The sequence below is a fragment of the Carcharodon carcharias genome, chromosome 26 (genome assembly GCF_017639515.1).
Source record: "Carcharodon carcharias isolate sCarCar2 chromosome 26, sCarCar2.pri, whole genome shotgun sequence".
Taxonomy (NCBI): domain Eukaryota; kingdom Metazoa; phylum Chordata; class Chondrichthyes; order Lamniformes; family Lamnidae; genus Carcharodon; species Carcharodon carcharias.
In genome coordinates this window covers 31,579,842-31,823,634 of record NC_054492.1, presented here as the reverse complement: position 1 = coordinate 31,823,634, position 243,793 = coordinate 31,579,842, and the positions used below count along the sequence as shown (strand labels likewise).

General features: G+C 45.2%; 1 protein-coding gene across 1 annotated transcript; it reads right to left on the bottom strand.

Annotated features, from left to right (window-relative positions):
- Positions 1-5,728: 5,728 nt before the first annotated feature.
- slco3a1 (solute carrier organic anion transporter family, member 3A1) lies at positions 5,729-203,665 on the bottom strand. The gene is made up of 10 exons (XM_041175166.1): positions 203,525-203,665; positions 176,841-177,306; positions 45,197-45,295; positions 43,682-43,951; positions 41,488-41,652; positions 37,831-38,029; positions 35,724-35,862; positions 18,684-18,859; positions 12,133-12,197; positions 5,729-6,124 (listed from the first exon to the last, which is right to left on the bottom strand). Exons 1-10 carry the CDS (start codon positions 203,663-203,665, stop codon positions 5,739-5,741), a joined length of 2,106 nt encoding a protein of 701 aa, XP_041031100.1. The 3' UTR covers positions 5,729-5,738.
- Between the last annotated feature and the right edge of the window lie 40,128 nt (positions 203,666-243,793).

Here is a 243,793-nt window from a genome sequence, read left to right as displayed (position 1 = left end):
TAGAATTGGAAGTGGCAAAGTAGTGTTAATTTGGCATAGAGTCTTGGAGTACTGTGTACAGTACTGCTCTCCATTTTACAAAAAGGATCTAGTGGTACTGGAGAAGGTGCAAAGAAGATTTGTAAGGATGAAACCAGAACTGAGAAGTTATACCTTGTTGTGAAAGATTGAATAGGCTGGGTTCATTTCTCTAAAAAAGAGATGGCTAAGGGATGACCCAGATTCTTAAGGTTATGAAAGGGTTTCAAAGGGTTGATGTAGAAAAAATGTTTCCTCCTGAGTGTCTAAAACAAGGAATCATAAATATAAAATAGTCACTAAAAAAAGTGAAGCGAGAATTCAGAAGAAATGTCTATATCCAGAGAATAGCGGTTTGAATGTAGAGTTTGCTACCATGTAGTGCAGTTGAGAGGAATAGCATAGATGCAGTTAAGGGGAAACAAGTAATTATTTGAGGGAAAAATGAATGGAATGATACATCGATAAGATTAGATGATGTAAGGTGAAGAGAAACTTGTGTGGAGCATAAACACTGGCATTAACAAATTGAGCCAGATGGCCCAGTTCTGTGAAATTTGATATATTCTACAAACATGTGTAATACCCAAACAATGGGGATTTTGATGAAGTAACCAGAACTAGCTACTGATCAAAGTAAATGGATGTCAAATTTAATCCTAAAGCTGTTCAATTGAATAATCTTTCAAGAGGTTAATTAATAGCAGGAAATGATTACTAGGATATAATTTAATCTTTGGGTACAGTTGACATTGAAAATGAAAGCATGAACCTGAGTCAAGAAACATAACCTGGATCCCAGTATATATTCAATATTTTATAACTTTTAGTCTTTGTTCAACATTCCTAGTGCGGGCTGGACATTGTACCAAAATCAAAAGTAAAGCAAAATTTTATTTATTTTTTAAATGACTCCTTTAAAAATTCTCCTCAGAAATAGCTTAAGGTTTAAAAATATCTTTTGCCTTTGCACTTAGTTTTAAACTGAGGCTAAATTATTGGGATGCAATTCCCTCCATTGGGTCCTCTTCCCTTTAAAGAAGTCAACACAGCTCCCAGTTAGATTCAGAACACTCAGTAATACGTCACATAGGATGGATAGGGGAGTGTGGAAGAGTTGAGAGAAATGAACAGAAGGTGACAACCTTTTGAGCAGCAAGTGATTAAGGTTCATGTGATCCAGTATTATGGGAATTTAAAAGGTTGGATGAAGTAGTGGTTCTGCTCAACAGGAATAGAAAATAAATAATGGATACAATTGTAAATTATAGAAGCCATGAGCTAAACATAACTTAAAAGGGCTTCATAAGAAATGCAACTAATCATTTATGCTAGTTCCCATGTTTGGTTCAAATCATTGAACTCTCACCTTACAAGCATATTTTGTATCCCAGCCTCACATTAGAACCTCATCATTTAAGGTAACACTCCAGTGCAGCACTAGGGGAGTAACACTTTCTGGATGGTGCTGCCTTTTGGATGCAATATTTAACTGATATGTCTCTCTGCCTGGACGGATGAATGTTCCATTGGCACTATTTGAAGAGTAGAGATGGCGTGTGTGTGTCCTGACCAACACATACCACCAAAAAAATCTAGATTTATTGATTGTTTATCTCGTTGCTGTTTGGCGCTTCTGCTAGCTGAGATTGTTGCTATTAGGCAAACACTGCAGCCAGTTTCAGAAAAGTAATTCATTACGTATCCTTTGAGATGTTTCACTGACTTAGAGAGTTGATACTCAATGCAAGTGTTTCTCGGGTGGCCATGAAGATGGTTAGAATTTAAAAGCTCTGATGGGGATCACGGAGACATTTTCTGTTGTCACTACTGAATGATACATTTCTGTATGAGATTGTCAGTTAATGGTGAGGACAGTGACTCACTAGGGATTTGGCTGAGAGTGTCTAAACTCCTTTTAGATTGGGTCCTTGCAGATGTTACAAAGAGAGGATGCTCCTTCCACCAGTCTGATCCAATTTCAACTTGGGTCTTATGGAAAGTGCAGGGAGGTGACACTGTGCTAGTCCCGATGGGAATTGCACACAAATATTTTGGGTGGAGACTAGAATCAGGTTGCAGTGGCGGAAGGGTCAATAACAAGAGGACAAAGAAGGAGAAAAAATTGCAGGGAATTGCAAGGATATTGGGAAGGAGGCAGGGGAGTAGGACTAACTGGATTGCTCTTCAAAAGATCTGGTGCACTTGATGGCTAAATGGCCTTTTGCAGTGCTTAATTCTCCAACACTATCTATGATTCTGAGTGATGGTTCCCTGCCCTTGACATTTCTTGCCTGCAAGCAGAATATGGGCCTTTAAGAAAGTTGGTGCTTGGAGATAGTACAACATAAAAAGAGGTTTGAGGTGAGAGTTGAATCAATTGGCATCGCCATCTTGTTCACAATTCAAGGACACCATTCTAGAAGCAGAGTTCTCCAGATCCCTGAGGTAATCAATTACAATAGATCTGTTTTGACACTTAAATTAGTATCTGCTACAGAGAGGGCAGATGCAAAAATGGAATTGGCAAACTGTAGGGGTTAGAGGACAAGGACAGATCTGTCTCCATTCTTTGGGAGACAGCCAAAGCTTACCCAAGAGTATATTATCGCATATGCCTCATGATGGAAAAAAAAACATGATAGATTACATCTGGAGATTGAGACTGAAATAGGTGAGCATAGACACAGTGCAAATCCTGGGCTGTTTATAACAATACCTCAGCAGTGTGATGGGGAAGCAACCAGAGAGGGTGAATACAGTGAAGGAGAGGAAATTGAATGGAAAGCCTTGGCTGCCGACCCAACCCGCTTCCTAGTGAATGGGCAAAGATTGCCAGCATGCCAGCATTTAATAGAAAACAAAGAAATAGAAATAAATCATATGACAGGGCCTTAGTTTAATGTATTGTCTGAAACATGGCACTTCCGATTGTGCAGCACTCTCTAATGACTGCACTGAGGCATCAGCCTAGGTTTTGTGGAGCGGGACTTGAAACAGCAAACATTTGACTCTGAGACGAGAGTGCTCCCCAACTGAGTCACAGCCAACCACGAACAAGCACATAATGGGTGATTTTGAAATCCTGCGCTCTCAACAGGTAGCATGGCCCGATGCTAATTCTTCAATCTATATTCCTGGCAGAGCCAGGAATCATGTCTATATGTAACTTATTTTAAGAGAATGAAGGTTTTTGTGGCAATTCAGAAGAATATCTTTCCCTAGATCAATTTACATTAGTGTCTATGCTCATTTGTCACTTTTCAATTGTGAGGCAGTAATTATGGAAGGGGTTAACTCGCTGACAGTGACGGAAAAAAGTCTAAAAATGATACAAGATTGCTTCTCTTATCATGCAGTGCTATGTACACATGCCTACATTTTATGAAGGATGTCATATTCATGGTCACAAATTAAATATTGAATGTGTCTGTTTCAAAAAGAATCCGAATTGTCCCTCACTGGTCTTGCTGGTTTCTGGTAGGCTTCCCTGATGACTCCACTATGGAATGCTCTGCCTAGTCTGCAACTGAGCCTCGGGAACAAGGCTTGATCTGTGCTGAGCTGGTTCATCTCAACTAGGGAAGCAGTTAAGGAGCCTCAGTGTATCTGAACAATCTGAGATAGTCTCCCTCCACATCACGCACCATTCTGACTTGGGACTCTATCATCATTGCTTCATTGTTGCTGGGTCAAAATCCTGGAAATCCCTTCCTAATAACACTTGTGGGTGTACCTAGACCATATAGGCTGCAGCAGGCTCACCAATAATGTCTCAAAAATAATTAGGGATGGGCAACGAATGCTGGCCTTGCCAGTGGCACCCACATTCCAGGAATGAATAAAAAAGTACACATCTGGACTGAGGAGAAGGAATAAATTTAGCCAGGCTTGTTGAAGATATATGTGGACGAGTTGTGAGATTATAGTGGACTTGGGCTCAGTTATAATATCCTGCGGTTGAATAGAACTGCAAGCCAATGCTTAATGGGCATTGTGATCCAGGTTGAATAATGGGACACTGACCAGTGCTCCTCGTTTCAAGGCTGCATAATTTTTTGCTCTGAGTGCACTTGGGATGTTCCCAAGGTCTCGGTTCTTGCCAAATTGCACCGCTCCCCGGACTGGCAGGGAAAATAGGCTGCAACTCCCACAAGGCAAAAGTGCACCACGTGCAGTCCATATTGAACAAACCAAATCTCTACCTGCGTGGATTTCTCAGTAAACTGGTCATTGATTCTTTATGACCAGCCAGCAGTCAGGCAGAGATTTAAAAGAGGAGTTCAAAATTGTAAGGGGTTTTGATAGAGTAGGTGGGGAGAAACTATTTCCATTGGCAGGAGGGTTGATAATCAAAGGACACAGATTTAAGGTAACTAGCAAAAAAATCCAGGGAGGAAATGAGGAGATCTATTTATGCAGTGAGTTGTCATGATGTGGAACGTACTGCTTGAAAGGGTGGTGGAAGCAGTTTCAACAGTAACTTTCAAAAAGGAATTGGATAAGTACTTGAAAAGAGGAAACCTGCAGGGGATGGGACAAGAGCAGAGGAATGGGAATAATTGGATAACTCTTTCAAAAAGCCAGCGCACACACACGATTCTATGATTTGTCTGTATGTCAGAGTTTGGTGACCCAAAATAAAGCTTGAATATATTGGTGAGTTTCACTGAGCCATTAGGGAGCTTTGCTATTTAAAACTCAGATATAAATGCTCAGGCAACACACAGCTTGTGAAGCATTCATTTTTTGGGAGCTGTCAGCATGAGAAATGGCAATTCCTTCAGAGAAAAACCTTAATGTCAAGGTGGACTTCTTTTGTATCCGAGGACAGGAGTAAAACATTTTTGACCGACACCAGAGAGGCAAATTATTTCTTCTGTCTACCACTAAGTGTCGGGAAGTTCACAAATTTATTTACAAGAGAACAAAATGTTCAGAGACTTTGTTAGAATCTCATTTCTCAGAGGTCCTTTGTTCTTTATTTTGGTCAAAGTCTTTTCATCGAACACTGTGGTGCACATCATCCACCTCGAGCTCACGTGTGGCCTGGTTCTCTCCTTTAGCGTGAGTCTCTGTTGATCTGATGTTCACTGTGCCTTCTAAAGGGCTTCCATTTCAGCTTTTGGATGTTGGATGAGTTGGAAGAGTTCTTCCCACTTCTTTTCCTGTTCTCCAGGTAAAGAAGGCAAGGGAAAGCTTTTGGGAAGCGGGGTTATCCCAGTTTCCATACCCCAAGTAAAAGGGGAGGGGGCAGGGGGGGCCCTCTTAAGGTAGAACTGTTGGTCCTATAGATTACTGTAGGGGGAGTGCCTGGCCTCCACTCGGCAACTGCCCACAGCACCACAATGGAAATCAGGAGGTCACTGTGTAGGGTATTGGCAGGATCAGACCCGTGCCTCCTCACCCTGTGATGTAGCATACCTCAGCATTCCAAAACAGTGACCCTTGAGCAAGATGCCAGTTGTGATTATGGCCCTCAACAATGCATTAGTGGGTGACACTGATTAACCCCTTTTCACCACCCACAAACGTTATCAAGTTTTCAATGGTCATTCTGCGGTCATTTTGCAGTCATTATGAGGTCCTGCCCTTGGCCTGGGACCAAAAGCTCTGAAGAAAATTTTGAAAAGTTTAAGAATGCACCATCTTGGCATTGTTACACTGTTTTTTTTTCTCCATTCCAAAAAAATGTACAAAATAAATTTTAGCAGTTTTTTTTATAGGACAGATTCCATATTTTCACACCATTCATGGTCCTCAAGATTGTAGATAAATTTGGTCTTTTGTGAGTGGGGTTGGCTAGCGTCCCTTCCTACAGTGTCCAACGTTAAGGTTGATGCAAAAAGGTCACTGGCGGTCAGTGGCTGGAGATTTCGTTCATCGTCCCTAATGTACTTGCCGGCGTTCCTCCTCAAACAGTGCCAGGTTGTCGTGTACAGGATGAAGGCAAATGTCTTCAGTGTGATGGCGATGCTGATGTAGAGGTACCGGTAAACCACATTATCGTATAACATACACGCTCCCAGCTCCCCACAGATGGTGGTCCAGAACAGGCAAGTTGAATCGATCCCGGCACCGAAGATGAGAGGAGGAGGAATGAAACCTGTCAGAGGGAAGGTAGGTAGGAAGAAAATTGCAAAGTGTTACGCACAAAAAAAAGAATAAAATTTGCCAGTAGGTAAAGGTTATCTAATCAAAGGGTTGACATTTTAGGAATAATTTCTTTTTCCCTACCCCACTGAAGCTGCTGACATAGGCTGTATTGGTGCCAAATTGTTAGTGCATTTCTGAGTGACATCTTGCTCAGTTGCCAAGGGACAGTCAGGTGACTTGTAGTGACTCTCCTACCTTGAGATGGGCATGTCGTGTATCAAACTGGGTATCCTTCTCATCTGCTTCCCAGATCCACCTATTGTCCATCTGACCCATGCATGCAACTGGTGAAGGAATTAACTGAAACTGGGAGGTCACTTTGTGGGATAGGTATAGACTCAGAACTGCACCCCCATCACAGGTGCAGCATACTGCCTTATTCCAAAGTGTGGCACTTGAGCAAGACATTGGGCCCTGAGAAATTTGACCAAAAATATTTAAGGAATTGGCTGCGGAGAAATGGGTTAACTGGACAACATCCTTTGCAGCTCCTTGGATGCAGAAAGGTGGCACAATGATAAACGTGATCCCAATCTTCAATGAAATAGACGTGTCAGCCTGGGAGTTAATGACCAGCTTGCTCAATGTTGATAAGGGGGAAGGTACCTGAATCATTACAAATGAAGAAATTGAGGATCAAGGGTCTAAAATAAATGAGAACTAGCTTGAGAAGGATGATGTGCTTAGAAATCTGATGACATTTGTTTGAGAATGTGATCACATTGCGGATGCGAGTATGATTAATGCATCGTATATTTTGACTTTCAGAAGCATTTGGCAAGGTGCTCCACAAAATATGTAACAAAGGTGAGGTGCATGGAATTAAGCTGCAAATTGGAAAGAAAACTATCTTTGCATGAAGAAGCATTGTCGTCATAAATAAGAATTGTTGAAGCTACAACCAGTGATTAATGGAAGCTCACGTAGTTCAATTCTGAAACTTCTGTTCCTGATTTTTGCTAATGACCTTCACAAATGTATTACAATCAGAACTATAGAGGAAAGTAAGATGTATTGAGGAGAGAAAGCTATCACTCACAAAAGAATCAAATCTCGACGGATGAGTGGCACATGATATTCATGTAAATGTACAACAATTCAGTAAGCTGCTAAGCACAGTGAATCTAAACACTTAATCAAAGCGACAATCATGCAGATGAGATAGGAGGAAAACTGGGTGTGATAGCAGAGATTATTGATTCTGGCAGCAGTTATTAGCATGTATTTTATATACAGTTGGACTCAAAGTTCCAACTAACTAATATGAGAACTTTATAGATAACTCTTGGAATTTTGACAAGGAACAGAAAGGGGGTGGCTAGAAACATTCCCAGGCTTAGATCATTGAATTAAATATTCAGCAAAGCAGTCCACATAAACAGTGTGCCTGCCATGATGCTCCATATCCAACCCCTCCCAGCCAGTGGTGCACTGTGGCTGCTGTAGGTACTATCCACAAAATGTACTACAGCAACTCTGCAGGGTGAGCCTGTCATCAGTTTCTCACCCTGTCACATCTATGATCAAAAATGGGCAATGACAGCAAAATAAGGGAAGATCAGCACCTTCGAGGCAAATACCATCCAGCGCACATTTTATCGTTACTGGAACAAAATCCTGGAATTCCCTACACCACTGTGGTAACATCATTGTATAATCCAGGGCCAAATAATGACACCTGCTGGAGTGGCAATTTGTACATCCTTTCATTGGCACCTAGTGAATTTGTTACCAATTGAATCTTCTGCCATTGCAATTCAGCAGCAGTCTGGCATAAAGGGAGTGAGGCAATTAGGTGAGTAAACTATATGACGTTATTACTGACATTCCACATCAAATCTTAAATCCTGATTAGAATGGGTGCAGAAGAGATTTATCAGAGGGTTACGGGGATGAGGGACTTCAGTTACAAAGTGAGTTTGGAAAAGTTGGGACTGTTCTCCCTTGAGCAAAGAAGGTTAGGAGGTGACCTAATAGAGATTTTCAGGACGATGAGAGGCTTCAATAAGAGTAGATGGAGAAACAATTATTCCCTCTGGCAAATGGGTCAATAGCCACAGATCACAGATTGAAAATCATTGCCAAAAGATCTCAACGAGCGATGAAGAGAAATGTTTTCCACTCGGAGATTTTGGGGCTTGGAATGTTCTACTCTAAAAGGTGGGGGAAGCTGATTCCACAAGTTATTTTAAAAGGTAATTAGGCAGGTAGTTGACTGTGAGGAATTTACAGGGTTACAGATAAAAAGTGGAGGCGTGGGACCAGACTCTACTCCTGTTTCAATGGCCTACTGCTATGCTGTAGGTTTCTATGATTCTTCGACGTCTCTCACCAATTGTCTCAGTAGTGAACATTCCTTCAGATCTTCCCGGATATTAAATTAACCTTTCCAGCAATGGAAGGTGTGCAGCATTGAGCCATGCTCCATTCAGTTGAATTAATTGAGATTTTTAAGAGTCCTGGATAACCCTCTTCTCATGGTTTGTTTTTACTGGACCAATGGTCCAAAGTTGCTTTTATGAACAAATCTGATCAGATGCAGCAGGCTTCCAATAAGGGTCAATGTCATTTAAAATGAACACCTTGTGTTATATGTAATACAAACAACTGATTTGATGCTGCAGTCTTGTCTTGTCAGTTCAAAGTCATCTTTTGAATTGTGCAGTGGTTTGAATTAAGCAATTTTAATGAAACGCGCAGTTGATTTTTTCTACACAACTTAGATTTGAATGAACAGATAATTCAAATCAAGCAAGCAATATAGACATTAGCTGAATTTCAAAATCCTTTCAGTTGATTTCAGCAGAATTTAACTTGGATTGAGGAATTTAGTAATGTTTTCATTTTTATATGGCCAAATTCTTGACCATTAATTACCCTCCATTTTAGTTAACCTGGCAACCTCACATCAACATGAACCAGTGTCAGCTGCATATTATGCAATGGCAGCATTTGCAGTCAGGTCCCAATCTGATTGCAAAACTAAATCCCCTCGGTGAGACAGCCTCAAAACTCAGGACTGGCACTGCATGGAGTATAACTCCAGTCTGATGCAAAGTTGAATATTAAAAATAATTGTGGGGAGTGGAGGGGTGTGGAACAATGGGTGGAAGTGGTTTGTTGGACCTCAACAGGCACTTCAATAACCATTATTTTGAGAAAATGGACTTTTGGATCACACTCTTTAGGTATGAAAGATTTAATTTTGATGGAGCAGAATTCAGCATTATATGTCTCGGGCACAGGTCCATTGCTTGTTTAATGATGGGAAGAGTGAGCTTTAGAGTCTGTAATAATACCTACGGCTCCAATTCAGTTGACCTCAGCATCTCTGCATTATGCAAGAAGTCCCATTCACCCAACACCTCTGTGTCCAGTGACCCACACTGGCCCAGGTTGAAAAAGGGCTTGATTTTAGAATTCTCATCCTTATTTTCAAATCCCTCCATAATCCAACATTCTATATCTCGAACCTCCTCCAGCCCTAAAGAATCCGCGGATATTGGCATTCCTTCAATTCTGGTCTCTTGCACATTCTCGATTTTACTTGCTGTAGAATTGGTAGCCATGCCTTCAGCTGTCTAAGCCTTAAAGTTCAGATCCAACACCTCTTTGTCCTTTTGTCTATGACATCTTTTGGTTATCTCCACCTATCACTGGCCCTCTATCCAGCTCTACCTGTCCCACCCCCCCTTAAACCAGCTTATGTTTCACCTCTTTTTTATTTTTCCTTAGCTCTGTGGAAGAGTCATATGGACTCGAAATGTTAACTGTGTTCCTCTCCGCAGATGCTGTCAGACCTGCTGAGTTTTTCCAGGTATTTTTGTTTTTGTTTTAGAATTCCCTTCCTGAATATCTCCATCTCTCTATCTCTCTCTCCAGCTTTGAGGCACTCCTTCAAACCTCAAAACTCAGGACTTGACAAAACTCTGACCTAATGTGTCTTTAAGTGGCTTGGTGGTGTTATATTCTGTTTGATAACACACCTGTGAGGCACCTTGAAGGTTTTACTACATTACAGGCACGATTGAAATACAAGTTATTGTGATTGTGGTATTGGAGGAAATCAGTTTGGGCTCCCACTTCTGAACAATGCCACCTGCTAGGGTGCTTGTGTGTGGGTGTCAGGAAAGAACAGGACATTGCTCAGGGGTGATGCCAACCTCCCTCAATTGAATCATCCAACATCACTCTGAGGGTAATGTCCGACACATGCTGTGTTGAGCGTGATTCTCTGCCACTAGCATATACTCAAAAAAGTCCTCCTTCCCCCTACCTTTGCCTTGGCAGACAAACAATAAATGGTTACTTGGATGAGGTACCAGAGGACAACATTTAAGGATTAATGCCACTGGATTATCTTGAACAGACAAGTCAGCCCAGAAGCCAAACAAATATAACACAGTCAGAGCTTTGCACTGAACTTTGTGCATGAATTATTCACATGGTACTTAGGCAAGTGGAAGTCAGAAGTAAAATAGAAGAGGTGACAGATTAATTCAGGATTAAATTTGATCATTAAAATAAAAAACACTGGCCCTTCTGCAGATGACATGCAGTTAGTGTTTCCGCTAAAACTTTGCAACTTCCTCTAGCAATGCAACATTCTAAGTGCCATGTAGTTTGGTTTTTAATGATTTATACAAATTGCTGACAAAGCAAACAATTTAGAATCGATCAACAAATACTGAAGCAGCTGGGGCATAATGCAACTTTTGAATTCCTTAAGAGAATCAGGCTTCAACAGTTTTAACTAAGTATTTGATTTCAGTCAGCTTTCTGACCTTATAGCGCAGCACAGTCACTGTAATGAGAAGGCGGACTGACAATAGTAATTACGACAGATTTAAAATTCACAACTGAGCAATATGCGGGTGGGTTCAGCGGTCCAAAAAGGTGACTCATTCAAAGGGAACTTGGGTTGGAAATAGAGATAAAACACAACATTGTAAAACCCTCTGAGCGAGGCTTCACACTGGCAGTACAGGATTGCTGAATGAAATCTTGTATACCTAAAATCCCCTCCTCCTCTTTTAAATAGTGCCATGGGTTCTAATTTACATCCAACTGAGAAGGCTGGCAGAGTGTCGGTTTAATGTCAAGAAAGCTAAAAGACAGCATCTGGGTTAGTGCCCTGGTTCCTCAGTACTGCAGAGAAGCATCAGCCTGGATTATATGCTCAAGGTTTTGTGGGGCTCAAACCCACAATCTTCCAGTTTAAAGGCAAGAGTGCTACCACTTGGGCCAGTTTGACACATTTCTCAGGGCCACTTTGAAACAGTATTTGATATTCCATGGTGATTTTACCTGTGACTGATTGAAACTTACAGAATACTGAAAGGCCTGGATAGAGTGGACATGGGGGAGATGTTTCCATTAGTAGGAGAGACTAGGACCCAAGGGCACAGCCTCAGAGTAAAGGGGAGACCTTTTAGAACAGAGATGAGGAGAAACTTCTTTAGCCAGAGAGTGGTGAATCTATGGAATTCATTGTCACAGAAGGCTGTGGAGGCCAGGTCATTGAGTGTATTTAAGACTGAGATAGATAGGTTCTTGACTGGTAACGGGATCAAAGGTTACGGGGAGAAGGTGGGAGAATGGGGTTGAGAAACTTATAAGCCATAATTGAATGGCGGAGCAGACTCGATGGGCCGAATGGCCGAATTTCTGCTCCTATGTCTTATGGTCTTATGTGACAGAATGCTTCACTCATATACTTCATTTCTGACAAAAATCTTAATTTATTCTTTAAAATGACAAAACTTCTTTCCACTGTGTATTTCATTACCCCAGCTATATTTTAATATCCAAACTTGGTGTCACCCAACCAGTAATTCTTGCTTCATCGCATCTTCTTACCCACTCTTTACAATTTTCGTCTTCCATGATGGCCCTTCACCACGAGGCTTTCTCAATTTCATATATAAAATTTAAAGAAAGGAACATGCAGAAACTCACCGAGCAATCGCAAAAGCAGGAACAGAACTCCCAGCGCATATGACTTGAGCTCAGGATTAACAGCCCTGAAGGAAAACAGGAAAAAACACGAACGGACTGAATGGGAGTTAATTAGCGTGCTCACAATCAATTTGTCGTGCAACTGCACTGCGACTGCTTACATCCATTGCAATTATTTCTTTCACTAATTACAAACCATTTCAAATAGACGACCTTAGGCCAGAGTGAATCAAAAATGAAAGCAGAGTTTCCGGATGGATGTTTGTTATTTTCTGAATCATTAACTTCCAGCCCATGACATCTCTGATCATTTGACATCTTCTGAGACTGGGATTCGTTACAAAGTGAAAGAGTTAAGGATGCACAGTGCAATTTGCTTATTTTCTAAGGAGCTTGTTTCGTAACGCGAACAAGCAAATTAAATTAAAAACCAAGGAAGCTGAACGGCAGGGCCTGGATTTTCGCAATGATGGAGAGCTTCACCGTCATTGCAAAAATGATGGAGGACGGTGAAATCCAGAAGTCCAGTTCCACGAACACAGCACCTGCCGTTTTCACGGGGGCAGAATGGGGGAGGGTCCTGTTTCGTGCATGTCCGTTTTGTGGAGGCAGCTGCCCACATATATCAGCAGCTGCCTCCATTCAGATCTGATTTTACTGACTTAACTGTGTGAAACACAGCGTGTTACAGATTAAACTTGGTAGAAGCAGGTCTGAACCTTGTGGATTTGTTGGAGAGCTAGGATACCCTTTTGGAGGGGTGCAGGGACCCCTTTGTAATTTGCTGTAAAGTTGTATTAATTGCCCCAAAAGTGGCAAATGTCCGATAGCTTTAGCCCAAGCGAATAGGAGGGTGTGGCTGCTGCACTTGGCAGGGCAAGTCTTTTTTTGCTCTTACTAACTCATTCCGGAAGAACCTTGTGCTTGAGGAGGGTGCATTGAGCTTTGTGCCAAGGAAGATACAAAATGGGCTTGGCACCCTCACACATAGGCACCACAGAAGCAAGTCAATGTGAGCAGGCGGAGGCCAGAGGAAGGGCACAAGGTCAGGAGGAAGAGGCAGTGTCATGCACACCATTGAGGAGGAGGACAGGGAGGATAACCAGGTATTACCCTGTGGGAAGGGTGTACAAACCTCGGACGTCATACCTCAATATGATGGAACCAGTGCCATAGGTGACTGAGGTTAAGTCGTGAAATGGTCACCGATATATGTCACGTGGTCCAACAACAACTCAAACCACGCTCTATACTCTGCCACTGGCTGTAAAAGTAACTGTGGCTCTCAATTTTTATGCTTCAGGCTCTTTCCAGGTGACCTGGTATATCCCAGTCAGCAGCACACAGCTGATGCCCTGTTTGATCGTGTGGTTGATGACATTAATTTCCCTGTTGATCTGGCTTCACAGATGCACAGAGCCATGGCCTTGCCCGATTAGCAGGCATCCCTCCGGTGCAGTTTGTTATTGATTGCACTCATGTCGCCATAAAGGCCCCAACTCACCATCAAGACACCTTTGTCAATCAGAAGTCCTTCCACCCAGTCAACGTCCAGGTGGTTTGTGACACAACAAGGTTTTCCCTCAAATCTGCACAAGGTTCCCTGGCAGCTGTCATGACTCCTTCATACTAAGGGGTTCCCAACTCTCTCACCTATTTCAGCCACTAACACAGATCATGGTTGGCTTCTGGGGGACAAGAACTTGGCTAATGACCTCCTTAGGGAGCCCTCAAACTGAGGCAGAGCACAACTACAACAGCAGCCATGTCGTCACAAGGAGTTCCAATAGGCCTGCCATTGGCATCTTGAAAAATGTGCTTCAGGTGCCTTGATCGCCCAAGTGGAGCTCGGCAGTGATGCCCCAGGTGGAGCTGGGCAGTGATGCCCCAGGAGGAGCTGGGCAGTGATGCCCCAGGTGGAGATCGGCAGTGATGCCCCAGGTGGAGCTGGGCAGTGATGCCCCAGGTGGAGATCGGCAGTGATGCCCCAGGTGGAGCTGGGCAGTGATGCCCCAGGTGGAGATCGGCAGTGATGCCTCAGGTGGAGCTGGGCAGTGATGCCCCAGGTGGAGATCGGCAGTGATGCCTCAGGTGGAGCTGGGCAGTGATGCCCCAGGTGGAGATCGGCAGTGATGCCCCAGGTGGAGATCGGCAGTGATGCCCCAGGTGGAGATCGGCAGTGATGCCCCAGGTGGAGCTGGGCAGTGATGCCCCAGGTGGAGATCGGCAGTGATGCCCCAGGTGGAGCTGGGCAGTGATGCCCCAGGAGGAGATCGGCAGTGATGCCCCAGGTGGAGATCGGCAGTGATGCCCCAGGTGGAGATCGGCAGTGATGCCCCAGGTGGAGATCGGCAGTGATGCCCCAGGTGGAGATCGGCAGTGATGCCCCAGGTGGAGCTGGGCAGTGATGCCCCAGGTGGAGATCGGCAGTGATGCCCCAGGTGGAGCTGGGCAGTGATGCCCCAGGAGGAGCTGGGCAGTGATGCCCCAGGTGGAGATCGGCAGTGATGCCCCAGGTGGAGCTGGGCAGTGATGCCCCAGGTGGAGATCGGCAGTGATGCCCCAGGTGGAGCTGGGCAGTGATGCCTCAGGTGGAGCTGGGCAGTGATGCCCCAGGTGGAGATCGGCAGTGATGCCTCAGGTGGAGCTGGGCAGTGATGCCCCAGGTGGAGATCGGCAGTGATGCCCCAGGTGGAGATCGGCAGTGATGCCCCAGGTGGAGATCGGCAGTGATGCCCCAGGTGGAGATCGGCAGTGATGCCCCAGGTGGAGCTGGGCAGTGATGCCCCAGGTGGAGATCGGCAGTGATGCCCCAGGTGGAGATCGGCAGTGATGCCCCAGGAGGAGATCGGCAGTGATGCCCCAGGAGGAGCTGGGCAGTGATGCCCCAGGTGGAGATCGGCAGTGATGCCCCAGGTGGAGCTGGGCAGTGATGCCCCAGGTGGAGATCGGCAGTGATGCCCCAGGTGGAGATCGGCAGTGATGCCCCAGGTGGAGATCGGCAGTGATGCCCCAGGTGGAGATCGGCAGTGATGCCCCAGGTGGAGCTGGGCAGTGATGCCCCAGGAGGAGATCGGCAGTGATGCCCCAGGAGGAGATCGGCAGTGATGCCCCAGGTGGAGCGGGGCAGTGATGCCCCAGGTGGAGATCGGCAGTGATGCCCCAGGAGGAGCTCGGCAGTGATGCCCCAGGAGGAGCTCGGCAGTGATGCCCCAGGAGGAGCTGGGCAGTGATGCCCCAGGTGGAGATCGGCAGTGATGCCCCAGGTGGAGATCGGCAGTGATGCCCCAGGAGGAGCTCGGCAGTGATGCCCCAGGAGGAGCTCGGCAGTGATGCCCCAGGAGGAGCTGGGCAGTGATGCCCCAGGTGGAGATCGGCAGTGATGCCCCAGGTGGAGATCGGCAGTGATGCCCCAGGAGGAGCTGGGCAGTGATGCCCCAGGTGGAGCTCAGCAGTGATGCCCCAGGTGGAGCTGGGCAGTGATGCCCCAGGTGGAGCTCAGCAGTGATGCCCCAGGAGGAGCTCGGCAGTGATGCCCCAGGAGGAGCTCGGCAGTGATGCCCCAGGAGGAGCTGGGCAGTGATGCCCCAGGTGGAGCTGGGCAGTGATGCCCCAGGTGGAGCTCAGCAGTGATGCCCCAGGAGGAGCTGGGCAGTGATGCCCCAGGAGGAGCTGGGCAGTGATGCCCCAGGTGGAGATCGGCAGTGATGCCCCAGGAGGAGCTCGGCAGTGATGCCCCAGGTGGAGCTGGGCAGTGATGCCCCAGGAGGAGCTGGGCAGTGATGCCCCAGGTGGAGCTGGGCAGTGATGCCCCAGGAGGAGCTCGGCAGTGATGCCCCAGGAGGAGCTGGGCAGTGATGCCCCAGGAGGAGCTGGGCAGTGATGCCCCAGGTGGAGCTCAGCAGTGATGCCCCAGGAGGAGCTGGGCAGTGATGCCCCAGGAGGACCTCGGCAGTGATGCCCCAGGTGGAGATCGGCAGTGATGCCCCAGGTGGAGCTGGGCAGTGATGCCCCAGGTGGAGCTGGGCAGTGATGCCCCAGGTGGAGCTGGGCAGTGATGCCCCAGGTGGAGCTGGGCAGTGATGCCCCAGCAAGGGTGCTCAGGGTGTGTTGCATGCTGCATAATATTTTGCATTGGAGGGGCCTACAACTCAGAGAGAAAGATGCCATGGCCAGAGCTGCAACTTCTGAAGAGGAGGATGATGAGGAAGATGTGTTTGGGTGGGGGGGGGGGTGCGGAAAGAGAAGGAGGAAGTCCCTGTCCATTTTGACGATTCTGAAATGGAGGAGGATGAGGAGGATGATGGAGGAGGATGAGGAGGAGGATGATGGAGGATGATGGAGGAGGATGAGGAAGAGGATGAGGATGATGATGGAGGAGGATGAGGAGGAGGATGAGGATGATGATGGAGGAGGATGAGGAGGAGGATGAGGAGGAGGATGAGGAGGAGGATGAGGAGGATGATGGAGGAGGATGAGGAGGATGATGGAGGAGGAGGATGAGGAGGATGAGGAGGATGATGGAGGAGGATGAGGAGGATGAGGAGGATGATGGAGGAGGATGATGGAGGAGGATGAGGAGGATGATGGAGGAGGATGAGGAGGATGATGGAGAAGGATGGAGGATGATGGAGGAGGAGGGAGGAGGATGATGGAGGAGGATGAGGACGATGATGGAGGAGGATGAGGAGGATGAGGAGGATGATGGAGGAGAAGGAGGAGGATGATGGAGAAGGATGGAGGATGATGGAGGAGGATGAGGAGGATGAGGAGGATGAGGAGGAGGATGAGGAGGATGATGAGGATGATGGAGGAGGAGGAGGAGGATGATGGAGAAGGATGGAGGATGATGGAGGAGCATGAGGAGGATGAGGAAGATGAGGAGGCTGCCAATGGCAGAGCAGTTGGGAGGCATAGCCAGTTGGTCAACATTTAGTCTTTCCACTTACGTGACAATTTAGTGATGTCTCTTCTGATGCTCTGACACCTCATCACGAACTTCCTACCTCACAAAGAGGCCTTTCTGAAGGCCTAATATATCTGCCCAAGATGCCCAACTCCTGTCAGTCCCGCCCCTCGCCCCCCCCCCCCACCCCCTCCGACCCCACACTACCTCCGGTGTCGCCTGCTTCGACTCCTGCCCATCCCCCCAGACTTAAAATCTGACGATCGTGGGCACGTTAATGGATGTCATGTTCGTGTTGCCAGGCATTGTCCTGTCTCTGCACACTACCCGACGTGAGAATAAAAACTCAGGCCAAGGTCCAGTACCTCTGTGCTGTCACTCATCAGCTTTCAAAATCATAATGAGACTTTTTCCTTTATTAAACATCTTCATTTTCAAACTTTAGTGTTAAAAAATGCTTTGTGGATCCTAAGAAATGCAAATTCAAAGGAATTGTATACTTTTCAGTTTCAGGCACAAAAAAAAAATCAGCCTTAAGCACTTGCAAGTCAGACGCAGCATGGAGCAGACACAGAATAATGTTCCCTTTACACTATAGCATCAAGCACTCCCAAAATATGGCACAGTATGTCTGTGACGCTAATTGAAGTCCCATCAAGTTAGGTACAGCACAGGTGAGATGCAGTTTTGAGCATCAACAATGTCCCTCAGCCCTAACCTCTGCTCTGTATCACTGTTTCCTACACCAGTCACTATGTGGCTGCTCTGAGTGAGAAATACATTCTTAATGTCCAATTGTGGCAATTTTGTGTTTTTTTTTATTACTTATTCTTTCATGGGATTTGAGAGGTGCTGGCTGGTTGTGTTGTGGTGTGTGCCCCACACCAATGCTTTATGTTCTGAGACTGGCTAAACTCATTTCATACAGAACCTTCTAAAGTTAATTGGATGACTCTTCGCTTCCCATCTGTCTAGATGAGATTTGAACCCAAGTAAGTTGGTGTCTAACCTAAACCCCATTCAATCAGAAGTCTGCAGGTTTTCCTTTCCATTATTATATTCATGATTTTCCTCTAATCTTACAGAGAAGTACGGGGATGATATACATGTTGAAGGTACACTCGTGTTCCACCTGGTTGGGTAAATGTGTCTGTTCTACAATGGGCCCCATACTGCTGGTCTGGCAATAGCTGTAAGGGAATCAGTATGTGAGATCCATTGTAGAAGTGGGGACACACATACCCTGGCTGGTTGCTTTGTGGTCAATTGTTAAGTCTGAACCACTTAGCTGAAATCACCTAATTGAGCACAGACCAGTATCTGAACCAGGTTCCTTCTGGTCTATATGGTTTTAGTATTGTACTACACCAAGCAATGGTATTTATCCCACTAGTCCATCAGGCAACTAGAACTAAATATAATTATTCACATCAAGGTAGAACCACGGCAACATGGTTGACTCTGGAATGGCAGGCCACTCAGTTCAAGGGCAGTTGGGGATGAGCAAATGCTGGTGATGAATTTTTAGTGTTTCTCATGTGTCGGTGCAGACTTGATGGGCCGAAGGGCCTCTTCTGCACTGTGTGATTCTGTGATCAATCCGGTGACTGTTAAAGTTTGCATGAGATGGCATTGGGTGGCCTACCTGATGAGTATAATGATGGCTGGTGTCTGGGCCATGGCTCCAATGAGACTGCACACGCACATCACGCACATGAAGGTCAGGAAGGCCTCCTGACAGCCTGGGCTCGGACACTTGCCGGGGATTACAGTGGCATTCTTGATGGGACCGATGTTCAGACAAGCACAGGCGGTGAGATTCTGTAAAGATATAATCACAACGGGTAACAGAAGAAGCTTGAAATTGTACCGAGCTTTTGAAAAAAAGTCTTTCTGTCACTAAGAGACCTGTTACAGAGTGCACCAATTTCTTTAGATATGATCTTCTTGATAGGAATACCATTCCAAATGCGTCCAGATTAACTGCTGCATGAGAAGCACCCAGGCTGTTTACCAAATGAATAGGATTTAAGAGTGTAAGGATGTTTGGGAAGAGGAAAAGACCAGCCTACTCAACAAGCCTGCCCCCTTTCAATAGTTCAACTATCTTACTGAATGTCAATGCGTCCCAGAAACATGAGTGATTTAATTCTTCAGCCCATTTATATTGTCTGCTTCAAGATTTGTCCCACGTAACTAAAGAGTAAAGGGCTAACTGTAATAATATCTAGTGCACATGTGCATAAGGAGCCATGTCACAGTGATGTCACTCACCGAGGGAAGATGACCGAGAAGCATCTGAGAGAGTAGCTCCAGCTAGGTCTTGGTCTTACTTAACCTTTGTAAATAGTTAGGATATAAATAAAAGTGTTTTCAACAAAAGAGCATTGCCTCCAGCAAGGTCTCTTCCAGAGTAAGAAGCTAACGAGTCCCGAGATTTAAACCACAATAACAGATTAAGTTGCACCACACCTCTACAATCTTTTGGGTCAAAATATTCCCTGACTTCCTTTCTCATTCATGACCCCCCTCATTTATATTTTGTGCTCCTTGATATTTGAAACACCCACTTCAGGTATTTTGTCATATTGTTACTTCAGCTAGACCACCTTAAAATATCCTCTTTTTCCAAATAAAAAGGCAACTCTCTCATTCTTTCCTCCTATCTTAATTCTCCACATATGGAACCAGCTTTGTACCTGTCACATTTCTAACTTATTTCAGTCCTGATGATAGGTCATCAAAGCTGAAATGTTAAACTCTGTTTGTCTCTCCGCAGATGCTGCCTGGTCTGCTGAGTAGTTCCAGTTTTTATTTCAGATTTCCAGTACCTGCGGTTTTCTGCTTTTTCTAAAAGTCTGTTCATGAGATGTGGGCATCATTGGCTCGGCCAACATTTATTGCCTAGTCTAACTGCCATTCAGAAGGTGGTAGTCAGCCGCTTTCTTGAACCACTGCATTCCATGTGGTGTAGGTGCACCCACAGTACTGTTAGGAAGCGTATTCCAGGATTCTGATTCAGTGACAGTGATATAGCTCTAAATCAGGATAGTGTATCTTTGCATCTTTGTATCTTGTCTCTATCTCCTGAGGAATCCTACAGATAGGTATATTCCAATGTTCATCAAAAATATTTCTTCATGATAAACCTGTGTCTTCCACATGCGTTCAATCTGCCACCCACATTAGTTCATCAATTTGTCACTTTTTTTCTTCCTAATTATTTAATTTTTGACAGTTCCTTTGCAAACTTTGACAGTTCCCCTTTTGTTAATTCACTAATCATGTTGCATAAAACCTCTCTGTTCATCACCAACATGACCTGAAATGAAACCTGCCTTGAGCAATGCATCCATCAAATAAAATGGCCCCAATTCTTCTGCAGAATACTCCCTCACTTTCCACCCAAGGTTTCTTGCATAGTAAAAGTGGGAATATGAACTAAATGGCTGGGTCAGAGAAAGAGATTGAATGGGTTGGGAGGGTGGGATTGGAGAGGTTGTTCAGGGCGTGAGTTCATGGTTAAATCAATATTGACCAGAAGCTGAATTAGACCAGCCATATAAATACTGTGGCTCCAAGAGGAGGTCAGAGGCTGAGAATTCTGTGGAGAGTAACTCACCTCCTGACTCCTCAAAGCCTGTCCGTTATCTACAAGACACAAGCCAGGAGTGTGATGGAATGTTCTCCATTTGCCTGGATGAGTGCAGGTCCAATAACACTCAAGAAGCTTGATACCATTAGGGACAAAGCAGCCCGCTTGACAGGCACCACATTCATCACCTTAAACATTCACTCCTTCCACCACCGGTGCACAGTGACAACAGTATGTACCACCTACAAGATGCACTGCAGCAACTCACCAAGCCTCCTTCTAAAGCACCTTCCAAACATATGACTTCTACTACCTCGAAAGACAAGGGCAGCAGATGCATGGGAACCCATCACTCACCATCACTTGGAAATATATCACCGTTCCTTCACTGTCAGTGGGTGAAGATCCTGGAACTCCCTCCCTAACAGCACTGTGGGTGTACCTTCACCACAGGGACTCAGTGGTTTAAGAAGGCAGCTCCCATCACCTTCGCAAGGGCAATTAGGGATGGGCAATAAATACAGGTCTAGCCAGCGACACCCACATCCCATTAAAGAATATAACAAAAAAGAAAGACCTAGAGTAAGAGGGAATATGTTGCATTAGGATAAGGACTCCTCTTCCAAAGCAAGAGCTGAACACCTAACAATGGCAATGAGGGGAAATCTGAACTCAATCTGTGTAAAACAATGAGCACATGGGATCAACTTTAAAATATTTTAAAAATCTGTTAGTTGTTTTGGGAACGAAGGGCCCATTCCCATAGCCTATGCTACTGGGCAGAAACCAACAGATAACAGTATAGTATACAAATAGAGGCTCAAAGTTCTGACAGGATATAGAAATACCCAATCAGAGGGAAAGATGCTACCCGATGACAGACCTCCTCATAACAGCTATGGCATAGCAAGAGAAAATTCAAAAGTAAACGACAGAAAGAGAACAAAAGTGATTCATGACTACTCAACAACAACTTGCATTTATATGCCATGTCATAAGGTAGCAAAATAACTCAAGGTGCTTCACAAGAGTGTCACCTAACAAAATTTGACACCGGACCATGTAAGAAAATATTTGAATAGGTGACTCAAATCTTGGTCAAAAGAGGTGAGTTTTTAAGGAGCATCTTAAAGGAGGAGTAGGGGGCAGACAGCAGAGAGATTTAGGGAAGGAATTCCTGAGTTTAGGGACTCGGCAGCTGAAGACATGGTCACCAATGGTGAGGGGATGAAAATCGGGGATGTGTGAGAGGCCAGAATTGGAGGGCCGAATAGATCTTGGAGGGTTGTAGGGATGGGCAACATTGCTTAGGTTTTACGAGATAAAGTATGAGCAATAAGTGTGGGAAACCATTGCTAAGGCAGGCTTATGGCTGTGTGGGAGGATTCACTCAGAATCATGCTATTTCAGCACAAACCCTATCATTATTTTCTTACAGATTTCCTGAAGGATCGAAGTAAAGACACAAGCAAAAGTAGAGCAGGTTAATGAATTCTGAAGTGACGCAGCCTTGTCTTCCAGCTTTTTCTCCCCTCTCCTCCCTATTGCGCTGGCTCTACTGGGATTCAGACAGCTGTAACTCTCTACTTCCTCAGCCAAGTGAGTGTTCTACTGCTGTGCCTGGTTGCGATGGGAGTAACTCAGCACAGACCATGCTTTATTTAGAGGGACATCGCAGGGAATGGCAGACTCTGTGGGTGTAATCATTAGTCACGGCCTGTTTTCTGGAAGATAAGTAAAGTGTGCCCGCCTGAGGCTGGTCAAAATTGGGACTTGGGCCTCATTTTAATAATTGCGGCTACAGCTGACACCAGTTGCATTTTAAGAGACAGGTTGTCACTCTTCCCAGGACTAATTTGGTCCACTTGCCTCGCTGGCTGTCTGCTAAGAGGTGGGAGTTGGGGGGTGGGAGGGGGGGTGGTTTGCGTGGGGGCTTAGAGAACAGGATAGAGGGACAATCATTGTCTTTGGGAGCCCTAAGGGGTGCTGTGGACCTTGAAAGAACCCTCCCCTTCTTCTGATTCCACATGGAAGTGTTCTAAAAAATATATATAATTGGTGTATTTTTGCTATGCTCAGTTAGACCCATTTCAGCAAGGGGAGCTAAAACATACTGTAATTATGCAAGGGGCCTAATACTTGTTTTAGGCAGTCATTCTCAGGAGTGCTGCAAGGATTGTGCTGGGTCCACAACTGTTCACAATCTATATAAATGATTTGAATATGGTGTCCAAATGTAACTTTTCCAAATTTGCTGAAGACACAAAACTATGTGAGAATATGAGTTGAGAGGCTTAGAGTGGACTTGGACAAGCTAAGTGAATGGGCAAGAACATGGCAGATAGAATATAATGCTAATAAGTGTGAAGTTATCCACTTTGGTAGAAAAAAACAGAAAGGCAGAGTCTTTCTTAAATGGTGAGAGGCTGGGAAGTGTTGATGCCCAAAGGGACCTGGGCGTCCTTGTACATGAGTCACTAAAAGACAGCATGCAGGTGCAGCAAGCAATTGGGAAGGAAATTGGTATGTTAACCTTCATCACAGGGGGATTTGAGTACAGGAGTAAAGATCTCTTGCTGCAATTGTATAGATCCTCGGTGAGACCGCACCTGGAGTATTATGTACAGTTTTGGTCTCTTAACTAAAGAAGGATACACTTGCCATAGAAGGGATTGCAATGAAGGTTCACCTGGCTAGTCCCTGGGATGGCGGGATTCTCTTCAGAGGAGAGTTTGAGGAAACTGGGCCTGTATTCTCCAGAGCTTTGAAGAATGAGAGGCGATCTCATTGAAAGTTTGAAAATGCTTACAGGGTGTGACAATGTAGATGTAGATAGGATGTTTCTGCTGGCTGATGGGTCTAGAAGCAGGGGGCACAGTTTCAGAATAAGGGACAGGTTATTTTACAGAGGAGGAATTTCTTCACTCAGAGGGTGGTGAATCTAAGAATTCTCTATCCCAGAGCACTGTGGAAGCTCAATCATTGAGCATTTTTCAGACAGAAATCGATAGTGGGTCGAATGGCCCACTCCAGCTGCTATGTTCCTAACAGGGAAGTTTGAAAAACTGCTTGACCTATTGTGGGGCCAGGTCTATTTCAGGTTTGCTGGAATGCCCTACCTAAACCTTTGAGCCTCTCTACCTCTTCTCCTTGAAGACACTCCTTAAAGCCTTTGACAAATCTTTTGGTTATTGGTCCTAACACCTCCTTGTTTGGCTCACTGTCAAACTCTGCTTGATTACCCCCCCTGTGAAGTGCAGTGGGACATTTCATTAAAGGCTCTTTGTAAATGTTGTTGTTGTTGTATCTTCGGGACAGAGGGCTGAATCCTCTGGTCTTAGAGGATTCTCTGTCGTTGAGACAATTTACAGGTCCCGGCCCAGATGGCATTTTTGTTCCGTCCACCTGTCTTCCTGGAGGTGACCAACCCGGATGTTCGGTGTCTGTTTAAGGATAGTGGGCAGGTTCCTGAGGCAGGAGGGCCCGATGAGAGGGCCCAAAGCTGTGGCTAGCCATCAGCCCCACCAGGAGAGCTGGGTGCTGCTGAAGCACGTTGAGAAGCACGAGGGTGCCTCGGAACGGAGGTGTTCTCTTAAACCTTATGGAAATATTAAAATGAAGAGCTGCCACAGTGTCAGGCCATCAATGTAGAGAGGGAGGGAGACCCTCCACAGGATTGCTAGGGGTGGCAGCTGTGGCCCTCTGATCCCCACGGCTTGGGGATAGAGAGATTTAGAGGAGGCACCACCCTGGAGACAATGGCACCACCCTGCTCTGCTACCTCCCCACCCCAACCCGTGACAGGGAGCTTGCCTCCAGACACCCACTGGACTTTGGTCTCAGTGAGGGACCATCTGACACTGGGAAGATCCCAGTGGCGGTGACAACTTGCTCCAATCAGTCCCTCAAGCAGTCGTGATTGGCTACCCGTCAATGCTGCTGTGCACCTTCTTCCAGCAGGGTTGCTCAGACAGGAAGTGATTGGACAGCCGAGACAGCACACGTTATCTTTAAATTTTACTCCTGGTCCCACCTCCAACCTTATGTCTAGCAAGATTCCGCCCAGTGCCTTGCAAAATGGTTACTAAAATAAAAGCAAAATACTGTAGATGCTGGAAACCTGTTAACATTTCAGAGCTCTGAAGAAGAGTCATACAGACTCGAAACGTTAACTCTGTTTGTCCCTCCACAGGTGCTGCCAGACCTACTGAGTTTTTCCAGTGTTTTCTGCTTTCATTTTATTCTTGCAAAATTTTCCCATTTCTTTCCTCTGCATTCCACTGGGAAAGCAGATGCAACAGGATCCAATTCCTACCTCCATGTGGCCCCATGTGCCTTTTAGGAGACCACGGACCATGTGTATATGATACACTTGACTCTCTGGACGTTATCATCTTCCGCTGTTGATCATTTTATCAGTAAAAGATTATGAAAATTGTGAAGAGGAATGCATTATGTTAGAGCGTTGCCGACCTTTTACAAAGGGCAGGGGTAGAAGTCACAGTCGCAGGCTGGCAGTGATTCTCTGCATATCATGGCACCCTCCCATAGGTTTACCCAACAAAAGACACACAGTAAGATCAACTCAACAAAGGAGAACCATTCAGCTGAACTTATTACATGCTCTCCTTTACAAGTAACCCATTATGAAGCTGTCACTGGCTGAGACATGGAAATAATAGCCTTCTGGAGTGAATAGTCATTAATTATGTAAGCTAGCATCACTCTTCAAGATACCTCGCTACCCCAAATAATTATAGAGTAGAACTTCAATTAAATATCTAAAACAAAATCTGAGCAAAATCATTGCCAACTGAACAGGTCAAAGGACCGTTTTCTTGGCAAGTTAGAACCTGCCCTTTTACCTCAAGGATCTGAGAGCAAATCTAAACTCTTTCGCGGTAAAGTTGTACATGAAGTGTGCTGGTTTCACTCTGCTTCTTGGTCTCAATCTGGTTCCTGGGCCAGGATCTTTCGGATGGCGGAGTTTCCCTTCCTCCCGGGGGGTTGGGGGGGGTGGTGGTGGGGTGCTTGGGGAATGGGGTGGGGTGGGGCTTGGAGAAGGGGGTGGGGATGGGGTTGGGGGGGTAGGAAGGGTGGGGTTGGGGGGGGGTGGAGGTGGGGGTGGGATGGGTGGGGAGGGGGAGAGTTTGGTTGGGGTATTTGTGGAGAGGATGTTGGGGGGGAAGGAAGCACCAGCTGCAGCGTTTTGGGATGGTGGCGTGCCTGATGTTAAAAGGAGGTCTTTGATGGAAGTGCTCACCTCCTCCACCTCGCTTCCCCTCTGAGGCGTGAGCAGGATCATCTTTCAGACTTCTCTCCTGCCAGCCTGAAAATTGAGGCTGAGCGGGAAATGCCGCCTAAGTGGTCATTTATTGGCCACTTAAGGGCCTCAACTGGGGCGAGGATTTGGGGGGTGGGGGGGGGGGGGTGCAGGGTGGGGACCAGCTTAGGCCTCATCTGTCCCACCCTAAAATTGCAAGAGGTCGGAGCAGCCAAGAGCCCAGTGGAAAGGCCGAAGAATTTTATGGCCAACTCTCCCTACAAACCCGCCGGTGGGGAACACAAAATTCTGCCCCCTGTCTCAATCTGGTTCCTGGAGCTGGATTTTATGGGAAGCCATTTTCCCCGCTACTCACACCTCCCCCACCAACCCCCTGAAAATAAAATGTTGGTTGGAAGCCTGCTAGTCAAAAAGCCGGCCGCCCTGCAGTCATTTTGTACTGGTATCAGCATCAATTGCTGAAGGTCGAAATGTCTGCCCCCATCTGAGGAGCAAGTCCTTTCTTGGAGAGCTGCACTCCATCTGATTGGCTGGCAGCTCTGTAGTCCTAGCAGCACTAGGTTCGAGCGTTGGTCAATACTGGGACCACAGGCAGTCCCTGAACAAGAGGAGGTATGGAGCCAGACTTCAAGGTATGTCCAGGGTATCGACAAGGCCTAGATGGCAGGCCCCAATGAGGTGGGTGAGGGTCCGGGTTTTAGAGGCCAGGCAAAGAGCTAAAGGAGGGCCATGACCTTTGCAGGGGGTGCCTCCAATGGGCACAGCAGACCCCCAAAGGAGGATCCTCCCCACCTCCATCCTTGTTGGACACCAGCCTGCACAATAAAAGCTGCTGGGCTACCCACCTGGCGTGGCCTTCCCCCTGCTATGGGCAAAATCGCTGCAGAGGTGGAATGAGGCACTTAAGTGACCATTAATTGCCACTTAAGGGTTTTAATAAGCTGAAGGGTGGGTGGGCTGCCTGCGCCTGCCCCCAAACACCCGTCGGGAAGGTCATGCACCGCATTTTACGAGACCCCCCCCACCTATCTTCAGTGGAGGGCTGTAAAATCCAGGCCCTGGTCTCAGTCTGGTTCTTGGTGGATTGAATAGAGAAGACCAAGTGGTGGTCTAATTGAAGTGTTTAAGATGATTAAGAGATTTAATTGGGAAGATAGAAACTATTTCTTCTGGTAGGAGGGACAAGAACCAGGGGCCGTACTTTAACATTAGAGCTGGATCATTTCGGGGTGATGTCAGGAAGCATTCCTTCACACAACAGACACTGGAAATCTGGAACTCTCTCCTCCAAAAAGATGTTCAGGCTGGGGTGTCAAATGAAAATTTCAAAACCGTGATCGATGTTGGTTAAGTGCATTAAGGGTTGTGGAACCAAGGCAAGTAGATGGAGTTAAGGCACAGATTAGCCATGACCTAAATGAATGCCAGAAGAGGCTCAAGGGGCTGAATGGCCTCCTCTTGTTCCTATGTTGCTAATTTGGCATTAGATTCGGCACAATGTAATCAAGTGATATTCATGGTAGGCAACATGGTGAGATGCCTTGCCACAATAAGGTACCAGAACTATGCAAATATTATTATAAACATTGTACTATTTCAGTTAGGCTATTGTGGTAAATGGAAAACTTCTGCAACAGGATGGGCCCTTCTGAAACAAAAACAGAAATACCTGGAAAAACTCAGCAGATCTGGCAGCATCGGCGGAGAAGAAAAGAGTTGACGTTTCAAGTCCTCATTGGTCATGAGGACTGGAAACGTCAACTTTGTTCTTCTCCGCCGATGCTGCCAGACCTGCTGAGTTTTTCCAAGTATTTCTGTTTTTGTTTTGGATTTCCAGCATTCGCAGTTTTTTGTTTTTATTTTTGGGCCCTTCTGAAGTTGAGGCAATAGAAGGAACTTTGATGTTGGAGCGATGCAATCTGCTTTCACCATATGGTGCCTAGCCCGGCCATGACACTGGCACAAAGTGCCTGAAAAGGGAGTGTCTTGTTCCTCAAATAGATATCACAGAATCACAGAGTACAGAAGAGGCCCTTCGGCCCATCGAGTCTGCACCAATACTGAGAAACACCTGAGCTACCTACCTAATCCCATTTACCAGCACTTGGCCCATAGTCTTGAATGTTTTGATGTGCCAAGTGCTCATCCAGGTACTTTTTAAAGGATGTGAGGAACCCACCTCCACCACCCTCCCAGGCAGTGTATTCCAGACTGTCACCACCCTCTGGGTAAAAAAGTTTTTCCTCACATCCCCTCTAAACCTCCTGCCCCTCATCTTGAACTTATGTCCCCTCGTGACTGACCCTTCAACTAAGGGGAACAGCTGCTTCCACCCAGCCTGTCCATGCCCCTCATAATCTTGTACACCTCGATCAGGTCGCCCCTCAGTCTTCTCTGCTCCAACGAAAACAACCTAAGTCTATCCAACCTCGCTTCATAACTTAAAAGTTTCATCCTGGTGAATCTCCTCTGCACCCCCTTCAGTGCAATCACATCCGTCCTATAATGTGGGGACCAGAACCCCACAAAATCCTCCATCTGTGGCCTCACCAAGGTTCTATACAACTCCAACATGACCTCCCTACTTTTGTAATCTATGCCTCGATTGATAAATGCAAGTGTCCCATATGCCTTTTTCACCACGCCACTAACATACCCCTCCACCTTCAGAGATCTATGGACACACACGCCAAGGTCCCTTTGTTCCTCAGAATTTCCTAGTCTCATGCCATTCATTGATATCCTTAACCTTGATAAACACAGAACTATCACAAAAAAACTTCAACTGTGTTCATCCAATATTGATCCCTTGATCAGCATTACTTGTTGTGTTTTTATAATGATATAAAAGCTCATTTCACTCATAAGGGATTGTGTAAACATGTTGTGGATTCATTCATTTAAACTAGGCAGATGAGAACCAATATACTTGGGTATAAAGCTTGAAGGCATCAGCAGCAGAGCTGTGTGCCATGTGCTCTGCTTACAGGCCAAAGTGAAACTGAGACTGGATCACATGACCCATTTCCCCTCGAGTGATGGCGTGCTGCTATCCCTTAAAGGTATATTACAACATCTCCCTTTCTTTTAAAAGAAACTTTCCCCCCTTCCAAAGAAGTTATAACTATTTACAATACATGTTCATGTTTAGTTACCATTACATAGGTGTATAGAACTGATGAATCTATGAGTCTCTAAAGTGTGGATGTAATCTGCTGGTATCTTGTAAAGGTAACATTGTCTGGAGATTTCTTTAATTGCTCACAGTAATTTGTGGGATTGTCATTCTGATCTGTTGCTCCTGATTGCATTTTGGATCTTGTCCTCAATACAATAGGGCTGCATGGTGGTTAAGGAGCTGGAATGTATCTGATTTGTCCTCGGTTGCACCTCACCATTGCACCTTTATGTGTCTGACTTAAAGGACCTCAGTTCTGGACAAATCCTCGTCACCTCAGCTGGCTGCCATGTAGCTTCTGTGGGATTCTCGGTGTGACCTTGTTGTCCCAACTGTAAACTTGGCAGTTCTGTACCTGCATTTTTATTGTGCACATTGGTTCTCTTGCAGTTTTAGAAGTTGCTTTCTAGTTTCTAAAAGAGTACAATGGGTAAGAGTAGGTAAATTGGTACGCAGTGGTCTGCTGGTGATGGAATAATTGCACTTAGAGGTGTCACGCTCAGATGTGACATTGCAATGTGTAGATCTTGCTTGGTCTGTCTATATTTCAGAATTAGGGATTTCACTGTGCGAATCATTCAATCAGCCAGGCCGTTAGATCTAGAGTAATGAGGAAAAGAAGTAATGTGATTGATATTCCACTTCTCACACATATCCTGAAATGGCTTACAAATAAATTGCGGACTGATATCCGTAATGATCTCTCTGGGAACACCAAATTAACTGAAAATAGCACTTAGAGTGTGCAATACAGTTGTTCTTGGTGTATTGTGCAATTGTCGAATAATGGGGTACTTGGTAAGCTAGTCCAAGATGACGATGAAGTTAGTGCCATGGACATGAAAGACGTTGGATGTGATTTTGGACCAAAGGTGGGTAGGAACTTCATGTGGAATCAGTGGTTCTTTGTGCTGACTTGGCGCAAGCTTCGGACATGCCAAGCATTTCTTGATGACTTCAATGTCATTGTTCATACCTGGCCAATAGACTGTCTCTGTTGCAAGTCCTCTTGTCCAATCTATGCCCATGTGTGAGTGATGAAGTTTTTGAAGAATATCAAGTCACAAAGATTCTGGTATGGATGACCCGCCTGCCTTTAAAAATGACTCTCCAGGAGATGCCTAGCTCATCCCAGTAAAGCCATAATGTTCTTGTGTATTCATTGTCACGCTGAAATGAATCAGGTCATCCTTCCAGGATGGTTTCTCACAGTTCCTATAGTGTGGAATCTTTCACCATTTCTCCATACAGCTGCCAGCCTTTGCGTTGCGCAAAGTGTACCAGGTCAGTCGAGGGACTTGCATTCTCCTGCAAGTGTAACATTGCAGCTCGCTTAAATCTGCCAATTTTGTCGAAACATTCTGATACTTCAAATCTTAGGTCGTGAACTGAGGTGACAGGAATAGTTTCTGAGGTTGATCTGCCTTGTGAGGTCTGACTGATTCCAAGGATTGTGATTGGTAAGAGGTCATGGCATGCCGGCTGAGCCTTTAGTCTCCGCATTGTAGAACATCTGAGAGACCCAGGAGGATTGATTGTACTTGGAATTAATGAACTATTGTATGCCGAAAGTTGTACAGTAATAGATTTCAACATGGCCCTCCATGTCTGTGGATATATATCTTTTAGAATCCACAGAAGTAGGTTGTTTGCACTTGCCCCCTGTCAACCTTGGCCAATAATGAATAATTGCCAACTTTCTTAGGGCAGATAATTTGAATTTTGGCAAACATCTCGGATGGTGACGATTTTATGCTTTACGAGATTGACGGTGTGAAACCTGTGTTCACCACTCTTCGTCTCATTGTGCACATCATTGTCATTTTCTGACTCATCAATCACCTCATGCATGTGTTTTTTACAGGATACCGGATGGTCATTTTTGTTGCTTGAAGGTACCCGTTATGTAGGGTCTGTTTCGATCAGTGCACAGCTCATTGTAGCTGCATCAGCCTTTGCTCTAATGCACAGCCTCTGCCAATGGTACTTTCTGCCACATGCTTTGCAGAATTGGTGGAAAGCTGGACATTTACTTGGTGCATGTGGAAGGCCACACCTTGACGGTCACATAAGGCCACACCTTCCACATGTCTTGCTAGGTTTGGTTGTTCTAGTGAGTGCGTCAACAACAGGGCTTGTACTTATGACCTGTAAGCTTCAACGACCTGCGAGGATCACTTCATACTGACGTCCATCCTTGAGTAGCTCTTTGATGCTTTATGTTTTTGGCTTGTCTAGCAGATCTTTCCAGAATGCTTCCATGGGGGTGAAGGTGATCACCAACTCAATTCTGTCTGCTAGCTCTGCATTTGAAAAATCACAATACGTACCCTTTCTTTGCATCTGTTGACGAAGTGGTCTATAGATTCTGCAAGCTGTTATCAAAATAACATGAACTCTAGTTGATGAATATGGAAGTTTAACCTGATTCTGAACCGGTCTTCAATACAGTCCAAATCTTTTGGGGATCCTTTACCTCTTCTGCTGATGTGTTCACCCTGTGTAGACCTTTGTTCCTAATTGCTAGGCGAATTTTTATGGCTTGCTTGTCTGGTTCAGACACACCTGAATTGAGAAAACATAGCTCTGCACACTGTTTAAACATAATGAATTCGGATAGTCAGTCAGCAACATCCCAATTCAAACTGTGGAATTTTGTGGACATTTTGACAATATCCCTTTGACCTTCCTCCTTGTTTTATTCAATTATTTTTCAACAATTCCCAAAGCCATCTGATATAATTGTGACCTTCTCTGGCCCAATTTTTATGACAGTTTAGTCGTTTTTATTTCTGTTTGACTGTTCCTTGCTCATCATTGATCCAGCCAATCAATCCCTTTCCCAACTGAGCTAACCTGGTGATGGTTCTCTCTACACCCTGTCCCACTCACTGAGCTCTCAGGCTATGCGTTGCAATCTCAAAACAAGGGAGCCGTCTGCTTACCAGCTCTTTTTTTGAGCATTATACCTATGCCGTGTCTTCAAAACCTTTCTACGCAGTCAGCACACTGCAGTTTCAACACTCTCCGACACTGTGGTCTGACCAAAATGCCGAGGGTCATCTTATGCCATGTAGCACAATCTAAGGCTGTTCACCATGTCGTACCTGAATTTAATTTTGCTGCCACGCTGTTGACCACCACTGTGCACCATGTTGTTTTTTTATAATGATATAAAGTCACCAATTACTCATAAAGGGTTGTGTAAACACATTGTGGGTTCATTCATTTAAACTAAGTGCAATGAACTGATATACTTGGGTGCAAAGCTTGAAGACATCAGCAGCAGAGCTGTGTGCTTTGTGCCCTGCTCACAGGCCAAAGTGAAATTGAGACTAGATCACATGACACATTTCCCCATTAGTGATAGCCTGTTGCTATCGCTTAAAGGCATATTACAACATTGTTAAGCCAGATTATCTGGTCATTATCCCATTTTTTGTGGAATCTTGCTGAGTGCAGATTGGTTGGCACATTTCCTATATTATAACAGTGACTACTCTTCCAAAATACTTCAGTGACTGTGAAGTGCTTTGACATGTCCAGTGCTTGTGAAAGATGCTGTAGGTCTCCTTATATATTTTTTAGACTGCCCAATCAATTTTTGTCTGATTACACTCCTGTGAAGTGGTTTGGGATGTTTTATGTTTTTTATGTTCAAGGCACTATATAAATGCAACATTGTTGTTATTGTTACTGCAAAACTTCCAGGAATGAAAGGGTTCCCATTTGGTAACAGCTGGCACACAACAGGCAGACTGATGGTTAGTAACCTCTCTTTTTAATTTTGAGATGATCATTCAGTTTGCAGACCAGGAGCTAACATTATCCTTTAACAATTCATTGACCTTGGCTAATCAGTAAGCCTGCATGGTACAGAATACTAATACATTGTATTATCAACAATGCATGTCTACTGTCTGAAGAAAGCAGCGTGAAAAGAAAATGAAGTATTTCAGTTAATGATAGAGACAAAGAGAATAATTTCTTCATGCTAAGGTTTCATACAGCTGCAATTTAATATAAAATGGCTCATTAATTTCCTGATTATGTGTGAATATAATCTTATAATCATGAATGAATATTGGCCTAGTGAGGCCAAGTGACAGCCAGGAGAGCCTCAGATGCCCAAGTGTTATGATTAAAATCTCATCTGTGCATAAAAATAGACAAATGTGTGATTTTGTTTTCTAAGCTTCCACTTGTAAGCTGATCCATTCAGGCAGCAAAACCAGTCCCACTATCTGATGTTATTCAATGTCTCTTTTGTTTTCTAGCTAAGCTGGGAGACCTCAGTTTAGATATTAATGTGTCAGATATTAACACATTTATGGTTATTGCAATCATATCAGTTTATTCATTGTTTTAAAGTGGGCAATAACAGATTGTTTTGAACAGATTATCATCTCTTTTACATAGAATGGCATGGAATTTACAGCACAGGAACAGGCCCTTAAACCAGTGTTTATGCTCTCCACCAGCCTTGTTGCCCCCTGTTTCGTATAACCCTATCAACAGAACTTTCTATTCCTTTTCCCTTCACGTACTTAGCTAGCTTCCCATTAAAGGGGACAAAATAGCAAAGTAAAAGAAAATAAAGACTTGAATTTATATTGCTCCTTTCATGACCTCGGGACATCCCAATGGGCTTCACAGTCAATGAATTACTTGTGAAATGTAGTCACTGATGTACTGTTGGAAAAGAGGCAGCATGTTGCACACAGAGAACACCCACAAACAGCAATATGATAACGACCAGTTCATTTGGTTTGTTTCTTAGTGGTGTTGGTTTAGGGGTAAATACTGCCCATGACCTATCGGGGAAAGCAGCCCCACATTGGGGAGAACTCCCTTGCTCTTCTTTGAATGGTAGCATGACATCTCTTACATCCATCTGAGAGAAAAGATGGGCTTTGGATTAAAATCTCATCCAAAACTCAATTTACCAAATAACATCTTGTATGTGTTGCATCCAGCACAGGTCTGTTACAATAGGCATGCTACACACTATCTTGAAAAGAATCTGGTTCTTCTGCCTGGAGCTGGAAATATACAGGTAGTTATGATTGGTCTCTAATTTGGCCTCTGGAGTTTTACTTATCAGGACTCCCAGGAAAATACTTGAGATGTAATCTTAAAAGGTTAGGCCAGATTAAGCAAAGCTCAATGTTAGCACTGAAACACTGCAGCTGCAGTCCTAGTGCATTGACCATTCATTAGCAACAGCATGGGAAACATGTAGCATGGATAGAAGATTGGCTGCCTGGCATGAGGCAGAGAGTGGGGATAAGGGGGTCCTTCTCAGGATGGCAGCTGGTGACTAGTGGAGTTCCGCAGGGGTCAGTGTTGGGACCACAACTTTTCACTTTATCCATTAATGATCTAGATGAAGGAACTGAGGGCATCCTGGCTAAGTTTGCAGATGATACTAAGATAGGTACAGAGACAGGTAGTATTGAGGAGGCAGGGAGGCTGCAGAAGGATTTGGACAGGTTAGGAGAATGGGCAAAGAAGTGGCAGATGGAATACAACGTGGGGAAGTGTGAGGTCAGGCATTTTGGTAGGAAGAATAGCGGCATAGACTATTTTCTAAATGGGGAGAGAATTCAGAAATCTGGAGTGCAAAGGGACTTGGGAGTACTAGTCCAGGATTCTCTTAAGGTTAACTTGCAGGTTGAGTCGGTAGTTAGGAAGGCAAATGCAATGTTGGCATTTATTTCGACAGGACTAGAATATAAAAGCAGGGATGTGCTGCTGAGGCTTTATAAGGCTCTGGTCAGACCACATTTAGAATATTGTGAGCAATTTTGGGCCCTGTATCTCAGGAAGGATGTTCTGGCTCTGGAGAGGGTCCAGAGGAGGTTCACGAGAATGATCCCAGGAATGAAAGGCTTAACATATGAGGAACGTTTGAGGACTCTGGGTCTATACTCAATGGAGTTTAGAAGGATGAGGGGGGATCTGATTGAAATTTACAGAAAGGCCTGGATAGAGTGGACATGGGGAAGATGTTTCCATTAGTAGGAGAAACTATGACCGAAGGGCACAGCCTCAGAGTAAAGGGAAGACCTTTTAGAACAGAGATGAGGAGAAACTTCTTTAGCCAGAGAGTGGTGAATCTATGGAATTATTGCCACAGAAGGCTGTGGAGGCCAGGTCATTGAGTGTATTTAAAACTGAGATAGATAGGATCTTGATTGGTAAGAGGATTAAAGGTTACGGGGAGAAGGCGGGAGAATGGGGTTGAGAAACTTATCAGCAATGATTGAATGGCGGAGCAGACATGATGAGCCGAATGGTCTAATTTCTGCTCCTATGTCTTATGGTCTTATGGAAACTACCAAACCCATTGCTGACAATAGCCTTCCAGGGTTTTAAGGGGAACCTGAACAGCCCCATAGTTTTACAAGTTACCATCTAAACTGGTGCCTCTCCATTTTCCCTTAATCTGTTAGTTTTCGATTTGGCTTAATTCTATTTACTCCTTACATTGCCAGTGTAAAGGGTATTAGAAGTGGCTGTCCGATCTTGTGGACTACTAACTTTCAATTTCCACTGTCGCCAAAACCTGCTATTTAGAGACTTGTTCCACTTTCCGTGCTGTATACTAATACATACTAAATCTCACCACATTGGAGCAGCCAGCAAAACATGAAGACAAGTAGGTAACTCCATCAGATCCACAGACAGGACTATAAGCTGCTGTCTTGCAGTCGCAATCGCTATTGCAGGGAGCATAAGGATCCAAATCTGTATCCGAAACAGATCTGCAATATAAAGAAGAAAGAATCAACATCTTTGCAGTAACTAGATTTGATATTCTTCTGGTTTTAGCAGTACAGCCTCCAACATGAGCTAAGAAGAGAGATGCCTTTGTTGGCTACATTGGTTCCCTGTTTCCCCAACACCTCCAATTTAAAATTGCCATCCTTATGTTTAAATCCCTTCAAGGCTTCACACGTCTCTACCTCTGTAATCTCCTCTACCCAACAACTCACCACCTCCCACCCCACCAGCGTTCTTCATTCCTCCTGGTCTCTTCTGCACCCCTCCCTGTATTTGCCCCACCATTGGTGGTGTCATAAAACTAACATTTTTTTCATCATATTTTTCTGGTTTATTGTGAAGTAGGTTTAGGGGGTAAGTATAGTTTGGTCTATGTGTGATTTGATTATATTTTGTAGTCAAGTAGACGGCAAGCTTTAAATCATCAAAAGAAGCTAGGTGTTTGACATGCTAACGAGTAAACATGGGTGCTGGCTTAGCACGTAAGGTGTGAAGCGAATTTGCATTTTTAGGTAAATGAAAGGATATTTGGATTTCAAAGGGATCTTAGTCCATTTATAATTAGCCAGATAAGCAAGGCTAAGAAATGTGTTTATTTTTCCCAAAGGTTACTGGCAATATTGGCACCATGCAAGTTTTTGTTATGAAGAAGATATAGTTTCAAAGACATATGGATCAATAGAACTTACATGTTAAAAAAAAAACATATATAAAGAAGAATGAAAGGTTATGTGTCAGGAGGCCATGTAAGATATAACAGGAGTGTGTGAAATAGCCTTAATGAAACCTTCAGCATTTGTGCATGAGTCTGCTGTGCTACAGAACTGAAGTTGGGGAAAAGCCATTTGGAATTCCACAGTCCAGGATATTTGTTAACTTGCTGAGTTTGTTTTAAATCTAATATCTATTTTTGGTCCATTGCTTTAAAGGGAGTGTAACTGGGGCCTGGTGGGTCGGGGGTGGGGGGGGGGGCGCTGCGGTCAGGTTAATTAGGAATTTGAGGAGTTATTATAGTATTACAGTAGTAATTGTAGTCTTGTGTATGTGCTTGAAATCTTTTATATTGTTAATAAATATTTTAATTTTTAAAATCTCTATAGGTCTTGGTGGACTTATTACTTCTAAATTCAGTGCACATATCTCATAACAAATACAAATTGCAAAACTGTTGTGATAGCGCGACCAAGTTTCCCTTGTGGATTTTGTCCACCTGGCACACATCATCTGCCACGCCACAACAGTGGCCAAGTCTTCAGCTGTCAAGGCCCCACATTCTGGATTTCCTTCACAAAACTCCTCTACGTAAAATTGGGGTACTAATGAGCCCAATTTCTCAGCTTGCTTATTTAATTCAATATATCATCTTTCTTCTTCTGGACCCAGAGAGAACAAAATTTAAGTTTATTTTGAGTAGATTAATTGCAATGATTAATTTTTTAAAATATTTTTCAATATAGGACCAATAGAATATCCAGATGATTCCTCCTTGTGTTTAATACCAAATCATTTAGAAATTAATGAATCTCCACTGCTGTTCCACAGTACAGCGAATATGGCCCCACTCATATAAATTGGTTGTGCTCACTATGACGATGCTGTTGCTACCTGTCTTTGCTCTTCTGCTCTGTCTCTTGTCTTTTTGCTTCTCCGTCCTCTTCTGCTTCCCTCTTCGTTCCATGGAAAGTGATTAATTCGTACCCTGTTCTTGCAAGTCACAATCTATACTTTAACCTGGGGCTCTCCCTATTTAATTTTAGGCCTTCAAACGGTGAAGGACATTGATAGGCAAACACAGAATTTCCTCACAGGACAATCTTGCATACTTTTTTTGACCCAAATCTAGGGACAAGAAAGAAAACTACAGCCCAACCCCCCTCTAAATCATTAGCCCGAACAATGGGCCAAGGCCCATCACAATGGCTTTCAAGATTTAAAAATATTGTACTCACGAGTTTCCATAAGGGACAGTGACCCCGGCTATGGGTCCTGTGTCACATCCCAGGAAGAGAAAGGAAATGTAGCATGCAGTGGACACGAGGTTAACTAACATGGCCATTCTAATGGCACCCAGAGGCGTCAAGCTGAGTTTTTTCACTAGAAGTCCTCCGAGGAAGATGCCCAGACATGCGCAGGGAATGGCTGTCATTCCTGTGGAACAGGAAGAAGAAGGCAGCGTAAAATTAAACAGCTGGTGGACAGACATGGCTGCCACTACATGTGCCAACAACAAGTTGCAAATACACAGCACCTTTAACCTAGAAAATTTCCCCTTGGTGCTTCACAGAGGTGTAATCAAAATAAAACAAAATTAAAAATAAAACAATATTGCATTAAAACAACTTTAAGAACTTTTAAAAATGAGTTGGTTTTGAAGTGGTAGTTTTGTCTAAGCAAATGCTGGAGTTATTCTGTACCAGCACCATCACATAAACAGCCGGCAGGTTAATTAACTTTTTAATCGTACAGGTTAAGAGAGAAATATTGACTAGAACACCAGGAGAACTTCAAATACTATCTTGGGATTCTTAACATTCACCTAACAAGCTAGGTGGTTCCATTGATTAATGTCTCATCAAATGAAAGCATCTCTGGCAATGCAGCTTTCAGTCCTGCGATAGTGTCAATCTAGACTATTTGCTTTAAATCTTGGAGTGGTGCGTATAACCACAACGTTCTGACTTGAGGGTGAAAGTCCAACCAGCGAAACCACATTACAAACAGACTGCAATAAATCACCAAAATAAACCCTGAAAACAATGACCATCGATTGAAATTGGAAATACTGAACCAGCATTGGGTTGAATATCAGTTTCTCAAAAGAGGTTTCTCTTCCTGTCAACATCAATGCTTCCAATGTAGATTAGTTGTAAGAGGAGGGCTCCCAATCCTGAGACTGGGGGTGGGATAGGTCTACGGTGCCTGTGTGGCTGTACCATGATGGACTGAGTGGTCCTGTCCTGTCTTTCTTTGCGTATGTTTGTACTATGAGCATTCACATACTTTGGCTGTCCTCTGACATGTCATGTACACAGCTATTTTCATGTCACGAGCACGGATAACCAATTGACGGGAGGGGGATGCTGGGTGGGGGGATGTAAAGGGACATGTGTCAAACCCAGCATTAATCCTGTCCTCACTGTCATACTGATTTAACACATCCTCCAGGTCTCTGCTGAGTTAACTCATATCAGCCCGGTATCTTTATATTCACCATTAGCACTTATCTCAGCTAACCGTCAACACCTCTTTGTCCTTTTGTCTATGACATCTTTTGGTTATCTCCACCTATCACTGGCCCTCTATCCAGCTCTACTTGTCCCACCCCCTCCCCCTAAACCAGTTTATATTTCACCCCTTTTCTATTTTTCCTTAGTTCTGTTGAAGAGTCATTCGGACTCGAAATGATAACTGTGTTCCTCTCCGCAGATGCTGTCAGACCTGCTGAGTTTTTCCAGGTATTTGTGTTGTTGTTTTGGATTTCCAGCACCCACAGTTTTTTGTTTTTACTAACCTGGTATCTTATTGGCTTTGTGGCAATGTACTAATAGACTAGTAAACCAGAGACCAAGGTTAATGCTCTAGGGCCACGGGTTCAAATCCTACCACGGCAGCTGGTGGACTTTAAATTCAATAAAAATCTGGAATTGACAGTCTCAGCAACAGTGACCATAAAACTATCATCAATTGTTGTGAACCCATCTAGTTCATTATTGCCCTTTAGGGAAGGAAATCTGCATGACTCAAACCAACAACCAGAATCTCCAATTCCCATCTTTCATTAAGATATGTGTGTTTTGCTTTGAACACAAAAAATATTAAATTAGGAAGTTCATTGCTAACAACACTGTCTGTTCACCCCTGGGACTTGCTGTGTCTGATGGGCTGATCAATCTTCACTAATTATCTGTTCAGAACACACCCTTGTTTTCTCAAACTCCAGGGCCAGGATTTTATGACCCTGCCTTGGCGTCTATCCCCCGGTAGATGCGGAGAGCTATTTAAATCTCCATTCAGTTTGGTGAGACCATAATATCCTGCCGGGCAGGAGGGGCCATAAAATCCTGACCCAGGTTACTCCTTGGCTCCTGATTCACTATCGTCTGAATTCCCCCACCTTTCCCCCTCCCCCCTGTGCTCAAAACTGTCCTTTGGACTTGAAGAGAGAGAAGATGGAGGTCATAGCTAAGGGAGTGGCCAGGATAGTTAACTGTGCTGATATCACAAAGCCATGTCCAGCTTCCATGCATATCACACTTTTGGAAGGAGTCACAGTGGTCGTGACAAGGGACAGGATTGGCTGAGTGTCCATCTCCTTACTGAGCCATGGAGGCCAACTAGTGCCCCAGCTCGGTGTCTCTTTGCAGCTTTTAATTAAACAAAAGGCAGTGCATTTACTAGCTAAACCATTGTGAAGCTGAAGGAATATTAATGACAGCGTATACATATTAAAGACACACAAACCTATCTACTCAATGATATTCATAATTAATACACACGAGACACTCACTTCATCCTAACTTTAAACTATCCAGCTGCTATGCTCCATTAAATCCCATCGTCTACGACAGTTATAAGCACCTCTTCTCTATCCTAGAAATCCAAATGTTACTTGAGCTACTCAGCCTTTGTACTGTGCGACCTGCTCTTTCTCCCATGAGAGAAGCATTGCTCAAGTCAGGCACTGGAGTGAATTGCATGGATTAAGTAGGCTTTTGCAGCGCAGAAATATTCAGACCAACTGGGCTACGCTGGTATTTATGCTCCACGTGGCATTGCGATGGCCAAATTGTGCCCAGACCTGTGCTGGGTGGCTGCAAGGGCCCAAACACCCAGGAGTGGGCACAATTGTTCACATCTGCTTCACTTGCTCGTAACGCTAGAATGGACACAAGTGATGGCATTTCAAGGGTGTTGTAAGTCACTGTTGTCGATCTTCACGCTTGTAAACCGTCAGCAGTGCAATCACAAAGACATGAGGCTAGAAATGAGCCTTGCCAATATCTAGTGAACAGATTTGCAGCATACATGATACACTCAGCCTCTTTTTTTAACAGTGTTAACCCCTTATAGCAGAGGAAGGTCAGGGAACTGAGCAAATGCTGCTCCGTAATATCAGCAGAACACAAGGATTGGGAGCAGGAGTAGGCCATTCAGCCCCTCGAGCCTGCTCCACCACTCAGTAAGACTGTGGCTGATCTGACTGTGGTCACAACTCCACCTTCCTGTGTGCACCCCCATAACCTTTGACTCAAATATCTGTCTAACTCAGCCTTCAATATATTCAACGTCCCTGCTTTCTGAGGAAGAGAATTCCACAGACTAATGACCCTCTGAGAGAAAAAATTCTCTTCGGCTCAGTATTAAATGGGAAAGGCCTAATTTTTAAACTGTGCCCCCTGGTTCTAGACTCCCCCACAAGGGGAAATATCCCCTCAGCAATAATCCTGTCAGGTGCCCTAAGGATCTTATAGGTTTCAAAAAGATCACCTTACATTCTTCTAAACTCTAATGGGTATAAGCCCAACCCTTTTGTGGCACCATCTCCATCGGTAAAAATCCCTGGTAAGACAGCCCGGCACAATGGGGATCCTCATGGTCTCACTTACCCAGAAGCTGATTGGCCGAGGAGGCGGAGAGGTTGAACTGCTGCTCGAGGTACTTGCCAAGGAAGGCAGCGAATCCAGCGACCACAGCGATCTCCATGCAGGCAGCAAGGACGATGCACGTAAACACCGGGTTCGACAGCAAGTGCTTGGTGACCTTCGGAATCACTGTGACAGGAAAAACAAACCCTCACAGTGAGACACCTTCACCCCAGAAACAGAATCAATCAGCAGCAAGCAGCCAGACCGCTGTCAGCTTCGAACCTTCTGTATTTCCGATATCCTGGGGGATTACTTTTCCACTGAATGGGACATGGCTCATGCACAGGGATAAATATTACCCTTTCACCAGAAGGATCGGAGTTCAGAATGTTAAACCGAGGCTCCCTCTGCCCTCTCAGGTGGATGTAGAAGATTTTAAAAAACTAATTCATGGGATGTGGGTGTTTCTGGCCAGGTCAGCATTTATTGCCCACCCCTAATTGCCCTTGAGAAGGTGGTGGTGAGCTGCCTTCTTGAACCGCTGCAGTCCATGTGGTGTAGGTACACCCACAGTGCTGTTAGGGAGGGAGTTCCAGGATGTTGACCCAGTGACAGTGAAGGAACGGTGATATATTTCCAAGTCAGGAAGAGAGGGTGGCACTGTTACAAAGAAAAGCTGGTGAGTTCTCCAAGTATTTTGGTCAATATTTATCCCACAATCGACATCACTAAAAACAGGTTAATATAAAAGCAAAATACTGCAGATGCTGGAGACCTGAAATAAAAACTCGAAACTGGCTCTGAATCTGGACTCGAAATGTTAACTCTATTTCTCTCTGCACAGATGCTGCCGGACCTGCTGAGGTTATCTAGCATTTTCTGTTTTTATTATACTAAAAACATATTATCTGGTTAATATCAGATTTGAAAGAAAGACAGACTTGGATTTATATAGTGCCTTTCATGACCTCCAAAGTGCATAAAAGCAAAGTGCATTCACTGTCGGAAAGCCATGAAATAAATAAATAAATATCCTTTGCTTGAGGGATAAACACTGACGAGGACACTGGGAGAATTCCCCTTTCTTCTTCAAAGCAGATCCATGGGATCATTTGTGTGCACCTGAAAGGGCAGACATGACTTTGCTTTGACATCTTGTTTGAAAGGCAGCATCTCCAACAATGCAGCACTGCCTCAGCACCAGCCTAAATTTTACACATAAGTCTCTGGGCTGTTACTGAGTGCGCTACCCACTGAGCCACAGAGGACAAACCTATTGGGTAAGAAAAGTTCCTGGCACACTGTGAAGGAAACCCAAGGCCTCTCCTGTGGTTATGAGACTTTTGTAGGATTTAATTGAATTGAAATAATTAAGGGTCAAATTAAAAGCAAAATTAAATGCAAGGTTTGAGGCTGGTGTTAAGCTGTGAGTTCCCTCTATCGCCCATTCCGTTGTGAGGAGACACTGAGTCCCACAGCAGGGTGGAGTCCACAGTTCAAAGAGGGGAGGGAATAGTCCAGAAAGAATCAATCATAACAGCTTTGAATGGATCCCATGCTGTTGCTAACAGAGTGATGTTCACATAGCCTGAGAGGAGTTCAGAGCTGAGCAGGTGGCAACGACAACACACAAGCTCCTGTTTAAATTTTGCAGCCACCGCAGGCAGTCTCTGGCCGGGGTATGTTTCTGTGGGAATCCACAAATCCTGCTATGGTGCCCAAGCCATTGTGAACCGACAGTGAGTTTTGTGGGGGTATTTGACTGCACCGTAGAAAAGTCACAGGGCAAAAAGATGCCATTCAGCCCACCATGTCTGTGCTGGCCATTAAAAGAGGTAAAAAGAAACTAGCTGCTCATTTTTAATCCAACTTTCCAGCACCAGGTGACAGCACTTCAGGTGCATATCCAGATACCTTATAAACGAGTTGAGCATTTCAGCCTTAACCACCAATTCAGGCAGTGAATTCCAGATACCCACCACCCTCATGTCCCCTCTAATCCTTTGGGAGCATCAGAGCTGAGATCAGGTTACCCTCATCTTGTGCACTTGGAATCTCGGCTTGAGTTGGATTATTTGCCCTTTCTAACCCCAGGGTAGTGGTGGTGAGGGGGTAGGGGGTTGGGGGAGGGGGGAGTTGGTTGGCGGGTGACCTTTACTGGGCATCATGGCCCCTTGGGTCACTGAAGGGTGGGAGTGGGTGCGTCTTGACTGACCTCGCAGCTGCTGGAAGCAGGAAGAGGGGTTGGAGGGATGGAAGTGCTCCGCCACTCCATTGCTGGGCTTGGGTCTCTCAAACCCCTGTGGCATGTTCTGTGGAAGCATGGCCTGCTCACTCTCGGTGATCCTGTCACTCTTGATGGTCAGAGACTGTGGGAACCCAAACATGAAGAGAGCTGAGAAGAAAAGTAAAGCACCACAGAGCAGGAAGCCTCCCCACCAGGCTCCAATCCAGCGAGGGTCCTCGGGCGATATATCCAGTTTACCTGCAAGAAAAAAATAAAACGCTTAAAACAACGATCAAACCCCATGGGTTTCTCTTTCACTGTTTCTCTTTAGGGTGAGGACAACATTTCTTCTCAATCAATAGTAACCCTGAGTCATTGAGTCAGCCACACAGAGGTCAAATCAGATAGGACGGGGCACTGAAGTGAACATTGATTCGTCTTTCACCCACGCCTCACATTTAAAATTCTCATCCTTGTGTTCAAATCCCTCCGTGGCCCCACCCTTCCCTCTCCCGGTAACCCCCACCCCCCCAGCCCTCTGAGATCTTGGTGTTCCTCCAATCCTAGCCACTTTGCACCCCCCAATTCCTTATCCCACTATTGGTGACCTTGTCATCTACTGGACAGGACTAAGCTCTAGGATACCCACCCTAAAATTCTCCACGTCTCTTCAAATGTGCCATTTGGTGTGATACTGAGCTGCATAAGGCAGGGAGGTGCTTTGATTCCCATGCTGTGCTGTTAGCTGATTTCACTTGGGACGGCAGTTCAGGAGCTTAGTCGCTATCAAGAATGCCTGGAGTATGGGGAAGGGGAGTAAGTTACCCAGGATTCTGGCTCCAGATCATTCTCCAGTGATCTATGTTGGAAACCGCGTGTACATGTGCGAATGTGTGTGTGCATGTGAGTGATTGTGTATGCGTGTGTGTGTATGTGAGTGATTGTGTATGCGTGTGGTGTGTATGTGTGCATGGGTCAGCTAAGGACATTCAGAGATCTGCCTGTAAGACTTGAATACCAGTCATTACAACAGCCACTTCTTTACCAACTCACCAAGGCTCCTTCGACATCACTCTCCAAACCCACAATCTCTACCGCCTAGATGGACAAGGGCAGCAGATACATGGGAACACCACCACCTGGAAGTTACCCTCTCACCATCCTGACTTGGAAATATGTCGCCGTTCTTTCACTGTCACTGGGTCAAAATCCTGGAGCTCCCTCCCTAACAGCACTGTGGGTGTACCTACACCATAGGGACTGCAGCGGTTCAAGAAGGCAGCTCACCACCACCTTCTCAAGGGCAATTAGGGATGGGCAATAAATGCTGGCCCAGCCAGTGACACCCGCATCCCATGAATGAATTAAAAAAACCCTGTGAGCCCAAGCAATGCAGACGGTGTGAGAGACAAACACCAGTGGGAGAGGAACAGAGGAAATTGGAGAGGAGAAAAGAGGCAAAAATGACAAGCCTAACAATAGTGACAGGAAGATCTCACATACTTGTGTCAATGAAAACTGCGTCCACGTAGAACTTAGTGCAGAGAGAGCCGAGGATGAAACCACAGGCTGGGCCGAAAACCAGAGTGGTGAAGAGAATTCCTATTAAAAAAAAGGACAAAAAAAAACAACAAAGTGAAGCAGAAGCAACTTGTTTTGTTTTGTTCTTTCTCTGTCAGTCCTGCGGATAAATCTTGGAATTAAAATCACAGTAGTGGCGGACACACCCTACAACATGGTTATGTGGCCATTAGCCTGGAGATTTTTGATGGAATCCTCTCCCAATTGGTGCCATGTTACAATAGGCCTACCATGTAAGGGCGTCTATATTCATCACCCTCGTGTCCCACGAAAAATTGTACAGGTTTGGAAAACGGGCATGGCCTGGTGGAAAGGAAATCTGCCGAGGGACGAGTCAAAAATCTAGGCCTCTGGTTGCATCTCCAGCCCCGTTAGGACAGGTAACGTTTCATTCAGTTTTGGCGCCCACAATTTTTAAACAAGTGAAAAAAATATAAAGCAATTTTAAGAATAAACAAAAAAGGCTCCAAGACGAACCCTGAAAGTGGGGATAAAAGTAAGAAACTAGGAAATCGGGCCTAGTTACACTTCATGGAGCTTCAACTCTCCTTAAGCCTGAGATCAGGAACGGACGTACTCTTGGATCCAGTATAACCAGGTCTGTGATGCCCTTTGTTAAGCCTAAATCTAGATGGAAACAGGACAGACAAAGTCAGGGTGAGCTCAGAGTTGGGGGACAGGGTAGAGACAGTCAGCCAGACAGCAAGGGCCGGGTGACATTGGGAATGCGCAGGGGCAGAACAGCTCCGCAGTGGACTGGCAAGATAAGGTCCAGCTGGAGTTGGACCATGGCTTAAATTTTGTTGTTTCCTTTGCTGATGAAAAAAAAATCTATGAAAGCCTCAGTGGGCTTCACATGATAGGACACAGAGATAATGGGGGAAGTTAAGAACGTTGTTTAAAATTACACTTTTCATTTTGGACAATGGGAAACCTGTTCAAGATTAGACACTTCAAATCGATCAATCTGATATGTCTTGTGGTTCCTAAAAATTTGAAATAATCACACTTCTAGACAAATGCTGGATCTGACAATATTTCTCAAACGTCACCATGTACTGTGGAATGATACACAGTTGTTCGGTACACTGGCTGTAGTGCAGTAATGAGTGATGTGGCATTCTGAATATATATGTATACATGAGCATAATACAGCTCACAACTTGAATAATACAACAATATAACAGTCACTGACTGGGCTGAAGGGACCCTCGTTTCCCCCATTAATCAGCTTCTGGTCAACGGTATGAAGATGACACTTGACAGGAAAGTATTTGAAACAATTTACTTACGTGGTGTCCGTGTGAGGCTTTATAAGGGACACTCCTTGTCTTTGCTCAAGGTTCATTTCAGGGACAATTCTATGGTCTTTATTTCAAGGAGCATTAGACGGACAAGTGACTAAGCAGTCAAGCTTCAGCATCAGTGCAACGATCTACTCACACTGAGAGAAACCTGCTCTGTCCGCATTCCTCTTCTCTAATATGGAGTACAGTGCCCCCTTGTGCTCACTGATGTCTGGTGACTGTGAGATTACCAGCTGTCCTCTGCTGGTTAATCACACCGTATCGTCCGAGCTGGAGCGCTGATACCACCTGGTGGTGGCAGTCTGTAGTTTTAGAAAAGGAGTTAGGAAGGTTACATTGCCCCAGAAATATTGATTTGTAACTTCCTCAAGTCTATTAATATTGTCAACCGGAATACTGCCCCTGAAATCCTCATTACAGAGGACAGATTGAGGCAGAGCCTAGGACGAGGATACATCTGCATCAAATGGCACAAAGCAGGCAGGACAAGTGAGAGTGACGGAGCCATTGGCGACGACCACCCCATAGTCCAAAAGTGGGGAAAGGGTCTCACCTCAATCCCAAGGGTCTCATATTGTTGACCCAGACACCTCAACGATTCCAGGTGCTGGAGGAGCATCCTGCAGAGGAGAGCATGAAAGGCACCTTCAATGCTCAGGGGAGCAACTGGAGTAAATCACACTGAGCCCAGAGGCACTGGGTACCTGGAGTGGAATTTATTTGGGTTGTCTGTCCTGACAGTTTCTTGCTGTGTATGTAAGAGCCATTAAAAAAAATTGTTTTCTCGTCAGGAAGCCTTTTGGTCTATTGTCTGTGTCGGCTCTTGTACCAGGAGATGAATAAAATGTGTCTATTGCTTCAGTAGTGTTACGATCCCAGCTGAGGTTACCCCTGGACATGCCTGATCCCAGAGTGGAACCCAGCTTGATAGATCCTAACTTTATTTAGATATGTGGAGAGTGGCTACTGAACAGAGTCAGCGTAGTCAACTAATGAACTTTTAACAAAAATATAAAACATTTATTCAACAAGAAAAGGTGAACTATATTACAACATTCCTTCACCCACAACTATATCTTTACAGATATATACAGATTCATAATTTGTTACAAACACTATCTTATACTGTAATGTACACAGTAAGTACACAGTCCATTTAAATCTATGGCACCCTGTGGTCAAACCCACAACACTCTGAAATCAAGCGACAGATGCCACCTCAACCTGATGCTATGGATCTCTCCTCAACTCCCTCCAGATGCTTGTCACACCATGAGCCAACCAGTCTCTCTGAGCTCTGTCTTTCACACAAAGGTTTCCAATCTCCACTCTCCAAGAACTCACTCTGGAATCTTCTCCCAAACCAACGCTTTCTCTCAGACACTTTCCACAAGGGTTCACCTCCAGGGTTTCAAACTCTCCTTCTGATGTTCCTCTTCCCTGGGTCACTACATGCATCCAAGCTGTCATTCACACACTATCTCTCTGACTCAGCCGTCAACAGTACACCACTGCTTCACCTGCTCATAGCAAAGAGTTACAGACCTTCAGTTGTCTCTTTGGACCTTCTTGCCTCTTGCAAGCTGTTCTCTCTTTAAATCTGCTTTCTGCAGCTTTTCTCTCTTTAAATCTGAAGCTTGGAGCCTTTCTCTCTGCTCCATTTCACCTAACAGGAAGTTTCCCCAGGATGCTGTCCTTTCTTTGACTAGAAGGTCTTCTTTGGACTTTCCCCTCTTCCTTTCCCCTGGATTTTTGTGGTTTGTCTTTAGCTTGGGACTGGCTACCTGTCCCCTTTGCTCCAGTCTCTCCTGGCAGCAACTTTCAGAACAAACTGCACTCAAACAGCTTCCAAAACAAATGCTGTTTCTCTTCTTCTATGTATGTGTCTGTGGGAGGGACCTTCCTCTCTGGGCCCTGTTGCTAAGCAACAGTCCAATCTTTCTACCCTTCTTGTTAGCCTTCTCTTTAGGGATTGTAAAGCTCCTTATTGGAAATTGGGGTGGGGGGGTTGTGGTGTGGCGGGCACTGTGGTGGTGGTGGGGGGAGTGTGGTGGTGGTGGGGGTGGGCGTGTGGTGGTGGTGTGGGGGGGGGGGAGTGTGGTGGTGGTGGTGGGGGGGGAGAGTGTGGTGGTGGTGGTGGGGGGGGAGTATGGTGGTGGTGGTGGTGTGTGGTGGTGGTGGTGGTGGGGGGGAGTGTGGTGGTGGTGGTGGGGGGAGGGTTGTGGTGGTGGGGGGAGTGTGGTGGTGGGGGGAGTGTGGTGGTGGTGGTGGGGGGAGTGTGGTGGTGGTGGGGGGAGTGTGGTGGGTGGGGGGGGGTAGTGTGGTGGTGGTGGGGGGGGAGTGTGGTGGTGGTGGTGGTGGGGAATGTGGTGGTGGTGGGGGGAGTGTGGTGGTGGTGGTGGTGGGGAATGTGGTGGTGGTGGGGGGAGTGTGGTGGTGGTGGTGGTGGGGAATGTGGTGGTGGTGGGGGGAGTGTGGTGGTGGTGGGGGGGGGGGTGGTGGTGGTGGGGGGGGAGTGTGGTGGTGGTGGGGGGAGTGTGGTGGTGGTGGGGGGGGTGTGTGGTGGTGGTGGTGGTGGGGGAGGGGAGTGTGGTGGTGGTGGTGGTGGTGGGGGGAGTGTGGTGGTGGTGGTGGTGGGGGAGGGGAGTGTGGTGGTGGTGGTGGTGGTGGGGGGAGTGTGGTGGTGGTGGTGGTGGGGGGGAGTGTGGTGGTGGTGGTGGGGGGAGTGTGGTGGTGGTGGTGGTGGGGAATGTGGTGGTGGTGGTGGGGGGGTGGAGTGTGGTGGTGGTGGTGGTGGGGGGGGAGTGTGGTGGTGGTGGTGGGGGGAGGGTTGTGGTGGTGGGGGGAGTGTGGTGGTGGGGGGGGGTGTGGTGGTGGTGGGGGGGGTGTGGTGGTGGTGGGGGGGGTAGTGTGGTGGGGGGGGTAGTGTGGTGGTGGTGGTGGTGGGGGGGTAGTGTGGTGGTGGTGGGGGGAGTGTGGTGGTGGTGGGGGGGGAGTGTGGTGGTGGTGGTGGGGGAGTGTGGTGGTGGTGGGGGGGGGAGTGTGGTGGTGGTGGTGGGGGGTTAGTGTGGTGGTGGTGGGGGGAGTGTGGTGGTGGTGGGGGGGGAGTGTGGTGGTGGTGGTGGGGGAGTGTGGTGGTGGTGGGGGGGGGAGTGTGGTGGTGGTGGTGGGGGGAGTGTGGTGGTGGTGGTGGGGGAGTGTGGTGGTGGTGGGGGGGAATGTGGTGGTGGTGGTGGGGGGGTGGGTAGTGTGGTGGTGGTGGGGGGGGGTAGTGTGGTGGTGGTGGTGGTGGGGGGGTAGTGTGGTGGTGGTGGTGGGGGGAGGGTTGTGGTGGTGGGGGGAGTGTGGTGGTGGGGGGAGTGTGGTGGTGGTGGGGGCGGAGTGTAGTGGTGGTGGTGGGGGGGGGTAGTGTGGTGGTGGTGGTGGTGGGGGGGTAGTGTGGTGGTGGTGGTGGGGGGAGGGTTGTGGTGGTGGGGGGAGTGTGGTGGTGGGGGGAGTGTGGTGGTGGGGGGAGTGTGGTGGTGGTGGGGGGAGTGTGGTGGTGGGGGGAGTGTGGTGGTGGGGGGAGTGTGGTGGTGGTGGTGGTGTGTGGTGGTGGTGGGGGGGTAGTGTGGTGGTGGTGGTGGTGGGGGGAGGGTTGTGGTGGTGGGGGGAGTGTGGTGGTGGGGGGAGTGTGGTGGTGGTGGGGGGGAGTGTGGTGGTGGTGGTGGTGGGGGGGTAGTGTGGTGGTGGTGGGGGGAGGGTTGTGGTGGTGGGGGGAGTGTGGTGGTGGGGGGAGTGTGGTGGTGGTGGGGGGGGTAGTGTGGTGGTGGTGGGGGGCGTGTGTGGTGGTGGTGGTGGTGGGGGATGTGTGGTGGTGGTGGGGGGAGTGTGGTGGTGGTGGTGGGGGGAGTGTGGTGGTGGTTGTGGGGGTTATGCGGTGGTGGGGGGAGTGTGGTGGTGGTGGGGGGAGTGTGGTGGTGGTGGTGGGGGGAGTGTGGTGGTGGTTGTGGGGGTTATGCGGTGGTGGGGGGAGTGTGGTGGTGGTGGGGGGAGTGTGGTGGTGGTGGGGGGAGTGTGGTGGTGGTGGGGGATGTGTGGTGGTGGTGGGGGGAGTGTGGTGGTGGGGGGGAGTGTGGTGGTGGTGGGGTGAATGTGGTGGTGGTGGTGGGGGGAGTGTGGTGGTGGTGGGAGTGTGGTGGTGGTGGGAGGAGTGTGGTGGTGGTGGGGGGAGTGTGGTGGTGGTGGTGGGGGGAGTGTGGTGGTGGTGGGGGGAGTGTGGTGGTGGTGGGAGGAGTGTGGTGGTGGTGGGGGGAGTGTGGTGGTGGTGGTGGGGGGAGTGTGGTGGTGGTGGGGGGAGTGTGGTGGTGGTGGGAGGAGTGTGGTGGTGGTGGGAGGAGTGTGGTGGTGGTGGGAGGAGTGTGGTGGTGGGGGGGGGAGTGTGGTGGTGGTGGGAGGAGTGTGGTGGTGGTGGTGGGGGGAGTGTGGTGGTGGTGGGCGGATTGTGGTGGTGGTGGGGGGATTGTGGTGGTGGTGGTGGGGGGAGTGTGGTGGTGGTGGTGGTGGGGGGAGTGTGGTGGTGGGGGGAGTATGGTGGTGGTGGGAGGAGTGTGGTGGTGGTGGGAGGAGTGTGGTGGTGGTGGGGGGGAGTGTGGTGGTGGTGGGGGGAGTGTGGTGGTGGTGGTGGTGGGGGGGGAGTGTGGTGGTGGTGGGAGTGTGGTGGTGGTGGGAGTGTGGTGGTGGTGGTGGTGGGGGGGTAGTGTGGTGGTGGTGGTGGGGGGAGGGTTGTGGTGGTGGGGGGAGTGTGGTGGTGGGGGGAGTGTGGTGGTGGTGGGGGGGTAGTGTGGTGGTGGTGGGGGGCAGTGTGGTGGTGGTGGTGGTGGGGGGGTGGAGTGTGGTGGTGGTGGTGGTGGGGGGGTAGTGTGGTGGTGGTGGTGGGGGGAGGGTTGTGGTGGTGGTGGGGGGTTAGTGTGGTGGTGGTGGGGGGGGTGTGGTGGTGGTGGGGGGGGTAGTGTGGTGGTGGTGGGGGGGGGTGTGTGGTGGTGGTGGTGGTGGGGGGAGGGTGGTGGTGGTGGTGGTGGGGGGAGTGTGGTGGTGGTGGGGGGAGTGTGGTGGAGGGGGGAGTGTGGTGGTGGTGGTGGGAGGAGTGTGGTGGTGGTGGGGGTAGTGTGGTGGTGGTGGGGGGAGTGTGGTGGAGGGGGGAGTGTGGTGGTGGTGGTGGGGGGAGTGTGGTGGTGGTGGTGGGGGGAGTGTGGTGGAGGGGGGAGTGTGGTGGTGGTGGTGGGGGGAGTGTGGTGGTGGAGGGGGGAGTGTGGTGGTGGTGGGGGGAGTGTGGTGGTGGTGGGGGGAGTGTGGTGGTGGTGGGGGGAGTGTGGTGGTGGTGGGGGGGGTAGTGTGGTGGTGGTGGGGGGGAGTGTGGTGGTGGTGGTGGTGGGGGGGTGGAGTGTGGTGGTGGTGGTGGTGGGGGGGTAGTGTGGTGGTGGTGGGGGGAGGGTTGTGGTGGTGGTGGGGGGTTAGTGTGGTGGTGGTGGGGGGGGTGTGGTGGTGGTGGGGGGGGTAGTGTGGTGGTGGTGGGGGGGTGTGTGTGGTGGTGGTGGTGGTGGGGGGAGGATGGTGGTGGTGGTGGTGGGGGTAGTGTGGTGGTGGTGGGGGGAGTGTGGTGGAGGGGGGAGTGTGGTGGTGGTGGTGGGGGGAGTGTGGTGGTGGTGGTGGGGGGAGTGTGGTGGAGGGGGGAGTGTGGTGGTGGTGGTGGGGGGAGTGTGGTGGTGGTGGTGGGGGGAGTGTGGTGGTGGAGGGGGGAGTGTGGTGGTGGAGGGGGGAGTGTGGTGGTGGTGGGGGGAGTGTGGTGGTGGTGGGGGGAGTGTGGTGGTGGTGGGGGGAGTGTGGTGGTGGGGGGAGTGTGGTGGTGGTGGGGGGAGTGTGGTGGAGGGGGGAGTGTGGTGGTGGTGGGGGGAGTGTGGTGGAGGGGGGAGTGTGGTGGTGGTGGTGGGGGGAGTGTGGTGGAGGGGGGAGTGTGGTGGTGGTGGGGGGAGTGTGGTGGTGGGGGGAGTGTGGTGGTGGTGGTGGGGGGAGTGTGGTGGTGGTGGGGTTGCTGCTGTTACCAATCTTGAGTCTGTGCTCGGCAGAGTAGCTCTGGTGTTTTCATCAAGTCAATACCATAGTTTTTAGGGGGTCAGGGATTGGATAGCGTGATCTAGCTATGACAAGGAAGCTCCCTTGTAAAGTGAGTTGGAAGCTCCAGCGGGAGACAGTGGTGTAGTAATAATGTGACTGGACCATTGATCTAAAGGTCCAGGCTAATGTTCTGGGGACGTGGGTGCAAATCCCACTATGGCAGCTGGTGGAATTTAAAGTTAGACTCAGTAATGGTGACCATGAAACTATTGCTGATTGTTGTGAAATTCCAGCTGGTTTGATAATGTCCTTTAGGGAAGGAAATCTGCTGTCCTTACCTGGTCTGGCCTACATGTGACTCCACACCCACAGCAATGTGGTTGACTCTTAAATGTCTTTGGAAAATGTTCAACAAACCACTCAATTCAAGGGCAATTAGGGGTGGGTAACAAATGCTCACAGCCCACGGAAGGATTAGAATAAAGTATAATCTTGTACGGGCCTCCATGTTTGTTTCTCTACCTCCTGACGAGAATTCCAGTGAGATGAGTTATAAAGCCTTTATTGTACAAATGTGAACGTGCCAACATCACCAGTGAAACCTGAGGCTATTTTGCAATGTTTCTTATTGCACAGGAAACAACAAAATAGGTTCAAGTTCACTGGTGACGTTAGCAGGATAAATACATCCTTCTAACTAGTAATTTCTCTAAAATGGTCACCATTCCTCCAACTCTAATTAGTTTCTCCACTCAACCACTGGCAGCACTGCTTTCAGCCATCTTGGCACCAAGCTCTGAAATTCCTTCTCTAAAACTCCCCAGCTTTCTCTTCTCTTAAGATGCTCCTTTCAAAGCACCTGCCCGAATGGCTAATTGGCTTATGTCAATTATTCCCTGACTGTGCGCCTGTGAAACGCTTGTGGATGTTTTACTACATCAGAGACTCTATATAAATGCAAGTTGTTGTCAACTGGCCTCCCTGTTGCCTTTAAATACCGCATCGTTAAAGTCTAGTCCGCGTCTCTCCGGTTGGTGCTTTTCTCAAACATGGGAGAGTTAGTCGGATGCTCTTCGTAGGCGTGTTGCCTGTGTGTAAATGAGCCTGGCAGGTGGGAGACAGTGAGCTGACTGAACTACACGGGCCAGAATCTTACACTGTGCCTGCAGGCGTCCGCACAGCTCGACAGCTCATGAAATTGCGCGAGAAGACATGGGATGCGCACCCTGACGTCAGCGTGGCACTTGCGCAATATTTCGCTCGGCGGGTGCGCGTGGCAGTCACAAACACACACACCGAGCGATACGCGAGCAGTTACGGCTAATAAGGAAGCGACTGAGATCGATTTTATGTGGCATGTCCGCTTTTACAGTTGGCGGACAGGCCAATCGTCCAGGCGGCCTTTACGTTTGCGCTGAAAGCTCGATCCAGGGCGGGATGAAATGTCTGGGTTGAAACATGATAAAAGAATGATATCTGGGGACTGATGTTTTTTGAGACCTGCTGTCAGCTGCTTGAATGTGCTGCATAGACAGTTTGGTGCATTCTTTTCTTGTCATTTAATCTGCCCAAGTCTGCAGCTCCCCGAGGCAGCTCCGCAGCAGCTGTCTGACTTCAGGGAACTCGCTAGAAGCGCCCACCCACACCCTCACTTCTGTCGGCGCCTGCCCTCTCCCCATCCCCCTCCCCCCTCGGCAGCGCTGAACTTTTCTCAGTGCGCGTTTCACCCTGGCTGCCCGTTAATTGGCCGGCCAGTGTGAAATTCTGTTCAGGGGGCCAGTCGTGGGTGGAGGCGCAATTTGCATATTGGGCCTGCCAATCGCACATGCCCAACAAAAGTTAAGATTCAGGCCATGGTGTAAACCCTGACCTCAATGTCTAAACTGCTAAGTACCAGCTTCCTGTGGGATGGTGACGGAATGTAGTGTAACGGTTAACAAAATAGATACGCTCGTGGATGACATAGATGATGACCTATCACTGACATCAGTTAGTCATGTGTTAGACTCTCTCTCTCTCTAGAGAGAAGTTGGAACACACCGTACTCAGGACCAACATACCCTCTGTAACCTCTTTACATGTGGTACTAATAAACAAGTGTTTAGCAAGTATCAGAGTGTGACTACAGTCTGTGGAAGGGAAGATGGGTCATGCATACCAATAACCAAGAACCATGCCAAGAGTTCACAGATCAGAGGGACCACCCATGACATGTTGGCAGCAACGGGGACATCAAAGTAAAAAATGCATTGGTACCATCGACAGAATCACAACCAGGGAGTGAAGCAAAGCGTGATAGCAGCTCGTACTTACAATTCAACAGAAGGAGCAGGCAAACTGGAGAGAGGTAATGATGGCTGCATCCGGTGAGCAGTCCCTGCCCCTACCCTGCCCTCGAGAGCCCATAGACAGTCAAAAGTGGGAGTTATGGAAACACCATTTCCTTTGGTGTTGAGCAGCTCCAGGGCCTTTACTCAAACGAGCAAAAGCATCAAGTCAGTTCCTTTCTTTATGCTGTAGGTCCAGTAGCAAATGACGTTCTCCTGAGTCAGGGGTTGGAGGAGTCCACTGAGGACTTTGAGACCATTCTCAAGGCCTTCAACACCTATTTGAGCCCAAAGTGAAGCTTAGTAATACAGTGAGGACCAAAGGTCCCAACAACCTGGGGAATCGATTGAACTGTTTCTCACCGACCTATATTGCCTCGTTAGCTCTTGCGGATACTTAGTGCTGAAGGATGAGCTAACCTGTGATTGCATAGTCAGGGACGTCCGAGATGAAAAACTCTCCGATTTTCTGCAGACCAAAGACAATCTTACCTCAGATCAAGCAGTCCAGTATGCGAGGCAGGCTGTGCTTGCAGAAATAAACTAGGCTATAATTCAGCATGATTCCGAGGCTTCACATGACTCTGTAGATGGGGTACACCCATGGGAAGTGGTCCCACCCAGAAGAGAGCCCAACAAACCGGGCGAAAGGGCGGGAAACTCCATGCCGGCAGCTGTTTTGAGTTGCTTATGTTGTGATGCGAAGAACCAACATAGATGCCAGGAATGCCCAGCAGGGGGCGCAGAATGCAATGTAGGAAGACTGGACATTTCAAGCATTTCTGCAAATCCAAAAACTTTAATTGAAATAGAACACCAGAAAATAATTATGAAACACACTCCATCCAAGAGATTGGAAATCAAGACTAAGATGAAATTACAAAGTTGCTAGGGCAAGTTAGTCAAGACTATTGGTCAGTTACAGTGCAAGTTAAAGGCTTTGATACCACCTTTAAAATCGATACTGGAGCTGGCATTAACATACTAGCAGATGGCCTGGACTGGCTTCAGCCAATATCCCTTCATCCATTGGACATCAGATTTAAAGGTCTGGGGGCACAAACATTCCAATAAAAGACAGGATAATGCTCCTCTTTGTTCCAAGGGCCAACAGATCGTTGAATCTTTGTTGATTCTTTGTTGATCCTTATTGAGCGGAGATGTTGACATACTTCTAGGAGTCCTAGAAAAATCAGATGATGATCAGCACTTGGACAACTCAAAGACTTTCATGGAACAATCTTCAACCTTTTGTTTAGAATCAGTCAACTTTCAACCGGTATCAGCTGAGGAGGTTTATTCAATCAACAGTGAGTTCCTTTCTAACACAGCGACACCATCCACTAGGCCCTGAGCGGCGATTGAGGTTCTGAATCTCTCAGTTCTTCATGTAGCGAGGTCAGAGGTGATGGATACAGGCGGCACTGCAACAGGCAGTGACCATCCGCATGAAGACCTGAGCTGGATCTTTCCTGAAGAATAGGAATGAGGAAGAGGCCATTGCAGCACTGAGTGATCTGTTGGAGGATGAGCTCCTGGTGAATGATCTGTCTTTCCAATCGATAGATGCACCATATGAAGTTTCTGATGCCTCACTTGAGGAGTCGGTTGTGGTTCTAGTGGCTGAGCAGCATTCCGATCTTTACTCCACTGAACCTAGCAGTGTAATACCTAGTCTATCACATGTTGTCCATGAAGACTCGTGCAGACAGAATGATTTCATGTCAGAGTTCATAGAGGAACACACTGCCAAAGAGATGGTGGCACTTATTTCCAGGGGTTGAAAGTCAATTGAGGTCCTTTTTCAGCCCCAGCTGAAAATCTTCTTGCCTCTAGATTTGTGTGTCAGCACAGAAGCTGCAGCAGGACCTTTATCACTTCCAAAGCTTTACAAACCTATGTAGCAAACTTGCCTTCAAGTTATTTGTCTACTGGAAACTCATCTTCATTTTGTCATTGAAATTCGTCCCATTGCAGAAAATGGTGTTGTCTTCTCTTCAGATCCTCAACAATTCTTCCCACCGCCCACTGTGGAGCAGCCAAGTGTGGCGCTCTTACCGCTGCTTACAGAGAGTAGATGTTCCTTCCAAAATACTTCCACGAAATCATCTTTTCCCCCTTTTCCTGAAAGGCTTACTGGAATTTCGTCATTTTTTTTTTCTTTCGTAAACCGAATTCATCAGAATCTCAGATCTCCAATGCCTTCTCTGTTCTCGATGCAGTGGTGAACGATATGGCTGTGAGAGTCTTCTTGGGAATTGAAGGTCATTCGCCTTCTCAAGGTTTTTCCCTGTGTGCTTTGAGGGAGCAATGAACTCCTCACGGAGTCCCGGTTTCTCCTGTTCTAGTCGAAGAGAGTCCAAAGGCTGACACCCTTCAGTCTTCTCTCTTGGATCAGTCTTTCATTGTAATTGATTCATTGTCCTTGCCGTTCAGTAGTCCTGAAGCCTACACTCTGCTTGCCAGCAATGCTGTAAAGGTGCTGTCTCACTCTGCTAATGATGATGTCCTCCACAGGAAGCAGTGAGCCCACATGTCTCCAATGCTTCTCCCCTAAGGGCTGAGGGTATTGTGGGAGACTGAATCCCTCAGGGCTGTGACTTGGGGAGGGGGAAAGATTAGGGGTTGGGTACAATCTGTAGTTATAAGAGGAGAATTACAGGGCAGGATTTTATGTCTGGCGGGCGGGTGTGTGGCTGACCCGACTGGGCGTAAAATCGCTTGAGGAGATGTCGGGCAAGTGTCCCTGGGGTCATCGCGAACGTGTGTGATATTTCGCTCGGCGAGAGCGCGCAAAAGTCGGAAGCCCGCCCGCCGACAGGTAAGAGGGTAACTAAGCCCATGAACTGCGCTATTGACTCCAATTTTTTGTTGCCCCCAAATATTTATTTTTATTTTATTTCGTCACAGAAACTTCATCCCCCCCCTTGGATACAATTTGACGAAAAATGCAAAGGCCGCTTGGCCGATCTGCCCGTTCACCAATCCGAAGCTTGGACAGGGGATGGAAAATTGGAATCATTGCGCCGTTAATGGGTTTAGTTGCCCCCTTAATTGTCGGCGGCCACGCTTCCGACCTCCGACTGCGTGAGTCCACAGAGCGAAATATCGCACGGGGGTCAGTGATGATGTCAAGGCGCTTGCCTGACACCTTCTCGCACGATTTTACACCCCCCCCCAACGCAGCGTAAGATTCTGCCCGTGCTTTCATATTGTTGTTGAAAAGCGGATAACATACTTGCGGGGAGGCGTTGTGTAAGGGTTAACAGATGGGATACGCTAATGTGTGACGTAGATTATGATGCACCACTGACCCTAGCCAGTCATGTGTTAGACTCTCTTTCCGCTCGGAAGCAAAGTGCAGGCTCTGTTTAGATGTACCGCTAATAAACAACTGTTTAGCAAGTATCAGACTACGACTACAGTCTGTCTAAGAGGAGATAGGATGTACGTACCAATAACCAAGAACCACGCCAAGAGTCCACAGAGCAGAGGGATCATCCAAAACATGGCGCATTTGCAAAACCTCTCAATATTATGAATCATGCCTGTGGAACCAATATAACTGGGTGGAAGAATTTCTCTTGAGGACCCTCCACTAACCCTTTCATCGTGTCATTCAGCTGTGTAAACCGAAAGAGCATTGTCCATCTCCAATTGTGCTTGGCGCATCTTTCATCACCTGTCATCGTAACGCATGTCTTTTCAGGCGACAGACAAGCCCCAGAAAAATAACAAGAAAGCTTCAGAGATTCACCCTGCTGCTGCTAGCCCATCTCTTGACCTTTCTCTGAGACAAACATTGCTTTTAAATGGTGCTGATTAATACAGGCAGAACAGGAACCCCAGTGAAATCTGTCCCAGATTCAGAACTGGTCAATCATGAACCGTACTTAACAACATCTCACAGTGTCCTGCTGCCACCTGCTGGTCAGATAGGTCTGTTTCAACTGAGCTTTAACTCCTGTGAGTTGCAGATTGCTTGCGCTGAGGGGGCGGGCTGGGTCATTAGGATAGCTGGAAACTTCACACAGAGTTGTCAAAGCTTGGCTCTTAGATTTCCAGTCACGGGACTGTGCAGCTGAGGTATTGCCTCACACCAAAAGAGCCAAAAGTATAAGCTGTGTCTGCCACATGAGTTACTGGAAATGCTATTCATGTAATCTTCCCCCGGTCCTTCTCTGTGCTTCACTTCATCTGGTCCTCTCTTCATAGCTCCCCCTTGGCATTGCAATTTACAAATGCTGTCTCTTGTTATATAGTTTGGGCCATTGCAGCATTCACAGCAGTGGTGAAAGCCCTGTATTAAACAAAATGCCCTGGCGGGTTTTTGAAATTATTTATTTATTTCACATTAAATCATAAACTGCAAGAAGAAACAGTTAGCAAAGTAAACACAGGCTGACATCCAGCTTAGTCTGTCACCAAGTGGGATACAGATACTCCAACTATACCCTGAGCACAAAACTTCCAGCACCTGAATTGACTGAAATATGGATTTGAATTGGTTTGACCAATTAGGAAGCTTTAGCTATTGGGCTTTTAGCTGTCTTGCCCCATGCGCTGGAACTCACTCCCAAATCCACCTTCACTCCTCCCAATGGCTAAAACAGTGCTTGAGCTTGTAATGGAAAGACTTAACTCTCTAAGGCCAGCTTAGTTTGTATCACTGAACAAAAAACAGCGACTTCACACCATTCATTCATCTTCAAATTCTACCGCTGATCACCTTTCGTCCATCTCATCGACCATTACTGTTCAGGCTCTCTACCATCACAACATTCTTGTCTTGCCTAAGGGGACACGTTTGATGTACTGCAGATATTGGGGATGGATGTGGTTTTAGTTGTCACGGTTTCCAGTGCTGTGACCTTCAGTCTTTCAAAATATTGCTGCCTATGTCTTAACAGGTCCAGGTCCTGTTCGCCCATCACCCCTTTCTCTCACAGACTTCTCAAACTGTTTGATGCATAATTAAGTGACTGTTAATCAGAGTGATTGTTGTTATGTAACTATGCAGCGCAGCTCAAGATCACACTGGCAGCCACAACCTGAGTAACCAGTTGACCTGTTTTTGGGGGTGTTGATTGAGGGCAGAATGTTGGCCAGGACACACCTCAGCTATTTCCAATCTGCATTAATAACTCAGGTGAGGAGACAGAGAACAATGTAACTAGGTTTGCTGAAGATACCAAGCTAGGTGGGAAGATGAGCTGTGGCGAGGACACAGAGAGGTTGCAAAGAGATACAGACAGGTTAGGTGAGTGGGCAACAAGATGGCAGGTGGTGTATAAATGTTGGGAAAGTGTGAAGTTTTCCACCTTGGAATGCAGAAAGTTAGCATGTGGGTGCAACAAGCAATTAAGAAGGCAAATGGCATGTTGGCCATTATTGCAAGGGGACTGGAGTACAAGAATAAAGAAGTCTTGCTACAATTGTACAGGCTTTTGCTGATATCATATCTGGAATATTGTTGGTGGTTTTGGTCTCCACATTTAAGAAAGGATAAACTTGCATTGGAGGTGGTACAGTGAAGGTTCACTAATTTAGTCCCTGGGATAAGGGGTTTGTCCTATAATGAGAGGCTTAGTAAAGTGAGCTAGCATTCTCCGGAGTTTAGAAGAATGAGGGGCCATCTCATTGAAACCTACAAAATTCTGAAAGGGTTTGATAGGGTGGACACTGGGAGATTGTTTCCCGCTGGTCGGAGAATCTAAAACACGGTGGGGGTGGGGTGGGGGGTGGGGGGGGGCAGTCTCAGGATAAGGGGCCGATCGTTTAGGACTGAGATGAGGAGAAATTACTTCACACAAAGGGTGGCGCATCTTTGGAACTCTCTACCCCAGAGGGTTGTGGATGCTCCATCGTTGAATATATTTAAGGCTGGGAAAGACAGATTTTTGGTCTCTCAGAGAATTAAGGGATTTGGGGAGTGGACGGGAAAATGGAGTTGAAGCCCAAGATCAGCCATGATCATTTTGACTGGCTGAGCAGGCTCGACAGGCCATGTGGTCTACTCCTGCTCCTATTCCTTGTGTTTTTGACACTGTGAGAAATTCTTGAATGGGTGAGAGGGAGTTAAACATCTTGCATGAAGGGCAGCAGTTCTGTCTATGCAGCTGCCCCTTTGGAACAGCACTTAAATCCTGGGGAGTTTCATGAAGGGTTTTGTCAGATTAAATAAGGAGAAACTGTTCTCACTCATCGAAGGATCACAGAGTTGGCAAACCGAGTGAGACCAAGAGGAGAAATGTTTTCCCCACAGTGAGCTGTTATGGTCTGGAACGCGCTGCCTGTGAGATTAATCTTGGAGTCAGACTAAATAACAGCCAGCAGCTGAGTTTAGTCCTGGTATCTTGGCTAATATTTATCTCTCAACCAACATCACTAAAACAGATGAGCTGATCATTATCACGTGGCTATTTTGTGGGATCTTGCTGTGCGGATAACTGGCTGCTGCATTTCCTACATTACGGCAGTGACCGCTCTTCACTGGCTGAGAAGAACTTTGGGGTCTCCAAAGTCGTGAAAGATGCTACAGAAATGCAAGTTTTTCCTTAATCTCCTCCTCATTATTGTGAGGGGATAGAATTTTCTATCTCCCTCTCTCTCTCTCTCTCTCTGTTGAACCTTCAATTTACTGAACAGAATAACCTTCAGATCATTACATTCACAGCCCAGCCCTAATGTTATCACTCACGAGCAATGGGGTCAAACTTTGCTACAACTTTAAGATGGTTGAACATTTGATTGTCTAGCAGCGACCGACAGGCTAATACAGCCTTGTACAGCTCACAAAAACCCCTTTTCCATATCGTGGAGCTGAATTAAATCCAAGACGTTTGATAGCGCACCAGTATCAGCTGATGAATCAGGACCCTCTTCATCACGATGCCAAAGAACTTCCCCTAATCTCCCTCCTCACTTTATTCTCTCATTCTACCCTCCTTCCTAAAAAGTCATGGTGCGGCTTGCATCTCTCTGCACCACCCCCTCCCCTCCCCACCCAAGGCAATGAGGAAATTGTACATTAAAGTGCGGCTGACAGATGTTTAGAAAGACCCAAGGCCTCTAATTAATAAGGACTGACCTAAAAATGCCAGATTTTAATATTCAGAGATTATTCTGACTATGATCAAAGCTTTCCTAAGCGTGCCGAATGCAGCATGAAATTTATCTTTTCTGCCACCAACCTTTTCCCTCGGCCATAGATAATCCCCGGACTGGGCCCGTGCTGCAGGTCCACGTTTTTTGAAGGCGCACCACTTGGAAATACAACGGCAGAGGAGACGATCTGAGGAGGAATCGTCTTCAATTTGACGTCGTTTACTGCAGTTTATGACACGTTGCACTAAACTGTAGTTTGCAAGAATACATATTTCTATTGTGTGGTTGTTCAGCTGCACATTCCAATGGAGTGGTGGGAGCGTGTTACATTCATTCAGGAAGTCTGAGTTCCTGTGGCAACGTGCACACACATGTTGTAGTCTGGAGCTACGGCTAGTGATGGTAGAGGCTCCAACTTTCTTTCCATCACTTGGCTGACCAGGAATCTCTCCCGCTCTTACCCCCTGCCATTGCCGCGTGTTAGAACAGTTTGCAGGTTGATACTCAACCTGTTTGGCTGCGTTATGAATGGGGTGAGACTTGTGCCCAGAGCTCTGGCTTAGAGGCAGGGACGCTACCCACTGCAACCACAAGAACCACCCCCCACTCCCCAATAAACCCCCACCACCCCACTTCCCCACCCCACCAACAGAGTGAACAGTCTGCAAATATCTCACAGCTGCAGATTTGCATCCATACACCCATTGTACGAACTGGCATGTCATTGCTTATATCAGCAAGCTACCTCGATATGGGCCACAGTAAGAGTAATGCACTATACTTATCTCTTTCTTTTCACTGCTCTTTTTCTTCTCTCTTACTCTCTCTCCCTTTTCCCCGTCTTTCTTTTTCTCTTTTTGTGGCCTAACTGGAGACTGAGTTCCTCAATGGAAACCAACCTATCCCAGCATTCACTGCACAAGTGGAAATCCTCTATTAAAACCACGTATCCAATAAAACACTCCAGAGAGGAAAGCAGCAGGAATTAACGGCTTAATCCCTACGTGAGGGACAGCACAATCTCAGATTGGACATTCTGACTCCCGGCAATGAGAGTTAGCCGCCTAACCACTCAGCATGAGTGATCTCGAAGTGACTTGTTTGCTGTGCACTAAACCTGGGGCTCAATCTTCCAGAGCGGGGGGCAGGTAAAATGACGCACGATGATGTCGGGCGTGTGTCCCAAAGTCATCGTGCGTCATTTCAATATTTTGTTCAGCGGGCGTGCACCTGAGGTGACTGTGCGCCTGCCGAACTGCCAACAGCCTCTATTAAGGCCATTAAAAAAGTAATTAAACTTGTTAGGAACGCTGCTCGTCCAACCTTAATGTCAGCGGCAGGTGAAGAGCCCAAGCAGCCTTCACGTTTTTCAGGAAAAACAGGGGGGGTGGGGGATGAGGTTTCCTGAAGATTTCATAAAATAAATAAATAAAATTTCCTAACTTCACGTGGCACTGTCCCATGAGGGGACATGTTTAAATAAATTTTTACTTTATTTATTAAGAAGTTTTATAATCCAGTCAACCCGCCTGAGACAGCTCCGTGCCTCAGGGAGATTGCTGCGCTTGCCCTGACTCTCCCTCCTCCTCCCCCTCCCACCCCCGCCCGCACAGGTAGCGCTGAGCACCACTGGCCATGCGTTAGGCTGGGCGGGCTTCAATTAGCGTAAAATGGCAGCGTGCAGCCGATCGTGGGCAGCGATTGACTCCATCCCCACCCATTCCTGTCCAGCCCTCCAACAATAGGAAAAATTCTCCCCCTGAGGTAGTTCACGAAACACAACAGGCAATCGCTTGTAAGGTTAATTATTATTTTTTGTTCATTCACGGGATGTGGGCTTCGCCAGCATTTATTGTCCATCCCTAATTGCCCTTGAGAAGGTGGTGGTGAGCTGCCTTCTTGAACCACTGCAGTCCATGTGGAGTAGGAACACCCACAGTGCTGTTAGGGAGGGAGTTCCAGGATTTTGACCCACTGATGGCAAAGGAACAATGATATATTTCCAAGTCAGGATGGTGTGTGACTTGGAGAGGAACCTTCAGATGGTGGTTTTCCCATGTGTCTGCTGCCCTTGTCCTTCCTGTTGGTCATGGTCACAGATTTGGAAGCTGTCGAAGGAGCCTCGGAGAATTGCAGCAGTGCATCTTATAGATGGTACACACTGCTGCCACTGTGCGTCAGTGGTGGAGGAAGTGGATGTTGAAGGTGGTGGATAGGTGCCAATCAAGTGGGCTGCTTTATCCTGGATGGCATCGAGCATCTTGAGTGTTGTGGGAGCTGCATTCATCCAGGTAAGTGGAGAGTATTCCATCACCCTCCTGACTTGAACCCTGTAGATGGTGGACAGGTCTGGGGAGTCAGGTGGAGTTACTCTCTGCAGGATTCCCAGCCTATCTATGATCACTACCATCTAGAAGGACAAGGGCAGCAGACGCATGGGAACACCACCACCTGGAAGTTCCCCTCCAAGCCACTCACCATCCTGACTTGGAAATATATCCCTGTTCCTTTACTGATCTGCTCCTGTAGCCACAGTATTTATATGGCTAATCCAGTTCAGTTTCTGGTCAGTGGTAAGCCCCTGGATGCTGATAGAAGGGGATTCAATGATGGTGATGCCATTGAATGTCATGGGGAGATGGTAGGATTCTCTCTTGCTGGAGATGGTCATTGACTGGTACTTGGTGCAAATGTTACTTGCCACTTATCAGCCCAAACCTGAATGTTGTCCAGGTATTGCTGCATTTAGACATGGACTGCTTCAGTACCTGAGGAGTCATGAATCGTGGTGAATAATGTGTAATCATCAGCGAACATCCCCATTTCTGACCTTATGATAAAGGGAAGGTCATTGATGGAGCAGCTGAAGATGATTGGGCCAAGGACACCATCCTGAGGAACTCCTGCACTGATGCCTTGGAGCTGAGATGACTGACCTCCAACAATCACAACCGTCTTCCTTTGTGCTAGGTATGACTCCAACCAGAGGAGAGTTTTCCCCTGATTCCCATTGATTACAGTTTTGCTTGGGTTCCTTGTTGCCACACTCGGTCACATACTGCCTTACTGTCAAGGGCAGTCACCTGAGGGGCACATTCATTACTATACGACTAGCACAATGTATAACACTGTCCAGGTAATCAAAGAAAGAACTTGAATTCATATAGAGCCTTTCATGACCTCAGGATGTTCCAAAGCACTCCACAGCCAGTGGAATATGTTTGAAGTGTAGTCTCTGTTGTAACTCAGATGAATACAGCAGCCAGTTTGTGCACAGGAAGGTCCCACAAACAGCAATGATGGGCAGAACCCTCTATCTGGAGACTAAGTCCAGCAGCGGGACAGCTGAACACACCGTTCAGCTCATTAATTATACAACCGTGAGGAGCTTGGCGAATCTCGTGTTGGGGCTGGCAGGAAGTCGTCACCTCAAAGGTCCTGCTGCTATATTTATAAGGCAGCCGCACAGTCTTTCATCCTTCCCCAGACAGTCTCTTAAACATACCCCCTGGGCAGTCTTTCACCTATTCGCTCTGGTCCTTCCACCCCCCACAAATCCTGCCTCTGCCTCACCCTTGCCCTCGGGTCCTTCCACCCCACCCCTCCCCACCCACAGTCCCGCCCTCTGCCTCACCCCCTCCCCGCATGTTGCACCTCCTGTGCCCAGCCTTGGTGCTACAGACAGCCGACATACAGCAGTGACGGTTAAAAGGAAGAAGAAAGCAGCATCGACCGACCTCAGAGTCATGGATGAAGTGAAGCTCGCCAGGTGTGTGCACCTTCTACATACCGTCGTAAAGCAGAACGTTCAAATTACCCACTGGCGGGGGATTTACTTTGGAGGGGGAATGTGATTCTGATGAGTTGATCTTTTACTGAGCGCTCATGAGATGCTAAGGAATGCACGTGGGGACACTGCTCACCGGGAAACTCAAGCCACCCTTAACCCGCCTTGAAAGTTGGGAGAGCAAAATTCCAAACTATTCTCCCGCCATCGGGAAACCGATTTTCTGACTCACGCCAAATTAATTGCCCCCTCCGGCTGCTGGCGGGAATGGAAACCTCTTCCCGACATCAATGACAAGATAACCGGGTGTGGTGGTTTTGGTCAAAGGGTGAATGTGGACTGTGACAACGCCTCCTACTCTTCCTCAAACAGTGCCATGAGGTGTTGTACATCCACCCGCGAGGGCAGAAGAGACCACCGTTTAACACCGAAACGTGGCAACTTGGCAGTGTAGCACCCACCCCCCCCCACGCCCCCACCACCCCACTGTAATGCACTGAACTGTCAAGATGGTCAAGTTCCCAGGGGCGTGATGACTGAGATGGTGAATGGCAAGAAATGGAAACTGGAAAGATGGTCACCAATTTTGACAGGGACTATTTTGTTTATAAAGTGTGTTTAAAATAGGTGGAGAACAATTCCATTTCTCCCACATCATCCCTCCCTCCATTTACTTGTAAACCTCAGAACATGCAGGTGATGGAAGTTTTCAATTAATGTCTAAGTCAGCAAAAGAAACATTGGGAGAGAAGTCTGAGGTCCCAGCCTCACTCAGCGTGGTATTGATTAAAAAGCAGGAGTATAACAAATTAATTATATATCGGGAGGCAGCAGTGGGGGGCAGCAGGGCGGGGTGGGGGGGGGGGTGGTGCAGGTTGGGGATGGAGCCTGGGGACTTGGGACACACATTCTGGATTGACTTGGTTTAGTTCAATCCTTGACCTGTTCGCTTAAAGGATTGACTCAAAACGTGAAACTTCCCGGTTCGCACTCCTGCAGCATTTGTCACGGTGTCAGCAACTTACTCAATGTAACGTGTGGGGATTTCAATTACCCTGAGTTAGCAGGAGTCACCATGACTGGCGTGTCTGATCTGGAGTTATTCCAATGGACAGCAAGTTCTGGCTTGGTTTACTCACCTGAAGTAGTTGTCGCTTTAGACTGACCTTGAAATCAACTGCCTTTGTAAAGAGCAGTGCTGAGGGTTTCACTCCTAGTTTCCTTGGTTAAAGGCCACCCCCCCCGCCGTTAATGGACTTCACCCCGCTCCATGTGTGCTCTGCCCCAAAGACAGGTCCTTGGCTCGTTGTCTGCTGATGCTTTATCCTGAGCTGTTTTCTTGGCAGTTCTTTTGGTCAGTGGTGATTTGCCATTGCTTTCCACATTTGGGACAGGGCAAGGAGGCAGGTCCCATGTCTACCTCGGCTGGAACGTGAATCTAACCCGCGCTGTTGGCGTTATTCAGCCAACTGAGCTAACCGGTCCCATAATAATGCACTACTATTTATTAATTATTAATTATTGCACTGTTTTCACAGCTGTCTGGGAATTAGGATGATCCTGCTCGCAAACTGCAATCTCCAGCCCTGTCTTCTGTTGAAGAGGCGACAGAGAATGGAATGCTGCTGAACCACAACAGAATAAAGATCTCACTGCTCAGCTGGAAGTTCCCGATCAGCGTGAGAGGTAACTAAGGGGTGGGGGTGGGTTGGGGTGGGGGGGGGGGGGGGGGGGGGGGGGGGGGGAGTTCCCCTCTCCAGGATTGAGCATAAAAATCCAAACTAACACTCCGGTGCAGTACTGAAGGTGTGCTGCACAGTCAGAAGTGCTATCTTTCAGTGAGGTGCTAGTCTGAGGCCTCCTTAGGTGGATGTTAAAGATCCCACAGCACTTTTCAAAGTAGAGCTGGGCATTCTCCCTCATGTTCTGGCCAGTATTTATCCCTTAACCAACATCACAAAAACAGATTATCTGGACATTCACACGTTGCTGTTTGTGGGAGCTTGCTGTGCATAAATTGGCTGCCTCATTTCCTACATTGCAACGGTGACTATCCTTCAAAAAGTACTTTGGCTGTGAGGCTCTTTGGGAGATCCTGAGGTTGTGGGAGATGCTATAGAAATGCAACTCTTTCGAATGGAGTGTTGGATTTTTACAACAATCTGACAGTTTTAATGTCTGCTGTTCTTATTTCACTGACAACAGCCTTTTATTTCCAGATTCTGAAAACCTTAATTCAAATTCTGAAGTTGTTGTGGTGGGAAGCTGAGCTCACTGAAACAGATTACTGGTCCCGAGCCCGTGCCCATCAGGTGGTTCGTACTGGAAATCCTGGGTGTATCAATGTGCTTGTGGGCTCTGGGCATGGCCTGGATTAAATCAGCTGTGTTGCAGTCTGTCTGCAACTCATGAGCAATAGTGCAGCTACTGCATGTCATTCCAGGATGACAGTTATTTCCGGCAGGAAGCCACAGGTTGCAGGAAGAAAGCAGCCAGGAGTAAAAGGCAGCTAACGTCAGCCTCTAACCCATTCACCTGCAGAGGTTTTGATGAAGCCGTAGACCGGGTAGATTGGTGCATCGAGAACTTGGCTGAGATTCTCTGATGAAAATAGACACATCCCGGAGCTTGCGTGAGATGACCCAGTTGCAAACTACTTGAGAGGGAGAAGTAAATTTCTTGTGGCCCGTGTCTCCAGCTGATGAATGATATGAAGACTAAAAATGTACTGGAAGGAATGTGAATTGTCTTTTTTGGCCACAATTGATGGGGTAGGACACACAGGGGAACACTGGGCAGATTATTGCTGTGAGGGTTTCAGTTGTGAGACACACACCTGAGGCAGGCAATAGCAACATAACTTGCAGAAAAGTAGCAAACTGCAATCTTCTGTGTGAGACCTAAGCACACCCAAGGGTTATTAACATAGGTTTCTCTCCTCTTTCTCATTCTCTTTTTCTCACATTAATCTTTTTTTCCTTCTTTTCCTCAATATTTGCCTTTTGCTCTTCATAGCTCACCTGGCTGCGGAGGTTGGAGGTTTTTGTTTTCACTCGCCCATGGAATGCAAGAGGTAGAAATGGAGGTAGAGCTATCCCAGCATTCATAGCAGTTGAGAAAGGCCTCTATTGAAGCTACAGACTAGTGTGACGCAGCAAGGAGAAATGATGGGAACTGCCTGTGGAAGGTACGCAGAGCCAAAGTCATAGTCTTCCAGGATAATCTGAGGTGCCCTTCTGCTGCTAAGTCTGTACAAATTGGTTGACCAATGTCAAAGATATTGGAGAAATGTACCACTGCCCTCTCAATATTGTGCGCATTGTGCTGATGGGGTTAGCTAAAGATGGGTAGGAGGAAGCTCTTGTGGAGCATAAACACATGGCACGGATCCACTGGGTCGAAAGGCCTGCTTCATGTAATCTTATGTAAAGAGATTGGTGAACAAATGGCTCTTTGGGATCTCAATCCTACCTTTTGATCTGTAGGTGACCTTTTACAGCTGGGTTGAAGCTTTGGGTCAATGATTCAGACATTCCTGCAGCTTTTTAAAGCATCTGAAATCAGAAGCCCATTCTGAAAATCAAACTGAGTTTGATATGCAGAGCAGTAAGATCCCAGTTTTGATTCCAGGTCTGTGGTGAGAGAGTTCAGTTCAGCTGTAGTTACATCGGAAGCACCATAAATAGCCTCAGGTTAACAAGGCTGGGGAGAATCAGTCAGGATTCTTACAATACAGACCGGTTATACCAATGGAAAAGCTCATGGGTGGATACTGGTGAGCGTGGGCTTGGGCTCAAGCAGATCACCATCGTTTACTCACATTTCAGGTCAGAAGTGGGGATGTTTGCTGATAATTGTGCAATGCTCAGCAGCACTTGTGACTCCTAAGCTACTGAAATAGTCCATGTCCATACGCAGCAAGACCTGGACAACATTTAGACTTGGGCTGGTAAGTGGCAAGTAACATTCGCACCACACAAGTGCCAGGCAATGACCATCTCCAACAAGAGAGAATCCAACCATCACCCCTCGACACTCAATGGCATTACCGTCACTGAATTCCACGCCATCAACATCCGAGGTTACCATTGACCAGAAACTGAACCGGACCAGCCAGATAAATACTGTGGGTACCAAGAGCAGGTTAGAAGCTGGGAATTCTACAGACAGCGACTCAACTCCTGACTACCAAAGCCTGTCCACCATCTATAAAGGGCAAGTCAGGAGTGTGCTGGAATACTCTCCACTGCCTGGATGAGTGTGGCTCTAACAACACTCAAGAAGCTGGATACCATCCAGCTACCAAAGCAGCCTGCTTGATTGCCACTCCAACCACTACCTCGAATGTCCACTCCCTCCACCACTGATGCACAGTATCTGCAGCGCATACTATCTACAAGATGCACTGCAGCAGCTCACCAAGGCTCCTTCGACAGCACCTTCCAAATTCGTGATCTCTACCATCTAGAAAGACAAGGGCAACAGATACATGGGTACTCCACCACCTGGAAGGTCCCCTCCAAGCCACTGTTACAGTTTTGTCATACTGTCCGTGATCAATGTGTTTTGTCTGTGAAGTGCAGCTATTTTCTTACCCTCAGAGTGATTGTCCCAATTTAAATAATTCCAGCAGCAAGTTTTTTGTCAAGTCAAAAAGGCTGCGTTTGCTGCCAAGAGGGTGCATGTGCAGTTGTACCGACATGACATCACTGCGAGTGACATCTTCCATTTGCTGGTGATGTCTGTGTACATCACACTCCTGATTTGACTGTTTTTCAGTGAAGGAACCTCTTGTATTTGCAGCCATTCACATTTAAGTAGTTTAATATTGGTTCAAAAGTTCATACAATTCCCTTATGGGATTCTAATTTTTATCTGACTCCCTGTGGCAATACAGTACCAAGCTGCCCTCTTATGCATCACAAAAGGCTTATCAATAAAAAGCAAGCAAAGACAGAACGCAGGGTTATTTTCCCTCGCAAACTCCAAAATGCCTAATTTTCATTTTTGTTAAACGTGATAAGAAGATAAGGTTGATGATATAGGGTTATATAGTTGTCCGAAGCTGGTGACAGTGGGAAAAATGAAATATTCCAGAAACTGATGAACCTCTGGCACAATCAGATTGTGAAGCAGTGCTCGGAGGTTTGTGTGGCACTACATTGCTCTCATTGTGCTGCACATGCAGATGTATTGAGAGTTTCTTTCTCTTCAGTATTTGAAAGAAAAATACGGCATAATATACAAGGTAGTTGGGAGCTGGACTGGTTTCTATGAATATGTGGTAAGGTACTCAGGATATGCAATAAATTACCATTGCGTCTCCTGCCCTTGATCCTGCTTCCCCACTCTGACTGTAAATCAAAGACATACATTGGGATGCCGCATCATTGGTTTTCTATCCATGCGCAGACCAGTGTGTATGCGCAGGTATGTATCAGTGGCCATTTTTGCAGCCAACTTATGTTGGCAGGAGACACAGTGATTTAAAAATAAGGAAGTTTTATTATTACACACTTGCCCCAGAGGTTTCAAAATGCAACATCTCGCTCACTCAGCTCATCACTTACATGAAGTTATGATATAGCTAAGGGAAAAAATACAATATTATTACAATTTATGATTGTCTCAGTCTCTTTCATGGCAGACCTGTAGTTTCGTTGATGAGTTGTTGCTTTGATTGAAGTGAAGGTCTTGTAAAGCAGAGGATTTTCAGTAACCTGCAAAGCCTCTTCTTTTCCAGGAGGTTGGTTCTCAGGTGAACTTGCAGTTGGAACAGGTTGGAGCGATCCCTTCTCCCACTTTCAAGGTATTGCAGTTTATTACCTTGGTTGCTGTGATGTCTTGCAGGTGGTTGATAGCTTCTAGTGGAATCTATCTGCAGAACAGCTTCTCCCTGTTTTAACAACAGGCAACAAGCATGGCTGTGTCACCATGTGACCTGCTACAAGACTAAGGCCCCTTTCCAAATAAGGTAGATGGCTATGTCATTATAGGTCAACTAGGTTAATTATACATACTGTGCAATGACTTTCATACCTTGAGAGTTTGAGACAGCTACTGTATTTGTATCTGAATGACCCATTCAATTTGAAATTACACTTTTGAATTAGTTTCAGGAAAAGGTTTTGAGTCAACATCAGTCTGGAAAGTTCCTTTTGTTTCCTCTTGAGACAGGGGAGTGTTTCAACCTACAAGAGAAGTCAGGTGGTCCTCAGGCAGCCATATTTTTGTAGCCCTTTGTGTTTTTTAAAAATATAACAATATAAAATATTGACTGGACATACTGGAACACATGACACCGCACATCATCCTGACTTGGAACTACATTGCTTTTCCTTCACTGTCACTGGGTCAAAATCCTGGAACTCCCTTCCTACTAGCACTGTGGGTGTACCTACACCAGATGGACTGCAGTGGTACAAGAAGGTGGCTCACCACCACCTTCTCAAGAGCAAAATAGAAGGGAAATGCCACACTACTGCAGTTAGAACAATCTTCTGAGATTGGGCTGAGGTACTGCTTTGTCCAATATAGAAGAAGGCTTTACACAGCATATAAACTATTTGGTACCTGACCTGAGCAGCTTAATGGGGCAAAGTGTAGATAGAGCGTAACTCTGCATCTAAACAATGCTATACCTGATTGGAAGTGCTTTTTGGAGCAGTGCAGAGGAAACTGAACTCTGCATCTAAACCTTTCTGGACCGGTTCTTGGGAATGCTTGATTTTAACACAATGTGAAAGTAAACCATTCCCCAGCATTAGCAACCCTAACCCTGATAAGCATAAAAATAATCATCCTGAAAGACGCATGAACACAAAGTTGGTCATGTCATATCTCCTCAACGTTACCCCTTGGGTTCAAATGTAGAAATCTCTGGCTTAAAATGCATAAATTCACAAAAACTATCCTCTAAAACACTTTGACTTTTTTTCCCAATGCTCCACTTGTCAATTTTGCATATAAGATTAGCCATTTATCGATCTTTATGTACTGAGCCTGATTTAATGGCCCTACAGTTAACAAATAGATTACCGTAGTAAAATTTAATAGTCCTTTTTAAAAAGAAAAATGATCTGAGTTAATTAATTACAGAAACTCAAACACAGCAGAATGGATTTGTGTCAATAGATCTCAAATGTAGGCCCCCCAGGGCCAGAAAAACACAATACTGCAACCTTAGAAACCGTTTCTAACAACTGTTAAGCCTGTTTCACAACAAACATTTGGCCCAGAGTCTGTGTTCTGGACCTCACCACAGATATTATGGATTTTGGTTTTAACTGTGGCGGACCTAATTTCGGATGTTAGATTTGTGGTGTCATTTTGTAGATATGCGGCATGGAGGGGGAGGGGCAAGCTTCCCTCCATTCCTGTCTTCGGCCCAGCCATCTTCAGCTGCTTTATCAATGACCTCCCCTCCATCATAAGGTCAGAAGTGGGGATGTTCGCTTACGTTTGCACAAAGTTCAACACCATTCGCGATGACTCAGATACTGAAGCAGTCCATGTCCAAATGCAGCAAGACCTGGACAATATCCAGGCTTTGGCTGACAAGTGGCAAGTAACACTCATGCCACACAAGTGCCAGGCAATGACCATCACCAACAAGACAGAATCCAACCATCGTCCCTTGATGTTTAATGGCATTACCATCACTGAATCCTCCACTATCAACATCCTGGGGGTTACCATTAACCAGAAACTGAACTGGACTAGCCATATAAATACTGTGGCTACAACAGCAGGTCAGGAGCTAGGAATCCTACACTGAGTAACTCACCTCCTGACCCCCCCCAAAACCTGTCCACCATCTACAAGGCACAAGTCAGGAGTGTGATGGAATACTCCCCACTTGCCTGGATAAGTGCAGCTCCCACAACACTCAAGAAGCTTGACACTGTCCAGGACAAAGTAGTCCACTTGATTGGCACCACATCCACAAACACTCACTCCCTCCACATACAGTAGCAGCAGTGTGTGTATCATCTACAAGATGCACTGCAGGAATTGACCAAGGCTCCTTCGACAGCACCTTCCAAGCCCACGATCCCTGCCATCTAGAAGGAGAAGGGCAGCAGATAGATGGGATCAACACCACCTAGAAGTTCCCCTCCAAGTCACTCACCATCCTGACTTGGAAATAAATCGCCATTCTTTCACTGTCGCTGGGTCAAAATCCTGGCACTCACTTCCTAACAGCACTGTGGGTGTACCTACACCACATGGACTGCAGCAGTTCAAGAAGACAGTTCACCACCACCTTCTGAAGAGCAACTAGGGATGGACAATAAAAGCTGGTGCAGCCAGTGAAGCCCACATCCCGTGAATGAATTTTAAAAAAAGCCCAAATCATCAACTCTAAGGATATAAATTGCTCTTCTTTCTTTGGCACTGGGTCACAATCCTGAAACTTCCTCCCTCACAGCACTGTGCGAGTTCCTTCATCATATGGACTGCAGTGGTTCACGAAGAAAGCTTATCACCACCTCCTCAAAGGCAACCAGGAACAGGCAACAATTCCCAGCAATGCCCGCATCTCGAGATGGAAACATGGCCCTTCCTCCTCCCACATTCTCACTGTTTAAATCGAGACACAGCACACCGTTTCTGCTCCAACTCATTCATTGCTATGATGGTAAAATTGCTGCTATATTGCTTCAACAGATGGTGGTAAAATCGTGGAACTCCTTGACTCTTTCCAGAAATCTTAAGACTTTAAAAATCTGAGCTTGGCACTGCCCAACCACCATTACTTAATTTGTTTGGTCTTTGACATTCTTTACAGCTTTGTCAGTGTCCTGAACTATGACCCCTGCTCATTCACCTGGGTTTAACAGTGGCAAAAACCATCAACCACATACTGGAGCATTCGATCATGATGGACAGGTCTCCAGCCATATCTGGGGCAAGAGGGATTTATTCCTGTTACATATTTCTTGAAATATGGTATTTCAGAAATGTGGTAAGCCTTAAGGATGGAAAGGAATGAGATGGTTGCCACTTTCCCCTAATTTTCCTCATTCCCCTCCTGAAATCACTGATTGCTTACGGATTATGGTTCCAAAACTGCCAACGTTTCTCCGTTACCTCATGGAAGAGGCCATTCTTCATGTGTGAGCATTGTTGAAGAATTTCAATAGGATATCCGACTGTATGGGGCATCACAGCTGAACTCATGGTGCACATATATACTGAGGCAGATTCTCTCTTTTTTGCTTGGCCACAAATAACCATTCCTTGGGCAGAGACTACACAGGGAAATTGGGCATGTGGGATCACAGGTTGGTAACGGAGCACATCCTTGCAGAGGTGATTACTTACGTCAAATGCAAAAGTGGCACATCTCCCCTAAACCTTAAAGTCCTTCTGCCCAAACTGGGCTCAGATGAAGCATCACAGACCAGGGATTAAAACTGGGGCCTTCCGGATTTTATTGTGCAGTTCCTCCCTAGGCAAAGCACTTTGGAACTGAGCCACAAGGGGAGCTGGACAACCAATGAATTAAACAGCCTATGTCCACTTGACTGATGCCCAAACCTTCACTGCTCAATCACTGGCAACAAGAGGTGGGTAAAACTCCTAACGTAAGTGGTAGCTATACCTCCCGCAGGAAAATCAGGAGATTTATAGCTTGACACCTTATAGTAGTAAATGAAAAAACGCAGCCTCACCCTGGAATTGGCCAGAGAAACAAATCAATTCATGTCTCGTAAAAACCTGGGCCCCTCCTACTTAGGGTAGAATCACTGGTGACCAATGGCAACTGTAAGGCAATATTTACCGTTGCCTTGTGTGTGTGTGTGTGTTAAGTTTTGAGTTAAGCACATGGACACAAAGCCACAGTCCATGTGAAACTTGGATAGACGAACTGTTGGACAGCAGCCCAGATACAGACAACCACGCACTTTCTGAAAGCACTCCTGCAAATCCATTGTGTTCAGGATATTTGTGACTTTTAATATAAATATACAGGTACAGTGTCTCAAATCCAGCTATCTGAAAACCAGTGATGTCCAAAATCCGGGCTTTTTTTTTAAGTTGCCGTGCATGGATTTTTGTTTTTATTAGATGAGTAAAATAGCTTACTGGCTTGTTGGGATAGATGCTGCATTGGCGCGCTGGCGAGTTATCAGCTTCATGCTGTTATCAGAAGTTATCAGCTTCACCCTTTTCCCATGCTGTCCTTGACCCGGCCTGAACCACCTGACCCGAAAACTGGCAAGATCCAAAAACCAGCAGGACTCGGTCCCCAGGTTGCTGGTTTTGAAGCACTGTACCCGTAATATATATAAATTTCATTGATGGAAAAGCAATTTATCTTGTCCTCGTTCAGGTGGAAGCATTCAGTGGGTTTCTTAAGGGCCTGAAAATCTAGCATCTAGCACTCTGACTGCTTCACTGTGAGACACATACATACTGCCGCAAGGTTGTGAGAATGACACCCAAGTGATCTCCTACAGACAGGAGGTCGATGGAAGAACCTTGGCTGTTCCAAACGGTAAGGGCTCCTTTCACCACCTCTGATTTCTCAAGACGCTCTCTGTTAACATCCAGTAATAGATGATTTCTTGTGACGTTGCTTAAGAGGAATTGGGAGTATGGTTTAGAACGAAAGAAGCAGGAGCAGGAATAGGCTCCTTCCAGCCTGCTCTGCCATTCAGTAACATGATGGCTGATGTGATTGTGGCCTTAACTCCACTTTCCGGCTTGCCCCCCACCACTCCCCCCACCCACCACCCCCCCACCAGCCCTCACTCCCCCCCACCCACCCCCCACCCACCCCCCCCACCCCCCCCACCGCCCCCCCCCACCCCCCCCACCCCCCCACCAGCCCTCACCCCCCCCCACCCACCCCCCACCCACCCCCCCCACCCCCAAACCCCACCCACCCCCCCACCCCACCCCCCCATCCCCAAACCCCACCCACCCCCCCAACCCCCCCGAAACCCCACCCACCCCCCCACCCCCCCCACCCCCCCCCAAACCCCACCCCCCCCCACCCCCCCACCAAACCCCCCCCAGCCCCCCCACCCCACCCCCAACCCCCCCACCCCCACATAACCCTTGACTCCCTTGAAGATCAGTCAATAAGCCAGCCTCCATTGCTTGCTGGGGTGGAGGAATCCAAAGATTATTGACCCTCAGAGAAAATAATTCCTCCTCATCTTCATCTGAAATGGAAGACCCTTTATTTTGAAACTGTGCCCCCAGTTCTAGATTCCCACATGGTTTGTGGTGGTTCTTGCCCCAAAGATTCAGCAGTGTGCCTGCTTCTTTAAAACAGTTGCTTACTGTTTAAATGGGTATATACCAAGGTCAATAAGAGCTAATATTTTCAAACTTTTTTGTAGTTTAATGTCTGTTTCCTGACTGTTTTATGTTTCAGAAATTACCAGTTTCCTTCTGTAAATGTCGCCCCTTCTTTTCTGATACCCCTGTTCATTTCCGATTGAAAAAGAACAGAACATTCAGGAAACAGATAATGAGCTACAAAAAGAGTTTGAGAATATTTGCTCCGTGGCGGTGGCTGATTGCCTGTGGCTGTTCTTCATGGGTGAGTTTGTGCAGGGACATATAGGCAACCTTATGTACCAATCTCCATGTAAGCTGGACTTGGGTAAGAAGTGTGCCTTTATGAGGAGACAACATGCATTGGGTGATGAGTAAGTTAAGGTCCGCAGGTAATCCACCTTCCATACTCGAATAATCTGTCAACCAGAAATGGAAGATCGCCTCCTTATTATCTAGGTTTGCAGTTTTGTTTTCAGTTAGTGGGGTATATGCAGAAACCCAACAACTTGTTTAAAGTCTCAAGTGAGGAATCTACACTGGTGGAGTTACTTCATGCAGGGACACGTTTGATTTATCCAGGTCTGGAGTACTTAGTCTCAGATTGGTTACTAAAAAGCTTAGGGAACCCCCTAAGAGTGTGCAAAGGAACAGCCGAGATTTAAGTAGCTGAAGACATTGTGCCCTAGAGCACAGAACAATAATGAGCTTTGGCTGCTTGCTTAACTGAGACAACCCTACCAGTTAGGGCACTGGTTTTCCAGATTACCCAAAACCTAGTGGAAGGAATCTGACAGGTCTACTCTTCCACGTTCCATTAATAAGCCAGACAGGTTGGTCATGCATCAATGTTGTGTTGAGGACCTGCCTAGCTCAGATACTGAGGTTACCAAGTCTGCCTAAGAGGGTTGATTTGGTTCTGAACATCCTTTGCCAGGCATTGCCATCATGGAGCTACGTGAACCTGAGCATTATAATCACAAGTTGGTCACTACACAGATGATGAGTACAGGTTTGAGCCCTCAGGCAGGCAGCAGATATTGGAGCCCCTAACAAGGACATGGTGAGCAACACCAGTATAAACGTGTGAGTGTGTTGACATTTTCTTTTGACCTTGCCATATCTATGCCTTACCAATTGGTGCAGCCACCAGCTGACTATGTATAGTGTTGGCAGCAATCGCATCTGAGAACTCAGTGCAGCAGACACAGGCCACTAGATACACAAGCACCTGCCTTGGTAGCTAGCCTCCAAATAATATCTTCCAGCAGCTGCAGACCAAAGTCTGGGAGTTTATTCAATGGGCATCTGCCTTCAAGTAATTAGGAAAGCTAATTGAATGTTATTTTTTATTGTGAGGGAAATTGAGTACAAAAGTAGGGAGGTTATGCTTCAGTTATACGGACCACATCTAGAGCACTATGTGCAGTATTGGTTTCCTTATTTAAGGAAAGGTGCAAATGCATTAGAAGCAGTTCAGAGAAGGCTTACTAGACTAATACCAGGAATAGGTGGGTTGTCTTATGAGGAAAGGTTGGACAGATTAGGCTTGTATCCACTGGAGTTTAGAAGAGTAAAAGGCGACTTGATTGACACCTCAGGGGTCTTGACAGGGTGGTTGTGGAGAGGATGTTTTCTCTTGTGGGAGAATCTAGAACTAGGGGCCACTGTATAAAAATGGGGTTGCTCATTTAAGACAGAGATGAGGAGAAATTTTTCTCTCAGAGGGTCGTGAGTCTTTGGAACTCTCTTGCGCAAAAGGCAATGGAAGCAGAGCTTTTGAATATTTTTAAGGCAGAGCTAGATACAGTCTTGATTAACAAGGGGTGAAAGGTTATTTGGGGTAGGCAGGAATGTGGAGTCATGATTCTGTTGAACGGTGGAACAGGCTGGAGAGGCCAAGTGGCCTACTCCTGCTTCTAAATCATTTTTTCGCATGTCCATATGCATGTTCAGTGTGATGGAAAGCCTAACACAGGGTAGCCTACCATATGTCAGCCACCTTAATGTTCTAAGTGTCAAAGTTCAAGTTTTGTGCATGAAATAAAAACAGAAAATTGCAGGAAACTTATAATTGAAGTCTGGCTAATGGATGATTGGTTTGTGTTGTTTCACAAAGGGTGGTGAAACCTGGAACACTCTCTCCTCAAAACGGCTGTGGATACTGGGATGATTGGAAGTTTCAAGACTGAGATGGATTTTTGTGAGAAAAGGGTACCTGGAAACAAAGGTAGGAAAATGGAGTTGAGACCCAGATCTGTCATGTTCTAATTGAACAGCAGAGCAGGCTCGAGGAGCTGAGTTGCCTCCTTCTCTTCCTAATGTTCTAAGGTTAAAATACATTGACAGTAAGAATATTGCACCGATGCACCCAGTGAATTTAACTCTAAAAAAAACACATCAGATTATGGATTTCTCACTAAGTTTGATATTCTGGATGTGAAGAGAGAAGTGATGAGCCAACAGAAAATTCAGGCCTGAGCTGCACTCATCCATCAACTGGATAATCAATAAAAACCTTCTGTGTCCCAGTTTGTCAATTCAGTGCATCAGAATCAGTCAGACTTAGATGGGGTCGGGGGGGGGGTGGGGGGGTAAAAGCTCTGCAGACTTGTCAAGGGAGTTACTCATCTTCATTTTCAAATCTCTCCCTGACCTTCACTCCAACATGCCTCAACAATCTTCTTCAACCCTACTGTCCAGGAGACATTTTATGCTTTCCAATTCTCAGCTCTGATGCATTCTCAATTCTGCTCTATGACTGGTGGCAGAACCTTTGGACAACATGACCCTGAACTCCAGTATTCTCTTCCTAAATTTTGTCTCCTCTTAGGAACGTTAGGAATAGGAGTGAGGCCCTCAGTCGTGCTCTGACATTCAATTAGATCATGCCTGATCTGCTCCTCAAATTCAGCTTCCTACCTCTATTCCATATCCCTTAATACCCTTAAGTATTAAACATCTATCTAAGCAGCCTGCTCTCATAATTAGCTCTCGAAGCACTGGTCTCATTCTGGTAAATCTACACTGCATTTCCAAAGCCATTATTGTTGTAGAATGTGCTAAGCCTGGATTCTAACAAGGAAGAGCTGTAGGTGTATCTGGGTATTTACCTAAAAACTAGTTTATTTACACTATTTACAGTATGTAGATAGTGGGTTACAGGGAAGAAACATCTCCCTTCAGGGCTGTCTGCCTGGAAATGCAGTGTAGATTTACCAGAATGAGACCAGCGCTTCGAGGGCTAATTATGAGGGCAGGCTGCTTAGATAGATGTTTATTACTTAAGGATATTAAGGGATATGGAATAAAGGTAGGAAGATGAAGTTGATGTCATAACCTGTCGCTGCCTAGAGTACCTAGCACATGACTGCCTGATGTCAGAGCTACATCATCATGTACCTCATAGATTAGCATATCCATTCTGTTAACCCTTTAAATTATAATTATGACCTCCCTGAGGTGTAATGCCCAAAGCTGAGTGCAAAAACCCTAGATGGGTTCTGACAAGGCTCTGTACGACTGAAAACTTCCTTCCCATGTGCATCCCTCTCTTTTTCAAAAGCCTCCTCAAAATCTACCCCTGTGCCCATGTCCTCTAATTGTTCTCCATCGCCTACTTGTAGCTAACATGTTTATTAGTGCGAGACCACTGAAAGCTGGGGGGGTGGGAGGGAGGTGCAATGTTTTGATTCCCATCAGACCCTCTGGGAGAGGGTATATGAAGACAGTCAATAGCTTTTATGTTTACATATCTTATGTTATCTTATTAGGAAAGGTCGGGTTATCTTATTAGGAAAGGTTGAACAGGTTGAGTCTATACCCATTGGAGTTTAGAAAAATGAGAGGTGATCTTATGGAAGCAAATAAGATTCTGAGGGACTTGACAGGGTGGATGGTGAGAGGATGTTTCCCCTTATGGGGGCTTGGGGACACAGTTAAAAATAAGGGATTTCCCATTTAAGACCGAGATGAAGAGAATTTTTTTTCTCAGAGAGTGGTTAGTCTGTGAAATTCTCTTCCCCAGAGAGAATGGAGGCTGGGACATGGACAATTTTTAAGATTGAATTAGGTAGATTCTTGATTGACAAGGGAGTCAAAGGTTATCAGGGGTAAACAGGAAAATGTAATTGAGTCCACAATCAGATCACTCACCATCTTTTCAAACGGCAGAGCAGGCTGGAGGGGCTGAATGGCGTTTCCCTGCTCCTAATTCATATTTTCGTACGTATGTTTGTATATTTCACAGGGAACATTAACTCTTCCAATTTAACTATTTTTCTATGAGTACATTAAGAAATGTATCAGACCTGAATGATTATAATAATAAGGGCCGAATCCTTTTCTAACATACCACCCAAACCAAGCAGCAGAAAATGTGGGTGAATCAGGTCTGATGCCCTGCTATTGTATCCCTGGCTCAATCTAAATATTCCATGAGCCCACTTTGTACAGATAATGAGCCCTGCTATAGGACGAAGAGCCAGAATTTCATTGTGGTGGGTTGGTATTACCAATCTTCCAGGATAACCCTGGAGTCTCAGGAACTGAAGTTAAGATTCCCGGACACTACTTAAGCAACCCAGAAGAAGAGAATGATAGAGACAATAACAATAACTGCATTATTTTAAATTATCTTTGCTTATTAGTTCTAAAAATATTGGAGAAGGGGAAAAAGGCTTTTGACTGAAAGGGTTGGTTGGTGGTGGGAGATGCAGGTGATGAAACCTCCAGGAATAAGTCCAAGCACTGTTGGCAACCCTCTGTTGGTACTGATCTTCCACTGGTAATTGGAGGAAATTGGAGCCCTAGATATTTGCAGTTTTTGCAAGAAAAAGTTTGTAATCCTTTTATAATTTCTTCCCATTAAAAAAAAGGGAAGCACAAATTAAGTGGAGAAAGATGGAGGACAATGGATATATATATATATATATATATATATATATATATAGAGAGAGAGAGAGAGAGAGAGAGAGAGAGGCAGTAGGATTAATGTTGGATCACTCCAGCACAAGAGCCAGCACAGACGTGATGAGCCCAATGGCCTTCTCCTGTGCTGTAAATGTTTATGGTACTAGATCTCAATCATCACTTGGGGGCAAGTAACAGCCATGTGCTTTTCACAAGGGCCAGAATTAACCTCAGTTGAACTCAACAGCATTCCCAGGATCATTTCATTTTTATGTCATGAATGAGCAGAACTATTACATAGAATTTACAGGACAGACAAAGGCCGTATAGTCCAACTGGTCTCTATCGGTGTTTATGCTCCACAGGAGCCTCCTCCCACTCTCCTTCACCAATCCCTATCTCTGTACACTTTTGTTCCTTTCTCCCTCACATACTTAACTCGCTTCCCTTTAAATGCATCTATGCTAATTAACTATCCCACATTGCAGCAAATTCCACATTCTCACCATTCCCTGGCCAAATGAGGTTCTCCTAAATTCTTTACTGCATTTATTTGTGAATATTTTATATTCATTGACCTTTATTTATTCCTCCATAAGTGGAAACATCGTCTTTACATCTACCCTAACAAACCTGTCATAATTTTTAAGACCTCTATCAGATCATCTGGACGTTTCTAGAGAAAAGATCTCTAGCCAGTTCAGTCTTGCAATTGCTCAGGAATTGGTCCTCACTCCAAATTGGGAGAGGGGGAGGCTTGTTCAGGGAGCAATAATCATACTGATGTTGCTAAACTAGAGAAACTGAGAGAGGGGGAGAGAGGGAGAGAGAAGTAAAATTGAACAAAGGACCATCTATTCCATGGATTCTGCCCAGCTGTACAAGAACAGTTTTAGAAGGACCTGTCCAGACAGGGAGTAATATTTGGATTTGGAACAGACTTGGACTGTACAGAGACATGAGACGTGTTAAAGGAAAAATTGGTTGGCATAGAATAGGGAACCAAACTTCTTGGAGGCAGCTCGAGTAATGGAGTTGCTTATTGGTTTGTAATGTCGAGGCAATGGGGTTTTGGCTGATTTCAGTTGTCTTTTTCTAGGGGCAGCTGTTAAAAAGAAAGGCTCAATGCCTCATGTTTATAGCTTGTTGATAACCTGCAATGATAGTTGGAAGCAATCCAAATTCATTGAAACATCAATTACAGGTCACCTTTAGCAATCTAATTAATATCAAGTCTGTAGGACAAATTACTTCATCCTTCATTACAGTTGCTTCTTTCACATCAATTTGAGATACTCCTCCACATGCAATTTCAGTATTAATAGAGGAGAGATTGGCAGGTAATCTACTTCTAACCCTCTTCCAAAGCACACTGATCGTAAAATGTGTAACACATACCACCTGCTACCACATTCAACTATGGAAACAAACTCAATCTAATAACTAGATAAAAACAAAAAACTGTGGATGCTGGAAATCTTCAATCTAATAACTATTGCTCCTATTCTGCAACACCGCTGTGATAATGGTGGAGGCACAGTTGCTAAGAACTCCTCTCAAAGGGTTACCCTAGCTTTCGTAAGGAGATCATGGGATGCACCAGCATTCTTGCGTTGCCCAAAGCAGGTTACACTGAGCTCCCATCTTCTCTCTTATGTCAACTTGCCTCTCTCTCTGTAGGGAGAGTTTTGTGGAGTTGGTGAAGGAGATGCTTTGGCAATAGGCCTTTGACTCCCTTGAAAGGGCCCTGACTGCTTGCTACTTATCCTGCCTGAGATTGAGGGCAAATATCACTCACTCTCAGTGATGATGGGGATAGTGATGTATGGATAGTGGAAATGATGATGTCTCCTGAGTGAAATTTCCAAACTGGTACCATTTACTGCCCTTCTCAAGGGCAGTTAGTGATGGACAATAAATGCTGGTCTAGCCAGTTCTGTGGGCTATGTCTTGCTGAAATTAACCGGAGACTGTGCAAACCTATTTCATGTAGAGTTCTTACAACAAACCAAGAGACAGAGAGATACAAAGAGAAGGACTGAGCAGTGCTTTCATTCCATCAGCTCAGTTGGACTTGAGTCCAGAGCTGAAGGGTTGGACCGGGGTCTCTAACCTGCAGCTCATTAAGGACTGGTGCAGCTCCTGACTTTGATCTAATCCACTTTGCTGGCAATTAAATGGCTTGTTTCATCTATTTAAACTTATATTAACAATATTTTTGTAAAAACCTTTAAAATGGCGTTGAAACGTGACTCTGCCCTGATTTTCATTATTATTGGCATTTGAGTAACAGCATCACGGTTTTAAGATGTTGTGTTTTTGACCACATTTTAATAAATGGCTCTTCTCGTCATGATGGTTGCCAATCCCTCGGTTAGTATCTAACACAGTGAGTTAGTCATTCTTCCTAAGAGTAGGATCGCCGATTCAGTGACCATGGTTTCAATTTATATTTAACCCCAAAACTTGCTCTCTACACACAACGCTAGCTAAACACATGGATGGCTGCTTTAAACAGATGCAAACTCCTGTTTAATTTTTTGTAGAAACTGTGAAAGCTCACTGCCGGTTTACTCAAGGTGACCGGCACAGCCTTAATTGACAACGGTACTTAATCTGCGTTTGGCTGAGACCTGACTATAATTAAGGTGGCACTGTCCTTTAATAACCTCTAAACTGCTGTATATCTCCACGTTCCAGAGTGCAGGCTGCACAGCTTTTGAAATGAGTTTCTTCTCTCTTAACAAAAAATACTGCATTACATCGTAAAATTTAAAAGAATAAATATGAGTGCTCAAAATCTGGAATGAAAACAATGTAAACGCCCAGCAGATTAATCAGCATTGGAAATAGAAGGAAACAACTTAGTGTCCTGGGAAGTGGTTAGGGTTGCCAACCCTCCAGGATTGGCCTGGAGTATTCAAGAATTAAAGATTAATCTCCAAAACATTACGGCAAGGAGGAAAAGCATGGGGCGTTTAAAAAAAAAATGCTGTTTTCACTTCCTTTGAGCACTTTCAGCTCTTAGTTATAAAAATATTGGAGATGAGAAAACTGGTTGCTTGTCAAGAATCATCATTATTTTTCTCTCACAGGGTTGTGGAATTCTCTTCCTCAGAAAATAGTAGAGGCTGTGTTTTTCAAGTTAGATAGATTTAGATAGGTTTTTGATAGACAGGGGAGCCAAGCAAGGGTTATGGGGGGAGGACAGGAAAGTGGAGTTGAGACCACAATCAGATCGGCCATAATCTTACTGAATGGCAGAGCAGGCTTGAGGGGCTAATGGCCTAATCCTGCTCTTAAGTCCGTTGTTCCTATGGAACGAGAGAAAAGATGGAGTGGGAAAAGGGCATTGTCCAGCCCACATCTCCACACATCCACAGACCATACATAAACCCTTCCATCGTGAATCTACCCAATCTATATAATCTTCTGAGGAAAAGTTCAGTAAAGTTGTTCCCTGCTCAATATGTAAAACTCCAGAATCTCTAACATTACACTGTACGTTATATCTTAGTGACACGATATTTCCATTTTCCCAACAGCTCAGAATCATCATGTATTAAACAAAGCTAAGTCCCAAGTGTTAGCCATGCCAAGTGTTTCACTTCCTGCTATGAGTTCTTGGCCTTCCCAGTGGCAAGAAGATATAATAACTCTCATAATGTCATTGGAACTTATTGTAAAATAGAGTAATAGTGGGATATGCCTGTGTGTGTGTCTGTGTGTGTGTGTGTGTGTGTGTGTGTGTGTGTGTGTGTGTGTGACTTAATTGAATTAGTCTGGGTGCTTTGATCTATGAAGAGAGGTTAGGTTTGAAATGTTAATTAGGTAAACATGGGGAAGTTTAGAAACATAGGTGTCAGGGTAACATTTGCATTTTGAAATAAGCCAGACTGGATTGTTTTCAAAGGAGGGGTGACATGTGTCACCTAGCCAGTTGAAGTTTAGAAACAGTGTGTTTATTTTTCCCAAAGATTACTGGTAAAACTTAGTGCTATGAGAAGATTTTTTTTTATCAGGGATATAAAGTCTAAAGACATAGTGAAACAATGGGTTGTTGTATTCAAAGGGGTAAATATGTATAAACAAGCAAAGGCTATGTGTAAGGGTAGGTATTTTTAAGATCTTACAAGTGTGAAAAAGCCTTCAGCATCAATGCCTCAAGCTGCTGTCTCCAGGGACTGAAGTGAAGAGAACTTACTTTGAATTCGACTTGTTCAGGGTACCATGTTTCTTTGCCTGGATCTTTTAAAATCTATGTGTCTTACTGTTGCCTTAACAAAAGTGTAACTGGGACTTAGATTGATTAGGGGATTTAGAAGTTATCACGGTAGTAATTTGTAGATCTATGTATGTATTTTAAAATCATTTCTCTTATTAATAAATGTTTAATTTAGTTTTATAAAAACCTATAAGACTTGGTCTTATTATTACTGAATTCAAGGCATGCATCTCAAAATTTATACAAACTGCAAAACAAGTTGTGGCTGTTGTTTCAAGTTTCCCTTTGGGATTTGACCAACTCAGCATTTACCATTGGCTGTGTCATAACACCCAGTAAACTTAGGCGTATGCTGGGTTGCTGTATATCCTAGATGACTGAATTATCTCAGAGCAATGCAGTGGTGACTCCAGTTCTAAATCTTTATTTAAAGTACTTCAAAACATCTCAGAACTTAGAGGATTTATATACACATTGGGTGGAATCGTTTGCTCTCTCTGGTGGCGAGCTTAGAGGTGGGAAGTGCATGTAATCAGGAGGGATGGTGACATACTGGAACCCTGCTACCTTCCCGCCTCTGCCAGAATTAAGTTCTAGATGGAAGCCTCGCCACCCTATTGAGGCCCTTAAGTAGCCAATTAATACCACTTAAGGGCCTCATCCTGCTGCCCCTAATATGAACCCAGTGGCAGGCATGCCTGTCGACATGCAGTATGGATGACAGGTAGAACTGTGCATCCAGATTGTCACCTCCAGAGGTTGGAGGGTCCCTCAATTAAAGGCACTCAATGTCTGATTGAGGGACTTGGCGTTGGAAAGTGGGGGGCCCACTGAGAGTCACCCCCTGTCCTTGCTGTCCCCACCCTGTGAAACACCTAGCCGCCCACCACAAAACACCTAGCCCCCCCACTTCTCTACTGCTTACCTGTGGCCGGGGTCATTCAGTACTGGGAGTCCGGTAGGTGTTTTTCCTGCAGCAGCTATCACGTGCTCTGTGGTGCTGCTGAGCACAAGATTGGCTGACAACTCTTGGTAGGTGAAAATTTCACCTCTGGGGTCTTGATTCCAGGGGCAGGCCTGCCGCTGGCCTTGCCACTGCCTGATTGGCTTTTTTTAGGCGGGCTTTCCCAAAAAGAGGCAACGTGGGTCTCTTGCTAGCTCTCCAGCCGGCAGGGGAGGTTTACGATGCCTCAACAACATTCCGCCCATGGTCTCTGCAGGGAGCCCCAGATCCTTTCTGGAACATTCCCAGATTTCTTAGCTCTGTGGCTGGCTCCACCCACAGGCTTAAGCAATCAAGTAAGAATCAGTGAACCAGACCAACCTATCAAAACCAGAATCAAGGAACAGAAGAACAAGAGTAGGCTATCCAACCCCTCAAGCCTGGTCTGCCTTTCCACGAGATGGATGAGCTGTGATCTAACTGCATATACCCATTTTTGCCTTACCCTTCGCACACCTGTAATACCTATGGATAACAAGTTACCAGGTCCAGTTGGAACCTAAATACCCTTTACCTCACCCAAGCACAAGTGTTTTTTTTTGTTATTCATTCATGGGACATAGCTGGCTGGGCCAGCACTCATTGCCAATCTCTAATTGCCCTTGAGAAGTACTCGTTCACTGGCATGGAGACATCCCGAGTGATGAAAATAAGATTTCCAACCCCGTCATCTCTTTGTGTCTCCCCATTCCCTATACAATCTCCAAGCCTTTAAAACTCAAGCTTGTTGCCATCCCCTGTAAAATCCATGGCTGCAGGGTGAAATATGAAGGTGCTCAGTCACTGGTAAATGCTGCTGTCTAAAAGCAAATTGCTTTACTTACTGCCACAAACCACACTGACCTAGTTCCATGTGCGCTGTGTATACCGATACTGTAGCAGTCGCAAACTATACTGAGATCAGAAATACTCTAAATGGAGCATGAATAAGCTTTGGTGTTGCAGTTTCATTGAAGAGCTGAGGGAGTGTAAGCTCAAACAAGATATTGAACCACTGATTAACGAACATAAAGATATAAGAGAAAGAGCGGGCTATTTGACCCTTGAAGCCTGCTCCCTCCCAATCCCTAAGATCATGGCTGATCAAACCTGCCTGACCCATTGCCCATGGGCTGAATTGTAGCCCCCGAAGCCATTCTGTGGGGCCCCTGGAGCCGCTGTTTAAAATGTTACTCAGACCGGTAAGTGAAGTTACTCTCCCAAGTTTGTTGGGATGAGCAGCGATCACCGGAGCAGCGATCACCGGAGGCAGCGATCACCGGAGCAGCGATCACCGGAGCAGCGATCACCGGAGGCAGCGATCACCGGAGCAGCGATCACCGGAGGCAGCGATCACCGGAGGCAGCGATCACCGGAGCAGCGATCACCGGAGGCAGCGATCACCGGAGGCAGCAAATGTGCCAGGGGGAGAGAGAGAGAGAAAGAGAGGATTTTGGGGGGAGGGTGTCAGTGGCAAAGAAGAGAGAGAAGGTCCTGCAGGGTACGGGGAAAGAAGATGCTATGGGGCCCAGGGAGACAGAGAAGTTGATGGGCCGGGGAGGTGGAGGACAGATGCTGCAGGGCCCAGGTTGGGTGGGCGGAGGTGGGTGAAGAGATTCACTTCCAGGCAGAGTGTGTGTGAAAGAGAGAGACAGGGAGTGATTGTATGAGTGTGAGAGAGAGAGAGAGGGAGTGACTGTGTGTGTGTTTGTTATGTGAGAGAGAGGGAGAGAGTATATATGTGTCTGAGACAGGGAGAGGGTGTCCGTGTGTTGGTGAGAGGGAGGGTGTGTTTGTGTACGTGTGAGAGAGAGGAAGAGTGTGTCTGTATGTGTGTGTGTGAGAGAGGGAGAGGATGTCTGTGTGTGTGTGTGTGTGAGAGAGGGAGAGGATGTCTGTGTGTGTGTGTGTGTGAGAGAGGGAGAGGGTGTCTGTGTGTGCATGTGAGAGAGGGAGAAAATGAGTGAGTGTGTGTGTGTGTGAGAGAGAGAGAAGCATGTCTGTGTGTGTGAGAGAGAGGGAGAGGGTGTCTGTGTGTATGTGTGTCTGAGAGAGGGAGAGGGTGTCTGTATGTGTGTGTGTGTGTGAGAGAGGGAGAGGGTGTCTGTATGTGTGTGTGTGTGTGTGAGAGAGGGAGAGGGTGTCTATGTGTGTGTGTGTGCGAGAGGGAGAGGGTGTCTATGTGTGTGTGAGAGAGGGAGAGGGAGGGTGTGTTTGCATGCGTGTGAGAGAGAGGGAGAGGGTGTCTATGTGTGTGTGAGAGAGGGAGAAGGTGTCTATGTTTTGTGTGTGAGAGAGGGAGAGGGTGTCAGTATGTGTGTGTGTGAGAGAGGGAGAGGGTGTCTATGTGTGTGTGAGAGAGAGGGAGAGGGTGTCAGTATGTGTGTGTGTGAGAGAGGGAGAGGGTGTCTATGTGTGTGTGAGAGAGAGGGAGAGGGTGTCTATGTGTGTGTGTGAGAGATGGAGAGGGTGTCTATGTGTGTGTGTGAGAGAGGGAGAGGGTGTCTATGTGTGTGTGAGAGAGAGGGAGAGGGTGTCTATGTGTGTGTGTGAGAGATGGAGAGGGTGTCTATGTGTGTGTGTGAGAGAGGGAGAGGGTGTCAGTATGTGTGTGTGAGAGAGGGAGAGGGTGTCTATGTGTGTGTGAGAGAGAGGGAGAGGGTGTCTATGTGTGTGTGTGAGAGATGGAGAGGGTGTCTATGTGTGTGTGTGAGAGAGGGAGAGGATGTCTATGTGTGTGTGAAAGAGGGAGAGGGAGGGTGTGTTTGCATGCGTGTGAGAGAGAGGGAGAGGGTGTCTATGTGTGTGTGAGAGAGGGAGAGGGTGTCTATGTGTGTGTGAAAGAGAGGGAGAGGGTGTCTATGTCTACGTGTGAGAGAGGGAGAGGGTGTCTATGTGTGTGTGAAAGAGAGGGAGAGGGTGTCTATGTCTATGTGTGAGAGAGGGAGAGGGTGGCTGTGTGTGTGTGAGAGAGAGGGAGAGGGTGTCTATGTTTTGTGTGTGAGAGAGGGAGAGGGTGTCTATGTGTGTGTGAAAGAGAGGGAGAGGGTGTCTATGTGTGTGTGAAAGAGAGGGAGAGGGTGTCTATGTCTACGTGTGAGAGAGGGAGAGGGTGTCTATGTGTGTGTGAGAGAGAGGGAGAGGGTGTCTATGTGTGTGTGAAAGAGAGGGAGAGGGTGTCTATGTCTACGTGTGAGAGAGGGAGAGGGTGTCTATGTGTGTGTGAGAGAGAGGGAGAGGGTGTCTATGTCTATGTGTGAGAGAGGGAGAGGGTGTCTGTGTGTGTGTGAGAGAGAGGGAGAGGGTGTCTATGTTTTGTGTGAGAGAGAGGGAGAGGGTGTCTATGTGTGTGTGAAAGAGAGGGAGAGGGTGTCAGTATGTGTGTGTGAGAGAGATGGAGAGGGTGTCTATGTGTGTGTAAGAGAGAGGGAGAGGGTGTCTATGTGTGTGTGAAAGAGAGGGAGAGGGTGTCTATGTCTATGTGTGTGAGAGGGAGAGGGTGTCTATGTGTGTGTGAGAGAGATGGAGAGGGTGTCTGTGTGTGTGTGAGAGAGGGAGAGGGTGTCTATGTGTGTGTGAGAGAGAGGGAGAGGGTGTCTATGTCTATGTGTGTGAGAGGGAGAGGGTGTCTGTGTGTGTGTGAGAGAGAGGGAGAGGGTGTCTATGTTTTGTGTGTGAGAGAGGGAGAGGGTGTCTATGTGTGTGTGAAAGAGAGGGAGAGGGTGTCTATGTCTACGTGTGAGAGAGGGAGAGGGTGTCTGTGTGTGTGTGAGAGAGCGAGAGGGTGTCTGTGTGTGTGTGAGAGAGGGAGAGGGTGTCTGTGTGAGAGGGAGAGGGTGTCTGTGTGTGTGTGAGAGAGATGGAGAGGTTGTCTGTGTGCCTGTGTGAGAGAGGGAGAGGGTGTGTGTGTGTGTGTGTGTGTGTGTGTGTGAGAGAGAGGGAGAGAGTGAGTGAGTGTGTGTGTGTGTCTGGCTCAGTCCCAGTCTATGATTCTCAGTCACTCTCATCCACACACACTAACACATACTCTCACCCACTCTCACAGTGAGCGGGGATGAGTAAGTAAACACCTGAGACTGAGCCAGGCACACACACTCTCACCTTCTTACGCTCTAATGGTCATTTTATTAATTACTCTTTTTTTTAAAAAGTATTAATTTATCGATTTAACATTGTTTTATTTTTGCTCAGCAAGTTGTTTCTTCCCTTAACACTCAACCGTTAATTTTGAAATTCATGTACCTTTGCGAAATCTGCTCATCAGCCCCTTGAGTGTGAAAAAAGGGAAATGTGGCCCCCCAACCCCACTGCAAAAAGGTTGGATCAGTCTGTTCCACCTCAATTTATTAAACTTTAAAAATGATTTAATTTAATTACAAGTACAGTAATGAAGGAAAAAGTTATTCAACATAATGTCGTGTGTTTTAGAATGAAGTTAAAAAATATATGGTTGTGCAGTGGGTAGGGCCTTGCTGTCCCTCCATCCCTTCCCAAAAATTAATCTTGCTGGGAACCCCACAAATCCTAATGTCAACTGGGTATTCATCACTTAACCTTTCTCCATGAAGAGTAGCCTTTCACCTGCGCACCAAGAACTAGGCAAAAGCGACTGAACATCAATTCATGTGCAACTGGAAGATTAGAATGTCAAAATGTCAAAAGTTTGGCACCCGAATTATTGATTATAGGACTGTAATGTGAGCTTCTGACTGTGCAAACGCATCAGACCATTTCCAATATTTACAAATGCCAAGCAGTTACAAAGAACAGCATGTTCTCTAGGTTTCCCGTTACACTGGCACCAAAGATGGCATGACAGCACAATATTGCAGGAAAGAAATATTTACCCGGGGTTGACTTCAACTCTTTCAGTCTGAGCTGCCGCTGCCAACATTTGTACCTGCAGCTTACCTGGCTCAACAGGACATGCAAATTAAAAAATACAGGAGATGGGTACTTTCCCATATCGATATCCTCCTAATATCATTCCTGACATCTTTAAGAACAATTGAAATGTTTGCCGTTTTTTAATGTCCAGGTCAGCTCACTAAATGCCAGATTTAGTTTCATAATTATATATATTGTTGAAAAAAGGGAAATGTCGAAGCTTTTTGTCTTGCACTCATCAGGACACTTCGCAAGAACACCAATATAAGGGGGAAATAACAATGTATCCTGTATGTAAAGAGAATGCTAATTGGTTGGCAATTCAACTCTGATTGGTAGAGGCGTTGCCATGGAGAATGCAGCAGTGATAATGACTGACAGTTAGCTGCCAAGCATTGTTTGAAATTCAAATCAGGCACTTTGACCCTGATTAGTCAAGTCATTGCTTTGAGGAATGAATCAGTGAATGCTGTCACTTATTTTGTTTAGCTGAAACTGGTGCAATGTGTGTACATATTATATGTGTATGTTGCTCATGGCTCAGTGGGTAGCCAGAACCTCAGCCAATAGGCCATGGATTCAAGTCTCACTCCAGGGACTTCAGCATTAAGTCCATGCTGATGCTCCCAGTGCAATACTGTGAGTGTGCTACACTGTCGGAGATGCCGTCTTTTCGATGATACCCTAAATTGAAGCCCTGCTGTCCTCTTGAGTGGACCCATGGCATTACTTGAAGGAAAAGCAAAAGAGTTCCTCCCTGTTTCCTGTCCTTATATTTATCCTTCAAATGACAGTTTGAAGCAGATTCCCTGCTTGTTTTATCATTGCTGTTTGCGGGAGCTGGCTTTGCACGAATTGGCTGCCATCTTTCCTACATTACAAAAGTGACTACACTTTAAAAGTAGTTCATTGATTGTGAACTGGTTTGGGGCATCCTGAGGTTGGGAGAGGTGCTATATGAATGCAAGTTCTTTCTTCTTTTCCTAACATTGTGGATTCTAATGATATAACTTCAGCATTTACAAATGTTCCTTATTTTCAGTAATTTTTATTTCTTTCATATCAATCCAAGTAGCAATTAGAGTAATGCCCCACGGCCATCACTATCTGACAACTTGCCACTTAGGCAACCAGTTCGATCCTGACTCCGATAATTGGATGTCAGCAAGATGTAAGCAGTGGTCGAGCAACATCAACCTGCATTTATATAGCACCTTTAATGCGGTAAAATGCGGTAAAAATGTGGTAGTAAATTGTTATAATCCATAACAAAGTTATTCCTTTAATTTTCTGGATTACAATGCAAGCAAGACCAAGTAGGAGATTTAGGAAGGTGATGACATCTACTCAAGGGAAATGAGGAACCAGCTTTCCTTGCAGCACACTGAGTCTTCCTGATAACTCAATGTTCAAGTGTTTAAAGGAAAATAATAGCATGGGCCAACGGATTAAAAAGAAACTTTGCACTTCTTTCCACATTGCTACATTCATAGGATTACCAACCAATCCATTCCCCAGCCATAACATCACTCGCCTTGCTTGGCACAAATTCAATCATTTTTTTAACCAACCCCTTAGGATGACTGACAAGGCTTAATTACTCATCTCTTAATTATTTCTAACCTATTGGGACATTTAAGTCTCTCAGTTAAATATGTCTTTTCCACACACAGGTACGCACTGCTCCTGATGTTATCTAACTCTTCAATATTGATGCCAAATTTGCATAGGGTGCTCTGTTGTTTCTACTGAATGTTAGCATGCTACTGATGTCCACATGACCCACAACTGAACTTTGGCCTAGCAGGGAGATGCATCAAATCAAGGCAGGAGACTTCCACACATGAAGGAAGAGGGAATTGATGAGTAAGTCAGCTTGGATTGTGCTGGTCAATTGGACTGCCCTACTGCCCTCTGAATTCTCTGCATTTCTTCAATTCCAGACACTTCAGCATCCTTTGTCCTGATCACTCCACCATTGGTGGTCGAGCCTTCAGCCATCTCTGCATGAAGCTCTGGAATTTTCTCCCTAAACCTCTCCTCCTCTTTAACTTGCTCTCTCCTTCTTTAAGATGCTACTTAAAATCTACCTCTTTGACCTGTCCTAATATCTTTTTATGCATCATATTTTGTTTGATAATGGCTCTTTCGAAGCACCTTGGGACAGTTTACTATGTTAAAGGTGCAATAAAAATGCAAGTTGATGTTGTTGTGGTGGGCAGGTTTGCCAGTGACTTGGTTATTCTTTTGACTGATAAAGAGCTCAAGGTATGTCAGGTGGGCAGGAGAGCAGACCCACTTGTTGGGGAAGAGCTGTACCAGAACTACCAAGGATCAGATGCAGCAATAAAGGGCCAGGGAATAAGAGTCCCCTCATGACCTATTGGGTGTGTAGAGTACTTGAGTATCAAGCTGAATTGTGTAGTTCAGGAAAGCTCCAAGTTCCCCACCTGTACTGACCTCAGTACCTCTGGACTTGGGTAGTAATGAGAAGGAGGTAAGCCAGGGTTCTTTACCTGACCAACTATGCAACCATTTCTGCTGGGAAGTGGGTGTGTGTCTGCCATGTTGGGTGAGGATTGGGATTGACATAGTTCAGCAGTGTTCCAACTGGCATCCGCAGATCCCCTTCTGGGGTAGTCCAAAATTTGGTGCCATAAATATTAGATAGCCATTAATAAATCTCAGAAGGTATTCTGGAGAAACCTCTTTACCAAGAGAATGGTTACAATGTGGAACTTGCAAGAAGCAGTTGCAGCAAATAGCATTGATGCATTTAAGGGGACACTAGAGAAAGGAGAAAGGGATAGAGGGTTATTCTAATGGGGTTAGATGAAGAGGGATGGGAGGGGGCTCATGTGGAGCATAAACACCAACCTGGAGCAATTGGGCTGAATGTTTCTGTGATGTGAATTTGATGTAATTCTCTGTCCTGTCCATCGGATTTCTAAATTGCTTGGCTAATTGTTGACTTACGAGCATTGTATTTGTGTTGCTGTGTTATGCCATAAAAGCTGTTGCCCTTTAACTATCTGGCATTCTGTTTGGAAATTAAGAGCGTTTCAGTATTTACTGAAGGTCCTCAGAATTTGTAGGGGGCTCCACACAAGCAGTGAGGTGGGACATTTGCAAGTGCTTGTTGGGAAAATTGTTAATCTAGCAAACTCCTGCAGGAGGTGTATCCCAGCTTGGTTTGGTGTCTTGAATAGAGGAAGGAAAACTGTTGCGGGGGGGGGGGTGGTGCAGGGCATGGGGGAAGAAGAGGAATGAAAGGAAAGTGAGTTTGGAGAAACGGATGAACTGATGTTACTTGAGTGGCAGAAAGCTACTTTACTTTATCAGCTTAACAAAGCTGCAAGGTAACTCACCCATGGTAAATTATGGAGCGCAATTCTCCTGCTCTAGCTGTAGAACTGGAGTCAGAAGTCACCTTGTCTGGCTAGAACTCCATGGTTGACTGGCCGTAATGAATCTCATCACTTATTGGCTGTGCCACGAGGTGCAGAGGCTCCCAGAAGCAGACTGTTCCCGTGTTAAATAAAAGGAAGAAAAATCTGAGATTGCTGTCTCGCCTCACTGCAGGACCTCGAAGTGAAAGGCCTTCCAGGGTAGTGCAAAGGTGAACAAGCACATTTCCTGGTAGGTAGTTTTAACAACAGTTCGTTCCCCGAGACGCGGTTGCAAAAGCTCAGGGGGTCATTAATTTTAATTTTTACCAATTACTGAAATAAATTCCAGGATTGCTTCGGGTCACCGGATCAGTTATAAAATGAAAATGGTCCTCTCTCAATCTTTTTCCAACTCCCCCCCCTCCTCCACAGTTTAAAGTCCCCAGATCCTCCTGGTTCCTTGTGCTTCACAATTGTGACATCATCACGTGTTGTGTGATGCGCCGCACATGGCTTGTGAAACATGTGATGATGTCATGTGTGGCCATCTCACAGGGCCCAAGGGTCACCAAATTCGTTCAGCGAACAGAATCAGCCGCCCTTGAAGGCTTGAGGTTTTGTTGGGGTGGAGCTCAGTGTTAACGGGTGGGCTGTTCCTTGTCAACAAGACCCTGGCGGAGGTCAGCATTTCTCCTTTTGTTGATCGTCATTATCACTGAGCTCGTGTCAAGGTAATTAGAAGTGAAATTGCCGGTGTAGTAGAGGAATTTCTGTGGGCAGCCATTGAATCACTGGAAGTGACATTTGGAGAAGGTCCCAGCATTTGATGAAGGTTACAGGTGATCAGAAAATAACGTTTCAAAAAAAGAATTTGAAAGTACAGGGAAAAAAAAATTCCAAGCCTTTTGTGACAGTTTAAAATTCTTGCTCATTTAAATAGTTTCCTTGCATTTCTCCTGTCCACAATACCACGGCTGCAGTGTGTACCATTCATAGGATTCACTGCAGTAACTCACCCACAGCACCTCCCAAACCCGTGACCTTCACCACCTCGAAGGACAAAGGCAGCAGGTACATGGGAACACTGTCACTTTCAGAACGCCCTCTGGGTCACACAGTATCCCAGCTTGGACTCTGGGTCAAAATCCTGGAACACCCTACCTAACAGCACTGTGGAAGTACCTTCACCACTAAAGACTATAGTAGCTGAAGAAGGTGACTCACCACTACCTTCTTAGGGGAAGCTAGGGATGGGCAATAAATGCTGGCCATGCCTGCGGTGCCCACATCCCAAGAATTATCTATTTTAAAGCACCTGCAAGAGCTTGGAGTTCCCTGCATTTTGATGCACTATAAAATGAGCAGTTCACCCCGTTCAATGGATCCTTTTACCCACATCCAATATTCTCCCTCCACCTAGACCCCTCCCTCTGGATTCTTACCTTCTCTTGATCTTTTCATTGAGAACTGTCGGCGTGACATTAATCGTCTCAATTTCTCTGCTCCTCTCACCCATTCTAACCTGTCTCTCTCTGAACTTACTGCACTTCCGTTCTCTCAGGTCCAACCCTAACATTGTCATCAAACCCGCTGACAAGGGTGGTGCTGTTGTTGTCTGGCGCACTGACCTCTACCTCGTGGAGGCTGAGTGTCAACTCACAGAAACTTCCTCCTACCTCTCCCTGGACCATGACCCCACCACTGAACATCAAGCCATTGTTTCCAGGACTGTCACTGACCTCATCTCCTCTGGAGATCTTCCTCCACAGCTTCCAACCTGATAGTCGCCCAACCTCGGACGGCCCACTTCTACCTCCTACCCAAAATCCACAAACAGGACTGTCCTGGCAGACTGATCGTGTCAGCCTGTTCCTGCCCCACGAAACTCATTTCTCGTTATCGTGACTCCCTTCTCTCTCCCTTTGTCCAGTCCCTTCCCACCTACATCCGTGATTCCTCTGACACCTAACGTCACATCAACAATTTCCAGTTCCCTGGCCCCAACCGCTTCCTCTTCACCATGGACGTCCAATCCCTCTACACCTCCATCCCCCACCGGGATGATCTGATGGCTCTCCGCTTCTTCCTCGAACAGAGGCCCGAACAATCCCCATCCACCACTACTGTCCTCCGTCTGGCTGAACTTGTTCTCACGCTGAACAATTTCTCCTTAAACTCCTCTCACTTCCTCCAAATAAAAGGTGTGGCTATGGGTACCCGTATGGGCCCCAGCTATGCCTGTCTCTTTATGGGGTATGTGGAACATTCCTTGTTTCAGTCCTACTCTGGCCCCCTCCCACAACTCTTTATCTGGTACATTGATGATTACTTCGGTGCTGCTTCATGCTCTCGCCGGGACATGGAAAAATTTATTAATTTTGCTTCCAATCTCCATCCCTCCATCATTTTCACATGGTCCATCTCTGACACTTCCCTTCCCTTCCTTGACCTCTCTGTCTCAATTTCTGGTGATAGACTGTCCACCAATATCCATTATAAGCCTACGGACTCCCACAGTTACTTCGACTACAGATCCTCACAACCCGCTTCCTGTAAGGACTCCATCCCATTCTCTCAGTTCCTTCGCCTCCGTCGCATCTGTTCTGATGATGCTACCTTCAAAAACAGTTCCTCTGACATGTCCTCCTTCTTCCTTAACCGAGGTTTTCCACCCACGGTCGTTGACAGGGCCCTTAACCGTATCCGTCCCATCTCTTGCGCATCCGCCCTCACGCCTTCTCCTCCCTCCCAGAAACATGATAGGGTCCCCCTTGTCCTCACTTATCACCCCACCAGCCTCTGCATTCAAAGGATCATCCTCCGCCATTTCCGTCAACTCCAGCATGATGCCACCACCAAACACATCTTCCCTTCACCCCCACCCTCCCCCCCCACCACCCCTCCGGCAGCATTTCATAGGGATCATTCCCTCCGGGACACCCTGGTCCACTCCTCCATCACCCCTTACACCTCAACCCCCTCCCACGGCACCTTCCCATGCAAATGCAAAATATGTAACACCTGCATCTTTACTTCCTCTCTCCTCACCGTCCAAGGGCCCAAACTCTCCTTTCAAGTGAAGCAGCATTTCACTTGCACTTCCCTCAACTTAGTCTACTGTATTCGTTGCTCCCAATGCGGTTTCCTCTACATTGGAGAGACCAAACGCAGACTGGGTGACCGTGTTGCAGAACACCTTTGGTATGTCTGCAAGAATGACCCAAACCTCCCTGTCGCTTGCCATTTCAACACTCCACCCTGTTCTCTTGCCCACATGTCTGTCCTTGGCCTGCTGCATTGTTCCAGTGAAGCTCAACGCAAACTGGAGGAACAGCACCTCATCTTCCGACTAGGCACTTTACAATCTTCTGGACTGAATATTGAATTCAACAACTTTAGATCTTGAACTCCATCCTCCATCCCCACCTCCTTTCTGTTTCTTCTCCCTCCCTTTTGTTTTTTCCAATAATTTACATAGATTTTTCTTTTCCCACCTATTTTCATGACTTTTAAATGTATTCCACCCGTGGTTTATTTCACCCCACCCCCACTAGAGCTACCTTGCTTGTCCTGCTCTCCACTCTTAATTAGCACATTCTTTTAGATAATATCACCACCTTCAACACCTCTTTGTTCTTTTGTCTGTGACATCTTTTGGTTATCTCCACCTATCACTGCTTGCTTGTCCCAACAACCCCCCCCCCCACTTCTTCCCCTCACCCTCCTGCCCCTTAAACCAGCTTATATTTCACCCCTTTCCTATTTCTACTTAGTTCTGTTGAAGGGTCATGAGGACTCGAAAGGTCAACTTTGCTCTTCTCCGCCGATGCTGCCAGACCTGCTGAGTTTTTCCAGGTATTTCTGTTTTTGTTTAGGAACACAGCATGTTGTAGTTGCCAGCGATATCAAATTTATTTCAGTTCAGCACAGCCTGGCCTCACTCCCCTGCTGGCTCTGTGGAGAATGTACCACATCCTGCGGTGCTGAGCCTGAGAATCAGTTCCACAATTCGAGATTTTGGGGCAGAAGGGTTCAAATCGACTAAATAGGGCCTTGTTCTGTGGAATTTAAGATATATTCTCTGCCTTTGTGTGTTGAGGAGGGCAGGAGGCTCACTCAATCTCCAACATTGCACATTGGAAAATCTAGCAGATGCTCCTTTGATTATCTGACCATTAACCTTGGAAAACACAGTTGAAAACAACTACTTCGGTCAGACGAACCACTTTGGCTCTGAAGAAGGTTCATACAGACTCAATACGTTAACTTTGTTTTTCTCTCTCCACAAAGGCTGTCAGACCTGTTGAGTTTTTCTAGCATTTTCTGTTTTTGTTACTCTGGTCGGACAGTTTGCAACTGTCATTGAGACCCTTGAAAGCAATGTCCACCAAAGGTGTGAATAACAATGGGTTATTACTTGGTTTAACTGAGCTTTTTTGAAGTCCATGGCTTACCTCACCTGAGTTTTAGCATGTTTCAAACCAAAATCTACACACCAGGCCGAAGGGGGTAATGAACAGGTGGGATTTATTGTGGGGGAAGTCATGATCGATGGAGTTTAAGACAAGTTCGAGCTCATGAAGCAAGCAGGGTGAAAGACAGGGAAGGATGTCAGTCCAGTCGTCAAGTTTGGAATTGTCAAAAGCATGTTTGAGGATTCAGTGTTAGAGATGGTTAATGCTAAGGGGATGAAATAAACAATCTCAGTATTGATCAGCTGTGGCTCAGTGGGTAGCAATCCTACCTTCTGAGTTAGAAGGTTATGGGTTCAAATCCCACTCTAGAGACTGAAGCACAAAACCCAGATTGACACTCCAGTATAGTGGTGAGGGGGTGCTGTCCTTTGGATGAGATGCTCAACTGAGGCCCTGTCAGGAGGACATAAAAGATCCTGTGGTATTGAAGAGTCAAGGGTGTTCTCCCCTGTGTCTTAGCCAATATTTATCCCTCGATCACTGTAATTAAACAAATTACATGGCCATTTTCACAGTGCTACGTGTAGGAGCCTGCTGTGTGCAAATTGGCTGCCACATTTCCTACATTAGAACAATGACTACACTTTATTAAATATTGGCTCTAAAGCACTTTGGGATGACTTGTGGTTTTGAAAGTTGCTGTATAACTGCAACTTCTTTCTCTCTTTAGGATTTAAAACTCAGCTCAGTATCAAACATAACACCAAGATTACAAATAATTAGCTCAACCTGAGAGAGAATCACCGGCAATTGTAATGGAATTAGCGCTGAGGGATTGGATGGACCGATCGTAAGGACCTTGGTCTTCCCGACAGCAAACTGCAGGCTCGACACTGGACACCAGTAAGAGAGGGAAGTTGAAGGGGTAGAAATAGCAGTGGACAGGTAGGACAGAATTTTCCATTCCTGCCAGTAGTGGGTAGTGGCACTTAATTTGGCAGGAGGCAAAAATCTGTTTCCCGGGGGCAGAATAAACTGTTGGAATTTTGTTCTCCCGACTTTCAAGTCGGGTTAAAGGCTGGTCAAGCTTCCCAACGAACAATGTCAGGAACCTTATTTGCATGTATTGGCAACTCATGCATGCTAATCAGAAGGCTTCCTCGCCAGAATTAAGTTTTCCCTCCAAATTAAGTTCCCTGCCAGCGGGAATTTAAAAGGTTTAGTTTAACAACTGCAAATAAGTGGCCTGCACCTGCAAAGCTTCACCTGTTCCATGACTTTGAGGCCCATAGATGTTGCTTTCTCCTTCTTGGGGAACCTTGAATAGCTTCACCCTAATGCCATCAGCGAATGCTGCATCAAGGCTGGACAAGGCAGGCAACTGAAGGCTGGAAGAGGGTAGTTTGGAAGATTGGAGTGAGGATTGGACATGGGAGGCAGGCATATGAGGGCGAGAACAATGTCCGGGAAGGGGGCGGGGACAATGTCCGGGGAAGGGGGAGGGGACGGCGTCCGGAGAAGAGGGCAGGGACAGCGCCCGGGGAAGGGGGCGAGAATGATGTCCGGGGAAGGGGGCAGGGGCGGCGCCCGGGGATGGGGGCGGGGATGATGTCTGGGGAAGGGGGCGAGGAGAATGACTGGGGAAATAAAGGGAACAGTGTCTCTGAGGGCGGGGTCGATGGTGGGATCCTTGGGGGGGAGGGGATCCCAGGGGACTGGTGATAGGAGGGGACAGTTACTGTCAGATGGGGGAGTGGGGTGTGGCAGGTCCAGGCTGAGAGTCTGGTAGGTGAAATTCTCATTGGGTGGGTCTTGGAGGGGGAGAAGACAGGTGGCTTAGATAATGGGAGGGTGCAGGGCTTGGGTGGGCCTGGGGATGGTGACAGATGTTGACTCTGAGGGGAGGAAAGGCATCATGGAGGTGGATCGTGAAAGCGTCCAGAGTAACAAAGGTGACAGAAGAATGAGGAACGGTGATATTGGGTGGGTCTGTGCTGTTGGGGGGGTGGGGGGAAGTTGGTGTGTGACAGTGGGAGGGTAGAAGGTGGTGGAGCGAGTCTGAAAGGTGTCGCACATTTTTCCAATCTGACCTTGACCACATAGTTAGTCAGTGAGATCCCTCGAGGTGGGAGGAGGGTCTTTTTGGGTGGATGGAGTTCAAGGTCAGCACAAGTGGCCGACTAAAGGGACACCCTAATAATTATGAGGTAACTGGATGTCAAAGATGCTCACTTGTGTTCTCCTCTCTGGGTGAAGCCTGCATTGCAGCAAGTTTGTTCCCGACTCATGGGTTTCATAACATCGAGATCCCAGCGCGGTGTGGAGCTGCCATTCATTCTGTGCCATTTACCATTGGCTTCATTCAGAGGCAGGGATGAAGGGAGGGAGGGAGGTGGAGCACCTCAAAGGTGCACAGATTAATCAGGGATTATGAGGTGCCTAGATAGATTAGTTAGGGATGTCCTGTTCCCCATAGCAGGGAGGTCAATTACCAGGGAGGCACAGATTTAAGGTGACTGGTAGATGGATTAGACGGGATATGAGGATGAACTTCTGGCGGTGTTTGGGATTCACTGCCTAGTTTGGTGGTGGAGGCAGAAATCCTCAACTCATTTAAGAGGCACCTGGATCTGCACCCAAAGTGCTGTAACCTGCAAGACTATAGACCGGGTGCTGAAAGGTAGGGTTAAAATGGGCAGTTAGTTTTTTTAATCTTTTCTTTTTCAGCCAGCGCAGACATGATGGGCTGAATAGCCTCTTTCTGTGCTGTAACTTTTCTATGATTCTGTGCTTGGAGGAGGGCAGCCAACCTACGACTCCAACCCTCCATCCTCCTGGGTGCCAGACAAGGGATCATGCGGTTAGTCTTTCCATGCTGCCAAGGCGATGGTCTCCATAGAGTTTCGAGAGTAGTGGAGACAAGAGGAAGTTTCCGTATGAGGCTTCTCGCACACGGCTCTCATCACCCTGGTCAAATAACAGTGTCTCCATACGCATTCATGTACGAACGGGAGGAACACCCATATCTGGTCCTCCAGGATGTCCTTTACCTGGAAGGGGTTGGGCGGGGATGCCATGTGTAGGCGGAGTCCAGGTGAAGGGCTGAGCATGTGCCTGCTGGCTTTGAGATGGAGGGAAATCTGTAAAGGACATGATCACTTAATGTATCACTTCAATTCGTTCACACGTCCACTGAGGCATTGACAGAGCAGGCTGCCTTGGTAATGGCTCTCATCCAGATGAGGGAAAGGAGGGCACATTGCAGGTTGGCACAGGGCTAGGAGGAACAAAGGCCTAAGCAGCAAGAGGCCGCGGGGTCTCTATGAGGTCAAGAGGCTGGTGAATATGGAATACTGCAACAGTGAGCATTGGCCCCACTGTGGGTGTATCGCCAAAGGTGCTCATCTAGAGATGAGTGACAGGCAATGCCGGAGGTGCCCTTATATGTCCCGGGAAGTGGTTGCTCACATCTGCCAGCTTCTCCAGTGTGAGCTGTGGCTGCAACGGCTCTGGAGAAGTAATGTAGAGCTCCTGGCCTGCAGTGAATGAATGTGTGTCCGCATGCCCATTAAAAATAGCACCAGGACATCCAACACCATGCAGTAATGGCAGGGCGGGTAACTTCCCGCCACAGGATTCACCGAACTCTTCGCAGTTGCATAATTAATGAGCTCAAAAGCGTAAGATCGTTCGCGTTCATCCACCCTGCCGCTCAGCAGAATCACACCAACTTTCCCACCCAACACTGGACTGAGTCTCCAGAATGGAAAACTCCGTCCACAGAGCTGGGTGTAAGCATACATACGGAAGATAACCAACGCGTGCAGGGATTGTTGCCAACGGCGTTCATATAAACCGGGAAGACATAGGACCTGAGGACAGATCATTGAGCAACTCTGAATGTGGCAAACTGGAAGGATAAAAGTTAGTTTTGGAAAATTCAGGTGTTTCATCAAGGACACTTACAATTATCCACATTTATAGAACTATTAACAGTGTTTCTAAAACATGATATCATGAGAACAAGATCTGTTCAGCAAAGCAATCCTGGCAATAAAATCGAACAATTCTATTTGTCAAATTAATGTATTTTGCGATAGTTCCTTTCCATGCTTATAAATAATTCATCTAATTAACATACTGCAAAACTACATTTTCGAGGCTTGGACAAGCACTGTTAAACTAAGTAGGTACATTGCTCAGTGCCTATTTTCCTTTCTGGCTCAGCATTATTTAACGGGATTCTTACAAAACGCTTCCTTCCAGTAGCTAGGAAGAAACTAGCTCGAGCTTTCAAGAACAGTCTGTAGAAAATACGTCACAGTCCAAACTCATTTCACATGTCTTTGGGACATCTTGTTGAGCTACAGTGAAAGGGAACTTAACAAGACTGCTCTAGGAGTGCTTGATGGTAAAGGTAGGTGATTATTTAGAAAAGAATATAACAAAAAGCCCAGAGCTACAACACTCTACCCCTTTTTGATTGATCAATGCCAACTTCCTGCCATCTCACCAGATTCCCGATCAATAGGTTTTTGGGTCCGAAGGGAATTGAAGGATAATGTCGGAAGGTTGAATTGAGGTAGAAGATCAACCATGTTGAATGGCAGAACAGACTCAAAGGGCCAAATGGCCTACTCTTATTTCAAATATTCTTATTCCCTCCTTCTCCAGAACAATTAATTTAATTGGGGTAGGAATTTATCTGGGCCATACAGGCATCAGCATAAATCTCCTTAACTTAAGGCTTCCTTTAATTCCCCCAACCCCCAGTGTCAACAGACAGCCAATTCAATCACATTAGCTTCCCAACCAGCAGGTTAGGTTACAGTTATCCACAGTGCATCGAATATTCATTTCCTATCTGTCACAATTCCTTTCTCACACTCAAATTTCTGTGCCACATTCACCAAAAGGACAGGAGTTCTTTGAATCACAAAGATACCACAGCTGGAATATCTGCAGCCTCTCAATGGGCCTTATCACAAAATCACCCAGAGTTCTGACATGCAGACAAACTGACCTGGGTATCTATTTCAAGAATCATAGGAATTGTATCTTTCAGCCTTAAAGAGACACACTTAATGCTTTACGTTCTTCTACCCCCATTATCTGACTTACTAGTGAGTGTCAGCTATGATTCAATGGGTAGCTCTCTTCCCTCTGAGTCAGAAGGATGTGGGTTAAAGTCCCACTCCAGGGACCTCAACACAGAGTCCAGGTTGACACTCCAGTGCAATACTGAGGGAATGCTGCACTATTGGAGGCGCCTCTTTTGGGTAAGATGTTAAGCTGAGGCCACATTTGCCTTATTAGGCGAGCGTAAAGATCCCATGGTACTACTTGAAGAATAGCAGAGGAGTTCTCTTGGCATCCTGACCAATATTTGTCCCTGATCCAACAACACAAAAACAGATTAACTGGCCATTGTCACATTGCTGTTTGTGGGAGTTTGCTGTGTGCAAATTGGCTGCTGCATTTCCCACATTGCAACAGTGGCTACACTTCAACAAATACTTCCTTGGCCATCAGGTGCTTTGAGATGCCCTGAGGTCATGAGAGGCGCTATATAAATGCAAGCCTTGCTTTCCTTTCTTATGAGTGAGGCTACAGGAAATTTGCTAATCTGTGAAAAGAAATAAAATGAAGCGACGTTGCACCTAGAGAGGGACATGGCAGATTTAAGACGCAGCTTGGTTTTACAATGCTGTCAGCCTCGTCAGGGCACTGCCGCAGAAAGACACCCCTTGGGATGAGAAATTATTCCATGTTGTGCTGCGACCAGCGCATATCCATTCAAGACACTGGCTTATTATCCAGTTTCCTTAGCATTTAATCATTTACTGAAATGTGGAGAATTTATTGAAGGGCAAAAAGCAACCTACTTAAAACACCTTTTCTCATCAACCTGTAAAGGGACAAGGTCTCCAGGAAGGCTATATTGCTGCTTCATGCCCCCCCACCATCCCTCTCTTAAAGAACTGTGCTCTGGCTATAGGGAGTACTTATCCACAACAGCTTCACCAATTCATCATTTCTCACGTGTGAAGCTAGACAGTAAGCTAGACTCTTCAACCATGGAAGGCTTCAAAACCAAGGCCGATTGCATCCTCACTTGATTGACTCACGTGGCCATTTCCAGTGGGAGGTGCTGAATAACAATCAGAAGTGGGAACCCTGGTATAATTTCCCCTTGCCTAACGCAGAGGTTTGAGACTAATGGTAGCACTCCAGCTGCTGATCCAGCTTGCATTCACCACAGATTGGCTGCCAAACTTGGACATTGTGGCCCTTACAACACTGAGACAGCTGATCTCAACCCTGGCAAGCGGTAGCAATGCTATGACTGAATTCAGGAATAAATGGGTTATGGAGGACGTAATTGAGTGGAGGGAGGACACGTAAAAAAACACTGACCAATGTTTGCACTCCTGTTCTTTCTCCAGAAACTGTCTCCTTCCACCACTTGAAAGTATCCTGACATTGGGTAAGGTCAGAATCAGTCCTGGCTGTTGCACTTTGCCGGTTTGTTGTATAATTTAAAAAATCTCAGAGCGATACAGAGATAATGCTAGTTTCTAAATGTGCAGCAAGTTTATTTACAGTGCTTCAGAATATCTCTGCAAACCCAAAGTGTCTGCACTCGCACTTACATCTCAGCTTCTAGTAGCTTCTGTGGTGTCTGTTTACTTAACTCTGAATCCACACCCAGGCTTAACCAATCAAGCACAGTGAGCTTGGATCAGTTACCAGACTCTCATAATCAAACAGAACAATTGAACACTACAACTGTAATGCCTCTGATGGAACAGCAAACGGAATGCTCACTATCCATGCTTACAATGATGAAGAATATTCAGCTGGGGGAGCTGTGATGCCATAGGTCCAGACAAACCTTTTTCAGAAGAGAAATGGGCTGGAAATGGGACAAAATGAAAGGGTGTGAATTCCTTCCAAAACACTAATACCTGTTGCATGTTGAAGGAATGTCGGCACTGCTGCATTCAAGTGAGCATTTGTTTAATTCATACTGTGTCTGTATTTTATATGTATCAAGGGCTTTTATAAGTCTTCATCAGTCAGAGTTCCATTAAGATAAGAACCTAATCATCTCTGAAGAGGATCAATGAGGAAATTTGATTTCAGAAGTATTAAACCTGTTGCTGCTCATCAGTAAAAGCAAACTGCGTGAGAAAAAAAAAATCAGAATATGAGGTAAAATGATTTGAGTAGTCAGTTAACCCTGTGATATATCTCACCTCAAAATTCAACGGCATTATCATGGCTGAATCCCACATGATCAGCAGCCTGGGGATTACCATTGACCAGGAATTTAACAAGACCAGTCATATAAGAGCAGGTCAGAGGCCGGGAATTCTGAAGCAATTAACTCACCTCCTGACTCCCTAAAGCCTGCCCACCATCTACAAAGCACAAGTCAGGATTGTGATGGACATTCTCCAGTTAACTGGATGAGTGCAGCTCCAACAACACTCAAGGAGGTCAACATCATCCAGGACAAAGCAGCCCGCTTCATCAGTACCCCATCCACCACCTTCAACATTTAATCCCTCCACCATCAACACACGATGGCAACAGTGTGCACCATCTACAAGATGCACTGCAGCAACTCATCAAGGCTCCTTCAACAGCACCTCCCAAACCTGCACACTCTACCACCTAGAAGGACAAGGGCAGCAGATACATGGGAACACCACCATCTGCAAGTTACCCTCTTAGGTCACTCACCATCCTGACTTGGAAATATATCGCCGTTCCTTCACCGTCGATGGGTCAAAATCCTGGAACTGCCTCCCTAACAGCACTGCGGGTGTACCTACACCACATGGACTGCAGTGGTTCAAGAAGGTAGCTCACCACCATCTTCTCAAGGGCAATTAGGGATAGGCAATAAGTGATGGCCTAGCCAGTGTCGCCCACACCCCATGAAAGAATAAAGAAAAAGAAAAAATATGGGGAGGAGAACCATTTTAATATTTAGTGACATTGTAAATGGGCAATATCGGATCAGTTGCTCTCTCGGCTCCTCAGGCAGTGAGGGTTGGTATTTCCAAGAACAAGATTAAACGATGTGGGCTTTCTTCGTCTGAACCCATCTTCTGATCTTGTACAGCAGCTTTAGAAACAGGCAGGGTTAAATCTGCTGCACAGCTCAACTTTAACAGAAAGCCAACACAACTGCACTGTCCCATCAAAGCCCACTGATGATCTTCCATGATGTAAACGTAGCACCTAAAAATCCCACATTTGATCCTTGGACTGTGCTGAATTAGCTGGTCTTACCTGGAGCAGCAGTTTGAGCTATTCATTGCTCATGGTAAACCTGGGCAAGAAATGGTTCACTGCTTCCTCTCCTACATGCAATAGGCATTTCTGCGAAGTGTGTGCCTGCGGGGATCATGGGCAGTGAGTGTGGTGCTCAGCTGTGATGCCCTCCATAGCCAAACAGCCCACCCAGGCTTACTGCCTTAGGTTTACACCTGAAGAATGAATGGCCACATGGACAAAATACTGGAAGACTGCAAGCTCTGTGGAAAATATTCCCCAGAAAAAGTAAGCATCATTAGGAGAGGATGTGAGGGAGAGAAAATCTGGGGGAGCAACAACTCAAGTTGAGTCTTAATATAACATTATGTTGGATAACAGATGTATAAATAATTAGAGAAACACCATAAGGCCTATCCAGGCCTCTTCAGTCTTGGACAATCTAATGGAATTTACCTTATAATTGTTTAGCCTGATGAGAGAAAGTTCTGCATAAAGAATCCCTCAACTCATCCAGACATCCAGTAAAAGTCATCACACTGCCATTGGGCACTGTTGGGGGTGCAAGAGTTTAGCCAGGAATGGATGGGGGAGTCGGCCAAGTGTCAAAACCCTCCTCAGCACCATTACTTTGAGGCCTGGCCTATTTTAACTCTTGAGTCCTCATTTGCAACCACCAGTCAGCTGCCTACAGGAAGCACCTGAAAGAGGCAGTGGGTGATGGGGTTGGGGTGAGGGGGGAGGGGGGAGGGGGCAGTGTAGTGACAAAGGGTAGGACTGGCCTGGAGTTTCCAGGAATTGAAGATCAATCCCCAGGACACTGCTGTGTGCAACCCTGGAGAAAAATCATTGGGGCATTAAAAAAGATTGTAAAACTCCACTGAACGTTTCTCTTTACAAGATATAAAAATGTTGAAAGTGGAAGGATAGAAGGTGGTTTTGCTGAGAGTCAAGCATCACCCAACTGGGTAATGAGTCTTTTGGCTTTCTAATTAGCGTAGGCAGGCAGAACATCACCACGACAGATGTGTTGGCTGACGAATGGCTGGAGTGTGGGGGAAAGTCATGTGATGAAACCTCCAAGAATACATTTAATCGCGGTTGGCAACTGTAGGTTGACATAGTTGCACAGGTGGGAAGTGGAGTAGGGGGAAAGCTAGGGCAGCAAAGATCCAGACTCCCCTTTTGTGGCCTAGGGGATCAGTCCTGCTCCCCCCCACCAGCACCCCAACAAGGGAAAAATCCACACTTACCTGAGTGAGACAAGCACCTAAGGGACTAGGGCATTAGGTTTTAGGAGGTGATTTTAACTGCGCAGCTGCCCTGTTCATGTCCAGTGAGGTGGGTTAAATTGGATCCTGCACCTGCTAATGTGCTTGTGATGGATATCACGACTGAAGGTCTGTCAACCGGGAACAGTGATTCGTCGGGAAGAGCTGGAATGTTGTACCCATTGAAATGGTGTTTCTAGAATGGAGTATTTGGCTGGTTTTGAGTATTGGCAATGCACAAAATTTGTTACAACTGCAATGTAAGAGCACAGTGATGCAGCAACTGGAATAAATAGGCAGAATAGCCATTGGCCACATTTTCCTGGCAGAAAAATGAACTGGGATCCAAAGTGACTGGAACAAAGCCAAATTCAACTGCACAAATGGGTGCCTACAAGTGACAGACAATATCCTGCTAGTAGAGGTTGCATGATATACAGATATTAGATACATGTCCTTGCAAACAGTGTAATGTAAACTAAACCGACACTCAACCTTTCTAAGTATCTGTTTGTATTCCCCGCTTGCTAAAGCTATAAACTAACACTGGAGTGTAGTTCCCATTCTCTGGCACTTCACCCAGAAGCCCATTCTTTATGTGTGACCATGGACAGTTCAGATGTAATCCTGCCTGAACAGAGAATATATTCCTTTGGGGGAGGGAATTTACAGCAAAAATTGATGTAATACAGAGAAGAGAATGCAAAAGCTCTACTAGAAACAGGGAGGAGCAAAGGCAATGTCACTTTACGTTAATTCCTTTGGACTAAGTGTCTCTCTTCATAATCAGCATTACTCTCATGTCATGAAACAGAGGTTTAATTTAAAATCTTATTACCCAACCTTATCATTCACTTCAGTACAACAATCTCTGCCAGCAGAATGCTAAACGTGCTTCATTTCCATTTTTGCTGGTGACCCTATTTGAAATGGGACAGCTAAGTAAATCCATGAAGGAAGACAGATCTGTGGATTTCAACCTCTATCACTGAAAGAAGGTTATTAGACAGCCTCTGCTCCAAAGGCTAAGTTGGTAAAGGAGATTGAGCCACACAAATGGAACCAGTTCCAGGCTCAATCCTTGATTTGCTCGGAGTCCACTGCTCTCAGTTGGGATGCTAAAGTTTTCTCAGTGCCCCTCAGCTTGAGGGATGAAAATATCATTCAGCTTTCCCATTATCAAATCACTTGCAGGAACCCTATTGGACACAGGCAGGATAGAGTGAGGTTTGACTCTGTTACCCACCATCTTGAATTTATTTTTTTAACTTCATTCACGGGATGTGGACATCACTGGCTAGGTCAGCATTTATTGCCCATCCCTAATTGCCCTTAAGAAGATGATGGTGAACTGCCTTCTTGAACCACTGCAGTCCACACAGTGTAGGTACACCCACAGTGCTGTTAGGGATCTTGACCCAGTGACAGTGCAGGAATGGCGATATATTTCCAAGTCAGGATGGAGTGTGGCTTGGAGGGGAACTTGCAGATGGTGTGGTTCCCATGCATCTGCTGCCCTTGTCCTTCTCAGTGTTAGAGGTCGTGGATTTGGGAGGTGCTGTCGAAGAAGTCTTGGTGAGTTGCTGCAGTGTAATTTGCAAATGGTTAACACTGCTGCTACTGTGCTTTAGTGGTGGAGTGAATGTTTAAGGTGGTAGATCGGGTGTCAATCAAGCGAGCTGCTTTGTCCTGGATGGCGTTGAGCTTCTTGAGTGTTATTGGAGCTGAACTCATCCAGGCAACTGGACAGCATCGCATCACACTCCTGACTTACGCCTTGTATTTTGTGGACAGGCTTTGCGGAGGCAGGTGATGAGTTACTTGCTGCAGAATTCCCAACCCTCTGACCTATTCTTGTAGCCACAGCATTTGTATGGCTGATCCAGTTCAGTTCCTGGTCAATGATAACCACCAAGACGTTGATAGTTGGGAATTCAGTGATGCTAATGCCACTGAATGTCAAGGGGAGATGGTTAGATTCTGTCTTGTTGGAGATGGTCATTCCCTGGCACTTGTGCGGCACAAATGTTACTTGCCACTTGTCAGTCCAAGAATGGAATTTTCAGGCCCCACTGGTGTCAGGCATCATGGCGGGTTGGGGGGAGGGGTGGGGGGTGGGGGGAGGGGGAACAAATATGGCAAGAAGGCCAAAAATTGGTTTCATGCCGGCATAAAAGCACAGCATGATCATCCGATGGTGTCTGACATGGCGGAATGTCAATCTTACTGGAGGCCGGCGTGAATCCGCTTTGCATCCCACTAATAGGATGCAAAGTAAGGCCCAACCGGAATTGTCCCACCAACTCCAGGTTTTCTGTTATGCCAGTAGAAAAACGTGTCAGCCTTGAACACATCTGGACAACTGCGATATGTAGAAGTTGGGACTTACCATTAGTTCACATTGTTCACATCTGCAGCAGGGGTGGAGACAGCCTGTACAATGGTTGGCCCTGTTGCCTCTGATGACCTTGGTGTGCGTCCTCTGGACAGATGAGGCCTTGAGGGCCCCGGCTTGCTTTGGCTGTCCTCCTGTGGGCCAGCTGCTCCCTCTGCAGTGACAGAGGATGAGGTTGAGGGGGTCACAGGCAAAGGAGCCTCAGTGGGAGAGGACAGCCTGTGAGATTCCTGAGGGCATGATCCAGTTGTTGCTCCTCCTCCCTTCGGGTTCCCGTGGGGCCCAGCCTGACTCCTTAAGGGAAGAAGCATCTGGAGGGGCATCGAAGTGCCCCATTTCTCCCTCGTGTTGCCACTGCAGGAACTCACCCATGGCTACCGCGATGGACTGCAGGTCTGCACACATCTCCATATTCTGCTGGACCAGGGTCTCCATGGCATCCGCCATCATTCCCATGGAGACCTCCATTTGTGCACATGTGGGCACCACTTCATCGGAGAGCAGGCAGACACACTCCTCCAACTCACGTGCCACTCTGTTGAGGGATTCCAACAGCTCTGCATCATGTTCCCCCGCCTTCTGCTGACTCTCCATGATGAGTTGGAAGGCCGAATCCAGAGGCTCGTCATCTGACTCGGACCTCATAGACGCCTCTTCCCCAGCAGCCCTCTGAGATCCAGGGAGCTCGGCAGAACCTGCCTCCTCCTGCTGCGGACATGTGTGGTGGGTCTTCCAGGCTGCTTATTTCCAGCTCTTCAATGGAGGAGTTGTCCTCTTGGCTGGAAGTGAGGGTGTCGATGGAGCTGAGGGACTGGCTGGCTGAGGGTGTCGGTCACTTGGCAGAGCTCCCTGTGAACCAAAGTAGAGATAATTAGTGCATGACAGCAGAGTCAAAAGCAGGAGAGAGAGCACTCACAGTTGCATTGACAGAGTGATGATGTGGTGCAGGATCCTCACGTGGGTGTTCACTGCCGACCTCATCATTGCCGCAGGCACGGTCCACATTCTCACCCAGTCAGCGCGATGGCACACTCCTCAAAGTGAGTGAGGGGTCTAACGTTGGCCATTCTTCCTCTGGTCTGGGACCTTTCTTTGCTGTTGTGAGCCAGCTTTTCCTGCATGAAAACAGATGGAGAGAGTATGAGCAGGATGGAGCGGAGCCATGGACAGGAAATAGATGCACGCTCCAGAGGATATGAGCCTGAAGGAGATGTGAGGGTGTGTGTGAGAGTTAGTGGTGTTGTCCCCTGAGGTGTGAGATCTCTGTGGATGTGTGATGTGTTTGTGAGTGTGTGAGTTGAGAGGGAGGAGGTGGTTGACTTACCCTGGCGGAACAGATGGGAGCATTCACCCTCTTCCTGCATTGGATGGCTGACCTCCTCTGTGCTCCAGAGGCACTGACCGCGGCTGCCACTGCCTCCCAGGCCGGACTGGTGACTCTGGTGAAGCTCCTGCAGCCAGAGTGGGGGTAGAGGACATCGCAATGGCCTTCCACTGTGTTCAGCAGGTACCTCAGACGAGGCGTCACTAAATTTGGGGGCTGCCGTCTTCTTTGCTTTCATGGCTATCTGTCACCTGGAGCAGTTCTGGTCTGAGGACATGAAGTAGGCATGCGCTCTGGTGCACTTTCAATATGGCAACTGGAGTGAGGAAGTGCTGAGGTCACAGTGTGGCAGGCTAATCCGAGCCTGCCCGCCATCAATCTGGTGTGTTTACCGATGAGTGCATTATTAATGAGGCGGGACGCACCAGGAATAGGAACCTTTTTCCCACCCGCTACCCCACTTTGCGCAAATCTGGGATAATTCTGCCCCAAGCCTGAATGTTGTCCTGATCTTGCTGCATACAGACATGGACTGTTTAGGTGTCTGAGGAGTTGTAGATGGTGCTGAATATTGTGCAATCATCAGCGAACATCCCCACTTCTGACCTTATGATGGAAGGAAGGTCATTGATGAAGCAGCTGAAGATGTTTGGACTTAGGGCACTACTCTGAGTGACTCCTACAACAATGTCCCAGGGCTGAGATGATTGATCTCCACAACCACAACCACTTTTCTTTGTGTTAGTTATGACTCCAGAAAAGGAGAGTTTTCCCTCATTGACTCCAGTTTTGCCAGGGCTCCTTGATGCCACAATCGGTCAAATGTGGCCTTGATGTCAAGGGCAGTCACTCTCACCTCACCTCTGGAGTTCACCTCTTTTGTCCATGTTTGGACCAAGGCTGTGATGAACTTAGGAGCTGAGTGAGCCTTGTGGAACCCAGACTGATTGTCAGTGTGCGGGTTATTGCTGAATAAATGCCGCTTGATAGAACCATCAACGACCCCTTCCCGCACTTTGCTGACGATTGAGAGTAGACTGATGGGGCAGTAATTGGCCGGGTTGAACAGCATGGTGTGTTCATGATCTGGGCTCACACAAGTGTTGTCAGGTGGGCCCCTGAAGCCAAAAGCCCAGTCTGGTTTGGTGGCAAAAGCAACCGATCTCCAATCAGTGTAGAGAGATCAGGAGAAAATGCAAGTTACACATACACACTGATCTTCAATAGGCATGGATTGCCACTGTTAACATGGAGCATCACAAAACCTAAAGGCGGTGAATAATTGGATGCAAATTAAGGCTTCAGATCAAATTGTCAGAATGAGATAAATCTGATATAATATGTCTGGGAACCACAAATACTTAAAAATATTTTGCAACAGCTGGACAACAGTAGGGAGATGCCAATAAGCCATGCTCAAAATATTCAGGGACTGAAAAAAACATGTTAGGATCTACTGTCAATCAATTAAGACATCATCTGATTTATTTCCAAAACCTATACCTCCATCTACAAGTGGAATGGCATCTTGAATATATAATTAATCAAGGAATTTACACGGGGCACGTTAAATCTTAACACATTTATGGATCTCAAGGTCCAAGCAAACAATGTTCTCATTATGTTGGATCTTGTACAGGTCTGACAAAGAAACTCCTTATAAAAACCACATAACTGTCGTCACCATGCCTAGGGTGTACAGCAGTACATCAGAGCATGAGGCTAATTCATTCGTTTTCACAGGGTGGGTTTAATTTCAAAATCTATGTCCAGACCTGGATTAAGAATTCTTGTGAAGCTGGGAGGAAAAATATTTGAGGCGACTCCACATCACTCCACACCACACAACCCCGCCCTTGTCCCCCACCCCGCACACCCCCTTCCATCAACACACAGTTGCTTTAAAAAGAGGCACACAAAATCTTTACACACTGATAATGAAGCAGATCTTATCTCAAACTGAAATACTAGAATATTTTGATCCAGCGGTCTTTCTGTGCTGGGTGAATTTTACCCAGGGTTCAGTATTCAACTCAATTACCTGAAAAGACTAGGAAAGCTGGAATTGTTCTCCTGTGGAACAGAGAAGGTTATGAGGAGATTAAATTGTTCAAAATTATGAGGAGCTTTGATGAGAGCAAACTAGGAGAACCCCTTTTCACTGGTACAAAGGTCACTAACTAGGTTTCAAACAATTGGCAAAAGGAAAGGAAAGATGTTTTACCAATACATTAAAAGTAAGAGGATAATTAAGGAAAGAGTAGGGCCCATAAATGACCAAAAAGGTCACTTATATGTGGAGGCAGAGGATGTGGTTCTTAATGAATACTTTCTGTCTGTCTTCACAAAAGAGAACAACACAGACATTGTAGTTGAGGAGAAGGAGTATGAAGTATTGGATGTGATAAACAAAGGGAAAGAGGGATTATTGAGGGGATTAGCATCCTTCAAAGTCGATAAATCATCAGGACCGGATGAAAATGTACCCCGGGCTGTTAAAAAAAAGCCTGGTTACAGGTGAGGTGCCAGAGGATTGGAGGTCTGTTAACGTTGTACCTTCATTGGAAAAGGGAGCAAGGGATAGACCAAATAATTACAGGCCACTCAGTCTGACCTCAATAGTGGGAAAATTATTGGAATCAATTCTGAGGGAAAGGATAAACTGTCATTTAGAAAGGCACAGACTAATCAAGGACAGTCAGCACGGAGCTGTTAAGGGAAGGTTGTGTCTGACTAATTTGATTTAATTTTTTCAGGAAGTAACAAGGAGGAATGATGAGGGTAGTGTAGATGATGTGGTCTATGTGGTTTTTAGCAAGGCTTTTGACAAGGTCCCATATGGCAGACTGGTTAAAAAAATAAAAGCCCAGGGGAATGTAGCAAGCTGAAGACAAAATTGGCTCAGTGACAGGAAGGAAAGAGTGATTGTTGATGGATTGGTCAGGAATGCAGGAAAGTAGCAATTGGAATTCAACCCAGAGAAGTGAGAGGTGATGCATTTGGGGAGGTCAAAAAAGGCAAAGGATTACACAATAAATGGGAGGATACTGAGAGGTGTAGAGCAATTGAGGAACCTTGGTGTGAATATCCACAGATTCCTGAAAGTAGCATGACAGAATAATAAGGCAGCATATGGAATCCTTTCATTTATTAGCTGAGGCATAAAATATAAGAGCAGGGAGGTTGTGCTGGAACTATGTAAACTATTAGTTAGGCCACAACTTGAGTACTGTGTGCAGTTCTGATCACCTCATTACAGGAAGAATGTAAGTGCATCAGAGAGGGTACAGAGGAGATTTACGAGGATGCTGTCAGGACTGGAAAATTACAGTTATGAGAAAAGGTTGGATAGGCTGGGGATGGTCTCCTTGGAACAGAGGAGGCTGAGGGGAGATTTGATTGAGATGTTCAAAACTTTGCGGGGCCTGGATAGAGTGGATGGGGAGGGCCTATTACTTTAGCAGAGGGCAGTGACTAGGGGGCATAGATTTAAAGTGATTGGGAGAAAAATTAAAGGGGAGATGAGGAAAAATATTTTCACCCAGAGGGTAGTAGGGGTCTGGAAGTCACTGTCTGGACGGGCAGCAGAGGCAGAAACCCTCAACTCATTTAAAAGGCATCTGGATGTGCACCTCAAGTGCCGTAACCTGCAGGGCTATGGACCAACTGCTGGAAAGTGGGATTAGACTGGGTAGCTCCTTAATCAGGTGGTGCAGACACAATGGGCCAAGTGGCCTTTTCCTGTGCAGTAATCTTTCCATGACCCTTTAACAACCCAAGTTGAAACAAGGAGGATTTGTTTTCACATAGCGAGTTGTTGTGGACTGACCAGAAAGATGGTGGAAGAATGCTTCAATATTAATTTTCAAAAGGTAATTAGACAGATATTTGAAGTGAATAAAGTTGCAGGACGAAAGAAGAAATGCCGGGAAGTGGGACTAACTGGATGGCTCTTTCAAAGAGACATGATGGCCTGAGTGGTCTCTTTCTGTGCAGTATTTATGATTAAATAATTTACTCTATTAAAATATGATAGATGCAGCTTATTGGAAAAACTGCTTAGCATTCTCTTGGTTATACAAAATAGTTATAAATTGGGGTGTGCAAAGAGTGTGGTAAGTCACTGGCATTCTCACTGCCTTTGGGGACTCCTTATGCAAAATTGCACTCTGCTCAGTGGCATTTGTTATGCACAATTTCATTGCATTACACATGTCACTTGCTCTAGTGAGGAGTCAGCATTGCTGCTAAATTCCTACTTTGTTGTCCTGTTTAAAAATACTTCAATTCAATTGGGGAATGTCTCTTTGTCAAGTTAGCACAAGATAAATTGAATCTTACAACTCTTGCAGCTCCCATACTAAATCCAGGTCAGGTTCTGCCCTTCTGACATAGCAAACATTGCCGTCATAAAATGGCCAAAATTAGTGGCGCTATGATCCTCGACCTGTGGGTTATGCAGCACAGAGATTTCTGCCACATTGGGCTTTGATATCGATTTCAGCAAGGTATATATTGCTGAGGAAGCATCAGGAACAATCCCTTCATGCAGACCCATCAGCCTTGTTCTCCAGAGATTTGCAATTATTAGCAATTGCCAATTCTGAGGCTCCGGGATGAATGCAAAATGCTCTGACTCTCACCTCAGCTACATCCAAACTGAATGTGGAGAAGATATTTTATTGAAACATTAAACAACTGGCTTAGTAACTGCAAGGTGTAGTGGTTTAGGCTCTGGCCTTTGAAGCATCTGGCTTTGAACTGAACCTAGATTGAAAGACCGTAAGTGATGTGCCCGAGCTGTGAAAGTCTGATACGAAAGCAGCTATAGAGCAGTCTCATCTAATGAATGAGTTCAAGGCAAAACTCCCCCTAATTTGTGAATTTCGCTCAGTGAAATTCATTATGATCATGGCAGATCAGCCAACTCAATAGCCTGCTCCCGCTTTCTCCCCATATCCTTTGATCCCTTTCGCTCCAAGGGCTATATCTAACTCCTTCTTGAAAACATACAATATTTTGGCCTCAACTACTTTCTGTGGTAGTGAATACCACAGGCTCACCACTCCCTGGGTAAAGAAATTTCTCCTCATCTCAGTAATTTCTCCTCATCTCAGACTCAGAAATGAGACAAAGGTTCAATGAAGAGCATGTTCTTGTCGGAGCTGAGACCCATTGTTGGAGCACATTCAAGGGAGTTGCCTAAAAAGGCCTACAAGTCCTGGATACTAACAGAGAATGCTCAAATCTTCCATTCTCCTGCACTGATATCACTCATGTAGATGAGTGCAGAAAGAAACTTAAAAATAAATCACCCATAAAAAAAATGAGATTGCATATTGCATTGTTTTGGTTACAGGTTGGATATTTTCTGTCCCCACAGGAGGTGAAATTATGTTAGCGCTAGCCTGGTTCAGTTGGCCATGCATCTCCAGATCAGAAGGCTGTGGAACCAAGATCTAGAATGACACTTCCACACAGCACTGAGGGAGTGTTGTATTGTCAGAAATGACATGTTAAGGAGAAGCCTGCATTCTTATAAAGCCTTTCACAATATCCCTAACCCTAACACTAACCCCTAACCCTAACCCTAACCCTATCTCTAACCCTAACACTAACCCAATGAAGTATTTTTGAAGTATATTCACTGCTGTAATGGAAGGGAACAGGGCAGCCAATTTGCATACTGCAAGGTCCCACAAATTAAACTGTTAGTGATGTAGGTTGAGGGATAAATGTTGTCCAGGATATTGTGAGAACTCCCCTTCTCTTCTACAAATAGACCCATGGGATATTTTAAATATCTTGCTGACATTCACTCTGAAGGCTCATAGATGGTAAGTTGGTACCAGAGGATCACTGAAGTCTCTGAAACTTGTATCCAAGGAATATTTTGCATCCACCTGAGAGAGCTTCAGTTTAGCATCTCATCTGAAAGACGGCACCTCCGGGCAATGCAGCTCCCCCTCAGTACTGCAATGAGGACTCCATGGAATCTCCCGTCGGAAGTCCAGTTTCAGCATGCGGAGTCCAGAGCTGGCAAGGGTGAGGTGAATCTTTTTAAGTTCCAGGCTGCAGCCAGACCTGAGAACCCCTTTTACTAATCCAGAGTTGAAGTGCCATTTGAACAAAACCTGTTACTGATCCTAATCCCCGACACTGAGTTTGGAAAAAAATATTACTCAGCCTTTCAGGAAAGTTGTGACCATCTGATTCATAAAACAGCAAGCCTTGAATTTGAACACCTTGCTACTCGCAACAATAAATCGCTGAAGGAAATAAGTCATCAGGCAGCCGTTGTTAAAATTTTTTCTTCCAGAAGTGTGCTACAGCCATCTTGTGAAGCCCGCCAAAACCGGCAAGCGCGGGAAATCCTTCGTACGGCAGTGAATGGCGACGCCGTCTTGAAAGCCCGTAAGCTCTTAAAGCTGTACACACACTTTAAACATCTTTAACATGGATGACAATACCACACTTCCAACTCCACTTGCACTCACCCAAGGCCCAGGCCAGTTGCAAAATTGGGGTCTTTGGAGGAAAAATTTTTTGAGATTCGACATCACATTTGATTGAAATAAAAAGTCAGAAGAAGAGCAAGTAAACACACTTCTTTACTCAATAGTTCCAATTGCAGATGGCATAACTGCACAAAAGGATATTACTGAGTCATTCACCAAATTTAATGAGGTTTTAGAATCCTTTGACATTTATTTCAACTTGTGATCCAACAAAATATTGGAGAGAGCTAAATTCAACTGTGTGGGGAACCAGTTGTTTCCTCCATAAATAATCTCCATTGGATGGCAGAGGGCTGTGGATATGGAGATTAAAAATCTGAACTCATCAGAGACAGAATAGTATGAGTGTTGCAGATGATTCACTCTCTGACCTCCTGCAAGCAAAAGGTGATCTAACCCTAGACAAGGCAATCCAGGTAGTTAGACTGAGCTATGCGAGCAACACAGGACAGTCCTAAGGGGAGAGAATGCAATATGGGGCAGAAGCCAACCCTCAGCAGAGCTCATCGGGTCACAAAGGCATAGGGTCAATCGAAGTCAAGGAAAACAATTCCTGAACTGCCTAGCAGAGCGACCTTGCCAGCGCCGCTGTGTGAAATGCCCTCACAGGAGAGATCAATGTCCTGTGAGTACAGCCCAATGCAGCAGACAGGGACACTTTGGTAAATTGTGCAGGTCAAAACCCCAGACCCGTACAGAGAGCCCAAAGGTCATTCACAAGGTCACGACCAAAAACCCAGAAGGCACATAGCCATGCTTCTTGGGTGAGGTGAAAGATTGTGGTTCTTCATCTTAGAATGCTGACATCCTGGTAAATGGTCATCTAACAAGTTTTAAATTAGGTTCAGATGCCAGCATGCTCAGGTTCCTGCAGTGTGGGCTTGAACTCACAACCTTTTGATTCAGGCAAGAATGTTACCACTGAGCCAAGGGTGACAGCATAAAATAGGCCTGTATGCCAATCTTACTGGGGCCATAAAGATCCCATGACACTAATTGGCAAGGATCAGGCCTCGCTAAAACTCAGGCATGGCTCCTACTTTTCAATTACTTAAATATTGTTGGGTACAGATAATGCCACAAACACAAGATTTATATTTTTCTGGTTGTGAGGAGTTGGCTTTATTCCCAACACAAAATTCCAGCTCCTTGCTCACGCGGCTAGAGACAACAACAAAACCAGGACGACCCTGGTTATTATATCAACATTGCCTCTGAGAATAAATTTTCCAGACGCTGATTCCACTGAAGCCTCAATGACAGCTGCTGCCTGGAAATAGTTTGGTCTGTAAAGCTTTGATTCATAGAAACATAGAAAATAGGAGCAGGAGGAGGCCATTCAGCCCTTCAAACCTGCTCTGCTGTTCATTATGATCATGGCTGATCATCCAACTCAATAGCCTGGCTCCCGCTTTCTCCCCATAGCCTTTGATCCCTTTCACCCCAAGAGCTATATCTAACCCCTTCTTGAAAACATACAATGTTTTGGTCTCAACTACTTTCTGTGGTAGCGAATTCCACAGGCTCACCACTCTCTGGGTGAAGAAATTTCTCCTCATCTCAGTCCTAAATGGTCTACCCCATATCCTCAGACTGTGACCCCTGGTTCCGGAACTCCTTAAGCAATTCAGAATTCTGATTTAAGCTTTTATCACTGATACAGTTTGTGGGATTTTGTCTTCATGAAAAGTACTTCAGCCAAACTTTTAATCATTGGCTTCCAAAGATACTGACTTGCAACGCTGTGTCATGTTGAAGCTATTTTCCAACCAAAGGAAACCAAAAGTTTATCCATTTTTACACATGACAGTGCCGCTTTAAAAAAATGTAAGGATAAATTCACGTTCACAGCCCATTAGATTTCTCTAGCACAAGATAAGGTCCCCTGAGGAGACCAAACCATCGCCTGCTAGCACTCGTTCAACCTGTGTTTAAAATAAGACACGGCAAATTAAATCTCAACTGTGTCTAGCTGATTAGATTCTAAAATTAAACTGGTATCGTACTCTTTTTACAGAGTTTTCTCCATGTTATAGCTTTACATCAATCTGTTGGCAAGAGTATTATGAACAAGAAATCAAGGAAGTTCATTCTATGATCCTTTCCATGCAAAGAAATAATCTCTCAATCTGAAATATTCTTCCAATCTAAAGATGCAAGTCTTTCGTACATCAGATCTGAAATACTGTTTAAGATCTGGCTCTAGTTTGTAGGTTTATTACAGCTCTCCAGCACTGCTAGAATCCTCACGCAGGCCTTTTGACATCTCCAAGCTCAATGTCTGCTCACTGATCATCCTGCTGAAACTTTAACTCATTCAGAACACTGCCCACCTGTATTTTATACAAAATTCCCCTCACCCAACATCCATAAGACCATAAGGCATAGGAGCAGGAATTAGGCCATTCAGCCCATCGAGTCTGCTCCGCCATTCATTCATGGCTGATAAGTTTCTCAACCACATTCTCCCACTTTCTCCCCGTAACCTTTGATCCCCTTACCAGTCAAGAACCTATCTATCTCGGTCTTAAAAACACTCAATGACCTGGCCTCCACAGCCTTCTGTGGCAATGAATTCCATAGATTCACCACTCTCTGGCTAAAGAAGTTTCTCCTCATCTCTGTTCTAAAAGGTCTTCCCTTTACTCTGAGGCTGTGCCCTCAAGTCCTAGTCTCTCCCACTAATGGAAACATCTTCCCCACGTCCACTCTATCCAGGCTTTCAGTATTCTGTCATCCTTCTAAACTCCATCGAGTATAGATCCCCAACAGCTCTCATATCCCTAACACATAGAATTGAAAATCCTCACTTTGCTTTACCAATCCCTCACCGCCGTGATACATCCTATCCTGAAGATTTCACTTCCCACACTCTCACTCTTAACCTAGGAACCCGAGCGGGGTCATTGAGACCCTCGAGACTATCCCATCTTTTTTAATTCAATTCAATTTTCCATTAACCTTCCTTTGCTCCAGATCCCTTGATAACCCCTATACAGTAAAAAAATTATCCATCTCCTTCTTGAAAGCTTCAATTGACCCAGCATTTGCATCTGTTCAGAGAGCAAGATCCAGATTTCAACTCTCTGTTGTGTGAAAAATTGCTTCCTGATTTTGCTTCTAACTCGCTTAACAGTTATTTTATATCATTCCTGATCTTTTCTCTGGATTCAGCCAGCAGGGGAAATAACTTTTCTGTATCTTCAGACTTGCTGACTGTGCATTCACTCTCTCTCATGACCTAATCCGTACACTGTCTTGACCCTCCACCTCACAACATCTCTCCCCATATTCAAAAACTTGCTCAATCCAACAACTTCAATTTCTCCTTTGATCACCAACACCACCTCCTTTTGCCCTTTCCCCCCACATCCGCCTCCACTCACACTACCCACTGCCAGCAATTCTTCCCCCAATTCCCACACAATGTATGTTCGCCCTTGTGAAATGGCTTGGCACATTTTATTACTTTAAAAGATGCTACACAGATACAAGTTATGTCACTGAGTTAAGTTCACAAAGCAGCACTGTTGGTTTTAGTTGTTTGGTAGTACAGGACTTGACTATTGCAGAAAAAAAGAGATTTATTGTCAAAGCTTTTCGTCTTGCACTCATCAGGATAGAATTGTAAAAGGAACAACAATTTTTACTGCATGAGAAGAGAGTGCTGATTGGTTGGCAAGTGAGCTCTGTTTGGTAGAGGCGTTGCCATGGAGAATGCACCAGGGAACTGTTAACTGCCAAGCCTTTGTTTAAATTCAAAGCAGGCAGGTCGACTCTGATTGGTCATTACATTACCATGGGGAATGAACGAGGAAATGACTTTCCCTCAAGCTTTGGTTTAGTTGAAAAAGGCACAACTCAATGTCTGCTCGCTGATCATCCTACTGAAACTTTAACTCATTCAGAACTCTGCCCACTTGTCTGAAAAGGACAGGGCCCTGTGCATGAATATATGGAGCTTCTAGCATGCATAAATTAGCCACACTGCAAGCCCAACTAATAATCTTAAATTGGTTGCCAGTGTACTTCTTAGCACAATCAGCATTGTTTAGCAGATGCGGACCAATTACGGAATCACATCTAATGTTGGACATTATGTTTTGCGTTTTGCAAGCATGGGCTGGTTGGGTATGGTTAGTAATTTGCCTGTTGTGAACAGCCGAAGGGGCAAGCTGTTTTATACGATCTGCCAGTCACTGGGACATACAGCCTACATACCTGGCATCACACTGGCACTGAAATTTATATACCAAATTGTGACAGGCAGAATTCCTTTTTGGCTTGACGGCAGCATCCTGTTAGTGGAGTATACCACTCATGTTGCTACTGCATAGTAGCAGCGTGAAACTGCTAGCTTCACTAGTTGCTCAAATTTAAACAAAAGCTTGGCCATTAACTGCTTTCCTGGTGCATTCTACATGGCAATGCCTCTACCAATCATATTCCACTTGCCAACCAATCAGCACTCTCTTCTCATGCAGTATAAATTCTTGTTCCCTTTACAATTGGTATTCTTGTGAATTTTTTCCTGATGAGTGCAAGATAAAAAGCTTTGACAGCATGTCTCCTTTTTCAGCAATACTGTTGTTTTTGTTTAAAAGGTCTTGCAAAAAATGTATTCTGATTTAGATATTTTCAAACAAATGAAACACTCAATTATGCAAGAGGAATGAAATTCAAAGGCTGGAATTTTCTCTGAGTTGCACTAAGTGCAGTGATGGGCACGTAAAAACACATTTTCACGCCAGCCGCAAGGGCAGGTTTTTGCGTCATATTTTCCACTTCCCGCTTCATTAATTATATAGCCACAGGAAGCATGCTGCATCGCTGGTGAATGGCCTCTGAATCACCTGCCACGCTGTTACCTCACCGTCTCCTCACTCTAGGTACCATATCCAAACTGCAGCCGTGCACAGAGATCTCAATGTTTGCAACCCAGGACTGCTCAAATGAAGCCATGGCCCTGAAAGGCAAAAGGATTTCAATGACCCATCACAGCAATGCCTTTTGGAGGCCCGCCATGATGTCCTCTGCCCCCACCCTGGCCCCAAGAGGTCCAGCAATCTCACCACTTGGGTTTATGAGGTGGTGGCAGGGGTAGTCATTGCCAATATTGCACACAAGAGGTCGGCCTCAGTGCAGAAACAGGATGAATGATCTCATCTGTGCCGTCAGGTAGGTCAATCGTCTCATCACTCTAAACTCATGCACTCACAAGGCCACCACACACACTCACTGGCATCTCACTCACTGCCAGCTCAAGGGACATCAGCACTAACTCTCTCACACACACACCCTCACATCTCCATCTGGCCTTATCTCCTCTGGAGACTGCCTCCTCAACCCTCACCATCTTGAGACCGCTTGCATGGGTCAACAAGTGCCCCACACACACCATGGGATACCTCACTTCCCCCGCACAGCTCTCGCCCTGCAGCCTCTTCCCTTGCCTGAGGCCACTTCTCCTCCATCCCCAAGCAAGCCCTAGCTCTGCAGCCACTGAAAAGCCACCCCCACCTTACAGCTGATCTGGTAGGTAGAGACTTGCCAATGAGCGCCCTTAAAAGTGATGTGGTGCTGCCTGCGAAGCCTGGTGCTGATGACTACGAGTACTGTCCGAAGCAAGGTAGGCAAACAAACCTCAAAGTCTCGAGCGAGGTGCAGGTTGCCAGGTGCAGGTTGCTTATGTACAGTTTTGAAAGATGTCACTGTGCAATCACGCCAATGTGAACTCATGATCCAGCGGGGTGGGGGATGATTCCAGCAGGCAGGACTTATAATGAGATGCTAAAGTATTGAATTAGCTTCCTGATGTGCAGTGGCAGGAAACACGGTCTAGCATTGACGCGTGGAGTGGACGATTGTAAACTGGTCTTACGACAACGTGAAACCAACTTTTGCAGTCTCCCAATATTTTCCGCTCCCACCCACTATGACACCACAAACGGGAGTGGAAAATCCTGGCTAAAGTCACATTAGGTTAAATCCTTTACTTCAAAAAAATGCTTGGGCTCTTCTCTGTAGAATAGAGGAGGCAGAGGTGTGATAGACAGATGTCTTTACATTTATGAAGGGATTTGATACGAAAATGTTTCCACTTATGGGAGAGACCAAAACCAGAAGTCGCAAATGTAAGGTAGTCATGAATAATTCCAATAAGGAATTTAAGAGAATCTTCTTCACCCAGAGAGTGAATGTGGAACTTGCTGACACATGGAATAGGATGAGGCAAACAGGATAGATACATTTTTGACAACGTCAACTTGGGAAGTGACAAGTATGTGAGGAAGAAAGGAATAGAAGGTTATTCTAACCGGGTTTGAAGAGATAGTATCTGAGGAGGCTCATGTGGAGCATAGAAATTGCCACAGATCAGATTTTTAAATTCTTTCATGGGATGCAAGCATTGCTGCCAAGGCCAATGTTTTGTTGCCCATCCCTAATTGCCCATGACAAGGTTGGGCTGTCAGAATTTATAGAGCTGAAACAGACCTATGTTAAAATAGCTTTACCCTTACGGCACACCAAGGAGTTAACTCAATTCAGCATACCCAGTCTCACAAGATAGATGCGGGTGAGAAAACTCATTTGATACATCTTATTTGTTCTATCCATCTTATTTGTGTGAGGAACTTCCTAACATCAGTTTTTAATTTGCCTTTTAGTGTGTCTTTTTACCTTTGGATGAGCTATTTTGTCAAATGGTTGTAGCAAACAACAGCAGTCAAAAAAAAAATCACAATTTATTTTTAATCCATTCGCCCTGTCATGCCAAGAAGGCATGAAGAAAAACACATCTAAAAGAAAGTTGTTTCTCTTCCATATTCTCTTGTCCAAATTATTTTTTTCAATGGGCAATTGCTGGGCTGATAAAATAGCTGCAGCTAGTCACATGCTAGTAGTTCTGGAAGATTCTAAGCCATTCCAAGGGGCAAAGGCTAATTCAGCATCCTCCTGGAATGTGACTTGTTTTGTATGAACATTCCAGCTAAGCCATTACAAAGGACTAGCAGAAGAGACGTCTGCCCCAGCCAATCGTTGGAAAAAGGCAGAGCTATTTGTGACTCCTCATCTCCAACATTGTGCTAATAGTTCTACAGTTATCTGCCCAAAATACAATGGGTTTTAATGTGCAGGTTCTAAAACAAACATCATTAGTTGAATGGCCGACCCAAAACCAGCCTGCCTCAATACCGAGATTTGAGATGTTTGAATTACTTCAATTATACAACTTTTGGGCTCTGGTTTTAGTTGCTGTTTAACCACAGAAGATAAACAGGACTCCAAGCTAGCAGCATGCTCTGTCTGCCATCGTCCATCAACTAAACAGTAGCAGAATCAGAGCTCTTTCCAGGTTTAAATTGACTGGCCCTCATCTACATCTGTTTCTATGAAAGCTTCTGAACTTCCGTCCTACTACAAGACTAATTGATCTCCACGCGCATTTCCCATTGTGGAAGTCATCATTACTGGAAAAGTGGATCACCCAGTATCAGCTTCAGCCTGCTAATCCCCTGAAGGAATACACTGTTGAACATTTGATTCTGGATTCTGGACTCACGTGAAACAATAATTGAGTATTGCTGAAAAAAATGTCATTTTTGTCAAAGCTTTTCATGTTGCACTCATCAGGACAATTCGCAAGAAAATACCAATGTCACGGGAAACAACATATTTACGCTGTATGAGAAGAGAGTGCTAATTGGCAGGCAAGTGCCTTGGAGAATGTACCAGTTGATAATGACTGACAGTTAACTGCCAAGCATTGTTTGCAATTTAAACCAGGCAACTTCACTCTGATTGGTCAAGTCATTGCCCTAGGGAATGAACCAGTGAATGGCTGTCACTGATTTTGTTTAGCTGAAACAAGCGCAATGTGCGTACATGTTCTTTCTGTCTGTAAAGAACCGGGCCCTGTGTATTAATATATGTAGCTCCCAGAACTCGCAAATGCGCCACACTGCGAGCCCAACTGACAATATTAAATTGGTTGTCAGCATAATTCTTAGCACACTGAGGATTATCTAGCAGATGATGTTCAATCGCGGAATCACATCTAATGTTGAACACTGTGTTTTGAGTTTTGCGAGTACGGGCTGGTTGGACACGGAATGTATCCTGTTCATTGGGAACAGAGGAAGGGGCATGCTGTTGTATACAATCTGTCAGTCTTTGGGACATATGGCCTACACCCCAAGCATCATACTGACACTGTCATTCATATACCACATTACTCAGAATGCCTTTTTGGCTTGACGGCAACATCCTTTTAGTGGCAACAACCACTGATGTTGCTACTGCATAGTAGCAGTGTGAAACAGCTAGCTTCACCGGTTGCTCAAGTTTGAGATACCTTGCCCTTCCAGGGTAATATGAGGTAGACTGCGCACCTTCCAGGGCTGAAAGTGATGGCCTTGGGCCTGTTCATGAGTTTGTGTGATATACAAGGTGAAATGATCTGATCAGGGTAGCCGTTATCCCACAGGATGTCTTTGATGTGCCCTATTTCAGCATCAAACTTGCATGTTGAGAAAATAGCTTGGGCCCTGTTTATGGGTTTACCGATAAAGCCAATTTTGTAGTGCGTGGAACTGCATGAATCCCAATGTGTGTATTGACCAATGAAGATAGGCTTGTGGTAGACTGTGGTAGAGAACCCTCTGGCAGATTTCTAAACAAGTACATCAAGGAAAGGGAGTTGATTTGACTGCTCTATTTCAAAAGTGAATTTGAGCACAGGATGGAACCCATTAAGACATGCAAGGAAATTATTACATGCATTACCCAAGGCAATGTCTTGACCAGTCAGAGTCAAGCTGTCTGGCTTAAATGTCAAACAATGCTTGGCAGTTAACTGTCAGTCACTGTCCACTGGTGCATTCTCCATGGCAATGCCTCTACCAATCAGAGTCCACTTGCCAACCAATCAGCACTCTCTTCTCACACAGTATAAATATATTGTTTCTCCTGATATTGTTATTTTCTTGCGAATTGTCCTGATGAGTGCAAGATGAAAAGCTACGACAGAAAATGGCTCTTTGTTCAGCAACACTCAAGTTCTGCACAATCAAATGACTATTTGAAGCAATAATTCTTATTTTGTCTGTGATCTTTGCCTTGTACCTCTTTCTTCCCAGTACTCCTCTTTTATTGTGTGAAATACCAGGGTTACAGAGAGACATCCCTTCCCTGTATTTTGAGCATGTGCAAAATAAACTAACCCCCTGATTTTACCCTATCTCGAGTTTGCTGTCAAGTTATTAATTGAGGTTTGGATCACTCCAAAACTGAGAAGCTGCGGAAAATATGCCACTACTTATAAAGGCGGAAATCAAAAAAAATCAAAAATGCCTTTCTGTTTGCGAATGGATGATGAGAGGAGAAATCAGGGCTGTTTAAATTATCCCCCTTCCTCTCCATAACAGCCCTAAACTCACAGCTTGAGATTGGGGCTTTCTAAGGGCTAAAAAGTGATATTTGGAACATTTTACCAGCCAATCAGAGATCACATCTTATGAATATAAGATCGTCACTAAAATGGACAATGGAGATGGAGCAGAACAGAAATATTACTGAATGTTAAAGTACAAAAACATTGGAAAATAAAAGTTTGATATGGAGAACAGTGAGTGAATAGGGAAGACAAAGCAAACAGACAGAACAAAGTATATATAGTATATATATCTAAAATTGTTTGATGTATTTATTTTATTATTGTTATATCAATAAAGCAGTACCTCAGGAGCCTTATTAGAGTCTTCTCACACCGGTGTTCAGTGCCTTAGGGAATTGAATGATAGATTCATGGCTGCCCTGACAGTGGTAGATTTCCTGTCAGCAATTTAACAGTTAAAGTTGTATTGTCTAAAGACTGGGGTTATTATCCCACTGTCCTTGCAAATCCATCTCAGACTGAGGGGCTGAAAGTTTCCTCTCTCTGTCAATAGTAACATTCCGATGTCAAATGAGTTTGCACAGCCATGACATTGTTCCTCATCAGCTTGGGTCCACAGTATAAAACTACTCCCAATTTAGCACTGAATTGGCAAAATCTCATTCAAGATAAAAGCTAATAATTCTCAACTCATTGGAGTGAGAGTCACTTATCTTAGTTTAATGTTGTCACATAGTTAAGATCTCAGAATTGTTACTGCCATTCTGCCATTCAGCCCATCATGTCACCACTGGCTCTCTGAATAAACAATTCACTTCGTGCCATTTTCCTGCCTTCTCCCCATACCTCTGCACATTTCCTTTTCAGATAAATCTAATTCCCTTTTGAATGCCTCGATTGAACCTGCCTCTGCCACATTCTCAGACAGTGTAATCCAGACCTTAAACACTCACTGCATGAAAAAGTTTTTTCTCACATCACTTTTGCTTCTTTTGCCAATTACTTTAGATTTGTACCCTCTTGTTCTTGATCTTTTCACTAATGGGAACAGTTTCTCTCTATCTACTCTGTCCAGTCCCCTCATGATTTTGAATACCTCCATTAAATCTCACCTTGGCTTTTTCTCTCCAAGGAAAGTAGTCCTAATATCTCCAATCTGTCTTCATACCTGAAGTTCCTCATCCCTGGAAACATTCTTGTGAATCTTTTCTGCACACTCTCCAATGCATTCACATCCTTCCTAAAGTGCGGCACCCAGAACTAGACACAATACTCCAGCTGAGGCCAAACTATTGTCTATTTTTTATTTATTAATTCACGGGATGTGGGCATCACTGGTTACACAGCATTTATTGCCCATTCCTAATCGCCCCTGAGATGTGATGCTGTCTTATAAATGTTCATCATAACCTCCTCCTTGCTCTTGTACTCCATGCTCCTACTAATAAATCCTCGGATACTATATTCTTTATTAAATTGGCTCTCTACCTGTCCTGCCACCTTCAATATCTTATGCACATAGACAGCCAGATCCCTCTGCTCCTGCACCCCCTTTAGAATAGCGCACTTTATTTTATATTGTCTCTCCATGTTCTTCCTGCCAAAATGAATCACTTCACATTGCTCCACATTGAACTTCATCTGCCACCTGTCTGCCCATTCCACCAACTTGTCCATGTCTTTTTTATGTTCTACACTATCCTTCTCACAGTTCACAATGCTTCCAAGTTGCGTATCATCTGCAAATTTTGAAACTTTGCCCTGGTTTAAGTCATTAATATATGTCAAGAAAAGCAAGGGTCCCAACCCTGACCCCTGGGGAGAAGCCCACTACAAACCATGTTCCAACCCGATTAACAACCATTAATTACTAGTATCTGTTTCCTGTCACTCAGCCAATTTTATATCCATGTTGCTACTGTTCATTTTATTCCATGAACTATAACTTTGCTCACAAGTCTGTTGTGTGGCACTGTCTAAAATGCCATTTGGAAGTCCATGTATACCATATCAACAGCATTGTCCTCATTAACCTTCTCTGTTACCTCTTCAAAGCACTCCAGCAAGTTAGTTAAGCACAATCTTCTGTTAAGGAATCCATGCTGGCTTTCCTTAAAGAGCCCACATTTCTCCACGTGACTATTAATTTTGTTCTATATTATTGTTTCTAGAAGTTGCCCCTTCACTGAAATTAAACTGACTGGCCTATGGTTGCTGGGCTTATCTGTACACCCCTTTTTTGAACAAGGATGTAACATTTGCAATTCTCCAGTCCTCTGGCACTACCTCCAAGTCTGAGGAAGACTGGAAAATTATGTCTCCGCAATTTCCATTCTCACTTCCCTCAGTTTCCTTGAATGCATCCGATCTGGTCCTGTGCATTATCAACTTTAATTGCAGACAACCTATCCAATATCTCCTCCTTATCCATTTTAAATCCGTCTAGTGTCCGAATTTCCTCCTTTTGCACCGTGGCCTGGATAGCATCCTCTTCCTGGGTAAAAACAGATGCAAAGTATTCATTTGATACTTTACCTATCCCCTCTGCCTCCATGTGTAAATCCCCTCTTTAGTCCCACTCCTCCTTTTGCATCCTTTTACCGATGCTATGTCTTTAGAAGGCTTTGGGATTCCCTTATGTTGGCTGCCAGTCTCTTTTCATACCCCCTCTTTGCTTCTCTTAGTTGCTTTCTCACTTCCCCTTTGAACCTTCTGTATTCAGCCTGGTTCTCAATTGTACTTTCTACCTGACATCCAACATAAGCATATTTTTTCTTCTTCTTTATCCCAGTCTCTATCTTCCTTGTCACCCAGGGAGTTCTGCATTTGTTTGCCCTATCTTTCTCTTTCAAGGGAATATAGCTTGACTGTGGCTGAACTATATCTTCCTTGAAGGTAGCCCATTGTTCAGCTACTGTTTTACCTGCCAATCTTTGACTCCAATTTATTCGGCCCAGGTGCATTCTTACCCCATTTAAGATGGCTTTCCCCCAGTTAAATATTCTTACTCTGCATTGTTCTTTGTCCTTTTCCATAGACAGCCTAAACCTTATGAAACAATGATCATTGTCTCCTAAATGTTCTCCTACTGATACATGGTACACTTGGCCCGGCTCATTCCCAAGAACCAGGTCCAGTAGTTCCTCCTTTCTCATTGGACTTGAAAAATACAGCTGTAGAAAATTTTCCTGAACAAAATCTAGGAATTCCTGTCCCACTCTGCCCTTTGCACTGCTACTATCCCAGTCTACATTCAGATAACCCCCACTATAACTACTCTGTGGTCAGAATTTTGCACTGTCCCCCACACCCCACCACCCACCACCCCACCCCCCCCCCCCACCCCACCCTCCAGACCTCTCCAGTGGGTTCTGAGGAGGGGTGGGGGGAGAATGGAAATTGCATGGATGGGATTCCCTCCGGGATCCCGTCATGATCTGGTCGTGATTTTATACTGGGGCGAGCAGGACCTTGGACGTGAAGCCTGCCCTTGCCCCAATTATAGCCCTTAATTGGCCATTTAAGGGCCTTTTCTCGCCCAGCCTCAATCTTTAGGCTACCGGGTGGGTGATAGATCGGGGGGGAACCCGAAGTTGATCAAAGTTCAATCTCAAGTGGGAAGTGATGGTGGGTGGGTGGGGGAGGGGGGGCCTCCATCAGAACCCCTCTTCTGATTGGAGATGCCCTCACTTAGGGCCTGGTGACCTTCAGACCTCATTCCCCCAACCCCCCCAACCGACCTATCTCCCGAGACCCCAATCATTCCCCAACACCTCGGCGAGCCCCCAGGCTTTCCCTACTCACCCCCTGACCCCTGCCACTTATCTCTCCTCTGGTTCCCGGCACTTAGTTTCAGGCAGCTGGCTGCAGTGCCTCTTTTGGCCACTACAGTGCTGCTCCCGCAATGACTGGAGAGCTGCCAGCCAATCTGATTGGCTAGCGGTTCTCCAAGGTGGGACTTCCTCCTGGTGACGGGCAGAAGACCCGCCTTCTTCCAATCAATGCTCATTAGAAGGTGAAATGGCATCGGGGTTGCTGGAGTCAGCAGGGATGTGGTTCCCGCTGACTCTTCAGATGGTGGGGGCCATCCTGAAAATTCTGACCTATAATTCTTGCACTTCTCTGTAACTTGCTTGCAAATTTGTTTCTCTACACCCTCCCCACTAGTTGGTGGCCTAGAGACTACACCGAGCAATGTAATTGCACCTTTTTTGTTCCTTAGCTCTAGCCAAATAGATTCTGTCCTTGACCCCTCTGGGATATGCTCTCTGGCCAGTGCTGCAATGCTCTCCTTAATCAATACTGCTGCTCCTCCCCTCTTCCTATCTTTTCTATCTTTCCTGAACACCATTGTATCCAGATATTTTTATATTTCACTACAAAACTTTACCCAAAACCTTATATTTACATGGGTTTGTGGCTTGACACTTTTTTGACCATTAACTTTAGTCCTAAAATTTCCCTGATGTTGACAACTCTGTTCTGAAAGGCTATGAAGGTAGTCCATATGGGATGTTGGAGAAATTGCCCTGGTGCAGAACCTTGTAAAAAGTAGCAGATTTTGCAATTCTCTGCATCTGTCTTCCTATCTTCAACATAGTAATTAGTAATTCTTGATAGGACAAGGCAAAGAAAGCTTCGTCGTGCATCTAACCCAGGCTATACCTGACTTAGAGTGCTCAACGGAGCAAATGTAGAAGGACCTTTACCCTGCATCTAATTCTGACCTGACCTGGGATTGCTTGATCAGACAGTGTAAAGGACAGTAACTGGATCCTGCACCTAACTTCTGTTATCTGACCTGGGAGCATTTGATCCTGGGAATAGAGCACAAAAAAAATCTTGTACCCGTTAATTAATTAAACACAAGAAAGAGAAGCCTACCTGCTAAAATCTTTGCAGTGATGTTGATTATTAAAAAAAAAATCATGTTTCTCACTCTTTGTGTACTGCCACCATCTTCACCCCTGGATTTCTGCCAATCTCACAGCCAGAACCTGGGTTGAAGAGCAGAGGTCAGTAGTGTGAGTACTGAATACACAATCTGCGTATTTCTGACACTGTCTGGAAACTGTGATGAATTGCAACTTTTAAGGGTTTGGTACTTGTAATCTACAAGTCCCAGCATTTTCTGGACTACAGTAAATTTCCACATGACATTCAAGATTGTTGCCAAGTAAGATGTCTCAATGAAGTGAAAGTCTTATGCAAACCTGACCAGGTCCTTTAAAGAATAGCACGTTCTTCTCAGTCCATCCACACTTTCCATGTATTGTGTCAAAATGAGAGAGACTATCACTGCATTATCTTCCCCTCTTGCCACCTTCCTATTCAGAACTCAAAACCTTTACCTGCTTCAGGCTGGTTCTCCTCCCAGAACTGACAAGCTTTTAAGACCCAAGCTTTCTGTCACCTAACCACTGCTGCTTGATACACCTTCTTTTGTATTCTCTCTTTCCCACATTTAGGGTATTTACTTTGATTTCTTGGTCAGGAACATTTAAAAATAAAATTGCAATTGGCAGCACTTCAAGAAGAGCGGAACTTCTTAAAATTATATCTGCTTGTTCTAATCATGTGATCTGTTCCTTCATTGGTAAGGGCAAGACTCCAACAATCTTTTTCTTGGCTCTGAGTTACGTTTTTGCTTTTACTGCCTGGGTCTTAAGCACTGACTGGGCACAGCACAGAAAATAACACTTTGATGGGATGGTTCACAGGCCTCTCACTGTGGAAGGGAAGTCAACGTGTGGGAGCTGCAGCCAACAGATGGTTTGTCCTGCCTGGTTATTTGTTTTTTGGGTGATGCTGAACATCTGAGCAGGTGCCACAGTTTTAATGCAGGATGTGGATATTGGGATTGTCGAGCGAACAAGATGCGGGCAGAAAAGATTTGTTCAGTTTTTCCCAGTTTTCTGAAACCTTCACATTTGGGTCTCAGCGATTCTGAACTGATCCTTGGGCCCACTTAAGGAATCCTTGAACAAATCTCCACCTTAAGTAGAAGCACTCTGTCATCAACAAAGGGGAAAATTCTACCTCACAGAAAGGCCAATCCCAGCAGAAGGGCAAGGGTCATGGTCTCCCTGACCCGACAGCACAGTTAAAACCCACATAGATATGTTCAGAGTCAGAGCTCTTTTCCAAAATCAATTTCTATTGCTGCCAGTACCAGCATTTCATCACTAAGGTTCTCGGTGTTGTGACAAAGGTTGAGAAGTAGTTGGGAATACTTCAGCAAAATAATGCGGATGTTGAAGATCAGAAATAAAAACAAAAAATATAGGAAATACTCAGCAGGTCTGGCAGCATCTGTAGAGAGAGAGAAACAGAGTTAACGTTTCGGGTCGAGATGACCTGATGGAAGGTCACAGACTCGAAACAGTAACTCTGTTTCTCTCTACAGACGCTGCCTGAGCTGCTGAGTATTTCCAGCATTTTCTGTTTTTATCTGGAAATGCATTTTTAAAAATTCTCTCGTGGATGTGAATGCTTCCAGCAAGGCCAGGATTTGTTGCCCATCCTTAATTATCCTTGAGAAGGTCATGGTGAGCCACCTTCTTGAGCCATTGCAGTCACCTGGTGAAGGTACATCCACAGTGCTGTCAGGGAAAGCGTTCCAGATCTGAGACTCAATGATGCTAAAGTTCCAAGTCAGGGTCATGTGTGAATTGGAGGGGAACTCACAGATGGTGGAGTTCCCAAACTCTTGTCCTTCTAGGTGGTAGAGGTCACGGATTTAGAAGGTGCTGTTGAAGGATGTTTGGTGAGTTGCTGCAGTGCAACTTGCAAATGACATTATGCAGAACAAAAGAAAACCAACCCCTTGCCACCTCCTTTTAAGACAGCTGTTGCGAATCCAGGATTGTCCCAGGTCTCTGGTCATAGTCGCTTCTATCCCGATCACTGACCCGTGGTCCACCTCACAATAACAGGGGCTGCCTCAGTTGCATAACCTGGCATTTGGCCCACACACTGAGAAGAGCTTTTTGAGTGAGATATTGGTGCTCGGCTGCCATCAGTGGAATTGTAATCCCAGGAACAGTGCGCTCCTTGGGGAGATGAGAGAGAAGAAATGGGAACATTGAAGCTTGGGGATGCGATTTTTTTTATGATGAATTAACTCCTGCTCTTCCAGTGAGTTGGTTTGTCACCATACTAACTTCTGACTGACACCAAATTACACACTGCCACAAGAATATTTAAACTTACAAGGGAGATGACGCTGAGTTTAACTGGGTCATATTGAGGCTAGGGACATTTTTACTGCACTCTTGTATTCGCAACTCATTCTTCTTCATTGATTCGCTTAGCCAGCCCACTGTCAGACTCACACAGTTGGAACCTATGGGTGCCGAGTGATGACAGACTCAACTGGTCAAATGTCTGCCTTCTGTGTTGTAAACATTCTATGACTACTCTTCCCTGAGCAGCTGTTTGAGGCTGGTTGTATGGGTCAATTGTAAATTTCAAAACTAAGATTGATAAATTTATATAAGGGTATCTAGAATTACAGAAACAAAACTGGTAGATGAAGTTTAAGATACAGTTCTTCCACGATCTGACTGAATGGCAGAACAGGCTTGAGGGGCTGAGTGGCCTAATTCTGTTTCTATGTGCACTGGGCCTCTTGATACATCCCCTGCTCCTGAGCCTGACCTGGAGCTAATGAATCAGGCAACAATTCACAAGTGGGTCTCTGTTGCTGTCAGAGCCAGGTAAGCTGAATGGGGCAATCATGGTTCCAAAGTGAGCTGCATCCCTGTGATACGTATTGCAAGGGACAACCTGATATGTTCCTTCTGGATCTTTTCATTGTCAAAGAACTGTGTGTGTGAATGATTGCAGCTGCTGTGCTCTTAGAATCTGTCCTGCGCAAAACAGCATTGGGAGTTCCAGCCTATTACAGAATCCTTCCCATCTGGAGCAGCTCTGCTTTATATAGGGGTCATTAATCAACATTGTGTGCAGCAGTGCAGCGATCAGCTACTAGACTTCCAGAAGCCACTACAGTGAAGCATTAAATGACTATTTAGCTCCTGGATGATGAAGAGGACAGAGAACAAATAATTTAGTGTCTCAGTCTAATCTACATCCACAACACACAACAACATGAAGCTCTAAACTTTAAGCTAATCAATTAGCACATCAAGGAAATGGCTTGAAGGAGTACGGAACTGAACAGGACTCAGAATAATCAAAGTCATTAATTAAGCATCCGACTGAAGTCCTACTTAATTCAACTTTCAACTCACCCCTTCCTCACTCAATTTCACAAAGGCTGAAATCATCTTCAGTTTAAGAAACTCTCCACTTAATGTTCACCCACCCCCACCCAACTCTTGTCCCTGAGGTGGTGACTCAAGCTAAGGTATGCTTCAAAGGTGCCCACAGCCATTCAGTACCTCTCTAAAATAGCCATTCTTCTTGGGTGAACTTTAGTAGTGAGTTGTAACAGGCTATTCCATCTTCAGAGTTTTACAGCTAAACCCAACCAGGTCTTTGCTTGTATCAACGGACACAAATATTCGGTTGATCACAATTGGGGTTCTCCAGTTTATTCTTAACTGCAAGGCTTACTGAGCTCGATCGTGGTAGCCCTACCTCTCTTCCAGCTACCTCAACACACAGGTCCCTTTTGTACAAATGCAAAAGCCAATCTGATCACATGCACACAAAATATTTTTTTGTGCATGCAAATTGTTTTTCTAAGTGTCCCACTCCCAGTAGTTTTGAACTGGGTAGAAGTTCTCTTCCATAACAGAAGATAAATTCACTGGAACTAATGTATATTTTTCCGTTTCCCTCTTAAGATGCCAAGGGCAATTTTGGTGGCCCTAATGGTCTCGTTTGCATCAGGAATGGTACATGGAATGGAGACAGCAGGGAGGGAGAGACTAATTTAAGTGTATCTTTGCCCCAACGACAACAGCTGTCACAAGCTAGGAGTGTGATGGACTACTCCCCACGTGCCTGGATGAGTGCAGCTCCAACAACACTCAAGAAGCTTGACAGCAACCAGGATGAAGCAGCCCACTTGATTGGCACCCTTTCCACAAACATCCACTCCCTCCACCACCGACAAACAATGTGTACCATCTACAAGATACACTGCAGAAACTCACCAAGGCTCCTAAGTTAGCACCTTCCAAACCCACGATCACTACCATCTAGAAGGACAAGGGCAGAAGGACAAGGATAGATGGGAACACCACCACCTGGAAGTTCCCCTCCAAGCCACTCACCATCCTGACTTGGATATATCGCCGTTCCTTCACTGTTGCTGGGTCAAAATCCTGGAACTCTCTCCCTAACAACACTGTGGGTGTTCCTACAGCTCATGGACTGCAGTGGTTCAAGATAGCAGCTCACTACCACCTTCTCAAGGGCAATTAGGGATGGGAAATAAATGCTGGCCCAGCCAGCAATGCAAACATCCCATCAATTAATAAAAAAAGTAAAGATGATGGATTTTATCATCACACAAGCATTTTATCAAGTTTATCCTCTTTATGCACATAGAATATTCACTCAAACAAAGCATTCCATGAGCACAGATATAAATAGTCAGAATGTTATTTGGATTCTGGAGATTAATCATTAATTAATTAATTCCCCAGCATTATAAAAAACAGGCTTCCTCATGACCAAACTCTGAGTCACATTGCATTGTTTAGCTATTGTTATAATTGATAATAATATGTTCAGTCAGAGATGCTTACAGTAACTGCCAACACCATTAATCAAGAAGCAGAAACTCCCATGATTAAGGAATATATTTTTTGACAGGTTGCGTGGGTGTCTGTTGGAAGCTATGGTTTGTTTTTTTTTTATCTTATCAAATCTATTGTCTCAGAAGATTAGTTGCCATCGACTGAATAATTATTTAGCTCATCAGGAATGTTGGACCCTCACCAACGGATGGGGACAGTCACATGCTTTCTGAACTTCAAACTCACCAACCTACAACCCCTTCTACCTCTGTAAATCCTCACCATGTTTGAAATTCAGACTCATCATATCTATTGCTTTCCACGACCTCCAAGATGTGGGATATTTTATCTTAGGCTTTCCCTCCCCTTCTACTATTTTCAGTCTTTAAATACCTAGGTTGGCATTGACTAATCACTACTTCTTGATTTACCTTATCTTCTTTGCAAACCTGGTGCTGTCCAACTCTTATGACTCTTGGCCTTTTACCAAGGTTTCTCTCTGGTGAAAAATCCAATATGTGAATCTCATGAATGAGGGTGTGTCTTGGTGTCCCTTAGCTAGTATGAAGGAAAAGTCAGCCAGGTTCCAGCTTCTGATCCTATTGAGCCTCCCACATCATTCCTGCCCTCGCCTTAAAATTTCCCTCATTCCATCTTCTTTTGCAACAGTATGACATTATTCACACATCAGCCATCCTCATGGCCACTCCCAATGAGGTTCACAATTTGTTCTTACAGGTGGGCTTTGATCCATTTCCCCTAGGGACTGGGCTGCTCTTAATACATGTTAGAAAATGCTGGAAAAACTCAACAGGTCTGGCAACATCTGTGGAGAGCTCTGAAGAAGAGTCACACAGACTCAAAACAGTAACTCTGTTTCTCTCCCCACAGATACTGCCAGACCTACTGAGTTTTTACAGCATTTTCTGTTTTTATTTCATGTTTCCAGCATCCACAGTATTTTGCTTTTATTTTGCTCTTAATACATGGTCTGCGGAAGGAGGTGGATTGACAGAGAAGCGGGCTTTTCTCTTCCTGGGCTTTCTTGGATTGACGTAGTTGAGTGAATGAGACATTGAGAGACTCGTATTCCTGCATGGTAATTCAGTGTTTCAGCACAGAGCAGTCAAGTCAAGGAACGTCACGGTGTTTTACCCTTCCTTCAGATTTCATGTTAGTATTTTATAGAAAGTGACTGTACGTGGTAGGCCAGCTCATACCTGACTGCTGGGCTTTTGGACCTCCTGGGGAACCTTGACCTAGTTACAAAGGAATACATTCAACACTCTGCATGTGCTTTTCAGGACATCTGTGCATCCGGAGAGTGGCATGATCTGTCTGTCCATCTCATTCTCCAGATACATATAATGCAATTTTATAAACATTTTTAAAAAAATCTTATCTACGTGCACTGGCCTAAAACTTGCTTCAGTGGGTCATTTGGTGGAATTGTCCCATTAGTTAGACTTTCTCCTTTGCCCTTCAGCTTGAAAATGTTTTGCCCTGTAGGTTGCTGGAGGTGGAGATGATAGTAGCACAGTAAGGGTGATGGAGCATTTGGCACCTTGGTGAATAACGGGACCAGCACTTTACATCCTCACACAATTAAATTTAAGAATTGAGAAAGAGACATGACAGAGAAGGGGCAGACGGTGAATGAAGACCCAAATCAGGTACAGAAAGAGAAATAAAGAGCAAGATTGGATTAAGAGAGAGAGAGAGAAATAAAGGAGACAGACAGGGAAAGTTAAAAAAAAAAAGATTTTTTTAAATCTCTAAGAGAAAAATTACCGCATACAAGAATGAGACACAACAGTTTAAATTGTTCACTTTCTGGACTGGAGAGCTTAATTAGTGTTGCATTCAAGGTACTTAGCTGTTACATACAAGCCCAAAATTTCTAGGTGAAGTTAATGGGAAATTAATGTGCAAATGCAACAAGTTCTTATAAATAATGAGGAGGTTGACAGCGAGATGTCACTTGACAGATCTTCGAACATTGGTTGTGGTTTTATTGCAAAATGATTACAGCAGAATGAACAGTGTCTTTAGGTTCAAATTGTACTACGATAGCCACACCTTACTTTTGAAAACTGTAACTTTTAAATCAGTGGTTCTGATTATTACTATGAGCTGAACTTTATGTTAGGTTCTGGGTGAATGAGAGAAAGTGGAAGGGACAGGGGGAGAGAGACAGAGTGCAAGAATAAGCACAAGATAGACTGAGAGTGTCCATGAGAGAAACAGAGAGCGTTAATATATTTGAGGGAGAGTGAAGCAGCAAGTACATGCGAAAGAGATAAAGACAGAGAAGCACATGAGCAGGAGGCACAATGTGTGAATGAGTCAGAGAGCATGGACAAGAAAAGGAGTAGAGAGAATGTGTGAGAGAGAGAAAGAGAGATAGAGAGGATATGTATGTATGATAGACTGAGAATGTGCATGAGAGTGATGGGGGGGGCGCATACAAAAATACTTTTGTGAGAGACAGCACACGAGAGGTAGATAGAATGCATGAGAGTCAGAGACAGAAAGCAGAATTTAATGCCCCTCTAGCGGCAGTTTGGAGGTGGGGGCATTTAATCGGGCAGGCGAGTGCAGGGTGGGACTCCATCATCTTCCCACCTCTGCCCAATTAAGTCTAGGACGAGAAGGCTCGTGGATGTTCCTGCCTTGACACTAATTTAGGCCCTTAAATGGGCAATTAATGCTCACTTAAGGGCTTCAGCCTGCTTCTGCTGGCAGGAGAGTCACTACATGAGGAACCTGAATGGCAGGGGGAATACACTTGGTGCCTGATCAAAGGACCTGGCATTGGGAAGTGGTTGGGAGAGGGCCAACTGAGAGCTCCTCTCTGCTGTTTCTTCGAACCTCATTCCTCGCCTTCCTCCACAACCCCCACCCCATGACTCGCATCCTGCCTTCACATCTGTGGCCTGGGTACCTTGGCGGTCCTAGCCTTTGGTGGGTGCCTTACTGGCAGCTGCCACCGCTCCCAGCGGCAATAACAGGCAATGGAGAGCTGCCGGCCTCTGACTGGCTGGCAGCTCTCAGGGGAGGGGTGGGATTTCTGTCCATGAGGTCCTCAATCCCGGGGAAGGCCCAACGCTGGACAGTTAGGTGCCAATGGAGGCGATGCGAGGCTCCCACTGGTTATCCAGCTGGCTGGCAAGACCCCCACCATCACCAATATTAAATTCCGTGCAAGGAGTACATATGTGTAGGAGAGAGGGAGGGATGCCATGCTAGCATGAGGGGGAGAGAGGGAAAAAGCACACGAGAGAGGGAGGAAGCGAGAGGTATAGATGACTGAGAAGGAGACAGAAGCATATGAAGAGTGGACAGGCAGAGAGCATGAGAGAACGATACTGAGAATTTATGAGTGACAAATAGCGTCCGCATGCAAAAGTGATGAAGTGGGCATGCAAGAAAGTGAGAGAGAGAGTGAGAGACTGCGTACAAGAGAACAGCACAGGTAAAATTCAACTTTGGGGCACATTGGGCGATAGGGGAATCGGAGTCCGTTTACCCCCCACCTGAGTTTCCTTCCCATTGAGATGTATAATGTGAGGATGAATTTTACTCCTAAAGACAGAGCAGACATGCAAGAGAGAGATGGCATGGACACGTGAGAGATAGACTGGACATGAAAGACAGCGACCGATAGGCAGGCAGAGGAAGCTTCCATCCTATCAATCTGCACGGTACAAAGCAAATTGTAAAATCACTGAACTTATCACCTTATAAAGTGTCAAATCAAGTTGTCCCCAACTGTTTGGTGAGTTAAAGGACTCACCAGTGGCTGTGCCACTGTATGTTTGACCCATTATTAAATTCAACAAAAGCAAGAGTACATCAGTAATGAGTGACTAGCTGTGAACAGTGCTTAGAAGCAAGGGGAATAAAATTTCATCCTTGAGTTCTGAAGACTGCAATGTCTTTGAAGCTGTGAAAGATAACAGGGTCAAAGGCACGGGGAAAATGTTTTATCCTCAGACGAAGAAAGAAAGCTGGATTAGTGTTGGGATTATCTTCACCAGCCTGGTTTTCACTCTCTTCCCACTGGCTTCTAGTGACAGAGATGAGAGGAAAAAAACAAAAATGGATCAATAGCTATTTGCGTTTGTGTGTTGAAGGGTACGAGAGAAAATACAACTGCACCGTAAACAAACTGCTTCATTTCCTCCTGGACTCTGGGAATTTAATAAAGGTTCAAGATAAAAATCTAATTTATAGAAAAATCAAACTGAATTAGTCAGCATTGGAAAAGTATTTGTTGCTCAATATTTGATGTTTGAGACTGATATTCCCAAGAGACCAGATTGCGAAATCGAGAGAAACAGTTCCTGGGGTAAGAAATCCAATGGCAACATCTGCATTAAGGAATATAAAACATGGCAGCACCTACCACAGAATATCGACATGTGTCCATACCTGCCCAAAATTCTGGTTCCCCTCCGAGGTGACATTCATGTTGAGCTCCCATCTGTGATTTGGGAGGGCATGTGGACAGCAGCAGCCCTTTAAAGACAAGCAGAGCCAGCAGTAGAAATAGGAATCTTCTGCTCTCTCTGGTGCCGAGCTTGGAGGCAGGAAGGGTAGATGATTAGGCAGGTTGGTGGCATACCTGCCGCCTTTCCATCTCCACCAGAATTAAATCCTGGGCAGGAAGGCCCATGGTCAATCTCCCCACCCCACTGCCAACTGAGGCCCTTAGACGGCCAATTAATGAGCACTTAAGGACCTCATCCTGCGCTGCTGCAATTATCCCAGCTGCAAGTGGGTCTGTCACGATGTGATGTGCGTGACAGGTGAAACTGTCACCTCGGAGAGCTGGGTGGGGTCCCTTGATAAAAGACACTCGGTGCTGGGTCAAACAACTGGACATTAGGAAGGGACGTGCCTGCTGAGACCCAGCCCCTGGCCTTGCTGCTGGACTCCCCTGACTTTTCACCCTGTGACCTCCACCCCATCCACCCCTTCACCCCCCACCCCCCACCCCCACCCCTTATATTATTTACCTGTAGCCTGGGCCCTCCACAATCCTGGGACACCAGTGCCTGTCCTTCTGGCAGCAGCCACTGTCTCCTCAGTGGCGCTGCTGAGTGCAAGAGTCTCCAGCCTCTGGCCAGCAGCTCTTACTAGGTGGAATCCACCACCCCACCCCCAGGTCTTGATTCCAGGGGAAGGCCTTGCCACTGCCTGACTGGTTTATGGATCAGTGGGCCTTCCTGAAATGAGGCAGCATGGGTCACTCATCAGTTCTCCCGCTGGCAGGCGAGACCTCCCAATAGGATGAGAATAGAGGGATACAGACTCCGGAAGTGCAAAATGTTTTAGTTGACGGGCAATATGATTGGCGCAGGCTTGGAGAGCCGAAGGGCCTGTTCCTGTGCTGTACTTTGCTTTGTTCTTTGTTCTAATACCAGAACAAGTTTCCACCCTCTCGCAATGAAGGCCACACACGATGATCAGCAGAGCCTGAGATGGTGTGACAACATTGGAGATTTTGCCACATGTGGTCCATATCTTAAAGAGGGTTCCCTATTTGAGATTCCATGGATTGTGCCACAGACAGCTGCACAAAAGGCCTAGGTATAGTTGCCCAAATTCTTCTCCAAACAAAAGGACTAAATATTGGAATACACTTACAACAGGGGAATGGCTGCTTTCAGCACACACGAGGCAGCTGTCAGGTGGGTCAACTAAGACTGAAAAGGCCATTGGGGCTGGGGTGAATTTTACAGCCTCCCTAGTCAGCGTATTTGTAAGTGGGGCAGGGAGAGGGAGTGTCATGTAAAATAGGATGGGTTGCTAGCCCACTGCTTTACTGCCTACCCCTGAGCTGCCCCCCATAATACAGTGGACAGGTAAGGCATCAGCCAGCCTTTCCTTCCTTAGGCCTATTGAGGCCTTTAATTGGCCACTTAACGCCAACAATACATGGGGCTGAAAAGGGCGGAACTAAGGAGGGCAGCCCATTACTTCACCATCTCAGGTGAAAAGGTGGGAAGGATGGGCAGGTACCTCCTTTAAGGGGGACAGCCTGTGCCCATTTGGGTCTTCTCCCCACAAAATGTCACCCACCCTTCAGTGCCTCTCCCCACCCTGACCACACACCCTTCCCATGGTCCCCGGTCCCTCCTCAACCAAGAACCCCAGACTCATCTTAGTCCAGTATCCATGTTGCCTTCTTTCTCGGGACTCCTTTGTAGTTGAGCTGTGGTGCTGCTGGGACTACTCTGCTGCCAGCCTATCAGATTGGCCGGCAGCTTTTGAGGGCAGGGCGGAAGTCCCACAATTACCTCAAGGCCGTCCTCAGTGTATTATCGCTGTGGAACATCAGTTTTGATTGGCTGGCAGCCACCTTTTCTACCGGAGTGGCACAAAGAATGTGCTCCCCGAGTCACACCCCATAAAATCCAGCCCAAGGGGGTTGGGGAAAGCTAAGTTGGAAATACAGTGAACACAGTCTGAGAGAATTGGACAGGGAGATGGTGGGAAGTAGCAGCAACTGAGGCGAACTGTACAAGACAACAGGATGGTGATCAGGACAAGTGGGGTGCTTGGGGGAAGGGAAGAATATGTTGGGTAGAAGAATAGATAGACAACTGTGATTTTTTAATTTATTCTTTCCTGGGGTGTGGGCTTCACAAGCAAGGCCAGCATTTGTTGCTCATCCCTAATTACCCTTGAACTGAGTGGCTTGTTGGCCATTTCAGAGGGCAGTTAAGAGCCAACTGTGGGTCTGGAGTCACATGTAGGCCAGACCAGAGAAGGATGGCCAATTTCTTGCCCTTTGTGAGCCAGACAGGGTGTTACAGCAATTGATGATAGTTTCATGAAACTGAGACTAGGTTTATAATTCCGGATTTATTATTTGAATTTAAATCTCACCAGCTGCTGTGTTGGGATTAGAACCCATGTCCCAGAACATTAACCTGGGCCTTGGGGTTAAAAGTCTAGTGACATTATCACTGTGCCACTGTTTCCCACTTGGGTGGCAGAACATGTGATAGTATTCCATACTCCAGGATGACCGAAAGCTAAATATAATAGTGAGTATACATATCATACTCTTTAAAACCAACCACCTGATATGTTGCAGATAGGATGATGTCACCTTGTTGCAAAACATGGGAAGCATGCGTTAAACCGGAAATGGCGTGAGATAATGGGTAGCATATACATTAATGTGAAAATGTCAGCTGAAGATTAACAATTGTTCGGTGCTCCTTTTAACCGGTTCTATATTTGAAGGAGTTACTAATAAAGGAAATACCTGGGTTACAAAAAGTCAGCCAACACAATCTTAACCATTAAACAAGATCCTCACCCCTTTCCCTGTTTATGTGACAAAGGTGAACAAACATAACTGGTTTCAGCAACGGGGACTGGGACAAAGGGGCCGGGATTTCTTCCCAAAATCACAGCAGGACTGGAAATATCATTGCTGGCTAAAGGAAGAGAGATACAAAGAGACAGGGAGGTTTAGGGACAGAATTCCAGAGCTTAGCCTAGAAGGAAAAAAACAGTAAAAACTGGGAAATAAGAATACTGGTCTGAACTGGTCATGTGTACATTAAAATGGAACACCAGTAAAAACTGGGAACTAAGAGTACAGGTCCGAACTGTTTTTTCCCTACTGGGAGGACTCAGGCAGCTGAAAGAGTCCAGGACTGGAGGAACACAGAGATCTCAGAGGGTTGTGGGGAATGTCAGCAAGATATAATAATGTTATTGGAATTTATTGTAATATAGTGGTATCTGTGTCTGCGTGTACATGAGAGAGAGACTTAATTGGATTAAAGGCAGCTGGTCTGAAGGCTTTTTTGATGTAAACATGGTAAACATGGGGCAAGTTTGGAATGTAAGGTGTAAAAGGACATTTGCATTTTTAAATAAACCAGATTAGATTGTTTTTGAAGGAGGGGTGAAATGTGTCACCTAGCCAGGTGAAGTTTAGAAACAGTGGGCGGGATTTTCTGCAAACGCCTGTCCCCACGATCTCCCGGTCCCACCACAAGTCAATGGGCTTCTGGCTGGGGTGCCGCCTCCTATGCAGAGGGTCCCACCCACGATGGGGGCCAGAAAATCCCGGCCAGTGTGCTTATTTTTCCCAAAGGTTACTGGTAAAACTTAGTGCTATGAGAGATTTTTATTATTAGAAGGGTAAAATCCAAAGACATAGTGAAACAATGGGAATTTGCATTCAAAGGGGAAAATGTGTTTGAAGGAGCAAAGGCTGTGCATAAGGGCAGGAATTTTAAGATCTAACAAGTGTAAAAAGCCTTCAGCATCTATGCCTCAAGCTGCTGTCTTCAAAGAACTGACATTAAGAAAACTCATTGAATTCAACTGGTTCAGGGTATTGTGTGTCACTTTGCTGAGTCTTTTAAAATCTATATGCCTTACTGTTGCCTTAACGAAAGTGTAACTGGGACTTAGATTAATTAAGGGATTAAAAGTTATTATGATAGTAATTTGTAGACAAACATATGTGCTTACAATCACTTCTCTTATTAGTAAATGTTTAATCTAGTTTTGTAAAATCCATAGGACTTGGTCTTATTACTACTGAATTCAAGGCATGTGTCTCAAAATTTATACAAAATGCAAAGCAAGTTGTCTCAAGTTTCCTTCTGGGATTTGTACAACTCAGCAATTGCCATTGGCTGCACCATAACAGAAAGGAGGACATTACAGAACTAAGAAGAGATAAGGCCTTAGAGAGATTTTCCTATTTGTGGGGAAAATAGGTGATTGTAAAGCAGGGTTGTCATCATAAAGTCAACGGCAAAGTTTTACTGTGTTTGTGGTGAACATCCACTGCTCTCCTTTCAGTTGATGCTTGGTGGCATCAGCAATGAAGGGTCATATGATTGATATGCATCACCAGCTAATTTATAAAGAACACAGGCATTGTAAGTTAAATAGTAACACAGTCATTATTTACCATCAGTTAGTCAGTATAAGTTATACAGCACAGTCGATATGGAGAGCTAATTGACCTACTGTGATGTTGTTCAGGGACTTGGTGTCCTTCAGTTTTTCTACTTGCTGATAAAATATTCAGTTCTGTTAAAGGTGACTGCTGCAAAGATCTCCACATTGATCTGACAGAAATAATCAGTCATAGTCAGAGCTGGAAATTAAATATAATAATAGCAAACACCTAACATGGACAATGAGAGATGTTAGTGCTGGACTATGTTAGTATTCGCCTGCCATACATTGAGTCACCGGTCCAGCAATTTTTACATTCTCATCCTCGTTTTCAAATCCCTCCAAGGCCTCGCTCCTCCTTAGTTTTGTATCATCCTCCTGCCCCACAACCCTCCGAGATCTCTGCACTCCCTCAATTCTGTCCTCTTGTGTTTCCTAGATTTTAATTGCTCCACCAATGGCAACCATGCTTTTCAGCTGACCTTCAGCTACTGGAATTCCCTCCCTAAACCTCCCTGCCTCTCTACCTCTCTCTCCCCCTTTAAACTGCTCCTTAAAACCTCCCACCTTGGCCAAGCTTTTGTTCATCTGCCATAATGGCCGACAGTTTGTTGGGCCAACAAGGGTCTCGACCACTGGTTTGAGAACTGGCGGGGATCCCAGTCAGTTCTGTGGTGGGGGGGGGACCTAATGGAATCAAGTGCCCTTCAGCCACTTAACTGGACGCCTTCAGGTCTTCCTTGCGATTGAGGTCCCCAGTGGTGCAAGTTCTGCCCTCCAAGAGCTGCTATCCAATCAGAGGCTGACTGCTCCTCATGCTGCCAATGGGAGCAGTGGCTACTGGCGGCAATGTGCCCCAACAGAGGCTCAGGATCATGGAGTGACCCCAGGCCACAGGTGAGTGAAGGTAGATTGGGGGTTGTGTGGGCAGGGGGTCAGAGGCAAGGGCAGAGGGCAGTTTTCAGCAATGAGGCATTGAGTGCCTGATACTGAGGGACCCCCTGCCCCGCCGATTGCCCCCCAGGGAGGCTACTGGCAAACCCAATAGGCTTTGTTGAGCGGCCTTCCAAGGGTGCAGGAGATACTTGCAGCCTTCATTTAATCTTTGAGCCACCACTAACTTGCAGTGGGTTCAGGGAAAGTGGGTGTCGATTGGCTCATTAATGAATCCTGCATTAATCCAATCCATTCAGTGACTGAAACGCAAATACGTTCTTTGTCGATGTACATTTATTGCAGTCACCAAGATGAATGAAGTGGATCCTGTTTAAAGGGAGTTGGCACAGTTTTAACCCTTTGCATTGTAGCTCTAGCTTGCTAAGTGGGGTAAGGACCATTTGGAGCCTTTCTATGTAACAGTCAGCAGCATTTTCCATCATTTCTGTGCATTTTGGGGATACCACTTCATTTGGTGAAACTTACCATGGTTTTCTTGTTTCTTAGGCACAGTATAAATTATGCTAAAGGGAGATTTGGTGATGTAAAGAGTAACCATGCTGCTCTTTGCCTGTGGTCCTCTGTTCAAACCGTGCTCTTTCTTCTTGTTGTCATTTTAGATAAACTTCGTTACCCAGAGAATGGTGAGAATGTGGAACTTGCTACCCCTTGGAGGAGTGGAGGTGAATATCATTTATATACTTAAGGGGAGTCAAGGTGAGTACATGAGGGAGAACGGGATGGGCAAATATGTTGGTAGAGTGGGAAGAGGCTGGTGTGGAGCATAGACTTGTAGGGCCGAATGGCCTGTTTCTATGCAGTGAGTTCTATGGAAATCTATGTAAAATCTATTCCGCCCTCCTACTTAGCCAGGGGAGGTTTTCTCACCACTGCCGGAAGACTGATGTGGGGCCTCTCCAACGACTGAATGGGCCTAGCTGCCTTGGCTCCCACTGCGACAGGCTGCATAAAATCCACCCCATAATCTCATATGTGGCTGGGTACTAAATTTTGTCTGATTAATGTGAAATGCCCTGGGATATTTTGCTGTGTTCATTCCGCTATATAAATGCAAGCTGTTATTTTCAGAAACTCTCTTCCATTATCCCATTTTAAGCATCCAGGCTTAGTCAGGTGCAACGTGACTGGGAGCCCAGCATTGTGCTTTAGCACCAATCAGAGGAGAATGTCCCAACTGTACCATGTGATATTCCCCCTATTTGTACACTAATCATGCTTTTATCTCCCTTGATGGATGCCTTTTAGTGATGCCTTTGGGGTAGCTTCATGCTCAGGCCAATCCAAGCTAGGCAGTAGATCAGGATGGCTCCAACTTTCACCTCTGATTCAGGGGGCTGTGTGCCCAAGTCCTGCGCCAGAGACTTGTTTGGCACTCCAGGGCAGTACTGAGGGAGTGCTGCACTGTCGGAGCTGCCATCTTTCAGATGAGATATTAAACTGAGGCCCCATCTGTCCTCTCAAGGTGAACATAAATGACCCATGGCACTATTTCAAAGAAGAACATGGAAGTTATTCCATGTACTAATCAGCATTTATTAATCAATCAACATCACATAAACAGATTATCTGCTCGTTATCTCATTGCTGTTTGTGGGAGCTTGCTGTGCGCCAAACCTGGAAACTGCCAAAACGTTACAACGCTGAGCACACGTCAATAATACTCCAATGGCCGTAGAGCGCTTCAGGATGCTCCGAGGTTGTGAAAGATGCTATATAAATGCAAGTCTGTCATTCTTTCCAACTCATTTTACGCAGGATCCTTCCAAGCTAGACATCTTCATCTAGCATATTGCAGCGTTCGCAAAGTGCAACTCTGAACCTGGATCTTTGGTGAGCAGATTTCCACTCCTCTCCTTCCAATGGATAGTATTCTGTCATCATAAACTCTCTCATTATCTGCTGAAGTTGGTAGTTTCAATAAGAAATGCATCTTCACAGCTTTTAGAGTCTGCCATGGAGTACAATAGAATATAGCCTAAAGGAAATTTATGACCTGAGGTTTCTTCAGTGTGGGTCCTGCCAGATTTATCCCTTCTTTGGCCTCTGGGCCTTTACTAACTTGTATGGATTGCTGTCATTAGCTGGGACTCAGTGCTATTCCCCTCCAACAAAAGAAAACAAGGGAACGCTAATAAAAAAGTCTGAGCTAACCAAGCTTCCCTATAGCAAGAGAAAGGGCTCCAGTTAACATCGAACTATTGGCCCTGTAGTGTTTTTCACTCTTCTCAGGGCAAACGGCCAGGCCACCATGTGGTATCTGCCGATTGTAGCATGGTTGGAATCAGGCAAACATGATGTGGAAAATCACAGATGCAATTCCCCCATCCTATCACTCCATTGAGCAGCATGCTGTTCAATGAGACTGCCTTTTCAGCAATGTATTCAATTGGTATCTGCCAAATGACAGTCATTTGGCGAGGATGCTAGTCCATCACAGAAGTGTAATCGCTCCTTTGGCACAAAGGGGATACGTCAAAACACATCCTGTTATCGTCATAATCACATTCATGAAGCACTTTGGACAATTGCAAGCACGCCAAGCATATTAATGACTTCTATTCTGTTGAATTGACATGAGAGAAAATTTGCAATGGGTGCTGGCTAAACTACCCAAGGTTGTACGATATGCTGAGGGGTGTCAATCATGGATGTTTCAAGATGGTTGAAGATGGTGCTCATCCCTCCTCAGGTCCTCTGACCTAAACAAGCTCAAGTGGATAGGGAATCACTGGCTGACCGACTTTCAATTTGTGAAACTCATCTGAAATTGACAAGTAGCTCTTTGGAAAGAGGATATTGCTCTTTCAAAATCTGCTTAGACTTCAATGATTATGTTTAATCGAAAGTATGGAGCTGGCAGTATTTAGTTAATCCTTTAGGACCTTCAGTGTAACAACAATGTACAGCTTTATGTGTTGTGAATACTGAATGATCAGCCAGTTAGAATCTTTCCACTATTTTGTGTAAATTGGACTGCTTCTTATTCTCTTCCTTCAGAAAGAACAAAGAACACCTTTCCCAATACCTGCGTGTGTCAATGCACCACCCTATGTGGCACTGAGTCATACATGATACAGGATTCCAGGCTCCATGTTTGGCCCCTGCTGATAGCAGGTGAGAGGGCTGCAGATGTATTATGATTGGTTATTACACCCCTGGGCTAGCAATTCGAGAGAGAGAGAGAGAGAAAAAAAAAAAATCAGACCTATGTTTCAGTGTCCACACCTGAATAGTACATAGGAAGTCCTACTGTAAAGTCTATGGGCAGAATCATCCCAGATTTGCATTAATTGCGGTAGCGGGCCTGAAAAACGATACTTTACCTGCTTTCGCAACGGCGGTTTCTCGTGCCTTATCGTCTACTTCCTGCCTTATTAATTATGCAGCTGCAGGAAACACTGCATCTCACTGGCGGGCGGCCTCTGAATCGTCTGCCACATTGTTGCCTCATCGTTTTGTCACTCCGAGTGCCATATCCAAACTGTAGCTGCGCACACAGTTCTCAATGCTTGCAGCCCAGGACTGCTCCAGAGAAGACACGGCTCTGAAAGCTAAGGAGAGTTCAGTGACCTATCACTGGAATGCCTTTTGGAGGCCCACCGTGATGTCCTCTACCCCTGCTCTGGCCACAGGAGGTCCAGCAATCTCACCACTCCGGTTTGGTAAGTGATGGCAGTGGTGGTCAGTGCCATTGCTGCACAGAAGAGGTCGGCCATCCAATGCAGGTAGAGGATGAATGATCTCTTCTGTGCCACTAGGATAAGGCAACTAAGTCATCACTCTAAACTCACACACTCACAAGGCCATCACACTTTTACTGACATCTCACTCACTGCCAACTCAAGGGACATCACCACTCACACCCTCACATGTCCTCATTTGGCCTAATTTCCTCTGGAGACTGCCTCTTCAATCCTCACCCTCTTGAGGCCACTCGCACAGATCAACATGGGCCCCCACACACACCCTGGGATACCCCATTTCCCCAGTATAGCCCTCGCCCTGCAGCCTCTTCCCTCGCCTGAGGCCATTTCTCCCCCCTTCCCCAAGCAAGCCCCAACCCTGTAGCCATTGAAAAGCCACCCACATCTGGCTGATCTGGTAGGTAGAGACCTACCAAGAGTCCCCCTAAAAGTGATGTGGTGCTGCCTGTGAAGCCTGACGCTGATGACTGCGAGTGCTGCTCGAAGTAAGGTAGGCAACAAACCTCGAAGTCCCACGTGCACATCGCTTATCGCTTATGTACTGTTGTGAAGCAGGCTGGCCCCGGATAAAACAGCATAGGGGGGATGATTCCGGCAGGCAGGGCTTATTAAGATGCTAAAGTATTGGCAGATTTTTGCACCATATCGTCCCCTTTCTGCTGCATCCCGCCTCATTAATAATGCACTCACAGGAAACATGCCGGAGCACAGAGGAGGTCAGCCATCCAGTACAGGAAGAGGGTGAATACTGTCATCCGTTTCACCAGGGTAAGTCATCCACCTCATCCCTCTCAACTCTCACACTCACAAACCCATCACACATCCACAGGGATCTCACACCTCAAGGGACAACACCACTGACTCTCACACACACCCTCACATCTCCATCAGGCTCATACCCTCTGGAGCTCGAGTCCTCATCCTGTCCATGGCACCGCTCACCACACAAACATTCCATGCAGTGCCATATCTCCTGCTGACACCCTCTCCATCTATTTTCATGCAGCAGAAGCTGGCACACAGCAGCAGGGAGAGGTCCCAGGCTGGGGTCGAGTGGCCAACATTAAGGCCCTCACTCACTTTGTGGAGGGTGCCAACGCTCTGACTGGTAAGGACTTGGAACAAGCTTGCGGTGACAGTGAGGTTGGCGTGAACACCCACATGACGATCCTACACTAGGTTACCCCTCTGCCAATGCAACTGTGAGTGCTCTCTCTCCTGCTTTTGACTCTGCTGCCTTAGACTATCTCACAAGGAGCTCTGCCAAACAACTGACACCCTCAGCCAGCCAGTCCCTCAGCTCCATCCATGTCCTCACCTCCAGGCAAGAGGACACCTCCTCCACTGAAGAGCTGGGAATAAACAGTCTGGAAGACCCGTCACAGCCCTTACCCACACCCTCCACCTGTGCAGAGACACACACCTCAGTGGGACCTGGATCTAGAGCAGGCTTGGGTTCACAATCTGGTGGTCATCACACGGACACATGTCCGCAGCAGGTGGAGGCAGGTTCGGCCAAGGTCCCCGGCACTCGGAGGACAGCTGGGGAAGAGGCAGCTGTGTGGTCCGAGTTAGATTATTAGCCTCTGGATTCGGCCTTCCAACTCACCGTGGGGAGTTAGCAGAAGGAAGGGGAACATCACAAAGAGCTTTTGGAAGCCCTCCGTAGAGTGGCATGCAACTCGGAGGAGCGTGTCCGCCTGCTCTCTGATGAAGTGGTGCCCACATATACGCACATGGAGGTCTCCACGGAAAGGATGGCAGACCCCATGGAGACCCTGGTCCAGCAGAACCCAAAGATGCGCACAGACCTGCACTCCATCGCAGTAGCCATGGGTGAGTTACTGTAGTGACAAAGTGAGAGGGAAACGGGGCACCTCAACATCCCTCATGGTGCCCCTTCTCCTCAAGGAGTCAAACCCCAGCCCTCGGGCTTCCGAAGAGAGGGGGAGTGGCAGCTGGACACCCCTGGGTCATCCACTCAAGACTCTCAGAGGCTATCTATTCCCTCAGAGTCCCCTGTGCCTGCGATACCCTCAGCCTCATCCTCTGTCACGGAAGAGGGAGCAGCAGGCCCACAGGAAGACAGTCAAAGCAAACCTGGGTCCTCATGGCCTCAAGTCTCCAGAGGACACATGCTGAAGTCATCAGAGACAATAGGGCCAATTATTGACAAGCTGTCTCCACCCCTGCTGTGGATGTCAGGGCAGCACCTAGAAGAAGTGGTAGGCCTAGAAAGGTTAAGAAATTCTGATCACGGGTGGTTACATGGGTGAACACATTTTATCACTTTATAATCTGAAAATATATTCACTTTCACTCAATAATGTGTAACGTTGTCTTTCAGCTTCATTGACAGGCTTCCCGAGTCCTCCCCCTGCTCCCCACCAGTAGTTCAGCTGCACACAGGCAGACCACAAGTGATTCAGGAGGGAATAGTGTGTGTGTGTGTGTGTGTGTGTGTGTTTGTGTAGGGCAGGGACTTTCAGAGCCTCCTGCAAGCTCTCTCCCACGCACACGGATCCTTCATCCATCACACTCATCTCAATGTCCCGAGCATTTTCAGTGCTGCCTGCTGGAGTTCACTTTCAGGTGTCCATCTGAGCTGACCTTCATCTCTACCCACCCACTGATCACACTCCCAAGCAGCACCAGTGCCCGTCCAACATGAGGCTCTGCTCACTTTCCAATTGAAAAACATGGTTGTATTCAAGTTTCTCATAAGCTCCTCATCCTTTCCCCTCCCCAAGTCACCCATATCCTTTCCCCCATCACAGTCAACCCCCAGCATCACCTTTGAATGCTGCACAGTGTTACCCCACAGCCCAAACCCTTTTCTTTCCGGGATGTCCAGGTGAGCGTGCATGTTCCCTACCTTCCTGCAATTCCCACCGCCATCCACATTGACCTCCCCAACCTCCTCTTTCCAACCCCCAGAGTCCATGTTTGCCTCTGTGTCCCCGCCAGCTACCCTCGCCACTCCTTCTACTGGCACCAAGACACCCTCATCCTATCGGCTCCCTCCACCCCCTCTCACACACCATTCCCTCCTACCATGCCCACCCTGAGTTCACTGCCTAGGAAGCAACCATTGACTCCACTGAACCATCCCTTGCATATTCACCTGGACATTCCATCCACCCTTCCTCCTTCCTCCAGCCTTATTCCTTCCTCCACCTTTACTCCCTCCTCCACCCTTATTCCCTCCACCACTGGGACACCTTCCCCCTTCAAAACTACCTCCCCCCGCCGGACACCTTCCCCCCCTCCAAACTCGCTCCTTTACACCTACCTCCCCATTAACAGCATTCTCCCCGTTACACCCTCCTCCCCGCGTACTCCCTCACCCTCCCACACTCCTTCCTCCCCAAAGACACTTTCCTTCCCCCTCCCAACCTCAACCTCCCCCGACACCTTCGTCCAGCTTCCAACCTCAGCCCCCCGACCCGATACACCTTCCTCTCCCACTCACCACCTGGACCATCTTCTTCCCCCACAAACATTCGCCAATCATCTGTAGCAGCCCATGGTGGAGTCTGTGAAGTTCCGAAGCAGGCCCAAGGCATCAACTGAGACCATGGAAGATGGTGCATGCTCACGGTGACGTCCATGAAGGTCCAAACTCTCAGCGAAGTCAAAGCTGCTGCATGGAGTCCTTCCGAGAGCTGCTTCGTGGCAGAGCCATGTGCATGAGGGTCCACCCCAGCGTGCGATGCATGTGTTCCTCCAGGGTCTGGTAGCTGTGGGGCTCCAGCATCTTCTTCTCCTCGGATTGTCCACGATCTGAGCAAGGCCCTAAGGGCAGGATTTTCCCTTCGTCGGGCGGGTTCAGGAGCAGCCGTGAAACGGACCGTCGCCCGCGATCAGGCTCCGGCCAATTCACGGCCAGCCAGTGGTGAAAGGCTCGGCGCTGCCAGGGTGGGGGCGGGAGGAGGGTGAGCGTGGAGGTCTGCACAGGCACAAGGGAGCACGCGCTGACAGCTCCCTAAGGGCACGGAGCCACCCCAGGGAGCTGAAGATTTGGACAAAGGAAAATGAAGATTTAATAAATGATATAAACATGTCCCCACACGAGACTCAGTCACATGAAGGGGGACATGTTTAAAATGAAATGGGAAATTTTTTTTTTGCGTTTTTTTACTTCCTGTTGGAAACCTCACCCTGCCCGTGGATGACGCCTGGCCTATTCGCCCACCCACCAACTGAACGCAGCAAAAAATACAACTTAATTGCTTAAGGGCCTTAATAAGCTACTTAATTGTCGGCGGGCGTGTGTGTGTGTCTGCGTCTGTGTGTGTGTGTCTGTATGTGTGTCTGTGTCTGTATATGTGTCTGCGTCTGTGTGTGTGTGTGTGTGTGTGTGTATGTGTGTCTGTGTCTGTGTGTGTATGTGTGTGTGTCTGCACTCAGTTGGTTGACAACAGTATTTGCAACCCATCCCAGTGTTTGAATAACTCGCCAACACTATTATAAATGGCCCCTTGAGCAACCTATTGAAAGGGGCTAGCTCCCATGGAATCCACTATAACTCAGCACCTTTCTAGTAGGATTAAGAATATATTTTAAAAATAGCTTGCAAGGTAGGATTCATTTCAGCAAGTAAAGGTCTTGGGTTATTTTACATGTTGAAGGTAATATTAATTCTGAAATGACTGCTGTAGACTGCTAAACATATTTAATAGTATCTAACAGAAATGACTCAGAACAACACTCATTTCCAATTCAGTATTCTATTGGTGACAGTGGTCCCTGAGGCTCCCATTTAACTTCTGAGAGAGAAATGAATGCAATATACCGATTATATAATCAGTGCCCCATCCATATTGAACCATTACTTTCTGTCTATTACCAAAACACTGCATTAAACTAAAAGCCAAATAAAATTCAGATAGAAATGAGAGAAAAAGAAAAAGAAAAGCAATATGAAAAAAACCCACAGAATATTCATTTAAAGGATGTGGATGTCACTTGCTGGGCCAGCATTTATAGCTCCTCCTTAATTGCCCTTGAGAAGGTGGTGAACTGCTGTAGCCCATGTGGTATCGGTACACCACAGTGCTGTTAGGAAGGGAGTTACTTTGTGGAGGTGCAACTGAGTGGCTTCCTGGGCCATTTCAGAGTCCACCACATTGCTGTGAATCTGGAGTCACATGTAGGCCAGAGTAGGTAAGGACAGCAGATTTCCTTCCCTAAAGGACATTAGTTAACCAGATGGGTTTTTATGATAATCAATGGTAGTCACAATTACTGAGACTAGCTTTTAATTCCAGATTTATTATTTGAATTTAAATTCCACCAACTTCCATAGTGGAATTTGAACACTTGAACCCCCGGGACATCTGGATTACTAGTCCAGTGACATTACCCCTTACACCACCGTCTTCCCATTATGTTATTATGGAAGTGAAAGCTGCGCCATTCTCTATCTCACAAACCAACTGTGTGCAGGTCAAGAAAATTCCAGGTTTGATCTCTGGTTTACGCTGAGTTTATTCAGCCCAGAGCAGCAGCAGAAGTTCAGCAATTAACAAAACACCCCACAGTTAGGCGAGAGAAAGCAAGGCAATGTCCTCGTTCCAGTTCACTATCCAGTGACTCCCTGCTGGAAGCTGCTTATCGAAAGATCCAAACTTGGCCATGATGCCAAATCACCTGCCCATACACACAAATTATCAAGGATCACAGAGGAAGAATACGTGAGATGCCTGAGGGATCGTCGGTTCCTGTGCAACTGTACCCTTCAAGATTCAGAGCCTTCAGGAAATGAAGGAAGAAATAACTGTGGGAAAGGAAGAGCTTCATCACAAAGAAAACATTTAAAAAAAAAATCATTCTAAAAAAGTTATTGACAGAAAATTTCTGTTCTCCACTGATTATTAACATGATGAAAAACCTCAATCAGTCTGATTAAAAGATTTGCTTTAAATAGTAGCCCACCACACCTGTCAAATATTTCAACAATGCCTCACCTGCAATATACTGGAATGAATTTATAGTGCATTCACTGTTATTAAATTGACAATCACAGCAGCCATTTTGTATTTGGCTATCTCCGACAAACAGCAATGAATTGAATGCCTAATTAATCTGTTTTAGATGGTATTTGTTGAGGGAGGAATGTTGGCGATTTTTTATGTTCACCTGAACTGGCTTACATTGCCTTGGCATGCCACAATCAAATGGTCTTTAATGGTTATACAGGTGATTCATTTTACTTTGAAGGAATATATCTTACAGCAAAGAGCTTATTGGGTTAAACAAAAATACATGTAGCTAATGTAGAATCATCTAGACCAGCCAAAGAAGGAGTGAAGTAACCAAAAGCAAATGAAAATAGTTCATATTTTAGACTGTAAGCATCAATTCTAAGGCTTAGAAGGGAACTCAGTTAATGAATTTATTTGGACAACTTGCCCCTATATTACACAAGCGGAATAATATATGAGGGATCGATGGTTCACAGGTCCAGTCCTGTCAAAGTTGAACTCTTCAGAATACATTGGCATTTATTTGAATATATTTCCTTCTCAAAATGCATTAATCTTTCGAGTTAGAAGTACAAGGATAGATGGACTGCAGGATTTGCTGTATTGCGTATGTAGGTGATGCCTTGATTCTGGGAGAGAGAGAGATCGGAAACTAGCACTGCTACCATTTACCAAGGCACCTAGCTCCCCTGTGCTGCTGGTGAGGCCTCTGAGCAGCCAATGTCTGTGTCCTTTCAGCCAAGGACATTTATATAGGCCAATCCTGCTCAATGCGCACTCCTCATGCATGTCACACAAGCAGGACAGCATTAGCTTTCACCATGGGAAATCTAAGGCCAAAACTGTATGGTTGATAGAAAAAAGCTGGAAAGCTGATGATAACAGGCAGCATGAGAGACCTAGAGGGAAGAAAGTGTCTAAATACTGTTGCACAATTTTAAAATAAAAGCTCAAGCAAATAAATCATTCACATGGGCAAACTTCAAATAACAGTCCACAGCAACCAAAGCTTCTGGCGGGGGGTGGGGGGGGGGCTGGTGGTTTGAACAGGTAGGAATAATGTTGATCTGAAGCTTAGAGCTGCTAATTTTTCAGCTAGCTGCTTCACTAACTTTGATCAGATTATCCCTCAAAGGAGGTTTGTTTCTCCGTAATCAAGATGGTTGCCCAGAAATGGCACTGCCAGGAGCAAACACCCTCTATAATATGGCCCACTCCTCCTGCTCTCTCTCCCCCTTTAACCCTTTCACTTTCTCTGCCCCCTGTCTCGCTGACACATATACTCCAGTCGGGAGGATGATATCAGAAAGGGTGGACAGCTTATCTCGCAGCCCATACTGTGCTGGAGAAGGGCAATTTGAGGTGGTGTTTAGGATCAGGAGTTTTTTATTTATTTCAGATTTGGCCAATTTTGCTGATTTCTCAGTGACACCAATTAATGTTGCAATGTGACAAATAAGGGCTACAGACCCAAAGGTACAGCTCCTGAAAACAAAGTCCCAAATCACTGCCTATAATGTTTCCCACCAGTTTTTAGCTCGACATCTTTACTACTAGTGAGATTAGTCATGGTCCAATGTAATAGATGGCCCAATGCTTTGATCTGAAAGCTGTTGACATCTTGTTTGATATAATCTGTTGCTTTCTTTCAGTAACATTTGTACGCAATTGAATTGTACGGGGCAATTTGCTGTATTGAAAACTCGTTAGGTGGATGTTCAATGTTTCCCAGCTATTCTAACATCCCAACCTCGATACGTTGCCATGGGGAACCATCAAATAGAGGTCAGGCACTTTAGAAAGAGCATGAGAGGGACGATCAAAGGAAAATTCCTGTGTGAGTCTTGTTGTGGCTAGGTTGGAGGACCATGAGCAGATGCCAAGGATTTTCTGGATGTTTGCTCCTGAGACAGCAGTTGGGCTGTGTGTATGAGAGGCCCAGTATGGATCAGCCTGTGGGTAATATGCAGTCTACATTCAGCACATTATTTCCTCTCATTGACATGATGAGCAGAATCATGAGTCAAACCAAATCACAGCTCGGCAACCCAAACTTCTGTTAATACAAACTACAGGATCTGATTGTTACAAATGTTCATAATCCCTCCCCTCTTCCTTCAGATACCATGCCCATAGAGGGCATTGGCGACCATGGATTTGTCCAAGATTATGCTTGGCAAAGTACAGCAGTGGTTTGCTCTTGTCTTCTACAATGTGGCTAACCAGGAAACTCTCCAGCTCTCTCCACCTGCCATCAGGAATATTGGAAGGATTTACAGGCTGATAAATCAACCTGTCTGGCCACATTATGTACTCACCTTCCATGGTCATCAAGTCCTGAAGTGGGACTTGAACCCAAAGGTTCTGGTCCAGAGGTAGTGACGCTACCCACTGCACTACAAGACTACCATCTCATAATCACTCAAACAGATTGTTTTCTCCTTTTGAGCCCATAAATGTTGATACTAGTCATAGTCATCCCACCACTACATGGGAAGAAATCAAGTAACTTGGACCAGAGAATGGACAGTGTGTTTGCCTGCTGAATCTTTAGTTGAATGACTTGCATTTCTTCCTTCTATATACACATGGTATAAAGAAAGAACCTGTCAGTCATAGAATTATTCCTCAATCTTATAGCTCATAAACCCAATCCAATGGAATAAAAATGACTGAACCTTTAAAAATGCTAAGAAAACTGTACTCTATCATTCAAAATATCACCAGCCTCCTACTGAACTCTGCTAAGGCACTGACCTGCACTTGAACCTGAGTAAGTCTGGTTGAGATCTGCCAATGGTTTGACAAATGATTAAAGGCTCAAGCAGGCAGATGAGAATAGTGTTTGCAATACATCCACCCGACCTCTCCACCACCTTCTCCTCCACAGCTAAATCAACAAGCAATTAACTTTGATTGCCCTGATGTTGTAATTCAATAACAGTGAAAGGGTTAACAAGGTGAAGTGCCACTCATTGTACTAAGATGGAGCACAAGGCACTGACCGGTCACATTTGATATCAATACACACTGGGAAGCGCAAGGGGAGGGGTCAAATCTACCTTGTATTTCAGAACTGAGAACAAAGTATGGGGCTCATGATTTATTCAGCCCTTTCACGTGAGTCTGATGAAAGGTACTTGGCACTGCCTGATTATGCGTTATTCTAGACATGAGAGAACTGGAAGGAAAATAACAGGTACCATATTAAAGAGTTCAGCATTTTCAACGTGTTTTGCAAAGCATTTAATAAACTGGAGAAGAAACAAAAGACACGTAATTTTCATCGCGATGGCATCGATCTGAAATTGCATTTCAATGTGGATTACATCATTTACTTTCAAATATGAGTGTATTTACCAGTATTAACCATATGTCTTTGACATGCTGTGCCCTCTCCCCATGCTTCTCCCAATTCCACAATGCAACTCATTGGTAAGAGGAATGCAAGAACAGTTTGGAGATGAGTCATCCTTTAAGACACCCTCCCTTCCTCAGGATATCTCCTTGGTCTCCTCTTGTTGTCATCTCTCAATCTCTAAAGACTCCAGTGGTGAGTTGCAAAACTCAGTGGCTAGAGCTGTGCCAAAATTGTGAATGTTAACCAATCCACTGCCATACTATGGTGAAAATTCACTGCACTGCCTCATCTATGTCAGTCGATAATAACCACAAACCAGCTAGCAGTAATAAGCAGCAATTAGATTTGATCAACATTTCCCTGTTGGCTGCCAGGCTCCAATGTGGAACGATTTTGGAACATAGAAGGATTTATGTCACTGAAGGAGGCCATTTGGCCCATAATGCTCATGTTGGCCTTAAGGAAAGTTACCCAGACTAATCCCACCTTCCAGCTCTTGGTCTTCAGCCTTGTCAGTTATGGCACCTCAAGTGCACACCCAAATGTTTTTTTAAGTGTGATGGGTGTTTCTGCCTCTACCATCCTTTGATCACTCTAAATTCAGTTCCATGTATTCACAGGCCTTCAACACGAGACTGTCCCCAATCTGCAATCCCACTTAGATAGACCACAAGTTGACTAGATGTCAATTGGAAAACATCACATTAGTAGAATAGGTGGCACTCTGCTGTGGGCTAGTGTTATGCTGTTGGAGCTAAGTGCGGGAAGTGAAGGCTTTGCATTTAACCGTGAGGGTGCTTGAGTCTGACATTGGTCACCTAAAATTCAGACTGTTCCCTGGAACTACCATCCTCCCAGATGATTAGCTTAAGGAGTAAGCAAATGCATTGACTACTTGACTGAGGATGGTCAAATGGGAAAACCATATCAGTGTAAACAATACATCTGGGAAATTGTGGTTTCAGTTCAGTGCATTACTGTGTTGAAATCATTGTCCAAATGATCACAAAACATACTTGAGTTAAATAGATTATGTAATAGCACACTGGGTGATATACGGTTCCATTTCATTACTTGATATTTTGTTTAATCATTCACCAGCTGACCACAGCATTCTTCTTGGCAGGCCGACACTGTCAGGCTGAAATGATGCAGCCATAAACAGGACTTTCAGCTGTTTAATGGACAGGAGCCAGGGCATCAAATTAGGCATCTTTCTGCCTGCAACCAAAGCCTTTGAGAGTGAAGCACCTCAGGCATTTATCCCAGCTTCATTATTGTTGTTTTGATGACTAAGAAACCTAGGTGAAGGGCCAAGAACCAAAATACCAGAGGCACAGACTGTAAAGAATAGGAGGAAAGGGAGAGTACAAAGTCATAGTGGCTCTAAGGGATAATCTTTGTTTTGAAAGCCTGTACTTGTAGCTAACATGGCTGGTTGGAGACATCAGAGGAAACAGCCATCAAGTTTGTTAAAAAAAAAATGTACAGAGGTTTGGACTTTAGTTGAAAGAAGTTTAATGATGGTACCTCATTTTAAATGTTTTGAGTTGTTTCCCAGCCACTGCCAGCAATATCGAAAGGCTGGCTGTCTGTTGTGTGGATAGGCCTGCAGCTCAAGGCTACAACCACAGGTCAAACATTGGGCGGGGGTCTCCTCATGGGAGGGTGTCTGATTGAGGGGGTCCAATTGAGAGATTGGAAACAAAGCCAAGTTTGGTGGTTGGGGGCGACATGGGGCTGGGTTGGTGTGGCGGTGGGAGGGTGCAGTGGGGTGACAGTCTCGCCCCCTTTGGCCCCGTACAGTGCTGGAAAGGCATTTACCTGCTCCATCTGGCCGTCACACCTCCCTTCAGCTGACAGGTTTCCCAAGGTGCAGGAAATCTCAGCAGCCAGAGTTAATTCTAGAACAGAGCTTGCAGTCTCATTATTATTTTAATGACTGACAAGCCTCCGGAAATCAGGTAAGTCACCAGTCCACCAACCCATCATAAAACCCGGCTTGGAGAAGGGTTGGTGCTTCCAATTTTTAAAAACTTTATACACCCTGCCCCACCCCACTTGTCCCTGTGAGTTAACAATCCCCCCATTATGTCTAGTTGTCCAGTTGTGGTCCCCTCACATGATGGGGATATCAAGGTCCTAGATCACATTCAAAAGAGGGTCACCGGATTGAAGTCCTCACTATAAGTCGCCCTGTTTAAAGTCATTTTGCTTTAATATTGTTTACTCTTTGGGACCTTTTTATCCATTTAACTCACCATTTACAATTTTACTTCACCTGCACTATGGACACCCCCCCTCCCCCACCCTGTGCTGAACTCTGGGCCAGCCTCCGCCATGTTCTGATGCCTGAGTTGCTGCCACAGTTACCAGAGGCCCAGACTGTGGGGAGAGACTGAGGACCGAGATTTGGGAGCAGGAGCGCAGGGCAAGGACGGGAAATTGCCGACCATCGATCGGATGATGAACTGTGGGGGGGTGGGGCGGGGTTAGGGAGTGGACCCCCTTGGTTTCTTCTGCACCCACCCCTCCCCACCCCCACCCCCACCCCCACCACCAGTTCCTTCTGCACCCCACCCAGCTCTATCGCTTCCACCGTACCACCCCACAACTTCTTTGATACCCTGTTGGACAGGGACTCAGCCCCTGCAAACCATCAGGAAGGGGTCCAGGCTCTGGGGACAGAAAGACAGAAACAGAGTGGGAAAGGAGGGAGAGAGAGAAACAGAGTGGGAAAGGAGAAAGAGAGAGAAAGAGAGGCAAAGTGGGAAAGAAAAACAAGCAAAACGTTGAGCTGAGTTTCAGGAGTGCTGTGGGTGAGACACAGAAGCTGTGCTACTCAAGGCTTGTTTGGGTAATTTCAATATATACAGTGGCCAGGATATTGACGTTGGCGTGTGGGGGCGGGGCCTGCTTGCCGACGCATGAAATGATGTGGGGATGACGACGGGCGGAACTCCTGACATCACCCCGCGTCATTTCAATTTTCAGGTCGGCGGGGGTGCAGCCGAATCAGCTGTGCGCCCGCTGACCTGTCAACGGCCAATTGAGGCCATTTAAAAACGAACTGAACTAGTTAGTGGACCTGCCTGTCCAACCTGAAAGTTGGTGGGCAGGCCAGGAGTCCTGGCGGGCTTCAGAAAAAGCATGAAACCTCATCCATGGGCGGGATGAGGTTTCATGTCGATTTTTAAAAATTTAATAAAAGTTTAATTAAAAGTGATGGACATGTCCCAACTCATGTGACAGTGTCACATGAGGGGACATGTCAGGGAATTTTATTTCTATACATTTATCATTTTAAAATTTTAAGCCGATCTCCCTGAGGCAGCACTTAGCCTCAGAGAGATGAGTGTGCGCTTTATCATGCGCATGTGCGAAAGAGCGCACTCCCGGTTTAGGGAATGCCCCCCTACCCGCACAGGGAGCACATGGTGCTTCCTGGTGGATATCACGCTGGGCGGGCCTTAATTGGCGGCACACCTGCCCGCTCCTGAACTTCCCCCTGCAATGGGGGGAGGGAATTCTTCCCACTATTTCTGTTATATCTGTGATTTGTTTTACTTTGCAAGTTATTCCAACCAGGAATGCATAGTGCTGCACAATGCACATGTATGGTACAGTATTTCAACTTGTACATAGGTTCCTTCAGATATTTCTTGCCCAGAAAAACCAAACTCTAGCTTTAACATTAATTCCTATGGGAACCCATTGTGAAGGAATGCAACTATAAATACAAAGTTATAAGAGAATCCAACTATAAATAAGGTGTTTTAAATTTAAAATAGTGATTCTCTTATGAAGCAGGGATTAAAAATTAAAAGCAGTTTACGGGGAAAAGGCAGGGCAATGACACTAGGTTATAATGCTCATTTGGAGAGCCAGTGCAGACATGATGGGCTGAACGGCCTCCTTCTGTGCCATTATGATTCGGTGATTCATCTACTGGACAGAGGTTCAAAAAGTTTGTAAACATGCCTGGGTATAATTGTACAACAATATCATGTTGCATGTCCTATAACACAAGGCAGTTCTGAGAAAACAGGAAGTGGCCTTTACATCACCTCAGAAGGGCATTGATAAATTATAAGATACTAAAATTTAACAATGGATAACCTTAAGGATGACCCTAAGCAAGCTGAATCCTGGAAACTGAGTGACCACGATCTGCATCTTTCAGTATCCTGTTTGATTGACGGATGTTGACAAGAAACAAAGAATGTTGTTCAGCATGAGTGCTCAGTAGGCTTCCTGCTGGTTTAATTCTTTTAGGGTGTAAATATGGGAACTACACAGTAGGAATTTTAGTTTCACTGGATTCACTCCAGCGTCTCTCAAGGTAATGGTATGTTGCTATCGTGTAATGATGCTAGTTATCCCCTTAATTGGGATAGACATATCTTTGGTCGACTTGGTATTTTCCTACTTGGGGATTTAAGGCAAATGTTACTTTAAATAGTGATGGATATCTTAAACATCTCTCTGTAACATTAATAAGATCTGGATTCTCTAATAGAAACAAGATTATACTCACTTTCCCTAGAACTGTCAATGTTGTGATTGATTTACCATCAAATGTGAATTGCATGTTTGATTCTTTAATAAATCTTTATATAATTTAGAGAATATATTGTCTCATATCAGCTTCTGCATTCAAACTTGAAAACTCATCTTTGTACACTCTTTTGTAGGGAGGTGCATTGTTGAGAAGGGGTGCCCAGACCCTTATAATATCCGGGTTGTAATAATCTAGCTAAAATGCGTTTAAAAGGCTAACTGTGATTGGTAATATTCTCTGATGGGTTCCTTTCCTTCAGAAAGAGTAAGATCAGTTCTTCAGGCCCATTTAAGTGTCTGTGGGGCCTATCTGTCTCAAGAGATATTCTGGCATGTATGCCTGAAATGGAATAGTCCCAAAAAGGAGCCAGGATTATAATCCACTTCACCTGGTGCCCAAAGTGGCTCTAATTGATACAGAAACCTAAACTTACTTTTATATCTATAATGTATCCTTTAGATTACTAAGTATAGAAGAAATGCTTTTACTGACTGTGAGGTTAAGGCCCAGATTTAAGTATCTAGAGACAAGTCCGTGGTCAGGCCTTATAGAACTTAAAACAGAACTCCCTTGATTTCACATTGGGGTTTAGAAATTTCTTATAAAGTTCAGTTTAAATCCTAACCAAGGTTAAGTCCTGACAAAGTGGCAAACACTGTCTAAATTGGCCGAGTCTTTCTATTAAGAGACTCAAACATTATTTTTATTAGAGCAGATAATCCTATCCCAATACCTCCACAAGATCAGGTAATTGTCTTTGAGATAGAAGGTTCTGATGCTGATTTAGCCCTTTGAGTCCGTGGCTAATGAGGCTAATCCTCAGGCCAAGGGGATACAAAACGTACAGGCAAATTTAGGACTCCTGAACTTTGCTAGATCTTTTACACCAATGTTTGCCAAGCTCTCAGCACCCCTGTATTCTAGACTGGGCGAAGTGGCAAAGGGACCATTCATTTGTTCACCTGATGATTACTCAGAACTGCTACAGAAATATGCCATGACATACAGAAGGCTATAGACTTAACTAACTGTAATCTGTAGAGGTACATTACCTTTGTCTTTATTCAATCTGTGTCTGTGTGTCTCTGTCTGTGTGTGTCTCTGTGAGTGTGCATGCGTAAGACCATGTAACTAAAATAAATAACCTTTATTTTAAACTAATGAAAGCTTGCTGCTGAATTATTTAATTTTAGCACGCATTCCAAGGGTAAGAAAGACACATCTCTTTCCATAATAAACATACTGATTATGGGCAGTAAGAAACAAAATGAATTCTGCCTGTGACTTTAGCCACCCGACCACAGAATGGGAATAAAATTTGCAACCTTCCCAATTAGATAGATAAACTCCTGGGCATCAGTGGAACGAAAAGAACATTTAAAAAATGTATTCAGTGCAATATTTTTGAGGTTATCATGCACTCTATAAAAGTACCTAGGAACATAAATGTCATTTACGATTGTCTTCAATAAAATTTCTGTTCGTAATCTGAAATTGTATCAAAACCATTTACTCAGAAAGATTTATATTCCATTGAAGAGAAGTATAAATACATACGGGTGGAAGTTGGGATTTATAGAGATTAGGATTTAATGATCTCAGTAGAATCTATTTGTACTAAATTGCATTTTTATAGTAACCCCTATTGTTGAAAATTAAATCTAGAATTCTGCAAATGTTTAAATGTACAATTTCTATACAGATGTCATGAGCAGCCTATATCTTGACCAGGCTACGCATTGGTTACATTTAGAGCTCACATTATCTATACCTAATATATTCTAAGCTTTGCTAATGCTAAACTCCTCCACCCTACATAAAATTGAGCTCACCCAAAACTCTGCTGCCTGAGTTCTAACTCGCACCAAATTCTATTCACTCATCACGTTTTGCTTGCTGACCTACACTGGGTCCTCTCCTGGCAGCTCCTTAATTTTAAAATTCACAGACTTGTTTTCAAATGCCTCCATGGCATTGCCCCTTCCAATCTCTAGCCTCCTCAAGCCCTACAGTGATCTCTGCACTTCTTCAATTTTGGCCTCTTCTGCATCCCTGATTTTAATAAGGGCTGCTGGGCCTTCAGCTGCCTGGCTCTAAGCTCTGGAATTCCCTCCCTAAATCTCTCCATCTCTCTGCCTTTCTCCCCTCCTTTAAGATGCTACCTACTTCTTTGTCCAGGATTTGTAATCATGTTTCCTAATAATTCCAAAGGTGGCTGAGTATCAAACCTTATTTGATGATGCTCCTATGAAATATTTCACCTTGTGTTTGGAGTCTATATGGGGCTCTTTAAGGTTTGACTGTTTCCCTAAGAAAACTACTTATGATTGTAGTCTGTAAAGCCATTCTTATTTAGTTACAGCGCTTTGGACACCTCAGTAACTCTACACAAGGTTGTACTTCTGCTTCCCGCCAGATCTGTTACTTGGTCATATGACATTGCATCATAGTTACATCAGCATCAGATGCTTCATTAACCCATTACTCTACATCTCCCTGCAAGTCTTTATCCCAATTATATACTCCTACACCTACCCCCAGGGCCTCAGACTTCACAGGGTTAGTCTCTGAGGTGCCTTGACTAATTTCTCTGATCTTGTTCTTATCTCACTCGGAGGCCTAGGACATTCTGCACTCTCTCCTCATTTGATATAAGTGTCCTTCTCCTGTGTGGCTGTAGAGCTTTGTTCGTTTCTTGTTCCTTATCTCCATCGGGATCCTAGTAGTAAGCCCAAGATTCTATTGACTTTCTTTCGAAGGATATTAAGGTTTTTCGGTTCCTTCTCATATTTCCTTGGTCCGTTTCTATTCTATAAAATCTCAGCTGTGGAGCTCTTCCTATTATTATGCCTCCTTTCTGTTAGTCTCATATCCATACTATCTTCCCGGGCTGCAACAATTTTAAGTTGTGCCTGAAGTTGGAGTTACGAGCTTGATTGCGTCTTTGTTGTTCCTCATGCTTTTTAACTCACTCATATCTTCTGAGGTAATGTTAAGTTGTAATTTTTGTTGTAGAAGTTTTGTTCTAGAAGTTTTGTTCGCAGCCATCTTTCCATCATCAATTCTGATGGTGAGAAACCATTTTGTAGCAGTGAGGTTCTGTAACTAAGAGGGGCTAAGTTAATATCTTTGTTCTTTTTCATAAATTCTTTGATTGATCGAATTCCTCTTTCTGCTTCTCCGTTCGACTGAGGGTATCTAGGTGAGCTAGCAATCTGCACAAAACCATATTCCATCACAAAGTGTGGAATAATTCCTTAGCAAACTGAGGACTATTGTCTGATGCTACAACTCCTGGGATGCCATGTATTGCGAAGATTCTCATCAGTGACTGAATGACTGCCTTTGCCATGATGCTGTGCAATCTGTTCACTTCAATCCATCTGGAGTAGTAGTCAATGGCGATGATGAAAACTTTGCCTTTAAACCCAAATAAATCCGTTCCCAGGCACTACAATGGTTTTGATGGAAAAGTGGACCATGGCAGTCGGCCACTCTGCTGCTGGCTATTCACTGCACATGGAAGGCAATTTGAAATTAGTTCTTCTATAGAAAGACTAATGCCTGGCTACCAGATTGACTGCTGGGCTCTTGCTCAGAAATGTGCTATCCCCAAGTGAACTTGATGTATTTTTTGAAGAATTTTGAGTTGAAGTGTTTTAGGGATGACTAGTCTATCACTGAAAATTAGAAAATCATCAATGATTGTGAGATGTTTTCTCTGTTCAAAGGTTCAAAGCACTGGTGTAGTACTGGGTTGTTAGAAGTATAAACTGGCCATCTTCTCTGGCAATACTCTTCTATTTGGATGCATTTGTCATCCTGCTGTTGTGTTTGCTTAATCTCTTGTAGTTTCTTCTCAGTGGCTGGTAAGTATTGGTAATGAGTAAAACATATGCTTCCACTTCCTCAATGAAATTCAAATCTTCCAATTTTACTCCTTTCACTGATATTCTCGACAATGCATCTGATGTTGTCTGGCATATCCCTTGAACATACTCAGTCACTGTGTCGTATCTCATTAGTTTAAGTGTGAAACATTGAATTGTAGGTGACAGTTTTGCAATCTCTTTTAGGTTAAGAAAAGTAATCAAAGACTTGTGGTCTGTTTCAATTTTAAATCTTAATCCCATCACATAATCATGTTCCTGCCAATCCTCCTTTCTCAATGGTTGTATACTTTTTCTCAGTGTCTGTGTGTAATCTTGAAGCATAACAAATTATTCTTATTATTCTATCCTTTTGAAGTTGAAACAAAACTGCACCCAAACCTGTAGATGATGTGTCCGCTGCTACAACTGTTGGCAATTCTGGATTGTAGTTTGCTAAAATTTCAGGTGAAATTAGAAAATCTTTGATCTTCTTGATCCCTTCAACACTTTGCTGGTCCCCATTCCAGCACCACTGTTGACCTTGTCTCAATGGCTCATTGATTTCCACTAAATTTGGTAGGAACTTGCCTATTTGGGTGACCATCCCAAGGAATCTTTGCAAGTCTGTGATGTTCCTAGGCTCTGGGAACTCTACTCATTTTGGTTTTCTGTGGGTCGGCTGTTATTCCCAAAGCTTGCATAATATGGCCTAGGAATTTAATCATTGGCTTTGCAAATTCACATTTCTCATTCAGTTTTGGAATGCTTCCTGTAGAACTTTGAGGACTGCCCTCATTCTATGGTCATGTTCTTCTCTTGATAAACCATATATGAGAATGTCTTCCATACAGCATATTACTCCTTCCATGCATTCAAGGACCTAAGACATTGTTCTTTGGAATATGTCCAGTGCAGAAGCAATTATGAATGGTAAGCTGTTAAAATACTAATGACTGAATGGCATTATAAAAGTGGTTAGCATTCTGGAATCTTTGTCTAGAGGCAACTGCCAAAAGCCGCTGTTTGCATCTAATTTGGTGAACAGGGTACTTTGTGCTAATTTGGCAAGACTTTCGTCCATGATGCTATTGGGTGGATCTCACGTTTCACCGATTTATTTAGTTGAGTCAAGTCCAGACAGATTCTAAGTGAACCATTAGACTTTGGTTCTGTGACCATTCCAGAACATCACTTTGTCAGTATGGTGACTGGAGAGATAAACCCCTGCTGTGATAGGTCTTAATGTCACTCATGATTTTGTCTAAGAGTGGGTGAGGGATTTTCTTCAGTGTGAAGAGGCAAATTAGTTTAGCATCAGCTCTTAGGGTTACATGATATGTAGGGTTACATGAAGAAAGCTGTCTTCAGCTTTCCTAAGCCTGAAAATAATGTTGGAAATTCATTCCTGAATACGTTATTCGGCTGCTCATCAGGAATTTAATCAACCTTGTAGATCTGTAAGTGTGCTTTCCTGCTTAATAATGATGACTCTTGGTACTGTGTGACATACAGAAGTTCAATGATTTCTTTATCCTTGTATCTTAATCTTGCCAATTGCTGACTTATGACTTTCAGTGTAGACCCTCCTGGAGCTTGTATCTGGATGGATGATGGCTGTTATGTGATATATTTAAGCCACTTTTCTTCATTAAATAAGACTGAAACAGGTGCACCTGTGTCTAATTTAGACTCTGTGGGGTGTCTGTCCACTTCTAGTTTAATGCTCCAGTAATTATTTTCTGTTTGGTTAGCTTCCCCTAGGGAAGGTTGCTTTTTTTCTGTTCCTCTTCCACCTCTTGTATTTCGTATGGTCTTGTTAAGTTTTTCTTTTTTTCTTGTGGGCTATTTGTGTTTTAGATAGGCAGACAAATATAAAATGTCTTAACTTTCCACAGTTGTGGCACTCTGCTCCCCCTGCTGAGCATTCTTCCCGCTTGTACAGGGTTTCTCCGCCACACCGAGAGAATTTCAAACCGGCAGTTGGCGCACTTTTCCCTGATTTTGCAGGCTTCAGCTTTAATGTGCTCTTTTCCAATATACTGAATGGCCTCACTCATTCTTTTCTAAGGATGTCACTTTCCCCATGAACAACCACTCTATTTTGATTTTTGAGCTCGGTTGCACGACTTATACTGCCTTAGTTAGAGTTAGACCTTCCCTCTTTTGCAAAAGACCTGAAAGAGTTTTATCCAGGACCTTAACTACCATGCAACCACATATTAATTCATCTCTCAGGATCCCATAGTCACAATTTTCTGCTAGCCTGTACAGGTCATGAATAAATGAATCCATGCATTCACCACCTTTTGTTTCCACTTATTAAATTTTGCTTGTTCAATGATTACATTTTTTCAAATGCTGAAACATGAATTAAATGCCCGGAGGACTTCACCATAAGTGCTTGATGACTTATTGACTCCCTGTTTTGCTATTACATCTTTGGCAATAGCTCCACCTGCATCGAGTAGAGTACTGACGTGATCCTTTCTCATGCAAACCTGGAGCTGTTTGATATCTGCAAAATCTCTTTCTTCAGTTGTACCAGCGTTGAGCCAGTTGCCAGTCTTCAGCGCTTCGGAATGGTTCTGGGAGTAATGTAGACTCCATGCTTGTCCTAAGCTCTGGGTCTGTTGCTGCTTCAATAGCCTGGCTTGTAGATTCTGGTCTATGCTCACTGCTGTCTGGATTCAAGGTCTGTGTCTCAGCTTGCACCCACAATACTCCAAGTTCTCAGGTGAGTCTTCAGTCAATTTTCTTTTTATCCTTCTTCCAAGGATGTGTAGGTCTGTCAGATCTGCAGCCTTCACTTCGAGTTTTTTGGGTCTTTTACTCAGTGTCTGCTGCCACCATGTTTCATCTTGTGTTCAGGGTCTAGATGGGATTCTTTAGGGTTTGACTGTTTTCCTAAGAAAGCTACTTAAGACTGTATTCATAAAAACATTATTATTTAATTACAGCTCTATGAACATCTCAGTAACTCTGTGCAAGTTTATACTTCTGCTTCCCTCCAGATTGCTGTTACTTGTGACATTGTATCATAGTTACATCAGCACCAGGTGCTTCTGATGTTAACCCTTTTCTCTACATGATGTGCCTTGCTTTACTATGCTAAAGGTGCTATATAAATCCATGTTGTGTTGTGTTGTTGTTGTTGTTTCAATCCTGGAACCATAGATGTTAGAATAGGGAGATCAATGTTTTGCCAGCCTGGAACAGGCACCTTGGTGCCAAAAGTGGAACTATGTACAATATAGAATTCAGATGGCTATGGGTTAATGCAGCTAGAGGCAGTACAAATGGCAAAAAGGAATGGTTTCCCCATCCCCGCCCCTGATTCCAGTCCTGGCAAACAACTGCTCCGCAACTATTTCAGCGTTCCTGATGGTCACTGCCAGTGAGGCAAGTGGCACTGAACTGCTTTTCCCATGGGCAGCTGCCCATGGAGACACAACAAGTGATGGCAGCCCTTCCCCATGACATATACGTGGCCCGAGAAACAAATCTTGCCAGTCCTTGATCCACTTGGTTTGGGCCTGGACTAAATCTACCACATACTGTTGTTTTATTTGGCTGGAGGGGGAAGCGTACTCATGTTTTGTGTCAGGTAAACACAGAATAGAATGTGAAAACACTCAAAATTATTGCTTACACCAGAATGGTGCAGAAAAGAAGGATTCAGTTGACAGAAAGATAATTAAGTTAGTTACTGTTCAAAACATAATTGCAGGCATGCACAGATGCAAATTATAGAACCTAAGAATTTTTAAATGCAGGAAAAGTCCATTTGGCCCATAAGGTCACTTATCTTTACTGATTTCAACCCCACCCACCCACTTTTACATCACATCACTCAACTGCTTGAACATTGTATAAGAAACAATAGAAGGTCATGTGAGAGCCAGCAAAGCTGCTTGACACAGTAATGTTAAAGTCAGATCTGATTGTGGCCAGTCTTTCTTTCCCCAGTCAGTACACAAGGTAACTTCTGTCAATCTGTGAACCTGAGAGGTCAGTCAAGAGGTTAACCTCTCTTTCTCCCAGCAACTAGGAATGAAGCTTAGTGAAGAATTGGCAGAAAATCAAGATGGGGAAAGAATGAAAAAAATAAATGATGGCAAGAACTCTCCTGATAGTTCATTGAGACTATCCATTTTGTAATTTAACCCAGCAGACATTTCTTGAGGTGCTGTCTTAATTTCTTCAGTGACATAGGGGTGATCAGGTTAGCCTCAGCAGAAGAGTGTGGAAAATCCAGATCAACAGCTTCAATGGCTTTTCTCCCGCTTTCCCAGTATTTCTGCTGAAGTTACGGTGAGCAAATGGGAAAATTTGTTGGGAATGCGTCCCCACATCGCCACCAACACTCCCCCCCAACCACCACCCCCCCCACCCCTCCAACACCTGGCCACCATGAGGTCAGAAGTGGGGATGGTTGCTGATGGTTGTACAGTGTTCAGTACCATTCATAACTCCTCAGATACTGAAGCAGTCCATGCCTTCATGCAGTGGTCTGTTCTGTGACAGGTAACTTTTGCATCATACAAGTATCAGGCAATGACAATCTCCAACAAGAGAGACTCTAACCATCTCCCCCTGGCATTCAAGGATCTTTCCTGGACAAGTGCAGCTCCAGCAACATTCAAGAAGCTCCAACCCAGTTGACTGGCACCCCATCCACCAGCTTAAACATTCACTCCCTCCAACACCAGTGCAAGGTGGCAGCGGTATGTACCAGATCACGTCTATGTCACTGAAGAAATTAACACAGCACCTCAAGAAATGTGTGCTGGGTTAAATTACAAAATGGATAGTCTCAATGAACGATCAGGAGAGTTCAGGAGATGTGGCTACATGCACTGCAGCCGCTTGTCAAGCCTCATTCGCCAGCATCTTCCAAACCCACGACCTCTACCTCCAAGAAGGTCAAGGGCAGTAGATGAAGGGAACACCGCTACCCGCAAGTCCTCACCCAAACCACACACCATCCTGACTTGGAACTATATTGCCGTTCCTTCACTGTGACTTAGTCAAGATTCCACCCCCCCCTAATAGCACTGTGGGTGTACATACAGCATATGGGTTGCAGCTCACCATCACCATCGCCTTCTCCAGGGTCATTAGGGATGGGCAATAAACACTGGTCTTGGCAGTGATGTCCACATCTCATTAACAAATAGAAACAAATTGCACCTCACTGGTGCAATTTCCAACAAATGGCTTTTAAAAGATTGTTTTGGGGGAAATGCCACCATTTTAGGGGGTACATTTTGATTGCAACAATACCAGGGATAAAGTCAGTCTCATGATTCTATGGCATATTTCCTTATGTAATGCTGTCACTGTGTCATATTCTCACGTTCTCTGCAGCTTGGCTGATAACTTACTCTTCATCGTTATAAACACTGAAACAAATCAAAGATTCAATTACCAGTTAGAAGATACATTTAAATGAAATGTATCTTTCCAAGCAAAGAAATGCCTTTACAAAATGCAACTTTACACCTGAGGATGAATTCACTGGTCCTGCACACCTAGAGGAGAGCCTCGCTGGAAAGGAGTTAGATAATAGGCCCTCCAGTGATGTACCCCTATCTCTGATCGACCACAATTCTTTACTGGGGTTATAGAATCAGTCATTTCACCTACATTACCAGCTGGTCTAAGTTTATAAACAGTGTTTGCCATGTGACCAGTAAGCTGTGATCATGCCGAGGAGCTCTGAATCCATATCTGGACTTCCCTGGCAATGTAATATGCCTTGTATGTTCTGCCATTTGCAGCATCTGTCGAATTCAGTTTCTAGGAAATTAAAGTAAATCCTCGGTAGCATTATGTAGCATAGGAAAGGGAAGGCTATGGTGGGGGAGTGGGGGTGACCTGATAGAGTATATAAGATTATGCAAAAGTTTGATAAGGTAGGTGTGGAGGAAATGTTTCCACTTGTGGGAGACTCCAGAACTATGTGCCGTAAATATTCACCAATAAATCCAATAGGGGCAGTGGAGCAGGTTGTTATAAAGAGCTGTGATGAATAGAATAGAGCATTTAAAGGAAAGGTAGATAAACACGAGAAGGAGAAAGGAATAGAAAGTTATGCTAATAAAGTTAAATGAACTGGGGTCAGCCTTCTGTGAAGCATAAACAACAGCTGAATGGTCTCTCTCTGTACTGTAAATTCTGCATAATCCAAACTTAATTCAGAAAAAATTTTGAAACCCACAGAAATGTGCCAAAGTGGAAGGCTATGACGATCCAATTGACTGGTCTCACAATAAAACAATATCAAACTACATTTAATCTCTTGTATAGCTCCAAAGCACTAGTTAAAGAGGGTGTAATTAACAGGAATGTTCTGTGATGTTAACAAACTCATACTCCAGTCAAGGAACCTGGTTTTACTTCATTATAACCCTGTTAGGAGGCATCAACATTCAACAAGGAAAATGAGAAATGCAACTGTCAATGATCGCTGGCCTTATGATCATTGCACCGGTCACTTATATGAGGCAGTTACATGATCATTAACTAATATTATTTCATATTTCTTACCTATATACAGGGAGGAATCCTTCCTTTGGACGTGATCATCTATGTAGGACACCCCAAGAGGTTGGACTGGAGTAGCACCAATTCCCAGTAGGACTTGGGCTCCAATTAGCAGGAGATACATCATGTTGGTAGAAGTCCTGTTTCTGCAGATTATTTTGGTCTCCTGTTCTTGACTGCTCGTTGATACATTCCCAATGCACAGGTCCCGGCCTTCCAGTCCCCAGGGGATCTCGCCGGATTCATACTCGTACTGGTGTGTGAGGAACTCTGGCAGGGCCGACAGCAAAGCCCCCAGGGCCATCACGATGCCTCCACATCCTATCAGGCGTGGCCTGTGCCCTCTTGCCCCAAAGTAGCTCACAAATAAAATCAGGGCCAAATTTCCGATCTCAAAACTGCTGGCTATGACACCGACGTCAGCACTCTGTAAATTAAACCTCCTCTCCAGAGTTGTTAGCACACTGACCTGCACAAGGAAAGAAGTCCAGAGTTAAACAAGTGTTACAAAAAGCATTAAACAGTAAGGTACTAATCAGTCATCATACAATCATACAAACTCCAGAAGGCAGCATAGGCAGAAAGCAACCCGCAGCTCACCCTTGGGGGAATGCTCCACCTTGTCCTCCATGGAAATCTATGCAACAATGATTAATGGAAATAAGAGCATGAAATAAGTTTTTGGGCAGTAAATCCAGATTCTCACTGTCAAAACCCGTCATATCTGCTCTAATTCGACATTACCCTTCCCCATAGTATCTGGTGTTGGGATTAGAAGGAAGTCACACTGGTTACTGAATTTTCACCACAGTGGCTTGGAATTCAGCCTAAACTGATGGGATGGGAGCTTACTGGCTGTTAGCTGTGGTTTCAAGTCCCACTCTGGGAGAAGATTGATACTCCAATGCTGTGCAGATTGAGGCTTGCATTAAAATAATAGCAAAAAACTGCGGATGCTGGAAATCCAAAACAAAAACAAAAATACCTGGAAAAACTCAGCAGGTCTGGTAGCATCTGCGGAGAGGAACACAGTTAACGTTTCGAGTCTGAATGACCCTTCAACAGAACTAAGTAAAAATAGAAGAGAGGTGAAAAATAAGCTGGTTTAAGTGGGAGGTTGGGATAAGTAGAGCTGGATAGAGGGCCAGTGATAGGTGGAGATAACCAAAAGATGTCACAGACAAAAGGACAAAGAGGTGTTGAAGGTGGTGATATTATCTAAGGAATGTGCTAATAGATGTCATTAAGGGTAGAAAGCAGGACTAGCAAGGTACAGATAGCCCTAGTGGGGGTGGGGTGGGGTGAAGGAATCGAAAAAGGCTAAAAGATAGAGATAAAACAATGGATGGAAATACATTTAACAATAATGGAAATAGGTGGGAAAAGAAAAATCTATATAAATTATTGGAAAAAAAAGGGGGGGTGGTGGAATCGGAAAGGGGGTGGGGATGGAGGAGAGAGTTCATGATCTAAAATTGTTGAACTCAGTATTCAGTCCAGAAGGCTGTAAAGTGCCTAGTCGGAAGATGAGGTGCTGTTCCTCCAATTTGCGTTGATCTTCACTGGAACAATGCAGCAAGCCAAGGATGGACATGTGGGCAGGAGAGCAGGGTGGAGTGTTGAAATGGCAAGCGACAGGGAGGTCTGGGTCATGCTTGCGGACAGACTGTAGGTGTTCTACAAAGCAGTCACCCAGTCTGCGTTTGATCTCTCCAATGTAGAGGAAACAGCATTGGGAGCAATGAATGCAGTAGACTAAACTGAGGGAAGTGCAAGTGAAATGCTGCTTCACTTGAAAGGAGTGTTTGGGCACTTGGACGGTGAGGAGATGGGAAGTAAAGGGGCAGGTGTTGCACCTTCTGTGGTTGCATGGGAAGGTGCCATGGGAGGTTGTTGAGGTGTAGGGGGTGATGGAGGAGAGGACCAGGGTGTGCCGGAGGGAATGATCCCTGCGGAATGCCGCCGGGGAGGGGGGGTGAAGGGAAGATGTGTTTGGTGGTGGCATCATGCTGGAGTTGGCAGAAATGGCGGAGGATGATCCTTTGAATGCAGAGGTTGGTGGGGTGATAAGTGAGGACAAGGGGGACCCTATCAGGTTTCTAGGAAGGAGAGGAAGGTGTGAGGGCGGATGCGCGGGAGATGGGCCAGACACGGTTGAGGTCCCTGTCAACTACTGTGGGTGGTAAACCTCGGTTAAGGAAGAAGGAAGACATGTCAGAGGAACTGTTTTTGAAAGTGGCATCATCAGAACAGATGCGACGGAGGCGAAGGAACTGAGAGAATGGGATAGAGTCCTTGCAGGAAGCGGGGTGTGAGGAGCTGTAGTCAAGGTAGCTGGGGGAGTTGGTAGGCTTGTAATGGATATTGGTGGACAGTCTATCGCCAGAAATTGAGACAGAGAGGTCAAGGAAGGGAAGGGAAGTGTCAGAGATGGACCATGTGAAAATGATGGAGGGGTGGAAATTGGAAGCAAAATTAATAAATTTTTCCAGGTCCAGATGAGAGCATGAAGCAGCACCGAAGTAATCATCGATGTACCATAGAAAGAGTTGTGGGAGGGGGCCGGAGTAGGACTGGAACAAGGAATGTTCCACATACCCCATAAAGAGACAGGCATATCTGGGGCCCATGCGGGTACCCATAGCCACACCTTTTATTTGGAGGAAATGAGAGGAGTTTAAGGAGAAATTGTTCAGTGTGAGAACAAGTTCAGCCAGATGGAGGAGAGTAGTGGTGGACGGGGATTGTTCGGGTCTCTGTTCGAGGAAGAAGCGGAGAGCCCTCAGACCATCCTGGTGGGGGATGGAGGTGTAGAGGGATTGGACGTCCATGATGAAGAGGAGGCGTTTGGGGCCAGGGAATTGGAAATTGTTGATATGATGTAGGGTGTCAGAGGAACCACGGATGTATTAGCTCTACTTGTCCCACCACCCCCCACCCCCCAAACCAGCTTATATTTCACCTCTCTTCTATTTTTACTTAGTTCTGTTGAAGCGTCATGCGGACTCAAAAAGTTAACTGTGTTCCTCTCCACAGATGCTGCCGGACCTGCTGAGTTTTCCCAGGTATTTTTGTTTTTGTTGAGGCTTGCATTGTTGGAAATGCAATCCTTCAGATAGGCATTGAACTGAAGCTTTGTCTATCTGTTGCTGTGGTTTAGGTGTACATTAAAAGATCCCGTGACACTACCTGAAGAATAGAAGTGAGTTTTCGCTGTGCCAATTATTCCCCAAAGATCCATTCTGATTTGAGTTTGGAAATCAGAATTTTGTTCCTAGTTTACATGTTGAAAATAATCCCAATTCAGCACTAAATTGTCTCTTTAAAAGGATCAGCTAAGCTCAGCTGGAGGCACTCCCCCTCTGAATCAGAAGGCTGTGAATTCACTCCAGTTCAGGTGATATGTCAGTGCAATATTGAAGGTGTGCTGCGCTACTGGAAGTACCATCCTGCAGACTAGACAATAAAGCAACTCCCTACCTGCCTGAGTAAGATGGACATGAAAGATCCCATTGCACTATTCAAAGAGTAGAAGTGAGAGCTCCTTGCATCTCGGCCAACGGTTATCCCTCAACTGACACTACAGCAATTAGATTACCCTCATTGTTCAGCTCACTGTTGTTTGTGACATTTTGCTATGTGCAAATTGTTTACTGCATTTGCTTACACAACACGTAAAACAGAGGACTTGCATTTATCACAACCTTATGGTGTCCTAAAGCACTCCATGGATAATAAAGGACTTTTTGAAGGGTAGTCACTGCATACAGCAATATCCCACAAACTGCAGTAAGACAAGTGAGCAGCTTATATATTTTAGTGATGATAGTTCAGGAAGAAAAATCGATTGGGACAAGGCCTCAGCTCTTCTTCATGTGCTCCAATGGAGCCTTTTACAATCGGTTGCAAAGTCAGTGGGACCCTGATATGTCCAAAGGGCAGCACCTTCATCAATTAGGCTAAAAATCAGACTTACTTTTATGTAACACCTCTCATGACCTTAGGATCAAACTGCTTCATAGCCAATTAAGTATTTTTTGTCAATAAAAGAAACACAGCAGCCAATTTACACACAGCAAGCACCCACAAACAGCAATAAGATAATGACCAGATAATCTTTTCTGGTGATGTTGGTTGAGTTCTCCCATTTACAGTAAACTGGAAATTAATCATGCGGTTCATCCTTTGGAAAGCGGGCACTGTCGGGTCCAATAGGATGTGAATGCTTAGTCCACAACAGTAGCATGGGCCAAATTGATTAGAACGGACTGGAGTTGTCAAGTGTGCTCACCTGAAAATTGAACCCATTACCTCTGCATGTGGAAGGTCCAATGCCCATTTCAAGCCCTTTGGGAAATTTCTTACCAACCTGCACACCCCTGCACCCTTTACCCCACCCCCATCACTCCCAACTCACCATAGGCTTGGTGCCAGCAACCCCGCCAGATGACCTTGCTATTCTTTCTATTCACTTCACCCATGGATGCACTCTCACCTCTTCAGTCAAAAAGTCATGAGTTCAATTTCCACTCCACAGGCTTAAGCACGTGGTCCAGGCTGGCAAACTTAATGCAGCACTGCAGTAGCAATGCTACACTGCTGGAATCACAGAATCACAGTGCCATAGAGGCCCTTCAGCCCATCGAGTGTGCACCAACACGTGAGAAACACCTGACCTACCTACCTAATCCCATTTACCAGCACTTGGCCCATAGACTTGAATGTTATGATGTGCCCAGTGCTCATCCAGGTACTTTTTAAAGGATGTGAGGAACCCACCTCCACCACCCTCCCAGGCAGCGCATTCTAATCCGTTACCACCCTCTGGATAAAAAAGTTTTTCCTCACATCCCCCCTAAACCTCCTGCCCCTCACCTTGAACTCGTGTCCCCTCGTGACTGACCCTTCAACTAAGGGGAACAGCTGCTCCCTATCCACACTGTCCATGCCCCTCATAATCTTGTACACCTTGATCAGGTCGCACCTCAGTCTTCTCTGCTCCAACAAAAACAACCCAAGTCTATCCAACCTCTCTTCAAAACTTAAATGTTTCATCCCAGGCAACTTCCTGGTGAATCTCCTCTGCACTCCCTCCAGTGCAGTGGAAGTGTCGTCTTTCAGATAAGATGCTAAACTGAGGCCTCATCCAGCATTATTTCAAAGAAGAGAGAATCCACCCATCGCCCCTTGATGTTCAATGGCATTACCATCACTGAATCCTCCACTTCAGCATCCTGAGGGTTACCATTGACCAGAAGCTGAACTGGACTAGCCATATAAATACAAGGGCAGCTCAGAGGCTAGGAATAGTGCAACAAGCAACACACCTCCTGACTCCCCAAAGTCTGTCCACCGTTTACAAGGCACAGGTCAAGAGTGTGATGGAATACTCACACTTGCCTGGATGAATAAAGCTCCCACAACACTCAAGAAGCTTGACACCATCCAGGACAAAGCAGCCCGCTTGATTGGCACCACATCCACAAACATTCACTCCCTCCACCACCAACACATAGCAGTAGCAGTGTGTACCATCTACAAGATGGACTGCAGGGATTTACCATGGCTCCTTTGACAGCATCTTCAAAACCCATGACCACTACTATCTAGAAGGACAAGGGCAGCAGATAGATAGGAACACCACCACGTGGAAGTTCCCCTCCAAGTCACTCACCATCCTGACTTGGAAATATATCGTCGTTCCTTCACTGCCACTGGGTCAAAATCCTAGAACTCCCTCCCTAACAGCACTGTGGGTGTACCTACACCACATGGACTGTAGCGGTTCAAGAAGGCAGCTCACAACACCTTCTCAAGAGCAACTAGGGATGGGCAATAAATGCTGGCCCAGCCAGCAAAGCCCACATCCCTTGAATGAATATTAAAAAGAGCAGAGCTCTCCATGGTGTCCTAGCCAATATACCTCAATCAACATCACTAAAACAGGCTATCTTTTCATTACCTCATTGCTTTTGGGGGAGCTTGCTGTGCCTGCTGTGTTTCCTACAATGGTGACTACACTTCAAAAAGTACTTCCTTGATTGCAAAGCATATATTTTGCTAGCACACAGTCAAGGATAGAACTGGAGCCTAATCTTTACATACTTATAAGTTTTTATTTATAGAGACACATTTACAAACATGCACATGCAAACCCAAACACCACAGTTTCAATCTGCTCCTGTGTAACTCTTTTGAGTACAAACATGTTTCCATCTGTTCCTATTCAGATGAAGTTACATTGTTTGCTATTGTGAGATTTGAACTCTTGATACTCTTTTGAGTAAACCTGTTTCCATCTGTTTCAGATGAAGTTACATTGTTTCATAGTTTGCCATTGTGAGATTTGAACTCTTAATCTGGGGGTTACAAACCCAGTACCATAACCACTTGGCTATTTAGGCCAAGCTGCTGCTCCTCTGTATAGGAGCATAAGTGAATCCCCAGTTTATGCCCACCAGCTGAATATAGTTAAACGCTCAATCAATATGCAATTAACATATGTTGGAATATCCAGTGTTGTGACGGGTGCTACAGAAATGCAAGTATTTCTTCTCTCTTGGGGCAAGTCTAAAGCCCCTAGCTCTCTGGCCATGCCTTGCTGGCACAAGATGACTGATTTCACATGGTCCTCTCACACTCCATTTTTGACATAGGAGTCATTGTTAACACTTAAGTTTATGCCAAATCTGTGTGAAAATTGGTATTTTTCAGAGTAATTTGGTGTTTTGGTCACTAAATGGAGTTTTCTCCTTTCCAGAGAAAATGATAACTAGAGAACAAATTTATGCTAATTAAAATTTTAAAAGGCGTCACCTTTGTAAAAAAATTGTCTGGTGGCAAACTTGTCCATGGCCTCAAGTCAAAATGATGGGTCAGTGGCAATTCAAATAAAGGGTTTGCCAGATTTGTTTTCATGAAGCTATAGAGTGGTCTCACCAATCCGCACATTGAATACTGTATTCAATTTGGTCACTAAAATGCAACAAAAGCTTCAAAACCTGGAACACAGGCAGAAACATGTCAAGATGCTCAGCCCTGAAGTGTCATCTAATGGCATCATACTCCTAGCCTGCAGATTGCTTGCTGTGACTGTACAACTCACTTAGACCCGTACCTATGACTTCCTGCCCATTAATATTAATCATAGTGAGTCAACTCCTGGGGCCAAGGTTGTACATGCTCTGGAGACAACAAGCATACTGACCTTAATTTAGTCAGTAGACTGGTTATCTACTGCTGTTAACTTGTCAGCTATCTATGATTTAATCCTAAATTAATCTCGCCAATTTATATCAATCTCACTGATCTAAACTGTAAATTAAATCAGTAAGCAGCCAATACAGATTACCATGACAGAACCAGACTGCCATTGTAATCTTCGTTATTTATTTTATCTGTTATTTATTTACACACTCAATAGGGGAGGTCATTTTTGACTTCCACATCGTCAAAATTACTCCCAATGAAGTAAGTGCAAACACAAATCATCAGGTGGGATGCATAATGGATAGATGATTTGACATTGTTCATTTTAAACTATCATCCAAAGCCAATATTAACTTCAGTATTTAGATTTAAGTGTTGCTAACTATCACCCTAAGTTTTTATTTCTGGCTTGTTTGGTAACTGGCAAGAAATAGTTAATTCATTCAGCAACTCGTGTGGATCCTGAAGGGAGCTTGGTAACGTAAGCGCTAATATATTCCAAACTGGTTGAAGAATGACAGTCTGGAAATCCCAAACGTCGGAATCATTCACTCCTAGTCATAATCCAGGTGGTAAAATCCCTTTATGTCCTTGATGTTGATGTAAGGTGAAGGGGGACTAAGATCTCATTTGATGCCCTTAATGAATATTCTTGGTTATCCATATCACTGTTTTAAATTTTAAAAAAGATAATAGGTAGGATAGAAATAGTTAATTTAAAAGGACTAGTTACACCAGCGTTACTTGACAAGAGGACCTTGGTAGAAACTGGTAAAAAGTAAGTTCAGAACTGACACAAAGAGTGATTAATACCTGAATGGTCTGTGGATGAGGTAATGAAGGCAAACACCCTATAAACATCAGAGAAGTAGTTAGCAGTGATTGGGAAAGTGCAGATGTTGTGGAATGGGGTGGAGGGTGGTGAGGGTGGGGATGGGGAGGTCACTGGTATCTATGGACACGGAAGTACATGGACCAAATGGTTTCCCTCATCTGTGCATACTGTTGCGATGAACACAATTGAAAGATTCAAGAGGTTTAAGGGGGGTGGGGGTTGGGTTGTTGGAATTGGTGAGGAACATCATTGAGGTATTTCAAATATTAAATGGTTTGGATAAAGTAAATTCTGAACATAACTTCTAGGACAACTGGGCTATTAAAATAATGAAAAGTAAACTTAAATAAATAAAATTTGAACAGGGGAAGATGAACCCATTATTATTATTTATTATGATCTGGAAAACATGCTCAAAAACATGGTGAATTTTCAAAAGGGAAATAGATGTACACTTGAAATGGACAAAGTTCCAGGACTATAGGTAAAGAGCAGTGGGTACTTTATCAAAGAGCTAACATAGGCACAATTGGCCAAATGGCCTATGTTGGTGTTGCTGCAAGATTCAATGATTTTAAATAAAAATCTTCTTTGCTCAAAGGCTGATAAATATTCAAAATGATCTACCAGATCTCGTAGTAGAATTGGCAAATCCATAACCAGACGAAATACAGCAACAGCTAGGATGTGGAGTAGGAAAACTAGGATTGCATATGATGGAAGGGGGCACGGGGGGGCAGTTAAGTCTTGCCACCTCCACTCCCCCACACCCCCCCCGCCACGCATCTCCAACCCCATAAGGAAAGTTGGCTGGAAGCCAACTCGTTCCATGCCAGCCCACGCCCGCGCCTGCCCCACAGCCATAACGCACTGCAGGAGGGCTAAACTGGTGGAGAGTTGCGACTTCTGCCCATCACTGGGAAGGAAGTCCTGCCTTGGGGAGCTGCTGGCCAATCAGATTGGCCGGCAGCTCCAGCAGTTCCAGCAGCACCGAGATCCCGTTCGTGGGCGCTGCTGGGATGCAACCAGTCCCAAGAAAAAGCCCAGTGGATCCCCGGAGTTAGGTGAGTCTGGGGTATTGGGCAGGGAGGTTTTGGCCAGCTTAGGGTGGGGGGAGGCGGGGTTGGGGTGATGCGTTTTGGAGAGCAGGGGCTAGGAAGAAAGGGGGTACTGTCTTAAGGGGGGACTTTTCCCCATGTGCAAAGGGCACCCCCCGAAGATAGTACCATCTGCATGAGGAGACGATAGTGTAGTGATAATATTACTGGACTAGTAATCCAGAGGCCCGGGCTAATGCTCTGGGGATATGGGTTTGGATCCCACCATGGCAGCTGGTAGAATTTAAATTCAATTCATAAAATCTGAAATTAGCTTGTAAATATCGAGCTAGGCTCAGTAATGATGACAACAATCATCACTAATGTCCTTTAGGGAAGGAAATCTGCCGTCCTTACCTGGTCTGGCCTACATGTGAATCCAGACCAACAGCAATGTGGTTAACTCTTACCTGCCCTCTGAAATAACCTAACATGTCACTCAGTTCAAGGGCAAGTAGGGATGGGCAACAAATGCTGACCTTGCCAGCAATGCCCACACCTCATGGGAGAATAAAAAGCAGTGCTCCCCTTCCTTTCTGCCCTTTTAAAAACTTTTTTACCAAAATTGTCTGCCCACTCCCACCCGACTGCCCATGCCAATCGTATTACGGCATGGGCAGTGTATTATCGGGGTCAATTGGCTTGTTTAGAAGCTCAGTTGACGTCTAATTATTTATTTAAATATGGTGGGCGGGCGGCTGATTTCAGCCTCTGCCCATCTACCGTGCTGGGGAGGGGGTTGAGCTCAGGGTTTCTCAGAAAGGCGGTGGGCTGGGCACCGGCCCTATTTTACGAGCCCCCACCTCCCCACACCCTGCCAAAAATACGCCCAGTGTAAAATCCAGCCCCTAGGATGAGTTCTACAATAGGCTAACTGGCCTTTTTGCCACCTTTAAAACACCTTATGATCCTTTAATAGTGACTACCATCATTTGAAGAAAGAATAGCTGCTGCGTGTCACTCTTATTGCTTTGGGACAGATTAGCATCACATGCAATGCCAAAAGCCAAGGATGAACTTTATCCAGCATTGCACAACCAACACACTGCACATGGGCAAAGGAGCTTTAAACCGCAAAATATGTCTTTCTTAAAAGAAGTATTATGAACAATGTATAATTTTAAGTTGAATTTATATAGATATTTATATGTTAAGAAAGGCAAAACGGTTTCAATTTAATTTAGGTTTTGTTTATAAACCTTGGTGTCTGGGAGTCTGGATAGACTTTGTGACTGAAAGGTTTCCGGTCTTTTGGGCAAAATTTCCCCCCCGTTGGGGGGGAAAAGTGGGCGGGTTCACGATCGGTGCCCCCATTTTACGCCAATTAAGGCCCGCCCAACGTGACGTCCGCCAGAAAGAGCTATGTGCTCCCTGTGGAGGCCGGGGTGGTGATTCCCTCAGCCGAGATAGCGTATGCGCACGAAATAGCGCCCAGATCTCCCTGAGGCAAAGTGCTGCCTCTGGGAGATCAGCTCAGATTTTCAACATTTAATAAAGGAGTTTAAAAATTTTCCCATGTCATGTCCCCTCATGTGACACTGTCAAATGAGTTGGGACATGTCCATAACTTTTAATTCAACCTTTCATCAAAATTTAAATTCCCTCAAGAAACCTCATCCCGCCAGTGGATTAGGTTTCATGTTTTTTCTGATGCCCGCCTGGGCTCCCAGTCTGACCGCCAACCTTAAGGTTGGACGGGCAGGTCCATTAATGAGCTGAATTGGTTTTCTAATGGCCTTAATAGGCCATTGACAGGTCAGCGGGTGTGCAGCTGACTCAGCTGAGCCCCCGCTGACCTGAATATGGAAATGACGCAGGGTGACATCAGGAGTTCCACCGACATCACCCCATGTTATTTCACACGTCGGCAAGCAGGCTCTGACCCTGCTCGCCAACCGGAAGATCCTGTCCTTTGGGCTTGGCTGGGTATATACATTTTTAATGAGGCCTTATAACCCCTGAAGTCAAAGAGATGGGTTAAAAGGGGTTGAAAGCATAACGATTCTGGAAACAAAGTACAAAGTAGAAAAGCTTCACTGTTGCCTCTTGACAGTGATCCAGTGACACACACAGTGAAGACAGGATTCGAGAGAGAGAGGGGCTCAGTGCGTGTGCCAGAGAAATGAGACAGGGATTTGAAGCCCTCTGAGAAGAAAGACTGCAAGGCTAGTGACTGAATAATCAGGTTTGGGACTCAGTGAAGTGATTAATTTAGTGGAGGAGTACTGGAAGATTGAGTTTAGGACTGCACACAATTGGAAATATCTTCTCCACACTTATGCTATTTTACTCCTTCATAATTTTAAAGCCCTCTATTAGGTTACCTCCTCATCCTTCTCTTTTCAAAAGACCATAAGAAATCAGAGCAGGAGTAGGCCATTTGACCCATTGAGCCTGTTCTGCCAGTCAGTAAGATCATAGATTATCATATTGTGGCCTTAATTCCACTTTTTTGCCTGCACCGCACCCCCCACCCCCCCCCAACCCTTGATCCCCTTGTAGATCAAAAATCTGGCTAGCTCAGCCTCAAACCTACTCAATGACCCAACCTCTGCTGCTCTCTGTGGAAGAGAATTCCAAAGACTAACAGCCCTCTGAAAGAAAAAACGACTCCTTATCTCTGTCTTAAATGGACACCCTTTGTTTTTAAACTCTGCCCCCTATTCTTTTCAGTCTTTCTTGATAGTTATAAGCTCCCAGGTCTGGTATCTTTCATGTAGATCTTTTCTTTGTACCTCCCATACTGTAATATGGAGACCAGAACTCCGTACTATTTATTATCACAAGAATAAATTGTCCTTCTCCTGAAATTACCAACAAACATTTCCCCATTCTAACCTTCAGCTTACCCCTTCTGTAAGCATCTACCTGAATGTAGGGTTGAGGAGGCAAAATCACTGAGATAATTTAAGAAACAGGTGAATGACATGATGGGAAGGGTATTGTCCAGTTTGTCCGGATAGATAAACTGGGGTATGCTGAATAACCTTCCTTATCATATCTACCTTTTGCTTCACGCTGGGATAAATGCGTTCAAAGCAGTTCAGAGAAGATTCACCTGACTGATACCTGGGATGGAGGTGTTATCTTACAAGAAAAGGTTGGATAGGTTGGGCCTGTATCTACTGACATTTAGAAGATTGAATCATTGAAGATCCTGAGGGAACTTGACAGAGTGGATGATGAAAGGATGTTTCCCCTTATGGGGAAGACTAGAAATAGGGATTCTCCCATTTAAGACGGTGATGAGATTTTTTTTTCCCTCAGAGGATCTTTGAACTATCTTTAACTCAACATGATGGAGGCAGGCTCAATTAATATTTTTAAGGCAAAGGTAGATAGACTATTGATTAACAAGGGAGTCAAAGGTTAGAGGAGGTAGACAGGAAAGTAGAGTCAAGGCCACAGTCAGATCAGCCATGATCTTATTGAATGGGGTGGAGCAGAATCAAGGAACCAAATTGCCTTTTCCTGCTCTTAATCCATCTGTTTGTATGTTTGTTTGTACAGTTTCTCAGGCAGAGGGGTCAATATTTCCCTTGCGACCCTTCATTGGAGCTGTTGTTCAAAAATGTGGACAGACCTGCTGTGTATTTCCAACATTTCCTGCTTCTATTTTAAATTCCCAGCGGTCGTGTTTTTTAATTCTCTATTTTAACCTCTGCCGATTTCATATTACTCTGAGAAACACAATGACACAGGGATTTTTATGGGCAGCTTCTGTTGCGTCGCCGAGGCACTGTTTAACTGCATGAAGTGTAATTAGGTCAGTTTACCTCAGATTCTGAAATGTGAAATGGACTACAAAGGCCATGAGATTAGATAGTTGATCCCAAACATGAGGTAATGGTCCAGCCCAGGGAATCCCAGACACACGTAACCTCTTTCTCTAGTATAAAACAGCTTTGGTTCACATATTGGCCCGATGCTCTACATTTTAAATATGGGGCAGGAGTTATGGTTCGGCAGGAACCCGCGATTGGTGGGCCCTGGAACTGCCGGGGAATGGACACGCGGTCAACTGCAATTTCATGCTGGCTGGCAAGGCTCAGTGCTGGCTGGGTGGTTGGGGGGGGGGTAGGGTGAGCGCAGGCGCTGGGAGCACAGGACGAAAGCTCCCTGAAGGCAGAGAGCTGCCTCAGGCAACTGAAGAGTTTGAGTGCAAAAAATGAAGATTTAAAAGCCGGGTAAAAAAATGCCCACGTGTCAGAATCAGTCACTGGAACAGATGGATGATGAAAATTCTGCCCAAACATCTTTATTATTATTTTTAATTAATATTGGAAACTTCACCCTGCCTGTGAATGAGGTTTCCTGAAAAATGCAAAGGCCGCTTGGCCTATTTGCCAGCCTGCCAACCGTAACATTGGATCGGCAATGAAAAATCTCAGTTAATCACTTCTTTAATGGCTTTAATAGGCCTTTCACATGCGCCCGCTGACCGAAATATCACGCAAAATATCATCCAAAGTCATCACGCGGTATTTCATGCTCAAGTGTGTCAGGCGCGTGCCCGCATGCCAAACAGAAACTCCTGCCCATGGAATTCCCTCCTAAACGTCTCTAAATCCCTACCTGCCTTTCTCTTCCTTTAAGATGTTCCTTAATGCCTCTACCTCTTAGATTAAACTGATGGTCACCTTCCAAATTCTCCTTATGTCAAATTTTGTTTGATAATGCTCCTGCGAAGCACCTTGAGAATTTTCCACAAGTTATAGGTGATAGAGAAATGCAAGTTGTTGTTGGGTATTTCCAGGGATGCATAACTTAGGAATGTGGAGAACCAGAAAAGGCCACTGCGTTTTCATCTGGTGAAATCCAAAGTTCAAATATATGCTGTCCTGTACTCCAGAGAGTAGAATTTATGAATTTCACAGCTGGAGTAACAGGCAACAATATCGGAGAATTGGTAATATTAAGGGACAGAAAATTCTGTGGAGCCTGCAGACCACTGCAGCTGAGTTTCAGATATATGATCCCCCTGTGGAGCACTAGTTTGTAAAATCTATTCTCATCACTTATCATGTAGTGGGTCAGTCACTAGACTACATTCAGGCTTGGGGCTGACAAGTGGCAAGTAACATTCGAGCCACACAAGTGCCAGGCAATGACCATCTCCAACAAGAGGGAATCAATCCATCTCCCCTTGATATTTAATGGCATCACCATCACCGAATCCCCCACTATCAACGTCCTGCGCACCACCATTGACCAGAAATTGAACTGGACTAACCATATAAACACCATGGCTACAAGAGCAGATCAGAAGCTGGGAATTCTGTGGTGAGTAACTCACCTCCTGACTCTCCGAAGCCTGTCCATTATCTACAAGGCACAAATGAGGAGTGTGATGGAATACTCTCCACTTACCTGGATGCATGCAACTCCAACAACACTCAAGAAGACGAACACCATGCAGGACAAAGCAGCCAACTTGATTGGCACCCCATTCACAAATGTTCACTCCCTCCACCACTGAACCACAGCAGCAGTGGTGCGTACCACCTACAAGATTTACTGCAATAACTCAGAAAAGCCCCTTTGACAAAACCTTCCAAAACTGCGATCCCTACCACCTAGGAGGACAAGGGCAGCAAATGCATGGGAACACCACAACCTGCAGGTTCCCTTCCAAGCCACACACCATCCTGAGTTGGAACTATAACCCCGTTCCTTAACAGTCGCTGGGTCAAAATCCTGGAACTCCCTGCCTCCCTAACAGCACTGTGGGTGTACCTACAACACATGGACTGCAGTGGTTCAAGCAGGCAGCTCACCACCACCTTCTCAAGGGCAATTAGGGATGGGCAATAAATGCTGGCCTAGCCAGCGATGCCCACATCCTGTAAATGAATTTTAAAAAACAGAGGGAATTTGAGATTAAATCCCACCGTGGCTGCTTGGGAATTTTAATTCAATTTTAAAAACATTATCAAACATCGAGCTGACTTTGTTCATGTGGCAGCTCCCCAATGGGCAGCAATTTTACCAACTGATTCAGTGGGCAGCATTGCATCGTCTGTTTTTTTATTTCAGATTTCAGGCATTTGTGATTCTTTTCTCTTCTGTAATGATGCTTTGAATGCATCAGCCTGCAAAATTACACAGCAACCGGTATATTTACCAGTAGAGACCTACAACCAAATGAATACAAAAATGCACCTCCAGGGATGTCAGTGACCCATACCTTGATCTGTTTTCATCTTACGTTTGTGCAATCAATACCATTTCACTCCTTCAACTGTTTAAATAAAACAGTTAGGGACCAGACGGAAATTGTCTGCACGGTTGGCCTCGAACATGACATTAAAATAAACAAACTGAAAGGTCTCAGGTTTGATCCCTGACCTGTACTGATTGCATCCAGTGTGACAGGAAAGGAAATGCAGTGGAATAACCTGCTGGGGGAGGCGTGGGAGCGGGGGGGAGGGTGCGGGCGGGAGAGGAGGATAAAGAAAGACTTGCATTTATGAAGCACTATTCACGACTACCGGCTGAAAGAGCTTTACAGTCAATGAAGCACTTTTTGAAGTGTATTCACGGCTGTAAAGTAGGAGAACCGTCAACCAATTTGTGCTCAGCAAGCTCCCACAAATAGCAATGCGATAATAACCAGGTGATCTGTTTTTTGTGCTGTCGATTGAGGGGTAAATATTGGCCAGGACCCTGGGATAACTCCCCTGCTGTTCTTCGAAAAAGTGCTATAGGGTCTTTTATATCCACCCAAGCAGGCAGATGGGGCCTCAGCTTAATGTCTCATCCAAAAGATGACATACCATCCAATAGTGCAGTACACCCTCAGTACGGCACTAGAGTGTCAGCCTTCATTCCTGCACTTAAGCCCAGGACTGGGGCTTGAACCCAGAACCTTGGGTTTGTCATGTGAATAATCTCACATTAGCTTAAAGTTGCCAAGTCTGGTTGAAAGTATTCCTGGAGGTTTCATCACATGCCCCAACTCCACACTCTCCCATTGCTCACCTCACATGTCCACGCACCACTTTCCCTCACCAATTGGAAACTGAAAGGACTTTTCAGGACCCAGTGGGACGGTTCTTGTCTGAAAAGCAAGCAGCCATTTTCCTGATCTTTGATACCTTCATAAACAATAAATTGAAATATTTACCGAAAATGAGAAAAAATAACATAAACGGAATTTTGTTTAATGCCCCATTGATTTTTCTCCTCACACGATGTGCTGGAGAATAACCTTTCATTCCTGGAGATGCTGGGCCAATCCTGGTGAGCTGGCAACCATACCTTAGACACACAGATCCCCTCCTGTACACAAAGCACTCCAGCTCTGTAAGACTGCGTTTTTGAGTCAAATGCACCAGGCGTTATAATTGGTAAAGGCCGCTGGCTTGTTGGCAACACAATGACGCAGAGCAATCTTCATCAATCTCTGGTTCTGAACCACCATGGAATAGTTGCAGTATGTAATTTATTTTTGAAACAATTGTTCAGACACCCTGCCTATCCGACTGCCCTCAAGATCTTGGAGCTGGCTGGCAACGTGGCCCAGGACAAGACAACGACCCATATCATCCACCACCACCTCCAGGTCTCCACCTGCAATGACCAGGACCTCAACCAGTTAGTAGGAGGACTCACCATAAGCCAGGGTAGGGGTGCGGTCATGCCCAACATCCAGGCCGCGCTGCTGCCCAAGAAAACCGACATCCCAGCAAGGTGAGAGGCCAAGATTAGAAAAAAGAAGCAGGACTGAGGGGTCCTTTAATTGGAGGAGCAGGAGCAGCAACATGGGAGAGGCAGAATCTGTGATTGGAGGAGCAGCTCCTCACAGATTCTGTCTCCCACACTCGCTGCTCCTCCAATCAAAATACATAGGGGCAACCTTTCTCGAATTTTGCACCCCTCTCTTTGAGTCTTTGAAGGCCAATTGTGAGGCTTCCAGGGTGGAATTGCCTGCTGCCTCCATGTATTTTTAACCCTGTTATGAACTATGTTTCACAACCCTTGCCTTTGTTGAGTGAGGGCAGACGAATTCTGTCACATAATCGACCCATTGACCAAAAATGTGATAGTGCCCAGAATTCGCAGCAATGTGACATTGCCTCTCCATTCCTCGAAAATTTATGCTACAATTACTGGAAAAATGGCTGGAATGCGGCACAGTGAGCATAGCTGCATAACATGCCATTGAGGGATAGCAGCATGCCATCAATAAAGGGAAGTGTGTCATGAGATCCAGCCTCAGTTTCACTTTTGCTTTTGAACAGAGCATAGCACACACAGCCCTGCTGATGTCTTCAAGCTTACTGTCCATGTATATCATGTGCTAGTCCTAATAAATGAACTCACAACTTGTTTACCCAATCTCTTATGAGTGATTGGTGCCTTGATATCATTTTAACAATATGTCATGGTGTTCAGCAGTTGTCGAACAGCCTTGCAGCAAGATTAAGTACAGGTACGACATGGTGCCCAGCCTTAGATCATGCTACATGACATAACATGGTCTGATCAGACTACAACGGACTCGTGGCTTCCAAGAGTAAATCATAAAAATTCGCCAAGCAATTCGGAATGAAGGTCTGAAGAGCTAAAGGATCCCCAAAAGATATTGACAAAATTGGAAGACCGGTTCAGAATCAGGTTAAACTTCCGTATTCATTGAATAGAGTTCACGTCACTTCGATAATAGCCTGCAGAATGCATAGACTGTTCATCAGCAGATGCAGGGAAAAGAATACATACTGTGATTTTTCAGACGCAGAACTAGCTGACAATATTGTTGAATTGGTGATTGCATTCACTCCCATGAGAGCGTTCCAGAAAGATTTACTAAACAAGCCCAAAACATACAGCATTGAAGAGCTACTGAAGGAACCTCACATGTAAGCACAGAGTGATCCATGCATGTCGACCAAGCTTACAGGTCCTAAGTATCAGCCCAATTGTTGACGCACTTACTAGAACCTAAACCTAGCAAGACATATGGAAGGTGTAGCCTCCTGCATGCACCAAGGGAATGCCCATCTGTGGATTCTAAAAACATGTATCCACAGACAGGAAGGGCCATGGTGAAAGCTACTGCTGTGCAACTTTCAGCATCAATAGTTCACTTATTCCATGTGGAGGATTCATAGTCCTAGAGTGCAAGTACATTTAATCCTCCAGGGTGTCACAGATGTTTTACATCATGGAGACTAAAGGCCCAGCAATCACAGGTCTACCGACATACCATGACCTCGCACTAGTGACAATCCATGGAATCACTCAGACCTCATACAGCAAATCAACCTCAGAAACTATTCCTATTGCCTCAGTTCATGACCTGGCATCAAACTATCCAAAATGTTTCAACAAATTTGGCAGTTTCAAGGGCCCTGCAACATTACACTTGCAAGAGAATGCAAGTCCATCAACTGATCTGGTACACTTTGCGCAATGCAAATGCCAGCAGCTACAAGAAGAAACAGCAAAATGTTCCACACTGTTGAAACTGTGAAAAAACATCATTGAAAGATGGCCTGTTTCAATTCAGCATGTCCAAGAACACATAAAACTATCTTAACTAGGTATCTCCTGGGGAGCCATTTTTAAAGGCAGGCAGGTCATCCAAACTGGAATCTTTGCAAACCTGATATTCTTCAACAACTTCACCACTCACATATTGGCATAGATCAGACAACAGGAATTGCAGTAAAGACCGTCTATTAACCAGGTATGACAATGACATTGAAGTCATTGTCAAAAAGTGAGAAGCATGTCAAAAGCATTTGCCTAGACAGCACAAAGAACCACTGGTTCCACATTCCTACTCATCCTTGATCCAAAATTGTATCTGACCTCTTTCATGTCCATGGCACTGACTTCATCGTCAACTACTTTACTAAGTACCTAATTATTCAACAACTGCACTTTACGTCAAGCACAATGGCCTAGATGAACGAATGATTCACATTGTGAAATCCTTAATTCTCAAATGTAGACAGGCCAAGCAAGATTTACACTTTGCAAGGCTACACGAGAGCGACATCTTTAATTGCAACTAAACCATCACCAGCAGAGCTCCTGTGTGGCAGACCAGAGCGTACAAATTTACATACTCTTACCCATTCTACTCTCTTAGAATCTAGGGAGTGATTTTAAAACTGCAAGGGAAGATGACCAATATGCATGATAAAAATAGGGGTACAGGGTTGTCAAGTTTACAGTTGGGACAGCAAATTGGCATCCAGGATCCCACAGAAGGTTTGTGGCAACCAGCTGAGGTGACAAGGAATTGCTTATAACCAAGGTCCTATGAAGTCATTACACACAAAGGCACAATGGCGAGGTGTAACCAGGGACAAATCAGGTCCATTCCAGATCCTCAACCACCATGTAGTCCCGTTGCATCGAGGACAAGATCTCAAATGCAACCAGGAACAACATCCAAGAATGACAATCCCACAGATCATCTGTGAGCAATTAAAGAAGCCTCCAGTCTAGGTTATCATTACAAGATCTGGGTGTACCAGCAACAACTTTAAAGACTATAGATACATCAGTTCTATGCACTTATGCATTGGTAACTAAACATGAACATGTATTGTAAATAGTTATACTTCTTTGGAGTGAGAGGGAAATTATCTTTAAAAAGAAAGGGAGATGTTGTAATATGCCTTTAAGGGATTGCAGCATGACTTCACTAGAATGGAAGTGTGTCATGTGATCCAACCTCAGTTTCACATTGGCCTATGAACAGAACACAATGCACACAGCCCTGCTACTGATGTCTTCAAGCTTTTTATCAATGTATATCTGTTCTTCTATGCCTTGTCTTAATAAATGAAACCATGGCCTGAATTTTTCAGATGGCGGGGTCTTGCCTTAGAGGGCTGCAGGCCAATCTGATTGATCGGCAGCCCTCCAGTCCCTACAGTGATAAAAGCTTCAGTGCACTGATGAGGAAATGCAGGTGGACGCCTGACACTAAGTCCAGACGCCAGAGGCCCAGGTAAGTTTAAAGAGTCCCAGGATGGGGAGGGTAGGGAAGGCATGGGGGGGGGTGGGGACTGCGGGCTGCGGGGGGGTGGGAGGGGGGGTGCAATCAGGACTCAGGGGAGAGGTTGCTGAGGAGGGAGGTCTGAAGGGCACTGAACCTTAAGCGGGGGGCACCCGACTTCAGAAGAGGGCTTCTGATGGAGGCAACCCTCTGCCACATGCCCCCCCTTCTCACCCTGGATCTAATGCCATTGATTTTTGAGCTTCCCCAACACAATTTCAATCCTCCTGCCAGCCTAAAAATTGAGGTTAGACAGGAAACGGCCCTTAAGTGGGCAATTATTGGCCACTTAAAGACCTCAACTGGGGCAAAGGCAGGTCTCCCATCCGAGGCCATGCCTGCCCCAGCATAAAATCACTGAGTGGTCGGAGTGGGCGGGAACTCAGAGGGAATCCTGTCCCTTCAGTTTCACACTGCCCCCCACACACCCCCTCAGTGCCTAAAAACCCGCCGCTGGAGGAGTGTAAACTTCTGGCCTGTGACGTGTTTACCCAATCCCTTAGCAGTGATTGGTGCCTTTACATCATTATAACAAGACAACGGTAGCCGTGGATCAGGACTGGCGCAGACAACACATAGCTAAGATTTAAATTCAAATGTTGATTTCTGCAGGAATTACAAATTTTCAGATAGTAAAATGAAGTGGCCAGTGAGATTGTACTGTCAATTATATTTAAAGCAATGACTTTAAATAATCGCAAATCCCAGCATATTGTCTGTTTTCAAAATTGAGTGGTTGAATCATTTGAAAAGTTGCATTTTATCTCTGCTGATTGTAGCTGGGACCAAATCATCACTAAATTGTTAAGGAATTTACAAAGATAAATCAGCGCCTGATTGTATTAAACTGCAGTCTCGTGTTAACATTTATTTACATCCGGCAGCCAATTACTAAAAGATATAAACAGGGGTAAATAGTGAATAAATATTGGTAGAAGAACAAACAGTTCTTCTCTCACTGTATCATGAGGCTCTGGCTGGGAGCTGTGGATTTGAAGAGTACTTCACCTGTGATTGGCATCGGAAGTAATGCAGCAAACAATCATCCCAATCGGTGATGTCCCAGTGTTTCAGAGATTGCCCTGCATTTTTTTATTTGATTGCAGAAATTAGCAGTGTGCAAAATAATTATGAATAACATTTGCAATTCAAAAATGATGAGCTCTGCTTTAATCAATTGGATGAAGAAACTATAGCCAGGACATCGCTACTGTCTGATGAATTATGCCCAGGACCGACGTTGTCTCTTTTAAATGACTTCCTATTATGATTCCTGTATACTCAGCCCACCAGTACCACTCTGCAACAATCTATGCGGTGGCTGCAATCTCATTGATGTTAATTTAGCAAGCTCGATCTCGCTATTGACGTTAATGAAGGCAGAGCCATGACCACTATGTGCTCAACTATTTTGGTGAGGGAAATGAGAAAATAAGGAGATTTTAGCATCCTAATTTCCATCAACAGTAATGGCAAATGCCAAGCTTGCAAATTTTCAGCAAATTCTAGTCCATTTAATCCATTCTGACTTTGGTTTACATCATGTTGTTTGCAAGGAAACAAACACAGTTTTGGCAAAAATTCTCAGAAGGCTTCTGCCCCTTTGAAGTTCACCCTGACTGAATAGATTGGGGCTGATTTGCTCTCCATTTCCACGCTGCATGTGATCACAGTGTTTTAATTGGACCAGAATTTGCTGCTAAAACAATGGCTAGTTTAATCATGCATCCCTGTACTAATGTGCAAATTGTCCAGCAACATGTGGTGTGGGAGACTTACACTACGAGTTACGAATTGCCACAAATATTTGGGTGATTTACGTAAACGATACATAAGTAAACACTTAATGAATTAACCATTTCTGAGCCAGTACTGTAGGATTTTACAAAACTAAAAGGCACCCAGTGATGGAGTATCATAATTCTGAATTGAAAACCATCTGTTGTTCCTCCCAAAGCCTTGCAGATTGTTAGACATGATGAGGAGAGCCTACTCTGCCAAAGTGCACCCTCTAGAACATTGGAGACTGTGGACAGGCTGCCAGCCCAACATAGATCATGACTAAAGCACCACAGAGCTTCACTGTTCACTTGGCAAGAACACGAGAGCTGAGGCAGTTTTGCAACTCAGCATTGTCCATTCATTGGGAAAGTCCACATGGAATATTGGCAGGGAAACTGCTCCTCTTCCCTCTGAAAGTGTAAGTGTTCCATGATAAATGGGATGGTCAAAGCTTAAAAGGTTCAGATTATTTTGACAGGTAAGGATTGTCTTTACCTCTCGAGCCTGGGATTGTTTGATTTGTATGGTGAATTTAGTTACTTGAGGGCCCCAGTATGAATGAGTTGGTGAACTCCTTTGAGCCATAGTGGTTGATGTGGGAATTTGGGGGAAAAGGCTGCACAGATGCTGTAGGGACTGCATTCCTCAAGTTGAGAATGAGAGCAAAGTGAGAAATCTATCCTGTCAGCCATTGCAGGCATGATGGGCTGAATGGGACTGTAACAATTCTATGAAGTTCTCTTCCATGCAGTATTACCACCTGGCCTTCTGTTTCTTTTCAATGTAAATGCGTTGGAGGCAGTTCAGAGAAGGTTTACCAGACCAATACCTGAAATGGGTTGGTTGTCTTATGAGGAAAGGCTGGACAGACTAAGCTTGTATCCGCTGGAGTTTAGAAGAATAAGAGGTGACTTGATTGAACCATTGAAGATCCTGAGGGGTTTTGACAGGGTGGAAGTGGAGAGGATGTTTCCTCTTGTGGAAAAATCCAGAACAAGGGGTCACTATTTAAAAATAAGGGGTCGCCCATTTAAAATGGAGATGGGGCAAAATTTTTTCACTCAGAGGATCGTGAGTCTTTGGAACTCTCTTCCTGAAAAGGTGGTGGAAGCAGACTCTTTGCATATTTTTAAGGCAGAGGTGGATAGATTCTTGGTAAGCAAGGGGGGTGATAGATTATCGACGATAGGTGGGATACAGATTTCAAGTTACTATCACACCAGCCATGATCTAATTAAATGGCGGAGCAGGCTCGAGGGGCTGAATGGCCTTCTCCTGCTCCTTGTTCATATGTTCAAACTTTAAAGGTAATAATAGCCATCATTTGATAACCAGGATTCCCTGAGCAATTATTACAATATGGCAAATCTGTGATTGGCTGGTAACCAGAATAATGTCTGGGATGTAGGAAAAGGAGAAGGCCATTCAGCCCCTCGATACAGTTCTGCCATTCAATTAGTTCACGGGTGGTCTATCTCTCAATTCCATTTACCCATCTTTGCTCCATATCCTTTGATATCCTAACATTACAAAAATCTATTGATCTCAATCTTGAACTCTTCAAACAGCCAAGTATCCATATTCTCTTAGGGAGTGCGTTCTAGATTTCCACCACAGTGTGTGTGAACTCATGCTTCTGGAATTCACATCTAATAGGTCTACCTATTTTTAATATTGTGTCCTTGTTCTGAATTCTCCTACAAAAAGAAATGATTTCTCATCTACATTATCGAATCTTTGAATCGTTATAAACACCTTGATTAGATCACCATTTAACCTTGTAAACACAAGGGAGTACAAGTCGTTTGAGCAACCTGTCTTCGCAACTTAACACTTTGAATCCTGCTATTATTCTGGTGAATCTGCACTGGACCCCCTTTCAAAGCCAATATACCTTTCCTGAGGTTTAGTGCCCAAAACTACATGCAGTACTCCAGATAGAGTCTGGCCAAGGCTTTGTACAACTGAAGTGTCACCTCCTCACTTTTCAATTCTGGATCCCTTGAGATAAGTCTCTATGCTCACAGTAACTGCCAGGCCATATTTGGGCAGCATCTGTCCTTATTAAATTGCCCTTAGCTGCATCTGATTACTATGTACCTAATATTGATGATGGACAAAATGATCAAAGGCAATATGGGGAGAAACTGTTTTATGCAGAAAATGGTTGTGGTCTGGAACTGCCTGAAAAGGTGGCAAATTCAGTTGTGGCTTTCAAATGAGAATCAGATAAACATTTGAAGGGAAAAAGTTTGCAGGGAAAGGGCTCGTGAGTTGGACTAGCTAAAGAGAGAGCCAGCATCCCATGTGGCTTGATGGGATGAATGGCCTCTTTCTGTGTTTTAACCATTCCATGATTCATGCAGAAGATCACAATCCTACAGACAGGAAGAAACATTGCAAATACTGCAATATAACATCTGAAAGACCACTTCGTATTTCAAGTCTAATCTTTCATCAGAACTGATGGTGATGAAAAGTTAAACCCAAAATATTGAAATTTTAGCTAAGATTTTCCATCTCAGAATGCCTGAGATGTACTAGGAGTGCATATTCGAAAACAGCATATCCCAGTATGTTAAAGTGAATGCATGTAAAGTCATACATTGTGGTGAGATGGGAATAATTTTTTTTTTTAACTCAGTCAGTTTTTATGATGTGGAAAGCACTAAACCTTTAAAAAGACTTTATTCTTTACTTAAAAAGGAAAGATTTGCAGGGCTCTGGGATGTGGAATTAATTGGTAGCTCTTTCAGAAAGCTGGTATAGAAATGACAAGCTGTATGGCCTCCTTGTGTGCTATGATTCTATGATTGTAATTCTAACTTAGGCACCAAAGGTACAATAGGAACTGGATGGTGCAGTGAGTTGACACCCATCTTTCATCTCTAGCTGCCTTGGGCAGTGCCTCTAATACAATTCCCACTGAGATTAAGGAATGCACACAGGATCTTTATGGTCTGTACAGGTTAGTGCCACATCAGGCAGGACTGTCAGCCAGTAAGAGAAGCATGAAAATCAGGTTCATCAAAAGATCCTACAGTTCATATTGAGCACGACAGCACCATATGTTTTCCTCTGGATCAGGTCTAGGCTCCTACACTTAGAAATCACTTTAACTAATGACAGGATCCATTATGTAAAGAATCTCATCTGTTAATGACAAGCCCTGCAGTATTTGTGTATGGAGGCTGTACAAAGTGATCCTTGTGCGCAGAAATATGCACAGAAAAAAGCTCAGATTCATATGAAATTACCATTCTCCATAAAGAACAAGTAAACCACCATTAAACACCTACAGGGTGCACGTAAAGAAGCATCAAGCAAAATATAACCACACAGCCACTTGCTAACTACCTCCCCCTCACTCGTGACATCTTCCTTCTTAGGTATTTTTACGCAGGCCCCTGATTATTTGAGACTGTGTAGGAGACCAACATAAGGCTAGAACATTACTAAATTCAGTACCTTTAGTCTGGCAGTGGAATTGGAGATGCAAAAAAAAACCCTGGCCTCTAATTCTGCTGTCAGGATCAAGGAGTTGAATTTTAAACAGATAAATGTGAATCCGTCTCATGTGAATGGAACAGCTTTGACGGAAAGAGATGGGGGCAGCAAGAGACAGAACGGAAGAGCAATAAAAGAAGATGTGAAGGTGCACACAGAAGGACAGAGAGAAGCAGGAAGATAACAGCAGAAAGGCAGAAACATATGGAGAAAGAGAGAAAGACACAAATGGGGAGAGATAGGCAAACAGACATATAGCGACACTGAACATTAAGTTAGTGAATGACCCTGACGTAATCTGGTTATTTGGATCTCCTCTCAATTTATTGTGAACTGAGGCAAGGTAAACAGAGAGCGAGCTGATGAGACATAATCCTGAGACCCTACTTAGTAACTGATTGATAACAGTTATGTAAGAGTCCCCAGCAACCACAGTATGTTTCCATAGAAACAGCAATCTATCATGTTTTAGCTAACGGTTATCCTAATTCTTTGTTCCAAAACCCTAGTGTTTCTGCATGTATGTAAACATACATGTATTCCATATGTGCACGTCTGCGTGAATGCAGCACCTATAAAATATATATTATATATATATATACACACACACACATACATAAGAGTGAAAATCTGACAGAATTACATCAACAAAACTAGGTGAAGTAAATCAGTTCTTCCTCTCCTTCCAATGCAGCAAGATACTGGGAATAAAATAAGACTAATCTTTGTAATCAAATGTCCATGTAGTCTTATGAATTTTAAGTTTGGGGTGGATGTATGTTAAAGTTGCTATGTAAATTTATGTTGCTGATAGATAATACAATCAGCAGCTTCACATCTTATCAATCACTGAACTGCAATACACGGGCTAATGATAGGATTTAACTGTAGACTACACAGATTAATATATCCAATTATCATAGGGGCCAATCTCTTTCTACATAATTATATTGTAAAAACTTATTAATTTGTGATTTCATTTCTACCTGGACATCTATGGTAATCTCACCTGATTAATACAAATTCACAGGCTACTGAATAAATTTACAAACCATATTTTCTATGAAATTACCATGTGCAATATGTCCACCATCTCATTTTAGGTGCTCTCAATTATTGTGGTACAGAGTAGTGTATAAGGTCTCAAAGTCCCAGATAAAAAAAAAATGCAATTAAAGGGCTTGATATTATCCGGGTTTATCTAGAAATACTTGGTGTCCAGGTACTAAATTCGCCTTACCAGGTAAGCCCCCACGGTTCCCTGTGCCAGCATCAGTGCGCACTCTGATATCAGGAAGATCTTGATGTTGGAAAAGCAGGATTTCTTCTCGTCTTTTTGGACGTTGTTGGCGCCGCTGCTCCGCGGTTGTCCACTCTGCATCCTTTTTGCCTTGTCTTCAGTGCCTCCCCCTCAGCCAGACAGCGACACAGAAGCACACACACACACAAGAGAGTGGAAGAAGTCAGCCGGGATCCTGCCTCTATTTAACCCTCCTTCCCTTTAGGAACACCGCTCCAACACTCTCCTCCTCATCTCTATATTGTCCTTCCAGCTCCCATTGTCGCCTCAGACAGGACCTCCCACCTCCTCTGTTGGGTGAGTAGCTCACTGGGCTGTCTCTTCCTTTCTCTCCCCCAACCCTCCCCGAGGAAGAGGCCCTCGCATTTAGGGGGAGGGAACGGGCATCTTCAACCCCGAGCGGCAGACTGGGCGGCTGACTCTTGAATGCATTGCCACCCTCAGCTGGGAAATGAGAGGCCGTCAGTGCCGTGCAAGGCTGCAAAGCTCCATCACTGCTCCTTAATCCTTCGCTTGAATGTCACTCAGCCGCTTTCCAATCCAGAGAGAGAGAGAGAGAGAAAACAATCGTGCTGCTAACTGATAAAACATTCACCTGTAACACAGCCTGCCGATTATTCTGTGCGACGGAGGAGGTTCTTTTGTGATACATTCCCCTATAAAGAGGACAGATTTTGCCTCTGCCTGTTATCTGTACTCTCCTCCCTAACAGAGAGACATGGGCAGCAGGACTGGTTAAAGCTGAAGGCTTTAAAAAAAAACATGCCTTGTCATATTCCACTAGCCCATGGTCTGATTTTGGTTTTGCCATTTGAAGTAGATAATTAATGCCCAATCCTAAAATATAGCAGCATTAAAACCTGCATCTGGTGTTTGGAAAATAATAGTAAAGGCGTTCGCTCAAATTTAATGATGTATATATTATGGTTTGCATTGTGCTTTCCGATGTAATAGTTAAATAGAATGAACTCGAGATATTTGTATAAAATGTTATTTTATCAATTAATCAATAATTTCATTCAAAAATTTAAACTTCTTTCATCCTTTCAATTGTTCACTAATAAAGTTAACGGTCCTAAAGTCATCCTCCTAAGATATATTTGGAAATATTAAGTACCCGGAGCTTTTGGGATTGCACCCCAGGGTGTGCGGAATGCTGAATGATTGTGGCCTTTATCGCTGCATTTGGTTTTATTACCGATGGTTTTAACTGGATCTCGAATTCAAGACCCAGTCTGCAATCCAACAAATTCCTTGCAGCAGCAGCTCACAGCAGCTCCACTCTGCAGTGCGTAAATACCCCATGTGCAAAAAAAAAACCCAAAATCATCTTTAGCAAATCATTGGGAAGGAATTTTTAAAAAGCTGTTATTCTTTACTGAACTGACATTTATGAAGATTACATTTCCTATCCCCATCTACATTTTGTGCAGTATGATTGGTCTCTTACTCCAATAAGTTGGTTAAATATCACAAGCATACTGGTTGAAATGCATTTCAAGAAATCTTATTTTAAACTATTGATGCTTTTTGCATTTATTCTGGGGAGATGAAAAGTGTGTAATTTCGAGGAATGATATTGACGCATTACTTTAAAAAAAAGTACACCTTTCTAAACAGGCAGTAAATTATCTAGCACCGTGCGACTGCATTTATGCATACAGAACACAGTATAAATAGATTGGTCCCCACCGTTACAAGGGTAAGCTATCGATGTGATTTGCGTCAACTGTCAGAATGAGCTGAAAGTGACCAACCTGCTCAATATTGTGCTGAGCAATTTAACAGCAGCTTTGCATCAAGAGATGGCGCTGCAACCAGGAGGAAATGGGCTAAACTGGTAACAGCCACCTGTACCTGTTTAGTTATTTTTAACCTCAGGCTAAAATCTTCATTTTAACGGAGCTTTTTTTGACTAACAAATGTATTTTGACTCTCTACTTACCAGCTTCAGGTCCATTCAGATGCAGTGAAAGATGGGTCAGTGGCTTAATACTGTCACCACATTTGTCACCATAGCAATTAAAAGAAAACATTAGACAGGGTTATGACTGGAACATTGGATTTGCACCCGCTTCCTGTCTTCAAACTCCCCTGGAAGCCGTCACTAAACCACCGATTGAGAGAAAATCCCCTCATGCTCGTGTGATTGTTGGCATTTTTGCCCCTTCACTATCTTCTCTTCCCCTCTCCTGAAGATGCTAACCACTGCTGAGTTATGGTTGGTTATATGATCATTGGCTGGCACCTGGAGCCTTGCCATGAGTACAATCCTTTAGTTGTGAACCTGAAGGGTTGAGTGTCAGGTTATTTGACCATAAGGTAGGAAATCACATTCCATGGTACCTTCCTCAACATTCACATTTCCAGCATGGACCATGATCAGGTGCAAGAACTCTGGGTGCATTTTCACTCTCCTTCTCTGAGGACCCCCAGCCAAGTTAACTGTCTCAACTGGTGTTGGGGTTTTACTGTCTCAACCCTCTGAGATATCTGCACTCCTGTGGTTCTGGTCACTTGAATGTACCTGATTTTCATCACTGCACCATTGGTGGCCATGCCTTCAGTTGCCTATGTCCAAAGCTTTGGAATTCCCTCGTTAACTCGCTTCACCTCTCTATTCTCCGTTAAGACTCATTAAAACCATCCTGATAATTCCCTATGTGACTCGGTGCCAATTTGTGTTTGGTAACAAACTTCTGAAGCACCTTGGGATGGCTTACCTAATGAAAGGCACTATAGAAATGCAAGTTGTTGTTATTCAAGCTGGGAGAATAGAACTTAAAACAGCCTGGGCATTGAAGCTGAGAAATCCTTGTCCAAATGGCTTGGTTTGATACCAACAGTAGATTTCAGCTTTGGGTGGGATCAACAAACCTTGATATTTACAATGCCTTAGTTACGGCACTGCTGTATTTTTTCATAATACCTAATCTAACTCGAGATTGGTGAAGCAGGTTACTGTCTGTGAATAAATGCAGAGCAAATTGTATAATTCACCACAGTATGTGAAGGAAGCTTTCTGTGACTGGTGAGAAGAGCTATAAATGATAGATTATCTATACAAACAACATTTTATGAAAGTGGCTCTGTTAAGTAAATATTTATACTGTATTTGGTTAAAAGTGAAAGTTGATTATTTGAGTTGATATAGCAACATAAGAAATAACAGGATGAACAAATAGCCATTTGGTCTACCATGTCCTCCATTTCATAGAGCCTTTCCTGTCATGAATTTGATCTAATGAAGGAGTCAGTTATTTTTGTGTTTGTGGCTGCGAGTCGAGACAATAGTAACCACTTGACCATGGAGGCTGCCTCCAATCACTGAAGCCACACCGAGTGAACTCCTCTGTTGAGCTTGACACAATGTAGACCACATTTCTACAGTGATGAGAAGTGTGTTTAAAAAGGGGACTAAGGGCAGCCAGAATCACTTTTAATAAATGCAACAAAAACAAAAAATGCTGGAAAAACTCAGCAGGTCTGACAGCATCTGAGGAGAGAAAGACAGAGTTAACATTTTGAGTCTGTATGACTCATCTTCGGAGCAAAGGGACTTGAAACGTTAACTCTGTTTTTCACTCCACAGATGCTGTCAGACCCGCTGAGTTTTTCCATCATTTTTGTTTTTGTTTCAGATTTCCAGCATCTGCAGTATTTTGCCTTTACTTCACTTAATAAATGGACAGTGTAATCCTATTTGGATGTCAGCTGTAGCTCAGTGCTTCTCTCTGAGGCAGAACATTGTGGGTTCAAGACTTGCTCCAGAGACTTGAATAGAAAATACAGGCTGACATTTTAATGAAATATGGAGGGATGCTGTATTGCTGGAAATTAAGTTTTTCTGTCGAGATGTTAAACTATGAAGCTCCACCTGCCCATTCAGGTGGTCATAAAAGATCCCACAGCAGTGTTCAAAAAGGTGGAGCTCATGTAGTGAAGTGGGTAGTGTCCTTAACTCTAGGCTGGCAGCTTCGTGTTCAAGTCCCCCACCAGGACTTGTTAGCCAAGGAAGGAGTGTTCACGATGTGGATCAACAGGCTGATAATGAGCCTGGGAATCCTTCCACCACCTCCCTACTTTTGGGGGAAAAGTGCGCATGAAGATATGATTAAAAACACTTTCAATGAAGAGCAGGGGCTGATTTTTATCCCACCAACTACATCACTGAAACAGATTACTAAAGTAGTTATGTGTACATTGCGGTATGTGGGACCTTGCTTTGTGCAAATAGGCAGCAGTGTTTCTTGCATTAGAAAGCTGACTACACTTTGGAAAGACTTTGTTGGTTATAAAGCACTTTGGGATGTACTGAAGTCCTGAAAGGTGCTATATAAATGCAAGTCTTTAAAGTGTCGCTTTTGCTTCCTACGATACTTCCCCACCATGCTTTGTAGACCACACCCATTGTAGACATGCAAGTCTTTCTTTTTTGGCATTTTGGGAAAGGCAGTTCTTCCTACTTACTTTCTCGTGGGGTGGGGAGGTGTCAAGGGCAGGATATGATTAAGAGTCTGCAAATAGCAGGGGTCTTGCCAGCAGTACATTAGGTTCTACAGCTCAGACTAATACTGTAGTAGGATTGTGATCTCACTCTCCCAAGGAGAGTTTCTACAAAATGCCTCGAGATCCCTGTGGTAACCAAGCAAAACACCAGCATGCAAATCCATCTTTACATCTCTGCTATTCAATGCTGGCCCATGGTTTACATAAGCAATTTACCCTTGGTCTTAGCATTATATCTTGTGTCTGATGGAGTATTTTGATTTACTGATCTGTATTCATGCCTCTCTATTTATCCTCCTAGCCAGATACCATCTAGTTATTCTTATTCTTTTCTAAGGTGTTATTCAGCGTCAGCTTAGAAAAGTTGCACGACCAGTCATGTGCGACACATATTTCTGCTTTAAATGTCTTTCTCTTAACGTGAGACAGAACTTGTGTATTGTGTACAGTGACATTCTTGTCCTATGTGAGCTGTTTACTGCACAACCAAAGTGTCCCACCACTGGCATTGCTTCTGGATGGAGCCCCTTAAGGAAAGACTCTCTTTTTGTTGTCCTGGTAGAAAGCATGTTTTTGTGCTGATATAGTGCTGGATAGTAATAGCTATTTTTCTTCTTTTTGTATCCAATCCAGTACTCCCAAGTTCAGTTCTCCCTTCCAACTGACAATTCACTTGAACCTCTAACTCTGAAGAGAATTCTGCTGCTCCCCACATCATTTCCAATGCACGCAGCAGCCATTTTGAAGCCTCAAATCGAAACTTCCAATTAGATCCTCACAGTTTTCAAGAACTTCTCAATGCGCTTCAGGTATAATCAACTGCTTCAAACTGCATTCAGTGGAAGCCATTCCATACCGTTTCTGTAAATACGCCTGTGTTGAATGGCATTTGGTTCTGGTAATGTTGTTTGAGTGAAGAATTTTGGCCAGGGCACTGGGAGAACTTAAATACAGTGAAGCCAGAAAATACTGACAAAACTCAACAGGTCAAGCAGCATTGGCAGATGGTGGTGTAGTGGTTAATGGTGGTGTAATGGTAATGTCACTGGACTAGTAATCCAGAAGCCTAGGCTAATGCTCTGGGAACTAGGGTTTGAATCCTACCATGACAGCTGGTGGAATTTAAATTCAAGTTGTAAAGCTAGTCTCAGTAACAGTGATTATGAAACCATTGCTGATTTTGCTGTAAAAACTCATCTGGTGTACTTAGGGAAGGAAATCTGTCATCCTACCCGGTCTGGCTGGCCTACATGTGACTCCAGACCCACAGAAATGTGATTGATTCTTAATAGCCCTCTGACATGGGGTGGCAGACAATTTGGTTTGAGGGCAATTAGGGATGGCCAACAAATGCTACCCTTTCCAGCAGCAGCTACTTCCCATGAATAAATGAAAAACAAATTATAGAGAAAGGAAAGGGTTAACTTTCCAGGTTAACTGTCATTTGACAAGATGAGAGAAAGAAATCCTGCTTTTCTTCAAACAATGGCTTGGAATCATTAATGTGAATGTAAATCACCAGAACAAGACCTTGGTTTAATGTCCCAACTGAAGGATAAAACTGGTAGAATTGCATCGGGTGTCAGCTTAAATGATACGCTCAAATCCTATTTGGACCTCGAACCCACTGCTTTCTGATCTAGAGGTGAGAGTACTTGTAATTGAACCTACTGAAGCCTGGATCTTTAGCATTTTCGCTTTCACTGTACTTTTTCAGTAAGGCAATTTTCCCTTTTTCCCAAATAAAAAGCATGCAGTTTTATACTTTGTATAAAGAGATGTGAAAATTGCTTTTGTCACATGGTGTCAGTGAGCGATAGTCAAATGCATTAATATAATTTGAGCACTTACTAAACTTAATGCATACATTTGTGCTTACAGTGGATTATGTTTAATTCTCTTCCACTTTATTTCTCTGCATTGTGTCTCTACCTTATTAAATACCTCTGCTGTTTTTTTCTGTTGCCTAGTGCTCTAACAGATCAATTTATACATCACATGCATATTACCTGGTTCAATAAGGTTTTATTAACACACAGAATTTAATGTTAAAACCAGAGGAATAAAGAGCAGATAGACTTTGCCATTTTAACTCCTGTATTTCCTGCTATTGGAAAGTTTCTTCTGAATTCTTTCCTGTGGCTCAATGTTTACATTTACTTCAAACCCTTTTAATGTTTTTTTTTAATATCTCTGTGATTTTTCTTTTCACCTTCCCAACGTTCTTTCACTTGTCAGATGAAGCTGCTGATTCTTCACTGGGACATGCCTTACGTAGACATCGTTCCAATGTGATCTGGGGAGGTCATTCTTAATGTTTGGACCTTTAGGCAACTGAGCCCATACCTGTCCGTACACCCATGGGGATGAGATTTGGCAGTGGCAGAGTGACAGTGAATTGACCCCCCCTGGTAACCACCATAAGGGAAAGAAAAACTGGGCGTGGTGTAAAACTGCTTTGCCACTCAAGGACCAATTTTATCCTCCTGATGTTTTCTGTCAGGTATCACTGATAACTGGAGGGGAGCTCTGTCTGACTCTGGCTGAGTCTAGAGGACTAGGAGGCTGATGGCCATGGTAGTACAAGTCCAGCCACTGCACTGCTGCTTAGAAGTGGCTGAATGACAGCCAGTGACGAATACTGAAACTTGCCTGGGCTGGTCACAAAGCAGTCTAGTGGGCAGTCTAGATTTGCCAACTGACTGAATGGCTGACTGACACACTGAATCACTTAAATAATTAGTCTGCTGACTTTCTGATTTGGGCATCAGGGGCTTGATAGAAGCAAAAACCGGCACTTTCCCATACCAGAGTAAATACGGCACTGTAGCCTGTAAAACACCATCTACCATCTCACCGTTGTAAACTATTCAAAGGAGAAACTGTTGCACCAGATTATGGATAGAATTTTGCCCTTGGTGGGCGGACTCGGTGGGGTTGACCGGGGACGGTCAGAAAGCTGACCACCGCCCGCAATCGGCATGGCACCACGATCGGCACGGCGGCGAGGGAAGCTCTGAGAAGGGGCAGGGGGTGGGGGGGGAGGGGCATGATGTCCGCCGGGTCCATGGCGACCCGGCGGCCGATTCAAAAGCGGCCCAGGCAGCCGCTGGAAGGCTGCCACTGAAGGATGCTGAAGCCTCGTTGGATTCCAGTGTGGTTGGACATGGTGGGACGGCAGGTCGGAGGGGAACTCTTGTCTCCAGAGACGGGAGGCGGAGGAGGCTCCTGCACCTCACCAAGAAGGCCTGGGAGGAGCTGGCATCCAGGGTGAGCAGCCACGACATGGTGAGGTGCACATGGGTGCAGTGCTGGAATGCTTCAATGATCTGCTGCGATTGGGAAGGGTGAGTTCCGTGTTGGGCATGGGTCAATGTGCAGAACAGTAAAGGGCTGCCCAACCCCCCTCCGTGGACCTGAGAGTGTGAGAGGCAACTGTCAATGACGCCAGACGTGGCCAAGGGGGTGAGCCCTGGCTGCTTGGACTGAGTGCCTTGCGGCTCAAGGGCCACAAATTGGCTGAGCCCTGCCAAGTGTTCCTCAGCTGGGGTTGGCCAGGCTTCAATGGTGCTGCAGGTAGGGAGTGGACTAACCAGTGCGGCTCTGTCCTTTCAGATGAAGACATCCCATAACAATATTGAGAGGTTGCAGACTGGCGGGGGACACCCATACCTCCTCATCCTGATGCGCTATGAGCAGGAAGCACTGGAGCTGGAGAAGCGACATACACCTCGATCAGCCAGCTGCGGTGAGATTGGGGTGCCAGACAAAGGTAAGAGTGCGGTGCACTGAGGTGAGAATGTCAGCTATTGCAACCATTCTAGTGTAGTCTCTTCATTGATGTGAGCCTCGAACCTGGAGTCCCCATTGATAATCGAAAGACGATAGCACAGTGATGCAGATCTCCACTGTCTCACCAAGGTGCCAGGCATGCACAGCGACAGTGTGATGACTTCAACAAATGACATGTCCTTCTTCTCCCTTTTAGGTTCACCAGCAGGCGGTCGCCATGAGGACCCTGAAGGGCCACCCCTGACCCTGGAGGACCAGCATGCTCAGCAAGCATCTGCATCACACCCTCTCTGTCAAGCAGGCACCAGTGCAGATACCAGCACCTCAGTGGGCATAAGATCACCACCAAGGATCTCGGTGCACGTTGGTGAGGGCACTTCACACTCGCTTGAGGTGCAGCTGGCAGCAGAGAGCGCCCAGGGCACCAGCAGTCCGAGGATGGCTGGGGATCAAGACAACATTCAGTCAATGGCTGATGATGGGCTTCTGGAGTTGTTCATTAGGCAGCAGATGCTGGATGTCCAGCGGGGTCTGCGGGAGGATCTGGTGGAGATACATAAGGGTATGTGTGCCATGGTGTCCGTTGTGGAGGAGTCCCTGCTGAGCATGACCACTGCGTTGACCCTCAAGGCCGAGCGCACTGCCTCCTCTGTGGACAGAGTGGCAATTGTCATGGAGTGGCTACTCCAGGGACACAATCGGGGTCCCTGGGGATGGACTTGGACCTGCAAGCCCTCACACCGGCAATGACCTCAGCTATTCAGTGTCATTGTGGGAGATGGATTGGGCACCCAGTATCCCAGCTATGTGCCCGTCCATCAATGGTGAGCAGGGAGGTCCAAAGTGACCTCACGTTGGCGCACGAGCTGCCTATCATCTCTGCGGGCTCCTCCCAGGGCACTCTGGATGATGTCAGCAGTTCCTCCGCCCCTCTGCCAGTGACCGGGAATCTAATGAGGCTGCAGCAACTGAGGAGATACCAGCCATGGCACTGGAAGCTCCCTCCCAGGCAGGGCCTTCACAGGCTCCTCGGGCCAGGGGACAACGTTCAAGGTCACCGAATTCAACACAACAGCAGAGTCAGCAGGCTGCCTCCAGTGCCAGTGCCAGCCAGGGGGGAGCACCTAGATGGAGCGCCATAAGCACAAGACGGGCTTATCACAGGTGATATTTTGTTCCCCCATTTTGCTTTAATTTTTTTAATGGTGTGATTAAGAACACCAATTTATGTTCATTTCAGCTATGTTTCACATGCACAATTAAATGAGATTTTATCTTGTGCTATTGGTCTCTGTATGCTTCATTTGTTCTGTCAGTGCAGAGTAAACCATTGTGTAATGATGGACGTGTGTCTCCTGAAACCTTATCGCATAGGCACTGAGTGCATGTTGGTGGCCAAGGAACTGGTCCAGTCAGGCATCGAGTATGGAACCTGCAGCCCTCTCATGTGGTGGTGGTTCTTATTTGGTAGGCTAGCTAAAAGAGCGTTGGATCAAAGAGCCCCAGGTGTCCCTGCCTCCCTGAAGATTACTCAGGTCAGTGTCCATGCCCTCAGCGTTCTCCTCACCATGCTCACCCTCGGACTCATTACTGGACTCATCCTCTGTGGCCTGTGGAGCTGCATCAACATGCTCTTCCTCCAGTGGGTCCCCCCTTGCCAATGCCAGATTGTGGAGAGCACAGCATGCAACCACTATCAGTGACACGCGCTCTGGGGGGTACTGCAGTGCATCCCCTGAATGGTCCAGACATCTTGAGAAGACCTATGGCTCTCTCTACCACAGCCCTCGTGGAGGTGTGGCTCCTGTTGTACCGCTGTTCTGCCTCTGTTCTTGGGTAGCATCATGAACCACCTTTTCAGAGGATAGCCCTTGTCACCCCGCAGCCATCCATCCCATCGGGCTGGAGCACTGAAGAGTCTCAGGACCTGGGAGTGTCTCAGGATGTAAGCGTTATGGGAGCTGCCTGGGTACCTTGCACAGACTTGCAGAATCTGCATCCTGTAGTCATAAACTATCTGCACGTTCATGGAGTGGAAGCCCTTCCTGCTAACAAAGGCACCCAACTCACCCGCTGGTGCCTTGATAGCCATATGTGCACAGTCAATTGCACCCTGGACGTGGGGGAACCCAGCAATTGCAGCAAAGCCTCTGGCTTGCTCTGCCTGACTGGCCTTGTCCGTGTGGTAGTGAATGAAAGTCAATGCAGCCTGAACAGAGCATCTATCACCAGCTTGATGCAACTGTGGACAGATTGGGAGACTCCACACAGATTCCCCACTGAGCCCTGGAAAGAGCTGGAGGCATAGAAGTTGAGGGCCACTATGACCTTCAGTGTCACTGGCATGGGGTGTCCACCCACGCAGTTGGAGCTGATCTCAGGCCTGATCCTCGGACAGATGGAGGTCACTGTTTCCCTTGAGAGAAAGAGCTTCCTTCAGCACTGCACCTCGGACATATTGAGATAGCTGTATCACCGCCTATCCTGGCAGCAGGATAGTGCCATCTTCTGTGGCCCCTTCCACCTTGGACTACCTGCTGGCCCTGCCCCCCTTGTGCCAGCGCCTCTCCTCCCACAGGTCGCTCCCTGGGGCACCTGGCCTCCTCTCCCTTCTGCCCCTCTCTTCCTCCTCAGAGGAGGTGCCTCCAGCAGAGACCGCCACCCCCATTATCAGGGTTATGGAAGGCTGTCTGATAGCTGGAAGGGCCCACATGGTCTGAATCCTCCTGGGGCCTTGGAAACACCAATGAGTCCCGGAATGAAGCCTAGAAATGCTCTGAATGCAGCTGTGAAGCGAGATGAAGCTGTCCCATTCACAAAATTAACCAGCAGCACACGACCTCCAAAACTCCTCACTTCTCACACTGACAATGCTGCTGACCCTTCTTATCCAGCCCGTGGATGAGCTTTTGCAAATTGTGGCCTGCCTGCCCATTTTGCCCGTGCAATGGCCGAAAATTAGCACGGGCTACGTAAACTCGGAGACAATTGGTGTGTCTTAATTAATGGCGGGTACACCTCCATCTCCCTCGTGTACCCACCTAGCGAAATATCATAAGAGTGCATGCTCGGCCGACCTCAACGCACATCATTTCACACTCGAGTGGGTTGAGTGAGTGCCCTCCCTCCGAGCGAAAAATTCTGCTCTATGAATCCAAACTTCATTCCAGGTCTTGGACACATAATCCAGCCTAACTCTTCAGTGGTGGTTTTCACCTTTTCAACTGAAGTGTTAACCTGAAGCCCTGTCTACCAGTTCAGGTGGTAAAGGTCTCCATGGCACAATTCAAAGAAGAGATGGACAGTTATGCTAAGGATAGTGTAAGTGTTTCCTTAGTGTTATACCAAGCCTGCAGACCATGGCAGCTCTAGGCCCACACTGAGTTGGTTTAGTTGTTCATGGTTGAGGCGACTGAGAAACCTCTGCAATTAACTTCAGCACCGTTGGGCTATAGAGGGGGGGAGATGTAGTCAGCTGGGGTTCCAGTGTCTCCTGCTGGAAAGTGAATGCGTGCAGATGTTAGGTGAGGCCCTAGTTGGATTTCTACAGTTGAATAGCTTCTTGGCACCCACTGTGTAGATTCACACGTGAAGAATGCCTACTTGGGGGAAGCAGTGGAGGGAGCTGCCATGCATGGATGTAAAAAGAATCAGTGTGTCCAGGAGACAATTGGAGAGAAAATTGTATACGCCCCACCATACCAATCACAACATTAACAAATAAAACAGGCGCTGAGAATCTCTTTGTCAAGTTTACATTGGTTGCAGCACTGAGTGTTGCTGCTGGGGCTCTTTCACAATGAATGTGATTAACATTTTCGGTGATTACAGTTTTCATCTAATTGGTAATTACAAACACAATTAGTGAATTTTGTTTCTTAAATTAAAACTGGGAGACTGAATCATTTTAATGTTTAACACTCTGGCCAGTTTGGGTTTTCGGGGTCTTACCTTTTCTGGGTTAATTGCCAATATTCACGCTCAAAACTTTTTGTTCCTTGCCTTCCTTTAGGCAGTGCAGTTGCCTGTCGGGATTCTGCAGTAAAACTGCAGTCAGTAAATATAAGGCGCCTGAATTAAATCATGTCACACCCAGGGCAGAATTGTACAGCCCCTTCATGGTGGGGGCAGGGCCAGGAGATGCAGCAAGTCGTTCAACAGTCCATTGGCCGTAAAATCCCACCAACATAAAATTCTGCCCTTAGGGTACTTCATTTTTGATGGGTTTAGACACATGGGGTGGTATTTAATGTTCTCTCACAAGGTAAGTTTGGCGTTGGGGGTGGGGGAGCATTTAATCAGGTGGGAGGGTTAGGGGTGGGGACCTCACTACCTTCCTGCCCTGCTGCCAACCGAGGGCCTTAAATAGCCAACAATGCCAACTTAAAAGCCTCACCACCCACCATTGGTATTAACCCAGCAGCGGGTAGAGGCCGCCCATGTCGGGAGCACGACTAGCAAACATGTGGGGTTGCTTGCAGGTTCCCGGGGGCTGGGGAGGTGCAGGGTGTCCCTCATTCAAAGGCACTGAGTGCCTGATCGAGGGATCAAGCATTGAGAAGGGGGCATCCACTGAGAGTCATCACCCTGGCCTTGCTGCCAATCTCCGCTCACTTCCACTCCCCCATGACCTCCACTCCATGATCCCCCTTCCACCGTCATTCACCTGTTGCTTGGCATCCAACGACAATCCTAGGCTTTGAGCGGGTGTCGTACCGGCAGCTGCCAACGCCTCTCCAGTGGCGCTGTCCTTTAGCAGAGCTGCTGGCACCTGATTGGTTGGCAGCTCTCGACGGGCAGGATTTATGTCCCTGGGGTCCTTGATTCTGGGGGAATGCCCGTTGCTGGCTTTTCAAATGCCTGAGTGGCACATGATACATTCGCGAACCTTTCCAAACAAAAAAGGGTGATGTGGCGCTCTTAACAGCTCGCCAGACAGCGAACGAGACCTCCGTTAAATACTGCACATGATATTTTTCTCACTACATAAACAGCAGGATCTGGCCTGAATGATTGAATCTGCCATCAAATTATAGGTAAAGGCCAGGGAGTCAGCCCTACAAGTCTTCATGCTTTCATCTTTAAAGAATTTGTATCATGGAATGATGTAGCACAGAAGGAGACCATTCAGCCCATCATGTCTACGCCAGGTCTTCGGTAGAGCTATGCAATCAATCCCAAACCCTTGCCTTTTCCCTGTAAATATTTTCCCTTCAAATATTGATACAATTTTCCTTCGACTGTTACTATTGGATCTACTTCCACCACCATGACAGGCAGTAAATGCCAGGTCACAATACCCTGCTGCATAACAAAAAGTTTCCTCATGTCAACTCTGGTTCATTAATCACCTTAAACATCTGTCCTTTAGTGACCAACCCTCCCACCAATAGAAACACTCGCTCACTCCTCCAGAACCGCTTTATCTGATTCAGGGGTCAGAGCCTGCCAATAGAAACATTTCTCCTTATTTACTCCATCAGAACCATTCATGATTTTAATACCACCATCGCAGATCCTCTTCACCTTTTCAGCTCCACTGGAGCCCAACACGTTTGTAGAAACAGGCACCTGGCAAGGTGAGTGGCGAGGCATTCTTGCTCTCCATTTTACAAAGACATTTCAGGATATAAGCCAGAAGTGCCTCGGGGCATACTGGTCCATGATCAAGCACTGCCTGCAGCTTTCAGTAGCTAAACTTGAGAATTATTGGACACAGCTGGATTTTATTTCTATTTATAGCTCTTCTACCTTGCCACGTTGCTGTTGCTAGCAGGTCTGATGTTGGCACCAGAAGACTAAAATAAACAAGACCACCTCAAGGGGGGAGTATCCTCATTGGAGTCACTAACTCTGGTAGCATTGACATCTGAAGCAGACACAGCCACCCTCAGTCTCCCAATTAACTATGCAAATTGGTTTTTCTGCTGATGTGAGGGTGGGGTAGTGTAGTGCTAAAGATCATCCAGATGTCAGGAGTTTAAATTCTGCAACAGCAGTCTGAGAACTTGAACTCAGTGTTAAAAAAAGCAATCTGCAAGTACAAAGCCAGGATTAGTACAGTGACCTTGAATCTGACGGATGGCATTGTAAACTCAGTTGGTTCACGAACACACTTTAGGAAAGGACACCAAACATCTGCTCCAGAAGTGACTTCCAGTCACATAGCAATCAATAATCCTGACCCCACTCCTACTCCCACTCTGACCTCTCTGGTCCTCAACCTCCTACATTGTGCTTCATTGGAAAATTGTATGCTTGTGGAATGAGGACCCTACCTGTTATTGAGGCTCTTTACAAACTTCCAGACACTTACCTTCAACAATTTCAGGTCCTAATCGTTGCCCCCATTTTTGTGGCCGGCAATTGCTAATAATGATTCTGTTATTGTCATTTACAGCTCCTCTGGATCAGCTATTGTTTCTTTACTTGTCCCATTACCACCCACTTGCACAATCGTCCCTTTTAATCATTACTGCCTTCCACCGAAGAACAAACCATCCCTTTTGTTCTTTCCTCTCTTCACCCCTTTCCCTGCCTTTCCACTGGCTTAAAACCTGTAACATTTTCCATTTCGTTCTCTGGTGAAAGGTCAGCAGCATGAAACATTGGGCTTAATTTAGCGTAGGTGATCCAGGTCCTGTCTACCGGTGGGAGGCCAAGAGGGAAACCCGTGTCATTTCTCCAAGAGACGCCTGACGCAGTTAAAGCACTTCAGTGAGCAGCGCCGGGCTTCCCACAGAATTAAGTCCCCAGTCGAACAGGAATCCCCTTAGAGAGCTGCCAGCGAATCAGAGGCCGGCAGCTCTACGTTACAGTCAGCACCACCGGGAGCGGTGGCTGCTGCCGGGAATACAGTGAAGCCTTCACCAGGGATCAGCGCAGGATCCCTGGAGAGTGTTGAATGGGGTGGGTTGGAGATCGGGTGGGAATGGGGGCCGATGGTGAGGGGAAGGGAAAGGGGCCAGATGAAAGGCCAGTGGGGTGACCTTCAGTGGGCACCCCGCTTCCTGATATCTGATCCCTTGATCGGGCACAAAGTGCCTTTGGAAATAGGACCACCACTGCCCCCCCCCAACACACACACAGTGTTTGCTGGGCAGCCTTCAGGAAGTATGGGAATTCGATGCCGGTTCTGGAAATTAAATCCCGGTAGGCTCAGGGATAATGACCTTGAAGGAGCTCAATAATGAGGCTATTCAGCCTGCAAGTGTGTTCCCACCATGGCCCATTCCCACCATTGACTTAATGGGGGTCAGTTTTCCTGTCGATGGGAATGGGATGCATGGCCATCCCCACGGTTGTGCGGGCCTGCCCTCCACCGAACCTGCTCAGATGGGCTTCATTGAAGCACAGCCATTGAACCCCAGACATTAACTCTGCTTCTCTCTCCACAGATGCTGCTAAGTTTGCTGAGCATTTCCGGCATTTTCCGTTCATATTCCGCACTAATATTGTTGACGTTTAATGCCCCTTTGAAGTGGTCCAATAAGCCACTCATTTGTACCTTCACCTTCTCAAAGGCAACTGGACGTGGGAAATGAATGCCTTGCCAGTGATGCCCATGTCTCAAGAATGCAATTTTAAAAACTCAACAGTGGGGAAATGTTAGCAATAGATTGTGATCACAAAAGATTGAAGCAGATGTCACACCAGAGCTGTGTTTATATTTAGAAGTGTGAAATGTTAAAAATTACATGTTAAAACCAAAATGAGTGATTATTACAGTACTTCAAATAAGTGACAGCTGACAGGTCTGGGTATCATTATGCCATATCTAGCCTGGAAAGTCTTAATCACTTTGAGTATGATTCACTTTAGTTCAAAAATATGGTCAGATTAGATGACAGAAGTTCACAGTTCCATTGGTGGACTGTCTGCAATATTCTTTTTGATGTTGGTGGCTCTCTTGAACGAGCCTGCCTCAGCCATTGGGGAAAGAATGGGGCTGACTACAAATCTGTGACCCATTAGGTACCAGCTGCTCAACTTGGCAGAGTCTCACAGTGACGTGATGGACAGCAGAGGGTCAGGTTGTGGTGCTGGTGGGTGTGGGTAACAATCTCATATATTTTCCAATTCTGGTAACATCATAAAAGAATTGCTTTGTTGGGTTCATTAGGATTAGCAATGTAAGGAAATCATAGATTTAAGGTAACTGGTAGAAGAATTAGAGCAAATATCTTTGTAATTTATCCTTTCACAGGATGCGGGTGTCGCTGGCTCGGCCAGCGTTTATTGCTTATCTCTAATTGCCCTTGAGAAGTTGGTGGTGAGCTGCCTTCTTGAGCCGCTACAGTCCATGTGGTGTAGGTACATCTGTTAGGGAGGGAGTTCCAGGATTTTGACCCAGCGACAGTGAAGGAATGGCGATATATTTCTAAGCCAGGATGGTGAGTGGCTTGGCGGGTAGCTTCTAGGTGATGGTATTCCCATCCAACTGCTACCCTTGTCCTTCTAGATGGTAGAGATTGCGGGTTTGCAAGGTGCTGTCGAAGGGGGCTTGACAAGTTGCTACAATGCATCTTATGGATGGTGCACACTGTTGCCACTGCGTGTCGGTGATTGAGGGAGAGAATGTCCTTGGGGTGCCAATCAGTGGGCTGCTTTGTCCTGGATGGTGTCAAGCTTCTTGAGTGTTGTTGGAGTCACACTCATCCAGGCAAGTGGAGAGTATTCCATCACACTCCTGACTTGTGCTTTGTAGATGGTGGCCGGGCTTTGGGGGGTCAGGAGGTGAGTTGTTCACCACAGACCTGCTCTTGTAGCCACAGTGGCAACAAATGAGGAGTAATTTTTTCACCCAGTGGGTGATGGAGGTCTCGAGCTCAGCACAGTTGGGCAAGTGGAAGAATGCATTCAGGATGGTTTGGGCCTAGGCATAGCGTATAAGAGCAACAAGCTCATGCCAGAAATGAATAAAACCCTAGTTAGGTTGCAGCTAGAGTACTGTGCACAGTTCTGGTCACTACAATACAGGAAGGATGTGATGTGAGAGGATACAGAGGAGATTTAGGAGGATTTTGCTTTGTCAAGGATGGAGAATTTAATCTATTAGGAAAGATTGGATAGCCTTGGGGCTGTTTTCTTCAGAACTGAGGAGACTGAGGGGAGATTTAGTTGAGGAGTGTAAAATTATGAGGGGCCTAGAGAGAATGGGTAAGAAGCACCTATCTCCATTAGCAGTGGGGTCAATAGCTAGGGTGTGGGTATAGATTTAAAGCAATTATTGGAAGGATTAGAGGGGAGTCGACAAGTAATTTTTTACCTGGAAGAGTGAGGATTTGGAACTCACTGCCTGAAAGTGCAGTAAAGGCACAAGCCTTCACATCATTTTTAAAAAATGCTTGGATGCTTGAAGTGCTGTAACCTAAAAGGCTACAGACAAATAGCTGCACAGTGGGATTATGCTAGACTGCTCTTTCTCAGCTGACACAGTTACAAAGGGACTCAATCTGTGCTGTAAATTTTCTATGTTTTTTGTTCTAAGGAGATCCTCCCTTTCTGGGTAGAATCACAGATCCAGGAGCAACGAGTTGTAGCCTTCCTGAAAGTGGAAGACGCTGCTTGGTGCTGCAGGTCTTGTCAAAAGGTTAATGAGTAATTAATTAACGAGTAAATCCTTTGGGTAATGAGTTATGCCATTGTTTTACTGTGGATCAGATGGAAGGTCACAGACCTGAAACATTAACTTGGTTTCTCTCTGCACAGAAGCTGCCAGTCCTGCTCAGTTTTTCCGACATTTTCTATTTTTATTTCAGATTTCCAGTGTCTGCAGTACTTTATTTTTGTTTTACTACAGTGCTAGCCTTGGGCTGCAGCCAGTACCTGTATAGTGGGACCTGGATATAGTCTGGCCTTACTTACGATGCCCACACTGTGTGTGTGTGTGTGTGTGTGTGTGTGTGTGTGTGTGTGTGTGTGTGTGTGTGTGTGTGTGTGTGTGTGTGTGTGTGTGTGTGTGTGTGTGTGTGTGTGTAGCATTGCAGTACATGACTCCGAACCAGACAGAGGGTTACACGAAAGCAGGGATCACATGACAGACTGCAAAATCTGTCCAGTCAACATATCTGTATGGGGCTGAGTGCCCAGTACTTACAATGGCACAGGAACAGATGTTTTTGGACTGATGGAGTACAAATAATCACACTATGTTGTTGATCAGAGGGAATTGCTGATCTATGAATACGGTGGTATTTTTATCGGATAAGAGTGGAAGATTTTTTTAATTTAAAGCGCTGGGTCCAGAAATAAGTCATCGAGAATTTGACCCGGCAGGAAATGAACATTTTTCTTTTATCTTTGAAAACGGAGAATTACCAACACAGGCTCCCACCTCTTGTTCAGATGATCCATTTTCAACTGATTGTCATGAACCTTAGCATGGGCCAGTGTCCTTCCCGCTCTTTCATGGCAGCCAATATGTGCACAGCAAGATTTCATAAATAGCAAAGTGATAATAACTAGATAATCCTCTTAAGGATTAGCTGAAATACTGGGAAAGAACTCTCCTGCTCTTCATTGAATAATGCAGTGAGATTTTTAAAAAATATTTATTCTTTAATGGGAAGTGGGCGTCACTGGCAAGGCCAGAATTTGTTGCCCCTTCTTAATTGCCTTTGAACTGTGTGGCTGGCTAGGCCAGTTCAGAGGGCAGTTAATCTGGAGTCACATGTAGGCCAGACCAGGTAAGGGTGGAATTTAGTCCTTAAGGAGAGGAGGGAGGACTAGTGATCCAGGGTAATGCTCTGGAGACCTGGTTTCAAATCCCGCCACGATAGATGGTGGAATTTGAATTCAATAAAAATCTGGAATTAAAAGTCTAATGATGACCATGAAACCATTGTGGATTGTTATAAAAACCCATCCCTTTAGGGAAGGAAATCTGTTGTCCTTACCTGGTCTGGCCTACATGTGACTCCAGACCCACAGCAATGTGGTTGACTCCTAAATGGCCTCGCAAGCCACTCAGATCAAGGGCAACTAGGGGTGGGCAATAAATGCTGGCCCAGATAGCAAAGCCCACATCCAATGAATGAATAAAAAAAAGAATGAGGTGCCTTTTTTACAACAATCAATTATAGTTTCATGGTCACCATTACTGAGACTAGCTTTATCATTCCAGATTTATTAATTGAATTCAAATTCCACCATGGCAACCCATGTCCCAGAGCATTATCCTGGGCCTCTGGATTACTAGTCCCATGACATTACCACTATGCCACCATCTCTCCCCTGTCATGCCCACCTGAGAGGGCAGAGGGAATCTTGGTTTAACATCTCATTTGGAAGATGACAACTGCAAATTGCATCACTCCCTCAGCACTGTGCTGGAGTATCAGGCTAGCTTATATGCTTGTGTCTCTCTGAAGGTTCCTGAGAGCCCTCCAACCCTGGCAATCTCACCCTTGAAGCTCACTCTTATTTTTGCTTATATTTCTCCCTTACTAATTTGTCCTGTTTAGATTTTGTGGGATAGATTGAAAAGAGCCTCATTGGTGGGTGCATGGTTACTTAATTTAAACACCAAGATCTGCTGTTATCAGCAATGTGGGATGTATGAGAATTAATGCTAATCTCTATATCTAGCCGTTAAGTCTCTATAGTGCACACTTACAAAACTCACAAGGGCAGAGGAGCCATATATAAATTATGTCCAGTGGGAGTTTTCTGGAAAAGTTAAAGTAGGTTGCAAACAGTTATCTGAGCCCAGGACTTATAAAACCAGTGATGTGGGAGGGAGCAGAGCTAGGGAGTGTGACCCAGGTCCTTGAAGATTCCAGGCCAAATTTTAAAATATTTTTCAAGCAGCCCCTTCACAAAGATGGCATTATTTAGCTATTGAGGGTGGGGGATGCAACAGCCATCCACCAGAACCAATGCAGTAAAAGGTCATTTTGGTGGTCAGTTGGGCATGTGAGCAGATTCCTAGGAAATACCGCCATGGCATTCAAAGTCAGGAATGTCCCCATGACTCCAGAAAGTTTGCAGCGATCAATGGAACATGCAGCTTGGCACTCATGCCAACATAAGTCTCCTTCTTGCTTGCCTCTGTTCTTTCATCTCCTCTATCAGAGGAGAATCTCTTTGTGGTTACTTCTTCCAAAAGGCCATCCATCTCCCTATTGAATTTGCCAACATGACCCATCGCTAGACTCTTCCTGAGCAGGCTGTTCCACACAGCTACTATCCTCATCATCCACTGGTTCATTGAACAGAGGTTCTCTCTTCTGAGAACTGAACCCATGTCGCCTGGCTACAGAATTTATGGCCAACATTAGCCATTTTATTGATGATCAGTTTACCCACCTGGGAATCTTGGAAACTTAGATAGGGTCTCTTCAGTATAAACATTCCCACTTCCTCATAGTCCAGGAAATATTTTAGGTTCAGAGCATTGCATCCATTTAATTAAAATGATGATTAGCTATATGGTTTACAATAGTCACTGGCAGAAAATTATAGTACCAGAGTCACAGAATGAGATGGAAAACAGCATGACATGAAGAAATAATGAAGAATAAAGATGGTTATGATGGTGCATAAATGCTACCCAACATGAGGCATAATTACATAAAGAAATCAATACTACAAAAATCAAAACCAACTGACCTAAGCCTACCAAATCAAGTCTAAACTACCACTTTCATTACTTTGACCTCTATTGTTACTGCTTAAATCTCCTTAATCCCTGCATCCCCAATCTTAACTCTAATACAATGAGGCACTTAAACTAATCCAAGACTCCTCCCACTTAACACTCACCCATCCGTCAGAGTCTCTGAACCAATTTAATGTGAATTTATTGCAACATAGGAACAAGAGTCTGTCATTTAAACTATCAAGTCTGCTCTGCCATTCAATTAGATCATGGTTTGGTTCTGTAACCCTGAATATTTTTGCCTAACAAAAATCATTCAATCTCAGTTTTGAAAATTTTAATTGAGCCCAAACCTCAGCTTTTGGGGAGCAAGTTTCATATTTCTACTACAATTAGAGGAAATTATTTCTCACTAGTTACCCTATCAGTTCCTTTGATCATCTTAAACGCCTCAATTTGATAATCTCTTAAACTTTTATATTCAAGGGAATACAGCATCCTCATACCGTAACACTTTTGGCTCTAGTATTGCTCCGGTGAACCTGTGTTGTACACCTTCCGAAGTCAATATATCCTTCCCGAGATGCAGTGCCCAAAACTGAATGATGTTCTCCAGACGGGCACTAACCATATTATATAGTGTCCACCTCTTTGAATTCCAACCCTCTTGGGATATCTGCCAACCTGCCCTTAGCTCCTTCAATTACATTTGGTACTTGTTCACTAGCTCTTAGTGATTGGGGGAATTTTGTATGGTTCTGTTGCTGCCACATTAAGCTACCAACAATGGGTACAGACAGGAAAGGCTACCATGCTGTGGCCTTTCTTCACTGCCACACTCGCTGTTGACAAGGTTTTGTGTCAGGAACAGGGTCTTATAAAATTCCCCCAATGTAGGCAATACATTTAAAGTATTTCCAGCTTAATGCCCCAAGAGTAAAGGTTAGTCACGCTGGCAATTGGAATGCCTCTTAAGTTCAAATTCATGAGGGCTACCATGAATTCCAAGCAAAGAATGGCTCAGACATGTTGCAGTGCAAAGCTCCTGTACTCAGTGTTGTTGCAGGAGAAGTAACAGCACTTGAACAATACTCAGCCTTTAAAGTAAATCTCCAATTATTGGCCTCAAAACTCTGACTCTTGTCAGTGAAGCCTGGAAGTACTGGGATGATTGTAGGTGGGAATTAATACCGCACAAAAGTCCTGCACAAAAGAATGGAGAGTTTGGGATGCGGAGGTTGTAGAGCTGGATGAGGACACAGAGACTGCAAGGGAATTGGTCATCTCCACTGGGACCAGCATCTGAAACCTGTAGAGGGAAAGCCCCATTCAGTGAAGTAAGAATGCTGACAGGATTGTTTCAGCTCACTAATGCCTTCCCAGTGTTTTTGCTTAATAAACGCTTCCTGTGATGAAAATTTAGAAGTTCCATGAAGATTGCTACAAAAACCATAACCTAAAGTAATGTGAAGAGGTCTACAAGTGTCACAGGGCTAAGACCTCACACTCTATATTTTTATAAAGTATATACATGTGTACATCCTCATGGCTAATTTCTAAAATTTTAAAACTGGACAATTAACTTTTAAAATGGCTGAAGCCATGTCTGGCTATGACCCTCAAACAATAAGAGCTACTTGGCAGTATCACAGAAACTTGTCCCTCGTTATCTCTAAAGAAATGCTAACGACCCCTGTGGACTGCAGAGACCAAATTCAAAAGGAATTACACAAGGCCTTCCACATTTCATAAGCCAAGACCATTGCCAATGGGAGCTGATTCATCTGCTAGGACAAAGGACTCTGCAGCCTCCTGTTAAGACTTAATGGTTGGAACATTAGCAATCTCAGGAACCCAGATAAAAGGGATGTGGACACCCTTTGTCTAAACCTAAGTGGAGAGGTGGGAGTCGTGTGACATGATTCCACCCTCCCCCACCCCTCCATACCTGGTGGAACCTGTATTATTGCCTTGTGGAGGTGCAATGCTCAGTCTGTCATCTAACCATCTACCAAGCAGCAGCACAGAAGACAACTTCCTTAGTTCTGATGAAGAGTCATTCGGACTCGAAACGTTAACTGTGTTCCTCTCCGCAGATGCTGTCAGACCTGCTGAGTTTTTCCAAGTATTTTTATTTTTGTTTTGGATTTCCAGCATCCACAGCTGTTTTGCTTTTAGCATAGAAAAGGGGATCTGACCAGGTTTGAATGCCAGGCTCCATCTACACTGTTTCTACTGGAACTACTAGACCTTTTGTACCATAGCCTACAAGACTAATTCATCTCTGCAGGTCAATCTCATCGCAGAAGTCATCTCTATTGGAAAAGTGAATTGTTCAACATCAGCTTTCAACCTGCTGACTTTCTGTGACTGGACTTTTGATTCTAGACTCTGGACACTTGTGAATCAGTAATTCCCTTCTCTGTGGTCTTTTCCCTTTCTTTCTCTATCCCTCTTTACTATATGAATGCACACGGGGCTACATAGCGACCCCCTCCCCCACACCCTGTCCTCCCCTGGGCGTTTTGAGTGTGTGAAAATAAACTAACTCATTGAGTTCATCCTACCCCAAGTTTGCTGTGAGGGGTCATTAATAGAAATTAGATCACACTAAAGCTGAGGGTTTGGCAAATAAGCCACCAACTATAAAGGGGAAACCAAAATCAGAACACCTTTCTGTTTAAGGATAGGTGTTGAGAGGAGAAATCGGGGCTGTTTAAACCCCCTCCTGTCCGTAACAACAAACTTGTACCAATGTGTAGCATTTACTCCCAGACTCACATTTTCATTTACTATGGTCAGGATTTTCTGGCCCCAATGGGGTCAGGACCCACTGTGGGCGAGGCGGTGCCCCAGCCAAAAGTCTGTTGACTTGCGGTGGGACCGGAAGATCTTGGCAGTGGCTGGGTGCGGAAAATCCCGCCCTATGACCCAGAAGATAATTCAACTAATTGAGCAGTCTGCCCTCCTCAATCTTACACTTCTCACCCCCCGACTGCCCACAAACATTTCATATGGTCCCTTACAGCTAACAGCGAAGAGACTTGATCGTCTCATTATTCTGAGTTGGGCTCAAACTCAAATGTCATTTTTAATAACAATGTGCTAACCCTCTGCCCAAACCAAATCTTTAGCTGCCAATGTTATCACAGTTGTTTAACGTGGCAGCAAAGTGGAGGCATCTCCAGCCACTCCTTCTATCAATGATGTACTAAAGTTGGCATCACAGCAGGGTATCATGGAGAGAAGAGCTCCTGAAATGAATAAGTGCTCCGTGCAATTCAGAATTTGGTTTTAAATAAAAACCAGAGTCGTATTAACTGAAAACAGATCTCCATTTCTGCTGTTCATCATCATCATAATGTATGCTTTGCCCGAAGGCTCATAGTAGTCTTTCCATGTCCTCTGCCAGTCTTTTCATTTGCCAATAACTTCCCCAATTTTCAAGCACTGATATTCTCTCCCTTCCTCTTCCTCTTTTTTTCTTGAAACCTTCCTCCTGTGATGTTTCTTACTAGCCCATTTCCTCTTAAGATGTGCCCTACCCCTCCTAATCACATTCAGCAACTTTTTTCTCATTCTCTCTCCACTGCACTTCATTTATTACTTTTTCTGCCCAACAAGGCCTTTCAATTCTTCTCCAAGCTCACATTTCAAAGCTATTTAGCAAGTTGGTCGCCCCTTTCCGTGAGGTCCAAGTTTCATATACAAACTAAACTCCAAATCAAGCTGTTATTTATCTGAATTTATTATTCTTTATTTATCAGTAAATGCCCAATCAAATTGATAGTGGGGTGGTGGGGGCAATGTTATAAATATCTTATTGTCTTCCACGTTCCACTCTCTCTTAACCCTTTCACTGCCAACACGTATTAGACCAGCTTATTACAGGGAAAATTGTGGATATGTTTGAAGTTGAACGTCTTTCTAAGGTTCATGGTCAAATATGTGAAGTCTTGGCCACAATCTTAGCTGATTTAATCAAAGAGGCAACCCCCTATTGTCATTAAAGTGGCAATCTCACCTGGAGTTGATGCAGGATTGCTGGTGGTCACACTTTTACAGGAGCTGTCTTTCTTTAGAGGGTATCAGTTGAGGCCCACTGTTGGGCCAATATAGAGGAAGATTTACTCTGCAGTTATCCTGATTGGAGAGTACCCGATGATGTAATTAGATGCCAGAAACGACAAGTGTTCCAATCCCCAGCACTAGGACCCCTCGTCTTCATGTGCACAAAGTTCTCTCTCACATACACATAAGCCCCATTAAATTCAAATTAAATGATTTTATGACCTCTAGCTTGAAGAAATAATTTTGTGGCCATAATTCTTTCAACACTAAATCATGCCTAACAAATGCTTGAAATAGCAGCAGCTAAAAGTGAGCTGGTGTCAGTTGTTATTAACACTCTCACCTTTGAGTCAGGAGGTCATGGGCTCAGGTCCATTCTAGAACTTGATCACATAATCAATACTGACACTTCAGCACAGTACCGTGGGAGTGATGTAATGTCTGACTGAGATATTGCCTTATAACACTGCAGCAGTGTCCTAGGGATTAATCCTTAATACCTGAGGATGCCAGGACAATCTTGGGGGCTTGGCAACCATAACACTAGGAAGCCACTGAGTCTATTGAGCTGGGCTAGTGCTAATTCCATATCAGAACTAACCAGCCACTCCAATTATATTCCCCTGCACTCTTTTAATAGCTTTCCCCTGCAGCTACATATCCATGTGGGTGATTTTCTTTGTTTTTTTATTGCATTCATGGGTTAGTATGTGAGTTACCAGAAGTTTCTGCGAGAGCTCACTCCTGCTTGTTTACATATCATTTTGAATTCAATGACAGAGCAGCACTAATTCTCTAAATCAGCTGTGAAATGTGATAAGGAGGCAGTTAAGCACCTTAACAGCATAGGGGAAGAAAAGACAGCTGTTTTCTCTGCAAAATTCCACAACATTGAGCACGTATGAGAGGACCGAGTTGTATACCTCTCTGTATGGGCACAGTGAGGGGGGGGGCACACAATTTAAGGGGCTGATGGGCGCTTGCCCAGAATTGCCGAAGTGAATTGAGGATGGGAGTGATTTGTTTAAAGCAAAAAACGCAATCACCATGGCCCCCAATATGGAAGGTGCAGGTTCAGGCCCATCACAATGCACAGCCCAGGGAGGTCTAAAGGCACCAGATCCCCAGTCGACTGGGAAACCCTGCAGCCATCCAATCAGCCTACTCCTCCTACAAGGAGATCATTTGGAAGGAGTGGCAGCTTAGGCTCCAGAGAGCAAAACTACCGACAACCAATTGTGCAAACACAAGCTGTCAACATTCACAGAGTCGTGCGTCAATATTCAATACAGTGGGGCAAATATACACTTTGCACTTGATTTGAACATTGCGCACTAAGTATATAGTTGTCATTGATCATAATGACAAAAGGCGATCTTGTGGCGCAGTGGGTAGCGTCCCTGCCACTGAAGTTCTGGGTTCAAATCCTACTCCAGGACTTGATGGCCATAGAAGGTATGTGACTAAACAGGTCGATTATCAATCTCCAAATCTTTCCTGTAAGCCTATGGCAGGTAGCAAGAGCGGGAGAGTATCTTAGTCAGGCATGCTTGATGCTGAGTGGTGCCCCTCAAACTATAGCCTGTGGCAACAGGCCTATGAGCTGTTATGGAGAATAGACATAGGCTTGTATAAAAGCAAAATACTGCCGATGCTGGAAATTTGAAGCAAAAACAAAAATTTCTGGAAAAACACAGCAGGTCTGACAGCATCTGTGGAGAGAAAGACAGAGTTAACGTTTCGAGTCCATATGACTCTTCTTCAGAAGTAAAGAGAAGTAAAAATGTGGTGAAATATAAGCTGATTAAGGGTGGGTGGGGGGGGGGGGTGGGAGGTGGGACAGGTGAAGCTGGAGAGAAGGTCAGTGATAGGTGGAGGCAAAGGAGAGATAGCCAAAGATGTCATAAACAAAAGGTCGAAGGGGTGTTGATGGTGGTGATACTGGCTAAAGGAGGTGCGAATGGTGACATTAGGAGTAGAAAGCAGGATGAGCAAGTGACAGATAGCCCTAGTGGGGGTGGGTGGGGGGAGGGGGCAGTGTGGAAAAAAATCAAAATAGGCTAAAAGGTGCAGATAAAATAATGAATGGAAATAAATTTTAAAAATATTAATAGAAATAGGTGGGAAAAAACATACATGCATAAAAATTAAAAAGTAAATACTAAAAAAGGGGATCAAAAAGGGGTGAGGATGAAGGAGACAGTTCTCGATTTGAAGTTGTTGAACTCAATATTCAGTCCGGAAGGCTGTAAAGTGCCTAGTCAGAAGATGAGGTGCTGTTCCTCCAGTTTGTGTTGAGCTTCACTGGAACAATGCAGCAAGCCAAGGACAGACATGTGGGCATGAGAGCAGGGTGGTGTGTTGAAATGGCAAGCGACAGGGAGGTCTGGGTAATGCTTGTGGACAGACCGACGGTGTTCTGCAAAGCAGTCACCCAGTCTGCGTTTGGTCTCTCCAATGTAGAGGAGACCGCATTGGGAGCAGCGAATGCAGTAAACCAAATTGAGGGAAGTCAATTGAAGTGTTGCTTCAAAGAAGTGTTTGGGCCCTTGGACGGTGAGGAGGAGGGAAGTAAAGGGGCAGGTGTTGCACCTTCTGCGATTGCATGGGAAGGTGCCGTGGGAGGGGGCTGAGGTGTAGGGGGTGATGGAGGATAGGGCTAGGGTGTCCTGGAGGGAACGATCCCTGCAGAATTCCAACCGGGGGGCGACGGTGAAGGAAAGATGTGTTTGATGGTGGCATCATGCTGGATTTGGGGGAAATGGCGGAGACTGTTGGGGTGAAAAGTGAGGACAAGGGGGACTCTATCATAGTCCTGGGAGGGAGAGAAAAGTGTGAGGGCAGAGGCGCAGGAGATGGGTTGGATACGGTTGAGGGCCCTGTCAACCACCATTTCTTCCTTAACCGAGGTTTCCCACCCATGGTGGTTGACAGGGCCCTCAACTGTGTCAGGCCATCTCCCACGCCTCTGCCCTTACACCTTCCTCTCCCTCCCAGAACCATGATAGAGTCCCCCTTGTCCTCACTTTTCACCCCACCAACCTCCGCATTCAAAGGAGAATCCTCCGCCAATTCCAGCATGATGCCACCACCAAACACAACTTCCCTTCACCCCCCCAACCAACCAAGCCGGCATTCCATAGGTAGTGTTCCCTCCGGGACACCCTGGTCCACTATTCCATCACCCCCTACACCTCAACCCCCTCCCATGGTACCTTCCCATGCAATCGTAGAATGTGCAACACCTGCCCCTTTACTTCCCCCCTCCCTACCATCCAAGGGCCCAAACACTCCTTTCAAGTGAAGCAGCACTTCAATTACACTTCTCTCAATTTAGTCTACTGCATTCACTGCTCCCATTGTGGTTTCCTCTACTTTGGAGAGACCAAACGCAGACTGGGTGACCGCTTCGTGGAACACCTTCAGTCCGTCCGCAAGCATGACCCAGACCTTCCTTTGGCTAATATCAACATCTCTTTGACCTTTTGTTTATGACAACTTTTGCAATCTCCTCTCTCCGCACCCCCCACACACCTTAAACCAGCTTATATTTCAACTCTTTCTTGGACTCGAACTCAAGTTCTGTCGAAGGGTCATGAGGACGCGAAACGTCAACTCTTTTCTTCTCCGCCGATGCTGCCAGACCTGCTGAGTTTTTCCAGATAATTCTGTTTTTGTTTTGCAATCTCCCCTTTGCCTCCACTTATCACTAACCTTCTATCCAGTTTCACCTGTCCTACCCCCTTAAAAGTATATATTGCACCACATTTCTACTTCTACTGCTCTCTAGTTCTGAAGAAGAGTCACACGGACTTGAAACGTTAACTCTGTCTTTCTCTCCACAGATGCTGTCAGACCTGCTGTGTTTTTCCAGCAATTTTTGTTTTTGTTTCAGACATAGGCTTGTGCCTTGTGTGTCTTTAGACGTAGGAGGAGTGAAGGAGAATATAATAACAGCCCAAGATGACAGTAGGTAAAATGTGAAGAATTGAGAAGTGTTGTATGTGTTGGTTTGGCACAGTTATGTGACAGATGTGCTTTGCCCCTTTAAGCAACAGAGTCACCATGGCACTTCATGGAAGATTGCTGAAATCTGGAACTGGTGCCCAGTGGTATACTTTTTAAAAATCAGAATTACAGAGGATGGAACTTTGTGGCCCATATCATTCACCCTCTGTAGGAATCTATAGTTACCTTCCTGCCCCTCCAATCACAGTATCTAACTGTCTCTCAAATGATTGCAGGGAGCAGGTAAAGTCCATTCAGTTCATTAACCCTTCCCTTTCCACAGTTCCTGCACAATTTACACTATCATGGCTACCACCCCACCCATTAATATGAAATTCTCCATAATTCCCCAAGGATATCAAGGAAACCTTCAAATTATTTGTCCATCTCCACATCCAATAACTTATCAATGACCTACAGCCCTCCACAGCGACCATGACACACAACCTTTCCAACATTCATTAAACTTCCCCTTATTTTCAGTCCATCTGTTCTCCCAAAAACACTGAGTCTTACATATAAGATAAAAGCAAAGTAACGCGCATGCTGGAAACCTGAAATAAAAACAGAAAATGCTAGAAAAACTCAGCAGATCTGGCAGCATCTGTGGAGAGAGAAACAGAGTTAACGTTTCGAGTCCCTATGTTTGCTCTGAAGGAGGGTCATAAAGGCTCAAAACATTAACTCTGCTCTCTCTCCATAGATGCTGTTATACCTACTGAGTTTTTCCAGCATTTTCTGTTTTTGTTTTGAGTCTTACATATAGTTTTATGTCACTTCTTACAGCTCTCCCAGTGGCCATTATTTCATATTTGGGCTGTCACAGCCAGAAGGAAAAACCAGTTCAGCCCAGTACTCTTATTCCACAGTTTTCACTGTTTTGCTCCTTCTGGACAGTTAGCATCAGCAGACTATTCCCACATGGAAGGCATCACAGTAAAATCCTAGCATGTGCTTGACTGACATTCACGCATGCAATTTCAAACAAGAGTCGCTGGATAGTGCTCAAGAGCAGTGACAATGTGACCAATTGTATCAACTCCCCGAAACCACTCAGCTGAGGTCAAATAAATCGACATGAAGAGAGATCAAACCGGAGACTTTCCTGGTCTTTTTCTCAATTCATTCTAAGATGGGGGCCAGCAATTCTTGCCCATTCCTGTGTGCTGTCGTGAAGGTGGTGAAGAGGCTTTTACTATCGGCATGGTGAAAGGACCCCTCGCTGTTAGGTGGGGACTTCGAAGGACTCATTCAGTAACCACGAAGGAACGGATATGCAACTCCAAGGGCAGGATTTTACATCCCAGGGGGCGGGCGTACGCCCAACCCCATCGGGCGTAAAATAACGCGCGATGACATTGGGCGAGGGTCCTGACGCCATCGCGCACTCTCGTGACATTTCGGTCGGCGGGCGGGTGTGAGAGTCGGCAGTGCGCCCACCCACAATTAAGAAGCCTATTAATGCCCTTAATCAATTAATTTAATTTAATTTTTCGTTCAGCCGTTCGGTTGGCTTTCGCATTTTTTACGAAACCTCATCCAGGGGCAGGATGAGGTTTCCAAGGGTAAATTTAAAAAAAAAGAAATAAAAAAAAAATCTCCATCATTTTTAACTTGTCCCTCTCCGTGTGATTGGGCAGCTCTGGGCCTTCAGGGAGAGTTCAGTGCGCGCTTGCCCCTCCGCGCATGCACAGACTCCCGCACCCCCACCCCTGCCAGCGTGAACTCGCGGTCGGGGGGGGGGGGGGTGGGAGGGTGGGGTGGAGGGGATTGCGGGCGGTGGGCTGTTTCCCGGCCGTCCCCTGTGCCCAGCCAACGAACCCAAAACCCTGCCCCGAGCGTGTGAATTGGAGGGGAATTTGGAGACGGTATTGTTTCCCATGCTGCTCTCATCCTTCTTGGTGATGTAGACCATCGGGTTGGGAGGTGCTGTTGAGGAAGGTTTGGTGAGTGCTGTGATGACCCTGTGTATCATACACGCCGGTGGTGGAGGGAGTGGATGTTTAAGGTGCTGAATGGGTTGCTGGTTAAGAGGATTGCTTTGTCCTGGATGGCGTTGAGCTTCTTGAGTATTGTTACAGCTGCACCATCACACTCCTGCAAACGGTGGAGAGGCTTCAGGGAGTCAGGAGGTGAGCCATTTGCAATAGAATATCCAGCCTCTAACCTGCTGCCCACATCTCTGGGACAAATTGAGAGTAAAGAACCATATGGTTGTGTATTTATGATCCATGTCCAGTAGCCTGTATGGTTCGATGCCACAAGGAGAGCTGCATTTACCAAGTAAGTTATTGGAGGCAATCTCACACTAAAAATTACAGAGCAACATTCATTTTTTACTATATAAATTCATTTTGAAATGGTACAGAAGCAAGTGTTCTCTGATTTGGACATGAGTTTTATGGCACTTATACATTACAGGTTTACTAGAACTATACGGATATGTATATAAGTGATGTTTAAGATGAACGTAGTGTTATGGTTCCAGATGGTTGCTTTAAGTGAGTTTGCCATTGTTGTGTTATTATCATTACATCTGTTTAGTTTCTGAGGCCTGGCCTCCAGTGATACAGTGGTATATTTATTAATCTCTGGATCATCTGCCATAGAATACGCTGTCAGTCTGAGAACTAATCCAACTGTTGCTATAGCAACAACCTAGTTGGATAGAAAGTCAACAGACGGGTCAGTGAACTGTGTCAAACCAAATTCCTGGATTTTATACTTTTTATCTTGCTTCTGATTTTAGTCAATGGATTGACACAAGCAGTGATGCCAGCTAATAATAATAATCTTGCACCAAGTGTTCACAATCAGTGAAACATTTTATACTAATGTAACTTTGATATTAAAAAAAAAATTCCATTCCTTCCCCCTGAAGGTGCTCACTCTTTTTGGGGTACATTTCTGCAGGTACCCACTTGCCCCTTAATACTTTACCCAAGTAGCCATTGTTCTTATCTGAGTTTAAACAGTTTATTCAACGTCAACTCTTTTCTTCTCCACCGATGCTGTCAGACCTGCTGAGTTTTTCCAGGTAATTCTGTTTTTTTTTGGATTTCCAGCATCCGCAGTTTTTTTGTTTTTATTCAACAACGTATTACTGCCAAGGCTGATCCTGTTCTTGCCTGAGAGCCGCATGTGTGCTATAGTAAAGTGATGACTACCATAGTGATCAGGAGCAAGATTTGATAGAGGCGTACAATACTTTGATGTTTAGACATAGGAATGCTGTTCCCATTAGCTGATGGTACAAGGTCTAGGGACACAGGCTTAACGGCAGGAGATACTAGGAAAGGGTGTGAGAAACAACTTTACACAGTGAGGCCTGCAAGTCGAAGCAGAGACAATCAATGATTTCAAAAGGAAATTGGAGGGAAACTAAATTTGCAGGTTTACGGAAATAAGAGCGGGGGATTGGGACTGACTGGGGTGTCCCAAGGAGACCTGGCATGGACTCAATGGATCAAATGACCTCCTTCTGTGCTGTTTTGACTCTGGGTGAAATTTTCCTGCCCCTCAAGCCGGCGGGATCTTCTGGTCCCACCGATGTCAACAGAAATTTCACATGGCTGACCAGCCCTGCCATGGGGGAACCTGCCGCATGGTGGGTTGGGGCGGGGGGGGGGGGGGGGGGGGGGGGGGGGGTGGTGGGGGGCGGTGGTGGGGGGGTGGTGGGGGTTGAGAAAGGAGGCCGGGTGGGGCTGGAAAATTCTACCCTGTGATTCTACAATAATATATTGGGACTGATATGCCACCCACCACGCTGGTGCACATTGAGAGTAGGAGCAACTATAATTACCCATTGTGCAGAGCAATAGGATATTGCAGTGGAGAAGCAAATATAGCTTTGAGGGCTTGTGTGTGAGGCCAAATAGGTCCAATGCCTAAAAAGTACAGCCGGAAGGCAAGCCCCATTTAAAATTGTTCCTGGATGCTTAGTCCATTTGATCTCATTGGATCCTGATCATTTGCCTCAGGTGGATGTAAAAGATGCCATGGGATCTTTTACGTCCCATGGCACTATTAGCCTACTTCTGTGCCATAAATTTTTCTACATTTTCTAAATTTTCTAATCACCTGAAAGGAGGAATGTGCCGAGATATGGGGAGAGGGTGGGCGAGTGGCAGTACGTGAATTGCTGCTTAGGAGAGGAGCCATCATGGACATGATGGGCTGAATGGCCTTCTTCTGTCCTGTAATGATTCTATGATTCTGTAACCCTATGTCCTGGGAATATTTATCCCTCAATCAACATCACAAACAGATTATTTGGTAATTATCACATTGCTGTTTGTGGGGGCTTGCTGTGCGCACTGTAGTTTCCTACACTGCACCACTACAAAAGCATTTGCTTGGCACCAAAGCACTTTGAGATGTCCAGTGGTCATGAAAAGTGCCAAATAAATGCAAGCCTTTTGTTTTTTTATTTAAAAGACGATTTTGCTTGGAAGCTGCAACACAACAACATCTGATCCTCCTCCTTTATGGATTATTTCACAGTACCTTTGGATTTCATTGTTATAGCTATTTGCACCTTCTCAAAGCTGCACCCCAGCTGCCATAAGTTGAGGAAACTGTTTCAGTGTTGCCTCAATGGCCATTACTCTAAGCCTGCTGAAGGAGCAAGGGGAAGAACAGAGGAAGTACGTAATGCAGACTGGGAAAGGTTTCCATGGTTGCGACCTGATCTGCTTTATGCAACCTGGCCCTGCAAAAGCCCACTGCCTTCAGACAGATGGAGGGGAAACCCCACCTCAACCAGTGACAGAAGGACACCGCAGTCATCAGCTACCTTACTTGATTGTGAGAAAACGCAGCGGGCAGGTGTCTTGTGCTGGCTGTACATTTAATATTTGTTCCATGCAACATTTCATGGGCCTGAGGGGGATATACATTGACATGACAGCAGGAGAGAATGCATGGTAGTTCATTTGGAAAGTAGATGAACAGTTGGCTGAATATTTGCCTTCTGTGATGCTCTACTAAGGTCCCATTGGAATTGTTATTAATGCACACCTCTCAAGACAAAATTATACTAAATTAAGGCAACTGCGAGAACTTACTGTGGTAACCTTCATGCAACTAGGAAATATCTTTTTAACCTGCTCCCAGGATCTGTTGAGACCCTCTTCCAAGAATCCAGAAATAGAAATCACTAATTTTGTTGTTGTTACAGGGAGTGGTTGAAACGAATGATGCACTTAAGGGGAGGCTAGATAAGTACATCAGGGAGGGGGGAATAGAGGGTTATACTGATAGATTTACACGAGGAAAGACAGGAGGAAGCTTGAGTGGAGCATAAATGCTGGTATGTACTGATTGAGTTGAATGACCTGTATCTCTGCTGTATATTCTATGTAATATACAATGTATACATGGTTAGCTCTTCTGTCACACAATCATTGAAGAGCAGACTATCAAGAAACATGCAGCTTCCTCGTCATAGGGAACAAAGGCAGGAACTGGCGTGAAGCCATTGAAAGGGAAAGGAGACTTGCAAAAGCCAAACTTGTAACAATGGGAAAAATATACCCTGGTGGTTCTGTGCTGGAATGTTGTAAATGCATCCACAAAATGGATGAAATATTGCCCTGCATCTACAGGGGGATAGAATTGGAAAGTGAGGAAGTGATACTTCAGACCACAACTGGCATACTGTATTCAGATTTGGACACCACACCTCAGGAAGGATATAATGGTTAAACACAGGGTGCAGCACAGATATGCTGGAATGATACTGGGTCTTAAAGGGTTAAATTATGAGGACAGGGTACATAATTTGGCTTGCATTCCCTTGAATTTAGAAGGGTGGTCAAATTGAGGTGGTTAAAATGATAAAGGGATTTGATGCAGAGAAATTATTTCATCATGTGGGGAGTCCAGTACAAGGGGACACAATCTTAAAAGTAGACCTGGGCCATTCAGAAGGCACTTGCTCACACACAAGGTAGTGGAGATCTAGAATGCCCTCTCCAAAAGGCTGTAGATGCTGAGGGTCAACTGAAATTTTCAACGCTGGGTGAAGAATCCTGCTTCAGACACCATGAAGTAGTCTTCTAGTCTGGAGTATGTTAACAGCAAGTCTTTATTAACAACCTGTAGTTATGTACATATTCACAGTAGAAGGTATGTGATGAAAGTGTAATAATTTCCTTAATATTTTTTCTGGTTTATTGTGAAGTAGGTTTATGGGGGTAAGTATAGTTGGGTCTGTATGTGATTTAATTACATTTGGAGTCAAGTAGAGTGGAAGTTTGAAATCATCAAAGGAAGCTAGGTGCTTGACATGCTAATGAGTAAATATGGATGCTGGCTTAGCATGTTAGGTATAAAGGGAATCTCTTCATTTTTAGATAAATGAAGAGATTTGGATTTCAAAGGGGTCTTAGTCTGTTTACAACTAGCCAGATAAACAAGGCTAAGGGATGTGTTTATTTTTCCTAAAGGTTACTGACAATATATTGGCAACATGAAAGTTTCTAAATTATAGGGAAGATAAAGCTTCAAAGACATATGGAACAATAGAACTTACATATTAAAAAGAGAGAAACTTTATAAAGGAGAAAGAAAGGCTATGTGTTAGGAGGCAATGTAAGATATATCAGGAGTGTGTGAAATAGCCTTAATGAGACCCCCAGCATTTGTACATAAGTCTGCTATATATAAAAGCTGAAGCTGGAGAAAGCCACTTGGAATTCCACTGTCAAGTGGGTATTGTGTTAACTTGCTGGTTCTGTTTTAAACCTAAAATCTATTCTGGACTGTTGCCTTAAAGGAAGTGTAACTGGGGGTCAGGTTAATTAAGAATTTTAGGATTTATTATTGTAGTAATTGTAGTCTTATGAATGTGCTTGAAATCTTTAATATTTTATTAATAAATATTTTAATTTAATTTTTAAAATCTCTAAAGGTCTTGGTGGACTTATTACTTCTCAATTAGTGCACATATCTCATAATAAATACAAATTGCAAAACCGTTGTGATAGCATGACCAAGTTTCCCTTGTGGATTTGGTCAGCCTGGCACACATCATCTGCCATATCATAACAAGTTACAAGTATGGAGCTGACCCCATCTTAGGTCTTAACCCGACTGCGTCCATCTCCAGAGTGACCCTGGGTCAGGTGACATCTTATATCAATATGTGAGCGTACTGTACTCAGTCCCACATTAACCTTTTATGTAACAGACCTTACTACTAGACTGAGATTATTAGATTTTTGTTAGGTAAGGATATTAAGCATTAGAGAGCAAAGCCAGGAAAGTGGAGTAGATGAACAGATTACATATTCATGAGGGGCTGAATGGCCCACTCCTGTTCCTAAATTTCTCTGAGAGTGTTTACAATTTAGTTCACATAGAGACCAGAGAACCTCTTTCACCAATTAGATATTTAAGTTGCTAATATTTAGGATTATCATTGAGTGTCTCATATTCCTTCTCCTTCTTCAAGTACTAAGCCCTAAGAGAGCCTTGGCAACCATGGACTTCCATTGGATTGGTCCATGCTTATGCTTGGCAAAGTACTGCAGTGATTTGCCATTGTATTATTCAGTATGGCTGACCAATCAAGGTGACTTGATTGAAACATATAAGATCCTGAGGGGTCTTGACAGGGTGGATGTGGAGAGGATGTTTCCTCTTGTGGGAGAATCTAGAACTGGGGGTCACTGTTTAAAAATAAGGAGTCGCCTACTTAAGACAGAGATGAGGAGAATTTTTTTTCACTCAGAGGGTTGTAAGTCTTCGGAACTCTTTTTCTGAAAAGGTGGAGGAAGCAGAATCTTTGTATATTTTTAAGGCAGAGGTGGATAGATTCTCTGTAAGTAAGAGGGTGATAGGTTATTGGCAGTAATGTGAGATGCAGATTTCAGGTTACTATCAGATCAGCCATGATCTTATTAAATGGTGAAGCAGGCTCAAGGGGCCTACTCCTGTTCCTTGTTTGTATGTTCTCCTGCTCTTACTGCCTAACATCAGACATATTAAAAGGATTTAAATGCTGATAATCAACTTGCTTGGCCACATTGGAAATATACCTTCCATGGCCATCAAGTCCTGAAGTGGGACCTGAACCCAGAGCTTCTAGCCTAGAGGTAGAGACACTACCATTGCACCACAAGACCTCCCTCAAGCATGTTTTACTGTTGCTTTTGACTTCGGTGAATTGACACTTAGTAGGACAGTTCCAAGGCCATTCACTCAAATTGCAAACATAATTGCAAACAAGACAGGTAACACTGACAAAAGGTATTCAAAGGTCCAATTCGGGGTGGTGTCAGGAAACACTTCTTCATACATAGGGTAGAGGAAATCTGGAGCTTCTTCCCCCAAAAACTGTTAAGCCTGAGGTCAATTGAAAATTTAAATATTGAGATCAATAGATTTTTGTTGGCTATTAAGGATTACAGAACCAAGGCAAGTAGATGGAGTTAAGAAACAGATCAGTCATAATCTAAATGAATGGCAGAGCGGACTCAATGGGCTGAATGGCCTCCTCCTCTATCTATGACCCTAACTTAGCATGTACAGACTTGGGAACAAACCCTGGTGTTTCCAAACTGAATGCTGCCTTTATATATTGAGCCACACTGAGATTTCTTAATTTAGATTATTAGTTTAAGGCAGGTGTGAAGAAAGTCATGATGAACAATCATACTTTATTCCTAAAGCAGCCATTTTTCTTTGCTCACAAAACACATGACTAGATGGTGTCAGTTCATGTACACTAACCATGGTGTCATCTGGACAGACATTTGGAGGTCAGTTCAGGAATATATTACGCAATTTTGCTTGCAGAAAGGATATAGACCCAAAGGTTCAGAAAATAGTGACCCCAAATGTTTCCAGGTCACAGGACAGTTAGTCATGAAGAAAATGTTAAACGTACTTTCACTAGAATTAAAAGGAAATGGCAGTGGGGAGACATTATATATGTGTTTAAGATAATGAAGCATACAGTCAAGCTTGTAACAAACTAGTTAACTTGGACCGTGAGCCCAGGACTAGAGGGCGCAAGTTCACAGTTCATGAGCCTCAAACAAGGTCAGAGGTTAGAAACAATTTTTATTCCCACAGGATAATGCGTGTGGAAAGCTCTTCCCGAGAAGGTTCATATTCAGCTGACATCTAGAAAAGGAGCTGAATCCCTACCTGTTGAGAAATACAATTGAAGGTTATAGCAGTATCAATAATCGTTCTCTCAAGGGATACAAAGAAAGAAACTTGAAGTTCTTCGCAGTAAACGATCAACAAATAGTTACGGGGCACAGTCCATGGTGGAGCGATCATTTATGGTCTTTTCCATTCCCGAATTTCTCACAAAGAACAGTGCAAGAATTTTCAGGCTCACTTCTATCCACTAATAAAAGTTTTGTCAAATGTTTTTCCCTGAAGATGGTCCCTCTTTAACAACAAAAGACTTTTATAGCATCTGAGAGTTATCAATCTTATCCGAACCAGCTGAGTGGAAATTAACTTAAAATAGAAAAGAATATAATTTGCAGCGTAATGGAATTCGTGACCAGGTTTTTTTCTAGCTTCACCAAATCTATTTTACTTTAATCAAATTGTTAATATCCCCATGAATGATTAATCTTCTTTAAATGATTGAGGAGCTCATCAGGGTGATGGGATTTTAACGTTCATGGTAGATTTCAGACTAGACTCACCTTCCATCATATGTTGTCTTATGAGGAGAGATTGAGGAAACTGGGTCTGTATTCCCTAGAGTTCAAAGAATGAGGGATGGCCTCACTGAAACTCTTAAAATTCTTACAGGGCATGACAAGCTGGATGTAAATAAGATGTTTCCCCTGTTGAGACTAAAACCAGGGGACATAGTCTCAAGATAAGGGGCAGGCCATATAAGACTGAGGTGAGGAGAAATTTCTTCACTCATAGGGTAGTGAATCTTTGGAATCCTCTACCCCAGAGGCCAATGAAAGCTCAATCATTGAGTATATTCAAGACACAAACTGATAGATTTCTGGAAACTAATGACATCAAGGGACATGGAAATAGTGCAGGAAAATAGCACTGAGGTAGATAATCAGCCATGAGCTAACTGCATGTTTGACTGGACTAATGGCCTACTCCATTTCCTGTGCTCCCATGTTCCTATGTTCACTTCAACATAAAACATTATCACCCATAATAACTGACAGTAAAGGCATTATTAGCAGCTATACATAAAGAAACATCGGCCGGAATCTCCCAGCCCTGCAGCGGGGGCTGGTGAACCATTGAAATCTCCATTCACATCAGCGGGATCAGCAGATCCCACTGGCGTGAGGGGCTGGAAAATTCTGGCCATTGTTGTGAAAGAACCTTGCATTTATATAATGCCTTTCACAAACTCAGGGTGTCCCAGGTTGCTTTCCAGGTGATGGAGGGCTTTCTTGAAGTGCAGCAATTGTAATGCAGGAAACATTGCAGCAAATGTGCAGATTCTCTGGGGTTTCTGCCAAGGCTGAAGTTGGAAATTTGGCAGAATGTTCCCATGTCCAGCAACAGGAGTTTCAAATGCTCACTTCAGGAATCTTGCGACGTAACATCAGCCCTTACATGTAAACCACCAGAAGCTGCCAATGAACTACAATTCTCTCCCTCATTCTCTGCCTTTCACAGATGTGCGGTGTTTGCAGCTCAGGAAAGATTTGATAATGCAGAAAAGTAATCAAACGGCATCAAACCGGTACGCTGGGTGATTAAAGACAGAAATTGTTGGCAAAACTCAGCAGGACTGTGGAGAGAGATAGTTAACGTTTCAGGTTGGTGAACTTTTGTCAAGTCAGATGAATTCTGTTTCACTCTCTGCAGTTGGTGCTAGACCCGCTGAGCGTTTCCAGCATTTCCTATTTTTATTTCAAATTTCCAGCTTCTGCAGTATTTTCTTTTTGTGTAGGTGCGTGGGGCGGGAGGAGTTGGGGGGGTGGGCGGGTGGGTGGTGGGGGGTGACCTTGACCAGGGCCTGCCTGCTTCCTAACCCTGGAGTCAGTAGGAAGGGGGGGGATATTAACCTTCTTCTCACCGGCAGAATTTTGTGCCTGTCGGGCGGGCGGGCCCCTGACCCAATCTCCGGCGGGTGGGGAGCCGATCCCAGCCGGAGAAGCGGGCCCCGCCGCCATTTTACGCGGGCGAGCCAACTAAGGCCCGCCCAGCGTGACGTCTGGCGGGAAGCGCTATGCGCTCCCTGTGCGGGTGGAGGGGGGGGATTCCCCAAA

Coding starts and splice junctions, on each gene's coding strand:
- slco3a1 (XM_041175166.1), bottom strand. CDS start 203,665: ATGCAGAGTGGACAACCGCGGAGCAGCGGCGCCAACAACGTCCAAAAA. Junction 177,307..203,524: donor GAACCGTGGGGGCTTACCTG/GTAAGGCGAATT, acceptor TTCCTTGTGCAG/GTCAGTGTGCTAACAACTCT. Junction 18,860..35,723: donor TTGCTGGCTGCTCCAATGTG/GTGAGATTTAGT, acceptor ATATCTTTACAG/AATCTCACCGCCTGTGCTTG.